At 39.1% G+C, this 288,358-nt stretch overlaps 2 protein-coding genes and 1 pseudogene across 3 annotated transcripts; all 3 read right to left on the bottom strand.

The window, feature by feature from the left end:
• Positions 1-65,023: 65,023 nt before the first annotated feature.
• On the bottom strand, positions 65,024-186,832 carry CCDC138 (coiled-coil domain containing 138). The gene is made up of 15 exons (XM_054592022.1): positions 186,606-186,832; positions 185,450-185,507; positions 183,514-183,634; positions 181,149-181,276; positions 179,852-180,039; positions 165,363-165,521; positions 154,724-154,843; positions 150,280-150,357; positions 150,060-150,167; positions 143,629-143,778; positions 129,336-129,452; positions 109,898-110,090; positions 84,054-84,230; positions 68,414-68,552; positions 65,024-65,379 (listed from the first exon to the last, which is right to left on the bottom strand). The coding sequence occupies exons 1-15, from the start codon at positions 186,693-186,695 to the stop codon at positions 65,214-65,216; spliced, it is 1,992 nt and encodes a 663-aa protein (XP_054447997.1). The 5' UTR covers positions 186,696-186,832; the 3' UTR covers positions 65,024-65,213.
• LOC129085746 (ubiquitin thioesterase OTUB1-like) lies at positions 144,813-146,277 on the bottom strand (annotated as a pseudogene).
• Positions 186,833-189,143: 2,311 nt separating the features above from the next.
• Positions 189,144-268,833, bottom strand: LOC129085608 (E3 SUMO-protein ligase RanBP2-like). 2 transcript variants are annotated; one of them, XM_054592020.1, is made up of 30 exons: positions 268,647-268,833; positions 244,632-244,699; positions 242,728-242,839; positions 242,093-242,245; positions 233,385-233,615; positions 232,914-233,059; positions 230,273-230,465; positions 226,818-226,905; positions 224,445-224,654; positions 223,267-223,448; positions 223,006-223,181; positions 222,708-222,831; positions 221,908-222,069; positions 221,507-221,644; positions 221,285-221,431; positions 220,258-220,437; positions 220,077-220,160; positions 217,629-217,764; positions 214,062-214,156; positions 208,389-213,174; positions 207,758-207,835; positions 204,068-204,238; positions 203,382-203,474; positions 202,493-202,671; positions 196,107-196,311; positions 194,478-194,579; positions 192,107-192,252; positions 191,157-191,430; positions 190,715-191,049; positions 189,144-190,333 (listed from the first exon to the last, which is right to left on the bottom strand). In XM_054592020.1, exons 1-30 carry the CDS (start codon positions 268,716-268,718, stop codon positions 190,028-190,030), a joined length of 9,372 nt encoding a protein of 3,123 aa, XP_054447995.1. In that variant the 5' UTR covers positions 268,719-268,833; the 3' UTR covers positions 189,144-190,027. The 2 variants fall into 2 exon arrangements, with proteins under 2 accessions (XP_054447995.1, XP_054447996.1); XM_054592021.1 differs by lacking the exon at positions 207,758-207,835.
• Between the last annotated feature and the right edge of the window lie 19,525 nt (positions 268,834-288,358).

Raw genomic sequence — 288,358 nt, 5'->3', positions numbered from 1 at the left:
TACGAATTCGCTACCAGTATTTCACACGTGCGCGCCTTCATACTCACACAGAATCTGCCCATCGGTTGAACAGGGCACTCCTCTAGGAATAGGACGCAGATATCAAGAGCCAACGTCCTCTATCGCGCTCTCGAACTGCGCACAATCCATACAACGGTGGCTCTCCGTGGATACCAATACAAACGGCTATCCAAAGAGTCAGTGTTCAAACTCGCTGAGAGACAGCGTAGGAGTTTCAAACAGAGAATGATATCAACAGTCGCCACCGGGGAGGATCTGTGGAGTTGATCACTTACTTCTCGGGAATGTGGGGAATAAGTGACGGAAAGCATTCCATGCAGGCGGTTCCCCCTATGCCTTGTGGTACTGCTGCGAAGCGTTGGGCCCATTAAACAGCCGGAGCACTGTGAAGTTTCTGAAGAGTCAGGGCAGTCCAGTTTTCAAATCCTGGAACCTAGTTCCTGCCTGCTGCTCGTGCAAGTTTCTTACACAGATGAAACCCTGACAGGGCTCTCTGAGGTTCACTGCCTTCTTCAGGAGAGAGAGTTTCCGGAATCTGTTTCCTACATGCACCTACTGCAGAGCCCATGAAATTTTCACCATCGCTGCCGAAAACCATGTATTCCGCCCAGTCCCGCTGGAGAATGACCAGGAGCCAGGGCCTTGTGAGGCCAAAGTGTAGGAACGTCAGGCTCAGCCTATGTCTCTTGTCACGCACTTTGAGAGAAACACGGAACATTTCAGGGGATGAACGCACCTCGTTTGGCAGCAAGAACGGAGCTGAGAAAATGTCTAGGAAATTTCACCTGTTCTCACAAGGCTTGTGAGAGAATTCTGCAACACTGTGATTTAGGGGGATGAACTTGAGAAAGGGTTTTCCTTGAAGAGACTTCACGTTATGATTCTGTGAACTGCAGACTGGAAGGAGTCCCGCATCGTACGAATTCACTACCAGCATTTCACACAGGCGCGCCTTGAGAACTCACACAGAATCTACCCATCGGATGAACAGGGCACTACTCTAGGAACACGACTCGGACATCAAAAGCCAATGTCCTCTATCGCGCTCTGGAGCTCCGCACAATCCATACAACGGCGGTTCGCCATGGAGACCTTACCAAGGGCTATCCAAAGAGGCAGTGTTCAAACTCGCTGATCGAGAGCGTAGGAGTTTCAAACAGAGAATGATATCAACTGTCCCCACCGGGAACCCATCTGTGGAGTTGATCACTGACTTCTCGCAAACGTTGGTAATAAGTCTGATGGAAAGCATTCCATGCAGACGGTTTCCCCTGTGTCTCGTGGTACTGCTGCGAGCCTTGGGCTCATCAAACAGCCGGCGCACTGTGAAGCTTCTGAGGGGTCAGGACAGTCCAGTTTTCAAATCCTGGATCCTCGTTCCTGCCTGCCGCTTGTGCGAGTTTGTTACTCGGAGGAAATCCCGACAGGGCTCTCGGAGGGTCACGGCCTTCTTCAGAGAGAGAATTGAAGGAGTCTGTTTCCTACACGCACCTACTGCAGAGCGCATGAAATTATCACCATCGCTGCTGAAAACCATCTATTCCGTCAGGTCCCGCTGGAGGATGACCCGGAGCCAGGGCCTTGTGAGACCAAAGTGAGGGAACGTCAGGCTCAGCCTATGTCTCTTGTCACGCACATTGAGAGAAACAGGGAAATTTTCAGGGGATGAACGCCCCTTGTTCGGCAACAAGAACGGAGCTGAGAAAATGTCTAGGAAATTTCACCTGTTCTCACAAGGCCTGTGAGAGAATTCTGCAACACAGTGATTTAGGGGGATGAACTTGAGAAAGGGTTTTCCTTGAAGAGACTTCACGTTATGATTCTGTGAACTGCAGACTGGAAGGAGTCCCGCATCGTACGAATTCGCTACCAGTATTTCACACGTGCGCGCCTTCATACTCACACAGAATCTGCCCATCGGTTGAACAGGGCACTCCTCTAGGAATAGGACGCAGATATCAAGAGCCAACGTCCTCTATCGCGCTCTCGAACTGCGCACAATCCATACAACGGTGGCTCTCTGTGGATACCAATACAAACGGCTATCCAAAGAGTCAGTGTTCAAACTCGCTGAGAGACAGCGTAGGAGTTTCAAACAGAGAATGATATCAACAGTCGCCACCGGGGAGGATCTGTGGAGTTGATCACTTACTTCTCGGGAATGTGGGGAATAAGTGACGGAAAGCATTCCCTGCAGGCCGTTCCCCCTATGCCTTGTGGTACTGCTGCGAAGCGTTGGGCCCATTAAACAGCCGGAGCACTGTGAAGTTTCTGAAGAGTCAGGGCAGTCCAGTTTTCAAATCCTGGAACCTAGTTCCTGCCTGCTGCTCGTGCAAGTTTCTTACACAGATGAAACCCTGACAGGGCTCTCTGAGGTTCACTGCCTTCTTCAGGAGAGAGAGTTTCCGGAATCTGTTTCCTACATGCACCTACTGCAGAGCCCATGAAATTTTCACCATCGCTGCCGAAAACCATGTATTCCGCCCAGTCCCGCTGGAGAATGACCAGGAGCCAGGGCCTTGTGAGGCCAAAGTGTAGGAACGTCAGGCTCAGCCTATGTCTCTTGTCACGCACTTTGAGAGAAACACGGAACATTTCAGGGGATGAACGCACCTCGTTTGGCAGCAAGAACGGAGCTGAGAAAATGTCTAGGAAATTTCACCTGTTCTCACAAGGCTTGTGAGAGAATTCTGCAACACTGTGATTTAGGGGGATGAACTTGAGAAAGGGTTTTCCTTGAAGAGACTTCACGTTATGATTCTGTGAACTGCAGACTGGAAGGAGTCCCGCATCGTACGAATTCACTACCAGCATTTCACACAGGCGCGCCTTGAGAACTCACACAGAATCTACCCATCGGATGAACAGGGCACTACTCTAGGAACACGACTCGGACATCAAAAGCCAATGTCCTCTATCGCGCTCTGGAGCTCCGCACAATCCATACAACGGCGGTTCGCCATGGAGACCTTACCAAGGGCTATCCAAAGAGGCAGTGTTCAAACTCGCTGATCGAGAGCGTAGGAGTTTCAAACAGAGAATGATATCAACTGTCCCCACCGGGAACCCATCTGTGGAGTTGATCACTGACTTCTCGCAAACGTTGGTAATAAGTCTGATGGAAAGCATTCCATGCAGACGGTTTCCCCTGTGTCTCGTGGTACTGCTGCGAGCCTTGGGCTCATCAAACAGCCGGCGCACTGTGAAGCTTCTGAGGGGTCAGGACAGTCCAGTTTTCAAATCCTGGATCCTCGTTCCTGCCTGCCGCTTGTGCGAGTTTGTTACTCGGAGGAAATCCCGACAGGGCTCTCGGAGGGTCACGGCCTTCTTCAGAGAGAGAATTGAAGGAGTCTGTTTCCTACACGCACCTACTGCAGAGCGCATGAAATTATCACCATCGCTGCTGAAAACCATCTATTCCGTCAGGTCCCGCTGGAGGATGACCCGGAGCCAGGGCCTTGTGAGACCAAAGTGAGGGAACGTCAGGCTCAGCCTATGTCTCTTGTCACGCACATTGAGAGAAACAGGGAAATTTTCAGGGGATGAACGCCCCTTGTTCGGCAACAAGAACGGAGCTGAGAAAATGTCTAGGAAATTTCACCTGTTCTCACAAGGCCTGTGAGAGAATTCTGCAACACAGTGATTTAGGGGGATGAACTTGAGAAAGGGTTTTCCTTGAAGAGACTTCACGTTATGATTCTGTGAACTGCAGACTGGAAGGAGTCCCGCATCGTACGAATTCGCTACCAGTATTTCACACGTGCGCGCCTTCATACTCACACAGAATCTGCCCATCGGTTGAACAGGGCACTCCTCTAGGAATAGGACGCAGATATCAAGAGCCAACGTCCTCTATCGCGCTCTCGAACTGCGCACAATCCATACAACGGTGGCTCTCTGTGGATACCAATACAAACGGCTATCCAAAGAGTCAGTGTTCAAACTCGCTGAGAGACAGCGTAGGAGTTTCAAACAGAGAATGATATCAACAGTCGCCACCGGGGAGGATCTGTGGAGTTGATCACTTACTTCTCGGGAATGTGGGGAATAAGTGACGGAAAGCATTCCCTGCAGGCGGTTCCCCCTATGCCTTGTGGTACTGCTGCGAAGCGTTGGGCCCATTAAACAGCCGGAGCACTGTGAAGTTTCTGAAGAGTCAGGGCAGTCCAGTTTTCAAATCCTGGAACCTAGTTCCTGCCTGCTGCTCGTGCAAGTTTCTTACACAGATGAAACCCTGACAGGGCTCTCTGAGGTTCACTGCCTTCTTCAGGAGAGAGAGTTTCCGGAATCTGTTTCCTACATGCACCTACTGCAGAGCCCATGAAATTTTCACCATCGCTGCCGAAAACCATGTATTCCGCCCAGTCCCGCTGGAGAATGACCAGGAGCCAGGGCCTTGTGAGGCCAAAGTGTAGGAACGTCAGGCTCAGCCTATGTCTCTTGTCACGCACTTTGAGAGAAACACGGAACATTTCAGGGGATGAACGCACCTCGTTTGGCAGCAAGAACGGAGCTGAGAAAATGTCTAGGAAATTTCACCTGTTCTCACAAGGCTTGTGAGAGAATTCTGCAACACTGTGATTCAGGGGGATGAACTTGAGAAAGGGTTTTCCTTGAAGAGACTTCACGTTATGATTCTGTGAACTGCAGACTGGAAGGAGTCCCGCATCGTACGAATTCACTACCAGCATTTCACACAGGCGCGCCTTGAGAACTCACACAGAATCTACCCATCGGATGAACAGGGCACTACTCTAGGAACACGACTCGGACATCAAAAGCCAATGTCCTCTATCGCGCTCTGGAGCTCCGCACAATCCATACAACGGCGGTTCGCCTTGGAGACCTTACCAAGGGCTATCCAAAGAGGCAGTGTTCAAACTCGCTGATCGAGAGCGTAGGAGTTTCAAACAGAGAATGATATCAACTGTCCCCACCGGGAACCCATCTGTGGAGTTGATCACTGACTTCTCGCAAACGTTGGTAATAAGTCTGATGGAAAGCATTCCATGCAGACGGTTTCCCCTGTGTCTCGTGGTACTGCTGCGAGCCTTGGGCTCATCAAACAGCCGGCGCACTGTGAAGCTTCTGAGGGGTCAGGACAGTCCAGTTTTCAAATCCTGGATCCTCGTTCCTGCCTGCCGCTTGTGCGAGTTTGTTACTCGGAGGAAATCCCGACAGGGCTCTCGGAGGGTCACGGCCTTCTTCAGAGAGAGAATTGAAGGAGTCTGTTTCCTACACGCACCTACTGCAGAGCGCATGAAATTATCACCATCGCTGCTGAAAACCATCTATTCCGTCAGGTCCCGCTGGAGGATGACCCGGAGCCAGGGCCTTGTGAGACCAAAGTGAGGGAACGTCAGGCTCAGCCTATGTCTCTTGTCACGCACATTGAGAGAAACAGGGAAATTTTCAGGGGATGAACGCCCCTTGTTCGGCAACAAGAACGGAGCTGAGAAAATGTCTAGGAAATTTCACCTGTTCTCACAAGGCCTGTGAGAGAATTCTGCAACACAGTGATTTAGGGGGATGAACTTGAGAAAGGGTTTTCCTTGAAGAGACTTCACGTTATGATTCTGTGAACTGCAGACTGGAAGGAGTCCCGCATCGTACGAATTCGCTACCAGTATTTCACACGTGCGCGCCTTCATACTCACACAGAATCTGCCCATCGGTTGAACAGGGCACTCCTCTAGGAATAGGACGCAGATATCAAGAGCCAACGTCCTCTATCGCGCTCTGGAACTGCGCACAATCCATACAACGGTGGCTCTCTGTGGATACCAATACAAACGGCTATCCAAAGAGTCAGTGTTCAAACTCGCTGAGAGACAGCGTAGGAGTTTCAAACAGAGAATGATATCAACAGTCGCCACCGGGGAGGATCTGTGGAGTTGATCACTTACTTCTCGGGAATGTGGGGAATAAGTGACGGAAAGCATTCCCTGCAGGCCGTTCCCCCTATGCCTTGTGGTACTGCTGCGAAGCGTTGGGCCCATTAAACAGCCGGAGCACTGTGAAGTTTCTGAAGAGTCAGGGCAGTCCAGTTTTCAAATCCTGGAACCTAGTTCCTGCCTGCTGCTCGTGCAAGTTTCTTACACAGATGAAACCCTGACAGGGCTCTCTGAGGTTCACTGCCTTCTTCAGGAGAGAGAGTTTCCGGAATCTGTTTCCTACATGCACCTACTGCAGAGCCCATGAAATTTTCACCATCGCTGCCGAAAACCATGTATTCCGCCCAGTCCCGCTGGAGAATGACCAGGAGCCAGGGCCTTGTGAGGCCAAAGTGTAGGAACGTCAGGCTCAGCCTATGTCTCTTGTCACGCACTTTGAGAGAAACACGGAACATTTCAGGGGATGAACGCACCTCGTTTGGCAGCAAGAACGGAGCTGAGAAAATGTCTAGGAAATTTCACCTGTTCTCACAAGGCTTGTGAGAGAATTCTGCAACACTGTGATTCAGGGGGATGAACTTGAGAAAGGGTTTTCCTTGAAGAGACTTCCCGTTATGATTCTGTGAACTGCAGACTGGAAGGAGTCCCGCATCGTACGAATTCACTACCAGCATTTCACACAGGCGCGCCTTGAGAACTCACACAGAATCTACCCATCGGATGAACAGGGCACTACTCTAGGAACACGACTCGGACATCAAAAGCCAATGTCCTCTATCGCGCTCTGGAGCTCCGCACAATCCATACAACGGCGGTTCGCCTTGGAGACCTTACCAAGGGCTATCCAAAGAGGCAGTGTTCAAACTCGCTGATCGAGAGCGTAGGAGTTTCAAACAGAGAATGATATCAACTGTCCCCACCGGGAACCCATCTGTGGAGTTGATCACTGACTTCTCGCAAACGTTGGTAATAAGTCTGATGGAAAGCATTCCATGCAGACGGTTTCCCCTGTGTCTCGTGGTACTGCTGCGAGCCTTGGGCTCATCAAACAGCCGGCGCACTGTGAAGCTTCTGAGGGGTCAGGACAGTCCAGTTTTCAAATCCTGGATCCTCGTTCCTGCCTGCCGCTTGTGCGAGTTTGTTACTCGGAGGAAATCCCGACAGGGCTCTCGGAGGGTCACGGCCTTCTTCAGAGAGAGAATTGAAGGAGTCTGTTTCCTACACGCACCTACTGCAGAGCGCATGAAATTATCACCATCGCTGCTGAAAACCATCTATTCCGTCAGGTCCCGCTGGAGGATGACCCGGAGCCAGGGCCTTGTGAGACCAAAGTGAGGGAACGTCAGGCTCAGCCTATGTCTCTTGTCACGCACATTGAGAGAAACAGGGAAATTTTCAGGGGATGAACGCCCCTTGTTCGGCAACAAGAACGGAGCTGAGAAAATGTCTAGGAAATTTCACCTGTTCTCACAAGGCCTGTGAGAGAATTCTGCAACACAGTGATTTAGGGGGATGAACTTGAGAAAGGGTTTTCCTTGAAGAGACTTCACGTTATGATTCTGTGAACTGCAGACTGGAAGGAGTCCCGCATCGTACGAATTCGCTACCAGTATTTCACACGTGCGCGCCTTCATACTCACACAGAATCTGCCCATCGGTTGAACAGGGCACTCCTCTAGGAATAGGACGCAGATATCAAGAGCCAACGTCCTCTATCGCGCTCTCGAACTGCGCACAATCCATACAACGGTGGCTCTCTGTGGATACCAATACAAACGGCTATCCAAAGAGTCAGTGTTCAAACTCGCTGAGAGACAGCGTAGGAGTTTCAAACAGAGAATGATATCAACAGTCGCCACCGGGGAGGATCTGTGGAGTTGATCACTTACTTCTCGGGAATGTGGGGAATAAGTGACGGAAAGCATTCCCTGCAGGCGGTTCCCCCCTATGCCTTGTGGTACTGCTGCGAAGCGTTGGGCCCATTAAACAGCCGGAGCACTGTGAAGTTTCTGAAGAGTCAGGGCAGTCCAGTTTTCAAATCCTGGAACCTAGTTCCTGCCTGCTGCTCGTGCAAGTTTCTTACACAGATGAAACCCTGACAGGGCTCTCTGAGGTTCACTGCCTTCTTCAGGAGAGAGAGTTTCCGGAATCTGTTTCCTACATGCACCTACTGCAGAGCCCATGAAATTTTCACCATCGCTGCCGAAAACCATGTATTCCGCCTAGTCCCGCTGGAGAATGACCAGGAGCCAGGGCCTTGTGAGGCCAAAGTGTAGGAACGTCAGGCTCAGCCTATGTCTCTTGTCACGCACTTTGAGAGAAACACGGAACATTTCAGGGGATGAACGCACCTCGTTTGGCAGCAAGAACGGAGCTGAGAAAATGTCTAGGAAATTTCACCTGTTCTCACAAGGCTTGTGAGAGAATTCTGCAACACTGTGATTTAGGGGGATGAACTTGAGAAAGGGTTTTCCTTGAAGAGACTTCACGTTATGATTCTGTGAACTGCAGACTGGAAGGAGTCCCGCATCGTACGAATTCACTACCAGCATTTCACACAGGCGCGCCTTGAGAACTCACACAGAATCTACCCATCGGATGAACAGGGCACTACTCTAGGAACACGACTCGGACATCAAAAGCCAATGTCCTCTATCGCGCTCTGGAGCTCCGCACAATCCATACAACGGCGGTTCGCCTTGGAGACCTTACCAAGGGCTATCCAAAGAGGCAGTGTTCAAACTCGCTGATCGAGAGCGTAGGAGTTTCAAACAGAGAATGATATCAACTGTCCCCACCGGGAACCCATCTGTGGAGTTGATCACTGACTTCTCGCAAACGTTGGTAATAAGTCTGATGGAAAGCATTCCATGCAGACGGTTTCCCCTGTGTCTCGTGGTACTGCTGCGAGCCTTGGGCTCATCAAACAGCCGGCGCACTGTGAAGCTTCTGAGGGGTCAGGACAGTCCAGTTTTCAAATCCTGGATCCTCGTTCCTGCCTGCCGCTTGTGCGAGTTTGTTACTCGGAGGAAATCCCGACAGGGCTCTCGGAGGGTCACGGCCTTCTTCAGAGAGAGAATTGAAGGAGTCTGTTTCCTACACGCACCTACTGCAGAGCGCATGAAATTATCACCATCGCTGCTGAAAACCATCTATTCCGTCAGGTCCCGCTGGAGGATGACCCGGAGCCAGGGCCTTGTGAGACCAAAGTGAGGGAACGTCAGGCTCAGCCTATGTCTCTTGTCACGCACATTGAGAGAAACAGGGAAATTTTCAGGGGATGAACGCCCCTTGTTCGGCAACAAGAACGGAGCTGAGAAAATGTCTAGGAAATTTCACCTGTTCTCACAAGGCCTGTGAGAGAATTCTGCAACACAGTGATTTAGGGGGATGAACTTGAGAAAGGGTTTTCCTTGAAGAGACTTCACGTTATGATTCTGTGAACTGCAGACTGGAAGGAGTCCCGCATCGTACGAATTCGCTACCAGTATTTCACACGTGCGCGCCTTCATACTCACACAGAATCTGCCCATCGGTTGAACAGGGCACTCCTCTAGGAATAGGACGCAGATATCAAGAGCCAACGTCCTCTATCGCGCTCTCGAACTGCGCACAATCCATACAACGGTGGCTCTCTGTGGATACCAATACAAACGGCTATCCAAAGAGTCAGTGTTCAAACTCGCTGAGAGACAGCGTAGGAGTTTCAAACAGAGAATGATATCAACAGTCGCCACCGGGGAGGATCTGTGGAGTTGATCACTTACTTCTCGGGAATGTGGGGAATAAGTGACGGAAAGCATTCCCTGCAGGCGGTTCCCCCTATGCCTTGTGGTACTGCTGCGAAGCGTTGGGCCCATTAAACAGCCGGAGCACTGTGAAGTTTCTGAAGAGTCAGGGCAGTCCAGTTTTCAAATCCTGGAACCTAGTTCCTGCCTGCTGCTCGTGCAAGTTTCTTACACAGATGAAACCCTGACAGGGCTCTCTGAGGTTCACTGCCTTCTTCAGGAGAGAGAGTTTCCGGAATCTGTTTCCTACATGCACCTACTGCAGAGCCCATGAAATTTTCACCATCGCTGCCGAAAACCATGTATTCCGCCCAGTCCCGCTGGAGAATGACCAGGAGCCAGGGCCTTGTGAGGCCAAAGTGTAGGAACGTCAGGCTCAGCCTATGTCTCTTGTCACGCACTTTGAGAGAAACACGGAACATTTCAGGGGATGAACGCACCTCGTTTGGCAGCAAGAACGGAGCTGAGAAAATGTCTAGGAAATTTCACCTGTTCTCACAAGGCTTGTGAGAGAATTCTGCAACACTGTGATTTAGGGGGATGAACTTGAGAAAGGGTTTTCCTTGAAGAGACTTCACGTTATGATTCTGTGAACTGCAGACTGGAAGGAGTCCCGCATCGTACGAATTCACTACCAGCATTTCACACAGGCGCGCCTTGAGAACTCACACAGAATCTACCCATCGGATGAACAGGGCACTACTCTAGGAACACGACTCGGACATCAAAAGCCAATGTCCTCTATCGCGCTCTGGAGCTCCGCACAATCCATACAACGGCGGTTCGCCATGGAGACCTTACCAAGGGCTATCCAAAGAGGCAGTGTTCAAACTCGCTGATCGAGAGCGTAGGAGTTTCAAACAGAGAATGATATCAACTGTCCCCACCGGGAACCCATCTGTGGAGTTGATCACTGACTTCTCGCAAACGTTGGTAATAAGTCTGATGGAAAGCATTCCATGCAGACGGTTTCCCCTGTGTCTCGTGGTACTGCTGCGAGCCTTGGGCTCATCAAACAGCCGGCGCACTGTGAAGCTTCTGAGGGGTCAGGACAGTCCAGTTTTCAAATCCTGGATCCTCGTTCCTGCCTGCCGCTTGTGCGAGTTTGTTACTCGGAGGAAATCCCGACAGGGCTCTCGGAGGGTCACGGCCTTCTTCAGAGAGAGAATTGAAGGAGTCTGTTTCCTACACGCACCTACTGCAGAGCGCATGAAATTATCACCATCGCTGCTGAAAACCATCTATTCCGTCAGGTCCCGCTGGAGGATGACCCGGAGCCAGGGCCTTGTGAGACCAAAGTGAGGGAACGTCAGGCTCAGCCTATGTCTCTTGTCACGCACATTGAGAGAAACAGGGAAATTTTCAGGGGATGAACGCCCCTTGTTCGGCAACAAGAACGGAGCTGAGAAAATGTCTAGGAAATTTCACCTGTTCTCACAAGGCCTGTGAGAGAATTCTGCAACACAGTGATTTAGGGGGATGAACTTGAGAAAGGGTTTTCCTTGAAGAGACTTCACGTTATGATTCTGTGAACTGCAGACTGGAAGGAGTCCCGCATCGTACGAATTCGCTACCAGTATTTCACACGTGCGCGCCTTCATACTCACACAGAATCTGCCCATCGGTTGAACAGGGCACTCCTCTAGGAATAGGACGCAGATATCAAGAGCCAACGTCCTCTATCGCGCTCTGGAACTGCGCACAATCCATACAACGGTGGCTCTCTGTGGATACCAATACAAACGGCTATCCAAAGAGTCAGTGTTCAAACTCGCTGAGAGACAGCGTAGGAGTTTCAAACAGAGAATGATATCAACAGTCGCCACCGGGGAGGATCTGTGGAGTTGATCACTTACTTCTCGGGAATGTGGGGAATAAGTGACGGAAAGCATTCCCTGCAGGCCGTTCCCCCTATGCCTTGTGGTACTGCTGCGAAGCGTTGGGCCCATTAAACAGCCGGAGCACTGTGAAGTTTCTGAAGAGTCAGGGCAGTCCAGTTTTCAAATCCTGGAACCTAGTTCCTGCCTGCTGCTCGTGCAAGTTTCTTACACAGATGAAACCCTGACAGGGCTCTCTGAGGTTCACTGCCTTCTTCAGGAGAGAGAGTTTCCGGAATCTGTTTCCTACATGCACCTACTGCAGAGCCCATGAAATTTTCACCATCGCTGCCGAAAACCATGTATTCCGCCCAGTCCCGCTGGAGAATGACCAGGAGCCAGGGCCTTGTGAGGCCAAAGTGTAGGAACGTCAGGCTCAGCCTATGTCTCTTGTCACGCACTTTGAGAGAAACACGGAACATTTCAGGGGATGAACGCACCTCGTTTGGCAGCAAGAACGGAGCTGAGAAAATGTCTAGGAAATTTCACCTGTTCTCACAAGGCTTGTGAGAGAATTCTGCAACACTGTGATTTAGGGGGATGAACTTGAGAAAGGGTTTTCCTTGAAGAGACTTCACGTTATGATTCTGTGAACTGCAGACTGGAAGGAGTCCCGCATCGTACGAATTCACTACCAGCATTTCACACAGGCGCGCCTTGAGAACTCACACAGAATCTACCCATCGGATGAACAGGGCACTACTCTAGGAACACGACTCGGACATCAAAAGCCAATGTCCTCTATCGCGCTCTGGAGCTCCGCACAATCCATACAACGGCGGTTCGCCATGGAGACCTTACCAAGGGCTATCCAAAGAGGCAGTGTTCAAACTCGCTGATCGAGAGCGTAGGAGTTTCAAACAGAGAATGATATCAACTGTCCCCACCGGGAACCCATCTGTGGAGTTGATCACTGACTTCTCGCAAACGTTGGTAATAAGTCTGATGGAAAGCATTCCATGCAGACGGTTTCCCCTGTGTCTCGTGGTACTGCTGCGAGCCTTGGGCTCATCAAACAGCCGGCGCACTGTGAAGCTTCTGAGGGGTCAGGACAGTCCAGTTTTCAAATCCTGGATCCTCGTTCCTGCCTGCCGCTTGTGCGAGTTTGTTACTCGGAGGAAATCCCGACAGGGCTCTCGGAGGGTCACGGCCTTCTTCAGAGAGAGAATTGAAGGAGTCTGTTTCCTACACGCACCTACTGCAGAGCGCATGAAATTATCACCATCGCTGCTGAAAACCATCTATTCCGTCAGGTCCCGCTGGAGGATGACCCGGAGCCAGGGCCTTGTGAGACCAAAGTGAGGGAACGTCAGGCTCAGCCTATGTCTCTTGTCACGCACATTGAGAGAAACAGGGAAATTTTCAGGGGATGAACGCCCCTTGTTCGGCAACAAGAACGGAGCTGAGAAAATGTCTAGGAAATTTCACCTGTTCTCACAAGGCCTGTGAGAGAATTCTGCAACACAGTGATTTAGGGGGATGAACTTGAGAAAGGGTTTTCCTTGAAGAGACTTCACGTTATGATTCTGTGAACTGCAGACTGGAAGGAGTCCCGCATCGTACGAATTCGCTACCAGTATTTCACACGTGCGCGCCTTCATACTCACACAGAATCTGCCCATCGGTTGAACAGGGCACTCCTCTAGGAATAGGACGCAGATATCAAGAGCCAACGTCCTCTATCGCGCTCTGGAACTGCGCACAATCCATACAACGGTGGCTCTCTGTGGATACCAATACAAACGGCTATCCAAAGAGTCAGTGTTCAAACTCGCTGAGAGACAGCGTAGGAGTTTCAAACAGAGAATGATATCAACAGTCGCCACCGGGGAGGATCTGTGGAGTTGATCACTTACTTCTCGGGAATGTGGGGAATAAGTGACGGAAAGCATTCCATGCAGGCCGTTCCCCCTATGCCTTGTGGTACTGCTGCGAAGCGTTGGGCCCATTAAACAGCCGGAGCACTGTGAAGTTTCTGAAGAGTCAGGGCAGTCCAGTTTTCAAATCCTGGAACCTAGTTCCTGCCTGCTGCTCGTGCAAGTTTCTTACACAGATGAAACCCTGACAGGGCTCTCTGAGGTTCACTGCCTTCTTCAGGAGAGAGAGTTTCCGGAATCTGTTTCCTACATGCACCTACTGCAGAGCCCATGAAATTTTCACCATCGCTGCCGAAAACCATGTATTCCGCCCAGTCCCGCTGGAGAATGACCAGGAGCCAGGGCCTTGTGAGGCCAAAGTGTAGGAACGTCAGGCTCAGCCTATGTCTCTTGTCACGCACTTTGAGAGAAACACGGAACATTTCAGGGGATGAACGCACCTCGTTTGGCAGCAAGAACGGAGCTGAGAAAATGTCTAGGAAATTTCACCTGTTCTCACAAGGCTTGTGAGAGAATTCTGCAACACTGTGATTTAGGGGGATGAACTTGAGAAAGGGTTTTCCTTGAAGAGACTTCACGTTATGATTCTGTGAACTGCAGACTGGAAGGAGTCCCGCATCGTACGAATTCACTACCAGCATTTCACACAGGCGCGCCTTGAGAACTCACACAGAATCTACCCATCGGATGAACAGGGCACTACTCTAGGAACACGACTCGGACATCAAAAGCCAATGTCCTCTATCGCGCTCTGGAGCTCCGCACAATCCATACAACGGCGGTTCGCCATGGAGACCTTACCAAGGGCTATCCAAAGAGGCAGTGTTCAAACTCGCTGATCGAGAGCGTAGGAGTTTCAAACAGAGAATGATATCAACTGTCCCCACCGGGAACCCATCTGTGGAGTTGATCACTGACTTCTCGCAAACGTTGGTAATAAGTCTGATGGAAAGCATTCCATGCAGACGGTTTCCCCTGTGTCTCGTGGTACTGCTGCGAGCCTTGGGCTCATCAAACAGCCGGCGCACTGTGAAGCTTCTGAGGGGTCAGGACAGTCCAGTTTTCAAATCCTGGATCCTCGTTCCTGCCTGCCGCTTGTGCGAGTTTGTTACTCAGAGGAAATCCCGACAGGGCTCTCGGAGGGTCACGGCCTTCTTCAGAGAGAGAATTGAAGGAGTCTGTTTCCTACACGCACCTACTGCAGAGCGCATGAAATTATCACCATCGCTGCTGAAAACCATCTATTCCGTCAGGTCCCGCTGGAGGATGACCCGGAGCCAGGGCCTTGTGAGACCAAAGTGAGGGAACGTCAGGCTCAGCCTATGTCTCTTGTCACGCACATTGAGAGAAACAGGGAAATTTTCAGGGGATGAACGCCCCTTGTTCGGCAACAAGAACGGAGCTGAGAAAATGTCTAGGAAATTTCACCTGTTCTCACAAGGCTTGTGAGAGAATTCTGCAACACAGTGATTTAGGGGGATGAACTTGAGAAAGGGTTTTCCTTGAAGAGACTTCACGTTATGATTCTGTGAACTGCAGACTGGAAGGAGTCCCGCATCGTACGAATTCGCTACCAGTATTTCACACGTGCGCGCCTTCATACTCACACAGAATCTGCCCATCGGTTGAACAGGGCACTCCTCTAGGAATAGGACGCAGATATCAAGAGCCAACGTCCTCTATCGCGCTCTGGAACTGCGCACAATCCATACAACGGTGGCTCTCTGTGGATACCAATACAAACGGCTATCCAAAGAGTCAGTGTTCAAACTCGCTGAGAGACAGCGTAGGAGTTTCAAACAGAGAATGATATCAACAGTCGCCACCGGGGAGGATCTGTGGAGTTGATCACTTACTTCTCGGGAATGTGGGGAATAAGTGACGGAAAGCATTCCATGCAGGCGGTTCCCCCTATGCCTTGTGGTACTGCTGCGAAGCGTTGGGCCCATTAAACAGCCGGAGCACTGTGAAGTTTCTGAAGAGTCAGGGCAGTCCAGTTTTCAAATCCTGGAACCTAGTTCCTGCCTGCTGCTCGTGCAAGTTTCTTACACAGATGAAACCCTGACAGGGCTCTCTGAGGTTCACTGCCTTCTTCAGGAGAGAGAGTTTCCGGAATCTGTTTCCTACATGCACCTACTGCAGAGCCCATGAAATTTTCACCATCGCTGCCGAAAACCATGTATTCCGCCCAGTCCCGCTGGAGAATGACCAGGAGCCAGGGCCTTGTGAGGCCAAAGTGTAGGAACGTCAGGCTCAGCCTATGTCTCTTGTCACGCACTTTGAGAGAAACACGGAACATTTCAGGGGATGAACGCACCTCGTTTGGCAGCAAGAACGGAGCTGAGAAAATGTCTAGGAAATTTCACCTGTTCTCACAAGGCTTGTGAGAGAATTCTGCAACACTGTGATTTAGGGGGATGAACTTGAGAAAGGGTTTTCCTTGAAGAGACTTCACGTTATGATTCTGTGAACTGCAGACTGGAAGGAGTCCCGCATCGTACGAATTCACTACCAGCATTTCACACAGGCGCGCCTTGAGAACTCACACAGAATCTACCCATCGGATGAACAGGGCACTACTCTAGGAACACGACTCGGACATCAAAAGCCAATGTCCTCTATCGCGCTCTGGAGCTCCGCACAATCCATACAACGGCGGTTCGCCATGGAGACCTTACCAAGGGCTATCCAAAGAGGCAGTGTTCAAACTCGCTGATCGAGAGCGTAGGAGTTTCAAACAGAGAATGATATCAACTGTCCCCACCGGGAACCCATCTGTGGAGTTGATCACTGACTTCTCGCAAACGTTGGTAATAAGTCTGATGGAAAGCATTCCATGCAGACGGTTTCCCCTGTGTCTCGTGGTACTGCTGCGAGCCTTGGGCTCATCAAACAGCCGGCGCACTGTGAAGCTTCTGAGGGGTCAGGACAGTCCAGTTTTCAAATCCTGGATCCTCGTTCCTGCCTGCCGCTTGTGCGAGTTTGTTACTCAGAGGAAATCCCGACAGGGCTCTCGGAGGGTCACGGCCTTCTTCAGAGAGAGAATTGAAGGAGTCTGTTTCCTACACGCACCTACTGCAGAGCGCATGAAATTATCACCATCGCTGCTGAAAACCATCTATTCCGTCAGGTCCCGCTGGAGGATGACCCGGAGCCAGGGCCTTGTGAGACCAAAGTGAGGGAACGTCAGGCTCAGCCTATGTCTCTTGTCACGCACATTGAGAGAAACAGGGAAATTTTCAGGGGATGAACGCCCCTTGTTCGGCAACAAGAACGGAGCTGAGAAAATGTCTAGGAAATTTCACCTGTTCTCACAAGGCTTGTGAGAGAATTCTGCAACACAGTGATTTAGGGGGATGAACTTGAGAAAGGGTTTTCCTTGAAGAGACTTCACGTTATGATTCTGTGAACTGAAGACTGGAAGGAGTCCCGCATCGTACGAATTCGCTACCAGTATTTCACACGTGCGCGCCTTCATACTCACACAGAATCTGCCCATCGGTTGAACAGGGCACTCCTCTAGGAATAGGACGCAGATATCAAGAGCCAACGTCCTCTATCGCGCTCTGGAACTGCGCACAATCCATACAACGGTGGCTCTCTGTGGATACCAATACAAACGGCTATCCAAAGAGTCAGTGTTCAAACTCGCTGAGAGACAGCGTAGGAGTTTCAAACAGAGAATGATATCAACAGTCGCCACCGGGGAGGATCTGTGGAGTTGATCACTTACTTCTCGGGAATGTGGGGAATAAGTGACGGAAAGCATTCCATGCAGGCGGTTCCCCCTATGCCTTGTGGTACTGCTGCGAAGCGTTGGGCCCATTAAACAGCCGGAGCACTGTGAAGTTTCTGAAGAGTCAGGGCAGTCCAGTTTTCAAATCCTGGAACCTAGTTCCTGCCTGCTGCTCGTGCAAGTTTCTTACACAGATGAAACCCTGACAGGGCTCTCTGAGGTTCACTGCCTTCTTCAGGAGAGAGAGTTTCCGGAATCTGTTTCCTACATGCACCTACTGCAGAGCCCATGAAATTTTCACCATCGCTGCCGAAAACCATGTATTCCGCCCAGTCCCGCTGGAGAATGACCAGGAGCCAGGGCCTTGTGAGGCCAAAGTGTAGGAACGTCAGGCTCAGCCTATGTCTCTTGTCACGCACTTTGAGAGAAACACGGAACATTTCAGGGGATGAACGCACCTCGTTTGGCAGCAAGAACGGAGCTGAGAAAATGTCTAGGAAATTTCACCTGTTCTCACAAGGCTTGTGAGAGAATTCTGCAACACTGTGATTTAGGGGGATGAACTTGAGAAAGGGTTTTCCTTGAAGAGACTTCCCGTTATGATTCTGTGAACTGCAGACTGGAAGGAGTCCCGCATCGTACGAATTCACTACCAGCATTTCACACAGGCGCGCCTTGAGAACTCACACAGAATCTACCCATCGGATGAACAGGGCACTACTCTAGGAACACGACTCGGACATCAAAAGCCAATGTCCTCTATCGCGCTCTGGAGCTCCGCACAATCCATACAACGGCGGTTCGCCATGGAGACCTTACAAAGGGCTATCCAAAGAGGCAGTGTTCAAACTCGCTGATCGAGAGCGTAGGAGTTTCAAACAGAGAATGATATCAACTGTCCCCACCGGGAACCCATCTGTGGAGTTGATCACTGACTTCTCGCAAACGTTGGTAATAAGTCTGATGGAAAGCATTCCATGCAGACGGTTTCCCCTGTGTCTCGTGGTACTGCTGCGAGCCTTGGGCTCATCAAACAGCCGGCGCACTGTGAAGCTTCTGAGGGGTCAGGACAGTCCAGTTTTCAAATCCTGGATCCTCGTTCCTGCCTGCCGCTTGTGCGAGTTTGTTACTCAGAGGAAATCCCGACAGGGCTCTCGGAGGGTCACGGCCTTCTTCAGAGAGAGAATTGAAGGAGTCTGTTTCCTACACGCACCTACTGCAGAGCGCATGAAATTATCACCATCGCTGCTGAAAACCATCTATTCCGTCAGGTCCCGCTGGAGGATGACCCGGAGCCAGGGCCTTGTGAGACCAAAGTGAGGGAACGTCAGGCTCAGCCTATGTCTCTTGTCACGCACATTGAGAGAAACAGGGAAATTTTCAGGGGATGAACGCCCCTTGTTCGGCAACAAGAACGGAGCTGAGAAAATGTCTAGGAAATTTCACCTGTTCTCACAAGGCTTGTGAGAGAATTCTGCAACACAGTGATTTAGGGGGATGAACTTGAGAAAGGGTTTTCCTTGAAGAGACTTCACGTTATGATTCTGTGAACTGCAGACTGGAAGGAGTCCCGCATCGTACGAATTCGCTACCAGTATTTCACACGTGCGCGCCTTCATACTCACACAGAATCTGCCCATCGGTTGAACAGGGCACTCCTCTAGGAATAGGACGCAGATATCAAGAGCCAACGTCCTCTATCGCGCTCTGGAACTGCGCACAATCCATACAACGGTGGCTCTCTGTGGATACCAATACAAACGGCTATCCAAAGAGTCAGTGTTCAAACTCGCTGAGAGACAGCGTAGGAGTTTCAAACAGAGAATGATATCAACAGTCGCCACCGGGGAGGATCTGTGGAGTTGATCACTTACTTCTCGGGAATGTGGGGAATAAGTGACGGAAAGCATTCCATGCAGGCGGTTCCCCCTATGCCTTGTGGTACTGCTGCGAAGCGTTGGGCCCATTAAACAGCCGGAGCACTGTGAAGTTTCTGAAGAGTCAGGGCAGTCCAGTTTTCAAATCCTGGAACCTAGTTCCTGCCTGCTGCTCGTGCAAGTTTCTTACACAGATGAAACCCTGACAGGGCTCTCTGAGGTTCACTGCCTTCTTCAGGAGAGAGAGTTTCCGGAATCTGTTTCCTACATGCACCTACTGCAGAGCCCATGAAATTTTCACCATCGCTGCCGAAAACCATGTATTCCGCCCAGTCCCGCTGGAGAATGACCAGGAGCCAGGGCCTTGTGAGGCCAAAGTGTAGGAACGTCAGGCTCAGCCTATGTCTCTTGTCACGCACTTTGAGAGAAACACGGAACATTTCAGGGGATGAACGCACCTCGTTTGGCAGCAAGAACGGAGCTGAGAAAATGTCTAGGAAATTTCACCTGTTCTCACAAGGCTTGTGAGAGAATTCTGCAACACTGTGATTTAGGGGGATGAACTTGAGAAAGGGTTTTCCTTGAAGAGACTTCACGTTATGATTCTGTGAACTGCAGACTGGAAGGAGTCCCGCATCGTACGAATTCACTACCAGCATTTCACACAGGCGCGCCTTGAGAACTCACACAGAATCTACCCATCGGATGAACAGGGCACTACTCTAGGAACACGACTCGGACATCAAAAGCCAATGTCCTCTATCGCGCTCTGGAGCTCCGCACAATCCATACAACGGCGGTTCGCCATGGAGACCTTACCAAGGGCTATCCAAAGAGGCAGTGTTCAAACTCGCTGATCGAGAGCGTAGGAGTTTCAAACAGAGAATGATATCAACTGTCCCCACCGGGAACCCATCTGTGGAGTTGATCACTGACTTCTCGCAAACGTTGGTAATAAGTCTGATGGAAAGCATTCCATGCAGACGGTTTCCCCTGTGTCTCGTGGTACTGCTGCGAGCCTTGGGCTCATCAAACAGCCGGCGCACTGTGAAGCTTCTGAGGGGTCAGGACAGTCCAGTTTTCAAATCCTGGATCCTCGTTCCTGCCTGCCGCTTGTGCGAGTTTGTTACTCAGAGGAAATCCCGACAGGGCTCTCGGAGGGTCACGGCCTTCTTCAGAGAGAGAATTGAAGGAGTCTGTTTCCTACACGCACCTACTGCAGAGCGCATGAAATTATCACCATCGCTGCTGAAAACCATCTATTCCGTCAGGTCCCGCTGGAGGATGACCCGGAGCCAGGGCCTTGTGAGACCAAAGTGAGGGAACGTCAGGCTCAGCCTATGTCTCTTGTCACGCACATTGAGAGAAACAGGGAAATTTTCAGGGGATGAACGCCCCTTGTTCGGCAACAAGAACGGAGCTGAGAAAATGTCTAGGAAATTTCACCTGTTCTCACAAGGCTTGTGAGAGAATTCTGCAACACAGTGATTTAGGGGGATGAACTTGAGAAAGGGTTTTCCTTGAAGAGACTTCACGTTATGATTCTGTGAACTGAAGACTGGAAGGAGTCCCGCATCGTACGAATTCGCTACCAGTATTTCACACGTGCGCGCCTTCATACTCACACAGAATCTGCCCATCGGTTGAACAGGGCACTCCTCTAGGAATAGGACGCAGATATCAAGAGCCAACGTCCTCTATCGCGCTCTGGAACTGCGCACAATCCATACAACGGTGGCTCTCTGTGGATACCAATACAAACGGCTATCCAAAGAGTCAGTGTTCAAACTCGCTGAGAGACAGCGTAGGAGTTTCAAACAGAGAATGATATCAACAGTCGCCACCGGGGAGGATCTGTGGAGTTGATCACTTACTTCTCGGGAATGTGGGGAATAAGTGACGGAAAGCATTCCATGCAGGCGGTTCCCCCTATGCCTTGTGGTACTGCTGCGAAGCGTTGGGCCCATTAAACAGCCGGAGCACTGTGAAGTTTCTGAAGAGTCAGGGCAGTCCAGTTTTCAAATCCTGGAACCTAGTTCCTGCCTGCTGCTCGTGCAAGTTTCTTACACAGATGAAACCCTGACAGGGCTCTCTGAGGTTCACTGCCTTCTTCAGGAGAGAGAGTTTCCGGAATCTGTTTCCTACATGCACCTACTGCAGAGCCCATGAAATTTTCACCATCGCTGCCGAAAACCATGTATTCCGCCCAGTCCCGCTGGAGAATGACCAGGAGCCAGGGCCTTGTGAGGCCAAAGTGTAGGAACGTCAGGCTCAGCCTATGTCTCTTGTCACGCACTTTGAGAGAAACACGGAACATTTCAGGGGATGAACGCACCTCGTTTGGCAGCAAGAACGGAGCTGAGAAAATGTCTAGGAAATTTCACCTGTTCTCACAAGGCTTGTGAGAGAATTCTGCAACACTGTGATTTAGGGGGATGAACTTGAGAAAGGGTTTTCCTTGAAGAGACTTCACGTTATGATTCTGTGAACTGCAGACTGGAAGGAGTCCCGCATCGTACGAATTCACTACCAGCATTTCACACAGGCGCGCCTTGAGAACTCACACAGAATCTACCCATCGGATGAACAGGGCACTACTCTAGGAACACGACTCGGACATCAAAAGCCAATGTCCTCTATCGCGCTCTGGAGCTCCGCACAATCCATACAACGGCGGTTCGCCATGGATACCTTACCAAGGGCTATCCAAAGAGGCAGTGTTCAAACTCGCTGATCGAGAGCGTAGGAGTTTCAAACAGAGAATGATATCAACTGTCCCCACCGGGAACCCATCTGTGGAGTTGATCACTGACTTCTCGCAAACGTTGGTAATAAGTCTGATGGAAAGCATTCCATGCAGACGGTTTCCCCTGTGTCTCGTGGTACTGCTGCGAGCCTTGGGCTCATCAAACAGCCGGCGCACTGTGAAGCTTCTGAGGGGTCAGGACAGTCCAGTTTTCAAATCCTGGATCCTCGTTCCTGCCTGCCGCTTGTGCGAGTTTGTTACTCAGAGGAAATCCCGACAGGGCTCTCGGAGGGTCACGGCCTTCTTCAGAGAGAGAATTGAAGGAGTCTGTTTCCTACACGCACCTACTGCAGAGCGCATGAAATTATCACCATCGCTGCTGAAAACCATCTATTCCGTCAGGTCCCGCTGGAGGATGACCCGGAGCCAGGGCCTTGTGAGACCAAAGTGAGGGAACGTCAGGCTCAGCCTATGTCTCTTGTCACGCACATTGAGAGAAACAGGGAAATTTTCAGGGGATGAACGCCCCTTGTTCGGCAACAAGAACGGAGCTGAGAAAATGTCTAGGAAATTTCACCTGTTCTCACAAGGCTTGTGAGAGAATTCTGCAACACAGTGATTTAGGGGGATGAACTTGAGAAAGGGTTTTCCTTGAAGAGACTTCACGTTATGATTCTGTGAACTGCAGACTGGAAGGAGTCCCGCATCGTACGAATTCGCTACCAGTATTTCACACGTGCGCGCCTTCATACTCACACAGAATCTGCCCATCGGTTGAACAGGGCACTCCTCTAGGAATAGGACGCAGATATCAAGAGCCAACGTCCTCTATCGCGCTCTGGAACTGCGCACAATCCATACAACGGTGGCTCTCTGTGGATACCAATACAAACGGCTATCCAAAGAGTCAGTGTTCAAACTCGCTGAGAGACAGCGTAGGAGTTTCAAACAGAGAATGATATCAACAGTCGCCACCGGGGAGGATCTGTGGAGTTGATCACTTACTTCTCGGGAATGTGGGGAATAAGTGACGGAAAGCATTCCATGCAGGCGGTTCCCCCTATGCCTTGTGGTACTGCTGCGAAGCGTTGGGCCCATTAAACAGCCGGAGCACTGTGAAGTTTCTGAAGAGTCAGGGCAGTCCAGTTTTCAAATCCTGGAACCTAGTTCCTGCCTGCTGCTCGTGCAAGTTTCTTACACAGATGAAACCCTGACAGGGCTCTCTGAGGTTCACTGCCTTCTTCAGGAGAGAGAGTTTCCGGAATCTGTTTCCTACATGCACCTACTGCAGAGCCCATGAAATTTTCACCATCGCTGCCGAAAACCATGTATTCCGCCCAGTCCCGCTGGAGAATGACCAGGAGCCAGGGCCTTGTGAGGCCAAAGTGTAGGAACGTCAGGCTCAGCCTATGTCTCTTGTCACGCACTTTGAGAGAAACACGGAACATTTCAGGGGATGAACGCACCTCGTTTGGCAGCAAGAACGGAGCTGAGAAAATGTCTAGGAAATTTCACCTGTTCTCACAAGGCTTGTGAGAGAATTCTGCAACACTGTGATTTAGGGGGATGAACTTGAGAAAGGGTTTTCCTTGAAGAGACTTCACGTTATGATTCTGTGAACTGCAGACTGGAAGGAGTCCCGCATCGTACGAATTCACTACCAGCATTTCACACAGGCGCGCCTTGAGAACTCACACAGAATCTACCCATCGGATGAACAGGGCACTACTCTAGGAACACGACTCGGACATCAAAAGCCAATGTCCTCTATCGCGCTCTGGAGCTCCGCACAATCCATACAACGGCGGTTCGCCATGGAGACCTTACCAAGGGCTATCCAAAGAGGCAGTGTTCAAACTCGCTGATCGAGAGCGTAGGAGTTTCAAACAGAGAATGATATCAACTGTCCCCACCGGGAACCCATCTGTGGAGTTGATCACTGACTTCTCGCAAACGTTGGTAATAAGTCTGATGGAAAGCATTCCATGCAGACGGTTTCCCCTGTGTCTCGTGGTACTGCTGCGAGCCTTGGGCTCATCAAACAGCCGGCGCACTGTGAAGCTTCTGAGGGGTCAGGACAGTCCAGTTTTCAAATCCTGGATCCTCGTTCCTGCCTGCCGCTTGTGCGAGTTTGTTACTCAGAGGAAATCCCGACAGGGCTCTCGGAGGGTCACGGCCTTCTTCAGAGAGAGAATTGAAGGAGTCTGTTTCCTACACGCACCTACTGCAGAGCGCATGAAATTATCACCATCGCTGCTGAAAACCATCTATTCCGTCAGGTCCCGCTGGAGGATGACCCGGAGCCAGGGCCTTGTGAGACCAAAGTGAGGGAACGTCAGGCTCAGCCTATGTCTCTTGTCACGCACATTGAGAGAAACAGGGAAATTTTCAGGGGATGAACGCCCCTTGTTCGGCAACAAGAACGGAGCTGAGAAAATGTCTAGGAAATTTCACCTGTTCTCACAAGGCTTGTGAGAGAATTCTGCAACACAGTGATTTAGGGGGATGAACTTGAGAAAGGGTTTTCCTTGAAGAGACTTCACGTTATGATTCTGTGAACTGCAGACTGGAAGGAGTCCCGCATCGTACGAATTCGCTACCAGTATTTCACACGTGCGCGCCTTCATACTCACACAGAATCTGCCCATCGGTTGAACAGGGCACTCCTCTAGGAATAGGACGCAGATATCAAGAGCCAACGTCCTCTATCGCGCTCTGGAACTGCGCACAATCCATACAACGGTGGCTCTCTGTGGATACCAATACAAACGGCTATCCAAAGAGTCAGTGTTCAAACTCGCTGAGAGACAGCGTAGGAGTTTCAAACAGAGAATGATATCAACAGTCGCCACCGGGGAGGATCTGTGGAGTTGATCACTTACTTCTCGGGAATGTGGGGAATAAGTGACGGAAAGCATTCCATGCAGGCGGTTCCCCCTATGCCTTGTGGTACTGCTGCGAAGCGTTGGGCCCATTAAACAGCCGGAGCACTGTGAAGTTTCTGAAGAGTCAGGGCAGTCCAGTTTTCAAATCCTGGAACCTAGTTCCTGCCTGCTGCTCGTGCAAGTTTCTTACACAGATGAAACCCTGACAGGGCTCTCTGAGGTTCACTGCCTTCTTCAGGAGAGAGAGTTTCCGGAATCTGTTTCCTACATGCACCTACTGCAGAGCCCATGAAATTTTCACCATCGCTGCCGAAAACCATGTATTCCGCCCAGTCCCGCTGGAGAATGACCAGGAGCCAGGGCCTTGTGAGGCCAAAGTGTAGGAACGTCAGGCTCAGCCTATGTCTCTTGTCACGCACTTTGAGAGAAACACGGAACATTTCAGGGGATGAACGCACCTCGTTTGGCAGCAAGAACGGAGCTGAGAAAATGTCTAGGAAATTTCACCTGTTCTCACAAGGCTTGTGAGAGAATTCTGCAACACTGTGATTTAGGGGGATGAACTTGAGAAAGGGTTTTCCTTGAAGAGACTTCACGTTATGATTCTGTGAACTGCAGACTGGAAGGAGTCCCGCATCGTACGAATTCACTACCAGCATTTCACACAGGCGCGCCTTGAGAACTCACACAGAATCTACCCATCGGATGAACAGGGCACTACTCTAGGAACACGACTCGGACATCAAAAGCCAATGTCCTCTATCGCGCTCTGGAGCTCCGCACAATCCATACAACGGCGGTTCGCCATGGAGACCTTACCAAGGGCTATCCAAAGAGGCAGTGTTCAAACTCGCTGATCGAGAGCGTAGGAGTTTCAAACAGAGAATGATATCAACTGTCCCCACCGGGAACCCATCTGTGGAGTTGATCACTGACTTCTCGCAAACGTTGGTAATAAGTCTGATGGAAAGCATTCCATGCAGACGGTTTCCCCTGTGTCTCGTGGTACTGCTGCGAGCCTTGGGCTCATCAAACAGCCGGCGCACTGTGAAGCTTCTGAGGGGTCAGGACAGTCCAGTTTTCAAATCCTGGATCCTCGTTCCTGCCTGCCGCTTGTGCGAGTTTGTTACTCAGAGGAAATCCCGACAGGGCTCTCGGAGGGTCACGGCCTTCTTCAGAGAGAGAATTGAAGGAGTCTGTTTCCTACACGCACCTACTGCAGAGCGCATGAAATTATCACCATCGCTGCTGAAAACCATCTATTCCGTCAGGTCCCGCTGGAGGATGACCCGGAGCCAGGGCCTTGTGAGACCAAAGTGAGGGAACGTCAGGCTCAGCCTATGTCTCTTGTCACGCACATTGAGAGAAACAGGGAAATTTTCAGGGGATGAACGCCCCTTGTTCGGCAACAAGAACGGAGCTGAGAAAATGTCTAGGAAATTTCACCTGTTCTCACAAGGCTTGTGAGAGAATTCTGCAACACAGTGATTTAGGGGGATGAACTTGAGAAAGGGTTTTCCTTGAAGAGACTTCACGTTATGATTCTGTGAACTGCAGACTGGAAGGAGTCCCGCATCGTACGAATTCGCTACCAGTATTTCACACGTGCGCGCCTTCATACTCACACAGAATCTGCCCATCGGTTGAACAGGGCACTCCTCTAGGAATAGGACGCAGATATCAAGAGCCAACGTCCTCTATCGCGCTCTGGAACTGCGCACAATCCATACAACGGTGGCTCTCTGTGGATACCAATACAAACGGCTATCCAAAGAGTCAGTGTTCAAACTCGCTGAGAGACAGCGTAGGAGTTTCAAACAGAGAATGATATCAACAGTCGCCACCGGGGAGGATCTGTGGAGTTGATCACTTACTTCTCGGGAATGTGGGGAATAAGTGACGGAAAGCATTCCATGCAGGCGGTTCCCCCCTATGCCTTGTGGTACTGCTGCGAAGCGTTGGGCCCATTAAACAGCCGGAGCACTGTGAAGTTTCTGAAGAGTCAGGGCAGTCCAGTTTTCAAATCCTGGAACCTAGTTCCTGCCTGCTGCTCGTGCAAGTTTCTTACACAGATGAAACCCTGACAGGGCTCTCTGAGGTTCACTGCCTTCTTCAGGAGAGAGAGTTTCCGGAATCTGTTTCCTACATGCACCTACTGCAGAGCCCATGAAATTTTCACCATCGCTGCCGAAAACCATGTATTCCGCCCAGTCCCGCTGGAGAATGACCAGGAGCCAGGGCCTTGTGAGGCCAAAGTGTAGGAACGTCAGGCTCAGCCTATGTCTCTTGTCACGCACTTTGAGAGAAACACGGAACATTTCAGGGGATGAACGCACCTCGTTTGGCAGCAAGAACGGAGCTGAGAAAATGTCTAGGAAATTTCACCTGTTCTCACAAGGCTTGTGAGAGAATTCTGCAACACTGTGATTTAGGGGGATGAACTTGAGAAAGGGTTTTCCTTGAAGAGACTTCACGTTATGATTCTGTGAACTGCAGACTGGAAGGAGTCCCGCATCGTACGAATTCACTACCAGCATTTCACACAGGCGCGCCTTGAGAACTCACACAGAATCTACCCATCGGATGAACAGGGCACTACTCTAGGAACACGACTCGGACATCAAAAGCCAATGTCCTCTATCGCGCTCTGGAGCTCCGCACAATCCATACAACGGCGGTTCGCCATGGAGACCTTACCAAGGGCTATCCAAAGAGGCAGTGTTCAAACTCGCTGATCGAGAGCGTAGGAGTTTCAAACAGAGAATGATATCAACTGTCCCCACCGGGAACCCATCTGTGGAGTTGATCACTGACTTCTCGCAAACGTTGGTAATAAGTCTGATGGAAAGCATTCCATGCAGACGGTTTCCCCTGTGTCTCGTGGTACTGCTGCGAGCCTTGGGCTCATCAAACAGCCGGCGCACTGTGAAGCTTCTGAGGGGTCAGGACAGTCCAGTTTTCAAATCCTGGATCCTCGTTCCTGCCTGCCGCTTGTGCGAGTTTGTTACTCAGAGGAAATCCCGACAGGGCTCTCGGAGGGTCACGGCCTTCTTCAGAGAGAGAATTGAAGGAGTCTGTTTCCTACACGCACCTACTGCAGAGCGCATGAAATTATCACCATCGCTGCTGAAAACCATCTATTCCGTCAGGTCCCGCTGGAGGATGACCCGGAGCCAGGGCCTTGTGAGACCAAAGTGAGGGAACGTCAGGCTCAGCCTATGTCTCTTGTCACGCACATTGAGAGAAACAGGGAAATTTTCAGGGGATGAACGCCCCTTGTTCGGCAACAAGAACGGAGCTGAGAAAATGTCTAGGAAATTTCACCTGTTCTCACAAGGCTTGTGAGAGAATTCTGCAACACAGTGATTTAGGGGGATGAACTTGAGAAAGGGTTTTCCTTGAAGAGACTTCACGTTATGATTCTGTGAACTGCAGACTGGAAGGAGTCCCGCATCGTACGAATTCGCTACCAGTATTTCACACGTGCGCGCCTTCATACTCACACAGAATCTGCCCATCGGTTGAACAGGGCACTCCTCTAGGAATAGGACGCAGATATCAAGAGCCAACGTCCTCTATCGCGCTCTCGAACTGCGCACAATCCATACAACGGTGGCTCTCCGTGGATACCAATACAAACGGCTATCCAAAGAGTCAGTGTTCAAACTCGCTGAGAGACAGCGTAGGAGTTTCAAACAGAGAATGATATCAACAGTCGCCACCGGGGAGGATCTGTGGAGTTGATCACTTACTTCTCGGGAATGTGGGGAATAAGTGACGGAAAGCATTCCATGCAGGCGGTTCCCCCCTATGCCTTGTGGTACTGCTGCGAAGCGTTGGGCCCATTAAACAGCCGGAGCACTGTGAAGTTTCTGAAGAGTCAGGGCAGTCCAGTTTTCAAATCCTGGAACCTAGTTCCTGCCTGCTGCTCGTGCAAGTTTCTTACACAGATGAAACCCTGACAGGGCTCTCTGAGGTTCACTGCCTTCTTCAGGAGAGAGAGTTTCCGGAATCTGTTTCCTACATGCACCTACTGCAGAGCCCATGAAATTTTCACCATCGCTGCCGAAAACCATGTATTCCGCCCAGTCCCGCTGGAGAATGACCAGGAGCCAGGGCCTTGTGAGGCCAAAGTGTAGGAACGTCAGGCTCAGCCTATGTCTCTTGTCACGCACTTTGGGAGGAACACGGAACATTTCAGGGGATGAACGCACCTCTTTTGGCAGCAAGAACGGAGCTGAGAAAATGTCTAGGAAATTTCACCTGTTCTCACAAGGCTTGTGCTAGAATTCTGCAACACTGTGATTTAGGGGGATGAACTTGAGAAAGGGTTTTCCTTGAAGAGACTTCACGTTATGATTCTGTGAACTGCAGACTGGAAGGAGTCCCGCATCGTACGAATTCACTACCAGCATTTCACACAGGCGCGCCTTGAGAACTCACACAGAATCTACCCATCGGATGAACAGGGCACTACTCTAGGAACACGACTCGGACATCAAAAGCCAATGTCCTCTATCGCGCTCTGGAGCTCCGCACAATCCATACAACGGCGGTTCGCCATGGATACCATTACAAAGGGCTATCCAAAGAGGCAGTGTTCAAACTCGCTGATCGAGAGCGTAGGAGTTTCAAACAGAGAATGATATCAACTGTCCCCACCGGGAACCCATCTGTGGAGTTGATCACTGACTTCTCGCAAACGTTGGTAATAAGTCTGATGGAAAGCATTCCATGCAGACGGTTTCCCCTGTGTCTCGTGGTACTGCTGCGAGCCTTGGGCTCATCAAACAGCCGGCGCACTGTGAAGCTTCTGAGGGGTCAGGACAGTCCAGTTTTCAAATCCTGGATCCTAGTTCCTGCCTGCCGCTTGTGCGAGTTTGTTACTCAGAGGAAATCCCGACAGGGCTCTCGGAGGGTCACGGCCTTCTTCAGAGAGAGAATTGAAGGAGTCTGTTTCCTACACGCACCTACTGCAGAGCGCATGAAATTATCACCATCGCTGCTGAAAACCATCTATTCCGTCAGGTCCCGCTGGAGGATGACCCGGAGCCAGGGCCTTGTGAGACCAAAGTGAGGGAACGTCAGGCTCAGCCTATGTCTCTTGTCACGCACTTTGAGAGAAACACGGAAATTTTCAGGGGATGAACGCCCCTTGTTCGGCAACAAGAACGGAGCTGAGAAAATGTCTAGGAAATTTCACCTGTTCTCACAAGGCTTGTGAGAGAATTCTGCAACACAGTGATTTAGGGGGATGAACTTGAGAAAGGGTTTTCCTTGAAGAGACTTCACGTTATGATTCTGTGAACTGCAGACTGGAAGGAGTCCCGCATCGTACGAATTCGCTACCAGTATTTCACACATGCGCGCCTTCATACTCACACAGAATCTGCCCATCGGTTGAACAGGGCACTACTCTAGGAACACGACTCGGACATCAAAAGCCAACGTCCTCTATCGCGCTCTCGAGCTGCGCACAATCCATACAACGGTGGCTCTCTGTGGATACCAATACAAAGGGCTATCCAAAGAGTCAGTGTTCAAACTCGCTGAGAGACAGCGTAGGAGTTTCAAACAGAGAATGATATCAACTGTCCCCACCGGGAACCCATCTGTGGAGTTGATCACTTACTTCTCGGGAATGTGGGGAATAAGTCTGACGGAAAGCATTCCATGCAGGCGGTTCCCCCTATGCCTTGTGGTACTGCTGCGAAGCGTTGGGCCCATCAAACAGCCGGCGCACTGTGAAGCTTCTGAGGGGTCAGGACAGTCCAGTTTTCAAATCCTGGATCCTAGTTCCTGCCTGCTGCTCGTGCAAGTTTCTTACACAGATGAAACCCTGACAGGGCTCTCTGAGGGTCACTGCCTTCTTCAGAGAGAGAATTGAAGGAGTCTGTTTCCTACATGCACCTACTGCAGAGCGCATGAAATTTTCACCATCGCTGCCGAAAACCATGTATTCCGCCAAGTCCCGCTGGAGGATGACCAGGAGCCAGGGCCTTGTGAGGCCAAAGTGTAGGAACGTCAGGCTCAGCCTATGTCTCTTGTCACGCACTTTGAGAGAAACAGGGAAATTTTCAGGGGATGAACGCCCCTCGTTCGGCAGCAAGAACGGAGCTGAGAAAATGTCTAGGAAATTTCACCTGTTCTCACAAGGCTTGTGAGAGAATTCTGCAACACTGTGATTTAGGGGGATGAACTTGAGAAAGGGTTTTCCTTGAAGAGACTTCACGTTATGATTCTGTGAACTGCAGACTGGAAGGAGTCCCGCATCGTACGAATTCGCTACCAGCATTTCACACGTGCGCGCCTTGAGAACTCACACAGAATCTACCCATCGGATGAACAGGGCACTACTCTAGGAACACGACTCGGACATCAAGAGCCAACGTCCTCTATCGCGCTCTGGAGCTCCGCACAATCCATACAACGGCGGTTCGCCATGGATACCATTACAAAGGGCTATCCAAAGAGTCAGTGTTCAAACTCGCTGATCGAGAAGCGTAGGAGTTTCAAACAGAGAATGATATCAACTGTCCCCACCGGGGAGGCATCTGTGGAGTTGATCACTGACTTCTCGCGAACGTTGGTAATAAGTCTGACGGAAAGCATTCCATGCAGGCGGTTCCCCCTGTGCCTCGTGGTACTGCTGCGAGCGTTGGGCCCATCAAACAGCCGGCGCACTGTGAAGCTTCTGAAGAGTCAGGGCAGTCCAGTTTTCAAATCCTGGATCCTCGTTCCTGCCTGCCGCTTGTGCGAGTTTCTTACACAGATGAAACCCTGACAGGGCTCTCTGAGGTTCACTGCCTTCTTCAGAGAGAGAGTTGACGGAGTCTGTTTCCTACACGCACCTACTGCAGAGCGCATGAAATTATCACCATCGCTGCTGAAAACCATGTATTCCGTCCAGTCCCGCTGGAGAATGACCCGGAGCCAGGGCCTTGTGAGGCCAAAGTGTGGGAACGTCAGGCTCAGCCTATGTCTCTTGTCACGCACCTTGAGAGAAACAGGGAAATTTTCAGGGGATGAACGCCCCTTGTTCGGCAACAAGAACGGAGCTGAGAAAATGTCTAGGAAATTTCACCTGTTCTCACAAGGCTTGTGAGAGAATTCTGCAACACTGTGATTTAGGGGGATGAACTTGAGAAAGGGTTTTCCTTGAAGAGACTTCACGTTATGATTCTGTGAACTGCAGACTGGAAGGAGTCCCGCATCGTACGAATTCGCTACCAGCATTTCACACATGCGCGCCTTCAGAACTCACACAGAATCTGCCCATCGGATGAACAGGGCACTACTCTAGGAATAGGACTCGGACATCAAAAGCCAATGTCCTCTATCGCGCTCTGGAGCTGCGCACAATCCATACAACGGTGGCTCTCTGTGGATACCAATACAAACGGCTATCCAAAGAGTCAGTGTTCAAACTCGCTGATCGAGAGCGTAGGAGTTTCAAACAGAGAATGATATCAACTGTCCCCACCGGGAACCCATCTGTGGAGTTGATCACTGACTTCTCGCAAACGTTGGTAATAAGTGACGGAAAGCATTCCATGCAGGCGGTTCCCCCTATGCCTTGTGGTACTGCTGCGAAGCGTTGGGCCCATTAAACAGCCGGAGCACTGTGAAGCTTCTGAAGAGTCAGGGCAGTCCAGTTTTCAAATCCTGGAACCTAGTTCCTGCCTGCCGCTTGTGCGAGTTTGTTACTCAGATGAAACCCTGACAGGGCTCTCGGAGGGTCACTGCCTTCTTCAGGAGAGAGAGTTTCTGGAGTCTGTTTCCTACATGCACCTACTGCAGAGCCCATGAAATTTTCACCATCGCTGCTGAAAACCATCTATTCCGTCAGGTCCCGCTGGAGGATGACCAGGAGCCAGGGCCTTGTGAGGCCAAAGTGTAGGAACGTCAGGCTCAGCCTATGTCTCTTGTCACGCACATTGAGAGAAACAGGGAAATTTTCAGGGGATGAACGCCCCTTGTTCGGCAGCAAGAACGGAGCTGAGAAAATGTCTAGGAAATTTCACCTGTTCTCACAAGGCTTGTGAGAGAATTCTGCAACACTGTGATTTAGGGGGATGAACTTGAGAAAGGGTTTTCCTTGAAGAGACTTCACGTTATGATTCTGTGAACTGCAGACTGGAAGGAGTCCCGCATCGTACGAATTCGCTACCAGCATTTCACACGGGCGCGCCTTCATAACTCACACAGAATCTGCCCATCGGATGAACACGGCACTACTCTAGGAATACGACTCGGATATCAAAAGCCAATGTCCTCTATCGCGCTCTGGAGCTCCGCACAATCCATACAACGGTGGTTCGCCATGGATACCATTACACAGGGCTATCCAAAGAGGCAGTGTTCAAACTCGCTGATGAGAAGCGTAGGAGTTTCAAACAGAGAATGATATCAACTGTCCCCACCGGGGAGGCATCTGTGGAGTTGATCACTGACTTCTCGGGAACGTTGGTAATAAGTCTGACGGAAAGCATTCCATGCAGGCGGTTCCCCCTGTGCCTCGTGGTACTGCTGCGAGCGTTGGGCCCATTAAACAGCCGGAGCACTGTGAAGCTTCTGAAGAGTCAGGGCAGTCCAGTTTTCAAATCCTGGATCCTCGTTCCTGCCTGCCGCTTGTGCGAGTTTGTTACTCAGATGAAATCCGACAGGGCTCTCTGAGGGTCACTGCCTTCTTCAGAGAGAGAGTTGAAGGAGTCTGTTTCCTACACGCACCTACTGCAGAGCGCATGAAATTATCACCATCGCTGCTGAAAACCATCTATTCCGTCAGGTCCCGCTGGAGGATGACCCGGAGCCAGGGCCTTGTGAGACCAAAGTGTAGGAACGTCAGGCTCAGCCTATGTCTCTTGTCACGCACATTGAGAGAAACAGGGAAATTTTCAGGGGATGAACGCCCCTTGTTCGGCAGCAAGAACGGAGCTGAGAAAATGTCTAGGAAATTTCACCTGTTCTCACAAGGCTTGTGAGAGAATTCTGCAACACTGTGATTTAGGGGGATGAACTTGAGAAAGGGTTTTCCTTGAAGAGACTTCACGTTATGATTCTGTGAACTGCAGACTGGAAGGAGTCCCGCATCGTACGAATTCGCTACCAGCATTTCACACAGGCGCGCCTTGAGAACTCACACAGAATCTACCCATCGGATGAACAGGGCACTACTCTAGGAACACGACTCGGACATCAAAAGCCAATGTCCTCTATCGCGCTCTGGAGCTGCGCACAATCCATACAACGGTGGCTCTCTGTGGATACCAATACAAACGGCTATCCAAAGAGTCAGTGTTCAAACTCGCTGAGAGACAGCGTAGGAGTTTCAAACAGAGAATGATATCAACAGTCGCCACCGGGAACCCATCTGTGGAGTTGATCACTGACTTCTCGCAAACGTTGGTAATAAGTTGACGGAAAGCATTCCATGCAGGCGGTTCCCCCTATGCCTCGTGGTACTGCTGCGAAGCCTTGGGCTCATCAAACAGCCGGCGCACTGTGAAGCTTCTGAGGAGTCAGGGCAGTCCAGTTTTCAAATCCTGGAACCTAGTTCCTGCCTGCCGCTTGTGCAAGTTTCTTACACAGATGAAACCCTGACAGGGCTCTCTGAGGGTCACGGCCTTCTTCAGGAGAGAGAGTTTAAGGAGTCTGTTTCCTACACGCACCTACTGCAGAGCGCATGAAATTTTCACCATCGCTGCCGAAAACCATGTATTCCGTCAGGTCCCGCTGGAGGATGACCAGGAGCCAGGGCCTTGTGAGGCCAAAGTGTGGGAACGTCAGGCTCAGCCTATGTCTCTTGTCACGCACTTTGAGAGAAACAGGGAACTTTTCAGGGGATGAACGCACCTTGTTCGGCAACAAGAACGGAGCTGAGAAAATGTCTAGGAAATTTCACCTGTTCTCACAAGGCTTGTGAGAGAATTCTGCAACACTGTGATTTAGGGGGATGAACTTGAGAAAGGGTTTTCCTTGAAGAGACTTCACGTTATGATTCTGTGAACTGCAGACTGGAAGGAGTCCCGCATCGTACGAATTCGCTACCAGCATTTCACACAGGCGCGCCTTGAGAACTCACACAGAATCTACCCATCGGATGAACAGGGCACTCCTCTAGGAATAGGACGCAGATATCAAGAGCCAACGTCCTCTATCGCGCTCTGGAACTGCGCACAATCCATACAACGGTGGCTCTCTGTGGATACCAATACAAAGGGCTATCCAAAGAGTCAGTGTTCAAACTCGCTGATGAGAAGCGTAGGAGTTTCAAACAGAGAATGATATCAACAGTCGCCACCGGGGAGGCATCTGTGGAGTTGATCACTGACTTCTCGGGAATGTTGGGAATAAGTCTGACGGAAAGCATTCCATGCAGGCGGTTCCCCCTGTGCCTCGTGGTACTGCTGCGAGCCTTGGGCTCATCAAACAGCCGGCGCACTGTGAAGCTTCTGAGGGGTCAGGACAGTCCAGTTTTCAAATCCTGGATCCTCGTTCCTGCCTGCCGCTCGTGCAAGTTTCTTACACAGATGAAACCCTGACAGGGCTCTCTGAGGTTCACTGCCTTCTTCAGGAGAGAGAGTTGCCGGAGTCTGTTTCCTACACGCACCTACTGCAGAGCCCATGAAATTTTCACCATCGCTGCTGAAAACCATGTATTCCGCCCGGTCCCGCTGGAGGATGACCCGGAGCCAGGGCCTTGTGAGACCAAAGTGTGGGAACGTCAGGCTCAGCCTATGTCTCTTGTCACGCACTTTGAGAGAAACAGGGAAATTTTCAGGGGATGAACGCCCCTCGTTCGGCAACAAGAACGGAGCTGAGAAAATGTCTAGGAAATTTCACCTGTTCTCACAAGGCTTGTGAGAGAATTCTGCAACACTGTGATTTAGGGGGATGAACTTGAGAAAGGGTTTTCCTTGAAGAGACTTCACGTTATGATTCTGTGAACTGCAGACTGGAAGGAGTCCCGCATCGTACGAATTCGCTACCAGTATTTCACACGTGCGCGCCTTGAGAACTCACACAGAATCTACCCATCGGTTGAACAGGGCACTACTCTAGGAACACGACTCGGACATCAAGAGCCAATGTCCTCTATCGCGCTCTGGAGCTCCGCACAATCCATACAACGGCGGCTCTCCGTGGATACCAATACAAACGGCTATCCAAAGAGTCAGTGTTCAAACTCGCTGAGAGACAGCGTAGGAGTTTCAAACAGAGAATGATATCAACTGTCCCCACCGGGAACCCATCTGTGGAGTTGATCACTGACTTCTCGCAAACGTTGGTAATAAGTCTGATGGAAAGCATTCCATGCAGGCGGTTTCCCCTGTGTCTCGTGGTACTGCTGCGAGCCTTGGGCTCATCAAACAGCCGGCGCACTGTGAAGCTTCTGAAGGGTCAGGGCAGTCCAGTTTTCAAATCCTGGAACCTAGTTCCTGCCTGCTGCTCGTGCAAGTTTCTTACACAGATGAAACCCTGACAGGGCTCTCGGAGGGTCACGGCCTTCTTCAGAGAGAGAATTGAAGGAGTCTGTTTCCTACACGCACCTACTGCAGAGCCCATGAAATTTTCACCATCGCTGCCGAAAACCATGTATTCCGTCAGGTCCCGCTGGAGGATGACCCGGAGCCAGGGCCTTGTGAGGCCAAAGTGTGGGAACGTCAGGCTCAGCCTATGTCTCTTGTCACGCACTTTGAGAGAAACATGGAAAGATTCAAGGGATGAACGCACCTCATCCGGCAACAAGAACGGAGCTGAGAAAATGTCTAAGAAATTTCACCTGTTCTCACAAGGCTTGTGAGAGAATTCTGCAACACTGTGATTTAGGGGGATGAACTTGAGAAAGGGTTTTCCTTGAAGAGACTTCACGTTATGATTCTGTGAACTGCAGACTGGAAGGAGTCCCGCATCGTACGAATTCGCTACCAGCATTTCACACGTGCGCGCCTTCATACTCACACAGAATCTACCCATCGGATGAACAGGGCACTACTCTAGGAACACGACTCGGACATCAAAAGCCAATGTCCTCTATCGCGCTCTGGAACTGCGCACAATCCATACAACGGTGGCTCGCTGTGGATACCAATACAAACGGCTATCCAAAGAGGCAGTGTTCAAACTCGCTGATCGAGACAGCGTAGGAGTTTCAAACAGAGAATGATATCAACAGTCCCCACCGGGGAGGCATCTGTGGAGTTGATCACTGACTTCTCGGGAATGTTGGTAATAAGTCGACGGAAAGCATTCCATGCAGGCGGTTCCCCCTGTGCCTTGTGGTACTGCTGCGAGCCTTGGGCCCATTAAACAGCCGGCGCACTGTGAAGCTTCTGAGGAGTCAGGGCAGTCCAGTTTTCAAATCCTGGATCCTCGTTCCTGCCTGCTGCTCGTGCGAGTTTCTTACACAGATGAAACCCTGACAGGGCTCTCTGAGGTTCACTGCCTTCTTCAGGAGAGAGAGTTGACGGAGTCTGTTTCCTACATGCACCTACTGCAGAGCCCATGAAATTTTCACCATCGCTGCCGAAAACCATGTATTCCGCCTAGTCCCGCTGGAGAATGACCAGGAGCCAGGGCCTTGTGAGGCCAAAGTGAGGGAACGTCAGGCTCAGCCTATGTCTCTTGTCACGCACATTGAGAGAAACAGGGAAATTTTCAGGGGATGAACGCACCTCGTTTGGCAGCAAGAACGGAGCTGAGAAAATGTCTAGGAAATTTCACCTGTTCTCACAAGGCTTGTGAGAGAATTCTGCAACACTGTGATTTAGGGGGATGAACTTGAGAAAGGGTTTTCCTTGAAGAGACTTCACGTTATGATTCTGTGAACTGCAGACTGGAAGGAGTCCCGCATCGTACGAATTCGCTACCAGCATTTCACACGTGCGCGCCTTCAGAACTCACACAGAATCTGCCCATCGGATGAACAGGGCACTACTCTAGGAACACGACTCGGACATCAAAAGCCAATGTCCTCTATCGCGCTCTGGAGCTCCGCACAATCCATACAACGGTGGCTCGCCGTGGATACCATTACAAACGGCTATCCAAAGAGGCAGTGTTCAAACTCGCTGAGAGACAGCGTAGGAGTTTCAAACAGAGAATGATATCAACTGTCGCCACCGGGAAGGCATCTGTGGAGTTGATCACTGACTTCTCGGGAACGTTGGTAATAAGTTGACGGAAAGCATTCCATGCAGGCGGTTTCCCCTATGCCTTGTGGTACTGCTGCGAAGCGTTGGGCCCATTAAACAGCCGGCGCACTGTGAAGCTTCTGAGGGGTCAGGACAGTCCAGTTTTCAAATCCTGGATCCTCGTTCCTGCCTGCCGCTTGTGCGAGTTTGTTACACAGAGGAAACCCTGACAGGGCTCTCTGAGGTTCACTGCCTTCTTCAGAGAGAGAGTTGACGGAGTCTGTTTCCTACACGCACCTACTGCAGAGCCCATGAAATTTTCACCATCGCTGCCGAAAACCATGTATTCCGCCTAGTCCCGCTGGAGAATGACCAGGAGCCAGGGCCTTGTGAGGCCAAAGTGTAGGAACGTCAGGCTCAGCCTATGTCTCTTGTCACGCACATTGAGAGAAACAGGGAAATTTTCAGGGGATGAACGCCCCTTGTTCGGCAACAAGAACGGAGCTGAGAAAATGTCTAGGAAATTTCACCTGTTCTCACAAGGCTTGTGAGAGAATTCTGCAACACTGTGATTTAGGGGGATGAACTTGAGAAAGGGTTTTCCTTGAAGAGACTTCACGTTATGATTCTGTGAACTGCAGACTGGAAGGAGTCCCGCATCGTACGAATTCACTACCAGCATTTCACACAGGCGCGCCTTGAGAACTCACACAGAATCTACCCATCGGATGAACAGGGCACTACTCTAGGAATAGGACGCAGATATCAAGAGCCAACGTCCTCTATCGCGCTCTGGAACTGCGCACAATCCATACAACGGTGGCTCGCCATGGATACCATTACAAAGGGCTATCCAAAGAGGCAGTGTTCAAACTCGCTGATGAGACAGCGTAGGAGTTTCAAACAGAGAATGATATCAACTGTCGCCACCGGGGAGGCATCTGTGGAGTTGATCACTGACTTCTCGCAAACGTTGGTAATAAGTCTGATGGAAAGCATTCCATGCAGGCGGTTCCCCCTATGCCTTGTGGTACTGCTGCGAAGCGTTGGGCCCATTAAACAGCCGGAGCACTGTGAAGTTTCTGAAGAGTCAGGGCAGTCCAGTTTTCAAATCCTGGAACCTAGTTCCTGCCTGCTGCTTGTGCGAGTTTGTTACTCAGAGGAAACCCCGACAGGGCTCTCGGAGGGTCACTGCCTTCTTCAGGAGAGAGAGTTTCCGGATTCTGTTTCTGACACGCACCTACTGCAGAGCACATGAAATTATCACCATCGCTGCCGAAAACCATGTATTCCGCCAGGTCCCGCTGGAGAATGACCCGGAGCCAGGGCCTTGTGAGACCAAAGTGTAGGAACGTCAGGCTCAGCCTATGTCTCTTGTCACGCACATTGAGAGAAACAGGGAAATTTTCAGGGGATGAACGCCCCTTGTTCGGCAACAAGAACGGAGCTGAGAAAATGTCTAGGAAATTTCACCTGTTCTCACAAGGCTTGTGAGAGAATTCTGCAACACTGTGATTTAGGGGGATGAACTTGAGAAAGGGTTTTCCTTGAAGAGACTTCACGTTATGATTCTGTGAACTGCAGACTGGAAGGAGTCCCGCATCGTACGAATTCGCTACCAGCATTTCACACAGGCGCGCCTTGAGAACTCACACAGAATCTACCCATCGGATGAACAGGGCACTACTCTAGGAACACGACTCGGACATCAAGAGCCAACGTCCTCTATCGCGCTCTGGAGCTCCGCACAATCCATACAACGGTGGTTCGCCATGGATACCAATACAAACGGCTATCCAAAGAGTCAGTGTTCAAACTCGCTGATCGAGAGCGTAGGAGTTTCAAACAGAGAATGATATCAACTGTCGCCACCGGGAAGGCATCTGTGGAGTTGATCACTGACTTCTCGGAAACGTTGGTAATAAGTTGATGGAAAGCATTCCATGCAGGCGGTTTCCCCCTGTGCCTCGTGGTACTGCTGCGAAGCCTTGGGCCCATTAAACAGCCGGCGCACTGTGAAGCTTCTGAGGGGTCAGGGCAGTCCAGTTTTCAAATCCTGGAACCTCGTTCCTGCCTGCCGCTCGTGCAAGTTTCTTACACAGATGAAACCCTGACAGGGCTCTCGGAGGGTCACGGCCTTCTTCAGAGAGAGAATTGAAGGAGTCTGTTTCCTACACGCACCTACTGCAGAGCCCATGAAATTTTCACCATCGCTGCTGAAAACCATGTATTCCGCCAGGTCCCGCTGGAGAATGACCAGGAGCCAGGGCCTTGTGAGGCCAAAGTGTAGGAAACGTCAGGCTCAGCCTATGTCTCTTGTCACGCACTTTGAGAGAAACAGGGAACTTTTCAGGGGATGAACGCACCTCGTTCGGCAGCAAGAACGGAGCTGAGAAAATGTCTAGGAAATTTCACCTGTTCTCACAAGGCTTGTGAGAGAATTCTGCAACACTGTGATTTAGGGGGATGAACTTGAGAAAGGGTTTTCCTTGAAGAGACTTCACGTTATGATTCTGTGAACTGCAGACTGGAAGGAGTCCCGCATCGTACGAATTCGCTACCAGCATTTCACACAGGCGCGCCTTGAGAACTCACACAGAATCTACCCATCGGATGAACAGGGCACTACTCTAGGAACAGGACTCAGACATCAAGAGCCAATGTCCTCTATCGCGCTCTGGAGCTGCGCACAATCCATACAACGGTGGCTCGCTGTGGATACCAATACAAAGGGCTATCCAAAGAGGCAGTGTTCAAACTCGCTGATCGAGACAGCGTAGGAGTTTCAAACAGAGAATGATATCAACAGTCGCCACCGGGGAGCCATCTGTGGAGTTGATCACTGACTTCTCGGGAACGTTGGTAATAAGTCTGATGGAAAGCATTCCATGCAGGCGGTTCCCCCTATGCCTTGTGGTACTGCTGCGAGCCTTGGGCTCATCAAACAGCCGGCGCACTGTGAAGCTTCTGAGGGGTCAGGACAGTCCAGTTTTCAAATCCTGGATCCTCGTTCCTGCCTGCTGCTTGTGCAAGTTTGTTACACAGATGAAACCCTGACAGGGCTCTCTGAGGGTCACTGCCTTCTTCAGAGAGAGAATTGACGGAATCTGTTTCCTACATGCACCTACTGCAGAGCGCATGAAATTTTCACCATCGCTGCTGAAAACCATCTATTCCGTCAGGTCCCGCTGGAGGATGACCCGGAGCCAGGGCCTTGTGAGACCAAAGTGTAGGAACGTCAGGCTCAGCCTATGTCTCTTGTCACGCACATTGAGAGAAACAGGGAAATTTTCAGGGGATGAACGCCCCTTGTTCGGCAACAAGAACGGAGCTGAGAAAATGTCTAGGAAATTTCACCTGTTCTCACAAGGCTTGTGAGAGAATTCTGCAACACTGTGATTTAGGGGGATGAACTTGAGAAAGGGTTTTCCTTGAAGAGACTTCACGTTATGATTCTGTGAACTGAAGACTGGAAGGAGTCCCGCATCGTACGAATTCACTACCAGCATTTCACACAGGCGCGCCTTGAGAACTCACACAGAATCTGCCCATCGGTTGAACAGGGCACTACTCTAGGAACACGATTCGGACATCAAAAGCCAATGTCCTCTATCGCGCTCTGGAGCTCCGCACAATCCATACAACGGTGGTTCGCCATGGTTACCATTACACAGGGCTATCCAAAGAGGCAGTGTTCAAACTCGATGATCGACAGCGTAGGAGTTTCAAACAGAGAATGATATCAACTGTCCCCACCGGGAACCCATCTGTGGAGGTGATCACTTACTTCTCGGAAACGTTGGTAATAAGTCTGATGGAAAGCATTCCATGCAGCCGGTTTCCCCTATGTCTCGTGGTACTGCTGCGAGCGTTGTGCTCATCAAACACCCGGCGCATGTTATGTTTCTGAAGGGTCAGGACAGTCCAGTTTTCGAATACTGGAACCTAGTTCTTGCCTGCTGCTGGTGCGAGTTTCTTACACAGATCAAACTCTGACAGGGCTCTCCAAGGTTCACTGCCTCTTCAGGAGAGAGAGTTTCCGGAATCTGTGTCCTACACGCACCTACTGCAGAGCACATGAATTTATCACCCACGCTCCCTAAAACCATCTATTCCGTCTAGTCCCAATGGAGCAGGACCAGGAACCAGGGCCTTGTTGGACCAAGGTGTAGGAACGTTAGCCTCAGCCTATATCTCTTGTCACGCACATTGAGGGAAACACGGAAAATTTCAGCGGATTAACGCACCTCGTCCGGCAACAAGAACGGAGCTGAGAACATGTCTAAGAAATGTCACCTGTTCACACAAGGATTGTGAGAGAATTCTGCAACTAATGAGTAAGTCGGAAGAACTCAAAAAGGGTTTTCCTTGAAGTGACTTCATGTTATGATTCGGTGAACTGAAGACTGGAGGGAGTCCCGTATCGTACGAATTCACTCCGAGGAGTTCACTCGTGCGCTCCTTGAGAACCCGCAAAGACTCTGCCCATCGGGTGAACAAGGCACTACTCCAGGAACCCGACGCGGACAACAAAAGCCAATGTCCTCTATCGCCCACTGGAGCTGCGAATAATCCATGAAACGGTAGTTCGCCGTGGATACCATTACAATGGGCTATCCAAAGACGCAGTGTTCAAACTCGCTGAGAGACTGCGTAGGAGTTTCAAACAAAGAATGATATCAACTGTCCCCACCGGGGAGCATCTGTGGAGTTGATCACTTACTTCTCGGAAATGTTGGTAATAAGTCTGATAGAAAGCATTCCATGCAGCCGGTTCCCCCTATGCCTCGTGGTAGTGCTGCGAGACGGGCCCATCAAACAGCCGGCGTTCTATTTATGTATCTGAAGGGTCAGGACAGTCCAGGTTTCAAATCCTGGAACCTAGTTCCTGCCTTCTGCTGGTGCGAGTTTCTTACACAGATGAAACCCTGACAGGGCTCTCCGAGGTTCACTGCATTCTAGAGGAGAGAGAGTTTAAGGAATCGGTTTCCTACACTCACTTACTGCAAAGCACATGGAATTATCACCATCGCTGCCGAAAACCATGTTTTCTGTCTAGTCCCGCTGGAGGATGACCAGGAGCCAGGGCCTTGTGTGACCAAAGTGTAGGAACCTCAGTCTCAGCCTATGTCTCTTGTCACGCACATCGAGAGAAACAGGGAAAATTTCAGGGGATGAACGCACCTCGTCCGGCAACAAGAACGGAGCTGAGAAAATGTCTAAGAAATTTCAATGGTTCACGCAAGGCTTGTGAGAGAATTCTGTAACTAGTGATTAAGGGGGAAGAACTCAAGAAAGGGTTTTCCTTGAAGAGACTTCATGTTATGATTCTGTGAACCGAAGACTGGAAGGAGTCCAGCATCGTACGAATTTCCTACCAGCAGTTCACTCGTGCGCGCCTTGAGAACCCGCACAGAATCTGCCCATCGGGTGAACAAGGCACTACTCTAGGAACACGACTCGGACATCAAAAGCCAATGTCCTTTATCGCGCTCTGGAGCTGTGCATAATCCATACTACTGTGGTTCGCCGTGGATACCATTACAAAGGGCTATCCAAAGAGGCAGTGTTCAAAGTCTCTGATCGACAGCGTAGGAGTTTCAAACAGAGAATGATATCAACTGTCTCCACCGGGAACCCATCTGTGGAGTTGATCACTTACTTCTCGGAAATGTTAGTAATAAGTCTGACGGAAAGCATTCCATGCAGCCGGTTTCCCCTATGCCTCGCGGTACAGCTGAGAAGCGTTGGGCTCTTCAAACAGCCGGTGCACTGTTATGTTTCTTAAGGGTCAGGACAGTCCAGTTTTCAAATTCTGGAACCTAGTTCCATCCTGCTGCTGGTGCGAGTTTCTTACACAGATGAAACCCTGACAGGGCTCTCCGAGAGTCACTGCCTTCTTCAGGAGAGAGAGTTTTCGGAATCTGTTTCCTACACGCACCTACTGCAGAGCAAAAGAAATTATCACCATCGTTGCCTAAAACCATCTATTCGGTCTAGTCCCGCTGGGGGATGACCAGGAGCCAGGACATTGTGGGACCAAAGTGTAGGAACATGAGACTCAGCCTATGTCTCTTGCCATGCACATGAGAGAAACACGTAAAGATTCAGGGGATAAACGCAGCTCGTCCGGCAACAAGAACGGAGCTGGGAAAATGTCTAAGAAATTTCAACTGTTCACTCAAGGCTTATGAGAGAATTCTGCAACAGAGTGATTTTGGGAGATGAACTTGAGAAAGGGTTTTCCCTGAAGAGACTTCACGTTATGATTCTGTGAAGACTGGAAGGAGTCCCGCATCGTACGAATTCAATACCAGCATTTCACACGTGCGCGCCTTGAGAACCCGCACAGAATCTGCCCATCGGGTGAACAAGGCGCTATTCTAGGAACACGACTGAGACCTCAAAGGCCAAAGCCCCCAGTCGCGCTCTGGAGCTACGCACAATCTGTATAACGGTGACTCGCCGTGGATACCAATACAAACGGCTATCTAAAGAGTCAGTGTTCAATTTCGCTGATAGACGGCGTAGGAGTTTCAAACAGAGAATGATATCAACTGTCCCCACCGGGAACCCATCTGTGGAGGTGATCACTTACTTCTCGGAAACGTTGGTAATAAGTCTGATGGAAAGCATTCCATGCAGCCGGTTCCCCCTATGTCTCGTGGTACCGCTGCGAGCTTTGGGCTCATCAAACAGCTGACGCACTGTGAAGTTTCTGAAGGGTCAGGACAGTTCACTTTTCAAATCCTGGATCCTAGTTCCTGCCTGCTGCTTTTGCGAGCTTGTCACTCAGAAGAAATCCCGACAGGGCTCTCGGATGGTCACGGCCTTCTTCAGGAGAGAGAATTTAAGGAATCTGTTTCCTACAAGCACCTACTGCAGAGCACATGAAATTATCACCATCGTTCCCGAAAACCATCAATTCAGTCTAGTCAAGCTGAGGATGTCCAGGAACCAGGGCCTTGTGAGACCAAATTGTAGGAACGTGAGGTTCAGCCTCTTTCTCTTGCCAATCACATTCAGAGAAAAACGGAGAGATTCAGGGGATGAACACACCTCGTCTGGTAACAAGAATGGAGCTGAGAAAACGCTAAGAAATTTCAACTGTTCACACAAGGCTTGTGTGAGAATTCTGCAACACACTGATTTAGGGGGATGAACTTAAGAAAGAGTTTTGCTTGAAGAGACTCCACGGTATGATTCTGAGACCTGAAGACTGGTAGGAGTTCCGCATCCTACGAATTCGCTACCAACAATTCTAACATGCGTTTCTTGAGAACTCACTTACGAACCGCGCTGCAGGTAGAAGACCGCTTGGTCCACTTTCCCTGTGGTTTGCCATGAGCCTGCAGAGCCGAAGCCCCATTGCCCAGTCTCCAAGGCTAGTGTCAGCGACAGGAGTTTTGCCCAGAGAGGGAACCCGTTCCCACCAAAGGCCCGGAGGCCGCTTTGTCTAACTACCGAAGATACCCACGGTGACATATATCGCGTATTGAGCGCCCCAGCTCCTTCAGGCTGTGTGCTGAAGGAAACCTGCGGAGACGAAAGCATCTCTGAGGCCATTGTCCTTGCAGCCCGCGGTTCACTGGGGTGTCTCCCAAGAACACGGGCTTGGAGGACTGAGAGCGCACAGTCTCTCAGTTCCACGGGTTGCCTGACACGGCTGGGGCAGGTGTCACGGAGCAGCCCGCCGTCGTCTGCCCCTTGGGGCACAAGGTCTGGACGACGGTGGAGACTCTCCACCCAGGTCGCCGCAGCTGCGGCCACTCGTTCCAAACACGACCCCACATGGGGCTGCGCCTGCGCCCCTCGTCCGGAAAAGGCTGAAGGCCGTTTTCCCTGGGAACCCTGTAGGAACCGAAGGATGCCTGAGGCCAAGAGCCTTGCAGTGCACGCGCGTTTCGCCGGGGGTTGCTCAGCGGGAAGGAACGTCGGCGGCGGAGAGCGGGCTGCCTCTCGCCTTGGCACCGGAACGGCCAGAAAGCTGGGGAACAGACGTCAGGCAGCCGCCTGTCCGCACGTGTTCCCCTTGAGAGAGGTTTGTCTCCGCGAAGGCAACTTGACGGGGAGCGTGTGTTTGGGTTCCTTCCTGGCAGAACGGGCTCGCAGAGTGTTCGCCGTGACTTTCTCACGCTTGCACCGGCAGACGCAAGTTTGCTCTAACGAACCCTGGTTGGGACGGGGCATTCCTCGGAGGACAAAGGGTTCCTGCTGCGCTCGCCGGTCTCCCGCTTGGTTTCGGGAAGGAGGTGGACTCGGGAGACGGATAGGGGACTCTTTCTGAACTCTGCACCGCCCTCTCCCCAGCCCCAAGGGGCCCAGTCTTGGCCCCCCCTGGCATGCAGGCCGTACGGCAGGTCCAACTTTCTCCTGCAACGAGGAGCATACGGAGAATGCGTGGAGGCGGTGTCTTGTGTTTGGAAGAGAGGCTCCCACACCTTCCTGAGCGGCCGTCCCTGCAGGGGACACTCCCGAAGCCGCTGCTGGGAGTACCCGCTTGGCACGAAAGCAAGTGTGTGCAGCACACCCTGGCAGAGCCGGTGTGTTTCCCTGCTGTTGCTCGAAGGGGAGAGGCCATGGGAGGCCCGAGAGTGCAGTGTGTTTCCACGTGGGCCACTGATCGTCCGGAACCTGGAGCGCACACGTCCTCTCTCGGCAGGGCCAGGCAGGCTCTGCTGGATGCAGGTCTTCCTCCTCGGAAGAAGTCTTCACCGCCCGCGTGTGGACGTTCCTCCCGTAGAGAAAGAGAGGCTCTCCCAGTGTGCTCTTTACGTTCATGTGGCTTAGAAACTCCTGGCATGTGTGGGCAGGAAAACCCGCTTGGTTCGAAGTTGTCTTAGCACAGGCTGCCCCTTCCCTGCTCGCAGGCTTTCATGGTGGTTCCTTGAGGCCAATGAACTTGCAGGACACAGGGTCATTTTTTCCCAAAAGTGCAGTCTGGTTTTTAGAAACCTGGAGTGTGGATGTGGTGGAGCCCGCTCTCCATGCCTGCGGTGCTTGCTCCTCTCGTTGGTTTCCAAAGAAAGCAAGCATCCCTTGGTGTGCAGCCAGTGTTTCTTCCAAGATCACCGCTCTGCTCCATCCCAGTGTCCTGACTCAGAGATTGGAACCTAGAAGCCCCGACCTCTCTCAAACCTGGAGTGTAGAAGTCATGGATGAGCCTGTCATGCATGCTGTTCCATATACATGTTTTCCTCATAGAATAAAAAGCATTCCATAATTGTGTGGAAGTCATTCATTCTGTTTCTAAAGAGTCTTCCGTAGTGTACTGATATTGTAGATTTTGACTTGAAGGCCTAATGTCTTTGCCTAAAATACCTTCTTGGCACGTAATGAAGCTTGTATGAAAGGTGCTTGCAGTGCTTGCGTGTTTCTCTGGTCTTACCTGAAGGAGATCAAATGTGTGGCTTAGAGTGCAGTGTTTCTCCTATTTGCACATTTTCAGGAACCTTATTGCACGTGTCCTCTATCCGCCTGTCCATGCAGGTTCAACATTATATAAGACTTTCTCTGGAAAAAATCTTTTCAGTAAGTGTGTGCAAGTTGTTTTTTTATTGATAAAGGGGCTCTCACAATGTACTCCTTAAGTTTATTTTGCTTAGAATCTCCTAGAAAGGGTTGGCTAAAAAACCCTGCTTGGATCGAAATAGTCTTTGCGCAAACTCCTCTTACAGTGCTCAGATGTTTCCCTGGTGTTTCCTTGAGGGAAAGGGCCTTTTAGGACTCAGAGTGCACTGTTTCCTATATGTGCACTTTAGTTTTCAAAAACGGGTAGTGCGGAAGTCATGGAGCATGCTGTCCATGCATGTTGAACACGCCATCAGCTGTTCCCATAGAACAAAATCTTTAATGAAAAGTGTGCGGATGTCATTTATTTATAGAAAAGCAGTCTCCCACCGTGTCCTGACCAAGTTAATTTGACCAAAAAGCTCCTAAAAAGTGTTTGGTAATAGAACCCGTTTGGAACAAAATAATAACAGTAGACACTGCTCATGCAAGTTTCACCGGGGAATCCTTGAAAGGAATAGACTTTCAAGACTGTGAGTGGACCATGTTTTGAATTCAAACTTTGATTGTCAGAATGCCATAGCTATAAGTCATTCAGTAGCCTGTCCATCCTGGTTCTACACCATGTCATTTATTGCCCTAAAAGGAAAATTTCACAGGAAATGTGTGGAAGGTGTTTATCCTATTGAAAAGCAGGCCCACAGAGTGTGCTGGGCATATGTATTTCGAATAGAAACTCTGTAACACTGCTTTCCGTGAATCCCGCTTGGTATGACATAATCTAAGTACAGACTGCTCTTGCAGTGCTCACATGTTGCGCTGTGGTTTTCTTGAAGGAAATGGCCTTTGAGGCCCAAGAGTTGACTCTCTTTTAATGTGGACATTGTCAGAAACCTGGAGTGATCAAGCCTGGTCATAAATGTTCTACATGACATGAGTTTTCCTCAAAAAGGAGATTGCTATTCTATTTAACTAAGAGCCCCAAAATGTACTGAGCAGGTGTACTTGGCCTCGAAACTCCTTAAAAGTGTTTCTTAAAGCAACCTGCTTGGTATGAAAAGTCGTCACTCAAAATGCTCTTGCAGTGCTCGCACATTTTCACTGGTGTTTCCTTGATGGAAATGGACTTTGAAAACTGGGAGGTGACTCTTTTTTAATTTTTCACTTTGTCAGAAACCTGTCAGGTAGCCCCGTCCATGTGTGTTGTATGTGGTACAAGTGTCTGTCCTAGAATGAAAACTTTATGTCAAGTGTGCGGAGGTTGTTGATACTCTTTTAAAGCAGGACAACACAGTGTGTTGCGTCTGTGTACTTGGCCCGGAAACTGCTTAAAGGCATTTTCCAAAAAAACCCTCTTGGTACTAAATGATGCTAGTGGACACCAATCTTGCAGTGCTCGCACATTTCAGTGGTGTTTTCTTGATGGAAATGAACATTGAGAACTGATAGTGGACTGCTTCTTAAATTTGCACCTTAATGGCCAGAAACCTGTAGAGGAGAATTCATGTAGCTGACAGTCCAATCATGTTCTCCTGGATATAACTTTCTCTCCGAGATTGAAACTTAACAGGAAACGTGTGTAATTTGTTTATTTATTGCAAAACAGACTCCCAATTTGTGCTAAGTTTATTTGGCCTGGACACTATTAAAATGTGTTTGCTAAAAAAGCCTGGTTGGTACAAAGTAGTCCTAGTACAAACCGCTCTTGCAGTGCTCCACAGGTTTCACTCATTTTCTTGAAGGAGATTGACATGGAAGACTGTGAGTGGACTCTTTTTGAAATCTGCACTTCCCTCTCACAAACCTGAAGTGTACAAGTCGTGGATGATCCTGTCATGCTTGCTCCCCAGGAGATAAGTTTTCTCCTTTAACAAAAACTATACAGAAAATGCATGGAAGTGGCTTATCCTAGTTAAAAATAGGCTTCAACAATGTACTGAGTTTGTGTTTTTGCACTACAGACTCCCTAAGTGTTTGCAAAAATACTCCTTTGGTAAGAAACAATGTTTGTATGAAAGGTGCTTGCAATGCTGGCATTTTTTCCCTGTTTCCTGAGGTAAATGGAATTTGAGGACTGAGAGTGAACTGTTTTTCCAATTTGCACATTAACTTTTAGAAACCTGTTGTGCACTGTCCTATTATCAGCCTGGGCAGCCACTTCTACATGATATAACTCTTTCTCCCGGAAATAAATCTTCATAGAAAATGTGTGGAAATTGTTTATTTATTGAAAAAGAAGCTCTCACAATGTACTCAGTAAGTTTATTTGGCTTAGAAACTCCTAAAAAGTGATGGCTAAGAAAAATCCCCTTGGTTCAATATAGTCTTAGGACAAACTGCTCTTACAGTGCTCGCATGATTTGCTTTATTAATTTTAGTCTTTGAATTTCACAAACCTGAATAGAAGACAGTCTCTATCTTGTCCATGCATCTTCTTCATGTTTTTCTCCTAGAAAGAAAACTTTAAATAAAGTGTGGGGAACTTGTTCATTCTAATTAAAACACGCCTTATGAGTGTGCTTAGTATTTGTTTTTGGCCTCAAAACTCCTTAAAAGTGTTTTCTCTAAAAACCTATGTGGTGTGAAATAATCGTAGTATAAACAGTCTTGCAGTTTTATCAAGTTATACTGGGGTTTCTTAAAGGAAATGCACTTTATAGACTGAGAATGGATTCTTTTTTAAATTTGGACTTTGATTGCCAGAAATTGTAGAGTTCAAGTTATATTGTAGTCTGTATATGCATCTCCTGCGTGATATAACTGTTTCTCCTAAAACGAAAATGTTTGGAAGTTCCTTAGTCTATTTGAACAGAGGCTCCCACAATATATTGAGTTAGGTGTATTTGGCTTCAAAACTCCTTTAAAGTGTTTGCTATTAAAACCCGCTTGGTACAAAATAATATTACAAGCTTTCCTTGCAGTGGTTGCATTGTTTCACTGGTGTTTTCTTGAAGGAAGTGGACTTTCAAGACTGAGTGGATTCTTTTTTAAATTTGCACTTTGATAGTCACAAATCTTAGCTGTACAGGTCATGTCGTAGTACCCTGTCCATGCATCTTCTACATAACATGTTTTTCTTGTAGAACAAAAACTTTACAGAAAATGCATGGAATTTGTTTATTATATTTAAAAACATGCCCAAATAGTGTGCTCAGTATGTGCATTTGGCCTCAAAACTCCTTAAAATTGTTTGCTATCAAAATCCGCTTGGCATGAAATAAGCATAGTACAAACTGTTCTTGCAGTTCTCTCATGTTTCACTGAGGTTTTATTGAAGGAAATGGACTTTATAGACTGAGAATGTATTCTTTTATTTAAAATTTGCACATTGATTGTCAGAAACCTGTAGTGTTTAAGTCATGTAGTAGCCTGCCCATGCATATGCTACATAATTTTTTCTCCTAGAATGAAAACCTTACAGGAAATGTGTGGAAGTTCCTTATTCTATTTCAAAATAGGTTCGCACAATGTACTGAGTATGTGCTTTTGAACTGGAAACTCCTTAAAATTCTTTGCTTTAAAAACCCCCTTGGTACGAAAATATCTTAGTAAAAACGGGTCTAGCAGTGCTCGCATGTTCCCCTGGTGTTTTCTTGAATGAAATGGACTTTGAGGACTGAGAGCGGACTCTTTTACATTTGCAGTTTGATTGTCAGAAACCTATAGTGCAGAAATCATGTTGCAGCCTGTCCTTGCATGTTCTACCTAAGTTTTTCTCAAAGAACAAAATTTTTACAGAAAAAGTGTGGAAGTTTTCTATTTATTGAAAAACAGGCTCCCACAATTGACTGCATAAATTTTTTTGATCTAGAAACTCCTTAAATTTCTGGTGAAAAAAACCGCTTGGTACTAAATAGTCTTTGTACAAACTGGCCTTCCAGTGTTTGCATGGTTCACTAGTGTTTTCTAGAAAGAAATGGACTTTGAGGACTCAGAATGGTCTCTTTTTGTAATATGCACTTTGATACTCAGAAATCTGTAGTGTGTAAGTTACGTTATAGCCTTTCCATGCATGTTCTACAGGAAAAAAAGTTTTCTCCTAGAAGGAAAACTTTACAAATAATGTGTAGAAGTTGCTTATTCTAAATGAAACCAGGCTCATATAGTGTGCTGAGTATATGTATTTGTCCTAGAAACTCCTTACAAGTGTTTTCTAGATAAACCCATTTGGTAAGATATATTCTTAAAGCAAACTGGTCTTTCAGTTCTTAAATGTTTCACTTGTGTTTTCTTGAAGGAAATGGGCTTTGTGTACTGAAGGTGGACTCTTTTTGTGTTATGTACTTTGACTCTCAGAACCCTGTAGTGTGGATGTCATGTATTTTGGCTTAGAAACTCCATAGAAGTGTTTGGTTAAAAAAAAACCATTTGGAATGAAATTAACTTAGTAAGGACTAGTCTTCCTATACTTCCGCATTTCACTGAGGTTTTCTTGAAGGAAACGCATGTTGTGGACTAAGTGGAATTTATTGTTTATATGCACTTTGACACTCAGAAACCTGTTGTGCAAAGTCATGTAATAGTCTGTCCATGTATGTTCTACTTAGAATAACTTTTTCTCCTTGAACTACTTTACAGAAAAGTTTGTGCAAGATGCTTATTCTATTTAAAAACAGGCATAATCATATCAAATGACTGTTTTCCATAAAGTGTTTTTAGTAGCTGAGAATGTATTAGTCCCTGAACTGCACTCTTTTTCTCAGACAGCACTAGTGTTCCTTACATGCTGTAATGAGTATGTGTATTTGGCCTTGAAACTTGTGAGAAGTGTTTGATTAAAAAAAAACCCTGCTAGGTACAAAATCTTAGTAAGAACTGGTCTTGCAGTGCTGGCACATTTCACTGAGGTTTTCTTGAATGGAATGCATGTTGAGGACGGTAAGTGGACTCTTTTGTTTATATGCCGTTTGATACTCAGAAACCTGTAAAGTCATGCAGTAGTCTGTTCATGTTGTTTTACCCAGGAAAATTTTTCTCCTTGAATGAATACTTTTCAGAAAACTGTAATTGCTTATTCTGTTTCAAAACAGGCATACCAGTATGAATTCAAGGACTGTTTTCGGTAGAGGAACATGTTTTTAGTAGCTGAGAATGTATTCCTTCCTGACCTGCACTGTTTATATCAGAGAGTGCAAGTATTCAACACATACTGAAATGACTATGTGCATTTGGCCCATAAATTTGTTTCAAGAGTTTGCCAATAAAACCCGCTTAGTATGAAATCATCTGAGTATAATCTGGTCTTGAGGAGTTCGATCACTTCACTACATTTCCTTGAAGGAACTTCATTTTGAAGACTATAAGTTCACTCTTCAGTTTGTATGGAATTTCATGTGCAGAATCCTGTAGTGTACAATTCATGTCCTAGACTGTACATGCATGTTCTAGGTGTAATGAGTTTCTCTGCTTCAAAGAATACTTTACAGAAAACTATTTGCAAGATGCTTCTTCCATTTCAAAACAGATATAATCGTATGAATCCACTGACTCTTTTGAACAAGGAAAAGTGGTTTTGGGAGCTCCCTAAGAATGTTTTCGTTCCTGACTTGCACATGTTATCTCTGACACCACTAGTATATATTGCATACTGAAATGAGTATGTCTATTAGACCTAAAATCTCCAAAGAAGTGTTACCCTAAAAAACATTCTTGGAACAAAATCATGTTAGCACAAACTTGCCTTGAAGTATTGGAATAGTTCACTACAGTTTTCTCAGAAGGAAATGCACCTTGAGAACTAAAAGTGGTCTATTATGGTGGTATTCAATTTGATATTCACTAACCTGTAGAGTACAAATCATGTTGTTACTGTACATTCATGTCCTCTTTATAGTATGTTTTTCTGCTTGAAAGAATATTTTAGAGAAGAGTTTGTGCAAGATGCTTATCCATTTCAAAACTGGCATAATCGTCTGAACCCAATGACTGTTTTCTTCATAGAAAAGGGTTTTCCATAGCCCTCTAAGAACTTATTCATTCCTGACCTGCACTCTTTATCTCAGATACCTCTAATGGATATGTGTATTTGGCCCAGAAACTTTGTGTAAGTGTTTGCCAAGAAAAACCCGCTTGGTATGAAATAACCTTAGGATAACTGGTCTTGAAGAATTGGAACACTTCACTGCAGTTTTCTTGAAGGAAATGTATGTGGAGGCTGTAAGTGGACTCTTGTTTATATTCACTTTGATATTCAGAAACCTGTAGACTACAAGTCGTGTAGTAGACTCTATATTCATATTCCAAGTGAAATACGTCTTTCTGCTTGAAGGGACACATTACAGAAAACTGTGTGCAAGATGCTTGTTCTATTTCAAAACAGACATAAGCATTTGAGTAGCTCTCTATGAATATGTTAATTCCTGACCTCCATGCTGTATATCAAACAGAACTGTTATTCATTATAACTGAAATGAGTATGTCTATTTGTCCCAGGATCTCTTTAGAAGTGTTTGACAAATATATGCCTGCTTGATATGAAATAACCATAGACAAACTGGTCTTAAAGTGTTTGAACTTCTCACTGCCATTTTCTCAAGGGAAATGCATGTTGAGGAATAGAAGTGCATGTTTTTCTTTATACTCTCTTTGATATTCACAAACCTGTAGTGTACAATTCCTGTAACAGACTGTATATGCATGTTCCAAGTGGAATACATTTTTCTGATTGAGGGTACACTTTACAGAAAACTGTGCAAGATGCTTTTTCAATTTCAACACACACCTAATCGTATGAATCCATGTAGAAAAGTGTTTTTAGTAGCTGAGAATGTATTAATTCCAGACCTGCACTCTATCTCAGATAGCACTAGTAATCTTCAAATACAAAATCAGGAATCTGTGGGAGCATTTGCCCAAGAAACCTGCTGGTTCTAAATACTTATTACAAACTGTTCCTTAGGTGTTTGAACACTTTGCTGATTTTCTCAAAGGCAATGCACACTGAGGGTTCTAGTGGACTCTTTTGCTTATTTTTACTTTGATATTCACAAACCTTTATTGTACAAATCCTGTAGTAGACTGTACATGAATATTTTAGGTGGAATATGTTTTTCAGCTTGAAGGGATACTCTACAAAAAACTCTGCAAGATGCTTATTCCAATTAAAAACAGACATAATTGTATGAATCCACTGACTGCTTCCCACAAGGCAAAGTATTTTTAGTAGGTCCCAATGAATGTACTTTCCTGACTTGTAATTGTTATCTCAGACACCACCAGTATAAATCACATACTAAATGAGTATGTATATTTGATCCAAATGCTCCATAGATGTTTACCAAAAACACCCAACTGCTACGAAATCCTCTTTGTACAAATTTGTGTTGAAGTGTTCGAACACTTCACTACGGATTTCTCAAAGGAAATGGATGTTGAGGACTGTAAGTGGACTCTTCTGTTTCTATTCACTTTGATATTCAGAAACCTGAAGTGTACAAGTCATGTAGCAGAGTGTATATTAATGTTTTACATGGAATACATTTTTCTGCTTGAAGGAACACTTTACATAAAACTGTGCAAGATGCTTATTCTATTTCAAAATAGACATAATCATATGCATCCACTTAGTTTTTTCTATATAATAATGTTTTAGTAGCTAAGAATGTATTCACTCTTGACCTCTGCTATTTATCTCAGCACTAGAATTCATCACATTCTGCAATGTGTATGCATATGTGGCCTAGAAACTCCATAGAAGTTTGCCAAAAAACAAAAACCAAAAAGCAGAAATAATATTAGTACAAACTTGTCTTGAAGTGTTCGAACACTTTACTAAAGTTTTCTAGAAGAAAATGCACGTTGAGTAGTCTAAGTGGGCAAATTTCTTTACATTCACTTTGATATTCAGAAACCTGTAGTGCACACATCATGTAGCACACTGTACATGCATGTTCTGTGATGAACACACTTTTCTGCTTGAAAAAATGCTTTACAGAAAACTGTGTGCAAATTGTTTATTTCAAAACAGACATAATCGTATGAATCCATTTACTTTTTTCTATATGTCGTAGCAGCTCTCTTAAGAATGTATTCATTCCAGAACTTTACTCTTTATCTCAGACAGCATTAGTATTCATCATATACTGAAATGAGTATGTATATTTGTCCTAGAATCTCCATAGAAATATTGGCCAAAGACACCCACTTGGTACAACATAATTTTAGTACAAACTGGTCTTGAAATCTTTGAACATCACAACAGTATTCTCTGAGGAAATGCATGGTGAGGACTGTAAGTGGACTCTTTTGTTTATATTCACTATGATATTAAAAAACCTGTAGTGTACAAGTCCTCTACTAGACTGTACATGCATGCTCTAGATGCAATACATTCCTCTGCTTGAAAGTATACAGAAAACTGTGTTCAAGATTCTTACTCTATTTCAAAACAGACATAATCGTATGACTCCATTAATTGTTTTATATCTAGAAAAATGTCTTCATTAGCTCTCCAACAATGTACTCATTCCTGCTGGCCTTCCCCCTTTATCTCAGACCACACTAGTATTCATCACATACTGAAATGAATATGTGTACTTGGCCTAGAATCTCTGTAGAAGAATTTGCCAAACAAACCTACTTGGTATGAAATGATCTTAGTATAAACTGGTTTTGAAGTGTCTGAATACTTTTCTTGAAGGAAATGCATGTTGAAGACTGTAAGTGGACTCTTTTGTTTATATTCATCTTGATATTTAGAAACCTGTAGAGTACAAGCCCTGTAGTAAACTATACATGCATGTTGTAGGTGGAATACATTTTTCTGCCTGAAAGAATATTTTAGTGAACTGTAAAGGCTTATTCTCCTTCAAAACAGATACTAATCATATGAATCCCAAGTGTTTTTCAACACAGAAAAATGCAGTAGTTTTCTAAGAATGCATTAATTCTTGGCCTGTACTCATCTCAGACTGTACTAGTATTCATCACATACTGAAATGTGTATGTATACTTGGCCTACACTTCGTAGAAGTGTTTGTCCAAATCCCCGCTTGGTATTAAATAATCTTGCTACAAGTGGGTCTTGAATTTTTCGCACACTTTAGTACAGGTTTCTCAGAAGGAAATGCAAGTTGAGGAGTATAAGTGAACTCTTATTGTTATATGGTCTTGGATATTCACAAAACTGTAGATTACAAGCCATATAGTAGACTGTACATGCGTAAGTAAAAATATGTTTTTCTGCGTGAAAGAGTATTTACAGAAAAGTGTGTGCAAGAGGCTTACTCTATTTCAAAACTGACAGAATTGTATGAATCCACTGACTGTTCTCTACACAGAAAAGCATTTTTGGTAGCTCTCTAACAATGTACTCATTCCTGACCTTCCCCCATTATCGCAGACAGCACTAGTATTCATCCGATGCTGAAATGAGTATTTATATTTGGCCTAGAAACTGTGCAGAAGTGTGCCAAAAACCCCACTTGTCAAACTTGCATGTACTGTCCAGTTTGAACTGGAGTTCAGTGGGCTAATCTTATGGCCAGAAACAAAGTAACACTTGGAATGATTACCATGTCCTCTAACATTTGTGTTAAATTCCACTTCATAGTTAATTTTGGTTGGAGACATGGAAAGAGTTGAAATTAATGCTGGGTTTCAAGTCAAAGTAAATTTCTGTTTAAGTTCATTGGCAACCTATATAAACTCTTGTTGTGCAATGTATGCAAGTGAATAATGAATAGTTTGTGGAAGAGCTACTAAGAAACTAACATTGCCTTTTTTTTTTAGGAAGATGGTGGCAAGGTAGGTGGGAGCTGAACCCACCTGCTTGTGCAACCATTTCAGAACCTAGCCGATCTTCTGAAGAACCAAGTGAACAGCCAAGGAATTCCAGCTTATTTGAAGTTTGGAAGCCAAAGATAGCAAAGGACATTTAAAAATGGAATTCCAGGGACCATGGCTGTCACAGGTGCTCTGGAGGAGAGCCTGGTCAGAGATTGTAATTTGTCAGCTTCCTCTGCTCCCAGCACTGGGAAGACATAACCTGTGTCGCTTGAAGTCACTTTGGGGAGAGGGGATAAAGACACAGTGGGAGACACACAGCAGGAAGCATTCCCTGGCTGGGGCTGTGATCGTTGGCTGGGACAATACCAGAATTGGGGAGCCAGGTGACACCAGGAGATGGGAGAAGAGATGGGCCATGACTGACCAGGACCCAGATAGACCCAGGACTGGTCAGACGGTTGGGCTGTGTGAAAAGCCCAGCACTTGTTAGGAAAAGCTGCCAGCAACCAAGGGGAAATCCCTCCAAAAAGGGCTTTCAACCACTGTGCAAGGACTTCTCTAGCACGCAACTGAGCCAGCAAAGGAGGAGGAGGAGGGGTGTGATTTGCTCCAAAAGAGGGTAACCCTTGGATTGCTCAAAGGGGAGCCACAGGGGCCAGAAAGGTAGTAGTCCACACACATACTTAATTTAATAAAGGAACTAAACTATCCTGAAGGGACTTGCAGTACCCAGACCAGAAAAGAGTGAAGGGGAGGGTGTGAGTTACTCACACTTGGTCTATCTCATGGACTAATCAAAGGATTGCACAATGAAGCAGATTAAAGGCTCCAGCCTGGCGCATATGTACAGTTTGGGCAGCATAGAGCTCTGATGGCTCTAGCTGGAGGCTGGGAACCTGTGAATACTGCAGCCCAGACCCAGCTCCCATCCTCACAGATTCACAGGAAAGGGAAAATATCAAAGCCCAGCCCCCTTTGCCTACAGCATCCAGGAAGAAAAGCACACCCCACTTTGTGAGTTTAAAGTTAGCAGGAGCCTTTTTTTTTTTTTTCCTTGCAAGTGTAAGACAATAAGAACTGGAGTAGTGAAAGGACCAAAGACAGATCCAGAAAGTGATCGGAAGGCTAACGCCAACAACTGAGAAAAAATTTTACTTTGTTAACCTTCAGAACTTGCATGTTTTTGTTATTTTTATTTTTATATATATATATATATATATATATATATATTTTATTTCTCTTCCTTCTGTTTAGTTTTGTTGTTTGTTTGATTTCATTGTTTGACTGGATTTCCCTTTCATATTGCATTTTAATTTTTCTTCTGTCACGGCACTCATATTCCAACACCACACTACTCTTGGCCTTTCACTTTTTATACTTTTTACTCAGATTATGTATTTCTTGTCATGTTATTGTTGTTCCTAGTCTGACACAGCACCCTTCCCTGGTATTGGTCCATTTCGCTATCTTCCTGAGCTATCTTACTGTTGTGGTTAACTTTCTCTCCCACACTATGTGAAGTTTCTATCCCTTACTCTCACTATAGCTCATCACCTAAATTTATATATATAGCACTCTGCTTTCTGGAGTCAGCTCACATTCTTTTTCCCCTCTAAGGGTCCTATCTCTTTTTCACGTTTTATACAAAGTAGCTAGTTGGGTGAATTATCATGGTTATTGCAGTATTTCTCCAAAGGATCTCCTATCTGTTTCCTACTTTTGGTACTTCAAATCATATAGGATACTCTCCAGCTGTCCTAATCCATTTTGCCTTCACCCTGCCCCGCTCCCTGATCACATAAAAGACAAGGTGAGAGTTGTGAATACCAGTAAATCCACTGGAGGAGAGAACTCACTAATAAAGGAGCCACCAATAGGAAAAACCCAAGTACAACTGAAGAAAGGGCAACTCTAGAGGACCCAAACAAGGGGAACAAAGAGACCACATAACTGAGTTCCACAGAACTCCCACCACAGATGTTGACCCTACAGGACAGCTGGCAAAGCAGACATCGGAAATCACAGAAACAAACAAAAAGAGTTACATAAAATGGGGAGACAAAGAAAGAACCTGCAACTGAAAGTAATGGAAGACTCCTCACTAAAAGAGCTAAATTAAATGCAGGCAAGCAAACTATCGGACATAGAATTCAAAAGAATGAAAATTGAAGGGAAAACAAGGAATTTTGCAGACAAAAGACAGCTAAAAGAATACACCTCCACCAAACCAGCATTGCAAGAGATGCTAAAGGGATTTCTTTAACATGATGAAGAAAAAGAATGAGATAGAGAGGAACACAGGCACAAAGGGGAAAAAAAAGCAAAGAGTAAGTACCTATCAATAATAACTTTAAATGTAAATGGATTAAATGCTCCAATCAAAAGATATAAGGTAGCTGAATGGATTAGAAAACATTCCCTGCACATATGCTACCTAAAAGAGACCTACCTCAAAACAAACAACCTACACTGGCTGAAAGTAAAGGGACGGAAAAAAAATATTCCAAGCGAATGGACAGGGGAAAATATTCCAAGCGAGGTAGCAATATTTATATCAGATAAAATAGATTTCAAAACAAAAGCCATAATAAGAGACACAGAAGGGCACTTCATAACACTCAAAAGAAGAATCCATGAAGAAGACATAAACATATATGCATCCAACATAGGAGCACCCAAATTTATAGGGAAAATCTTGGAGGTCTTTAAGAAAGATATAGACACCAACACACTGATAGTAGGGGATTTTAACACCTCACTGTCAACAATGGATAGATCTTCCAAATAAAATTTCAACACGTATACTGTGGAACTGGAACAACGTATTAGATCAAATGGAAGTAACTGAGTGTGTGTGTGTGTGTGTGTGTGTGTGTGTGTGTGTATTCATCACAAAGAAGCAAAACACACACTCTTTTCAAATGCACATGGAATATTTTCAAAGACAGACCACGACAGGACACAAAACAAGCCTCAACAAATTCAGGAAAATTGAAGGCATAACAAGCATTTTCTTGGACTACAAGGGCTTGAAACTAGAAACCAAACTCAAGGAAAAAACTCAAAATCCATTCGAACTCATGGAGATTCAACAGCATGCTATTAAACAATGAATGGGTCAATGATGAGATCAAAGAAGAAATCAAAAAGTTTCTGGAAACAAATGAAAATGAACACACAAAAGTCCAAAACCTATGGGACACAGCAAAGGCAGTACTGAGAAGGAAGTTCATAGCAATACAGGCTAACCTAAAAAAGATAGAAACATTTCAAATAAGTAATCTAACGCTACATCCTCAAGAACTGGAGAAACAACAACAAACAAAACCCAGAGTGAATAGAAGGAAGGGAAAAATCAAGATCAGAGCAGAACTGAATGACATAGAAACTGAAAGAACCATTCAAAGGATCAATAAATTCAGGAGCTGGTTCTTTGTAAATATAAACAAAAATGACAAGCCTTTAAGCAGACTCATCTAGAAAGAAAAGGGGGAGAATCCAAATAAATAATATCAGAAATGAAAGAGGAGAAATAACAACTGATACCACAGAAATACAAAGGATTGTAAGAAATTACTATGAACAACTGTATGCCACGATATTTAAAACCTGGGGGAAATGGATAAATTATTAGAAAAATATAATCTTCCAACACTGAATGAAGAAGTAGAAAACCCAAACAGACCAATAACAGCTGGTAAAATTGAAGCAGTAATTGAAAAACTCCCAGCACACAAAAGCCCTGGACTGGACGGTTTCACAGGAAAATTTTACAAAATTTTTTAGGAAGAGCTAACACCTGTCCTCCTCAGACTACTCCAAAAAAATCCAAGAACAGGCAAGACTCCCAAACTCTTTTGATGAGGCCAGCATCATCCTAATCCCAAAATTAGATAAAGATATGACAAAGAAAGAAAACTACAGGCCAATATCGCAGAGGAACACAGACACTAAAATCCTCAACAAAATATTGACAAACCACATCCAGCAATACATTAATAATATCATACACCATGATCAAGTAGGATTCATCCCAGGGATGCACGGATGGTTCAATATTCAAAGATCAATAAACGTAATACATCACATAAACAAAAGGAAAGACAAAAAACACAATCATAACAATAGATGCATAAAAAGCATTTGATAAGGTACAGCATCCATTTATAATAAAAACACTCAGCAGAGTGGGAGTAAAAGGGGCATTCCTCAACATAATAAAGGCCATATATGAAAAACCTACAACTAGCATAATATTCAGTGGGTAAAAACTAAAAGCTTTCCTACTAATTTCGGGAACAAGAAAAGGATGTCCGCTATCACCACTTCCATTCGATATAGTACTGGAAGTCCCAGCCACAGTGGTCAGACAAGAAAAAGAAATGAAAGGCATCCAAATTGGAAAGGAGGGAGTAAAACTTTCATTGTTTGCAGATGACATGATAGCATACATAGAAAACACTATTACTCCACAAAAACACTACTCAGCCTAATAAGTGAATCTGGCAACACAGCAGGATACTAAGTCAATATGCAGAAACCGAAGTCATTTTTGTACACCAACAATGAAATATCAGAATTGGAAATCAGGAAAATATATCCCATTTGCTACATCAACAATAAAAATAAAGTAACTTAACCAAGATGGTAAAAGACCTGGAATCTGAAAACTACGCAACACTGAAAAGAAATTAAGGAAGATACAAATAAATGGAAGCATATAGCATGTTCAAGGATTGGAAGAAGTAACATAATCAGAATGTCAATACCACCCAAAGCAATATATAGACTTAATGCAATCCTTACTAAAATACCAATGAAGTATTTCACAGATATAGAACAAATATTTCAAAAATTTATATGCAACCATAAACAACCCCAAAGAGCTGCAGCAATTTTGAAAAAGAACAAAGCAGGAGGGATCACAATACCTGACATCAAATTATATTACAAGGCTGGCTACTGTAATCAAAACAGTCTGATGCTGGCACAAGAACAGACACATAGATCAATGGAAAAGAATAGAGACCCTAGAAATAAGTCCAATTCTCTATGGTCAATTATCATTCAAGAAAAGGAGCAGAATCTTAAAAGGGAGTAAAGAGCCTCTTTAACAAATGGTGTTGGGAGATCTGTACAGCTACATGCAAAGAAAGAAGAAAGAAAGAAAGGAAAGAAAGGAAAGAAAAGGAAGGAAGGAAGGGAGGAAGGAAGGGAGGGAGGGAGGGAGGGAAAGGAAAGGAAAGGAAAGGGAAGGAAGGAAGGAAGGAAGGAAGGAAGGAAGGAAGGAAGGAAGGAAGGAAGGAAGGAAGGAAGGAAAGAAAGAAAAGAAAAGAAAAGAAAAGAAAAGAAAAGAAAAGAAAAGAAACTCAACCACCAATTTACACCATACACAAAAGTAAACTCAAGATGGATAAAAGTCTTAAATGTAAGTCGCGACACCATAAAAGTCCTAGAGGAAACCATAGGCAGGAAACTCTCAGATATCCCAAGCAGCAATATTTTCACCATTATGTCCCCTTGAGCAAGGTACATAAAGGAAATAATAAACAAATGGGACTTCACCAAAATAAGAAGCTTCTTCATGGTTAAAGAAAAAATCAGTAAAATGTAAAGGGAACCAACCATTGGGAAAATATGTTTGTCAATGGTACTTAGGGCAAGGGTTTGATCTCCAAAATATACAAAGAACTCACACAACTCCACTCCAGGAAGACAAACAATCCAATTAAAAAATGGGTAAAGGACCTGAACATACATTTCTCCAAGGAGGACATACACAGGGCCCAGAAACATATGAAAGGATACTCAGCATCACTAGGTATCAGAGAAGTGGAAATTAAAACCATAATGAGATACAACTTCACACAGGTCAGAATGGCCAGCATAAACAAATCAACAAACAACAAGTGCTGGTGATGTTGTGGAGAAAAGGAAACCCAGTGCACTGTTGGTGGGAATGCAGACTGGTACAGCTGCTGTGCAAAACAGTATGAAATTTCCTCATAAAACTAAAAATGGGACTGCCTTTTGACCCAGCAATTTGACTGCTCAGATTATACCCCAAAAATCCAGAAACACCAATTCAAAAGAACCTATGTACCTCAATGTTCATAGAAGCACAATTTACAACAGCCAAGTGTTGGAAGCAACCTTAGTGCCCATCAGTAAATGAGCTGAACAAAAAACTATGGTTAATTTACACAATGGAATACTATGCAGGAGAAAGAAAGAAGGAACTCCTATCCTTCACAACAGCACAGATGGATCTGGAGAGCATTGTGTTAAGGGAAATAAGCCAGTTGGTGAAAGATAAATACCATATGAACTCAGCTGTATGTGGAATGTAATCAACGGAACAAACAAGCAAGCAAAATATAACTAGAGACATTGAAATATAGAACAAACTGACAGTAACCAGAGGGGATGGGGGAGGGCTATAAGAGAGAAGGAAGGGGAGGGGTTGTCAATGAACATGTATAAAGGACACATGTACAAAGCCAAAGGGGGGGAGTAGGATCGAGGGTGAGAGGCGGGGATGTACGGAGAGCGGGGAAGTGATGGGGGGAAAATGGAGACAACTGTACCTAAATAACAATTTTAAACAATTTCCTTCATATCTAAATTGGTTAGAATAATCTAAGTAGTTACTTTCCTCAAGAATTGCAAGTAAATTGTAAAATTTCTGAACACTTGCATATCTGAAAATTTCTTTCCATTATCTTCACCTATGAAAGATACCTTCACTAGATATTGGGTCTCTTGGATTAAAATTTCCCTCTCCAAAACATGAGGGGATAGTTACTTATCAGCTTCTGGTATTGTATAGAGGCTAGCTTTAATTTTTCTTCTCTTGTAGGTAACTGGCTTTTGTTTTTGCCTTTATCCTTAAATGTTAATGTTTACCATTATATTATAATTGCAGCTAAATTACAGGATGTATCTAATTATAGACTGCATTTCTCACTGATTTTTCTGGAACATGATGATCTCTTTCAAACTGCACATGCAGATCTTTTCTTATCCCCCCAAAAATTTTTACTCAACTATATCTTTGAATAATGCTTCTGCTTTACTTGTTTTATTCTTCTTCAGAAACATCAAATATCCCATGCTGAAGTGTCAATCTCTATTCTACCACCTGGCATCCACTCTCTTACTGGTATCATCTCTAGGTATTCTGTGTTCTGAGAGAACGGGTCTTTTTTTCTCTTAACACTTATTCTACTTTCTGAAGTATCAACGATAGAATAGTTTTGTTTCTGGTTATTCCACTCATCTTTGGCCACAGTAGGAGGTATCTCTGGGTGTAGGTGTTGAAATTATGAAATTTTTACTTTTCAGTGTCAATTTGTTTTATTTGTGCATACATCTTTTCAATAAATTATTTTGGAAAAATAAAACTAGAAAAAAATCAAAATTCTTTTGCTGAAGTGTTCCATGAACAGCACAATAAAATATCAGTATTTGTGAATCTAGAATATACAGAAAAGTTACAACACATAGACAGCAGTTAAAAATTATGTACTTTTATTTTCAAAAGGAGAGATTTCTAATATATATTTTTAAAGATTTTATTTATTTATTTTTTAGAGAAGGGGAGGAAGGGGGAAAGAGGGAGAGAAACATCAATGTGACCAAGAAACATCATTCAGTTGCCTCTCACATGAGCTCTAAGGACCAGACCCACAACCTAGGCACATGCCCTGACCTGGAATTGAACCACCGACCTTTTGCTTTTGAGGACAATGCCTAACCAACTGAGCCACACCAGTCAGGGTGATTTCTAATCTATTAAGAAAACAGAATGACAATGTGATCTAACTCTGTTCCAACATAAACACCAGTTTTATTCTAAATAATCACATAATTTTAAGAACTTTTCTAAAGCAGTTTTACAAAAAATAACCCCAGTGTCATTAATTCTGGAAATTCTATTTTGCACTACCTTAGTTGAACTGTAATATTTCATAAATTTCAGATTTTATTTTTAAACTTAAAAATTTATTTTTTTTATTTTTCATGATAGATGATGCTACTTAAAACTTTGCTCAGTACACTTTTCGTTACTTTGATGATTTTTGCAATCTTACAAATAAGCAACACACATATAATATATATGAAACAGTAAAAAGTCTGTCTAATGGCTTCCATCGGAGGCCAGAGAATTGCATTTTGTTAAACCCAAATTAAACAGAGTTGAATTTAGGTTAATACAGAGAAAGGCATGCTCTGGATGTGTTGTCCTTTGTATTTCCTGAAGCATCAGTTGAATTGTAAAGAGTTCAAAGAACTTTTTATTACTCCTGTAAAAGAATGAGTACATTAATTTAATTACACACACTTAAGGAGTTCATCTGTAATGACATTGAGAAGTAATGTGTAAGTGTGAAAAAATGGAATGTTTTTAAAAGTAGTGAAGAAAATAGGTAATTAAAGAATTAGCATGGCAAGACAAACAAAACAGGTTTATGAGATATGCTAAAGTGAAAAAGTATTCAAAGAAAAAAGAAAATGTTTCATAATCCTGAAAACTGCACCCTATTCGCCCTACATTGATAATTGCCTTTTCCTAACAGCTAAAAAGAGTCAAATACTTGATTATCTTATTTTAAGTAAGCTGGGCTTTTTAAAGTAGTAGAATATTGATTTACCTTTTGTCTTTCCTCCAAAAGACCTTTTCAACCATCCTCTAATGACTAGTCAGTAACTTTATTATCAATTGGTTAAAATTATATCTGATTACATATTTCTTATTTTCTATCTATATCGAGAGAAATTATCAAATAACTGGATATAATCATCCATTTAATACAAAATAATTTCATCTTTGTTGTTTTAAATAATTACTTTAAGTAAGATTGTTTGAGCATCAACTATTCTCAACTCTCTCGTTCAAGCTTTTTCTGATTTTCTTTATCTAAGTGTGAAATAAACAGAAGCTATAAAACACATCACAGATAGTGAAACACTTTAGCCCAAGTATATACTTGCACTTTGTGGCTATTACTTAAAAAACAAACAAACAAACAAAATCCCCATGATTTAACAGCTAAGAAAGAATAAAACCTAAGTAATATAATTGTGCTTCCTGGCACCACAGTTAAACTATAGTAGGCCTTACTGAGAATTTACTAATTACAAATCAAGACAGGCATAGTACACTGTCTTCAAGAAAAGGAAGACAATGATTTGGTAAGTTTAATTGATACCAGATAAAAACCAATAATTTGGTGAATTGAGTATGAGGTTATAATTTGATAACTAATAATTTACTGAAGTGTGGCATGGTGTGCTAGGCACCAAATAACATATGGGCCCATTATCATATGTCACCAAATAATATTAAGATGCATTATATTTACTATTGCTGTACAAGGAGGCCTGATAAAATACCCAGGTTCACTACCATTGAAATCATGGCTGAAGGGAAAGGTAGGGTCAGAAGAACTGAACCAAAACCACAATTTTACTGTTATTTAAAAAAGTGTTCAGATTTGCCTCAAAAACATTAGACTATACAAAGAGTCTAACAAAACATAGCTTAAAATCTACATATTTTATTTATAATTAAAAAAAAATCATACCAATGTGTGCATAAGAGAAAAGAGGAAATATAAAAAGAAAGCTTACAATTCTTACAATAAAATACAAATTACTGGCACCAGCAAGCCCATAGTAATTTCCGAAAATGAACATTATCTTAAATCTCTACTACATTATTTTGTCTCTTCTGCCTGCTTCTTTCTATTCTCTAAACTAACCTAAGTACATCAATAAGACCCTGAAAAATATATTTTTATTGTCTGTTTTAATTTTTTCCTGTGGTAGTACAGACTACTGATATGCAATAATTTGTTCTGATACTATCACTTGGTTCCTAAAAATTGCTCTTTGTTTTTAAATACTCTGTGGCATTTAAAGTCCATTCAATAGAAACAACAAGATATTCTAAGATCAAAACTCAAAGTCTACTGTATCACTAAGTATGCGGTCTTAGAAAAACATTAACATTTATGAATCTTAATTTTCTACATGTTTATTGAAAAATATGATTTAATCAAAATTAGACTAGTATAGAATTCAGAAAGGTCTAAATGATCACAATAAGATATGTCAATAAAAAATGTTAGAAATTACTGTCGGTTTCTTTTTTTTTTTTCTTTCAATGTTGCCAGTTATATTTTCCTTGCTTGTTTGCTTTGCTGATTAGGTTTCACTTATAGGTGTACCGAGAGGGAAGGAGGGAGAGGGGTGTTGGGGAACACCCTGCCTGGTTTCAGGGACTGTAACCCCGCTGACAGGCAAGAGGGTCCCAAGGCTGGAAATAATCAAGGAGACCTTGGGAAAACAGGCCACTAAGGAGATGAAACCTGCGCCCCTGGCCCCCTCACAATCCCCCTGCTTGAACCTGTGATGGTCACTTGTTGATGACGGGTAAGTTCTCTCACGAGGAGATATGACTTAAGCCAGACATCGGCCAGTATGGGGAGCAGACAAGGACTTGGGGGACAAGGAGAAAGGGCAAAAAGGCCCACACCCCTTAGCTCGGCTTGGATATGGCCGGAGTCCCCATTCTATCTGAAAGAAGTCTCCTTATCTTTTGGTGGCTCTCCCCGACCCACCTGGCTCAGGCTTGAAACAATACTAAAGGCAAGTACAGCCCTAAACTGGATCAGGCGATTCCCAAGGACAGTCAGGCCTAGAAGTAAGTTGCTCTAAGAATGCTTTGTTCTTCTGTTTTTAACCGGCTCATACTGGGCAGATTTACATTATTCATAGACCCTGACCGAAGGTAGATCTCTGTGTTCTTCCAATTGTTATCCATGATCTCTATCTCTTTTCTGTAAACATGGGCTCTTGACATTGACTGATGAGCTTTGCTGGATACCCCGTGTATATGATTCTCAATAAAAGCCTTTGGACATGGGGGTTCGGGGCCTTCTCTCCCTTAGAGGGAAGAGCCATGTCCCCTCTCCTAACAAACAGAGAAGTGTTTGAGACAGCTCATGTTTATTCCCCCATCCGTGACAACCATGGGATGGGCTCTGCGGGATTCAGAGCCCTGCTCCCTTTTCAGCTGGCTCCTGACAGTAACCCTCAAGCCCTGTGCTCCCCCACAACGTGCCGCCCCCCCGCAACAGGGGAGTAACAGGGAAAGGAAGGGGAAGGGTCAAATCAAGAATATGTATAAACAACCCATGGACAAAGCCAAAGTGGGGAAGGAATGAGGGAGGGAGGGTGGGTGGGTAGGGCAGAGGAAAGTGGTGGTGAGAAAATGGAGACAAATGTATTTGAACAATAAAAAAAATTTAAATGTTAGAAATTAAAAATTCTTACCTGATTTTAGAAAGTTTCTGTAGAATAATACTGAGTTTTTCTAGTATTTGAAGATCAAGTTTAGGAGTTCGAAGCAGCACAGAGCAAGTACGAAAAAATAAAGTGTTGCTACAGGCTTCCAGGAAAGGCTGCAAGGATTCTGCAAAACAAAATACCAGTGCTTTACTGGTAGGGAATAGTTTAAAAAAACACACTAAAAAACAAAATATGAGAATTCTATAGGGTATTTATAAATACCGATTTGATTTTCATTCATTTCATACATAAACTTTCGGGCAAATATCATTTGGAGAATTGAAATATCTACCAGCTCTTGTTGAACAATGCAAGCCAAAGATAAGATTATTTTCCATATCAAACTCCTACTAAAACAGAACTTAGAAGAAATTCCATGCTTGACCAAAGAGGGAGGAAGTTATTTCTTGAGTCAGTTCATAGTAGTGGGCTGAATTTAAATAATTAGCAATGAAAAATTTTGTTGGGGGGTGGAAAAGATGGCAGCAATGCAGGTGGGAGCTGAGTCCACTTGCTTGTGCACCCAAAACAAAGTTAACAGCCAAAAGAATCTTAGCTGACACGAAGTTTAGAAGCCAAAGTGTGTGACGGCCACTTCAAAACAGGTGGTAAGGGGTTTTTTTAGGCTGATGGGGAATGCCGCTAGGCCTGGCACTGGAGACCCTGGGGCAGATGTGGGGGCACTGGAGGAGGGCTGAGTCAGTGATAGCAGGGCAGGGAAGTCCCAGACCCACACCAGGGGAGACCTGGGCAAATAAAGCCTCTGGGGGGAAAAAGGCAACAAGGGCTCCCACAGCTAGCGATGTACCCAGGCTAGGGCAACAGTCACCAGCCAGGACAATGCCAGAGAATTTGGGAGATCCTGGTCGCACCTAGAGTTGGGAGAGGAGGTGGGTCGCAACTGCCCATGACCCAGATAGACTCTGAACTTACCAGAGTTGGACTGTATGGAAAGCTGGCAGTGGCTCAGTGACAGCGGCACCCAGAGACTTTTTTCAAAAGGGAACTGAAGTGCACCATGTAGGGGCCTCACACACACAGAGGTGTAGACAGCAAAGAGGGAGGAGTGTGGGCACAATTCACTCCAACTCAGTGCACCTCACGGATCGATCAAAGGGGTGCAAAGCAAGGTGGCTTATCGGTGCCAGCATGGTGTAACTGTGCAGAGTGGAGAGTGCACAGGGCTTTGAGGGCATGTACTTGGAACTGGCACGTATGATTACTGTAGCCCAGAATGAGCCCCCATCCTTGTGGAACCACAAGAAAGGAAAAACAGAGCCCATTCACCAACAGCCTGCAGGAACCAGGAAGATCTGCAAAATCGGCTAGGTAGGCTTAACAATCAGCAGGAGGCTTTTTTCTTTCTTTTTTCTCAAGAGTAAGAGAGTAAGTCCTGGAGCTAAGAGAAAACCAGAGACATCCAGAAAGAAGTCAGGTGAAAACCAACAGCTGACACAAATTCATTTTGCTCCTCATCAGAACTTGCAGGGTTTTTTAAAAATTTGTTTCTTCTTTCTGTTTATTTAGTTTTTTGTTTTCCTGTTTTTATTGCTTGGTTTTTTTTCTTCTCCTCCCTTTCATGTTGCATTTTAATTTTTATTCTTTCACTTCACACATATTCCAAATAACTCACTACTGTTTTACTATTTTTTATTATGATTTTATACTTCTTATCATACTATTATTATTCCAAATCCCACACAGCACCCTTCTCTGGTCTTAACCTATTTTGCCATCTTCTTGAGCTTTATTAATGTTGTGGTAAACTTTATTTCACACTACATCATGTCCTACCTCTCATTTTATTTCTCCTCCATCTAACCTCACATAAACACTCTTCTTTCTTAAGTCAGCCCACATTCTTTATTACCTCTTGTAAGAGCCTTATTTCTTTTCCACCATTAGAAAACAGTGGCTAGTTGGGTGAAATAACATGGTTATTGTGGTACTTCTCCAAAGGAACTCCTATTTGCTTACTATTTGGTTGTATTTCAAATCCCACAGAATACTCTCCCCTACCTTACTCCATTTCACCTTCCCCCAGGCTTTGATCACTTAAGTGAGGAATTTTATTTCATTTTCCCCCCCAGTCTCAACCTGAGCTTTACTCTTTACTCTTTTTAGTTTGCATCCCCCAACCTCTTAAATTATTTTTCTTTACTGTTGACATCTCATATTCACTTTTCACTTTTCTACAATATTCTCATTCCCATTCCACTTTTATTAAACCTCATTCAGCTGTTGTTGCTATTGACCCTGCTGTAGTTTTTCTGTAATTTTGTCTCCGCTAGTTCAGGACCTTTTCATTTTTCCCTTAAAACTCATAGTATATTCTTTCTCTTTCTTATCCCATAGTTCGCATCGCCCTCTTGTGTTTTACTTACATTCTAAATTTAGTTCTCCCGAGTGGAGGAGTGAGTGTAAGTCACACTGACCTTCTAGGACAAAACTGGAATTACAACTAAATTGCAGAGAAATCACCTGGAACTAACAACTGAACAACAGCGAGAGAGGAGCCTTATAACCTCAGAGAGACAGAAGAATCAGCTTTAGCACAACCTAAATGGTAAGGAGTGCGGTAGAGACTCGAGAAGGCAGGTGGGGTGCCCACAGGTGGCAGTACGAGACAGATATTGAAAAGGCCAGTTGGCTCTCCCAGAGAACAGCAGGGTCTAAACCAAAAGTAGGATCTCTAGCCTACAGCACCAGAGCCCAAAAAGTACACAGAAAACAGCCAGCTGCGAAAAGAGGCTGGGTTGCTCTCTGTCACAGTCTGGCAGCTGGAGATGCAAAGAACAATTTAAAGGGCCAACGCATAAATTTTTATTTGCAGCCACTCACCCTGGTTTCTGGCACAAGTGGGGGCAGAGTGGGCTAGAGACACCTGAGGAGAGACTGGGGAGGAGGCTTTGGGGAGAGAACTGAGAGAGTAGCCAGCAGGATCTTGGTGCTCACTCATCCCCCATGCAGCAGCCACGTTGCTCAGGCAGAGACAACTCCTGCTGAGAGGGAGCAGCGTCAGAGGCCCCAATATCCTTGCCCCCAGGTGGGATTCCACCTCGCCCTATGCTGTGTAAGCCGCCTGCTGAGTGCAGAGTGGCAGCCACAGAGAGTAGATGCCTGGCTAAAGGGGGAGCAGAGAAGCCTGGAGATACTTGAGGAAAGACTAGGGACGGAGGCTTTGGGGAAGGAACGGAGAGAGTAGCCAGATGGATCCCAGTGCTGACTCCTCCCACATATGGCAGCAGCCTGAGAGACCCAGTAACTCTGCCCCCAGGAGGGACTCTGCCCCACAGTATGCTGTCTAAGCCAGCCTGCTGAATGTAGAGTAACTAGAGTAACAGCTGAAGAAGACAGCCACAGACAGTACATTCCTGGAAGTATCAAACAGACTGCCTAAAGTCAGACAGAGACAACATCTGACATCATCAGAGGCAGATCCTGAAAGTAAAAACAGCAGTCTCCTACCATAAAAGTTCACACCACAAAGTCAGGAAATCAAGACAGATCAACTTAAGCAGCAGAAGCAAAAAAAAAAGGAGTCTCGCAAATAATGGGAAGACAGAGAAATACACCCTACTTGAAGGTAAAGAAGGAATCCCCAGAAAGAGAACTAAATGAAATAGAGGCAAGTAACTATCAGATATTGAGCTCCAAACAACAGTTATAAGTAGGCTCAATGAGCTCAGAGAGAATTACAAAAAACTACAGGGAAACTATGAAGAAATTACTGCAAACTATATCAGCATGAAAAAGGACATAGAAACTACCAATAAAACACAAGAGGAAATGAATAATACCATTTCTGAACTGAAGAACACCGAAGGAATCCAAAGCAGGCAAGATGAAGCCGAGGATCTAATCAGCGAGCTGGAGGACAAGGTAGAAAAAAGCTCCCAGAAAGAGCAAGAAAATGAAAAAAGACTCAAAAAGCATGAGGAGGTGTTTAGGGAAATGCAGGACAACCTGAAACATATAATATCTGTATAATAGGGTTACCAGAAGAAGAAGAAATAAGGAAGGGATAGAGAACGTGATTGAAAAAGTAATGATGGAAAACTTCCCTAATTGGAGGAGAGAAAAAGTCACACAAATCCAGGAAGCACAGACGGTCCCATTTAAGATGATTCCAATGAGGCCCACTCCAAGACACATCATCATTAAAATGGCAAATATCAAAGACAAAGGGAGAATCCTAAAGGCATCAAGGGAGAAAGAGGTGTAGTAACATATAAGGGAGCCCCGATACGGCTAGCAGCTGACTTCTCAACAGAAACACTGCAAGCCAGAAGGGACTGGCAAGAAATATTTCAATTCATGAAAAGCAAAGGCCTGCAGTCAAGACTGCTCTACCCAGGAAGGCTCTCAATGAAAATGGAAGGTAAAATAAGGAGTTTCCCAGACAAAAGAAGGGTAAAAGAATACACCTCCACCAAACCAGCACTGCAAAATATGCTAAAGGGATTTCTTTAAGATAAAAAAGAAGAGTCTATGAATACCCAGTTCCTTTCACAGTCACTAATACTTGATATTACCAATATTTTTAATACGCATTAATCTGATTGTATAATGATGTTACTTTAATTGTTCATTATTTGTTGAAACTAAACCTGTTTTTGTATGTTTCTTGCCTATTTCTATTATTCTTAAAAAGCTTTAAATGACTCTTTGGTATTCTTTATCCATTTTTTGTTTACATGTTTGTAGAATTCCCCCCACCCAAAAATAAAACAAACCATTAATCCTTTTTAGATGTGTTGTAAATACTTTCCTATTCTATTACTTGTCCTTTAACTTTTTTTATATGTATATTACTGTACAATCTTAAATGTTTAATATAGGCATACTGTCAATATTTTACTTTATGGCTTCTGGGTTTGAATATTTTACTTCAGGGTAAGAAAAATGTTTGTTTGCGTTTTCTCCTAAAACTCCTCAGAGTCTACATATTGATTTTTAACTCACCTGAATATTTCTTGTATAGTGTGTGAAACAGGGCTCTATATTTGTTTTATTACAAGTAATAGTGGTCCGTGCATCTTGTCGAATAAGCCTTATTTAACCCATTGATTTGAAATATCAACTTAATCATATATTACATTGTTAGATATATAGGTTTGTCTCTAGAATGCTCATTATATTTCATTGATCTACCTGATTATTTCTGTGCTGGTGTCATGTTGGTTTAATTGCTGAGACTTTATAATGGATTTAAATTTTTTAGTATTTTATAATTAACTTTGACATTTAAGAGAAAAATAAAATCAATGTGCATTTAAGAAAGAAAGGAAGAAGGAAGGAAGGGAGGGAGGAAGGGAGGAAGGAAAGGAGATGGAAGTCCTACCTTTTGCGACAACACAGATTGAATTGGAGAATATTAAGCTAAGTGAAATAAGCCAGTTGATGAAAGACAAATACCATATGACCTCACTTATAAGTGAACTCTATTCAACAAAATAAACTAATGAACAACATAAACCACAGCAAGGAAACATGGATCAGACTGAAAATGGCCAGAGGGGACAGGGAAGGAGGACAACGGTGGAAAGAAGGGGAAGGGACTAGACCAAGAACATGTATGAATGACCCATGGACATGGACAAGAGAGTGGGAATTGACTGTGGTAGCGGGGTGTGGGGGCAGGATGGGGGAGTAAAGGGGGAAAAATTGAGACAATTGTAATAGAATAAACATTATTTATAAATTTAAAAAAAAACAAGGGTTCACAGAATGCTACTCAGCAATAAAAAAGGAACAGAGCACTGACAACATGAATGAACTGCCAGACCAACAAAAAAAAGAAAGAAAGGAGGAATTCCTACCTTTTGCAACATCATGAATGAACTGGAGAATATTATGCTAAGTAAAATAAGCCAGTCTGTGAAGGGCAAATACCATATGATCTCACCTGTAAGTGGAATCTATTCAACAAAATAACATACAAAATAAACCACAGCAAGGAAACATGGATCAGACTGAAAATGGCCAGAGGGGACAGGGAAGGAGGACAATGGTGGAAAGAAGGAGAAGGGACTAGACAAAGAATATGTATGAATGATCCATGGACATGGACATGGACAACAGAGTGGGAATCACTGTGGGAGAGCGGGGCGGGGTGGGATGGGGGGAGGAAGGCAATAGGGGAAAAACTGAGACAACTGTAATATAATAAACATGATTTAAAAATAAAATTTAAAAAAAAATTTGTTCTCTTCCTTTCCTTGCCTAAGTTCTATCCTAACTCTTATCAATTCTCTTCCTTCTTACCACTCAGTAACATTTCCCCTCTTCTAGTCAAGTTATACTCCCTTTGTCATGTCTTATAATAGATGCAATCCCTCATCTTCCTCATTATTGTTAGTTAAATTGTGGTTCAGATTGCTCATGTGGTAGTGGGGTTCTTTCTGCTGGTGTAGGTATAGTTGTTGGGTAATACTGCTTTGTGAACCAACACCTGTGCAACAGCATACAAGACAAAATGTGAGTTGTGACTACCAGTAAGCCCGCTGGAGGGGAGAACACACCAACAAAGAAGTCACCAACAGGTAAATCCCAAGTACAACAAGAGAGCCCACACAAATGAAAGAAAGGGTAACCCTAGAGCATCCAGGCAAGGAGATCAAAGAGACCGCATGACTGAGTCCCAGAGAACTCCTACCACAGAAATTCACTCTACAAAGACAGCTGGCAAAGAAAAGCATCAGGAATCGCAGAAACAAACAAAAAGAGTCACCTAAAATGGGGAGACAGAGAGAACCTGCAACTGAAAGCACTGGAAGACACCTCACTAAAAGAGGTAAACAAAACACAGGCAAGCAATCTACTGAATATAGAATCAAAAGAATGGTTATAAGGAAGCTCAAGGAATTCAGACAGCTACAAGGAACTGGTGAGAAATACCACAGTATGAGAAAGGAAATAGAAACTATAAGCCAGAACAAGGAAGAAATGAATAAAATTTCTGAAACAAAAAACACACTAGAAGGAATTACAAGTAGGCTGCATGAAGCAGAGGACCAAATTAGTGAGCTGGAAGACAAGGTGGGAAGAAACACCCAGGTAGAGCAGCTGCATGGAAAAAGACTAAAAAAATATGAAGATTGCTAAAGGGAACTGAGAGACAACATGAAACGCAACAACATTCGAATCATAGAGAAAAGGAGCAAGGGATAGAAACCCTGTTTCAAAAAATGACAGAAAACATCCCGAAGCTGGAGAGGCAAAAAACCACTCAACCTCAGAAAGCACAGAGGGTCCCAGTCAAGGTGAACTCAAAGGCCTACTCCAAGACACATCATAACTACAATGCCAAGTTTTAAAGACAAAGTGAGGATCTTAAAAGCAGCAAGGGAGAAACAAGAAGTAATATAAAAGGGAGCTCCAATAAGGCTAGCAGCTGATTTCTCAACAGAAACACTATAAGCCAGAAGGGAATGGCAAGAAATACTCCAAGTAATGAAAGGCAAGCCCTGCAACCAAGACTACTCTACTCAGCAATGCTCTTAATTAAAATGGAAGGCAAAATAAGGAGTTTCCCAGACAAAAGAAGGCTGAAAGAATATCCCTCCATCAAATCAGCACTGCAAAATATAGTAAAAGGACTGCTATAAGAAAAGGAAGAAGAAAAGTGAGATAGAGAGGAACACAGGTACAAAGGGGGAAAAATGAATAAGCACCTATCAATAAAAATTGTAAATGTTAATGGATTAAATGCTCCAATCAAAAGACAAAGGGTAACTGAATAGATAAGAAAACATGACCCACATAATGCTGCCTACCAGAGACCCCCACCTCAGAGAAAACAACCTACAGAGACTGAAAGTGAAGAGCTGGAAAAACATAGTCCAAGTAAATGGACAGGGGGAAAAAGCTGGCATAGCAATAATTATATCAGACAAAATAGACTTCAAAAAAAAGCTATAAAAAGAAACACTGAAGCACACTTCATGATACTCAAGAGAAGAATCCATCAAGAAAGCATAAACATTGTAAACTTATATGCAACCAACATATATGCACCCAAATATATAAGGAATATCTTGGAGGACTTCAAGAAATATTGAGGCAGCAACACACTTAACACCCCAGTGACAAAAACTGATAGATCTTACAAACAAAATACCAACAAAGATATTGTGGCACTGAACAATGCCCTAGATCAAATGAACTTAACTGACATATACAGAACATTTCATCCCAAAGAATCAAAACACACATTCTTTTCAAGTGAACACTGAACATTTTTAAAGAGACCACATGAAAGGCCACAAAACAAGCCTCAACAAATTCAAAAAAATTGAAATCACAACTGTTGGGGCCCACTTTGTGTGGTATCAGGAATTGTAGCTCCATGCAAGCCAGGCCTTGAAAGGGACCTGTTAGTCTTGACCAGAAAACTGGGAATGCTGGAGACAGGCATGGTCCAATGCTAATCCCGAGGGTTCCCATGGGAAATCTGGCCTAAGGAATGCATTATATCCACTGAAGCCCTGATAAGGAAAAACCAGATGTTTAAGTTCCAAACAGGAGTGAATTCCTAAATTCAGAAGGTTACCTTAATGACCATCTGACTTCAGCACGTCTAACAGACCCTGACTTGAGGCAAATCTCTCAGAAAACATGCCTCAGAAAACATCCTGAAGCTGGAGAGGCAAAAAACCACTCAACCTCAGAAAGCACAGAGGGTCCCAATCAACTGTTCCTTCAATTGTTATCTATGATCTCTGTTTTCTGTAAATATAGCCTTTAGGCATTGATTGATAAGTTCTGCATGCATGCTGTGTATCTTCTCAATAAGAGCCTCTTCAGAGAAAGGCTTGAGGCATTCTCCTCTAGAGAGAATCACTTTCCCCTTTCCTCAACAGCACTTAAGTCTCTGGAATGACTCGGGGTCCACTACACAAAAACAAGCATTTTCTTGGACGACAAGGAAAAAACTCAAAAACTCTCAAAATCATGGAGACTGAATAGCATGATATTAAACAATTAATTGGGTTAATAATGAAATCAAGGAAGAAATCAAAAAGGTTCTGGAAACAAATGAAAATGAACACACAACAGTCCAAAACCTATGGGACACAGTGAAGGTGGTTCTGAGAGGGAAGTTCATAGTGATAGAAACAGTTCAAATAAATGACCTAACACTACATCTTCAAGAACTGGAGAAACAACAACAAACAAAGCCCAGAGCGAGTAGAAGGAAGGAAATAATCAAGATCAGAGCAAATAAAATGACACAGAGACTAAAGAACAATTTGAAGGAATCCAGGAGCTGATTCTTTAAAAAGATAAACAAAAATGACAAGCCTTTAAGCAGACTCATCAAAAAAAAAAAAAAAAAAAAAAAAAAAAAAAGGAAAAGGAAAAGGAAAAGGACCCAAATAAATAAAATCAGAAATGAAAGAGCAGACATTACAACTGATACAACAGAAATACAAAGGATTGTAAAAAATTACTGTGAACAACTATATGCCAAGAAACTTGAAAATCTGGATAAATGGACAAGTTTCTAGAAAAATATAATCTTCCAAAACTGAATCAAGAAGAAGCAGAAAGCCTGAACAGGCTGGTAACACTAGGTGAAATCGAAGCAGTACTCAAAAAATACCTGGCACAAAAAAGCCCTGGCACGGATGGTTTCAAAGAAGAATTTTACAAAACATTTAAGGAAGAGCTAAGCCCTCTCCTTCTCAGGTTATTCCAAAAAATCCAGGAAGAGGGAGGACTCCAAAATTCTTTTTATGAAGCCAGTATCATCCTAATCCCAACACCAGATAAACAACGCAACAAAACAACCTAAACTACAGGCCAAATTCACTGATGAACATGGATGATAAAATCCTCAACAAAATATTGGCAAACCGCATCCAGCAACACATTACAAAGATCATACACCATGATCAAGTGGGATTCATCCCAGGGATGCAAGGATGGTTCAATATTCCCAAATCAATAAACGTCACACATCATACAAAAAGGACAAATATCACATGATCATATCAATAGATGCAGAAAAAGCATCTGATAAAATTCTGCAACGATTTTGAAAAAACACTCAGCAAAGTGGGAGTAGAGGGAGCATACTTCAACATAATAAAGGTCATATACAAGAAAGCTACAGCCAACATCATACTCACAGGCAAAAACTAAAAGCTTTCCCACTTAGATCAGGAAAAAGAACAGGATGTCCACTTTCACCACTTCTGTTCAACCTAGTATTGGAAGTCCTAGACACAGCGATAAGACAAGAAAAAAAAATAAAAGGCATCCAAATTGGAAAGGAATAAGCAAAAATGTCAGTGTTTGTAGACGACATGATAGTGTACATAGAAAACCCTATAGACTCCACCAAAAAACTCAACCTGGTAAGTGAATTTGGCAAAACAGCAGGATACAAAGTCAATATGCAGAAATTAAACGCATTTTTATACACCAACAATGAAATATCAGAACCAGAAATCAGGAAAAAAATCCCATTTGCTATATCAACAAGAAAAATAAAGTAACTAGGGATAAACTTAACCAAGAAGATATAAGACATGTACTCAGAAAACTACACAACACTAAAGAAAGAAATTAAGGAAGGTATAAATAAATGGAAGCATATCCTGTGTTCATGGGTTGGAAGAATTAAAATGTCCATATCACCCAAAGACATTTATAGATTGACACAATCCCTATTAAAATACCAATGACATCTTTCACAGATATAGAACAAACATTTCAAAAATTTATATGGAACCGGAATGGATGGGAAAAGAGGACAATGGCAAAAAGAAGGGGAAGGGACTAGACAAAGGACTGTATGAATGACCCATGGACATAGACAACAGTGTGGGAATGGACTGTGGGAGCAGGGGGTGGTAGGATGTGTGGAGGAGGGCAAAGGGGAAAAAACTGAGACAACTGTAATAGAATAACCATGATTAAAAAAACAAACAAAATTTATATGGAACCAAAAATGACCCTGAAGAGCCTCAGCAATTGTGAGAAAGAAGAACAAAGTAGGAGGGATCATAACACCTGATATCAAACTATATTACAAGGCCACTGTAATCAAAACAGTTTGACACTGGCATAAGAACAAACACATAGATCAATGGAACAGGAGAGCCCAAAAATAAACCCATGTCTCTATGGTCAATTAATATTTGACTATAGGGGCAGAAGCATAAAATAGAGTAAAAATAGCCTCTTCAACAGGTTGTGTTTGGAGATCTGGACAGCTACATGCAAAAAAAGAAAAAAAATGAAACTCGACCATCAACTAACAACATACTAAAAAATACGTTCAAGGTGGGTAGGAAACTCTCATATTCCATGCAGCAATATTTTCACCAATATATCCCACAGAGCAAGGGACACAAAGTAAAGAATAAACAATGGGATCTAACTGAAATAAGAAGCTTCTGCATGGCTGAAGAAAACATCGGTAAAATGTAACGGCGACCAACCATATGGGAAAATATATTTGCCAATGATACCTCAGACGAGGCTTTGATCTCCAAAATATATAAAGAACTCACATGAGTCCACTCCAGGAAGACAAACAACCTAATTAAAAAATGGGCAAGGGACCTAAACAGACCCTTCTCCAAAGAAAACATACACAGGGCCAAGAGACATATGAAAGGGTCTCAGCCTCACTAGCTATCAGAGAAATGCAAATTAAAACCACAATGATATACCACTTCACCAGTCAGAATAGCCATCATAAGCGAATCAACAAACAACAAGTACTGGCGATGTTGTGGAGAAAGGGAACCCTAGTCCACCGTGGGTGGGAATGCAGACTGGTGCATCTGCTGTGCAAAACAATACAGAATTTCCTCAAAACCTAAAAACTGAACTATCTTTTGACTCAGCAATTCCACTGCTCGGATTATACTCTAAGAATTCTGAAACACCAACTCAAAAGAACCTGTGTACCCCAAAGTTCATAGCAGCACAATTTACAATAGCCAAGTGCTGAAAGCAACCTTAGTGCCCACCAGTAAATGAGTGGATATAAAAAGAAAAACAAACTGTGGTACACTTACACAATAGAATACTATGCAACAGAAAGAAAAGAGCTGCTACTCTTCGTGACAGCATGGATATAACTGGAGAGCATTATGCTAAGTGAAATAAGCCAGTCGGTGAAAGACAAATACCATATGATATCAGCTATAAGTGGAACCTAATCAATAAAACAAAGAAGCCAGCAAAATAGAACCAGAGTCATTGAAAAAAAAAAGACAAAAATGATAGTAACCAGAGTGGAGGAGGGAGAGGGACAATGGGGCAATGCAGGGAAAGGGTTTTCAATGAACATGTATAAAGGACACATGGACAAAGCCAATGGGGTAGAATCAAGGGTGGGAGAAAATGGAGACAACTATAGTTGGAGAACAATTAAAAAGAAAAAAGTAACTGAGTCTCATCAGAAAAGGATTCTTTAAAGTAAAATTACACTGACATTTTCACATAGCTAAATCCAAATAAGAGAATAATAACTTTCCAAGTTCTGTCCACCCCTGACAGAAAAGAAAATCACTAAGTACTTTTCTGAAAGTTATACTACTAAGTTATAATATACACTGATGCCTCAAACAGATATAATCAGAAGTCCTCAATCTAAAAAGAAATATTGTGCTCATAATAAATATGTTGAGGTAAATCAATGTGCAAATCTTATACTTAAAGAAATGTATTTTAGCAGCTATCAAAAAATAATACCTATGCAGCTAGTGAAACTTCTCATATCTGAAAAGATGAATTTGGGGAAAGAGCAGAAGAGAAGAAGAAGAAAAATCACTTGTAGCAGCACTAAATATAACAAAAGTTAGCATAAAGCACACATACAGATGGAGTATCCCACTGCTTCTCAAACTACTGTGGTGGAAGACCAGTCTTTTAAAATTTCCAATCCAGTACAAAGAATCCAACACACTTTCACAAAATACTATTCAAGTAGTTCAACAAGGAGGCTGTTAGACTGGGGTAGTTCTAGTGCCTTCCACCACAAAAACTCAAAAAATACTAATCATAAGCAACTAGATTTTCTTGAACCTGAGAAAATGAAACTCAAGAACAACTATCATAACAGCCAAATTCCTAAGTAAGGTAAATATATAAGTTATAGCCAATTAATTTTTTGCTTAAACCCATGACTTTATAAAAACCTCTTCCCGAAGCCCCACCTGTAAAGCACCCCCAACCATTTTCAGTTTTGGTGCTGCCCTATTTAAATAATTTGCTCAAATAAACTTTTCAAAATATAATGTGTCTCAGTTAATGTTTTTACAATACCATTAAAAATATTAGCAAATGAAATAAAACAAACATACAAAATACAAGTCCACAGTTTTAAATTATTATTGGACGCAACAGAAATAAAATTACTGTTAAGTTACTATATAGGTTTCTAAACACTGTGTCTATGCTGACCTCCTAGTTAACCTGTACTAGGCACTCTGGGTAGGCCAGGGCTAGAGATCAGCCCACGGACACCTCTCTCCAGCTTCTTGCACTGAAGCTCTAGAGAGACTTCAAAGGAAGCCTCAAAACTCAGCAGAGCACTGCAAATACAATGCTTGAAACATGGCACCTCACATACAGCTGGCCACAAATGCACTTTTGATGGGTGAGATAAGCCATCTGCAAATCAATTCTATCAAGATTTGTTTTCCAATAACTTCTTCCTGTAAGTAAAAAACAAAAAAAACAAAAACAAAAAAAAAACTAGCATGTGGAAATTATAGAGTGAAATGAGTTTCCCATCTCAAATCTAGAAAAAACAAAACATAAAACCAATAGCAAGAGAAATATTTGTTGTATTCATCTATTATTCATTTATCTTTTTGACAAATTTTGTTGGCTCACTAACACCAGTTACTGGATTTATATTAAAAATGGAAAATATACCAAGAAAATAAATACAAATATCATGAAAGATCTCCCCATTATGGATCTTCCAATAGTTTTCCATCACTAAAAATAATATGGCTTTCTAGCAATCAACATTAAAATTAGCTTCAATTTACTCAATTTGAGAAAGAAATGATAACCTTGGATTTCAGCATAGCTTTAACAAGGGTAAACAAAGTAAATGAACTGAACATTTCTTGCTACCTAATCTAATACTATTTCTCCAAATGTAAACATTATGGTGACACAAAGTCATTTCACCAAAGCAGGTCCACTATTTCATAAAATTTTATGTAGTTGTCCTTTGGCTACAAAAAAACTTCATCTTTGTCAGACATATAAAGATTTGCTTTTAATAAACAGATATTTGAATCAGGTAGGATTTTTGTTTTCCTCATTAAACAAAAATTTTCTGTGAAACTAGTTGGCAATCTACCCACTTAAACAAGTAATCTTGGGTTTCTGTGTCTCAGTTTACTCATTTTTCACTTTTTGCTCTATATTTTAAATTGGTACATTGAGATTTAAAAACCCAAGATTACTTATCAAGGCAGCTGGTTCCCTAACTATAAATCCAGTATCTTATAGTTACAAATGGCTAAAAATACTAACAAAACAGGTCAGTGAAAGTATGACATTTTGGGGCTGGAGGGGGGTAGAAAACAAACCCGGAAAACCTAATCATGGTGCTATGTGGCAGAATGCACTTTACATTTCAAATCAGAGACCTAGTTTCAAGTGTAGTTCTACCTCTGTAGAGCTGCAGGATCCATGAACAAGTTACCTAATTTTTCTAGGCCTCAGTTTTTCTCTCTTGCCTCTTTCAAAGGGATGTTGTAGGAAAAATCAGGTTATCCATAAAAGTGTATTGAAAATGTGAAGCCATACACTGAACGCACCTAGTTAGAGGCGGCATAACCATGCTGTACACCTGGGCAAGCATCACCAAGTACAATAGATTGCTTACTACCACAATGAGCAATGGCTTTCCATTTTTAGTTTCTACTTTCTGGAAGGCAAAAACATTTTAATTTTACAAGTGCTACACAGGGAACAAGAATAGGAAACAGGATAGACTACAAATGAAAAAGAATTAATGAAGTAAAATGGCTGCCTGTTATAAGTCAAGGGGATACTTGAAATTGAAAGAGCAAAGCCAATGAAAATATTTATGTTCAGCATCTCTCTACACACCTGGGCTAAGTTAGGAACCATCAATAACAAAGGAAGTTGTATGTCAACATAAAAACCAAAAAGGAAAAAAACCCACAGACTAAAAAGTATTACAAATGTGAATATAAAAGAGTAGCCTTCAAAAAAACAGTAAGGGTGGAGAGGCAACAACAGAGAATATGGCTGTGTTATTAGTCTCACTTTTGGTGGCAAAACATTTGATGATCTCACTCCCTCTGGGCAAACAGGGAATGAAAGAACAGAACTGTCAGAATAACGAGACAAAAGAAAAGAAAGAAAGTAGCCTGAATATCAGAGTAGCGTAACTGAGATGACTACTGGAAATTGTGCTAAGTTAGTAAAAGTTTGGACAAAGGGTTGGGTTTTATAACTTACTGGTGTTACTAATGACTCTGTTGTAGTACTGTCAAAAGTATTTTTAAGAATATATATGGTGTCTGATGTGCAGAATTACACATTCAGAACAGATGAGAAAAATCATTCCACTATCGTATCTTTATGGATGTAAAACTTTAAAACTTACTAGATTCCACTGTCATCTGAAGCAAACTATCAATGACATTGGATAAGAGTCCTTTACTGGATATCCTTAGGTGATTTAATATTACTGGAACAGCTTGATACTCTAAAAATAAGATTTTTCCTTCATCTGTCTTCAAGTCCAAACAAAGAGAATCAAATGCCTGAGCCAGGTAGTCAGCTGAAAAACAATATATTAAATCAACCAGAAACAGAAGGTACAAAGGGAATATCATAACTTTAACATATTCAAAAGTGAAACAAATTTAAATGAACAGAGATTACAGGCTTAATTTAGGGCCTAACTAATTTAGTTAGAACTCAAATGGGAAAAGAGGAATTACACCATGATATGGTAAATTTTATTCAAATTTTTATATTTTAACATTGAAATAATAATATATTCCATTTCTATTTTATATTAAGAATGAAAACAATTGATGTTTAATAGTAAATACCAAATAATGTTTATTTTCCATATTTGATTATATCTACCACATCCTTCCAAAAATTTAAACAACATTAGTATTTCTTTTACTACAGCTTCTGAGAACATATTTTTGGTTGTTGCTGCTTTCTAGGTGTTTATCTATTTCAAAATGTAAGTTTATTAAAAATTGCTGAATAAGTCTTAAACTAGGATTTCTGTCTCCCAATAAAACATCAGCACTTAAAAACCAACTTCAGAAGATTGGATGTGCACTGGAGGGTTAACTTTTTGTAATACATTTGCCATTACAAATGGCAGCAAGATTTTACTAAGGCCAGTGCTATGATGGCACCAGCCAGATTAGACTCCCTGGAAATTTCTTTAAAATATTCAACAGATGATTGGGAAGCTTGTAAAGCCAGAATTAAGAAGCACTAATTTAACCAGAATCAATGCAAATGAGATATTAAGATACTTATCTCACTACACTTCAATACACCAAACAACCCAAGTCACTACTTTTACAATGATTTTACATTGTGTTTTTAACTGTACAAGAATATTTTAGTTTTCTGAAACTCTCATTTCAGCATACTATTCAAAGGAATAAAAAATTGTTCATGCTTTTCAATAGCGAGTTTATTTTTCTACTGAGATTTCTGTTTTAAAGAAGACTCAAACGTGCCCTTGAAAATATGACAGAATTTACTGTCTTCTGGCCTCGTGTTGCATTTCTTCTTTGCTGTTTTAGCTTACATAAACTAAAGTAATAATTAAGGACCCCAATTATTAAGAATGAGAATTTGACAGTAACCTGTGTGAAATTAAAGTATATATAAAAGGATTTTGAGAAATTAAAGTCTGTGCCTATGGATCACTGCATTTTTATTTTTGATAGAATTTAGTTCAAGGAACACTAACATTATTGTACTTAACTTTTGTAGCTTAATAAAATAAAACATTGCAAATAAATATATTTAGTTTAAGCAAAGTTGCTAGATTCCATTTAGACTTACCTTACTAAAAAACCTACCTTTTCTGGCAAGAACTCAGGAAGAGAAATATAGATGAATCCTGAATTCAATTCTTCATTGGAACAAAAGTTTTTATCACAGTGTGGCCTACTGTATTTGACACAAATTACTTCACTTCTTATTAATACATCATCTGAGATTAAATAAGCTGAATGCTATATGATATAGCAAGTTTGCAAACTTAAAAAAATTGTCCTTTATTAATTTGAGGATGTAGAAAAATGGTATTTATTTTTATTTTTTAATACCAACACAAGGATCCATTTATTGATGAGACAGAGTGGAGTGAGTGAGAGAGGGAGACACAGAGAGGGACATTGATCTATTGCCTCCCATACCCACTTCGACCACAGAGATTGAACCCACAACGTTTTGGAATAAGGGACAATGCTCCAACCAGCTGAGCCACCTGGCCGGGTGGGTATTTGATTATATTTAAAGTGGCTTTTTCAGGGAGAATAAAAAATTATATCCTTATTTTAACTTCCCAGTAGTGAAGATTTTCTAAACACCAGACCAATTTGAGTATTTTTTAAAGTTTTATTTACCTATTGTACCAAAACAGATTTCTCTTTATGAATATGGTGTATTACTGTGTCTTAAAAAATACCCTGACATTTAACTACAATTTTTTAATTCCTTATCAAAAGTCAATTGGCTGATCTTAATCAGTGTGAAATAGAGTTTTCCATTACTTAGTCTATATGGCACATTAAAATATTAGAAACACTGCAGCAACTTCCATCAAAAAGTAAACTATACTGTCCATCCTTTGAATTTGGGCTAACACTGAGACTTTAACTATCAGAATGCAGCAGAAATGACACTTGGGTGTCAGAAGCCTGGACCTAAATTTCAAGAGGCCAAGCTTCTTCCAGTCTCCAGGGGGGCAGTCTATTAATAGCATGTAAACAGCTCCAGAAAGCCTGCTTGAGAATGAGATGAAGCAGAGGCCCCAAATATGTGAGCAAGCCCAACCTAGAATAGGGAAGTCCAGCACAGCCTAGGTACCAGGCTTAGCTGAGCCCAAGTTACCAACCCTGAGAACTGTGAGCTACTAAATATTATGGCTGTTGTTTTAAGTAATTTAAGTGTTTGGTAGCTTATTATGCAGCCACAGAAATCTAATGCAATTTAGTAGGCCTCAATTCTGATCTCAACTAAAACTAGTCTTAGAAGTTAATAATAATGATGATGTTTATGATGGCAGTCTACATCTTAGGAGCTTACTATATGCCAAACTCTGCTAAACCTTCACATTCTCATTTATACTTTAAAAAAAATTGTGGAAAAACAAAAAGGGACCTGTCCAATGTCCCATACCTAGTGATGGGGCTGGCATTCAAATCTAAGCAGGCTGTCTCCAGAGTTGAAATTCTTAGCTACTTTGCACTGCCGTTTTACCAAGTCAAACTTTCCTGTTATTCAAAACAGGCAGAAATTCTTTACATGTCTCTAGGCTTGAAGTATGAGTACATAATTTTTAAGTATTATATGCATATTTATATGCATAAATTTAGGACCAACTATTGAGTACAGTAGGACAGTAGAACTAGCCCAGATGCACACATTTTAAAATTTTTTATTGTTACTCTATTACAGTTGTTCCTTACTTTCCTCCTTGGCACTCCTCCGCCCAGCCCACCACCTCTGCTCCCAGAATCAATCCCCACACTGATGTCCATGCCCATGGGTCATTTATACAAGTTTTTTTACTAGTCCCTTCTCCTTCTTTCTAACATTATCCCCCTTCTCTGTCCCACCTGGTCACTGTCAGCCTGTTTCATGTTTCCCTGCCTCTGGCTGTATTTTGTTGATTAGTTTATTTTTGTTCATTAGGTTCCTCTTATAGGTGAGATCACATGTTATGTTTTTCACTGACTGGCTTTATTTACTTATTGTCCAGTTCCATCCATGCTGTCAAGAAAGGTGGAAGTTCCTTCTTTCCTTCTGTTATGCAGTATTCCATTGTGTACATGCACCCATTTTTTTAATCTGCTCATTTACTGATGGGCACTTACGCTGTTTCTAGTACCTGGCTACTGTAAATAGAGTTGCTATGAACATAAAGGTGCCTAAGTTCTTCTGACTTGGTATTTTGGGATTCTTAGGGTATATTACAAATAGCAGAATCTCTAGGTCAAAAGGCAGTTCCATTTTTTTTTTTCCAGGAAATTCCATACTGTTTTTCACAGTGGCTTCACAAGTCTGCATTCCCACAAACAGTGCACAAGGGTTCCATTTTTCTCTACACCCTTAACCAGCACTTGTTGTTCGTTGATTAATGATGGCCATTCTGACCAATGTGAGATTATATCACATTGTACTTTTAATATGCATCTCTCTGATGGCTAACAATGTTTGTGTTCCTGGAGAGGAGTTGTGTGAGTTCTTTATATGTTTTGGAGATCAAAACCTTGTCTGATGTATCATTGGCAAATGTGTTCTCCCATACAATTGGTTCCCTTTTTATTGCGATAATGGTTCCTTTAGCTGTACAGAAGCTTTTTAATTTGACGTAATCCAATTTGTTCATTTTCCCTTATTTCTCCTGTCCTAGGAGATATATTGGCCAAAATATTGCTATGTAAAATATTTGAAATTTTACTGCTTATGGTTTCCTCTAGGACTTTTATTATGGTGTCACAACTTATATTTAAGTCTTTTACCCATTTTGAGTTTATTCTGGTGAATGGAATAAGCTGGTAGTCTAGTTTCCTTTTCTTGCATGTACCAGTCCAGTTCTCCCAATACCATTTATTAAAGAGGCTACAAATACTAATTGTCCATAGAAGACATGGATTTATTTTTTGTTGTATCTGTTCTGTTCCATTGATCTAAGTGTCTGGTGTTATGCCAGTACCAGACTGTTGTGATTACAGTGGCCTTGTAGGATAGTTTGTTATCAGGTATTGCAATCCCTCCTATTTTGTTCTTCCGTCTCAAGATTGCTGAGACTATTCAGGTTCCATATAAATTTTGGAAATATTTGTTCTAGATGGGTGAAATATGCCAGTGGCATTTTAATAGAAATTGTGTTGAATCTATAAATTGATTTGGGTAGTATGGACATTTTAATGAAGTTAATTCTTCCAATCCATGAACACGGTATATGCTTCCATTTATTTGTATTTTCCTCAATTTCTTTCTTTCAGTGTTCTATAGTTTTCCAAGTACTGGTCTTTTACCTTTGTTAAGTTTATTTCTAGGTACTTTATTTTTCTTGTTGCTATAGTAAAAGATATTTTTTTCTAGTTGCTCTTTCTGGTATTTCATTGTTGGTATACAAAAATGCCTTCAATTTCTGAATATTGACTTTGTATCCTGCTATTTTGCCAAATTCACTTATTAGGTCAAGTAGTTTTTTAAAGGATACTGTAGTGTTTTCTACGCAAACTATCATGTTGTCTGCAAACACTGACTGATTTACTTTCTCCTTTCTAATTTGAATGCCTTTTATTTCTTTTTCTTGTCTGACCACTATGGGTAGAACTTCCAGTGTTATGTTGAATGAAAGCAAACACCCTTGTCTTGTTCCTGATCTTCAAGGGAAAGCTTTTAGTTTTTACCCATTGAGTATGATGTTACCTGTAGGTTTCTGGTATGGCTTTGATTATATTGAGTCATGCGCCCTCTACTCCCATTTTGTTGAGTGTTTTTTATCATAAATATGTGCTTGATTTTATCAAATGCTTTTTCTGCATTATGAATATGGATCATGTGATTTTCGTTTTTCATTGTTTATGTGCTGCATTGTGTTTATTGATTTGCAAATATTGCAAATCCTTGCATCCCTGGTATAAATCCTTCTTCATCATGGTGGATTGACCTTTTTAATGTATTGCTGGATCTGAGTTGACGATATTTTGTTGAAGATTTTGGCATCTATATTCATCAGAGATACTGGCCTCTAATTTTTATTCTTTCTTGTGTCTTTACCTCTTTCTGGACTTATGATAATACTGACCTCGTAAAAAGAGCTTAGAACTCTTCCCTCTTTTTGAATTTTCTAGAATAGTTTGAGAATGACAGGGAGTTGTTTCTTCCTTGAGTGTTTGGTAAAATTCACCTATGAAAGTCATCGGTCCAGGGCTTTTGAGTGCCAAGAGGTTTTTTTTTTGTTTGTTTGTTTTTTTTTTACTACTGTTGAACTTGACTAGTCATTATTGATCTATTCAGGCATTCTGCTTCTTTTTGATTCAGTTTTGTAAGACTATGTTTCCAGAACTTTGTCATTTTTCCAAGATTGTCCAATTTCTTGGCATATAGTTGTTCATTGTGATTTCTTACAATCACTGGTATTTACGTAGTGTGGGTTGTAACTTCTCTTTTGTTTCTGAGTTTATTTGGGTCCTCTCTATCTTCCTCTTTGTAAGTCTGGTTAAAGGTTCGCCAATTATTTTTTTATCTTTTGATAGAACCAACTACTAGAATATTGATCCTTTGATTTTTTAGCCTCAATGCCATTTAATTCTGCTTGGATTGTGATTATTTCCTTCCTCTTACTCACTGTTGGCTTTGTTTGTTGTTGTTTTAGTTCTTCCAGATGTAGGATTAGTTGTTTATTTGAAATTTTTTTCTATTCTTTAGGTAGGCCTGGATTGCTATGAACTTTCCTCTCAGGACTACCTTTACTGTGTCCCATAGGTCTTGGGTTGTTGTGTGTTTTCATTTGTTTCCACATGCTTTTTCATTTCTTCCTTGATCTCATTGTTAACCCATTCATTATTTAATAACATAATATTCACTCTCCATGAATTTTAATGTTTTTGAGTTTTTCCCTTGTGGTTGGTTTCTAGTTTCAAGCCATTGTGAATCAAGATGGTGCTTGTTATGATTTCAACTTTTTTGAATTTGTTGAGGTTTGTATTGTGTTCTACCATGTGACCCATCTTTGAAAATCTTCCATGTACATTTGAAAAGAATGTATATTTTGGGGGTAAGGGTTCTGTATATATGAGCCAACTCCATTTGATGTAGAGTGTCGTTCAATGCCACAATGTCCTTGTTGATTCGTTGTTTTGGAAGATCTATCAATGGTTGACAGTGGGGTGTAAAATCTCTTACAATGGCTGTGTTTCTGTTCATACTTCAAAGTCCTCCAAGATTTTACTTATGTATTTAGCTGCCCCTATGTAGGGTGCATATATGTTTACAAGGGTTATATCCTCTTGCTGGATTACTCCCTTAAGTATTACATAGTGACCTTATTTCTTGCTATGGGCTTTGGTTTGAAGTCTATTTTATCTGATATAATTACTGCTACCCCAGCTTTTTTTTTCCATATCTGTTTGCTAGGAATATTTTTTTCCATACCTTCACTTTCAGCCTGTATTGATCTTTTGTTCTGTGGTTGGTCTTTTATAGACAGCATATATGTGGGTCATGTTTTCTTACCCATTCAGCTACCCTGTCTTTTGGTTGGATTATTTAATCCATTTACATTTAAGGTGATTATTGATAGGTACTTATTCACTGCCATTTTATTCCCTTTTATCTGTGTTCCTATCACTCTCTCTTTTTCTTCATCTTCTTAAAGCAGTCCCTTTAGCATCTCTTGCACTGCTGGTTTGGTTGAGATGTATAGTGAGGTTTTGTTTGTTTGTTTGTTTTTTTGTCTGAGCAGCTCTTAATTTCAACTGCCATTTTAACTAAGAATCTTGCTCAGTAGCAAGACTCAGTGTAGTCTTGGTTGCAGGACTTTGCTGTTCATTACTTGGAATATTTCTTGCCATTTCCTTGTGGCTTATAGTGTTTCTGTTGAGAAATCAGCTAGGAGCCTTATTTGAGTTCCCTTGCATGTTTCGAGCTGTTTTTCCCTTGCTGCCTTTAAAATTCTCCCTTTGTCTTAAAATTTTGCCAATTTAATTATGATTGTCTTCCAGTGGGCCTCTTTCAGTTCATTTTAATTGGAACCCGCTCTGCTTCCTGGACTTGTGTGACTTTTTCCCTCACCAAGTTAGAGAAGTTTTCTGTCATTATTTTTTCAAAGATATTTTCTATCTCTTGCTCCTCTTCTCCTTCTGGTATCCCTATGATATGAGTATTTTTACATTTCATGTTGTCTGCGGATCCCTTAAATTACCTTCATTCTTTTTGAGACCTTTTTTTGTTTTATTGCTGTTTTTCTTTATTTTTTTCAAAAACATTTGTCTTTGCCTTCCCCCCACCACTTTTCCTTGCCCCCTTCCTCCTTCCCTCCCTCAGCTCTTCCCCTTTGGTTTTGTCCATGAGTCCTTGCTATATGTTCCTTGACTTTCCCCTTCCCTTCCTTTTCCCTGCCCCCCTGCCTCCTTCCCTCTTGTCTCTGTTGGTTTCTTTTCCTTTCAGTGTTGCTGGTCTTATTTTCCTTGCATCTTTGTATTGTTGGTTAGGTTCCACTTATAGGTGAGATCATATGGTATTTGTCTTTCGCTCCCTGGCTCATTTCGCTTAGCATACTGCTCTCCAGTTCCATCCAGGCTGTCGCGAAGTTTAGTAATATTGCTGGTTTTTTTCCTTTGTGCTCCATATCACTGATTTGCTGCTCTGCTTCTCATGTAGCATGCCTTTAATTCCTTCTAATGTATTCTTCATTTCAGATATTGTGTTCCTCATTTCCTTCTGGCTCTTATTCATGGTTTCTATGTGTTTTTCATACTGACGTAGTTCCCAATAAGTTTCTTGTGACTTCCATAGGGAGTTCCTTCTAGTTCTCACTGAGCTCTTTGGGCATCGTTAGAACCATTATTTTGAACTCTGTGTCTGACAGGTTGCATCATTTTCACTTAGAACACTTCCTATGGAGTCCAACTTTCATTTTGGGATCATTTCTTTATCTCCTAATTTTAGGTGACTCTTCTTGTTTGTTTCTGTGTATTACATTGATTTGCTTTCAATCCCTGTCTTTATAGGCTGGCCATCTGTGTAGAATTGTGGGACTCTGTGGTGCACTTTCCTAGCTGGATGTGTTGGGACACTCCTTACGCTGTTTATGTGGGCTCTCTTGTTGTAACTGGGTTTTAGTTTTTGTTGCATCATTCTTTGGTGGTTTCTTCCCTCTGGCTGGATGACTGAGGGTCACACTCTCCACCACATCTTGTATTCTGTTGTACAGGTGCTGTAAACACCTGTTGTCCATGGCCTCAAAAATTCGTATCAGCTGAGATTCTGCTGATTGTTCATGTCACTTGCCGGAAAATCAGTCGCAAATCCTTTCACACTAACAAAATCCAGATCACGGGGAAGTATGTGCCAGTTTTGATGCCTTTAATCAGGTGGCAGTTTGGAAAGTCTAAAGATTCCTTTTTATTGGAAGCTTTAAGTCATTTCCTGAACACCAGTGCCATCCCCCCAGATGCACACATTTTCAATAGAGTATATTTTAATTTAAAAAGAAAGTTGTCCCAAAAACAATACTATGAAATAAAATTCTTGACTTTTGTCATCTTTACATAGATAAAACGTGTACATATTGAAGGTTTTATTAATCAAAATGTTTTCACATTGATTCCCACATCTACATACTTATAACTGTTAATGACATGTACCATTGTACTGTCCTCAGGATATTGTTAAGGGACTATTTATTTGGGGGTCAAGAAAGATGGATACCTTACATTTATCTGACCCTCAGTTTGATCTTCAGTAAAAATGACAATACCACCATCTACCATACAAGGTTACTGTGTGGCATATATTTGAAGTAACCAGAGACTGGTAAGATGGTGGAGTAAATGGGAGTCACACTAACTTCCTCCCAGGATCAATCTGGAATTACAACTGAATTGTAGAGAAATCACCTGGAAAAACCAACTGAACAAGAGCAAGCGAGACTCTTATAACCTTGGACAGACAAAAGAATCAGCTCCAGCACAACCTGTCTGGTAAGGAGTGTGGTGGAGACTTGAGAAGACTGGCTGGGCACCCCCAGGTGGCAGTGCCTGAGGGATAATTAAGCGGCCAGGTGGATCTCCCTGGGATTTCCAGCCTGGAGCACCAGAACCCAAAAAGTACATGGATAACAATCAGCGATGAAAAGAGGCAGGATTGCTCTCTGACAGAGAGAGATGGCTGGAACACAAAGGGCCATTTAAAGAACCAATGCACAAATTTCATTTGCAGCCACTTACCCTTGGCTCTGGCAAAGGCAGGGACAGGGTAGGCTAGAAATTCCTGAGAAGAGACTGGGGAAGAAAGCAGAGGGGAGAGAACTGCAAGAGTAGACACAGAGATACCGGTGCTGAGTCACGCCCCACCCCATACAGCAGCAGCAATCCTGCTCAGACAGACCACTCCCCTAAGTGGCAGCAGCCTGAGAGGAAACAATATTTGGAGACAGCTACAAACAGTAGTTCCCTGAAAGTCTCTTAAGGGTCTCGCTTGCTCTTGTTCAGGAGGGCCTCTGCCATTGACCTGTGGGTCTTAAGCCTGACTACTAATTGCAGAGTAACTAGATTAATGACTGAAGGAAACAATCACAGAAAATAGATCCCTGGAAAAGGTGGCGAGGAGAGTAGAGATGCTTAAGGAGAAACTGGGGACAGGCGTTTGGCAAAGAACTGAGAGAGTAGCCATCGGAATCCCAGTGCTGAGTCATCCTCCATAGGGCAGCAGCCATCCTGCTCAGGCAGACCACTCCCTTAAGTGACAGCAGCCTAAGGGGAAACGATAGCCCCAACCCCAGGAGGGGTTCCACCCGTCCTATGATGAGGTTAAGCCTCACTTCTGAGTGAATAGTGACTAGTTTAACAACTGAAGGAGAGAGCTACAAACAGTAGTTCCCTGAAAGTCTCTTAACAGACTGCCTAAGGTCAGATGGGATCAACATCTGACCTCACCTGAGGCAGATCCACAAAGAAAAAACAGCAGTAAATACTAGAGGCTACCGAGATGAAATCCACTGTGGTCTACTCCATGATTAGCAATATTTTCTTTCCTGCATAGCTTTTTAACATTCATTTCTTGTGCATATTAAGTCACTAGATTCTGTACTACAATTAGTTTCAATTCACATATTTAGCCCCTCGCTTCTCTTGCCCCACATTACATTCTTCATTCTTCTCATTATTTTCATTTTAAATTTTGTTTTGTCTCTTGTTACAACTTGGTCCCATTCTGCACTCATACTATTTCTCCCCCGTCCAGCCTCACAAACCAATTTTCTTTTCAATGGTCATCTCACATTCTTTTTACCTGCTCTTAAAATACCTGTGTTCACTCTCCACCTTTAGCAATCTTTGCTAGTTGGCTGTGGATAGAGTAGTTGGTGTTGCATTCTTCAATTTTATCTCTAGGTCTTCACTAATATTGTTTTTCAAATCTCAAGTACTACCAGTCCCCTCTCCTTTTTTTGTCTCAAATTTTTAATTTTGCCCTGTTGGAACCTGTTTTTCTCTTTCTTCTTTTTTACACTTTCATCCAGCCCTTTTGTTTTTCTTATTTTCCTTTTTTCTTTTTTCATTCTTTTCATCTCAAATTTTAATTTTTCCCTGTCTTAGCCAGGTTTTCATTCCACACTCTTGGGATTCCCAAGATCTTCCTCTAGCATTTCAAAATCACCTCCCATTACTCTAGGCATCTCTTAAGCTTTTCTTCTTTCTTTTTCCCTCTTATTCCCAAACCACCTATATTAATATTAACTTACTGGTGGTGCTGTGATGTAGCTCTCTCTTCAATTTGGTTCCTATATTTTTATTATTTATTTATTTTTTCCTTACTTTTTCTGACTCTCTCTTGCTTTAATTTCTGTTTCAACCTAATACTATACACTTCCCTTCTTACACTCCATTCCACCTTCTTCCTTCCTTTTTTTTATTTGATATGTACATTTACTTTCTCCCTTTGCATTGTTCCGACTCCCTACTCTTATTAGTGCTCCTCCCTCTACTTTCTGAAAATCTCTTTTCTTTCAGTGGGTCATTCATTCTGCTTTCTTATGATAGTGTTAATCTCCTTACACACTTCTTAATACGGGTTTATTTGTTGTTGAGTGGGTTTGGGGGGGAGGCTATTTTTGTGGGTGTGGGTTTGTTTGCTGGGCTTTGTGGTTTTCTTCAGGAAGCACCTCTAAAACAGCATAAAAGATGTGGTGGGCAGAATGACCCTCAGTCAACCAGCTGGAGGAACCACCAAATAATGACCAAAAAACAATCAAAACCGAATTATATCCAGAGAGCCAACATAAACAATATAAAGAACATCCCAAGAGCATCAAGTTTAGGAGACCAAGGAGACTGCAGCACTGAATCTCACAGGTCTACTACCATAGGAGTTCCCACCACAAACTCAGGGAGTAAAAAAAAGATCACTTGAAGAAGCAAAACCAAAGAAGAAGAGTCTCACAAATAATGAGAAGACAAAGAAACATCCTCCCTGATGAAAGGGAAAGGAGCAATCCCCAGAAAGAGAACTAAATGAAATAGAGGCAAGTAACTATCAGATATTGAGTTCCAAACAATGGTTATTGAGGAAGTTAATGAGCCCAGTAAGAATTACCAAAAACGAAAGAACTATGAGGAACTTACTGCAAACTATATCAGCATGAAAAAGGACATAGAAACTGTCAATAAGAACCAAGAGGAAATGAAGAATACAATTACTAAATTGAAGAACACCATTGAAGGAATCAAAAGCAGGCTACATGAAGCAAAAGATCAAATCAGCAAGCTGGAGGACAAGGTAGAAAAAAGAATTCCCAGAAAGAGCAAGAAAAGGAAAAAAGGCTCAAAAAGAACAAATAGGTGTTCTTTTTGACATGACAACATGAAACATAATAATATCCATGTAATAAGGATAACAGGAGGAGAAGAGGAGCAAGAGATAGAAAATTGTTCTTAAAAGCTAATGATGGAAAAATTCCCTACTATGAGGAGAAAAAAAGTCACACAAGTCCAGGGAGCACAGAGGGTACCAATCAAGAGGAACACAGAGTAGCACACTCTAAGATACATCATAATTGAAATGTGAAATTCAAAGACAAAGAAAGACTCTTAAAGGCAACAAGGGAGAAACATGAAATAATATACAAGGGAGCCACAATAAGGCTAGCAACTGACTTCTCAACACAAACACTACAAGCCAGAAGGGAACTGCAAGAAATATTCCAAGTAATGAAAAGCAATGGCCTGCAACCAAGACTACTCTACAAAGCAAGGCTCGCAATTAAATTGGAAGGCGGAAAAAGAGTTTCCCAGACAAAAGGAGGCTAAAAGAATACACATCCACCTAACCAGCATTGTAAGAGATGCTAAAGGGACTTCTTTAACATGATGAAGAAAAAGAATGAGATAGACAGGAACACAGACACAAAGAGGGGGAAATGGCAAAGAGTAAGTACCTATCAATAACCTTAAATGTTAATGGATTAGATGCCCCAATCAATAAACAAAGGGTAGCTGAATGGATAAGAAAACATGACCCACACAATGTGCTGCCCACAAGAGACCCATCTCAGAAATAAAGACCTACACAGAATTAAAATGAAGGGCCGTAAAAAAATATTCCAAGCAAAAAGACATGAAAGAAAAAGTCGGCGTAGCAATACGTATATAGTACAGGACAAAATAGACTTAAAGGCCATAAAAAAAGACATAGGACATTTCAAAATACTCAAGGGAAGAATCCACTAAAAAGACATAAATTTTGCAAACATATATGCACCCAACATAGGAGTACCAAATATATAGGAAAAATCTTGGAGGACTTGAACAAAGAGATAGACAGCAACACACTGTTAGTAGAGGATCTTAACACCCCACTATCAACAATGGATAGATCTTCCAAACAAAATATGAACAAGAATACTGTGGCACTGCACAATGCTCTAGATAAAATGGACTTAACTGATTTTATATATATATATATTTTTATATATATATATATATATACACATACATACACACATATATATATGTGTGTATAGATCCCTATACACACACTTTCATCCCAAAGAAACAAAATACACATTCTTTCAAAATACATGAGGAACATTTTCAAATATAGACCACAAGATAGGACATGAAACAAGTCTCTATAAATTCAAGAAAACTGAAAGTCTTATCTAGCTATCACAGACCAGAAGGGATTGAAAATAGAAACAAACCTCAAGGAAAAATCTCAAAAACATTCAAATTCATGGAAATGAATGGCATGCTATTAAGCAATGCGTTAATAATGAGAACAAGGAAGAAATCAAAATGTTTCTGGAAATAAGTGAGAATGAACACTCAACAACCCAAAACCTTTGGGACACAGTGAAGGCAGTCCAGACAGTGAGTTCACAGCAATACTGGCCAAACTAAAAGACAGAATATTTTCTCATCAAAAAAAGAAAGAAAGAAAAGAAAGAGGGGGAGGATCCAAATAAATAAAATCAGAAATGAAAGAGGTGAAATTACAACTAATACATAAGAAATACAAAGGATTGTAAGAAATTACTAGGAACAACTATATGCCAAGAAGTTTGAAAACTGGGTAAAATGAACAAATTTCTACAAAAATATAATCTTCCAACAATGAATAAAGAAGCAGCAGAAAGCCTGAACAGACTGGTAACAGCTGAGGAAATTGAAGCACTAATAAAAAAACTCCCACCACACAAAGGCTCTGAACCCAATGGTTTCACAGGGGACTTTTAGAAAACATTTAAGGAAGCGCTAATGCCTATCTTTCTCAGACTATGTCAAAAATCCAACAAGAGGTAAGACTAAAACTTTTTTTATGAAGCCAACATCACCCTAATCCCAAAACCAGATAAAGACACAGCAAAGAAACAAACAGACGAATACCGCTAATGAACACAGATGTTAAAATCCTAACAAAATATTGGTAAGCTGCATCCAGAAATACATTAAATAGATCATACACCACGATCAAGTGGGATTCATCCCAGGCAAGCAAGGATGGTACAATATTTGCAAATCCGTAAGTGTAATACATCACACAAACAAAGCAAAGACAAAATAACATGATCATATCAATAGATGTGGAAAAAGTATTTGACAAGGTACAGCACCAATTTATAATAAAATCTCTCAACAAAGTGGGGCTAGAAGGAGCATAAGTCAACATAATAAAGGTCATATATGAAAAACTTATAGCCAACATCATACTCAACAGGTCAAAACTAAAAGCTTTCCCACTAAGAGCAAGAACAAGACAAGAATGTCCGCTTTCACCACTTCTATTCAACATATATTGGAAGTCCTAGCCACAGAGATCAGACAAGAAGAAATAAAAGGCATCCAAATTGGAAAAAATGAAGCAAAACTGACACTTTCTGCAAGTGACATGATAGTGTACATAGAAAAATCTGTATACCTGACATAAAAAAACTACTTGACCCAGTAAGTGAATTTGGCAAAACAGCAAGGTACAAAATCAATATTCAGAAATCAAAGGCATTTTTGTACACCAACAATATAATAAATTAGGGAAAAAATCCTGTTTGCTACAGCAACAAGAAAAATAAAGGACCTAAGAATAAACCTAACTAAGGAGGTAAAAGACCTATACTAGGAAACTATACAACACTGAAAAAAAGAAATTAAGGAAGACACATATAAATGAAGCATTCATGGTGTTCACAGAATGGAAGAATTAACATCATCAAAATGTTCATACTAGGAGTTGCATGCAGGTCTAGGTGCTGAGTGCAGAGCAGCCTGCAGAGATAGTGGATCCCTGGCTAAAGGGGACACAGGGCTGCATAGAGACCCTTGAGGAGAGACTGGAGACCGAGGCGTTGGGGAGAGAACTGAAGGAGTAGCAAAGGGGTTCCCAGTACTGACTCCTTGCTCATTCTGCAGTATCCATCTTGCTCAGGAAGGCCACGCCCCAAAGAGGTAGCAAGTAAAGGAAATAACAGCCCTGTCCTCAAGACACTCTGCCCAGGAGTTGCACACAGGCCTCCATGCTGAGTGCAGAGCAGCCTGTAGAGATGGTAAACCCCTGGCTAAAAGGGACACAGAGCTGCCTAGAGATGCTTGAGGAAAGACTGGAGTCAGAGGTCTTGGGGAGAGAAATGAAAGAGTAGCCAGGGGGGATCCCAGTGCTGACTCCCTCCCCATTCCACAGTCTCCATCTTGCTCAGGCAGACCACTCCCCTGAGTGGCAGTAGCCTCTAAGGACACAACATTCCCGCCCTCAGAAGGCAATGCCCACCCTGTGGTGCGACAGCTGAGGGCAGAGTGACTAGATTAACAATTGCAGGAGATAGACACAGACAGTAGATTCCTGGAAGTCTCCTAAAGACTGCCGAAGGTCAGACAGGGTCAACAACTGACTTCATTAGAGGCAGACCCAGAAAGAAAAGAAAGAGAAAAAAAAAAGACCCACCTACTGCCATAAAAGTTCAATTCAAAAAGTCAGAAAATGAGACTGATCAATTTAATAAGCAGTGGCAAAAAGAAAAGTCTCATAAATAATGGGAAGGAAAAAAAAAAAAACACCACCAAATGAGGGGAAAAGAGGAATCCCCACAGAGAGAACTAAAAGAAACAGAGGTAAGTAAACTATCAGATATTGAATACAGAACAATGGTTCTAGGGAAGCTCAAAGAACTCAGCAAGGTCAAAGAGAACTATAAGAAACTACAGGGAAAATATCAGGAACTTAATGGAAACTCTATCAACATGAAAAAGGACAAAGAAACTATAAATAAGAGGCAAGAGGAAATGAAGAATACCATTTCTGAATTGAAGAACACAGAAGGAATCAAAAGCAGGCTAGATGAATCACAGGACTGAATCAGTGAGCTGTAGGACAAGGTAGAAAAAAGCTATGAGAAAGAGCAAGAAATGGAAAAGGGACTCAAAAACAATGAAGAGGTGTTTAGGGAAATGCAGGACAACCTGAAACATGATGATATCCACATAATAGGAAACTAGAAGAAGAGGAGGAGCAAGGGATAGATAACCAGTTTGAAAAAGTAATGATGGGAAACTTCCCCATTTGGAGGAGAAAGTCTCACAAGTCCAGGAAGCACAGAGGGTCCCATTCAAGAGGAACTCAGTGAGGCACAGTCCAAGACACATCATCCTTACAATGGCAAATATCAAAGACAAATAGAGAATCCTAAAGGCAACAAGGGAGAAACAGGTAGTAACATATAAGGGAGCCCCAATATGGCTAGCAGAGGACATATCAACAGAAACACTGCAAGGCAGAAGGGACTGGCAAGAAATATTCCAATTCATGAAAAGCAAAGGCCTGCAACCAAGACTGTTCTACCCAGCAAGGCTCTCAATTAAAATGGAAGGTGAAATAAGGAGTTTCCCAGACAAAAGAAGACTAAAAGAATACATCTCCACCAAACCAGTACTACAAGATATGCTAAAGGGACTGGTTTAAGAAGATGAAAAAGAGTGAGAAAGAGAAGAACACAGGTACTAAGGGAAAAAATTAGTAACTTCCTATCAATAATAACTCTAAATGTAAATGGACTAAACGTCCCAATCAAAAGACACAGGATAGCTGAATGGATAAGAAAACATGACCCACACATACGCATCCAGAAGAGACCCGCCTCAGAATAAACGACCTACACAGACTGAAAGTAAAGGGATGGGGAAAAATATTCCAAGCAAATGGAAAGGAAAAAAAAAAAACAAAACCAGGGGTAGCAATACTTATATAAGACAAAATACATTTCAAAACAAAGGTCATAAAAAGAGACCCAGAGGCACACTTTATAATATGCTAATATGCAAAGGAAGAATCCATTGAGAAGACAAACACCCAACATAGGAGCACCCAAATATGTAAGGAAAATCATAGAGGACTTCAAGAAAGATACAGACAGCAACACACTGATAGTAGGTGATTTTATCACCCTGCTATCAAAAATGGATAGATCTTCCAACAAAACATAAACAAAGATATTGTGGAACTCAATCATGCATTATATTAAATGGACTTAACTGACATACATAGAAATTTTCATCCCAAAGTGGCAAAACACACATTCCTTTCAAATGTGCATGGAAGTTTTTCAAAGATAGACCACATGATAGGACAAAACAAGCCTCAACAAATTCAGGAAAACTGAAATAATAACAAGCATTTTCTCAGACCATAAACGCTTGAAACTGGGAACCAAGCTCCAGGAAAAACCTCAAAAACTTTCAAATACATCGAAACTGAATAGCACACTATTAAACAATGAAAGGGTCAATAATGAGATAAGAGATCAAAAAGTTTCTGTAAACAAATGAAAATGAACATAACAACAGTCCAAAACCTATGGGACACAGCAAAGGCAGTCCTGAGAGGTAAGTTCATAGCAACATAGGCCTTTCTAAAAAAGATAGGAACATTTCAAACAAATAACCTAACCTGACAACTTCAGGAAGTGGAGAAACAACAACACATAAATCTCAGAGCAAGTAGGAAGAAGGAAATACTCAAGATCAGAACAGAACTGAATGACATACAGACTAAAAGAACAATTCAAAGGATCAACCAATCCAAGAGCTGGTTCTTTGAAAAGATAAACAAAATCAACAAGCCTTTAAGCAGACTCATCAAGAAAAAAAAGGGAGAGGATGCAAATAAATAATACCAGAAATGAAACAGGATAAGTAACAACTGATACCACAGAAATACAAAGGATTGTAAGAAATTACTATGAGCAATAATATGCCAAGAAATTTGAAACCTCGATGAAATGGAGAAATTTCTATTAAAGTATAATCTTCCAACACTGAATGAAAAAGCAGCAGAAAGCCTGAACAGACAGATAACAGCTGGGGAAATGGAAGCAGTAATCAAAAAACTCCTGGCACACAAAAGCCTTCGAATGGACAGTTTCACAGGAGAATTTTACAAAACATTTAAGGAAGAGCTAACCCCTGTCCTTCTCAGACTATTCCAAAAAATCCAAGATGAGGCAAGACTCCCAAACTCTTTTTATGGGACCAGCATCACCAATCCCAAAACGAAATAAAAACACTACAAAGAAAGAAAACTACAGGCCAATATTGCTGATGAACACAGACACAAAAATCCTCAACAAAATATTGGCAAACCTCATCCAGCAATACATTAAAAGGATCATCCATCATGATCAAGTGGGATTCATCCCAGAAATGCAAGGATGGTTCAATATACACAAATCAATAATTGTAATACCTCACATAAACAAAAGGAAAGACAAAAACCACATGATCATCTCATCAGATGTGGAAAAAGCATTTGATAAGTATGGGAAAATATATGCCAATGATACATAGGTAGAGGTTTGATTTCCAAAATACATAAAGAAGTCACAAAACTCCACTCCAAGAAGACAAACAATCCTACTAAAATATGGACAAAGGACATGGGCAGGCACTTCTCCAAGGAAGAGAAACAGAGGGCCCAGAGACATATGAAAGGATGTTCAGCATCACTAGCCATCAGAGAAATGCAAATTAAAATCACAATGAGATACTACTTCACACTGGTCAGAATGGCCATCATAAATAGATCAACAAACAACAGGTACTGGCAAGGCTGTGGAAAAAAAGGAACCCTGGTACACTGTTGGTGGGAATGCAGACTGGTGCAGGCACTGCGGAAAACAGTTTGGAATTTCCTCGAAAAGCTAAAAATGGAACTGCCTTTTGACCCAGCAATTCCACTGCTCAGACTATACCCTTAAGAATCCCCAAACGCCAATTCAAAAGAACCTTTGCACCCCAATGTTCATAGCAGCACAATTTACAGTAGCCAAGTGCTGGAAGCAACCTAAATGCCCAAGAGTAAATGAGTAGATCAAAAAAACTATGGTACATTTACACAATCGAACACTACGCAGCAGAAAGAAAGAAAGAGGTACTACCCTTCACGACAGCATGGATGGATCTGGAGAGCATAATGCTGAATAAAAGAATCAAGGCATTGAAAGACAAATACCCTATGATCTCACCTATAAGTGGAACCTAATCAACAAAACAAACAAGAAAAATATAACCAGCAAAACTGAAAGTAAAACAAACTCACAGTAACCAGAGGGGAGGTGGGAGAGGGGGTAATGAGGAAAAGAGGGGAAGGGTCAAGTCAAGCAACCTTGACCCTTGGACAAAGCCAAAGCAGGAAGGAACTGATGGTGAGAGGTGGGTATGTGTAGGGGGGCAGGGTAAAGTGGTGGCAGGAAAATGGAAACAACTGTATTTAAACAATTAAAAAATCAATTGAAAAAATAAAAATAAATAAAAATAAAATAACTTAGCCTTGGACAAGATTTGTAAGAAAAAATATGACAGTTACGAAGTGACTAGGAGAGGCAAGAGATACCACCATGTGAACTCTCTGGTTAGAATCTTGTCTATTACCAATTATTATGGAGAGCTTAAAATTTACTAGGTACTATATCAGTATGAATAAACTACAAACACATTATTGGTGAAACTAGTAAGTTCTAGGAAAGAAATAGTATGATAGAATTTGAATGTTTTTAAGATAAATCAAAGAAATGTTTTTTAGAGGTTCCTATCAATTTAAGGAACATTTGGGATCCAACCATGTTTTCGTATGTGATAACTTAGTCTTCTTGTAAGCCAAGCACTGTCACAATTCCAAGCATTTGTTCATATTTTAAAATTTCAGGAATGGCCTTTCTCTTTACTTTATACTCATGAACTCCTACATGCCCTACATGGTTCAGCACAAATGCTGACTTCTCTTACTAAATCCTTCCTGATCCCCTATCTCATTCCACTGGAAGTAGCTAAACTTCTAGTGTTGTTAATATAAGATGATGCAAAATGATCATCATCTTATGTTTAGTCTACTTACCTAGTAGATTCCATTGTCTTTGATGGCAGAAACTGTCTTACTTCTGTGTATATATATGAAAGTCCTTTATTTCTGCCATTTGACTTCAGCAATAATCTTTAATTTGTTTATCCATCTATTATTTACTTGTATCTTTGTGATGTTATATTTCACAAAGAGATTTTACAGATACCAGGTTTTACATTTTTTGTTTTGATTACATGAACAAGATTTATTTACCCACATGAAGATGGCTGCTTATTTCTGATAGTCATAGTATACTATAATCATATTCATGATTGTACTGAAAGTTAAGGTATTTTCTGAATTTCTTTTGGAGGTCATTTTCTTAAACACAAATTATGGCTTGTCCATTCAGGCTACTATAACAAAACACCAGAAACTGGATAGCTTAGAAACAACAGAAGTGTATTGTTCACAGTTTCGGAGCCTGGGAAGTGTAAAACAAAAGCACCATCAGGGTGGCATTTTGGTGAAAGTCCTCTTTCTGGTCCATAGGCTGTGACTTCTTGCTGTGTCCTCCCATGGTATGAGTGGGTAGGGTTCTCCGCGGAATCTTTTGCCTTTTTTTTTTTTTTTTTTTACCATTTTTTATTTTTCTAAAATCATGTTTATTCTATGATAGTTGTTTCAATTTTCCCCCCATTGTCCTCCTCCACCCATCCCCACGCCCTTTCCCAACCCCTCTCCCACAGCCAGTTCCCACATTGCTGTCCATGCCCATGGATCATGAATACATGTTCATTGTCTAGTCCCTTCCCCTTTGTTCCACCATTGTCCTCTGTCCCCATCCTCATGGTTACTTTCAGTCTGCTCCGTGTTTCCATGCCTGTGGTTTATGTTGTTTGTTAGTTTATTTTGTTGAATAGATTCCACTTACAGGTGAGAAAATATGGTATTTGTCATTCAATGACTGGCTTATTTCGCTTAGCTTAATATTCTCCAGTTCCATCCATGTTGTCGCAAAAGGTAGAAGTTCCTTCTTTCTTTTTTTTAAAAAATGCAGATTGATTTTATTTATTATTTTTTTAAATGTCAAGACCCACTATAAAATATTAAAATATTTAAATCCATTATAAAGTCTCAGCAAATAAAACACATGGCACAAGAACAGAATAAAGTAGATCAATAAAATGAGCATTCTAGAAACAAATGTATATATCTGTCTCACAATGTAATATATGATTAAATTGACATTCAAATCAATGGGGAAAATAAAACTTATTGAACAAATAAAGTGCATGGACCACTATTGCTTGAAATAAAACAACTATAGAGCCTGATTTCACACATTATAAAATAAATATTCAGGTGAGTTAAAAATCAGTATGGAAAATCTAAGGAGTTTTAGGAGAAAACACAAAATTATATTTTTTTTACCCTGAAGTAAAATATTCAAACCCAGAAGGAATAAAGTAAAATATTGATAATATGACTATATTAAACATTTCAGACTCTACAGTTATATACATATTTAAGAAGGTAAAGGACAAGTAATAGAATAGGAAAGTATTTGACACACAAAAAGAAGGGTTAATAGTTTATTTTAGGGAAAAAATTCTATAAACATTTAATCAAAAAATGGATAAGAAATACCAAAAAGTCATTTAAAGCTTTTTAAAAATTATTGAAATAGGCAAGATATACACAAAAAAAGGTTTAGTTTCAACAAATAATAAAGTAACAATTAAAATAATACATCACAATCAGATTAATACGTATTAAAAATATTGGTAATATCAAGAATTGGCTACTGTGAAAGGGACTGGGTATTCCTTGACTTTTTTCCATCTTCTTAAAGCAGTCCCTTTAGCATATCTTGTAGTGCTGGTTTGGTGGAGGTGTATTTTTTTAGCCTTCTTCTGTCTGGGAAACTCCTCATTTCACCTTCTATTTTAATTGAGAGCTTTGCTGCATAGAGCAGACCTGGTTGCAGGCTACTGCTTTCAATTACTTAGAATATTTCTTGCCATTCCCTTCTGGCTTGCAGTGTTTCTGTTGAGAAGTCAGCTACTAGCCATAGCAGGACTCCCTTGTATGTTACTGTTTCTCCCCCTTGCTGCCTTTAGGATTCTCTCTTTGTTTTTTGGTGTTTGTCATTTTAATGATGATGTGTCTTGGAGTGGGCCTCATTGGGTCCTCTTCAATGGGACCCTCTGTGCTTCCTGGACTTGTGTGACTTTTTCTCTCCTCAAGGAAGTCTTCCATCATTACTTTTTCAAACAGATTCTCTATCCCTTCCTTATCCTCTTCTTCTTCTGGTATCCCTATTATACAGATATTATACATTTCAGGTTGTCCTGCATTTCCCTAAACACCTCTTTATGCTTTTTAAGTCTTTTTTCATTTTCTTGTTCTTTCTGGGAGCTTTTTTCTACCTTGTCCTCCAGCTCGCTGATTCGATCCTCGGCTTCATCTAGCCAGCTTTTGATTCCTACTACAATTTCTTCAAATCAGAAATTGTATTCATTTCCTTTTGGCTCTTATTGATAGTTTCTATGTCCTTTTTCATGCTGATAAAGTTTGCAGTAAGTTCCTCATAGTTTCCCTGTGGTTTTTTGTAATTCACTCTGAGCACACTGAGCTTACTGAGCTTCCTAGGGATCATTGTTTTGAACTCAATATCCAGCAGCTTACTTGCCTCTATTTCATTTAGTACCTTCTGGGGATTCCTCCTTTCCCTTCAACTGGGAGGTATCTCTTTGTCTTCCCATTATTTGTGAGACTCTTCTTTCTTGCTTCTGCTTCTTAAATTGATCTGTCTTGACTTCCTGAGTTTGTGGTGTGAACTTTTATGGTAGGAGACTGCTGTTTTTTCTTTCTGGATCTGCCTCTGATGATGTCAGATGTTAACCTCATCTGATCTTAGGCAGGCTGTTCAAGATTTCCAGGAATCTACTGTCTGTGGCTATCTCCTTCAGTTGTAATCTAGTCATTCTGCACTCAGTAGTCAGGCTTAGACAGCACACCGCGGGGCAGGGTTACTGTGTCCTTTCACGCTGCTGCTGCTGCTCAGGAGATTGCTCTGCCTGAGCAAGATGCTGCTGCCATAGGGGGGAGGAGTCAGTACTGGGATCCCACCGGCTAGTCTCTCCATTCTCTTCCCAAAGCCTCCATCTCCAGTCTGTCCTCAAGTGTCTCTAGACCACTCTGTTCTCCCGTTAGCCAGGGACCTACTATCTGTGGCAACCAGTCTGTACTGAGCAGTCAGCCTTTAGCACCACCTGGCCAGGGCAGTCCCTCCTTGGGGGCATGGCTCTTGTGTCCTCTCACACTGGTGATGCTCAGGGGAGTGGTCTGCCTGAGCAAGATGGCTTCTGCTGTATGGGCAACAAGCCTGCATCAGGATCCAGCCAGCTACTCTCTGTTCTCTCCCTAAAGCCTCCTTCCCCAGTCTCTCCTCAGGCATCTCTAGCCCACTCTGCCCTCGCCTTTGCCAGAGCCCAGGGTAAGTGGCTGCAAATAAAAATGTTTGCATTTGCCCTTTAAACAACTCTTTGCATCTCTAGTCACCCATCTCCGTCAGAGAAGAACCCTGCCACTTTTCACAGCTGGCTGTTTTCTGTGTACTCTTTGGGCTCTGGTGCTGTAGGCTGGGGATCCCCACTTATCGATTAGACCCCACTCTTCTCACGGGGATCCAACTGGCCATTTCAATATCCTTCTGACGCTACTGCCCATGGGCACCCAGCCCTCCTTCTCAAGTCTCTACCACACTTACCATTTAGGTTGTGCTAAATCTGATTCCTCTGTCTGTCTGAGGTTATAAGGCTCCTCTCTCGCTTTTGTTCAGTTATTTGTTCCAGGTGATTTCTGCACAATTTAGTTGTAATTCCAGATTGGTCCTGGGAAGAGGTGAGTGTGACTTCCATTCTCTCCTCCCCCATCTTGATTTTTCTATCTCCATGGAATCTCTTGTATAAAGGCACTGATCCCATTTAATTAGGACTCCACCTTTATGACCTAAGCACCTCCCAAAGGCCTTTCCTCTTATTACCATCATGGGGGGGAGGGCGGATTTCACCATGACTTGTGTGAAGGGGCACAGATATTCAGAACATTGACTGTTATACTAAACTTCTTTGGCAGTTTCTTCAAATGTCCTCAATTTATATAGAGTATCCATGAATTAACAGTTTTCTCTGTTCCTTTCTAATATTCATCCTTTATTTTTTTTTATGGCTTATTACAGATGATTAGTACATCCAATACTATATTGCACAAAAGTGGTGACAGGGAGCACCTAATTCCCTCCTGTTTTGTTTCTCCATTTCATTAGTTTTATCAGTAACAAATGTTATATTTTATCAAATGATATTATAATGTATGTTGCTGTGTATAACTTTATTTGTAGCTAATATCTCTTCCTAATAAATGACTTTTTAAACAGTTACCATCCAATTCGTTATAACTTTGAAAACCATAACTATAAGGGAGAAAATAACTAAGAAGAAAGTATTAGAGTTTTGGGGGGATTTTTCCCCTTAAGTTCCATATAATTAGGAGTAACTAAATAGAACATACTTCAGATAAAATAGTCAAACTAAATTACTGCCACTCACTTAAAAAATTATTTATATAATTGAACAAACAGAAAAGGTAGATAGATGGTATATTTATTGTTTGACTACAATGGTTTGACTTAACAAAAATGCTCATATTTAATAATGCAAAATAACCACTTATTAGCTATATATCAAAACTAGTAAAAATGGCAACTTTCATCGAAACACTTTTTAATTCGTTGGTTTCCATTCACTATTATACATCAAGTATTATGCTAGGTGTGGGGGGATATAATGGTAAGAAGGTCTTTTTCCCCACTCAGGAAACTTAAAAACTGGTACAGGAATTGACAAACTTTTTTTGTAAAGGGCCACATAATAATATTATAAGCTTTGGGAGGCAATATACTCTCTGTTGCCAACCCCTCAGCTCTGTTGTAAGCAAAAAGAGTCACAGACAATAAGTAACAAATTAGCATGGATATGTTCAAATAAAACTTTATTTACAGCTAGTGGGTCAGATTTGACCAATGGGCTATAGCTTGCCAACATCCTGCAGGAGGGAGTGCTTATTGGAAAATAATTAACTAGCAATTTCAATACTATATGGTAAATACAGGGATAGTGGTAAGGCAAAGTTGTTATAAACATGATACAAGAGAACCAACTTAAGTTCTGGGAGGGGACAACAACCTAACTAATAACTCTACTGTCTCAAATTCAGGAAAAAAAAGTAGTTTTTATAATGTGCTACCATTATAAAATGGGTTTTTAAGACTTTATTTATTTTTAGAGAGAGGCGAAGGCAGGGAGAAAGAGAAGGAGATAAACATTGATGTACAATAGCTAGATCGCTCAGTTGCCTCTCCCACGCCCACAACTGGGGACCTGGTCTACAACAGAGGCATGTGCCCTGGCTGGGAATCAAACCACCAACCTTTCAGTTCACATGCTGGCACTCAATCAACTGAGCCACATTAAACAGGGCCCATTATGAAACAATTTAAAATCTCATTCTGGAAATGTAAAACATATTTGACTATGTAAAAATTGCTTAATTATATAGTATTCTCTTCTAGCTGTTTTATGAAAAATTATACCATAAGCACATTTGAAAGCTTACCTTGAGTGACTGTTTTGAGAACAATTAAAGTTGATAAAAATCTCAATGGCAAATTGGAACTCCTAAAGAAAGCAGCTGTCTTTGGTTTATTCTCCACAGAATGCTCTAATGAATTATCCTGAATTCCCTTAGTTACTACTCCTTTGAATATGTCTTCACCCAGTCTCCTCAATGTTGATGTCATAGTTGAATGCTGTTAAAAATATGTATTATCTTAATATACTTATTCATGTTCAGAAAATAGAATTTTAAATACAATCTAACATATGTACTAAAGGTAAGTCTATGTCTTCCTAATTAAAGAAATAAAACAGAGCTGAAAATATGGGAGCCTGGAAAGTAATGGTTTATAATCAACTTTAAAAAATTATTTATGACTGTTTTTCTAAAAGAAATGGGCAGTCTACTAGAATTAGAAAATTGAAAAAAGTAATTTTCTAAGAATAAAATTAGGAGAATTAGGACAAAATACAATTTCAAAACATTTAAGAACATAAGATCATGAGATATTTCTGGTATGGAAAAGTCAAAGGAACAGAGATAGACTCTACAGGTTCTTCATTGTTCTACATTGCTAATAAATGGTTTATCAGATATTTCTTATAGTGTTAGCTTATAAAGTGATCACCTATGGCTTCACTGCCTTAGAGCTCAGTACAGCTGTCAATGTCATAATTATTTTGATAATTTTCAACAATTTCAGAAGAATAAAATACTGGTAGTGAGAATCTAATATAATTCTCATGGCAAATCAACTAAAATAAGAAAATGGGCAAAAGAGAAATAATGGCATATAACTACCTCTAAAATAAAGGAAAATGATTTCAAACTCCTGCAGGAGGGAGTGCTTATGCCAGACTTACAAATAACTTATATTTTTCTTAATTATTACTTAGTACTCCAAACCCTGAGTTTTATAAGTTTCACCATCTTATGAAAATTTGTGACCAACTGGTTCCCAAATCAGTTTTGATCTTGCAAAGTGTTAGCTTTAGGGCAGTGAGGTAGGTGGGAGTTGAACCCATGTGCTCAAGCACCCAACTGGGACACCTAGCCGACCTTCTGAAGAGAGCAAACAGCCAAAAGAATGCCAGCTGATGAGAAGTTTGGAACCCAAAGGCTGCAGATGACTTTTAAAAAGGGACAGTAAGATTTTGAAGGCCAAGGGGAAGGTCCCCAGGCTGTGCAGCAGCAGCAGGAACATGGGAGGAGAGCTGGGGCAATGATTGCAACCTAGCAGCTCCCTTCCTTCCCAGAGTGGGGAAGTCACAGACTGGCGCCAGGAGGTACCTGGATGCTTAAAGTCCCTGGGGGGATAAAGAGGCAGTAAGAGATACACAGCTGGCGGCATACCCCAGCTGGGATGGCTGTCTACAATTGAGGCTGTGGTCACTGGCTGGAACAGTACTAGAGAAATTGGGGAGCTGAGTGACACCTGGAACTGGGAGAAGACATGAGCCGCGACTGGCCGTGACACAGAGGGACTCGGGACTGGTCAGAGTGTTAGCCTGTGTGGAAAGCCAGGTGCTTGTTAGGAAGGGCAGGCAGCACCAAAAAGGTCTTCTCTCAAAAGACGTTCTCAGCCGCTGTGCAATGAACTTGAGTGCACAGAAACCTCATGAGCAAAGGGTCCCAGTGCAGGCAGTGGCCAGGCCAGTGAAGAGGGAGGAGTGGGAGCAAGATTTGGCGCCTCACAGATTGGTCAAAGTGGGGCAGCAGGAGCTTGGAGAGATAGGAGCACCCAGAGACTCGTTTCAGTAGGGGAACTAAAGTGCCCTGTGAGGACTTTGTGGGCATGCTGCGCCCAGGCCAACAAAGGGGGTAGGGCACAATTTGCTCCCACTCAGTATACCTCAAGGATTGATCAAAGGGTTGCACAATGAGGTGGATTATCGGCTCTGGCCATGTGCACAGGCTGCAGAGTGGACAGAGGGGCTGCACAGCATTCTGAGGACACAGGCTGGAAACTGGGCACCTGTGATTACTGTAGCCCAGACTGACCCCGCCCCCACCCCCCATCCTCATTGAATCACTGGGAAGAAAAAGAACAGATTCCAGCCCCCCACTGTCTATTTGCAGGATTCAGAAAGACCAGCAAAACCAGCGTGGCAGGTTTAAAGTCAGCAGGAGAGTTGGTTTTTTTTTCTTTGAGGGAAAGACAGTAAGACTCTGAGCTGTGGGAAAATAAGAGACAATCCACAAAGAAGTCAGAAAGCGAACACCAACAGCTGAGACAAATTTGACTTTGCTATCCTTCAGAACTTACATGGTTTGGTTTGGTTTACTTGTGTTTTTGTATTTCTCTTCTTTCCATTTAATTAGTCTTTTTTTTAATTTTGTTTATTTGATTTCATTGTTTCATTTGTTTTCTTTCTTCTCCCTTTCACATTGCATTTTAATTTTTCTTTTGTCACTGCACTTATATTCTAATAACACACTATTCTTGGCCTTTTTATTCAGATTATATATTTCTTATCATACTATTGTTTTTCCAAATCCCACACAGCACCCTTCCCTGGTCTGAATCCATTTTTCCATCTTCCTGAGCTTTACTATTGTTGTGGGTAACTTTATTTTCTCACACACTATGCCACATTTCTATCCCTTACTCTATTTCTCCTAGATCTAATCTCGCTGAGCGCTCTCCTTTCCGAAGCAGCTCACATTCTTTTTCCCTTCTAATAAGTCTTATTTCTTTTTCACCTTTTATATAAAGTGACTTCTTGGGTGAATTATCACAGTTATTGCTGTACTTCTCCAAAAGATCTCCTCTCCGGTCACCACTTGCTAGCACTTTAAATTCCATAAAGTACTGGGATTTAAAGTACTCCCACTGCCTCATTCCATTCCCTTCAACCTAACCCTGACTAGTTGAGTAAGGAATTTTATTACATTTTTCCCCCTCTCTCTCAGCCTGGGTTTTCCTCCTTACTCTTACTAGTTTGCTTCCCCCTTCCTATCAAAATCATTTTTCTTAGGATACCTCATATTCACTTTTCTCATCTGTACAATACTCTTATTCCCATTCCACCTTTATTAAACTTCATTCAGTGTTGTTACTATCGGCCCCCTTGGGGGTTTTCTCCAAATTTGCCTCTGTTGGTCCACTACCTTTTCAATTTCACATCAAGCCTCATAGTATACTCTTCCCATTCATTATCCCATTGTTCACATTGCCCTTTCATGTTTTACTTAGGTTGTAAATTTTATTCTCTCCTATTATTTGCCTTGGTTCTATCCCTACTCTTATCAATACTCCTCCCTCTTACCACTCAATAACATTTTCCCTTCTTTTAGTCATACATTTGCTTTGTCAAATCATATAATATCTTCAATCCCTCTTCCTATTTATTAAATTTAGTAACACTGCAGTTGGGACTGCAAATGTGGTACAGGGGCTACTTTTTCTGGCATGTTTCGTGGACTGATAATACTGTTCTGTTAACCAAACCTTTACAACAGCATAAAAGACAAGGTGGAAGTTGTGACTACCAGTAAACCTGCTGGAGGGGAGATCCCAGAAACAAAGGAGCTACCAACAGGTAAAACCCAAGTACAAAAGAGAACCCACACAAATGGAAGAAAGGACAACCCTAGGGCATCCAGACAAGGACATCAAAGAGACTGTACCACTGAGTCGCACAGAACTCCTAACACAGGAGTCCACACCATGAAGCCACCTGGCAAAATAGAGTATCCTGAGATGCAGAAACAAAAGAGTCACCTAAAATGGGGAGGCAAAGAAATAAGTGCAGTCAAAATGAATGGAAGACTCCCCAGTAAAAGAACTAAGTGAAATGGAGGAAAGCAAACTATCGGACATAGAATTCAAAAGAATGGTTATAAGGATATTCAAGGAGCTCACTGACAGCTACAAGAAACTAAGTGGGATATACAACAGGATGAAAAAGGAAATAAAAATTATAAACAAGAACCAGGAAGGAAGGAAGAACGCAATATCTGAATAAAATATACACTAGAAGAAATTTCAAGCAGGATGAAAGAAGCAGAGAACCGAATTAGTGAGCTGGATGACAAGGTACAAAGAAATACACAGGTCAAGCACCTGCATGAAAAAAGACACAAAAAATAGGAAAATACTGTAAGGGAATTGCAAGACAACATGAAATGCAACAACATTGAAATCATAGGAGTACCAGAAGGAGAAGAAAAGGAGCAAGGGATAGAAACCATGTTTTAAAAAATAATGACAAATAACTTCCCAAAATGAGAGCAGAAAGGCCTTGAAACTTCAGGAAGCAGAGAGGGTCCCATCAAGGTGAACCCAAAGAGGACTACTCTAAGACACATCATAAGAAAAATGCCAAGCTTTAAGGACAAAGAGAGAACCTTAAAAGCAGCAAGGGAGAAACAGGAAATAACACAGGAGCTCCAATAAGGCTAGCAGCTGATTTCCCAACTGAAAGACTACAAGCCAGAAGGGAATGGCAAGAAATATTCCAAATAATGAAAGGCAAGGCATGCAACCAAGACTACTCTACCCGGCAAGGCTCTCAATTAAAATGGAAGGCAAAATAAGGAGTTCCCCAGACACAAGAAGGGTGAAAGAATACACCTCTGCCAAAGCAGCACTGTAAGATATGCTAAAGGGACTGATTTAAGGAGAGGAATAAAAAGAGTGCAAGAGAGAGTAACACAGGTACAGAAATGGAAAAATGAATAAGTACCTATCAAGAAAACCTTAAATGTTCATGGATTAGATGCCCCAATCAAAAGACAAAGGGGAGCTGCATGGATAAGAGAACATGACCCGCCCATATGCTACCTGCAAGAGACGCACCTCAGAAATAAAAAAGCCTTCACAGACTGACGTGAAGGGTTGGAAAAACATAATCCAAGCAAATGGATAGGGAAAAAAAAGCAGGGGTAGCAATACTTTTATCAGACAAAATAGACATCAAGACAAAAGCCATAAAAAGAGACAATTAAAGACACTTGATGATAATCAAGGGAAGAATCCATCAAGACATAAATATTATAAACATAAATGCAGCTGACATAAGTGCACCCAAATATATAAGAAAAATCTTGGAGGACTTCAAGAAAGATATAGACAGCAACACACATATACCAGGGGATTTTTACACCCCACAAACAAAAATGAATAAGTTTTCCAAACAAGGTATCAACAAGGATATTGCAGCACTGAACAATGACCTACATCATATGGACTTAACTGATATGTATAGAACCTTTCATCCCAAAGAAGCAAAATGCACATTCTTTTCAAATGCACATGCAACACTTTGAAACACAGGCTACAGGATAGAACACAAAGGAAGCCTCAAAAAATTCGAGAAAATTGCAATCATACCAAGCATTTTCTCAGACCACAATGGCTTGACACTAGAAACCAACTGCTAGGAAAAAACTCAAACACATCCAAATTCATGGAGAATGAATAACATGCTGTTTACACAATGAATGGGTTAATAATAAGATCAAGGCAGAAATCAAAATTTCTGGAAACAAGATAAAATGAACACAACAACCCAAAACATATGAGACAAAACAAAGGCAATACTGAGATGGAAGTTCATAGCAATACAGGCCTATGTAAAAAAGATAGAAACATTTCAAATAAACAACCTAACCATACAGCTACAGGAACTGGAGGAACAAAAACAAAGCCCAGAGGAAGTAGAAGGAAGGAAAAAAAAATCATGATCAGAGTAGAATTTAATAACATAGACACTAAAAGAACAATTTAAAGGATCAATAAATCCAGGAGCTGGTTCCTTGGCAAGTTTACAAAATCGACAAGCCTTTAACTAGATTAAACAAGAAAAAAGAGGCTCCAAATAAATATAAATAGATATGAAAGAGGAGACATTACAACTGATACCACAGAAATACAAAGGATTGTAAGAAATTACTATGAACAACTGTATGCCAAGAAATTTGAAAACCGCGGTGAAATGGACAAATTATGAGAAAAATATAACTTTCCAACACTGAATGAAGAAGCAGAAAGCCTGAACAGACCGATAACAGCTGATGAAACTGAAACAGTAATCAAAAAACTCCCGGCATACAAAAGCCCTGAACCAGATGGTTTCACAGAATTTTACCAAACATTCAGAGAAGAGCTAACCCCTGTCCTTCTCAGACTACTCCAAAAAATCCAACAAGAGGGAAGACTCCCAAACTCTCTTGATGAGGCCAGCATCATCCTACCCCAAAACCAGACAAAGAGACAACAAAGAAAGAAAACTAGAGACCAGTATCACTAATGAACAGAGATGCTAAAATCCTCAACAAAAAAATTGGCAAACCGCATCCAGCAATACATTAAAAATGATCCATCGTGATCAAGTGGGATTCATCCCAGGGATGCAAGGATGGTTCAATATTTCCAAATCAATAAACATAATACATCACATAAACAAAAGTAAAGACAAAAACCACCTGATCATATCAATAAATGCAGAAAAAGCATTTGATAAGGCACAGTACCCATTTATGATAAAAACACTCAGCAAAGTGGGAGTAAAAGGGGCATACCTGAACATAATAAAGACGATATATGAAAAACCTACAGCCAACATCATACTCAACAGGGAAAAACTAAAAGCTTTCCCACTAAGATCAGGAACAAGACAAGGATGTCCGCTTTCACCACTTCTATTCAACATAGTATTGGAAGTCCTAGACACAACAATCAGACAGTAAAAAGAAATAAAAGGCATCCAAATAGGAAAGGAGGAAGTAAAACTGTCATTGTTTGCAGATGTCATGATAGTTTACATGGGAAACCCTATAGAGTCCACCAAAAAGACACTTGACCTAATAAGTCAATTTGGCAAAACAGCAGGATAGAAAGTCAACATGCAGAAATCAAAGGCATTTCTGTACACCAACAGTAAAATATCAGAATCAGAAATCAGGAAAAAACATTCCATTTGTTATGGCAACAAGAAAAATAAAGGACCTAGGAATAAACTCAACCTTGGAGGTAAAAGACCTACACTCAGAAAAGTACACAACAATGAAGAAAGAAATTAAGGAGACACAAATAAATGGAAGCCTATACCATGTTCATGGATGGGAAGAATTAACATCATCAAAATGTCCATATTTCCCAAAGCAATTTATAGATTCTACACAATCCCTATTAAAATACCAATGATGTACTTCAAAGATATAGAACAAACACTTCAAAAATTTATATTGAACCATAAATGTCCCTAAATAGCTGCAGCAATTCTGAGAAAGAAGAACAAAGTAGGAGGGATCACAATACCTGACATCAATATGTATTACTAGGCCACTGTAATCAAAACAATCTCGTACTGGCATAAGAACAGACACAGATATCACTGGAACAGAATAGAGAGTCCATAAGTAAACCCAAGTCTCTATGGTCAATTAATATTTGACAAAGGGGGCAGAAGCACAGAATGGAGTAAAAATAGCCTCTTCAACAAATGGTGTTGGGAGAGCTGGGCAGCTACATGCAAAAACATGAAATTCAACCACCAACTTACACCATATACAAAAATAAACTTGAGAGGGATAAAAGTCTTAAATGTAAGTAGTGACGCCATAAAAGTCCTAGAGGAGAACATAGGCAGGAAACTCTCAGGTAAGGCACACAGCAATATTTTCACTGATAGGTCTCCTACAGCAAGGCACACACAAAAAGAATAAACAAATGGGACATCATCAAAATAAGAAGTCTGCACGCCTAGAGAAAACTTCAGCAAAATGAAAAGGGAACCAACCATATTGGAAAATATGTTTGCCAATGATAGCTCGGACAAGGGTTTCATCTCCAAATTACATAAAGAACTCACACGACTCCATTCCAGGAAGACAAAGAATCCAATTAAAAAATGGATAAAGAACCGGAACAGACACTTCTCCAAGGAGGGCATGCATACACAGGACCCAGAGATATATGAAAGGATGCTCAGCATCACCAAGCATCAGAGAAATGCAAATTAAAACCACAATGAGATACCACTTTACACCAGTCAGAATGGCCATCGTAAACAAATCAACAAACAACAAGTGCTGGCAAGGTTGTGGAGAAAAGGCAACCCTAGTACCCGGTTGGTGGGAATGCAGACTGGTCCAGCCACTGTGGAAAACAGTTTGGAATGTCCTCAAAAAGCTAAAAATGGAACTGCCTTTTGACCCAGCGATTCCACTGATGGGATTATACCCTAAGAATCCTAAAACACCAATTCAAAAGAACTTATGCACTCCAATGTTCATAGCAGCACAATTTTCAATAGCCAAGTGCTGGAAGCAACCTATGTGCCCATCAATAAACAAGTGGATCAAAAAACAGTGGTACATTTATGCAATGGAATACTACACAGCAGAAAGAAAGAAAGAGCTCCTAACCTTTGTGACAGCATAGGTGGAACTGGAGAGCATTATGCTAAGTGAAATAAGCCATGGGGTGAAAGCCAAACACCATATGATCCCACCTATAAGTGGAACCTTATCAACAAAACAGACAAGCAAGAAAAATATAACCAGTGACATTGAAAGCAAAAACAAACCAACAGTAACCAGAGGGAAGGCAAAAGGCGGGTAATGGGGAAAAGAAGGGGAAGGGTCAAGTCAAGGAACCTGCATAAAGGACCCACGGACAAAGTCAAAGTGTGGAGGGACTGAGTGTGGGAGGTGGGGGTGGTCAGGTCAGGTGAAAGTGGGCAGGAAAATGAAGACATACGTATTTGAACAATAAAAACTAAAAAATAATTGAAAAACAAAAAAAAAATTTGGGTGTTTCTCTAAAAATTAAACATGTAATTATCATACAACTCTTGTACTCAGGCATTTATCTCCCCAAAATACAATCTTATTTTTACACTAAAATCAGCATATGATTATTTAAAGCATTTGTAATAGCCAAAACCATTGTTTCCTTTAACTGATGAATAATTAAACAAATTGTGGTACATCTGTACCATGAAACAGTACTCATCAAGAAAAAAGAATGAAGTACTGATCCATGCTACAACCTAAATGAATGTCTGAGAATTATATTAAGTAGAAGAACAGCCAATCACAAAGGCTTACATACTGTATAATTCCATTAATATAACATTCTTGCAATGATCAAATTACAGAAATGAAGAAATGGGAGGAGTGGTTGCAGAGGTTGCATAGGGCAGGAGGAAAGTGGGTATGGCTTTATAAAAGCAAAGTGAGGATGTCTGTTTTCAAGGTCAGGGTGTAAACAACTTGGAAGCTGTCACTCCACTCTAAAAATAAGTAAAAAGCCTAACAAACAAACAAAAACTAACAACCTTTCTTAGATTCAACCAAGAAGCAGGATCACAGAGCAAACTACTGTTTCAAAATTTAGGACAGACATACACAGAGATATGGAGCAGAAACCCATAAGCTGAAGCCTCTGAGGGAACTGGTACCAGGGCAGAAGAATCTGAACTACAATTACAAATTGCTAGAGGCCAAATGCCAACAAGTCTGAGTTAAAAATCCTTGCCAGTCATAGAGAAGTTGCCAAATTTTGTTAGCTTTAGCTCCAGAAGCTCTAACAGTTTCTTACAGGGTAGACTTGAGAAAAATCCCGTCATGCTTCAGAAAGGAGGGAAAAAGTAACTACTTTTGAAATATGCCACAACAATTTGTTCTTCTTAACAAGATTTGTCCTCAAGACAAACTAGTTTACCAGAGCCTACTCTACTGGGGTTTTATCAGTCTAAAACAGAAGGGAAAGGGAAATACCAAACTCCAGCTTGCCAAAGGAAAGAAGGGAAATACCCAATTCCCACAAACTGTAGCAACCCTGGGGAGAAAGTTTTTCTCATGGGGAGAAAAACTGAGAAGTACTTGTCAAGTTCACAAGCCAGAAACACAAGCTAACTAAAAGGCCGAGACTTAAAATCATACAACGATAGAACATTTCCCCTTTCTCACATCCTACCACCAAATTATTAAACCATTACCCTTTACATTGTGTATTATGTCCAGGTAGAAAAAGATTACAGGGAATACTAAAAGGTAAAACAAAACAAGACAAGAACCCCACAGTGTGAAAAGACTGAGCAAGCATCTGAATCAGGCTGCAATGACAGGAATGTTGGAATAATCAGACTGAGAATTTAAAATAACTGTGACTAATATGCTAACAGCATTTAGCATATATAAAAAAAAGTAGACAACATGCAAGAGATGAAAATTCTAAAAAGGAATAAAAAAAAAACTCAGAGATCAAAAACAATGCAAATAAAGAATGCCTACAATTGGCTAATTAGTAGACTAGACAGGGCTGAGGAAATAATCTGAAGTAGAACATGTCTCAGTAGAAACTTCAAAAACTGAAAAGCAAAGAGAAGAAACTGGACTGAAATAAAATGAAACTAAAAATCCAAAAAGCATGGGACAAATACAAAAACTGTAACTAACATATGAATAATAGGAATACCAGAAGGACAAGAGAAAAAGGAATAGAAGACATATTTGAAGGAATGATGACAGAGAATTTCCCCCAAATTAATGTTACAAACAAAATGACAGAAGTGGGTTTAGGGAACACCAAGTAGGATTAAAAATTAAAAAAATCTACACCAAGACATATCATATTCAAACTACAGAAAATAAAAGATAAAGAAAAAATCCTGATAGAAGCCAGAGGGGAAAAAACACCTCAACTATAAAGGAGAAAGACAAGAATTGTATCCAACTTCTAAAAAAACATATAATATGAAGAGGAGAGAATGAATACTTAAAGCGTTGTGAGAAAAACCACAACAAACCTAGAATTTTATAAACTGTAAAATTACCCATGAAAAACAATGGAGAAATAAAGGTTTTCTTAGACCAACAAAAATTGAGGAAATTTGTTACCAGTACACCTGCCTTGAAAGAAATGTTAATAAAAATTCTTTAGAGAGAAGACAAATTACTATATAGCTTAGAGACTTGCATGTATATAAAGAAAAGGCAGGAGAAAAAATGAATACAGGTAAATTAAAAACTATTATTTTTTATTCTTAATTGGCCTAACAGATAACAATTTGTTAAAAATAACAGTAGTAACAATGTACTTAATTATGAATGTTACATACATATATACCCATGCTTATATACAAGTAAAATAAATGACAGCAATGACATAATAGACTAAGGCACAGGAGAAAGAAATTACGAATATTGAGTGCTATAAAGTACTCATACTATATTTAAAGCAATATATTGTAATTTTTAAAGTGGACTCAGGTTAGTTGTAAATTTATATTGAAAACTCTAGGGTAACCACCAAAAAAGTAAGAAAAGAAGTACAACTGATATGCTAAGAAGGGAAAGTAAAATCACATAAAATGTCCAACTAAAACTGTAAAAGGCAAGAAATGAGTAGAAGGGAAAAAGAGGAACAAAGAACAGTGTCAACTATGGTAGATAGCAATCCAATTATATCAACAATCACTTTAAATAACAATAATCAAAATATAACTATTAAAAGATAATGTAAGAGTGAATCAAAATACAAGCCCCAACACACTATCTACAAGAAACCAGCTTTAAATAGAAAGACACATATAGATTGAAAGTAAATGGATAGAAAGTTATGCCATGCTAACACTAATAATCAAAAAGTGAGTTGGAACACCTATATTAATGTTAGATGAAACAGACTCCAGAACAAGGAAAATAGGGACATTACATAATGACAAGAGGATCAAATTCCTCAGAAATGCATAACCCTGTAAATATTAATGTATATGATATAGGAACACCTAAATATATAAAGCAAATACTGATAAACATAAAGGGAAAGATCAATAGTAACACAGTCATAGTAGAGGACTTTAACACCCCACTGAAATCACTGAATAGATCTTCCAGACAGAAATCAACTAGGAAAGTGCAGCTCTAAATGACACCTTAGAAATAATAGATTTAATTAATATTTTCAAAGTATTTCACTTTGAAGCAGCAGAATATGCATTATTTTACATGACAGACCACATGTTAGGCCATAGAATAATCCCCAAAAATTGAAGAAAACTGAAATCATTTCAACCATCTTTTCTGACCACAATGGTATTTACCTAGAAATCAACTACAAGAAAAAGAAACTGGAAAGCACACAAACACAGAAGCTAAATAACATTACAAAACAATGAATAGGTTAACAATGAGATCAAGAAAGAAATCAAAAGATACCTTGAGACAAATGAAAATGCAAACACAAAAACCAAAAATCTATGGGATACAGCAAAAACTGTCCTAAGAAGTAATTCACAATAATGCAAGCCTACCTCAAGAAACAAGAGAAATCTCACCCTGGCAGGCAAGGCTCAATTGGTTGGGTGTTGTCCTGGAAAGAAAAAGGTCACTGGTTTGATTGACATTTAGGGCACACGCCTGGGTTGCAGGTTTGGTCCCATTGTGTTTTGTCCTGTGTTTGGTCCCCTGTCAGGGCACAAGGGAGGCAACCAATTGATGATTTTCTCTCTCACATCAATGTTTCTCTTCCTTTCTTTCTCCTTCCATTCCCCTCTCTCTAAAAAATTAATAAAGTTGGTTTTTAAAGAAAAAAACAGGAGAAATCTCAAATAAATGATCCAATCTTAACACCTAAAGGAACTAGAAATGGAACAGCAAACAAAGCCCAAAGTGAGTAGAAATGAAATGCTTAAGGACAGGAAGGAATAAACAAAATAGAAACTATAAAAGCAATACAAAAGATCAATGGAACCAAGAGTTGGTTCTTTGCAAAGATAAACAAGATCAAGAAAAAAAGAAAAAGAAGCCAAATAAATAAAATCAGAAATAAAAGATGAGAAGTAACAACTGACACTATAGAAATACAAAGGATTATAAGAAAATACTATGAACAATTATGTGCCAAAAAATTGGACATGAATGAAATGAATAAACTCCTCAACACATACAATCTTTCAAACTGAGTCAGAGAAAACAGAAAATCTAAGCAAACCAATTACAGCTAATGAAATCAAAGCAGTAATAAAAAAAAAAAAAAATCCCACAAAACAAAAGTCCTGGAACAGAATGGCTTCACAAGTAAATTCTACCAAACATTCAGGGAAATAACACCCATACTTCTCAAACTAATTCAAAGAATTCAGGAGGTAGGAAGACTCCCAAGCTCCTTCTATGAGGCCAGCATTACTCTAATTCCAAAAGCAGGCAAAGACGTTACAAAGAAAAAAATTATTGGACAATATCCCTGATGAACATAGATAAAAAAATCCCTCAACAAGATTATCTGCAAACTGAATGCAGCAATGCATTAAAAAGTTCATACATGATGGTCTGGGATGCAAGGATGGTTCAATATCCACAAATCATTTAACATGGTACACCACATTAACAAAATGAAGTATAAAAATCGTATGACCATATCAACAGACGCAGTAAATGCATCTGATAAAATTCAGTACCCATTAATGATAAAAACTCTCAGCAAAGTGAGAATAGATGGAACATACCTCAACATAATAAAAGCCATACAAGACAAACCCACGGCTAGCACCATACTCAAAGGGCAAAAACTAAAAGCATTTCCCTTAAGATCAAGAACAAGACAGGGATGTCCACTTTCATCACTCTTATTCAACACAATACTTTAAGTTATAGCCACGGCAATCAGACAGGAAGGGGAAACATAAGGTATTCAAACTGGAAAGGAAGTACTAAAACTGCCATGAATATTATATATAACCAAAAGATTCTACCAAACAACTACTAGAACCGATAAATGAATTCATTAAAGTAACAGGATGCAAAATATATATTCAGAAATCAGTTTATTTTTGTACATGAATAATAAACTATCAGAAGGAGTAATTAAGAAAACAATCCCATTTACAATTATATCCAAAAAAATTTAGAAATAAATTTTAACACAGAGGTAAAAGAGCTGTACTCAAAATTACATGACACTAAGAAAGAATTCAAAGAAGTTACTAATAAATGGAAGCATATACTGTGCTAATGGGCAGAGAGAATTAACATTGTTAAAATGTCCATACTACCCAAAGGAATATACAAGTTTCTTGCAATTCCTATAAAAGTATCAATGGTATTTTTCACAGAATTATAACAAATAATCCACATGTTTTTATGGAAACACAAAAGACCTGGAACAGTGACAATAATCATAAAAAAGAAGATCAAAATGGAAGATACAACACTACTTGATATCAAACAACACTAAAAAACTACAGTAATCAAAAAAGCATGGTCCTGGCATAAAAACAGATGCATGTCTACGAAACTGCATATAAAGCTGAGAAATAAACCTATGCCTATATGATCAATTAACCTATGACAAAGAAAGCAAGTACAATGAGGTAAAAATGGTCTATTTAACAAATAGAGTTGGGCAAATTAGACAGATACATCAGACTCCTTGCTTACACCATATACAAGAAAACTCAAAATAAAGATCATAAAACTCCTAGAATAAAACTTAGGTAGTGAAATCTCGTACATTTTTTCTGACATATCTGTTTGGGCAAGGGGAAAAGAAAAGAAAGTATAAACAAGTGGGAGTAAATCAAACTAAAAAGCTTTTGCACAGCAACGGAAACTATCAACACAACAAAGAGACAACCTACTGATTGGGAGATGATATTTTCCCAATGATACATTTAATAAGGAGTTAATATTCAAAATTTATAAAGAACTCACAAAGCTCAACACCAAAAAAGCAAACAACCCAATTAAAAATGGGCACACAATCTAAACAGACATTCTCCAAAGAGGACATACAGATGGCCAACAGACTGTGAAAAGATGCTCACAGTCACTAATCAAGAGAGAAATGAAAATTAAAAACTCAGTGAGGCTCTGGCTGCGTAGCTTATCTGGTTAGAGTGTCATCCTGATATGCCAAGCCTGCAGGTTTGATCTCCAGTCAGGGCACACACATGAAGCAAACAATGAATGCATAAATAAGTGGAACAACAAATCAATGTTTCTCTCTCTCTAAAATCAGTAAATTAAAATTAAATTTTAAAAATACCATTAGATATCACCTCACATCTATCAGAATAGTCATCATCAATAAACCCACAACTCAATTAAGAAATGGGCAAAGGACCTTACATTTGTCCAAAGATGACACAGAGATGGCCCACAGACATATGAAAAAAATGCTCAATATAACTAATCATCAGAGAAGCAAATTGAAATCACAATGAGGTATCACCTCACATCTGTCAGAATGGCTACCATCAACAAAAATCAACAAACAAGTACTGGTGAGGATGTGCAGAAAAAGAAATCCTAGTGCACTACTTATGGGAATGCAGACTGGTGCAGCCACTGTGAAAAACAATGTAGAATATGCTTTAAAAATTGAAAATGGAACTCCTTTTTGACCCAGTGATTCTACTTCTGGGAATATGTCCTAAGGATCCCAAACACCAATACAGAAGAATCTATGTAACCCCTATGTTCATGGCAGCACTATTTACAATAGCCCAGGCTTGGAAACAGCCTAAGAGCCCATCGACAGTGGATGAGTAGATAAAAACACTGGTACATTTATATAACAGAATACTACGCATCAGTAAAAAAGAATACTCTTAAATTTTGTGAGAGCATTGATGGACCTGGAGAATATTATGCTAAGTGAAATGAGCCAGTCAGTGAAAGACAAAAACCACATGATATCACTTATATGTGGAATTGTGTTCATTCGATTCCACACTGAACACAGTAAACTAACAAAATAGAAACAGAAGCATAGATACATGAGAGATGGACATCTGCCAGAGGGGAAAGGGGACCGGATGAAAGATGGTGAAGGGATTAACCAAAGAAAAACTATGATAACCCATGGACACGGAAAACAATATGGGGATTGACTTAGGGAGGGGAGAGAGTGCGGCTGGGTGGAGATAGGAAAAGGGAGAAAATATGGAAACAACTGAAATAGTATAAACTATATAAAAAAAGAACGTTTATCATCAATAAATCCACAAATGACAAGTGTTGGTGAGGATGTGGAGAAAAGGGACTCCTGTGCACTGTTGGTGCAATCACTATAAAAAACAGTTGGAAGGTCCCCATGAGATTAAAAATGGAACTGCTTTATGACCCAATGATTCGACTTCTGCTATATATCCAAAGAAACCCAAAACACTAATTCAAAAGAATATCTGCAACCTATGTTCATTACAATATTATTTACAATAGCCAAGATGTGGATGCAACCCAAGTGCCCATTAGTACACAAGCAGAAAATAAAGTTGTCAAACACATACAATGGATTACAACTCAGCTATAAAAGAATGAATGCAATAGCATGGATGCATCTAAAGAGTATTATGCTAAATGAAATAAGTCAGACAAAGACAGACAAATATCATATGATTTCACTTATATGTGGTATCTCAAGAACTAGAAGAACAAACAAAATAGAAACAGAGAACAGACTGATGAATGCCAGAGGGGAGGAATGTTGTAGATAGGGTGACCAAAGTTGATGAGATTAAGAAGTATTAATTGGGCCCTGGCTGATGTGGCTCAGTGGAGTGAGCACTGGCCTGCAAACCAGGGGGTCCCTGGTTCAGTTCCCAATCAGGGCACATGCCCAGGTTGCAGGCCAGATTCCCCAGTAGGGGGCGTGCGAGAGACAACCACACATTGATGTTTCCCCCTCTTTCTTGCTCCCTTCCCCTCTAAAAATAAATAAATAAATAAATAAACAAACAAATAATCTTAAAAAAAAATAAAAGAAGTACTAATTCGTAGTTACAAAATGGTACCAGGAGGTAAGGTAATGCATAGGGAATGTAGTCAAAAATATTGAAAATACTATCTATGATGGCAGCTGGGCACTTGAATTATCGGAACAAACACTTGTAACCTATATGAATAGTTATCTGCTGTGCGGTATACATGAATAAACAAGTGTTAATGCAAATTATAATTTTAAAAAATGTACACACAGAAGAAAATATATAAAAAGAATTCTAAAAACTCAACAAGAAGACAACCGAATTAAGAAATAGAAAAACAAGCTGGACAAGTGACCAAAGTAAATATACAGATAGCAAATAAGCATATGAACAGGTGTACAATATTATGTTATTAAAATATTGCATATTTAAATGACAATGAAATACCACTACATATCAATTAGAATGGCCAAAACCCAAAAATCTGACAATACCAAATATTTATGAGAATGTGAAGCAACAGAATCTCTGTCATTTCTGCTGGAAATGCAAAATGGTATAGCCAAACACTTTAGAAGGCAATTTGCAGTTTCTTAAAAAATTAAAAATACTCTTACCATGCTATTCAACAATTGCTCTCCTTGATATTTACCCACAGAAGTTGAATATATATCCCCACAAAAACCTGCACATGAATGTTTATAAGCATCTTTATTCATACTTGCCAAAACTTGGAAGTAATCAAGATGGCCTTCAGTGAATGGCTAAATAAACCGTGAATGAAATGAAATATTCAGATGTGAAAATAAATGAGCTATCAAACCATGAAAAGACATGAAGGAAACCTAAATGCATATTGTTAAGTAAAAGAAGCCAATCTGAAAAGGCTGTATCTGTATCATTCCAAATATACAACATTCTGTAAAAGGAAGTGCTGTGAAGACAGTCAAAGGATTAGTGGTGTTCAATCAAGAGTTAGAGGTGAGGGAGGCACAAAGAGGCAGAGCACAGAGGATTTTTAAAGCAAATTATTTTTAGTATCAAATCATTCTGTATAATTGAAAAGTGGTGGTTACATGCCATTATGTATTTGTCAAAAACTGTAGAGTATGAAACACCAAGAGTGAACCCTAATGTAAACTATGGACTTTGGGTGATAATGGTATCTCAAGGTAGGTTCATAGATTATAACAAATGTCCCACTTTGGTGCAGGATGTTTTTTGTGGTCAAAGCTATGTATGCATAGGGACAAGGCATATATGGGAAATATCTGAGCTCAATTCTGCTATGACCCTAAACCTGCTCTAACAAATGAAGTATATGTATATTTTTTAATGAGGAATATTTATGGAGATAGAACTGTTCTATTAACTTGATTGTATCAATGGCAATATGGTGGTTGTGATACTGTACTAGTTCTACCACGGGGAGAAACTGGGTAAAGGGTACAAGTGATCTATTATTTCTTATAACTACAAGTGGAATCTACAATTATCTCAGATGAAAAGCTAAATTATTTAAAAAGTACATGAAATTAGACAATTATAAAAATTAAAATATTAGAAACTCATCAATAAATGTTGAATAAATAAATGTTGGAAAAAAAGTAGCAAGAAGACTACTTTTCACTAGAAAAGCAGATATAAGCTCACAATACTCTAAGAGCACACAAAGTGGGATACTGAATATATAATATGTGAAGATAATAAAAATAAACTATAAACTATCTGAAGGAAAATGAAAAAATATTTATAAGGAAGACAAAGTTTCATTCAACTAACTCTAACCTTTTTGTTGCTGAAAGCAAGCATTCAGCTACCTGTTTTCATACACTATTGTTCAAATAGCAATCAAAAACACTGTAGAAAGAAGACAGTGGCATTGACAGATCTGATAATCTACATACCTTTGGTGAGACATACAGTTAAGACTAATAAATTAAAAATGACATTCTGTTGTGTGGGCTTGTGTGTGCACACACTGACATAAATATACATGTACTTACTCATGTGCAGCATGGAAACAAAATATTTAGTAATCACTGCAGAAAAAATGTCTTTCCTTAACCTCATTAATCACATTATCTAATCTTCACACTACTCAATACGAATGGTTCATGCTACTTAATCATTAGGACTACACTGAGTGGTTTAGCTGCGTGTTCCTTAAATTCCACAGGACCAAGATTAAACTACCTGAGCACAAGTTTGATCTCCTTTTTAAACCAAATGAAAGCTGTAATGGCACTTATCAATAGTAACCAGGGGTAAAAATTAACAACTCCCACAAATGATTATATATGCATGTCATAATTTGAACTAAATGATACTTAAATGAGTAGGTAACATATTATTCATTTTATAAAATGCTGGGACAATATTTTGTTTGATTAGATTAACCTAACATTCATCATCCCATTTAGCTAGTATATATTTACTGGCATAAGCACTAGAAATCATTAACTTTTGTTACCTTCGGTAAAATCTAAAAAATTATGAATTAAATAATTGGGGGGAAATGACAGTTAGCTTTAACAACTCCTTACTTATACAATTCTGAATTCAAAACACAGCATTACATATTGAATCACATCTATGGCACTGAGAAATAAGATATGTGAAAGGAGAAAGAAGAAACAGTAGTAAATGAAGCAAGGGAAGAAAGAAGTCCTGATATATAAACATAACACAGGCAAAAAAAAAAAATGTGAAAGAACAAGATCAAAAGAAATAATACCAAAGAATAGTAGTTGAAGAGACTCCTATTAATAAATTACCAGTGTTCCAGCTTCTAGTTGCCGTAGAGACCAATATATAAATTTTAAAAAAGGCTCATGAAGTTTGGAATTCACAAATGGCATCCACTGTAGCTGTTCTGTCATCACAGGCAAAAGCTAAAATGATGAAAAATATATTTTTCATACACAGTACTTACAGATATCTGGAAAGAACACAATTTTCCAAAAATTATTTTTCCAAAAGAAAAGAGTTCTCTAACAAAAAAATATCACTTTAAAACTATATATAATACAATATGGAAAAATGTTATTTAAAATTTTCAATATAGTCATGTGCCACATAGCAATGTTTCAGCCAACAACACACTCCATATACAATGATGGTCCCATGAGATTATTGACAGAGCTGAAAATCCCTGTCACCTAGTGATGTCATAGCCATTATAAGGTTGTAGCACAAAGACTGAAATAATCAGCAGCTGTGGTTAATACGGCAAACAACTTTAAGCTGGGTGTAGATGAGGATGACATTGAGGAGCTCCTACAGGTGGTTCTTAAGGAATTGACTGATGAGGAGTTGTAGGAACTGGAATAGGAAAGCACAACTGAAGAAGAGGCAAAAGAAAAGGAAATTGCAGGAGAAAAAAAAAGAATCCCTAAAAAAATTCAGTGAAGGGTTTAGCAGATGCTTTTCCAGGCCTCAACAAATTCCTTAAAAAGTATGAAAATATGGACCCCACCCAACACCAACAGATTTTCATGAATAGAAAGGAATGTTTATGGTATATTATCTGCTTACAAGCAAATCTATCCTGAAAAAAAGAGGCAAACCAAGCAAAATGCCAAGGATATATTTCTGAAAAGAGGGACACCTCCTCATGAAGCACCTCAGGCAGCTCCTTCAGAAAATGTTTCAGAAGAAAAATTGTTATCATGGGAGATGGCAGATTTATGCATTTTATTGCCCCTGAAGACCTGTCAGTGACACAAATGTGGAGGTAGAAGGCAGTGATATTGATGATCCTGAGCCTGTGTAGGCCTAGATTAACTGTGTGTTTCTTAGTTTTAAATGAAGTCATTTAAGAAGTAAATAATAATAATAGTAATAAAAAAATAAAAAATTCTAAAACACAGAAAACAGCTTGTAGAATAAGGATATAAAGAAAATACTTTGTGCAGCTGTGCAATGTGTTTGTGTCTACGCTAAATGTTAGTACAAAGAGTCAAAAAGTTTTAAAATTTTTTAAAGTTTATACAAAGTAAAAATGTTATAGTAAGCAAAAGTTAATTATTGAAGAAAAAATATTTAATAAATTTAGTGCACCCGAAGACTATAGTATTTATAAAGTCTACCGTAATGTACAGTATGTCCTAGGCCTTCACATCCACTCACCACTCACTCAGTGACTCACCCAGAGTAACTTCCAGTCCTGCAATCTCCTTTCATGTCAGTGTCCTCTGCAGGTATACCATTTTTAAATATTTTATATCACAGTTTTACTGTGCCTTTTCTATGTTTAGATACACAAATACCATTGTTACACCTGGCTACAGTATTCAATACAGTAATATGTTGTACAAATTTGTAGCCTAGAAGCAGAAGGCTATACCATATAGCCTAGGTGTGTAGTAGACTATACCATCTAGATTTGTGTAAGTACATCCTATGGTGTTCAACAATGAAATCACCTAACAATGTATTTCTGAGAACCTATATTTTGTTAAGCAACACATGACTGTATGTATTTCCTTTGACCCAGGATTATCAGCATGTCTAGGATTTTAAGATTAACCTATAAAAACATACTACCTGAACCTTAAATGGTTAAATACATTTATAGTACATATATAAACACTAAAAATGATAGTGGCACCTATAATATTTTGATAGCTTATTTTGGGGGGGATAAAAAGCAGGTTTCAAAAGAGCAAATACATTAAGTTCCCATTTACATAAAATACACCTATATCGATTTATATTGAAAAAGAAATATAAAAGGATTTTTAAAAAATATTAACAGATTATAGTAGTTGGGGTGATATTTACTTTCCTTTTTATCTATCAGTCTTGCATAAGTATCTTAATGTCAATTGGTAAAAATAGCAGAAAATTTTAGAAAGATACTTATGAACCTTAATTCAAAAGTCTGTCATTTTCAGAGAAAAACAAATGCCATATGATTTCACTGATATGTGGAATCCAAAAAACAAACCAACAAACAAAATAAAAACAAACAAAACAGAAACAAACTCATGGATACAGAGAATAAACTGATGGTTGCCAGATGGGAGAGGGTGGTGGGGCTGGCTGAAAGAGGTAAAGAGATTAAGAAGTACAAATTGGCAGTTACAAAAGAGTCACAGGTATATAGGTACAGCAAAGGGAGTACAGTCACTAATGTTGTAATAACTGTATGTGGTACCAGGTACTACAATATTGGGGAATCACTTCATAAATAGTATGTCTAACTATTATGCTATACACCTGAAACTAATATTGAATGTCAGCTACAATTAAAAAATGAAAATTTTTGCACTGGCTGGTGTAGCTCAGTGGGTTGAGTGACAGCCTGCAAACTGTAAGGTTGTTGGTTTGATTCCCAGTCAGGGCGCATGCCTGGATTGCGGGTGGGTCCCTGGTTGGCGGCGTGTGAGAGGCACCAAATCAGTGTATCTCTCGCACATGATGTTTCTCTTCCTTTCTCCCTCCCCTCCCCTCTCTTGAAAAATAAATAAGTAAAAATCTTTAAATAAACAAAATAAAAATGAAAAATGAAAAAATTTTGAAAAAGACAAAGTACATTATTTTGCTAAAGGACTTCAAGACCATAAAGATATAGAGGGGAGGGCAAAAGTAGGTCTATAACTGTTGATATGGAAAATAACAGAATAATTAATAAATAGTAATACAAGCATAAACTTTGTTTCACTTATTCACAACTGTAAACCTGCTTTTGCTCTACCCTATATTCTAAGCCTTTGATGGAATAATCCCAATTCTGGTATACCAGCCTAAGAAAATAACCTGAAATATACTCTTCCAAAAGCACAAGTATAAAGATATTTATTGCTACATTATTTACAAGAATAAAAACGTGCCACTTTTGGCGAAGATGGAGGCGTAGGTAAGTATGCTTTGCTTCCTTGCACAACTAAAAGGACAACCAATTTAAAAACAAAAAACAACCAGAGCTGCCAGAAAATTGAACTGTATGGAACTCTGACAACCAAGGAATTAAATAAGAAACACTCATCCAGACTGGTAGGAGGGGTGGAAATGGGCAGCAGTGGCGGAGAGGGGCAGCAGTGGCCCAGAGGACGTGCAGCAAGGCAGCAGCTGGCAGACCAGGCAGTCCCACATTTGCATGTGGATAAACCAGAAGAAACAACTAAGGAACAAGATAGACCACACAAACTGGAGGTCCATGCAAGAAAACAAAGCCTCAACAACTCCGACTGTAAAAACCTATGGGGGTTATGGTGGCAGGAAAAACTCCCAGTCTCAAAGCAGAGACCGGTGGAGGGAGCCACAGGGTCCTAGAATGTACACAAACCCACCCACCCAGGAATAAGAACCAGAAGGGCCCAATTTGCTTGTGGGTAGCAGGGGAAGTGACTCAAAGTGGGGCGAGAGGAGAGGAAGCACCACTGTTTCCTCTCTGACCCCTCCCTCACACATAGCACCACAATTCAGTGAAGTGTGTTGCTGGGCCCTGGCGAACACCTAAGCCTCCGTCCCTTACAACATAACAGGTGTGCGGAGAAAAAGAAAAATGACCCAAATGAAAGCACAGATCAAACTCCAGAAAAAGAAGTAAGCGAGAGGAGATAGCCAACCTATGAGATACAGAGTTCAAAACACAGGCAGTCAGGATACTTACAGAAATTACTGAGTACAGACACAAAATAAAGGAAGAAGTGAATGCTATACAAAGTGAAATAAAGGAAAACATACAGGGAACCAAGAATGAAGGGAAGGAAACCGGAACTCAAATCAACAATTTGGAAAAAAAGGAAGAAAAAACATCCAACTGGAACAGAATGAAGAAACAAGAATTCAAAAATATAAGAGGCTGAGGAACCTCTGGGATGACTTGAAACATTCCAACATCTGAATCAAAGGGTGCCAGAAGGAGAAGATGAAGAACAAGAAACCGAAAACTTATTTGAAAAAATAGTGAAAGAAAACTTCCCCAATCTGGCAAAGCAAAGAGACATTCAAGTCCAGGAAGCTCAGACAAGTCCCAAGGAAGTTGGACCCAAGGAAGCACACAACCAAGGCACATCAAAATTACATTACCCAAGATTAAAGATAACAGAGAATCTTAACAGCTGCAAGAGAAAAGCAGAGAGTTACCTACAAAGGAGTTCCCGTAAGACTTTCGGCTGATTTCTCAAAAGAAACCTTGCAGGCAAGAAGGGGCTAGAGAGAAGTCTTCGAAGTCATGAAAAGTAATGACTTACATCCCAGATTACTCTATCCAGCAAAGCTAATTTAGAATGGAAAGGTAGGTAAAGTGCTTCACAGATAAGGTAAAGCTAAAGGAGTTCATCATCATCAAGCCCTTATTATATGAAATGTTAAGGGACTTATCAAAGAAAAAGAAGATCAAAACTATGAACAGTAAAATGACAACAAACTCACAACTATCAACAACTGAATGTAAAAAACAAAAGCAAAAAGAAACCCTAAGTAAACAACTAGAACAGGAAAAGAATCACAGAAATGGAGGTCACATGGAGGGTTATCAGCGGGGAGCAGGAGGAGTGGGAAGGGGGGAAAAGGTATAGGGAATAAGAAGCATAACTGATAGGTACAAAATAGACAGTGGAGCTAAGAATAGTATAAGAAATGGAAAAGCCAAAGAACTTGTATGTATGACCCATGAACAAAAACTAAGTTGGGGGAATGCTGGAGGGAGTGGGGATGGTGCAGGGCAGAGGGGGATGAAGGGGAGGGAAAAAAATGGGACAACTGTATTAGCATAATCAATAAAATATACTTTAAAAATAAAATAAAATAAAAAGCCAAAAAAAAGAAGAAAATGTGCAAGTAATATAATTGCCTAGCAACAGAGATATTATTAAGTCAAGTGCATATCCACTCAGTAGACTAAAAATCATGAACAAAAATATTAATAATAAATTAAGTAAAAATAATAAAAACTAGAATACAAAATCATATATAATTCTACCACAGATATGACAAGTTAGTTATGAAAAAAACATATAAGTCTGGAAGGACACACTTGATCTTTCAGAGCAACATCTGGATACTATTAACCATTCCCTCCTTTTGCAATACTCTCCTTAGCTTCTGCGACACCAATTTCCACTAGTTTTCCTTCTACTTCTCTGGTCACCATCAGTCTTTATTGCTGGTACATCTTCACACACATGGTAATTAAATGTTGAAGTTCCCTAAATTCAGATTTAGCCAATTCAGACTACTGACTCCCATATCCATATATCTAGCTCACACTTCTCTGCTGAGCTCTGGGTCCCTTATAACAATGTCTTCTATATACTTTCATTTTGATACATGAAAATCAACGTGTCTGAAACGAACTTACTAGATGAGGAGGCTGAAAGCCAGATCTCCTCCAATATATTCTAAGTGAATGCTACCAACATTCATCCAATTGGAAAAGTCAGAAACCTGACAGCCATCCTGGATACCCCAACTTTTATAATGGGTCCATTATCAAGTCTCATCAATTTTACCTCCAAACTATTTTCTGCATAGTCTACTTCTAACCCCATAGCTATGATCCTAATGCAAATTACTACCTTATTTCACCTAAATGCAAATTTCACTATCTTATTTCACTGAAGAGTTTTCTAATTATTCTCCAACATTTACTTCTTTATCCCTTCAATCCTATCTCTACCTAACAGCCAACATGATCTATTTGTTCTTTAAAATAGCTCTTCATTAGTTTCCTATTAGCACTCTTCGGTATCATTTTCTACAATGAAATTTCAAAAAAAATTGAAAATTACAGGCATCTAAAATTGAGGAATGTCTAAATTGTACTTTTGTGGGTGAACAGAATTTTACAACCACCTACTATGTTAAGGTCGTAACGCCAGTAAAACTGTATATACATAATCTCCCACATTCTATATTTTAGTATAAGATTTAAAAATGGTAAAGAATGAAAGTGATTTAGCACACTGTGACTTTCTGGCTTTTAAAGCATTTTTTAATGAGTTGAAATTAAGGAAGAACTACACCTACTAGAAAAGAAGAGAAGAAAGTTCTATTAGTTTGAGGTTTCAGAATCCCCCCACACCAGGACCAGTATCTTGGTAAGGGCTAGACTGGGACCCCGAACAGAGTATGAGTATGTGCAGGTGGCATCCCTGAGGACTCAGAGCTTCAGTGGACTGTGAGCGCTCCAGCTGCATAACTCACTGAACTGTCTTGCCAGTTTCTACACTGGCTTGACTGGGCATAATTCAAAAAGGAAAAGCTCATATTCATTCCATTCTTCTGCAGCTCTGTGATAGCATTTAATAACACTCCAATGGGATGTCTTCCACATATAGTATTACGGTATTTCTTCAAGTAATTGCTAAAAGATACAGGGTCTAATTGTTCTATAATACTCATACCCATTTTATCTAGATATTCAATGGATCTATAAATCTCCCCCTGGGATTCATCATAGTAACTGTAATGGAACCTCTGACCCCAATGGCAGAAATCAGAAGAAACCACAGAGAGATTACTAGGATCCGCTAGATATTTACTGAAGAGTTTTCTAAATTCCTGTTCTTTTGACTCACTCAGAGCTCCAACCAGTACAGGAATAATGGTAAACTCATCCTTATGGCCTTGTCAATTGCAAAATAAACAGATCATACAGATCTCTAGTCCCTCTGCAATGCAGGGGCTTCTAGGGCAGAATCTGCATCTTTCCATGGCTTTAGCAGTGTAAGGCAAATGCACTTCAATACTGTGTTCATCTTCATCTCTCTGCAGAGACATGCGTTCAAACATTCCTGTCTTCCATAGTTGTCCGTAAGTCTTTTGGTCAATACGAAGATCATACAGAGGTGTCCTGTGTATATCCACACCGGAAAGTGCACAACTAAGATCACCTTTAAAGGGAAGAGATTTCAGAACTGCAGATGAAATTCAGTAAAATATGACGGGACAGTTGATATCAACTGGGAGAGCTGTGTGAGGTCCCAAGATGTCTACTTTGAAGGGGATTGAGGCATCATTGTCCTGTGTACAATGTTTCTTGTATCTTCTTCAATAAATGTCTCTATTTTACATATTATGTGGCAGGATATTTTCTGGACAGACCCGTATATGATCAAGTGATATTTGTCAAGAGTGCCAAGACCTCTAAATGTGGGAAAAGACACTCTCTTCAAAAAAAATGGTACTGGAAAAACTGGATATCCCCATGCAAAAAATTAGGTTAGATTCTTATGCCAGATACAAAAATTAACTCAAACCTAAAGACCTACATGTAATAGTCAAAACTAATGAACACTTGAAAAATTGTACAAGAGAAAAAGCTTCAGGATACTGCATTTGGCAATGGCTTCTTTGATATGAGAACAGAAGCATAGGTAACAAGAGAAAAATAGATAAACTAAATTTCATCAACATTAAAAACATTTGTGCATCTAAGGACACTGTTAATAGCATGAAATAGCAACTTACAGAATGGTAATAAATACTTAGAAAGGATTGATATCTAGAATATATAAAGCACTCCTAAATTCAGTAACAAAAAACTAGATTTAAAAACGAGCAAAGGACTAGAATATGCATTTCTCCAAAGATACCCAAATAGCCCATAAAAGGCGCTCAATGTCACTAACAACATGCAAATCAAAATCACAATATATCGACTAAAGAACCCACCCATATAGAAAATACAATAACAAGTACTGGAAAATATGTCATAAATCAGTGGGAATGTAAAATGGTGCAGAGATAGTGAAAAATGTGGCAGTTCCTCAAAAAATTAAACACAGAATTACCATAAATCCAGCCATTCCAATTCTGCATATACATGCAAAAGTACTGAAAGCAAAGACTTGAACAAACACCAATTTTCATAGGAGGAATATTCAACAGTACCTAAAAGATGGAACCAACACAAATGATAAACAAAATGTGGTATGTATATACACAGGAATATTATTCAATATTAAAAAGAATGAAATTGGGAGATGGCAACGAAGCAGGTGGGACTAAGCCCTCTTCCTCGTGCTCCAAACTGGGAAACTTAGCTGACCTTCTGAAAAACAAAGTGAACAGCCAACAGAATCTAACCTGATATGAAATTTGGAAGCTAACGTGTGCAGAAGATGATTCAAAACAGGCACACACAACCCAAGGCAGGAGTTGTAACTATCAGTCAGCCAGATGGAGGAGAGAACCCACCAACCAAGAAGCCACCAACAAGTAAAGCCCAATTACAACAAGAGAGCCCAAACAAATGGAAGAAAGGGAGATTTCTAGAGCAACCAGAAAAGGAGATCAAAGAGACTGCACCACTGAGGCTCTCAGAACTCCTAACATAGAACTCCACCTCAAGAAAACAGGCAGAGAAAGCAGAGCACCTGGAGACGCAAAAACAAACAAAAACAGACACCTAAAATGGCAAGACAAAGAAAGGCCCCACAACTGAAAGGAATGGAAGAATCCCCAGTAAAAGAACTAAGTGAAATTGAGGCAAGCAATCTATCAGACAGAGAATTCAAAAGAATGGTTATATGGATGCTCAAGGAACTCAGTGACAACTGCAAGGAACTGAGTGGGATATACAACAGCATGAAAAGGAAATGGAAACTATAAACAAGAACCAGGAAGAAATGAAGAATACAATACCTGAAATAAAAAATACACTGGAAGGAATTACAAACAGGCTGAATGAAGCAGAAGACTGAATCGGTGAGCTGGAAAACACAGTTGAAACACGCAGCTAGAATAACAGCATGAAAAAAAGTCTCAAAGGTATGAAGAAAGCCAAAAGGAACTTCAGAACAACATGAAACAAAACAACATTTGAATCACAGAAATACCAGAAGAAGAAAAGAAGCAAGGGAAAGAAAACCTGCTTGAAAAAGCAATGACAAAAAACTTCCATAACTTGGGAGAGGGGAAAGGCCATGCTAGTGCAGGAAGCACAGAGGTTTTCAATCAAGATGAACCCAAAGAGGACTATTCCAAGACATCGCATAACAACAATGCTAAATTTTGAAGACAAAGAGAAAATCATAAAAGCAACAACGAAGAAACAAACAGTAGCATACAAGGGAGCTCCAATAAAGCTAGCAGCTGATTTCTCAACAGAAACACTACAAGCCAGAAGGGAATGGTAAGAAACTTTTCCAAGTAATGAAAGGCTAAGGCCTGCAACCAAGACTTCTCTACCTTGCAAGGCTGTCATTTAAAATGGAAGGTGAAGTAAGGAGTTTTCCAGACAAAAGAAGGCTAAAAGAATACACCCCCACCAAACCAGCATTGCAAGACATGCTAAACGGACTGCTTTTAAGACGAAGGGATTGAGTGAGAGGATCACAGATACAAAAGGAAAAGTGGCAATGAATAAGTACCTATCAATAATAACCTTAATTAATGTATTAAACACTCCAATCAAAAGACATAGGGTAGCTGAATGATTAAGAAAACATGACCTGCATATATGCTGTCTACAAGAGACCCACATCAAAACAAAGAACCTGCACAAACTGAAAGTAAAAGGTTGAAAAAAAATATTCCAAGCAAATGGACAGGAAATAAAAGGTGGGGTATCTATATTTATATCAACAAAATAGAATTCAAAACAAAGGCCATAAAATGAGACTCAGAAGGACACTTCATAATACTCAAGGAATAAAAAAAAACATCAAGAACACATAAATATTATAAACATACATGCAGCCAACAAAGGAGCAACCCAAATACATAAGGAAAATCTTGGAGGACTTCAAGAAAGACATAGACAGCAACACACTTATACTAGGAAATTTTAACACCCCGCTATCGACAATGGACAGATTTTCAAAACAAAGAATCCGTAAGGACATTGCAGCACTAAAAAACATGCTAGATCAAATGGGCTTAACAGATATATACAGGACCTTTCACTCAAAAGAAGCAAAATATACATTCTTTACAAATGCACATGGAACATTTTCAAAGATAGACCACATGATAGAACACACAACAAGCCTCAACAATTTCAAGAAAATTGAAATCATATCAAGCATTTTCTCAGGACACAGTGGCTTTAAACTAGAAACCAACCTCAAGGAAAAAAACTCAAAAAACAGTCAAATACATGGAGATTGAGTAACATGTTATTAAACAACAAATTGGAAAACAATGAGATCAAGGAAGAAATCCAAAAGTTTCTGGAAACAAATGAAAATGAACATACAACAGTCCAAAACCTATGGGACACAGTGAAGGCAGTCCTGAGAGGGAAGTTTATAGCAATACAGGCCAACCTAAAGAAGATACAAACATTTCAAATAAACAACCTAGCCCTACATCTATAAAACTAGGGGAATAACATCAAACAAAGCTCAGAGAGAGTAGAAGGAAGGAAATAATCAAGATCAGAGCAGAATTAAGTGACATAGAGACAAAAGAACAATTTAAATGGTCAATAAATCCAAGAGCTGGTTGTTTGAAAAGATAAACAAAATCAACAAGCCTTTAACCAGACTCATCAAGAAAAGAGAGAAAGAGGACCCAAGTAGATAAAATCAGAAATGAAAGAGGCACAATTACAACCAATACCAGAGAAATATAAAGGATCGTAGCCAACCATAAGAAAAATATATTTGCAAATGATACCTTGGACAAGGGTTTGGTCTCCAAAATATATAACGAACTCACATGACTCCACACCAAGAAGACAAGCAATCCAATTTAAAGATGGGTGAAGGACATGGACAGGCATTTCTCTAGGGAGGACATACAGACATCAAAAAAAATGCTGCACATCACTAGCCATTAGATAGATGCAAATTAAAACCACAATGAGATATCACTTTACACTGGTCAGTATGGCCATCATTAATAAATCAACAAACAAGTGCTGGTGAGGCTGTGGAGAAAAGGGAACTCTAGTGCACTGTTGGTGGGAATGCAGATGGGTACAGCCACTGTGGAAAACAGTGTGCAATTCCCTCAAAAAGCTAAAGATGGATCTGCCTTTCGATTCAGCGATCCCACTGTTGGGACTATACCCTGAGAATCCTGAATCACCAATTCAGAAGAACCTATGCACCCCAATATTTATAGCAGCATTATTTACGATAGCCAAGTGCTGGAAACAGCCTAAGTGCCCATCGGTAAATGAGTGGATCGAACACAATGGCACATTTACACAATGGAATACTACGCAGCAGAAAGAAAGAAAGCTCCTACCCTTCACGACAGCATGGATGGAACTGGGGAGCATTATGTTACGTGAAATAAGCCAGGAGATGAAGGAGAAATGCCAAAAAGATCTCGCTTATAAGTGGAACCTAAGCAACATGACAAACAAGCAAGGAAAACATAACCAGAAACATTGAAAGAAAAAAGTAACCAACAGGAATGAGAGGGAAGGAGGGAGGGGGTAACGGGGAAAGGGAGGGGAAGGGGTCAAATCCAGGAACATGTATGAAGGACACATGGACAAAGCCAAAAGTGAGGAAGGACTGAGGGAGAGAGAGGTGGGGGTGGGTGGGGTAGGGGAAAGGTGGTGTTGTGTAAATGGAGACAAATGTGTTTGAGCAATAAAAATTAAAAATTCAAAGAAAAAAGACAGTAACGGAGTCATTAAAAAAAAAAAGTTCAGTCACTGCCTTGTACTTGGGGCAAGTTGAGAACTATTGTTAATTAGGGCCAAACTCTAAGACGTTGACAAGAGGCTGCCTTCTCCATACAATGACCAACTAAAAACCCCACAGAAACAGAGTGTTTTGGAGAAGGGACCATTTGTCTGGAGTCCTGGTCATATGTATCACATGCCACATGCAGTGGCCTGGTAGCATAGGGAGCATGATGTGGAGTGAGAGTACTAAGTGCACAGGGTAAAGTTCATTTAGAACTCCAGATAAGAAGAACTACTGCCTCTTTCCCAGTTATCCTTTTTGATTCCAAAGTTATTTATCACACATTTGGATCCTAGGAAATTATCAAATCAATGGCCATTCACTGCTTCATTCAGTACATGTATATCTTAGGTAACCATAACAAAATACTACAGACTGTGTAGCTTCATGGTTTTATTGCTCATGGTTTTGGAGGCTAGGATGACCAAGATCAGGAAGCCAGCATAGTCAGGTTCTGGTAAAAGCTCTCTTCCTGGCTTACAAAAGGCCATATTCTTGCTGTGTGAGAGCAAGCTCTGTGGTGTCTCTTCTTATAAAGACACAAATCCTATCCTAGGGGTGCTACTTGTAAAACCCTCCAAAGGCCCCATCTCCACATACCATCATATGGGGATTAGGGCTTAACATATGAGTTTGCGGGGTGACAGTCCAGTCCATAGCAGTATGTATTGATTACCTGATTTGTGGAGGTTCTGTCCCCACTTAAGCTTATCTTCCTACGAGCGGGCTTTAGGACTAAAATAACTTACTTGGGCAACCAGAAAAATACTACAAATGAAAAATTACTATTTACTTGGTTTCTTTTAGCAAATCACTATTTCCAAAAAACACAAAGCATTTTGTTTAGAAACTCAGAAAATTCAGAACTCTACGTCAAACTTATGTTTTGTTTCATTTTATGGGTACATTGGCTCTTTGATTTTACCTTTCATTTTCCTCCTTGTTTTCTAAACTTTTGGGAGTTGATAAACTATTGCATTTCATTTTAGATGGTTTACTTTGCAGAGATTTGACATATTTCACAAAGTTAGTTGGAAAGTTAGCATCACCTTGGGGGAATAAAAGAATGACCTGCAGCTAAATGTGGTTTCATTTCAAATTGGCCTCTAAGGGATCCTAATGTAAATTATGTTGAAGTTCTACTCCTAACAATAGAAGAGTATCAAAGTGTATGAACCAATGAAAGCTTTCTAGCAAGAACCCCTGCTGCATTTTCCTGTTTATCTTGAAAGAGCAAAAGTGAAACAATCTGCTATACATTGGCAAACTGAATGGTAAATATCAGATACAGTTACAATTAAAGCAATATAAATGATTTTTATTAAAGGTGCAAAGCAATAGTTAAAAACTAAGTATGTATTGAGTACTCACTATGTGCTGCTCAATAAACAAGACATGGAAGGGGGTGGAAGTGGGCAGGGGTAGAGGTGGGGATGAGAACTGGGGAATGATGACCTCTATTTGAGGACTCATGGTACTCCAAATATGACTCTCTTAACTGGTAAGTTGTGATAAGGTATATTGGAGGTGTAGAGCCTGCTTTGCATGAATAGTCTAATAAAGAAAAAGATAATATTGCTACATTTCATGAGGGCCAAAATCATGACTTGTCAACAAATGTGTAAAGTTTAAGGCACTGGAGTCGTTGGTGGGTTAAAGAGGTCTTTGCAACATGATTCATGGAAAAGACTGACAGCTGTAAGTGGAGAGGGAGGAGGAGGGGACTAACTGAAAGAAAGTTAAGTGATTAGTCAAAGAACATATATGAAGGACCCATGGACATGGACAACGGCAAGGGGACTTATGGAAGTAGGGGCTGGGCTGAGTAGAGGGGGATGAAAGGGGAAAAAGTGGGACAACTGTAATATAATAAACAATAGAAAATTAAAAAATAAAGAGGTTTTTGCATACGTAAAGAAAAAAACTTTAGATGTATACTCTTCAAATGTTTAATGTATTTGTTGTAGAATATACCTGTCAATCTCTAATGACCATTTATACTAACTAGAAATCATGAGTACCAATATTCAATATCTGTAATTTAACAAAACAATTATTTCTCTTTGTTACTGAAAGGACCCTTGAAAATAGACATTTTATCCCTTTATTAAAAAAAGGCAAAATAAACATTATTTTAGTGGGAATGACTCCTAAAATGGTGTGTATTAGAAATTGTTCACATCACTGATTATTTGCCTAACTCTAACATAAAATTAGCTTTCCATTTTGGGAGTAGGTTTTTAATTTCTGGTCTCTATTTTTAAAGAGAAATTCCTATCATGTTAAGAAATATATATGAATTAATTATAATTAAGTGTGAAATGTATCTTTTTAGAACTGACTATTGGTATGGTCAATTTTCTACCAAAAGTATTTTCAATATTTTTTCTCTTGTAAAATATACCAGAGGCTTTCCTTTATAATCTTCATGTCTACTGAGTCATATATTTCAAATGAGAAAACAAACCTTTACACACTTCTCCTGAATATCATTTCTCTGAGGAAGCCTTTCACCATCCATTCCATATTCTTCACTTTTCAATTTGCTAAGGTGATAATCTGAAATCCAGTCCATGAAGACAGTTAAAAGTTCATAAACTTGTGTGTTAAGTGGTACCTGTATGTAAAAAATTAAACATTTCAGTTATGAACTGCTTGTCATACTTCAAAGGCAACTTTAAATTTTGAGTGAGTATAAAATCATTTATCTAAAGCACTTCACTAAAATGTTTCAAAAAGCTCCAAATGAAAGAAATTCCAAATCAAACATCTCTAATTAATGTTAGAAACATGTTAAATGCTGAGAGGAGAAAATTAATCATAATAAGGAAATTGAAAGTACTGCACCACGTTACCAAAACACAAAACCTTCATAAAAATTCTTTATCAAAGTTTGGTAACAAAAAAAATTAAAATTGGTCTGAACTTGAGAGCATGAACCACCATAATTAAAAGATTTTAATAAATTAAAGGTTCAAAAGCTAAACAATTTCCATCATGAAAATTTATATTTCTTCCCCAAAATGTTTCTTTACATTAGAGCATTTTATAAACATGATATGAAACTATTTGGGGGGGCAGGGGGGGAATCCTGTTCCCTGAGAGTCTACCAAAATGGGAGAAAAAAAAATACTACTTAAATTTTATGTATTCAATTAGGCTAATTTTAGTATTACTTAAAATCACTTTTAATCAATTTAATTCAATATTCATCACACATCTACTTTAGGCAGAAAACTATGCTAGATTTAATTAGACTTTCATTAATTTAATTAATAGAAAGAACCAATAAAAATATTAGATAGCAATCCACCGAAACAGAATCAGATGATTGAAAACAAAGTTACATTATTGGAATAAACTTTTAATCTTCTCAATCTTCGTCAAATAAAATCTTCAGATAAAAATTAAAATCATCAAAACACATTAAAATCATCTTGAGTATCTGAGTATAAAAGCTCCATTTTTTTTAAATTAAAAATTTGTTTCATCACCAGCATCCATGGAAAGTTGTCAGGAAAAGGGGTTGGGCAGTGGGTGGAATCATAGTCACAAAATATGACCATTTACACCTACAATAAAACCTTTGTACATATCTCATGTCTGGCAGAGGAGAGACACACAGGGCAGTGGCAGCCAACTGGTCCAAGACTATTTGCACAAGAAATCATAGGGTCCAGACAAGAAGAATAGGAAGACCTTGAGCTTGGAGCCCTAGGAAAGATGTGCGGGTTTGTATTCCCACCCTCACTGTGGTCCCTGCATCCTACGGACAATGAGGGCCTGGGCCAACATGATGATGATATGGCTGTGATTAATCCATTTGCACATGGCCGCCACTTCCTGCTGACAGAACTCCTTGACAGTCTGCCCATCCTCAAAGAAGTGCTTGAGGAATGGGTCTCACAATGTTGGCTGTATGAAGTTAGCAGTCACAGGAACCACCAGGTAGTTCAAGGTCCTCTGGTCATTGAAAGAGGCCAGCAGGTTGACTATTGAGATCTGCTTCTTAACCTGCTAGATCAAGTCTACGAAAGTGTGGTAGAAATCCTCAACTGGGAACTCATGAAGCCTGAGACACCAGGTTCTCTTTGATGTTGGCAGACATGGCCTTGATTTGCTATAATTCTCCCCACTGACAAGTGGGAATCCAAAAGCTCAATAGAAGAAGCTCCCATCAGGCCTGGCCTTGAAGATGTAGGAGTACTTTTTGTGGAGGTCCTTGATCTCCTGTTGATGAAACTCATCCTCAACATACTCCTTGTTGAGGGCTGATAGCTCCAGCAGCTCTGAGACCAGAGGGTTCTATACAGCAATCTTTGGCTGAATTTGGTTCTGCAGAGCCATGATGGCTTCATTACAGGCTAGTTAACACTTCTAGTGTCACTGCCCAACAGCAGCTCCTGCTTCCATTTTTGCCCCATCCTTAAACTTCCAATTTACTTTACGAAAAGGACTGGAGAATTTATCAAAATTATTAAAGCCCACAATATGATATTACTACCCACCCACTGGAAAGGTCAAAATAAAAAAGACTAAAAACACCAAATGTTGGCAAGTTTGTGGAGCAACCAGAACAATCACAGGTGACTAGCTAGTAGAAGAATAAAATGATACAACCACTTTCGAAAACTGTTTGGCAGCTTCATTAGTTAAATATATAAATAATAAGTAAATAAAGTTAAATAAAGTTTAAAAAGTTATGACCTAAAATACCAGTCTTGGTAATATTTTGAAGAAAAATGCAAACACATGTCTACAAATATCGTTAGCATCTTTATTTGTAATAAACAAAAACTAGAAACAACTCAGGTGTCTATCAACAAGAGGGATAGACAAACTGTGAAATATTTATACTATAGAATATTACTAAATTCATACAGAAGAACAAACTACTGATGTATTCAACTATGATGAACATAATAAGCCCACATAAACAAGTAAATACAATACAATTCCATTGACTGAATTCTAAAATAGGCAAAATTAACTTATGGTAATAGAATTCAGGTCAACAATTACCCTTGCAAGGAATAACTGAAAAGGAATATGAGTAAACTTTCTAGGGTAATAGAAATGATTTATATCTAGTTGTAGGTTACATCAGTGTACGCATTTGTCAAAACTGATCAAAATGTACATTTAAGAATCTGGGGGAATCAAGATGGCGGAGCAGTGAGTGGAAGTCACACTGACCTCCTCCCGGGACCAACCTGGAATTACAACTAAATTGTGGAGAAATCATCTGGAACAAATAGAACAAGAGAGGAGCCTTATAACCTCGGAGACAGAAGATTCGGCTATATCGCCATTTGGCTGGTAAGGACTGCGGTACAGACTCGAGAAGGTGGGCGGGGCACCCAAGGGCAGCAACACCAGAAGGATATTGAAACAGCCAGTTGGATCCCCCTGAGAGGAGCAGGGTCTAAACCAAAAGCGGGGATCTCTAGCCTACAGCACCAGGCCCCAAAAAGTACCCAGAAAACAGCCAGCTGCGAAAAGCGGCAGGGTTGCTCTCTGCCATAGACAGGTGGCTGAAGACGCACAGAGCCTTTTAAAGGGCAAATGCGAACTTTTTATTTTCAGCCACTTACCCTGGGCTCTGGCAAAGGCGGGGGCAGAGTGGTCTAGATACACCTGAAGAGAGACTGAGGAAGGAGGATTTGGGGAAAGAACTAAGAGAATAGCCGGCCAGATCTCGATGCTGACTCATCCCCAGTGAGGCAGCAGCCATCTTGCTCAGGCAGAAACCAGACCCACTCAGTGGCACCAACATCAGAGGACCCAATAGCCCCGCCCGAGATGGGATGCCACCCGACCCTGTGCCATCTAAGCTGCCTGCTGAGTGCCGAGTGGCAGCCATAGATAGTAGATCCCTGGCTAAAGGGGGCACAGAGAGGTCTGGCAACACTTGAGGAGAGACTGGGGACAGAGGCTTTGGGGAGAGAACAGAGAGTAGCCAGCAGGATCCCAGTGCTGACTCATTCCCCATATATCTGCAATGAGAGAGAACCCAATAACCCTGCCCCTAGGAGGAAATCCGCCCTGCCCTGAGCTGTCTAAGGCACCCTGCTGAGTGCAGAGTGAACAGATTAATAGCTGAGGTAGACAGCCACAAACAGTGGATTACTGGAAGTCTTGAACAGACCACCTAAAGTCAGACAGGGACAACATCTAACATCATAAGGGACAGATCCAGAAAGTATAAACAGAGGCCTCCTACCATAGAAGTTCACACCACAAAGTCAGGAAATCAAGACAGATCAACTTTAGAAGCAGAAGCGAAAAAGAAGAGTCTCACAAATAATGGGAAGACAATGAAATACCCCCAACTCGAAGGGAAAGGAGGAATTCCCAGAAAGAGAACTAAATGAAATAGCGGCAAGTCAACTATCAGATATTGAGTTCCAAACAATGGATCTAAGGAAGCTCGATGAGCTCAGCAACCTCAGAAAGAATTACCAAAAACTACAAGGGAACTATGAAGAAATTACTGCAAACAATATCAGCAAGAAAAAAGGACATGGAAACTATCAATAAGAGGCAAGAAGAAATGAAGAATACCATTTCTGAATTGAAGAACACAGTAGAAGGAGTCAAAAGCACGCTAGATGAAGCTGAGGACCAAATCAGCGAGCTGGAGGACAAGGTAGAAAAAAGCTCCCAGAAAGAGCAAGAAAATGAAAAAAGACTCAAAAAGAATGAAGAGGCATTGAGGGAAATGCAGGACAACCTGAAACATAATAATATCTGTATAATAGGGATACCAGAAGAGGATGAGGAAGGGATAGAGAACCTGTTTGAAAAAGTAATGATGGAAAACTTCCCTAATTTGAGGAAAGTCACACCAGTGCAGGAAGCACAGAGGGTCCCATTCAAGAGGAACCCAATGAGGCCCACTCCAAGACACATCATCATTAAAATGGCAAATATCAAAGACAAACAGAGAATCCTAAAGCAAGTAAGAGAGAAAGAGGTAGTAACACATAAGGGAGCCCCGAAATGGGTAGCAGTTGACTTCTCAACAGAAACACTGCAAGCCAGAAGGGAATGGCAAGAAATATTCCCATTCATGGAAAGCAAAGGCCTGAAACCAAGACTGCTCTACCCAGCAAGGCTCTCAAATAAAATGGAAGGTAAAAGAAGGAGTTGCCCAGACAAAAGAAGACTAAAAGATACACCTCCACCTAACTAGCACTGCAAAATATGCTAAAGGGACTGCTTTAAGAAAATGAAGAAAAAGCATCTATGAATACCCAGTTCCTTGCAGAGTTGCCAATACTTGATATTACCAATATTTTTAATACTTATTAATCTGATTGTGACAATGATGTTATTTTAATTATTCCTTTACTATTTGTTGAAACTAAACCTGTTTTTGTATATTTCTTGCCTATTTCAGTAATTTTTAAAAAGCTTTAAATGACTTTTCGGTATTCTTTATCCATTTTCTTGATTAAATGTTTGTAGAATTTTTCCCTAAAAAAAAAAAATAAAAAAAATAAAAAAAAGGAACCATTAACCCTTTTTGAGGTGTGTTGCAAATACTTCCCTATTCTATTACTTGTCCTTTAACTTTTTTTATACATATATTAGTATGCAGTCTTAAATGTTTAATATAGTCATATTGTCAATATTTTACTTTATACCTTCTGGGTTTGAATATGATACTTCAGGGTAAGAAAAATATTAGTTTTTATTTTCTCCTAAAACTTCTTAGATTCTACATATTGATTTTTAACTCACCTGAATGTTTCTTGTATAATGTGTGAAACAGGGTTCTGTATCTGTTTTATTTCAAGTAATAGTGGTCCATGCATCTTATTTGTTGAATAAGCCTTATTTTACCCATTGATTTGAAATATCAATTTAATCATATATTTCATTGTTAGACAAATATATACATTAGTCTCTAGAATGCTCATTATATTTCACTGATCTACTTGATTGTTTCTGTGCTGGTGTCATGTTGGTTTAATTGCTGAGACTTTATAATGGCTTTAAGTTTTTTAATATTTTATAATTAACTTTGACATTAAAAAAAAGATAAAATCAATCTGCATTTAAGAAAGAAAGAAAAAGGAGAGAGATGGAAGTCCTACCTTTTGTGACAACATGGATGGAATTGGAGAATATTAAGCTAAGTGAAATAAGCTAGTTGATGAAAGACAAATACCATATGATCTCACCTGTAAGTGGACTCTATTCAACAAAATAAAATAACGAACAAAATAAACCACAGGCATGGAAACATGGAGCACACTGAAAGTGACCAGGGGGGATGGGGAAAGAGGACAATGGTGGAAAGAAAGGAAAAGGACTAGACAAAGAACATGAATGAATGACCCATGGACATGGGCAACAGAGCGAAAATTGACCATGGGGGTGGGGGGAGAGGTTGAATGGAGGGTAGTAAAGGCATAAAAATTGAGACAACTGTAATATAATAAACATGATTTTTAAATTTAAAAAAACTATTTAAAAAAAGAATCTGTGCATTATGTTACTGATGTAATTTATATCTCAAAATAAAAAACCTCTTAGGAAAAAACATTAATGCACGGAGCCCTTCTAAGGGATGGACTGCAGTTTTGACAGAAAAGTAACAATGAAGGTTTATGGAATCTCAAAATACAATGACTAATAAAGTTGTTATTATTAAGCTTAGCTTCTTGTGACTTGTCAGTGTTACTGTGCCAGAAACACTGCTAAAATGCTGTTTTGTTTTTGCAAATAAATGCATATTTGAAATATTACAGAGATATTACTCTGTAAAGGAATTATTACAGTAATGCCTTTCCTACCAAAAACAATGTTTGCTAAATAAAATGAAAAGATTAAAGAACAAAGAGAAAATTTCCTGACTTTCCACTGGAGAAAATTTCAATAATATCATACCTTACATGTTTTTGAGACTGGTACTTTTTCTTGTTTTAAACATTTTATTTCATGAGCAGCATGGTAATTTCCTTTCAGTCTCTGTATTGTCATAAACTCATACTTCCTCTGCAACAGCACATATCCATGGATTAAAGAACAATTACATTAAAAGTGAGAAGGTCCAAAGGCAAGCATTTTAAAATTCATTTGTGTCAAAAGAGAAGAACAAGCAACTTACCTGTAAATTATCTAAACGTGCTTGAACTCTTTTAGTCTGAATCTCCATCTTCCTGTTTTCTTCACCTACTTCATTTAACTAAGGTAGGAAAATGTTAGATATTTCAAAATAATCCTTAAACTGATTCATACTGAAGATTTCCCAAATAATCTATCTTATCTAGTCTGCATAACTAAGCAGTGTAACAAAACAGAGGTAACATTCATGGTTAAAGATCACAGCTAAAATCACTACTTGTCAACAAAACATTAATAGTACCTAGGTCTACCTCCTTCTATGAAAAATTTGCAAGTCTCCTAATTCTTAGAAGTATACATTTTAATGTGAAATATCTTTTAATTGAACTTTTTATTAAACTATAATGTTTATACAGAAAAGTGTGCAAAATTAACCATAAAATGTAATGAATCATTGGGATTGTATTAAATATAGATATTAATTTGGGAAAAACTGGTATCTTTACAATATTGAGTCTTTCCATTCATAAACATAACATAGCCTTCAATTTATTTAGGTCTTTTTTAGTTTCTTTTAATTATGTCTCGTACTTCAGTAAATATGTTTTACATGTCTTTAGATTTATTTCTGGATAGCTAATGTTTTTTGGTGCTATTATCTATGGCACCAAAATAATAGTAAATACTATTTAAATAAATAGTATTTACTTTTTGATTATTAAAATAGAAGAGAAATACACTTGATTTTTGTATCTTGAACTTATAGCCAAGGCTTCTTTTGAATTTGCTTACTTATAGTAACGTGTCTGTACACTTGTTTGAATATCTATGTATATAGGTGCATAATCATGTCATCTGTGCATAATTCTGATTTCTTCCTTTCCAATCCTTACCTTCTTTTTTCCCTTATTTCATTGACCAGGCTTTTAGTGTATGTTCAATAGAAATAATAACAGTAAACACATTTATTTTGTATGATCTCAGAGGAAAAAGATTTCAATAATTTGCAATTAAGTATTAATTCCTTGTTGGACATTTAGATACTCTATCAGAATTAAGAAGTTCTATTCTATTGCTAGTATTATGAGTTGATACTGAATTTTATATCAATAGAAATTATCAGTTTTCTTTTTTGAAGAGAAATAATAATTTTCAAATGATAAACCACCCTTGTATTCCTGAACTAAATCCACTTAGTTGTCCTATCCTTTTTAGGTATTGCTGAGTTCAAATTGCTGATATTTTAAAATTTTGCATCTATATTCATGAGGGTCTGGTTTGCATTTTTCTTTGCTTATAATGTTCTTGACAGGATTAGTTTCAAGGTTAGCTGGCCTCATACTACAAGAAGGGGGATTTTTCTATTTATGTTTTTAAATGTGGCTTTTAGGAAATTTAAGATTATATATGTGGCTTGTATTATATATCTTGCACAGTGCTGGCTTGGGAGATCTGAAATATATGTCAGTCATGATTTAAGCAGTTACATATTACCTTCTCTCTTAGTGTCACAAAATGTTACTTTAGGCTACTCAGAATTTGTATCCAAATTCATTTGTATCCTCTTTACACAGAAGATTATTATATATCATTAAAGTATCCCTCTGTTATTGTAAAAATAAATAAATAAATAAATAAATAAATAAATAAATAAATAAATTGTAATACATGACATTTCATCCTTAAAAGTTACTCATGAATCTTACTGTTCCTTCTTTGAAGGTAAGGTGTCTTTATTTTTCTCTAGCCACTTTTAAGGTTTTATATTTACCCAAAGTTTTTACCCATCTTAAAATAATGTGCCTATGTATGAACGTGTGGTTTTCTTCAAAATTTATCCTGTTTAGGATTAATATGATTTCTTAAGTCTTTGTTTGGGTTGGCATCTTTCACCAGTTTTGGAAATTCGTGACCATTATCTCCTCACATATTTTGCTTTGCTCCATTGCCTCTTTTTGGAACTCCCATGTTAAACTTTTTAACCAGGTCCCATGTCTCTTTTATGAATTTTCTGTTCTTTCTCCACTTGATGTTTTCATTTCAAGATTAAAAAAAAAAAAAAAAAAAAGACTTTCATAAAACTACCTTATAGTTCACTAACCCTGCCTTCTGCTGTGTCTCATCTGCTATTAAACTCCCTTATAGGAAATTTAAAATTCAGTTAATATATTTTTCAGTTTTAGAATAACTAAATTCTCTTTTATAGATTCTGATGCTCTAATAAGGTTCTCAACCTTCTTAAAGTCATTGCGTATTGGATCTAACATAGCATCTCCTGTAGGTACATTCTTATTGTCTGGAGTTTTTTTTCCCCCCTCTTCATATTCAGTCAAACGATCCTGTCTTTTAATGTGCTCATTAACTTTGTATAGAAGGAAGAATGACAGAAAATTGTAATTTTTATACATATGACATCTTCTCTCAGAAAGAGCTGACCCTTTCCTCTGCTACGTATTTAAAAAGGGGACTCATGACCTTATTCTCATCAGAAACTGAGATGAGTCAAGACGAGGTTTCAGTTTGAAGAGGGTACTATTTATCTCTAATATACCTACTCCTAGGGTACAACCCTGCTGCTTTCAACAGTGAGCCTGGGTTGTTCACTGGGACTCTCTCCCCTTATGAGTCCTGAACATTAATCCTTGGAAAGACTTAACAGGAAATTTCAAAATATTTTTATTTTTACTAAAGCAAGTATATTATTATCCAATGTTATCATAAAGTGTTATGTACCCTGGCTGATGTGGCTCAGTGGATTGATTCCCAGTTTGATTCCCAGTCAGGGCACATGCCTGGGTTGTGGGCCAAGTCCCCAATTGGGGGGGGCATGTGAGAGGCAACTGATACATGTATCTCTTGCACATCGATGTTTCTCTCCCTTTCTTTCTCCCTTTCTTCCCCTCTCTCAAAAAATAAATAAATAAAATCCTTTGAAAAATATTTAAAAAAATGTAAAGTGCTATGTAAGTGAGCCACAGAAATAATTTAATTTTATAATTAGAAATTTCAAAGCATTTATCATTCATCATGCCAGAAGCTGGCAAACTATGGCATGTGGGTCAAATTGGACAACTGCTTCGTTTTATAAATAGAGTCTTATTAGAACACAGGCATGCTCATCCACTCACTTATTGTCTATAGCTGCTTTTGGACTATGATGGCAGAGTTGAGGCATTATGACAGAGATCATACGGCCCACAGAGTTCAAAATATTTACTATCAGGTCTTTAACAAAAAATATTTGTAGACCCCGACATACACTAAACAAACCAACCATAAAAAAAGCATTCTGCCACTTGTACCAAAGAGTTTCTTCCAACCTCTTTCACTTTGGACATGCAGGCCATAAATCCAATTATCAGTGGGTTCAATCACTTAATAATGCATATAGCCACTCCAATCATGACACACTTATGCATGCAGATGTAAAACTATTAAGGATTATATCAATATAAACCTAGAGATGGAAATAGGCAACAATGTACCTATCTAGCAATTAAAGAAACCCTTTCTTTTTTGAGTGCCAGACTGAGGTTGTGATGGGATAAAGTAATCTCTCTAGTGGTAAAGCAAGCTTCCAGACAACAGTAAATCGAGGTCATATACCAATTGTGGGAGACCATAAATAAACTCAGGGAAGCCAAAGAATTAGATGAAATGAGAAATAGGGTAACCTACCTGCATCTAAAGGAGACAGGGAGTGACTATAGGAAATCAGTAACAAAAACAGAGAACACACAGCCAACTAAGGAATCCCAGGGGGCATATTATCTCTGAGAATATGACCTTATTTGCATTTTAGAATCCATAAAGTTTTCCAGCCCAGGGCTGAGTTTACCCCAATTTCTGCTCATCCACTTCTCCTTCCCACAAATACAAATAATCATTCCCCTGTCCCTCTTCAACATATACCTTCACTTTCACATTTTTCAGTCAATAACTGGCAAAGGGAAATTTAAAAAAAAGAAAGACACAAGTCACAAAAATATTTCTGATATGCAACTTTAGTGTAATCAAGTACTGCCCTAAATAACACCATTTATATAAATAAACAATTACAGTTCAATATGATACTGGTTAACATTCATGAGACAATGAGGAATGGGAAGACTTCCTTTTAGTACAGTGCCTAGCATGTAATAGATACTCACAAAACAAATGAATGTTAAATAAGCTGTAGTGTGTAACAGCAGGTAAAAGTTCCAGGTTATCAGGGTTTTATTCTTTTGTTTGTTTTTAAATCTAGTACCTGCTTTTACATTTTAAAAAATTTCATCTTACCAAACTCAGCTGGTTGCCAGAATAAATGATGAGAAATCAAAAACTTAAGAGTATTTTATATTTGGCAGTATTTTATAATACAGCTACCAAACAAATCACCAAAACTTTCTCTAGCCAGAAGGTGTTCTAAGAGCCACTGACTTATAATTTGTTAAATATAAACCATATAGTTCTAAGAATGTCTTATAATCTAATAAAGGTCTTACCTGTTTTTTTAAGTTATCGTTCAATTCTTTCAAAGTATCAAAAGAAGACCTTAGCCTCTTGCTTTCTTTGTTTTTTTCCTTAAGAGCTTCAGTTAAGTGTGCAACTTCTGCATCATGTTGCTAGAAAGAAAAAAAATCTTATCTAAAAATTAGGTAAGGATTGGTTGCCATGAATGGTACTGAACATTAATTAAAAATTACAACTCCCTGAACCAAAAGAAGTTTAATCAGCATATTTAAGCATACACAGCTAATACTGCAAATAACTTATAAAAACTGTATAATCAAAGTACAAACCAAGCATTAAAAGCACTTGTGAAATGCCTTATTAAAACATATTATACAAATTAGGCAGCAATAAAGCTTCTGCTCAGAAAAATCCAACACAGAAACTCAATGAAATAATTTCTATTGACATAATGGAATTATAAAACAAGGAAGACTTTTGGATCCTTTTCAAGAGAATAGTGAGTTATTTATAGCTTTATAGATTAAAATTAAGGTTTAAGTTGCCTTTAAGGAGTAGAAGAACTAGTCCACAAACAGAAGAATGTAATTTCTTATTCTCATAAAGCAGTTGAAATTGTTTTAAATCTCAAAAAATATTACATAATAAAATTATTCTGATCCCCAAACTATTTGACTCTCCTTAATCAGTTTTATAAATGATTCAAATCAATTTCTTCTTTTATTACTTTTAAATGAGATAGCATGTTTTTAACTTAAAGTATGAGTATTATTTCTTTCACCTTTTTCCTCTCAATTTATTCCCAATGTGTTAAAAAATGCAAATTTACATATGAAATCAGAAAGTGAGTATCTTCTAAGTAATCACATAGGTAGCATTAAATTACAGCACTTATCTTTACATTTAGTAAGAATGACAGAAAGGAAAGTCTAAAGAGAAAAATAAAATAAAACTAGGATGGAGAGCTCTGGGAATACAAGCATTCCTTCCTCTGAAACCATGTTTCTAGTAATCAGGAAAAATTAGGTTAATGTAATTTTATTATTACATTAAATGATTTCTTAAATAACTTAGCATATAGTCAACAAACTTATCCTATGGGATTTATTCCTGGAATGCAAGGATGATACACTATCCGCAAATCAATTAATGTGATACACCACATAAACAAAATGAAGGATAAAACTCATATGATCATATCAATAGGCACAGAAAATGCATTTGACAAAATCCAGCAAGCAAATATGATATAGACTCTCAGCAAAGTATAAACACAGGGAACATAACTCAACATAATAAAGGTCATTTGTGACAAACTCACAGCTAACATCAACTCAACAGGGTCAATTAAAAGTGTTTTTCCTAAAATTAGAAACAGGACAAAATTGTCCATTTCACTACTCTACTACAACATAGTAATGGATGTCCTAGCCATGTCTGATTGCCATATAAAAGGCATCCATATTGGAAAGAAGGAAGTAAAATTGTCATAATATGACATGATACTGCATATAGAGAACCCTAAAAATTCCACCAAAAAACTACTAGAACTGATAAATGGATTCAGTGACATAGCAGGATACATACATTCAGAAATCACTTACATTTTTATATATCAATAATAAACTCTCAGAGAAGGAAACTAAAAAAACCATCCCATTTACAATTCAATTTAAAAAAATCAAATACTTGCCCTCACCAGGTAGCTCAGTTGGTGGGGGCATCGTCCCATACACCAAAATGTGGTGGGTTTGATTCCAATCAGGGCACATACCTAGGTTGTAGGTTCAGTTCCTGGTCAGGGTATGTATGGGAGGCAACCGATCGAGGTTTCTGTCTCACATCAATGTCTCTCTCTCTCTCTCTCTCTCACTCACTCACTCACCCTCCCTCACTCTGTCCCCCACTGCCCCACCCTCCACCTCTCCATTCATCTCTTTATAAAATCAATAAACATATCCTCAAAAGAGAATGTAAAATAATAACCAAAAAAAACCATAAAATACTTGGAAATAAACTTCACCAAGCAGATAAAAGACAAGTACTCAGAAAGTTCTAAGACAATGAAGAAAGAAATTGAAGAAGACACAAATAAATGGAAGCATATACTGTATTCATGAATAGGAGGTGTTAACATTCTTAAAATGTCCATACTGCCCAAAGCAATCAATGCAATTCCTATCACAGTGTCAATGGCGTTTTTCACAGAATTAGGACAAATAATCCAAAAATTTGTATAGAACCACAAAAGATCCCAAATAGTCACATCAATGTTGAGAGAGAAACACAAAGTTGAAGGTATCACACAACCTGATATTAAACTACACTACAAGGCCACAGTAATAGGAACAGCACGATAATGACATAAAAAAATATATAGATCAATGGAACAGAATAAAGAGCCCAGAAATAACCTACACCTTTATGGTCTATTAATATATGACAAGGAAGGCAAAAACATACAATGCAGTAAAGACAGTCTCTGCAATAAATGGTGTTGGGAAACTTGGACAAATGCCAAAAAAAAAATAATAATAATAAAGCTAGACTACCTTCTTTTATACCCTGAACCAAAACAAACTTAAAATGAATTAAAAACATAAATATAAGGCTTGAAACCATAAAACTCGTAGGAAAAAACATAGGCAGGAAAACCTCTGACAGTTCTCATAAGAATATTTTTTCCGAAGAAAACAAGTGAAAAATAAACACATGGGTCTAAATCAAAATAGGTTTTCATACAACAAAGGAAACTATCAGAAAAGAAAAAACCTACTAAATGGAAAAAGATATTCACCTTACACATCTGATAAGAGGTTAATATCCAAAATTTATAAAGGACTTAAATAATTCAACAGTAAAAAAAAAATCCAATTAGGACCAATGAGTAGAGGACCAAAGACACTTCTCCAGGAAAAAATATATAGATGACCAATAAACATATTAAAGCACAATGATATTACTACCTCAAACCTATCAAAATGGCTACCATCAATAAATCAACAAAACAACTTATTTGGCGACAATGTGGAGAAATGTGAACCCTCATGCACTATTGGTGGGAATGCAAAACGGAGTGGCCATTATGGAAAACACTATAAAGGTTTCTCACACAATTAAATATGGAACTACCATCTGACCTAGAGATTCTACTTTGACTACATATCTGAAAAAATCATGTAATGATTCTATTAACATGATATTCTGGGAAAAGCTTAACTACAGGGACAGAAATAGATCAGTGGTTTTTAGGGGTTGAGAATGGGGGATAAAGATAACTACAAAAGAGCATAAGGAACTTTGGTTGCTAGAATTATTGTTTATGGTAGAGTTGCAAGGCTGTATACATTTTTCAAAAAAGAAAGAATTCTACTCTATGTAAGTTTGTGTCTTGATATGAAACAAAGGATACAATACCACCTATATAACATTTTTGACACAAATATTTTATCTGAATATAATCATTAGAAAACTATAAGGCAAATCCAGAATATTACATACTTTATATGACCACTGGCCTAGAGCCCTCAAAGAAAAGTCTCATATAGAGAGAGAGAAGATGGCGGAGGAGTGAATGGGAGTCACGCTGACCTCCTCCCAAAACCAAACTGGAATTGCAACTAAATAATGGAGTAATCACCTGGAAAGCAGTGGAGCGATAGTGGGAGAGGAGCCTTGGTGCCGCGGACAGTGGATTCTACTCTCACACATCCCAACGGGTGAGAAGTGCGGTGGAGGCTCGAGAGGGTGGGCTGGGTGCCCACGGGCACTGGCACCAGAGGGACATTGAAACGGCCAGTTAGCTCCCCCCGAGAAGGACGGGGTCTGAATCATAAACAGGAACCCCTAAACTACAGCAGCTAAAGCCAAGAAAATACAGAAAAACGCAACCCCAAAAAGCTTAGGGGCGCTCTCTGCCAGAGACAGGTGGCTGGGGATGCAAAGAGACATTTAAAGGGCCAACGCAAAAGTTGCAGTGGCAGCCACCCTCCTTGATCTCTGGGTAGAGGCGGCAGCAGGGTGGGCTGGTGCCTGGGAAAAGACTGGTGGGGAAAACTTTGTGAAGAGAACTGACACGGTGGCCGGTGGAGCCCCGGTGATGGTGCACCTCCCACTCTACGGCTGCCATCTCACTCAGGCAGAAGGGAATCAGTTGGCCTGCCTTTTGTGCGCTCTGCACACAGCTTGTACGCTTGTGAGGTGCGGGGCTGAGTGCAGACTGGCTGGGAGAGCCTTGAGGAGAGACTGGAGACGGAGGCGCTGGGGAAAGAACAGGAGGAGGAACCGGGGAGTCCCGACTCCCTCCCCGTTCTGTAGTCTCCATTGTGGGCTGGAAAGGCGCGCCCCCAAAGAGGCAGTAGAGGGGCGCGCAGGAAACAGACTGCCTGCGATTGATACACAGTCCGCAACAGGGGGTGGATCTTTGGCCGAAGGGGTCAGGGAACTGCCCAGAGACCCCTGAGGAGAGTCTGCAAACGGAGGCATTGGGGAAAGAACTGGAGGAGGAACCAGGGAGTCCCGACTCCCTCCCCTTTCCATAGTCTCCATTGTGGGCTGGAAAGGCGCGCCCCAAAAGAGGCAGTAGAGGGGCGCGCAGGAACCAGACTGCCTGCGATTGAAACGCAGTCTGCACAGGGGGTGGATCCTTGGCCGAAGGGGTCACAGAACTACTCAGAGACCCCTGAGGAGAGACTAGAAACGGAGGCGTTGGGGAAAGAACGGGAGGGGGGACCGGGGAGTCTCGACTTCTTCTCCTGGCCGTAGTCTCCATTGTGCGGGAAGAGGCCACACCCCCAAAGAGCCAAAAGCCGAAAAGCACACATAGACACCCCAAAAACACCCAGTGCAGGCGCGCACAGTTGCGCCGAGTGACCGGCGAGGGTTAGCGAGCGTGTGTGTGACCCACGCAGGCTGCTGAACGCTTGCACCTGCTAGCAAGGCCTCCCACAGATTGGCACCGATAGGGCCTGTGAGGGAGTGCACAGAGCAGCAAGGGCAGGCGTAAATTGAACGCCTGCCCGCAATTGCGGAGGGGCCCACAAAATTAGTAGAGCTGCCCAGAGTCCCTGGAGGAGAGACCAGAGACATGATTAACCAGAGAGTCCTGGAGCTGACTTCCTCTCATTTCCGTAGTCCCCATTTGGCGAGGGCAAGCAACGCACCCAAAGAGCCAAAAACGGGGAAAATACACAATAGAAGACCCTAAATTGACCAGTGCCGCGGAGCTCGCTGGCCAGGGGGGCCAGATGAGTACGCGAGGTCGCGAATAAGCCCCCTGGTCTGGGGCAAGCACATGCGAGCCCAGGCAGGCGGGGGATCCTGCCGCGCTGGGAGAGCGCTCAAGGAGCCTGCGTGAGAGTGCAGAGAGATCCCAAAAAATAGCTCAGCCCTCACCGAAGGAGTCACAGAGCTGCCCAAGCAGGAGTCAGACACAGACAGTAGAATCCTGGAAGGCTCAAACAAACAACCCAAGGTCATATAGGGTCGGCAGCAGACATCATCGGAGGCAGGCCCAGAAAGAAAAGTAAACAACAAAAATACTTAACAGACTCTCACAAAAATGGGAAGAAAAAGAAGTTCCCCCCAAATGACTGCAAAAGGGGACTCCCCACAGAGAGAGCTGAATGAAATAGAGGCAAGGGAACTATCAGATATTGAATTCAAAACAATGGTCCTAAGGAAGCTCAATGAGCTCAGCCAGCTCAAAGAGAACTATGAGAAACTGCAGAGAAACTATCAGGATCATACCGCAAACTATATCAGCCTGGAAAAGGACATAGAAACGATCAAGAAGACACAAGAGGATGTGAAAAATACCATTTCTGAATTGAAGAACACAGTAGAAGGTATCCAAAGCAGGCTGGATGAAGCTGAGGATCGAATCAGTGAGATGGAGGATAAGGTAGAAAGAAGCTCCCAGAAAAACGAGAAATGGAAAAACGACTCAAAAAGAATGAAGAGGCATTTAGGGATATGCAGGACAACCTGAAACGCAATAATATCCGTATAATAGGGATACCAGAAGGAAAAGAAGAGGAGCAAGGGATAGAGAACCTGTTTGAAAAAGTAATGATGGAAAATTTCCCTAATTTGAGGAGAGAAAGGCTCACATGGATCCAGGAGGCACAGAGGACCCCACTCAAGAGGGACTCAAAGAGGTCCACTCCAAGACACATCATCATTAAAATGGCAAATGTCAAAGACAAAGAGAGAATCCTCAAGGCAGCAAGGGAGAAGAAGAAAGTAATATACAAGGGGGCCCTGATATGCCTAGGAGCTGACTTCTCAACAGAAACACTACAAGCCACAAGGGAATGGCAACAAATGTTCCAAGCCATGAAAAGCAAGGGCCTACCACCAAGGCTGCTGTACCCAGCTAGGCTCTCCATTAAAATAGAAGAGGAAATACGGAGTTTCCCAGACAAGAGAAGACTAAAAGAATACATCTCTACCAAACCAGCACTCCAAGATATGCTAAGGGGACTGGTTTAAGCAGATGAAGGAAAAGAATGAGACAGAGGAACACAGGTACAAAGAGAAAAGATGAGTAAGTTTCTATCAGTAATATCTCTCAACGTGAATGGACTAAATGCCCCAATCAAAAGACACAGGGTAGCTGAATGGATAAGAAAACATGACCCACACATATGCTGCCTATAAGAGACCCACCTCAGAGCAAGAGACCTACACAGATTGAAAGTAAACGGATGGAAAAAAATATTCCAAGTAAATGGACATGAGAAAAAGGCCAGGGTTGCCATACTTGTATCAGACAAAGCAGATTTCAAAACAAAGGCCATAAAGAAAGACCCAGAGGGGCACTTCATAATACTGAAAGGAAGAATCTATCAAGAAGACATCAACATTGTAAACTTCTATGCTCCCAATATAGGAGCCCCCAAGTTTATAAGGAAATTGTTGGATGACTTCAAAAAAGATATAGACAGCAACACACCGATAGGAGGGGATGTCAACACCCCACTGTCAAAAATGGACAGATCTTCCAAACAAAACATTAATAAACATATTGTGGCGCTGAATGACACACTGAATCAAAGAGACGTAACTGACATATATAGAACCTTACATCCCAAAGAAGCAAAATACACATTCTTTTCAAATGCTCACGGCAGTTTTTCAAAGATACACCACATGATAGGACACAAAGCAAACCTCAGCAAATTCAGGAAAATTGAAATAATACCAAACTTTTTCTCGGAACACAAGGGCTTGAAACTGGAAATCAACCTCAAAGAGAAACTTCAAAAACTTGCAAACTCATAGAGACTGAACACTAGACTATGAAACAATGAATGGGTCAATAATGAGAAAAGAGAAGAAATCAGAAAATTTCTGGAAACAAATGAAAATGAACAAATAACAGTCCAAAACCTATGGGACACAGCAAAGGCAGTCCTCAGAGGGAAGTTCATAGCAATACAGGCTTACCTAAAAAAGATAGAAACATTTCAAATAAAAGACCTAACACTACAACTTCAAGAACTTGAAGAAACGAGAAACAACAGCAAATAAACCCCAGAGCAAGTAGAAGGAAAGAAATAGTCAAGATTAGAACAGAACTGAAGGACATAGAGACAAAAAGAACAATTCAGAGGATCAACCAATCCAGAAGCTGGTTCTTTGAAAAGATAAACAAAACTGACAAGCCTTTAAGCAGACTCATCAAGAAAAAAAGGGAGAGGACCCCAACTAATATAATCGGAAATGAAAGAGGACAAATAACAACTGATACCACAGAAATACAAAGGGTTGTCAGAAACTACTATGAACAATTATACGCCAAGAAATTTGAAACCCTTGATGAAATTGACAAATTTTTAGAAAAGTATAATCTTCCAACACTGAAGGAGGAAGAAACAGAAAGCTTGAACTGACCGATAACAGCTGGGGAAATTGAAGCAGTCATCAAGAAACTCCCAGCACACAAAAGCCCAGGGCCGGACGGTTTCACAGGAGAATTTTACAAAACATTTCAGGAAGAGCTAACCCCTGTCCTTCTCAGACTATTCCAAAAAATCCAAGAGGAGGGAAGACTCCCAGACTCTATGAGGCCAGCATCACCCTGATCCCAACACCAGACAAAGACCCTACAAAGAAAGAAAACTAGGCATCCAAATAGGAAATGAGGAAGTAAAACGATCATTGTTTGCAAATGACATGATAGTGTACATAGAGAACCCTGTAGACTCTACCAAAAAACTCCTCAACCTAATAAGTGAATTTGGCAAAACAGCAGGATACAAAGTCAACATTCAGAAATCAAAGGCATTTGTGTACACCAGCAATGCAATAGAAGAAGAAGAAATCAGAAAAAAAATACCATTCGATATAGCAAGAAGAAAAATGAAGTACCTAGGCATAAATTTAACCAAAGACGTAAAAGACATGTATGCAGAAAACTATACAACATTGAAAAAAGAAATTAAGGAAGACACAAATAAATGGAAGCATATACCGTGCTCATGGATTGGAAGAATTAATATCCTCAAAATGTCCATATTACCCAAAGCTATTTATAGATTCAATGCAATCCCTATTAAGATACCAATGACGTATTTCACAGAAATAGAACAGACATTTCAAAAATTTATATGGTACCATAAATGACCCCGAATAGCCGCAGCAATTTTGAGAAAGAAACACAAAGTAGGAGGGATCACAATACCGGACATCAAACTCTACTACAAAGCCACTGTACTCAAAACAATCTGGTACTGGCACAAGAACAGACCCATAGACCAGTGGAACAGAACAGAAAGCCCAGAAATAAGCCCAGGTCTCTATGGGCATCTAATATTTGACAAAGGGGGCAGAAGCATAAAATGGAGCCATAATAGCCTCTTCAGCAAATGGTGTTGGGAGAGCTGGACGGCTACATGCAAAAAATTGAAATACGATCATCAGTTGACACCATACTCAAAAATAAACTCAAGATGGATAAAAGACTTAAATAAAAGTCGCAACACCATCAAAGTCCTAGAGGAGAACATTGGCAGGAAACTCTCAGATATCCCACGCAGCAATTTTTTCACTGATATGTCTCCTAAAGCAAGGGACATAAAGGAAAGAATAAACAAGTGGGACCTCATCAAAATAAGAAGCTTCTGCACGGCTAAAGAAAACATCAGCAAAATGAAAAGGGAGCCAACCCTATGGGAAAATATATTTGCTAATGATACATCAGATAGAGGTTTGATCTCCAAGATACATAAAGAACTCACTCGACTCCACTCTAAGAAGACAAACGATCCAATCAAAAAATGGGCAAAGGACCTGGGCAGACGCTTTTCCAAGGAGGAGATACAGAGGGCCCAGAGGCATTTGAAAGGATGCTCAGCGTCACTAGCCATCAGAGAAATGCAGATCAAAACCACCATGAGGTACCACCTCACACCAGTCAGAATGGCCATCATAAACAGATCCACAAACAACAGGTGCTGGCGAGGCTGTGCAGAAAAGGGAACCCTAGTACACTGCTTGTGGGAATGCAGACTGGTGCAGCCGCTGTGGAAAGCAGTGTGGAATTTCCTCAAAAAGCTGAAAATGGAACTGCCTTTTGATCCAGTGATTCCGCTGCTGGGACTATACCCTAAGAACACCAAAACGCCAATACAAAAGAACCTATGCACCCCAATGTTCATAGCAGCACAATTGACAATAGCCAAGTGTTGGAAGCAACCTAAATGCCCATCAGTAGATGATTGGATCAAAAAATTATGGTACATATACACAATGGAATACTACACAGCAGAAAGAAAAAAAGAACTACTAAACTTCGCGATGGCATGGATGGAACTGGAGAGCATTATGCTAAGCGAAATAAGCCGGGGGCGAAAGACAAATACCATATGATCTCACCTATAAGCGGGACCTAACCAACAATACAAAAATGCAAGGTAAATAAGACCAGCAACGCTGAAAGGAAAAGAAATCAACAGAGACAAGAGGGAAGGAGGGGGCGGGGGGGGGAGGAGCAGGGAAAGGGAAGGGAAGGGGAAGTCAAGGAACATATAGCAAGGACTCATGGACAAAACCAAAGGGGAAGAGCTGAGGGAGGGAAGGAGGGAGGGCGCAAGGGAAAGTGGTGGGGGGGAGGCAGAGACAAATGTATTTGAAAAAATAAATTAAAATAAAATTTAAAAAAAAAAGAAAGAAAAGTCTCATATAAAAGAAAAATGGTATAGTTGACTATTCTAGATTTGAAGAAAAATCCAGATATAAAAATCAAACATAATGCATGAATTATGTCTAGTTCCTTGATCAGAAAATAAAACAGAACAAAAAAGCAATAATAAAAGACATTTCGGGAACCAATTGGGAAAGTGAGTGTGAACTGTATATTAAGTTAAATTATTTAATTAACTTTAATTTCCTAGTATGATAACAGTGTGGAGAATGTGCTTATTTTTTGGAGATACATACTCCTAAAAATAACCATTCAAAATACTAAGGCAGTATGTACGGTTTTGTGTCATGATTTTTGCAAGTTACTTTCAAATGGTCCAGAAAAAAGAAATGTGTGTGTGTGAGTAAGAAGCAGGGAGGGGCGTTAGGAGAAGAAATAAAGTATATGAGGTAAAATGTTAATAACTAGTGAATCTAAATTAGGAGGAAAAAGAGAAACTCTAAAATCAAATGCTATATACCTACCTCCTTTATAATCTGAAATCTTGTAAGAATCTCTTCTTCCACACCTTTCATTTTACTCAAGGCAGTTTCATGTCTGAACAGCAGTTGTTCTCTTTCAACTAAAAAACGCTCTCGCTTTTGAAGTTCTTCAGCAAATTCCTGTTGTGCTGAAGATTCACACTATAACAAAATGTCAGATTTAAGTGTTTTTTAAAAGTGCATTCACAAATTCTACAAATTATATTTTTATTTACTAAAATTATAACTTAATCAAATGGCATTTAGAATCAAATGGCATTTACCAAGTAAAATCTGCATTATAGTAATATACTAATAGTACAGCAGCAAGTAAACATGCACAGAAATTCTACCTTGCTGCAAAACGACAATACCATAGTGAGATTATACTACATCATAGTAACTCAAGAGAATTTGAGGTCCAAAATGGATGAGTACTATACGGAATTAATCCCCTATCCAGCGTGAATTCCATGCTCCACTCCAACTTAACAGTCCACTCCCTTACCTTGGGCTAAAAGACCCAAGCCCTGAACTAAACCACTAACCACCTTCGATGACCCAGTGCTACACTGTGTTATTAATGCAGTCCAGAAATCCCATGGTTTTCATGGTTGGCTCTCTCCTTCCTATTCTCCACAGTGTCTATTTCAACCCTTCTCCACTCTATACTTTAAACACACCCACTCCTATGCCATTTAGGGTGGAGAGCCTCATCTATATCTTCACAGGGAAGAGAAGATAGCAGAAGGAAACATCAAGCCCCTGCCCTCAGGACACACACATTTCTCTTTCCCTCATTATTATAAAATAGGCTCAGGATCTCAGTGCCTTCTGCCTTCTTGTAGAGTCCACTATGCTGTCTATCCCTCAAATACTTTCAACCTCTTCCATCTCATCTGAAATTAAATCTCTTGACCGCACCCCCCCTTAACTCATACTCTTTACAAAATTCTTTAAAACTTTGTCTACATTTGCTGAACCCTCTTCTTTACCTCTCAATCACCTCAGTCCATGTATCCCCACTGAAATGGCTTATTTATGAAAAATTCTGAATGCCACTGTCCAGTCCTAATTTTGAGTCTCTCAGCAATGTTTTATACTATTGTCCCTTTCTTTCAACTTAAAATATGGTCTTTGATCAGTTTCCATGACACCACATTCTCCTGGTTTTACACCTCCCTTTCTAGCCATGGCTTCTCAGTCTCCTTTTCATGCTCTCTTCATCCACTGTCCTTTTAATTACTAATGTTCCTCAGGATTTGGGTTTAAGCCACTTTATCATTTTTCACTCTCTTTCTGCTTGGTTGCATTCACACAGTGGCTAATTGCTCCTAACCTACAACTACTCAACTCTTTTTCCCAAGCCCAAACTCAAATCCAAACAGGCTATTTAACATCTCAACCTATATATTTCAGGCAGCACAAAATATACATGTGTAAAACTGAATTCAATTAGCCATTGGAAAAATGCAAATCAACACCACCATGATCATAAATAAAAAAGAACAAAATCCTGCCATCTGCAACGTGGATGGACCTAGAGGGTATCTCACCAAGTGAATTAAGTTAGATATATTTTTTTTTTAATGCCAAAAAGGATCCAAGATGGTGGAAGTATAGGTGGAAGCTACACTAACTTCCTCCCAGGACCAAACTGGAATTACAAGTAAATTATAGGAAAATCATCCTAAATAACCAACTGAAGACCAGCTGGAGAAAAGCCTTATAACCAAGGACTGACATAAGAAACCACATCATCACATTAAGACTGGCAAGAAGTGAGGAGGCATGAGAGGGCTAGCTGGGCTCCCACAGGTAGCAGATGAAGTTCTGGAGGGATATTTCAGCAGCTGTGAAATGAGGTTCCCCCTGAGAAGTATGAAGTCTAAACCACAAGGTGGTCTCTTCAGCACAGAGCACAAGAACTGGGGAAGGCACCCAGATAACATCCCACCATGAAAAGGAGTAGGATTTCTGTCCGCCAGGGAGAAATGATTAGAGATGCAGTCACCCTCGTAAAGGTCTAATGCACAAAATTTCACACTTATCCTGGGCTCCAGGAAAGGGAGGGCACAGTGGAGTGGAGCCATGTGAGGAGAGTCTGGTGTTGCTGGCTCTGGGGAGAAACCTGAATGGTCTGCTTCAATTATCCCTGCGCATCATACTGCAGAGGCCATCTTTCTCCTGCAGAGCACTCCCCTCCCTGTAGCATCAGCATGGGGGAAAGTAACAGCCCCACCCTGTGGAGCTTAAGTCCTGCTGAGGAGTACAGCAGTAGGATCTTTCAGTGACTAAGCCTAACAGGCAGCTTGCAGGTGGAGGCAGATCTCTGGTGTTTTCAACCTTTACCAGACCTTCCCCCAGGCCCGGTGTTGGTAAAAGCCAACCTTAATGAGCAGCTTGGTCCTTTCAGCACACACCTTGGCCCAGCATAGGGAGCCACAAAGTATGATTCACTGATAGCTCCAAACAATTTGCTCACAGCCAGTCACAGGCAGCGTCTGACATAGCCCTGCAGCAAAGTCTTTGCAGATCTACCTAATACATAGAAACAAATAGAAAGGGGTGGCGACCAAATTGGAGCAACAATGAAACAGGTCCCAAATGAAAGCACAAGAGAATTCTCCAGAAGAAGAACTAAATGAAATGAAGGCAAGCACTTTATCATACAGAGAGCTCAACAGCATGTAAAGAGACACAGAAATCATAAAAAAGAACCAGTCTGAATCAAAGAATGCAATATCTGAAATAAATAACATACTGGAAGGGAAAAACAGGTGAGATGAAGGAGAGGATCAAATCAGTGATCTGGAAAACAGGTAAAAAAAAAAAAAACAAACCGACACCCAATTACAGTAGCAAAAAGAAAAAAGAATTTAAAAGAATAAAGATAGATTAGGGGACCTTTGGAACAACATAAAGCGTAACATACCTATGATAGGGATACCCAAAGGGGAAGGAAAGAGCAAGGGACTGAGAACCTATTTGAAGAGATAATAACTGAAAACTTCCCTAACCTAGTGAAGGAAAAAAAAAACACACAAGTGCAGGAAGCACAGAGAGTCCCAAACAAGACAGACCCAAAGAAGACCACACAAAGACATATCAAAATTAAAATGGCAAGCTTAAAGACAAGAAGAGAATCTTAAAAGTCACAAGAGAAAAGCAGTTAGTTACCTATAAGGAAGCTTCTGCAAGACAGTCATCTGATTTCTTCCAGAAACATCTCAGTCCAGAAGGGACAGCCTGGAAATATTCAAAGTGATGAAAGCAAGAACCTACAACCAGGCTACTTAACACAGCAAGGCTAGCATTTAAAACTGAAAGAAAAATAAAGAGCTTCCCAAACAAGAAAAGGATAAAGGAGTTGTTAACACCAAACCAGTACTACAACAAATGTTAAAGGGCTAACTTGAAGGAGAAGGAAAAAAAGAATAATTGAGAAACACAGTTAAAAAAATAAAATGACAATAAATATGTATCTATCAATAATCACTTAAAATGTAAATGGCTTAAATGCTCCAATTAAAAGATATAGGAAAACTGAACATATAAAAAACAAGACTGATATATATGCTGCCTTCAAGAGACCCACCACAGAACAAAAGATACACAAAGACTCAAAGAAAAAGGATGTAGAAAGATATTTCTTGCAAATGGACAGGAAAATAATGCTGGGATAGCAATAATTATATATGACAAAATATAAGACTTTAAAACCAAGGCTAGAGAAAGATACTAAATAATGATAAAGGAAACAACACAACAAAAGAATATAAACCTAGTAAACATTTATGCACCCAACATAGGAGCACCTAAGTATATAAAGCAAATCTTGATGGACATAAAGAGAGAGATCAACAGAAAGAGAGTCACAGTCAGAGATTTTAACACCCCAGTAACTTCAATGGATAGATCTTCCAGACAGAAAATGAACAAAGAGAAAGCGACCTTAAATGACACATTGGATCAAATAGATTTAATTGATATCTACAGAACATTTCATCCCAAAGCAGCAGAATACACATTATTCTTAAGGGCACATGGAACATTTTCTAGGAAGACCACATATTAAGACACAAAAGAAGTCGCAATAAATTTAAGAAGATTAAAATCATATCAAGCATCTTCTCTAACCACAATGCTGTGAAACTAGAAAGCAATCACAAAAAGAACACTGAAAAACATGCAAACACAGGGCAGATAAATAACGTTATTAAATAATGAATGGGCCAACACTGAGATCAAGGAAGATATCAAAAGATACCTCAAAAAAAATGTAAATAACAAAATAACCCAAAATCTGTGGAACACAGAGAACACAATCCTAAGAGAGAAATTCATAGCGTTACAGGGCTATCTCAAAAAACACGAAAAAATTCAATAAATAATCTACACTTAAAGGAACTTGAAAAAGAAAAACAAACAAAGCCCAAAGTGAGTAGATGGAAACAAATAAAGAATCCAACATGGTGGAGGAGTCAATGAAAGTTACGCTAACTTCCTGACAGGACCAATCTGGAATTACAAATAAATTGTGGAGAAAGCAGAGTAAACAACTGAAGACAAGCAAGAGAAGCCTTATAACCACAGACAGACAGACAGATGAAACAGCTTCAGTACAATGTAACATGTAGAGAGTGCGCTGGAGACAAGAGAGGGCACACTGGGCACCCACAAGAAACAGCTGGAGTGCCAGAGGGATATTTAAACAGCTAGGGGACTACACTGAGAAGTGCGGAGTCTAAACTCCAAGCTGTGCTTCCCACCGTACAGCACCAGAGTATGAAAAGTACACAGATAACATCCTATGGTGAAAAGCATCACAGTTTCTCTCGGCCAGAAATGGATGGCTGGAGACACAAAGAGTCGTTTTAAGGGCCAATGCATAAATTTTCATATGCAGCCACTTACCCTGGGCTCTGCAAAGCAGGGGCTGAGTAGACTAGAGACACTCAAAGAGAGACTGGGGATGGAGGCTTTGGAGAGAGAACTGAGAGGGCAGCCACCAGGATCCCAGGGCTCGGTCATCTCCCATATTTCAGAGACCATCTTGCTCAGGCAGATCACTCCCCTTAGAGTGGCATCAGCGTGAAGGGAAGCAATAGCTCCGCCCCCAGGAGATACTCTGCCCCACCTGTGGTGCTTAAGCCTGACTGCTGAGCACAGAGTGACTAGATTAACAACTGCAGGAGTCAGCCACAGATGGTAGTTCCCTGGTAGTCCTGAACAGGCTGCATAAGGCCAGACAGCATCTCCATCTGACACCAACAGAGGATCCAGAAAGAAAAAACAGTGGTAAATACTAAATGTTACCAAGACAAAATCCACCGTGGTCTTCTCCATGATTTGTGATATTTTCTTTTCGGCATAGTTTTTTAACATTCATTTCTTGTCCTTCAAGTTTGTGCATATTAAGACACTAAATTTTATATTATAGTTTATTTCAATTCTCATACTTTGCTCCTCCCTTCTCTTACCCCATTTTACCTTCTTCTTTCCTCGTATTATTTTCATTTTAAATTCTGCTTTCCCTCTTGCTACAACTTGTTTCCATTCTCTACTCTTACTAGATTTCCCCCACCCAGCCTCTCAAAACCAATTTTTTGTCAATGGACATGTCACATTCTTTTTCCCTTTCTTAAAATACAAGCATTCTCTCTCCACCTTTAGCAACCTTTGCTTGTTGGTTGTGGGTAGGGTGGTTGTTGTTGCATTTTTTTTTTTATTTTATCTCTAGATATTCACTATTTTTGTATTTCAAATCTCAAATTTTACCATTCCCCTCTCCTACAACATACTGCCTGCACCAGCCTATTCTTTTTCTTTTTTTGTCTCAAATTTTAATTTTTCCGTATCTTAGCCTGGTTTTATTTTTCTTTCATCCTGCCTTTTCTTTTCTTTTTATCTCAAATCTTACTTTTCCCCTGTCTTCACCTGGTTTTCATTCCACATCTACCTCTCCATCTACCATCTCAAAATCACTTCCCCTTCCTCTAGACATCTCTTAAGCTTTTCTTTCTTTTTTCCCTATTATTCCCACCCCACCTATACTAATTTTCGCTCATTTGCTGTTGATACTGCTGTGGTGGATTTTTTGTTCCAATTTGTTTCCAATTTTTTTATTACTTATTTCTTTTCCCTTTTTCTTTCTCTCTCTTGCTTCATTGTTTAAAATTTGTTTAAACCTAATATTTACGCTTCTCTTACTCTATTCCGTATTCTCATTCCTTTTCATTTATGATGTATATTTTTACTTTCTCTATTTGCATTGCTCTGATTCCCTATTCTTATTAGCGCTCTTCCCTCCACCCTCTCAAAATCATTGTTCTTTCAGTAGGTCATCTCATATTCACTCTCCTTTCTTATAATAGTCTAAATCACTTTACACCATTATTGACACTAGTCCATTTACTGTTCATAGTGGGGGTGCGGGTGGGAGTTATTTTTGCAGGTGTTGGTTTATTTCCTACACTTTGTGGTTTTGTTCTGACAGCACCTGCACAAGAGCATACAAGACTCAGTGGGTGGAGGGGCCATCAGTCAGCCAACTGGAGGGAAGGATCCACCAAAAAACAAACCAACAAAAATCACAACCCAATTAAATCAAGAGAGCCAAATTGAGATCAAGAAGACTGCACCACTGAATCTAACAAGTCTACTACAATGGAAGTTCACGTAACAAAGTGAGGAAGTCAAAGCAGATCACTTTAAGAAGCAGAAGCAAACAAGAAGAGTCTCCCATAAAATGGGGAGACAAAGAAACAACCCCCAATAGAAAGGAAGGAGGAATTACCAGAAAGAGTGCTAAATGAAGTAGAGGCAAGTAAACTTATCAGACACTGAGTTCAAAACAATGGTTATAAGAAAGCTCAATGAGCTCAGTGCGAACTACAAAGAACAACAGGGAAGACACAAGGAACTTACTGTGAACTACATCTGACTGAAAAAAGACATCGTAAATATCAGTAAGAGCCAGGAGGAAATGAATGATACGATTTATGAAATAAAGAACACAACAGAAGGAATTAAAACAACAGCAGATGGAGCAAAGGATCGAATCAGCAAGCTGGAGGACAAGGTAGAAAAAAATTCACAGAAAGACCAAGAAAAGGGAAAAGGACTCAAAAAACAACAAAGAGGGGTTAGGGGAGCTACAGGATAACATGAAATGTAATGATATGTGTTTAATAGGGATACCAGAAGGCGAAGAGGAGGAGTAGGGATAAAAAACCTGACTGAAATAGTAATGATGGAAAACTTCCCTAGCTGGAGGAGAGGAAAAGTCACACAAGTTCAGGTAGTACAGAGGGTCCCAATCAGGATGAATCCAAGAGGCCCATTCTAAGACACATCAAAATTAAAATGGCAAATTCAAAGACAGAAAGAGAAGCTTACAGGCAGCAAAGGAGAAAGAGGTAGTAACATACTAGGGAGCCCAAATAAGGCTAGCAGCTGACTTCTCAACAGAAACACTACAAGCCAGAAGGGAATGGCAGGAAACTTTCCAAGTAATGAAAAGTAAAGGCTTGCAACCATGAGTGCTCTACCCAGCAAGGTTCTCATTTAAAATAGAAGGTGACATAAGGATTTTCCAAACATAAAAAGGCTGAAAGAATATACCTCCATCATATCAGCAATGCAAGACATGCTACAGGGACTTCTTTAAGAGGAGAAAGAAAAAGAGTGAGAAAAAGAGAAACACAGGTACAAAGGCGAAAAATTACAATGAATAAATACCTACAATAATAACTTTAAATGTAAATGGATTAAATGTGCCAATCAAAAGACACTGGGTAGCTGAATGGATAAGAAAAGAGACCTGCACATGTGCTACCTACATGAGACCCAACTTAGAATAAAAGACCTACACAGACTGAAAGTGAAGGGCTGGAAAAAAATATTACAAGCATATGGACAGGAAATAAAAGCCGGGGTAGCGATACTTAAATCAGACAAAATACACTTCAAAACAAAGGCCACAAAATGAGACACAGAAGGACACTTCAGATACTCAAGGGAAGAGTTCATCAAGAAGACATAAACATTGTAATTATATATGCACTCAACAGACAGCGCCCAGTTATATAAGGGAATTCTTGGAGAACTTCAAGAAAGATATAAACAGGAATACACTTATACTAAGGGATTTTAACACCTCACTGTCAGCAATGGATAGCACTTCCAAAAAAAGAATCAACAAGGATATTGTGGCACTGAACAATGCACTAGAACAAATGGATTTGATTAATACATACAGAACCTTTCCCCACAAAAAAGCAAAATATACATTCTTTTCAAATCCACATGGAACATTTCAAAGACAGACCCCATGATAGGACACAAAACAAGCCTTAACAAATTCAAGAAAACTGAAATCATATCAAGCATTTTCTCAGATCACAATGGCTTGAAACTAGAAACCAACCTTAAGGAAAAAATTCAAACACAGTCAAATACATGGAGACAGAATAACATGTTATTAAATAACAAACTGGTAAACAATGAGATCAAGGAAGAAATCAAAAAGTTTCTGGAAACAAATGAAAATGAACACACAACAGTCCAAAACCTATGGGACACAGCAAAGGCAGTCCTGAGAGGAAAGTTCATAGCAATATAAGCCTACCTAAATAAGACAGAAACATTTCAAATAAATGACCTAACCCTACATCTACAAAAAGCAGAGGAAAAACAACAAACATAGCACAGACCGAGTAGAAGGAAGGAACTAATCAAGATCAGAGCAGAATTAAATGATATAGGGATTAAATGAACACTCCAAAGGATCAATAAATCCAGGAGCTCGTTCTTTAAAAAGATAAAATCAACAACCTTTTATCCAGACTCATCAAGAAAAAAAGAGAGATGACCCAAATAAATAAAACCAGAAATGAAAAAGGAGAAATTACAACCGGTATCACAGAAATACGAAGGAGTGTAAGAAATTACTATGCCAAGAAATTTGAAAAAACCAGGGTGAAATGGACAAATTTCTAGAAACATATAATCTTCCAGAACTGAGTCAAGAAGAGGAAGACAGGCTGAATAGACTTAATATTAACTCGTGAAACTGAAGCAATAATGAAAAAACTCCCAGTACACAAAAGCCCTGTGCCGGCAGGACTCACAAGAGAATTTTACCACGCATTAATGCCTGATTCTTCTCAAACTATTCCAAAAAATCCAAGAAGAATGAAGACTCCCAAACTGTTTTGATGAGGTCAGCATTATCCTAATGCAAAAACCAAATAAACACACAACAAAGAGAAAACTACAGGCCAATATTGCTGATGAACATAGACGCTAAAATCCTCAACAAAATCGCAAACCAGATGCAGCAATACATTAATAATATCATACATCATGATCAAGTGGCATTCATCCCAGGGATGCAAGGATGGTTCAATATTTGCAAATCAATAAATGTAATACATCACATAAACAAAATGAAACACAAAAATCACATGGTATCAATAGATTCAGAAAAAGCATTTGATAAAGTACAGCACCATTTATGATAAAAACACTCAGCAAAGTGGGAATAGAGGGAGCATACCTCAAATTAATAAAGGCCATATATGAGAAACCTACAGGCAACACCATACTCAACAGGCAAAAACTAAAAGCTTTCCCACTAAGACCAGGAACAATACAAGGATGTCCTCTTTCACCACTTCTATTCAACATAGTATTGGAAGTTCTAGAGAGAGTGATCAGACAAGAAAAAAGAAATAGAGGGCATCCAAGTTGGAAAAGAGGAAGTAAATCTGTCATTTTGTAGATGTCATGATAGTGTACATGGAAACCCGATAGACTCCACCAAAAAACTACTCGACCTAATAAATCAATTTCGCAAAACAGTGGGATACAAAGTCAATACACAGAAATCAAAGCCATTTTTGTACACCAACAATGAAACATCAGGAACAGAAATCAGGAAAAATATCCCATTTGCTACAGCACCAAGAAAAATAAAATACTTAGGAATAAACTTAACCGAAGAAGTAAAAGGCCTGTACCGAGAAATTACAGAACACTGAAGAAAGAAATTAAGGAAGACACAAATAAATGGAAGCATATACCGTGTTTGTAGACTGGAAGAATTAACATCATCAAATTGTCCATACTACCCAAAGCAATCTACAGATTCTAAGCAATCCTTATCAAAATACTGTGACATATTTCACAGATATAGAATATATCAAAAACTTATATGAAACCATATATGACCCTGAATAGCCTCAGCAATTCTGAGAAAGAACAACAAAGAGGGAACACAATACCTGATATCAAACTATATTACAAGGCCCATGGTAATCAAAACAGTCTCATAATGGCATAAGAACAGACACATAGACCAATGGAACAGAGAGCCTAGAAATAAATTTATGTCAATATGGTCAGTTAATATTTAACAAAGAGGGCAGGAACATAAAATGGAGTAAAAAGAGCCTCCTCAGTGAATGGCGTTGGGAGAACTGGATGGTATATGCAAAACAATGGTACTCGAACACCAGCTTATACCATACACCAAAACAGACTCAAGATGGATATAAGACTTGAATATAAATTGTGACTCTATAAAAGTCCAAGAGGATAACATAGGCTAGAAAATTTCAGATATCCCATACAGCAATTTTTTCACCAATACATCCCCTACGGCAAGGAATATAAAGGAAAGAATAAACAAATAGGACTCCATCAAACTAAAAAATTTCTGCAGGGCTAAAGACAACATCAACAAAATGGAAAGGGAACCAACCACATGGGAAACCATATTTGCCAATACCTCAGACAAGGGTTTGATCTCCAAAATATATAAAAAAACTCACATGACTCCACACCAGGATGACAAGCATCCAATTCGAAAATGGGCAAAGGATCTGAACAAGCACTTCTCGAAAGAGGACATACAGAGGGCCCAAAGACACATGAAAAAATGCTCAACATCACTAGTCACTAGAGACATGCAAATTAAAACCTCAATGAGACACAATTACACACTGATCAGAATCTCCATCACTAATAAATCAACAAACAACAAGTGCCAGGGAGGTTGTAGAGGTAAGGAAACCCTAGTATACTGTTGGTGGGAATGCTGGCTGGTGCAGCCACTGTGGAAAACTGTATGGAATTTACTCAAAAAACTAAAGATGGAACTGCCTTTTGATCCAGAGATCCCACTGCTGGGACTATACCCCAGGAAACCTAGTTCTGAACCACTAGTTCTGAAGAACCTATGCACCACATTATTCACAGCAGTGTTATCTACAATAGCCAAGAGCTGGAAACAGATTAAGTGTCCATCAGTAAATGGATGGATCAAAAAACTGTGGTACATTTAAACAATGGTATACTATGCAGCAGAAAGAAAGAAGGAACTCCTATCCTTTGCAACAGCTTGGATGGAACTGGAGAGCATTATGCTAAGTGAAATAAACCAGGTGGTGAACAACAGATACCGTATGATCTCACCTATAAATGGAACCCAATCAAAAAAACAAACAAATGAGCAAAACAGAACCAGAGACATGGGAATAAAGAACAAACAGACACTGACCAAAGGGATAGGGAGAGGGTGATAACAGGGGAAATGAATGGGAAGAGGCAAGCAAAGGGAACATGAATAGAGGACTCACTGGCAAGGACTTTACTGTAGGAGTGGGGAGGGATGCAGGGGGGGTGAGCAATGGGGAAAAAGGTGGAAAAACTGTAAGTGAACAACAGCACCAAAAAAAAAAAAAAGGAAGAACCTAAAAATAAGAAATAAAATAAATTTTTATAAAATAGAACAATAAATATCTCCAATAGAAATATTAATATTAGCACTATAGAATATGAACAATGGGGTCATGGTTGATGCTATAGCACTTTTGTTTTTAAATGTCCTAAGTATTTTATAAATTAAACTTTTAAAAAGTAAAATAGTGTTACCTAGTAAAACGATAAATATGAAAATGCAATATTTATCATAAATTCCTTCTTTCCTGAAAAAAACAATAGTTATGAATTTTTTAAAAACTGATTAATCTCCTCCTCCAGTTTTGTTCCACTATCTCACCAAAAAAAAAAAAGGCACTTTGCTCTTGACTAAAATCCTACTGCACACTTCCCATATCAAAACAATATCCACTGATTTAATCTCTTAAATATATTTAGAATCCATCCACTTATCTTTATCCCTCAGGCCCTCATCCTAATACAGGATACCATCAGACTACTATCATGCCATCATACTCTACCCTCTAACTTCTGTGACAGTTTTAAATATCTGTATGTAAATTACTTCCTAATTTCAATACATCCAGTAACTATGTTCTGACTGCCAGAATGATATACTTAACTACTGACATTGTATCTCCATTTAACACTCAAACCGAATCCATTCCAAATAAAAGTCACAATCTTTCTCCCTAAATCCATTCTTTCTCCAATCTTTCTCCCTAAATCCATTCTTTCTCCAAGTTGTACAACCAGAAATGAGGGAATCATCTTAGACACCTTATTCTCCTTATACCACATCCAATTCACTGTACCGATTCCACTCAATTTTACCTTTAAAATAAATCTCTATTATATTTATTTCCACTTCTCTGCTGTCACCCCAGTCCAAGTTATCATTATCTCTCTCCTGCAGTAAAATATCCTTTCTGGTCTCCCAACTTCCATACCTGCTCTACTCCAGTCCATTTATTTGAGCACACACTAGTTTATGCAATTCCTCCACTTTAAAAATCCTCAAGTTTTTTTAAAAATCCTCAGTTACCTACCACATTTTCCTTGAATGAATATGTTATCGTGCCTCTGGAGCTTCTCATACTGGAATATCTCATTCTAGAATGTACCCCAATTCACTGGGCTAAACCCTACTCATCCTTCATGGTTTAACTTAAATGTTATTTTCTCAGATAAACCTTGCCTGACCTCACAATTTAATCCTATCAGGTGTCCATATTGTAAAATAATTCACTTAGAAAACTGTAATTACACAGGTACCCAGAATTTGCTTCTAATAAGCTATACATGGTAAGGACCATACATATTTCATTTACTTCTATATTTTCAGCACTGAGCATGCAACTACATATTAACAGGTGTTCAAATATTTGTTCAATAAATGAAATCACGTAGAATGATGAAATGTATATACTTAACGATAACCAATACAACAGACCACAAAGTAATTTTTAGAGTCAGATCAAATTAGATTTAGATTTATTTTTACTTCATTTTAAAAAAACTCTTTATAAAATGTTTATTGATTTTAGAGAAAGAGGACGGAGGAGGGAGGGAGAAGGTGGAGAGGGAGAGAGAGAGAGAGAGAAGGGGTGGGGGATATCGATTAGGTTGCCTTCCATATGCACCCCAATTGGGGATGGAACCCGCAACCTAGGTACATGCCCTGACCAGCTTTTCACTGTACGGGATGATGCTCCAACCAACTGAGCCACACTGACCATTCTTTTTTTAAATTAAATATACCTTTACTTTTTAAATTAAATATACCTTTATTGTGTTTATTGTTGATGGCAGATATATCATTACAACCCTGCTTACTTTTATTATCCCATAAAGTATTAGCAAAGGAATCTTCCAAATGCAATAAATTTTTGTTTTGTCACTCTTTTGTTTAACAACCTGGAATACCCAAACCTGACTTTTCACTATTTTCTTTCTCAGACAGGCTAATAAATTCACAATCTGACATTTCACTCCTTTCTAAAAACCCTTCACCTCCAGTCCCTTATACCTGAAATGCCCTTTCCCAATCCTCTCTATCTCTTTAAATTTTGTATCTCAGTCATATACCAAGCTAAGTATCTCCTTGAATTTTTCCCCAGTGATTTCAGGCTAAACTAATCTTTTTCTAAAATGCTATGGTAATTATTATCTGAATTATTTAGATAAAATAAGATACTCATTTTTAAAAAATGTTTATTTCATGTGTATAAAAATATATTTCTCAACTCGAATTTCAACAGAAATTGTGTATTACATATACTTTGATTCCTTCTGTACTCCTATCTAGTGGACACTTGATAAATTCATGAATTACCTCCTTTAGAAATAAAAAATCCCAAAGATAAAGTCCAATGTTCTGAACTGCATATTAATGTGAGTTGACAAGAGAACTGCTGACCTATACGTATTTAAAACAACAAATCAAGAACACCTACTTCAAAAAGCATTCTTTACCAGCAGATTTTATTTCTTAAGCAAGAATGTGATGGAATTAGAATAAAGAAAACATAAGATAGTCCGAAATCTAAAAAGTACTCCTACATATAAAAACACCAGTTTATATTTTTCTCAGCCATACATTTTCCCCTTCAATTGTTCTTATAGTGTTTGTTCCCTTCTGATATTGTCTTGACACACTAATAAAAAAAATTAAAATAAAATACCTTGTAATATTTAAGTTTTGTAAATGTTGGTGTTCAGAATATAAATACTTCTAAATTCTTAATCCAGTATTTAGTTCTTACCCGCAGTTTCTGATGTATTTGGAATAATTCATCATATATCTGATTGATCTGATGTGGAAATAAACTCGGCTTATTTGATGCTTTAGATGTTGGAGAGCTGACATGTTTCAAAGGAGAGTTATTTGCATCACTACAACATTCAGTCCAATTTCTTGAATTTGAGGCCAAATTAGATGGCCAGGCAACTGCTAAAAAAATAAAATTTTATTTATAAACTTTATTAATTTACAGTTTTAAGTATTTACAGGTAAGGTAATCTTCGGGAAGAACTATTTTAAATTTGAATTATACAATAGTGTTGTTAAAAAGTTTCAAGTACCAAATGCAGAAAGAAAGAATGATAAAGCAAAGGTAATAAAAAATACAACATTTAGAAAATTTGGATGAAGGCTACACAAAATTCTTTGTGCTCTTTTTGGTAAGTCTGAAATTACTTCAAAATACATTGTTAAAGCGTATGAAAACATTCATGTATTAACTGCCTAGGCCAAGAAATATAGTTACCTCAGAAACTACTGATCATATATTACTCCTTCTCCCCTAACTCAAATATAGTGTTAATCACTGCTTCACTTCTCTTTAATTTTTACTACCTATATAAATGGCCGTATTTTTTTTTACCTGTTTTTAACTTTATACAATGTCTATAATCATATAATCATGTAATTATGCAATTTCTATAACCTCCTTCTTTAAATATGTTCTTTTATTAATACCAAAATTATCTTCATTGCTTTACCCTATTTTATACTTTTATATGCCAGAAGAAATGCATAGAAATTATCAATGTGGCAAAAACAAGTGCTCTCAAAATACTGCAGCCAAAGAGGAAGAATCCGTTTCTGATCTCCTTTTTCCTTGAAATCCTATCAACTATCCAGCCAGACACAATAGAAATTACCTAGTAGTTCAGTACCCAAGGAAGACATGCCTTAAGAAATCTGGAATATTTTCTTCAAATACTGAAGGATTCATCATATACTACAAGACTTTACTCACTTCCTAACAAATACTGGCAAGAAAAGAACTAAGGTAATTACAGTAAGTATGTAATTGATTAGCTAATTTTTATTAGTTTTAAGAGTTTAGGAATGCTACTGGAAAATAATGAAGTTTCTTTTTCTCTTTTACTTTAGTTTAATAATAAGCGCAGTAATTGTCTCATACCTCATAAAAATTCAGAACACAGAAATATAGATGCCTGAGGGACAAGTTTTATTACTATGGGGTAAGCTTTACGTGCACTACTTCACATAGTTACTATTTAAATGACATCTAAAATGAGTATTTCTTTTACCTTTTTCTATTTCTTTAAAAGACTGTTTGGTTTTTCTGAAGCTACTAACTCTCTGATCATTTTCAAGTAACTCTTCTTCTGTTTCCCGTTGCTTCAAATTATGAAAGGAATCCAGTTCTTCATCTAGGCTTTAAAAAAATATATATCACAGCATTCTGGAAGTTTACTATAGCATTTTAAGAAGATAAAACTGCTTCTTAAATATTAACAGCATCACAATCAAGAAAAATGGTACAAGTGCAAAAAAGGAACAATATTTTTAAAAAAGTAATTCACTGATTCTAAAGCTCAACAAAATTATCTTCCTACATATATAAAGATGCTTAACTGAAAACTGCATTTACCTCTAGAATGCTCTACTACTGTCAACCTTTCTTTTAATTCATAATACTTCTGTGTGATAGATATAACAGGTATTGTTATCTATCATTTTAGCTAAAGTAAGTATTGTTTAACATGAAGAAACAGAACCCTAAAGCATTTAAATAATTAACAGGTGATATAACTAGTAAAAGGTGGAAGAGAATTTACACTCCCAAGAGTCTAATTCAATAAAAAAATGATCTCGAAGTTGAAATTTCTCAAACAGTACTGTTCAAAAAGAATATAGTGCAAGTTATATAAGGTAATTTAAAATTTTCTAGAAGCCACATCAAACACATTAAAACTATAATAAGATGTGAAATTTTAACAATGTTATTTTTAATCCAGTATATCTAAAAGATTACAATTTTAATATGTAATCAATATTTTAAAATTAAGGTATTTTAAATTCTTTAACCCATCTTCTTCAATCTGTATATATTTTAGACTTCCAACATATTGGGTTGGCCAAAAGGTCCATACGGTTTTTTCCATAAAGTAAAAGATGTATTTTTCATTTTTACCAATAACTTTATTGATTTGGACAATTTGAGTATGTTGGCTATCGCCTGCGTAGTAGAAATTTGATTGTTTTCAATTAATGTCTCAATTTGATCACTGTCAACTTCAATTGGTCTACATGACTGCAGAGCATTGTCCAGCAAGAAATCTCCAGCATGAAACGTTGCAAACCGCTTTTGACACATTTGATCAGTCACAGCACCTTCTCTATACACTCCAGAAATCTCTTTTTGCATCAGTTGAGAATTTACCTTTCTTGAAATAATGAAGCATAATATGCCGAAAATGTTGCTTATTTTCTTCCATCTTCAGTATTAAAATGTTTACACAAAAATTCACCAATTTCAGTAAATTTTATTTTAAATGCATGCTGATAGGACAGCTGTCACAACACAACCTAATAAAATAGTTCTGAATGAAGTACGATGATAGCCATCTTCTAGGGGGGAAAAAAAAAAAACAACCTTTTTCGCCAACCCAATACCTCAATTCAGACACTCAGTAGCCACATGTGGCTCCTGTGCTACACAGTATCATATTTCTAGACTACTTCATAACTAGGGATTGTGAAAAAAACCATCCAATGTTATAAAAACCTTCACAGTCCAAAAGCTTCAAATTATAATTTGAAATTATGCCGAGACAAAAAACCATCAGTTAAATATATGCAAATAATTTTCAATTACTCATAGTTATGTTAGGCAATTTTCACTTTCCCTACTCTATATTCAATTTACCTCATGTACAAATCTTGAATCCAGATCAACTAAGTTATTTTGTGAGTGCCAAATAGTTAAAATGATGACGATAATAGACTATTTAAATGCTTTTCCACATACTGAATAGTGTTCCGAATGTATTCTGAAAGTGACTTACACGGATTTAGAGAATCAAGCAATTATATAAAAAAATTCAAGCTCCCAAATATCATATAATGAAATATATCATTACATTAATCATTCATGATATTTTAGGCACAATTGTCTTTTTTTCCTCTCCATATTATCTCAACATTTTATTTTGTATATGTATATATCTTTATCGTATATATTTCAAAATGTTTACTCCTCCTTGATACCCATAGAACTACCTTCTGCCACACATTTTTGGCATTAATAAAATTAAATCTGAAATTTTATTTCACCTTAGCTTCCAGTTTTTTTACTTCTTTTTCCCAGGGTAAAATCGTGTACAAAACTGCTCACCCCTCATGCCCCAGGACTATATCATACAAATTTTGTCGTTGCCATCTCCCCAGATTGACTTCTTCAATCAATACCTCTCTCTCTTTCTCTCTTTCTTAACTTATCTAAAATCCATTGCCTACCACATTACTAGACAAAGGCTATTCAGCAGTCTCCAGACTCTTCATACTTCCTCTCAGGGAAAAGCAAACACATAAATAATCCATCTTTTGTCCTTTCTCAGTGTTTTTTAAATACTGAAGGAAAAGCAACAGTATGGATGCAGGGTACTTTACCAGTTCATGTTGAAATGCTTCGGTGAACTACAAAGAGGTATACTGGAATGCTTTCTTTTATCAGAATACCATCTTAATGAGGAAACAATTTTATCTCCAGATGAGTAGATATCCAAGTCATCTGTTAACAACAGAAAAAATAGCAGAGATAACTTAATAGATCAGGTACATTCTACGCTCCTAAAGATAAGATGGAAAAATTACTTAAAGGATTTCTTATCTCTATGTCTCCTTGATACAACCTTCTAAAAATAAGCATCAAATCTTATATTCTACTATAGCACTTTCCTGATTACAAAATGCTGTTTCATCCATCATCTTATTTTATCCTAGCAACCCCTCAAAGCAAGAAAGCTTTTAATTTTATTTTAATGGTTTGAAACCTAAGAACCAGAAAAGTTATCTAAATTTTTCCAAGGAACACAACCAGCAAGTAGAAGGAATAAAATTCAGAGTCCAGCCCTCTTGCTACTTCATGATACCTCATTAGTCCTCGAGCAGTCAACACTTTATTTTTCATTTCATATACTTTAAACACTAAGATTTAATAAACTATTAGCTTGTTAATCTAAATTCAGTGAAAAAAAGAGAAGAGAGCTTCTCTCATAAGTTATCTAGAAATAATTTTAAATGTACACACCCTTTTCTAACACTTTGTTTTTATCCCCTCAAATTTAATGACCTACACTTCTCATTCATATTTTGAAAGCTTGTGATAGGAGAACTCAAGAGTTAAAGATTTCAGATTCTGTCACAGTTGATAGGCTTAAGTGAATAATAGGCTTAAGTGAATAATGCAGGTGGAAAGCTGTTATTCCAGAAACTGGAATACCTGACCTTTGTGACTGCAGGTATTCTACAAGCAATTCAGCCTTTGTGCCCCAGGGGGTCTGCAAACAATAAAGATGGTATTGAAATCATTGTCTTCCAGGGGAGAGAATGTCTCTGACTCAGATAAAGAATTGTTGATCAGATGATAAAGAAATACTAAGAAAATCCTGATGGACTTTTCGTCATCATTATGGCTATTATTAGTTATAGACTCTTATCTGATTAATTTTTTCCCCAACCCGTTAACTATCCTTACCTTCTCCCTGTAAAAAGGTCAGCATAAGGTAAGATGTTAGACAGTTTTTGAGGGTACATACCCACCCTCTTCTCAGATCACTGGCATCTGAATAAAGCACCCATAAAGATTCAATCCTTATCTTTACTTATTGGTTCTGGTAGTGACTGGCAGCACAAATGCCAACTTTTCCAGTTTAGTTGTAAGTTTTAGGGCAATTTCAAAACTAATATTCAACCTTAAGTTATTTTGAAGATACCAGACTCAGTAATAACTGGAATTAGTTTTTTCATACTGGAAAAAATGTTTCAAAAGAATGTTACCAAATTTCAAAATAAAATAAGTTTGGAAAAAAATGAAATTCCTTAATCCACCATCTGATGAACTTTTAAAGATATTAACTACTGTTTCTGCTATAATTATCTCAAAGTCCAATGATTAAACTTACTAGTAAAAACACTGCCTAAGATATATCAACAAATCGAAACTCTAAAGGTTAGTCCCAAGGGGTGTGGCTCAGTTGATTGGGCATCATCCTGCAAATCGAAAGGTTGTCAGTTCAATTCCCAGTCAGGGCACACACCTTGGTTTTGGGTTCAGTCCCCACTTAGTGTGAATGTGAGAAGCAACCTATGGATGTTTCTCTCCCTCTCTTTCTCCCTCCTTTCCCCTCTCTAAAAAGAAATAAAAGCTTTTTAAAAAAATTTCTATATGATTTTTAAAGACATCTTACACATTCACCCCCAAAAAGAGCTTAGCTATCACAAGACATCTAACAATAGCTATTAAGTCTAAACTTTTTAAAAAAAATCCTTTCTTTCAAATTAAATTTGTTAAAACCCCAAATATAGAAAATCTTCATAGGCTTACCTGGGAAGGTTAGAGTTCTTCTCTTACATTTAGCCTGATCAAAATTTGAAAAAGCATACTAAAAAAAAATAATAGTAATAACATTTAATTTGTATACTGAGAATCAACTTGCTGTCACAAAATAGTTCCCTACAAATTATGTTCTAATTACAAAGGTTGGCCTTTAATTAGACCAGTGGAGAAATCTGGTAGGCACCACCTTAACCAAGTAATCAAAGTTAACATCACCAATAATGAAACAAAGCAACACGTGTGTCGTGATGAACACAGCAAGTCACATATGATTCATGAGGTAGTCCTGCCAAAAATGCATAACCAGTATCTAATCATGAGGTATCATTACACAAATCCAAAATGAGTGACATTCTAATAAATAATTGTTCTACATGCAGAATTCTTTCCAAATTAAAAGCAGTAATAAAAGAGAAAACCAAATGCAGTGCTTATTTTTAGATTATATCTACACCAGAAAAAAACTTTTTACAAAGGACATTACTGAGATTAGTAACATTTAGATATGAAATACATATTGTAGCAATGGTAAGTGTCCTGACTTTATTACTCTGGTTATATAAGACAATGTCTTTATTTCTAGGAAAACACACTTAAGTATTTATTAAGTAAAGAGTCACGATGCCTGCAGACTATCCTCAAATGGTTCTGGGAAAAAAATGTAAATATGGAAAGGATGTCAAAAATAGGGAGAGAGAATAGTAAAGCAAATGTGGCAAAATGTTTAACAATGGTGAATACAAGTGAAGGGTACAAGAGTATTATTCTGGAAATTTTTTTTAAAGTTTGGAATTATTTTACAATAAGCCTTTTAAAGGAATTAAATTGTTTTTTGAACTCCACTGAAGTCACTGTAAGTAAAAGTTCAGAAATACGTTCAACAATGACAAACCAGGATTGGTAGAACATAAACCTGCAAAAGCTTTGGTGAAGAACGTTTCTGATAGAAAACTTGTTTTCCCATCTATGTGACATTACCTGTCACACATCTGCGGTCTAGTAATACTCTTCCCCTCTAGCTAATTTTCATTGGACCTGTTTCACGCTCTAGGCTCAAGAGGAGCGCTGGGAGGGCTATTTCACGCTAGCAGGAACCCTCTCGCAGACCCGGAAACAAGGCCGAGGAGGAAGCCGGAGACCTCACCTCGGCCGAGCAGCAGCCTAGCCCATAGCGGCTTTTGAGACGCTCCACCGCGAAATCCTGCCCAGGCGGTTTGACCACTCTCGGTTCCATTGTGCTGGGCTGCCGTTGTCTCCCCGGGAACGACGTTCAAACCCCCAGCAGTACGTGCAGGCCCGGAGCTCGCGCAGCGGAAGTGCGTCAGGACACACGACACAGCCCGCCCCTCAGGCGCCGAGACGGGCGTTTAATGTGTTGTGTATTGTTATGCTAAAAACGTCTTAGCTTAACGTTCAATTACCAATTTATTTGTTATTTGAACTGATAAATGGTTTTTCATATTTCCAGTCTGTGTGTCTCGTTGTGTCCATTTAGGTTGCACTCAGCAGGCCTGGTGCTGTCCTTATCTGGAGCCTCAGATCCATAACCAGGGAGGAAGCCAGTCTTGTGGTATATCTACGCGCCTCTCACGTGTACATGGGAATGCATATAAAACCTGTCGACAGAGCGGGGCTCACCAGGATGACCCGAACCTGAATGGTAGGACCTTACCCTGACCTGGGGCATATATGACGTTGTGTTATTCTCACCAGAAAACATGACATGATCGATTCTAAAGGGGACAAGGGATGGAGAAACAATGATGTGTGAAACATGGGTGCGTTTCAGGGCACAACCGGTAACCTAGGCATGTGCCTTGACCAGAATCAAACTGCAATCTTTTGGTGTAGGGACGATGCTCCAACCAACAACTAACCTATCTGGCCAGGGCTTGAGATACGTATTTAGTGTGCTTTAGGACATAATCAGAATGGCCTTTTTGCTAACTAATATTAAAGAAGAGAAAAATCAAGAATATATCTTACTACAAAGCGCAGCGATTTCAAAAACTACCTCTTCACCTTCCTGCCAATGGCTGGTATTTCATACGTGGAGAAACAGTATTAACAAGCAGTATGAGAGTGTAAGCTTCTTGAGCATGTTTTTTTTATTCTCCTCAATCAACTCCCCAGTGCCTAGAACAGTGACTATCATTATTGACACAGTATATCAACTTAAATCAGAGACTGAGTTGAACATCTAAATACCCACTTAATTTCTCTCATTTATACAAATACACTAATATAATCCTTTACTTTTCTAAACAGTATTCACCAGCATGCCCGGACTAACAATTACTAGAGTCTCTGGTAATATTGAAATTTCTTCAAATGTCAAAATTATTTTGTAATATTTTAATTAGTTTTCTGAAAATTATTTAAACCAATAGTCTTTTGCCGTATTACTATAGTATACAGAGTTTTTATCTTCAAGCAGAATTTAATGAGCCAATTTAAAATCACAGCAGTTTTCTTAAAAAGACATGACATGTACGTTTATACATCAGCAATTAAATAACACAGAAATCACGAAGCCCTTTCCTGAATTATGACAGTCTTCCTTAAAAATGCCTCGAGGCACTTTTAAGCATCTTTAGAATACTAATACTGGAAAAGGCTGTTTACTTGTCATTTTTAATCGAACTTTTGGTCAAGGTATTAGTTTTTAAATCTTTTTAAATTGGAATGCTTTGGAATAGCACTGATGTCTTTAAAAAAAAAAAAATGTCCTTGACTGGTGTGGCTCAGTGCATTGAGTACCAACCTGTGAACCAAAGGGTCACTGGTTTGATTCCCAATCAGGGGACATGCCTGGGTTTCAGGCAAGGTCCCCTGTAGTGAGGTGCACAAGAGGCAACCACACACTGATGTTTCTCTCCCTCTCTTTCTCCCTGCTTTCCCCTCTTTCTAAAAATAAATAAACGAGGAGGGACAGAGGGAGGGAGGGAAGGAAAGGAAAAGGAAAAGCAAGCACTTTACTTGGATGTTATTCTAAAATCAGGACAAAGGCATTAGCTGTCCCAGCAGAAAAATTCAACACACTCTACAGCAACTTACACTACGTGACTGTCCAAAGGAGCCAATTCTTACTGTTAAATGTGTATGCGTGTAATCCACGGTTCTCTTTAAAATTCATGTAGTTCAACTGATACACTGGAGTAGGTTTATTTCAGTTACCTGGCTTTATGGCCAAGTGGATTTAGTGATGGTATCCCATCACTCATTATTCACACAAACTACAGATGGCACCCTTCTCCTCAACAGGTGGTTGAACAAGCACTTACTAAAGGATAGCCTATTTCCAAATCCCTAAACAATAGAATAAACCCCACTGTCTTTCACTAAATGAGGTGAGTTCACTGGGAAAAACACAGGAGAGTCAGGGCAGCCACTCTTAGTGACTAGAATGATTAAACTATATAAGATTCTGTGTTCTGACTACCTTCTTTGTACTTCTGTACTGAGTAGGTTGATGAGAACATCCCCCTTTTTAGCAGTCTAAATTTTGAGGCTAGCCATTTCCAAGTAAGTTTTCGGTGTGTATCAGACTTGAAATAAAAGTCACCACCTTGGTAGCTCTGGTAATTTATGTGGCAAGTTTAAGTTACAGACCTTTAATTGTCCTCCTCACTGTGGTTCTAAATGAACAATTAGATGCACAATAAATTTTTAAAATGGCATGGCTGTTAACAATTGTCACTTTATTTCTGCTACAAAATTCACCAGACAAAAGTACTGTAACAATCTAGTATAATGCAAATATTTAACCAAAGAACATGGTTTAGACCTTTTTAAAATATTCATACTTTATCACAGTAACTGTAAGGGAAAATGCAAGTTCTATTAAGAACCAAGCTGCAGTTTGAGGTAGTAGAAACAGATGGCAGAAAATTTCTTAAAAATCTAAGGAAATACTCAACTTGTTTAAAATGTAAAAATTAACTTAATACCTTTGAAAGGGCACAGGAAGCTACATATCATTTTAACAGAAGGTTCTCTACTTAGAAGTTAACTACATAGGAAGTGCAAGGATTATAGAAGAGCACTTTGGTTAAGTCTCTATGCTCTGGGCTCTACCCCATTCATAAGTGAGTATACATAAAATGACCATACCAATAGTTAAAATTACCAAGTATTTTTTTCAAAACTAAAATAAAAATTACCCAAGTTTTGGTCCTTTTATTCAAATGGTAAGTATATCCATGCATTAAGTCCAAGACCTTAAAAGGAATTAAAATTAAATTGTTTATATAATATTTTTTCAATGGTATGAGAAGGTCTATTGCTTATAACAAGGTTAACATTATTCCATTTTAATACAGATAGGTCAGGAGTACATAAACACAAGTACACCTGAAATAAACCAGTGTTTAAACTTTTATTTCACACCATGCAAGGTCAATTATAACACATTAAAAAGTGACAACAGCTATAAGCTGCAATTTTACATTTATACATTGGAAACCTCCATTTTCAAAAGCTGAACATAATTACCATATTATCGTAATAGCTAAGCTTCAACTCAACTGTTTATACAGGTAAAATTTACTAATAAAAACAATGATTTTATATCTGCCCACATTCTGTGATGATAATTCTTTGACTAGCAGACCCTTTAGGAGAACCAAATGATTCAATCTTTTTCACAGTATCCATGCCATCTTTAACAAACCCAAATACTACATGCTTAAAGTCCAAATGTTCTGCTTTTTTCAGTGTTATAAAGAATTGAGAATTATTGGTATCCCGGCCTCGATTAGCCATCGATAGTAAACCAGGACCAGTATGTTTAACATGAAAATTTTCATCTTCAAATTTATCTCCATAAATGGACCGTCCTCCTGTTCCATCATTTTTGGTGATATCTCCACCCTGAAAAAAATTTTTGATTAATAGGAATCCTGAATAAAATATTAAAGTACACACAACTGACTGACTACTACAGGATAAGTCCTAAACACTAGAATGAGAAATGTGGTTTGAAAACTAAGAAATACCCATCCTGAAAGAAGACAAAAATGACAGGAAGTCTTTTTCGCACACTCTAGTAACAGATTTAACATATTAGAAATTTCTACCACTTCAGGTTTAAAGTTTTTGTGGGTGTAGGATGTTGGGGTGGTAATACCAACTAAAGTGTAGAAAAGCTAAAGAAATCTTAAGTAAATTACAAGTGAGGCCAAACACTCAAATTTCCCAGTTAGTATGGTGCACTTTTATAGACTTCAGCTGTGATACACAATCAATACTTACTTGGCAAATGAAATCTGGAATTATTCTGTGAAAAATGGAGTTCTTGAAACCAAAACCCTTCTCTCCAGTGCATAGTGCTCTGAAGTTCTCAGCAGTTTGAGGAACAATGTTTGAAAATAATTCCATGGTTATACGTCCTAGAGGTTCATCCTCTGCACAAACATCAAAGAACACCACAGGATTTGTCTCCTTTGAAAATTCTGCTGTCAGTGATACCTGTCCCTTCTGCAGTTTCAATAAATTCTGTTGACATTCTTCAAATTTTTTCTTAAAACAATCAGCCATTTCTTTAGTTTTAAATCTTACTGCAAGCTGTTCCACTTTGGCTTCTCCATCTATTAAACAACAACACAATACAATGACCTGAGTATCAAAATAACTGTTGTATTTGTTATAGACTTTAGCAAAGTCAAAAAAAATGAAAAGTAGCATTTGAATGTACCAGCATAATCCGAGGCAGTCCAAACTAAAGCATTGTTCGAGACATTTAAGGGTTTTAATTCCATTGTCTTGGTTATTACATGGTTTGCACACACTTTAAAGACTTGGTCTCTTCTCATTAGGATCCGATAGTAATTCTTCAGTGTATGCCAAAGAATCTTAATATCTCCAACACCACGCTCCTTCCACTGACTGACATCTCGATCCCATCTATAAAGTTTGGCTCTCTCTTTAAATAAAATTTCTTCATCTTCTTCTCCAGATTTTACTTCTACCTATGATAGATGAAAAATAAACTGCTGCTTATAACATATATCCATAACAAATTCCAAAGATCCAAATTCTTCAAAATATTCTCTTTGTAAGGACATTAACAGAATTTGAACTATAGTATCAAAATAAATAGTAATATCCTAGGGCTAGAATACATCTGACTTAGATGAGGCAGGAAAGACCTGATTTGTCATTAATTATTTTTCTTTTATATAATATTCTTTTGGAAATTACATTCTTTTATAAGACAGAAGAGGTTTCAAAAAGTTGTTCAAGAGAAATAACTACTGCTTCAGGTTAAAAACTGACAAAAGTAACTTGTCTAAAACAACATTCTTGCCCAGAAAATGCAGTTTATTTTTATTGATAGGACTTTAGCAAGTATGAGATGGGGTATTTTTGCCCCCAGAATTATGTTATGAACACAAACATGATATTCTAACAGGAAAAATTTAGTTCTCCCCAATAATTCCATATATAATATGCCAAACAACATTATATATAAATTCTGACAAAGACAATTTTTACTTAAAGGCTGAACTTCTAAAAAATAAACGAAGAGCTTTCATTTGAAATTGTAAATACTTCCGAAGAAAATGCAAACAAAGCTAGCCCTACAAATCAAGTTTTAACTACAACATGAAGTTATTGGTAAGATTTGCATTCTTTAATATTTACCTCTGGTAATGACACTATTGGTTCAAAATGGATATCTTCATTATAAACTACTTCTTCATCACTACCATCATCTTCTTCGCCAACTTTACTGGTTGACTGTGTTCCAAACACAGTTGCCCCAGTATTTGCCCACTGGAAATTTTTATCTGATGAATAAATCAGAGTATTTAAACACTGGTATCTATTTTTATAAGCTTTTAATCCTCCAGTTAGATTACTCCATCAATGAATCAAATATAATCATGTGACATATATGTCTAGTTAAAAAGTTTAAAATTATACTATTTAAAGTTCAACTCATGATGTGAGTACACTGTACATTCAGTGCTGTTTATGCTTGGAGATACACAGATAAGATCATTTGACCCGTAGGTAAACTTCATGATACTAAACCACACAAGAACTTCAGTAATGAAGCACGTTCTTAAAAGTACATACCTTAAGAGTTCTCAAAACTTAGCTCCATTTTATCACATGATAAAAATAGCTTCTAACCTAAAAATGTCATCAGAATCCAAATCTGCTACTTCAAAATTAGTGAAAGCAGCCTAAAATTATGTTTATAACTTCTCTACCTCAACTTCCTCCTGAAGTAACTACAGTTGGAGCTTAGATTTCTTTGCCAGGCCTTGGGAGAAGCTCACTGACTCCAACTATCCTCAAGGGATAACAGACTGTGAGGGGTGAAAAGGATCCCTATGCAGAAGAACACAGACTACTACTCTCTCTCCCTCATACCTTGGAGAGGTGAAAACTAAAAAGTTCCTTCATCAAGATGTCAACTGAGATGACCCAGCCTGCTAATAACATTCCCCACTATCTCAGGAAAGAAACCACACTTAATTTTTCATCACTTGCTAATGAATTACTGACTTAGAAAACCCTACATCTGGTGCTATAAACACATAAAGCAGAAAAAAATGTAATAAATCATTTAAAAAGTTGGCACAGTGAAAAAAAGAACAAAATAAATAACTAAAAACAGTAACTCCTTCTAAGCCAGGTTTAATAAGGAGGAAAAAAAAAAACTAAAAGGAGAGACAAAAGTCCTTACAATACCGCCAACGAATGCAAGTATTTGTATGGGAACTTCCTGAGAATAGTAACAATGGATCTAGGCAATATTCGGGTTTAGGGCTCAAAAATAACTGATTTAGGACCTCCCTAGCAGAGAACTTTTAAATTATCCCAAATACCCTTGGAGGGTGTGGCAGAAAATTTCAAAATTCCTCTAATGCAATGGTTCTTAATTCTGGGTGTATATCAGAATCACACCAAGAACTTGTGTAAAATACCAAAGCCTGCGGTACCATTCCCAAGGAACCCAATAAAACTGTAGGTAGTTTGGGGAAATTTTTTTAAAGCTCCCAGGAAATTATAATAGGAAGGCAGGAGTTGAAAACCACTGATCCTCTTGGGACCTGGAGAAAGAATTCATAAAGTATAAAAATAAGCATGTCAATAATCAATATCAATTTCATGAGAACAGTCTAGGTAGTAGCACCTAGGAGGCTTCCACTAAAAGTTTTGTATAACGTGTTTTCTTAAGTGCCAAGAGGTGTGAAACAAGTGTAAACATGTGATATAGAAGAACACTATTTCTGAATTAGATTTAGTCATGTAAATATGTATCCTCAATGAAATTTATTCCACAAATTTATAAGATATGTGAAAAACATTTTAAGAAAGAAAATATGAGCCAAAAACTTGAAACAAGGGGTTATTTTCTACAAAAGAGAGCAAAATGGACAAAAAAAGAGAAAGAAAAACCACCAAAAAAGGGAGAGCTAACTAATTATATATTTAGCACAATAAATTAGCATGAATCTTTAATTAAAATCTAATTACGGATGTTGCAAAAATAGAAAGCTACAAAATCACCTCATTAAAAAAGATAGATTCTATGAGAAAGGGTTGAAGGAGGGAGGTGTGGGGCAGGGGACAGGGGAAAGTGGTGGCAGGAAGGTGGAGACAAATATATTTGAACAATAAAAAAATTTTTAAAAAGAAAAGAAAAAAAAAAAAGATTCTTAATCCTGTAATATTGACCAATCAGACCTGAAAGTACGACTAGGAGAACAATGTACCAAAATCAAGGTTATTCCACACAGGAAAGATAGTTCTGCATTTCCAAAGGGGAGGACTATCAACATCATGTACATACAATAAAAATTCTTATGATTATAGTAATAAATGTCAAAAATAACAGTAAAATATAGAAGCCCTTATTAAAAACACTAAATGAACTGGAGGGTAGGGACAGGGGAAGAAATGTCCAACTTAGTTACAACACTGTAGCAAAGGAATAGTTCTTTTCCATTATGCTTAAATCCTGTAACATAGTCATTAAAACTCTTTTGCCCGATCTTACCTTTGGAACCAAATGCAAAATCCCCAGAATTACTGGAAGCCAAATCTGCAAATGACAGCCCTGTGCTGCTTCCAAATCCAAATGAAATTGTTTTGTTTTCCACTGACAAAAATAAAAGATAATTTAATGTTTCATTTAATATACATTAAATATCAAACTTTTCTCAAGGACCCAGAGCCAATGCGGTAGAATCTTCTTTACTACTAAGGGGTTTGGGTGTGGAGAAATTATCTTTGGGTTATTTCTCTGAAGTTACAAAATTCAGACCATTCTGAGCTTCTTCAGAATCTCTACGTGTACAGGTAGTACTCTCAATGAACACTACACCAAAAGCATGCCAAATATAACTTTTAAAAAAAGTGCAACACAGATTTATACTATGCAAGATATTAAAGTATACAGTTTCTGCTTTATACTATCTTTTATAATCTAAAACATTAATTCAAAGTTTGCATTTTAAGGAAACATCTTCATAAAAAATCTGTGTTCTCTATTATAAATGATAAGCTCATAAAAGCTGAATTTTTAAAAAATACTTGGTCTTCAGGAGTTTTGAAGTCTTTTCTTAATTCTGCCAGAGTGCTGCTGCATGATCTGTTAAGTCTTCTGCCTTACTTTCCCCATCTGAAAATGGGACACTAGGTCTGAAGTACTTTCCTCTTCCAGCATTTTATGACTCTAAAGTACCTATACATGTAATATTTTTTACTTATTCAGGAACTACTTTTGAAAAAAATTAATTAACACAGACAATGTATACACATAAAGCAATACAATTTTAAGATTCCCTTCTCCTAAGCAATTGAAATGAAAAAAAGGTAAAGCATATTAAATACTGATTACTATAACCAAATACTTAATTTAATGAAGAGGGCAGAGAAAAAGAAAGACATTTAAAAATAGCTGACCTTTGAACAACTTGTGGGGTTAGGGACACCAACCCCCCCAACACAGTTGAAAATCCACATATAACATCTGACTCCCCCAAAACTTAACTATTAATAGCCCCTGTTGCCCAGAAGTTGATGAACATATATTTTTTATGTTACATGTAATAAATACTGTCTTCTTGCAATAAAGTAAGCTAATGAAAAGAAAATGTTAGGAAAATCATAAGAAAGAGAAAATACATTTCCAGCATTTATTGAAAAAAACCCACAGATAAGTAAACCCACAGATTTTGGTTATCTCCGGGGCAGGGGGTGGGGAGTTCTAGAACCATTCCCTCACAGATAGAGGGAGACGACTATCTATCTATCCATCCATCCATCCATCCATCCACACACACACACACACACACACACACACACACACACACACAAACGCGCACACACACACACGAAAAAACAGTATATATAGGGTTCAGTACAATCTGCAGTTTCAGGCATCCTCTGGAGATCTTAGAACATGCCCCTGTGAGTAAGGGGAACACTACAAATGAAATACTATCACAAAAGAAATTTCCATGTAAGCACAATTATATCTTTATCACCCTTTATATATTTCAAAATTTGTTTTAAGAACGGGACTTCCTAGGATCTACATTTAAAAGTCTATCTTTTCAAACATACAGGTGTACTTTATATAATGTATGCATAGAAGGTTTTTGAAAACATTATCTAATTTTACCTTGGCTTGTAGAATCTGCATCATTTTCCTTTCTAGTGGACAAATCTACAGGTTTGTCCACAGTTCCAGACAAAATAGATGGTGAACCAACAGATTTGGTAATAAAATCAGGTTCTTCAGATTTACATAAAAATGGTACAGTCACTTTAGTCCCACCTGTATACACACTGTCAGCTGTGCTGGTCATTGCCTCATTCTGGGATTTCTGCAAAGAAGGAGTAACAAGAAACTGTCATTAAATACTGACTGACAAAAACATCATACACCTTATTTTAAAATAAATCAAGGACTTGGGGAGTTCTAGACAAAATAGAGTAGCACATGTCACCTTCTCTCTCCTATTACACACTCCATTCTCTCTCTCCCAATACCTACAACCAAACTCAACTTAAACAGATAAAGCAACTAGAAGGAGCATGTGAAAGGTAGACAACAGCAGGAGGATTAAACCTTAAGGGATAATCTGGTGGTGAGAACATTGTAGGGGGATTTTGGCACCCCCCTAGAATCCCAGCAAGGTGCTAGAGTGGCCCAGAAAATTGAAGCTGTCTTGGCACAGATGAAAAGAGTCCCAAGAAAAGCCAACTCTCTGGCTAGCAGTGGGTGAGGGACGTTATAAAATTATGCATGTGTTGAATGACAGACTTTAAAGGAGGTATTATAACAAAGCTCCAAAAGGTAAGGACAAATAAAGCAAAAAAGATAGACGTTCTCAGAAAAGAAAGAGAAGGTATAAAAAAGAAATCAAATGGGAATTTTATAATGGAAAATACAGTAAAAGAAATTTTTAAATTTATACCAGAAAATATAGGAGTGGGCAAAAGCAGGTTTGGAGTTGTTGGTATGGAAAAAAACACAGATTATGATTATTGCAATAACTTTATTAACTCAAAAGAATATCACAATGGCACAGTCCACTTAGGTACAATCTCGTACGTGCTCAAATTTCCGGCCTTCGTTATTTACACATTCTTGTAGTCTTTGAAAAAAATCACTGAACAAACCTGAATTTCAGTGACCTGCTTGTGTTAGTCCCACTGCTTCATGAGGTGTTGAATGAACCTACTCTTGCCCACCCCTGTATATACCTCTTAAAGCTCACATGGAACATTTACCAAGAAAAATCAGAACCTGGGCCATAAAACACAGCTCAACAAAATCAAAAGAACAAAAATCATACAAAATAGACTCTCAGTTCACAATAGAATTAAACTAGAAATCAATGGAACTATAACTACAAAAGTACTAAAATATTTAGATTGAACAGCACACTTTTAAATAATACATGTGTCAAAACCAATTAAAAGTCTCAAAACCAAATAAAAATACTTTGAACTAAATAAAAATTACAACTTATCAAAGTTTGTGAAAAGCAGCAAGAGCAAGGAATGGAGAATCTGTAGTACTAAATGCATACATAGAAGATCTAAAATCAAATTTCCACCATTAGAAACTATAAAAGATCAAACCTAAAGCAGGAAGAAATAATGAAAGAGTAGAAATCAATAAAACAAATTAAAAGAGAAAAAAACCAAAAAATCAGAAGCTCATTTTTTGAAAAGGTAAATAAAATTCATAAACTCCTCTAACCAGGCTAAACGAACAAAAACGACAAGAAAGAAGACAAATTACTAAAATCGGAAGTGAAAAATGAGTCTTAATACTTCATGAATAGTGTTATGCCCACAAATTTGACAACACATAAAATGAACCAATTTCTTGAAAGGCACAATCTACCAAAACACTCAAGAAAAAATATATAACCTGAGTAGGCCTATACCTATATGTATCATCAATTAAATCCTTATCAGGCCCAGATGGTTTTAGTGGTAAATGCAATCAAACATTTAAGCAAAAAATAATACCAATTCCTACAATGTCTTCTAGAAAACAAAAGCAGAGGAAACACTTCCTAATAAAGTACATGAAGCAAAAATTGATAGGAAAAGGACAAATCCACAACTAATGTGTGCAACCCTCCTCCCAATAATCAATAGAACAAGCAGGTAAAAAGTTAGCAAGGATGCATTGGACTTAGACAACATAGTATCAACTAAGTTGATCTGATTATCACTTATTGAGCATCCTACCCACAAAGAGCAAGCTACACATTCTTCTCAAATGCACAATAAACATTCACCAAGAGAGCCCTCATTAAACTTTAAGAACTGAAATTATTCAAAGTATGGTCACAGACAATAATAGAATTAAATTGGAAATCGGTAACAGAATGATATCTGGAAAATCACCAAATAATTTGGAAGCAACGTATTGTTATCACAACCATGTGAATATACTTTCACAACCATGTGAATATACTGGAAACCATGTGAATATACTGGAAATCGCTGAATTGCACACTTTAAAATGGTATTTAAATTGTGTCACAATAAATACAGCGTAGATTACTTGAGGGAGGGTGTGTTTTATTTCAGCTCCCCTTAGGAGTACCTAAATTAAAAATTCCATGCAGACAAATCAAATTACTTCTGTTTTGTTCAGTACTGCATTTCCAATCCTCAGCACAATACTAGCTCATAGTAAATGTTTATACTGTACACAGGCATACAAAAAGAATGTCTCAAGAAAAAGTATGTTGAACTGAATGAAAGTGAAAATACAAAAAATTTAAACTTGTAGGATGAAGCTAAATGGTTCTTCAGAAAAAAAACTTGTATCATTAAATATTTATGTCTTAAATCAATAAACTTCCACCTTTAAAAGGAGGAAAGCAAAATAAACTGAAAATAACCTTCAATTATTAATGAACAAACTATGCTACATCCACACAATGGAATACTACTTAGTTAAAAAAAAAAAAATTGGACATTATGCTGAGTGAAAAAAAGCTGGTACCAAAGGTTACATGTGTCATTTCATTTAGTTGTTAGTATGGAAAAGTCAAAAAGACAGAAACAGAAAACAAATCAGCAGCTGCCACAGGTCGTGGGTTGGGGAGGATCTGCTCTTTAGCCTGGTCTATGGTAGGGATTACAAGAATTCAGGCATGTATAAGAACCCATAGAAAACACACAGATACACATATGGACATACCGCAAAAGTGAATTTTGCTTATGTAAATAAAAATATTAATGCAGAGATCATTATTTCTTAAGGTGCTGAAACACAAAGAAAAGATAATTCATTCTATGTGTCAAATGGTCTAGAGTATCACAAGTTTTATTCATTAAGAGCTAAAAAGTAGAAACAACCCAAAAAGCCATCAAAAGATAAATGGATAACTGGTATGTGATATTTTCCATACAATGCAATAAATCTCGTATGTGGCAATATAGATACCCCCAGAAAACAAATTAAGTGAAAGAAGCCATACACAAATGGCCACAAAGATTATGTCAATTTATATGAAATGTCCAGAATAGGCAAATCGACAGTGACAAACAGTTACAACTGTGGTTATCTACAGCTACAGGAGTTGAGTGGAAATGAGGAAGGGTGGCAACTACCAGTGGTTACAAGACTTCTTTCTGTGATAAAAATGTTCTAAAATTCAATGTGATGATGGTTGCACAACCATGTGAATATACTGGAAATCGCTGAATTGCACACTTTAAAATGGTATTTAAATTGTGTCACAATAAATACAGCACAGATTACTTGGGGGAGGGTGTGTTTTATTGCAGCTCATGGTAAATGTTTATAAATACTGTACACAGGCATTTTATGCACGAGATACATATCTGAAGACCTTGCATAATCCAGTATGAATTACACTAAGTGTAAATTATTTAAGGTATTCTAAAAGGGTAGAAATCTATATCCATTATAGCACATTTTAGCTTTAATAGTTTATAGTTCTGTTTCATCTGTGGGTGCTCCCCTGTGAAATTACAATTTACTGTGGTATGTTTTTCAACCTTAACAGATTTATCACATTTAACTTCTGAACCAAAGGTATTTTCGGACAGCCCCAGTACTGCTACTTAATGACCATTATGATAACGTTACAGAATGTTTTATAAGATTTTAGGTTATAAAAATGTTTTAAAATAATTTAATAATCACCTCAAATAAGGTATTTCAACACCTATAAACAGCATGGTTCACAAAATGCTGACAAAAGACAACAAGGACACCCTGGCTGAATGGCTCAGTTGGTTGGAGCATTGTCCCATACACCAAAAGATTACAGGTTCATATCCCAGTCAGGGCACATACCGGAAGCAACCAACTGATGTTTCTCTCTCCCCGCAATGATTCTCTCTCCCCCGTCCCCCTAAATTCAATAAACATATCCTTGGGTAAGAAAAAAAAATTAATACCAAGTCTTTGTGTACCAGCTAATATGGCAACACAAGATGGGAGAAGAGTAAGTGATATACAATTCAGTCTGCACACCCGCACTGAAACTTTTCAGTATTACTTTCAAGTTTTACAATAAATACATCTTAAATAAGTTTATTTTTTTAAGTTTTGCACATAAGAGTGATGCCACATGTAAATTGCATTGTTTTCAATATGCAAAATCCAAATTTATATTAATACTGTATTTGCTGAATGAGTAACTGCATTGATAAAGCCCCCAGCAGCCAGCAAAGACAGAAGATAATAAACAGAAATTACATGTTGTATAGTTCCAGAGAGACCAGGGAAACTTGATGATTTTAAAACTATTTAGATTTAGCACAGAGAGGCCAATGATGCAAAACTTCCATAGAACTTATACAAATAAATCTATTCAGTTATAAAAGAGAAAGTGATGTAACTACATTAGCTAATAATCATGAGCTGCATGTGCACTGATGAGTAAGTTTAAATATTCTGAATAGCTGGCACATCCTAGGTGGACTGCAGGAAAAAGCCAGCCAGCTAGAGTCCTTAATCACAGACTATGAAGGACAGTAAATTTCTTATAGACACAGACCATGTGTTAGACCACATCTTTCTCTGACCACATATCCTTTAATTAGACCACTGCATTCATAACTAACTCCTGGACTCTCTTTCATTTTAACCACCTTTCCAACAATAAAAGAGTATTACTAGATGGGTCAAGGAACCATTCTGAATATATGTCAATATTACACTGTAAAAAAACTACTAGACAGGGGCCTTGTCTTCCAGTTTCTGCACAACACAAATTAAAACACCAAGGTATTGATAGCTATTCAAATTATCACTACATCTGAGCTAAGAAAGTAATCAAATTATAAAATTATTGACAAAGCAAGGTACAAAATAAGCCAAGGGAACTAGGTTTCAAATGCTATTTGCTATCCACTCTGTCCACCCTAGAATAAACTAACTTGCATGAAAAATAAACCACTTAATACTGTTCTTGGTACTGTGGTAGGCATTCTTAGAAATATCTACAAAGTCCATGCCATATCTCCATCTCCCAAAACCCAACAGATATAAAGGTAAACCTTTATAGTCATTTATGTATGTAACAGGAATGTCCTCGGAAATGAGGGAGGGGCTGAGCTGTGCGCGCGCGCGAGAGAGAGAGAGAGAGAGAGAGAGAGAGAGAGAGAGAGAGAGAGAGAGAGAGAGAGAGAGAGAGAGAGAGAGAGAGAGAGAAATCTCGCACGTGCCCTGTCTGGGCAACCAGGGCACGCACGCTTGCAGAGCAAAGGTTTCCAGGGGAAGAATTTAAAAAGCAGTGTAGAAACGCTGTTCCTTTTCTGATCTATCCTCCTTCCCAGCTGCTAGAGACTGGAGTTCCTGGGTCCTGGACTTTGGGCAATGGTAAGAGGGGAAGGAAGGGGAGGCAGCTTGGGCCTCAGGTCTTATGGGCTTGTCAGCCAGTTTCCCCGCTTCCCCAGCCACTCCAGCCAGGGCAGGGCCTCAGAAACAATGTGTGGAGGTGGGGGGCTCATGGAAAGCTGTGGCAGCAACCGGAGCTGTGTTAGGTGTATCCTGCCTAGCCAGGCACAGAGACACTGTGGATAGCAGCCAGAAGGAAGAGGGCAGCAATCGCCAAGTAGGGTGTGTGGCCACAGACTCCGAAAGATGCCTAAAGGCAGACAGCAACTAGAAACCAGCTAAGCTACCGAGTGGTGGCAGAAGGTGGCCAGGTAATTTTCTCTGAGTGTCGTAGAGGAAACAGGCTTTGAGGCAGAAATTTGCCATTATTTCAAATTTTATGATGGTTAAATAAAAGAATCCAATCCTTTCCACAGAACTCTGTCTTTGGAGTTTTGTCTCATAGGTAGTGAGTGGTAGGATGCCCCGCCACCCCCGCACTGTCTGGGTTCAGTAACAAGTAGAACAAAATTCCTCCTTTTCTGGACATAGCTGACTGGTAGATGGATGCCTAATCCAGTTGCTAGGCACAACCCAATATTACCATCTGGTAAGAACATTCTATTTTACCATCAACAAAGTCGGCTGAACCAGAAGGAAAACAATGGAGGTGTTCTTACTTGAGCTTCCTGAACTTTTTGAAGCTCTGATTGAAAGTCCTCCCCATTTCCATTGTCCTCATCAGTATCGCTGCAGGCTCCACAAAAAAATGTAGGTGGAAGTTTTAATGTATCTGCTTTTGCCTTCTCTTCAACTGTTGGTTTCTTTTCCCAAATAATAATACATTCTTTTTCATTTTCTGAAAATCCAGTAATAACACAAACAAAAGAAAGTTAAGATAAAAATAGACAAAGTCCAACTATTATACAATGGCCTTCAATAAAAGCTACAGATTACAGACCCAGGTACAAGTGCTAACAGAAAACAAGAATTACCAGAACGGCATTTTTCACTTCACATTTTTTAAAAATATTTTAAATCCCCATGCGCACAGTGCATAAATAAATGTGGTAATTACAAAACTGGATTGGGAGGTTCCTTTTAACTAGAATTTTCTTTTTTAATATAGTAATTTTGCCTTGGCCAGTGTGGCTCGGTTAGAGTTGTCATCTCATAAACTGAAATGTCGCAGGTTCGATTACTGATCAGGACACATGCCTAGGTTGAGGGTTCGGTCCCCCATCAAGCACATGAGGAAGAACCAACTGATGTTTCTCTCCCTCTCTTCCCCTCTATTTTGGGAGTGAGGGGGTTGGGGCGGGGGGGAGTCCTGACAAATGTGGCTCTCTTGGTTGAGCACTGTCCCACACAGCAAAAGGTCACCAGTTTGATTCCTGGTCAGAGCATATGTCTGGGTTGCAGGCTGGTCCCTGGTTGGTGGATATGTGAGAGGCAACTAATAAATGTCTCTCTCACACATCTGTGTTTCTCTCCCCTTCTTTCTTCCTCCCTTTCTCTCTTTCTAAAAATAAATAAGATCTTTTAAAAAGTAATTTTAACTTAACATACCTGTTAGGTTTTTTTCTAATGGTTTATATTTTTCTGAGTCATCCAGATACAGTTTTCCATTAAGTTTCTTGACAGCTGTTTCAAAATCTTCATCTTAAAGAATAATTGATTTTTATTAAGTAAAAGAATTTCTAGTGTCAGTAGTTTTCCTAGCCAGAAATCTAGAAATTATCTCCAACTTTACACTTTTCCTTACTCCCCACATCCAAATAGCAACTAGTTTTGCCAGTTCTATATATCACAATGCCTCTGTTACTATTAGAACTTTCACTGAGGCTCTTCTCTTGTTTGAGCAGCTCTACTATCATTTTAGCTCATCTACTTATCTCCATGTCCCACAACCCAATCCTTTATATGACTATCCAATTGGTCTTACTGAAACTTTCCTGTAGCTCCTCTGCCAAACAACTCTGATATGGCACACTAAGTTTTCCTCAACAGAACCCCTATCCAACTCATTGTTCTCCCATCCCTCTAGGACTCCAAAAAAATTTTAACTGTTTTCAAATCTTTCAAAATATCTGCCCTGCCCACAGCAGCCATCTAAAAACTGCTTACTGAATAAGTAAATGCAGTTCTTTCAATCGTTACATCCATTGACTATTTACACATACAAAATTTAACCACACCTCCCAATTACTAACATTAGCATGAACAGAACGCTTTCAAAATAACAAAAGATTTACCATCCTCCTCTTCTTCACTAACATAATCTGGTCTATTCTTATAGCAAAAGAAAGTTGGAGGAAGTTTAAGTTTGCTTGCAAGAGCTTTATGCTCAGGAGTTGGGGTTAGCTCATATACAATGAGAACTTCGTCCTCTGAGGGAGAGTCTTCCGATTTTTTCTTCTCTTTTGCTATAATGCAAGTCAAAAAAATTGATAAAGACAAGAGGTTAAGTATCAATATCAATATTCTAACTGAAAATAAAAACCATGGACTTATCTTTAGATTAAAATAGCATACTGATAAACACACACTCTGATGTAGCTTCAATTCTATATAATAATAAATTAGAATAAGTAGTAGGCATTAATTTATAGAATTTAATGTTCTATCAGAAACCCTTAGTGAATAGAGAATCTACTTAAAGACAAAAAAAAAATCATGCTTTTACTTAATGATCATTGAAAAAAATTACTACTAATGGCTATACTTTAAAAAGGTATTTAAGAAGTGCTACCATTATCATATCTGGCATACTAAACAATACTTTGGGAAACTCGGCATGCATTTCCACCAACTAAAAAAAAAAAAAATTAAAGCAATCATAAGTAAAAAGTAGCGTAAATATGAAATTAATGCAAGGCCTACTTTGATTAGTTCTCACAAGGAAAGTTAACAATCGCCAAGGATAGCAGGTAATTTGGGTTACATCCAGTTTTGCATGTGTCAAAGCACATAATAGATAAAATGAAATAAAAACTGTTATTCTTTCTGCTGTGCAGTATTCCATTCTGTAAATGTACCATAGTATTCTGATCCATTCATTTTCTGATGGGCACTTTGGTTGCTTCCAGCACTTGGCTATTGCAAACTGTGCTGCTATGAACACTGGGGTGCACATGAACATTCTGAACTGGTGTTTCAGGATTCTTAGGTTATAATCCCAGCAGTGGAATCACCAGGTCAAAAGGCAGTTCCATTTTCAGTTTTTTGAAGAAACTCCATACTGTTCTTCTGCACAGTGGCTGCACCAGCCTGCATTCCCACCAACAGTGCATTAGGGTTCCCTTTTCTCCACAACCTCACCAGCACTTGTTGTTTGTTGATTTGTTTTTGCTGGCCATTCGGACCAGGGTGAAGTGGTATCTCACTGTGGTTTTAATTTGCATCTCTCTGATGGCTAGTGATGCTGAGCATCCTTTCCTATGTCTCTGGGCCCTCTGTATGTCCTCCTTGGAGTAGTGTGTGTTCAGGTCCTTCACCCATTTTTTAATTGGACTGTCTGTCTTCCTGGAGTGGAAGACAGAAAGAAAGAAGGAGCTCCTACCCTTCGCAACAGCATGGATGGAAATGGAGAGCACTATGTTAAGTGAAATAAGTCAGGAGGTGAAAGATAAATACCGTATGATCTCACCTATAAGTGGAACCTAATCAACAAAACAAACAAAAGCAAGCAAAATAGAACCATAGACACTGAAATAAAGAACAAACTGACAATAACTAGAGGGGAAGGGGAGAAGAATAACGGGGAAAAGAAGGGGAAGGGTCGTTAAGGAACACATATAAAGGACCCAAGGATAAAGCCAAAGAGGTAGGATTTAGGGTGGAAGGTGGGGATAAAATGGAGACAGCTGTACTTGAACAACAATAAAAAATAAATAAAAGAAAAAATAAAAAAATAAAAACTGTTATCCTGTACATCAGTAATACTATAAGAATTTAAGACAATTTCTATAGCTAAAAAACCAACAAGGACAACAACAACAACAAAAAGGGCAAAAAAATGGAGAGAAAAAAATTCTTCAAATAATCTGCTCTGGTCTATAAAAAAAGAATTTCTGGCTATCCAAACTGACAAATGATAAAGGAAGCAATTCATGAAGTATGTAATGTACCAACTGGCACTGTCCAATATGGCAGCCTAGCCACATGTGGCTATTAGGCACTTACAATGCAACCAGTCCAACTGAGATGTGCTGCAAGTATAAAAGTACACTCTGGATTTTGAAGACTTGGTACCAAAAAGAATATAAAATATCTCAGTTTTTAACACTGATTAGAAGTGTAAATGGCACTTAGGATATAATGAGTTAAACTGAATACCACATATTTCCATGCATAATGCACACCCATACTTTTCGCCCAAGCTTTCAGGGGAAAAAAAACTTTTGTTCTAATTTTTTAATTCAATTTTTTATTTATTTATAAACAAAACCGATAATCATATTCCAGGGTATTACTTTGCATACGGATATCGTTACCGCTTTCTAGAGTTACACTTTTAACACATAAGCATAAATAAAAGAATTTAAAACATTTATATAGATAGGAAATTAGTACTACCCATATATAACACACATCCTTATTTTTCCCTCAAAAATTTGGGCAAAAAAGCGCACGTTATACATGGCAAAAAAAAGGTAATTATTAAAATTAATTTTATCTTCCCTCTTTTCACCTGTTTCTTTTGATTTTTTTAAATATGGCTACTAGGAAGTTTAAAATTACACACACAGGTCAAATTTACTTCCATGGGATGGTGCTGATCTGGAGAATTAGCCCTTTTACATTAAACTTGCTTCCCACTCTCCTCCATTACAAAAACGTAAGTGTCAATTCCTAGCTGCAGACAGTACAAAAGCACTGTAAGGATAGATTCTTGTTTCAGTTCTGCTGTGAGCTGGTAAAGACAACTTGAGTGTTATCAGACAGCCTGCTGAGTCCTCATTTCCTCACATCTAAAGTCTTCATCTCTAAGATCCTTTGGGAAGCTGACATACTCAGACTGGAAACAGTGATGCTCTTTGTCTCAAAATAGTATACAGATAAATTTTCTCTTAGGCCAGGGATTCCTATCCTAAGGCCTACAGAGTCTGCGTGTAAATATATGCCCTTTACTAGCTGCGGGGGGGGCAGGGGGAAGCCCTCACTTTTCACATCATTTGTCAATGACTGCATCCTTTAAAATAAAGCTTAAGAGTTATTTGAGCTAGTAGTAAAAGTGGTATACTTTAAAACTGAAGGCCCCAGGAATCAAGGACTGTCACCTTATAAATGTACTTGTTTGGCAACCTATAACACAGTTGGGTTGCTCACAATATGTTTTTTAGACACTTAGGAGTGAGTTTTAATGTCCCTATCTGTGTCTTTGAGTCTTTAAGAGACCTCACTTTCTATTGTTCCACTCTCATTTACAAAAGATCTGTACTACATATATAACATAGCAGGAATATAATGGTGGATGTTAAAAATAGGGTCAACTTTCAAATACTATTATTTTTCTAAACATGACTAAAACAATAGTTCTAATGGGATACTCTTTTTGTTGCATACATGCTGTTGCCGTCACAGGTTTGGATAAATGGCTGAAATTAGTGACTAAAGATAAAGGTTAGATAGAATAAGATCTTTCTTCATTAAGCAGAATATGAAGTACAAAGCAGCAAAATGTAAAGATCACATAAACCTATTTCAAAATAATATTATGCAATAATGAAAAACACAATGACATTCAAGTACATTTAAAAAGAAACGACATTAAAAGGTATTACACCACCAGTCAAAAGTTATTTGCTTTTAAACTGGCATTTTTTAACAAGCACACTGTAGTGTTAAGTACCGAATTCCATACAGCCACAATTACTTTGCTAAAGACTACCAGCTGCTAACAAAACTGATGTCATCTCATACTGAGAATGCTCGCTCTATACCTTTTTTCTCAGGCTGTGAGGAAGGGGTGCTGGTCCAAAAAGCCATTGGATTAGATTTAAAAAGACTAAAATTAAATCCTAGAAAATAAAGAGTATTTAGTTTTTGAACATTTTGATTATCAAAGTGAGTATGACTTTATAAGAAGCCACAGTCCCTCAATTTATACCACTTTGGCCATTTTATGTTCATTTATCCAAGTTCATTCTTTGCTCATTTAAGAAATACTGGCAAGATTACCTTACATAAAATATGGACATCCCAGGGCCACTTTTTCATTTCTTTTGAGTGAGAAGAAAATAACAATAAAACAAAACAGACTCAAGTTAATATTCATGATTCAAGTGTATGGGTGACTAAACTTCAATACCGCATTGGGTTTGTGTGCTCTGCACCAAGCATGACATAAATATCTTCCAGTTATTAAAATCTCCTAAATAACTTACACAAATACTGTTTCTTTGAACACTTGCAGGCAAAATAATTTCAGGAGGAAAAAGACTGCACATATGTGTTATGACCCAACTTTTAGTAAAACATTAGTATCTTACAAAGTGCCTGCATCAAGATAAACAGTAAAAAGAAAAATATAAAATAAAAATTCTGCTTAATCTATTGAAACTAAGTGCTTACCCTTTTCTGGTGTTTTAAATGGGTAATTAGTTGAGAATTCTTCCTTTGGAAAAGCAGCAAAGAGATTTTTGACTTTGCCATCTGAAGACTGTTTAATATCAGAATTCTTTGACTCTTCGCAATTACTGGATTCCGTCTGTCTTTCAGAGCCTCTCTGGACCACTGATCTAGTTTCACTGTTATTTTTTAAAGATGCATTAAAACTAAATCCGAACAAAGACCCAGTAGCTGAACTGTTCCCAAATGTAAATGGTTTTGATTTTTCACTACCAAAAATGCTTTTAACAGACTCTGAACCAAATACAAACTTTGGAGGAGAAACTACTGCTTTTGTTGCTGTTTCAGATGTGACAGACATGTCTCCAACTTCTGAAGTTGCATCTGCTATATCGTCAACCTGCAGTAAATCTGTCCTCTCTTTTGTGGTTTCTTCTAACACAGCTACTGCAATCCTGCCACATGGTGACTCTCTGGGAGTGGTCGCAAGAGAAACGTGAGGTGTTATCAAAGAATCTTTTTCTTGGGCTATTTTTGCTTCATCAAATATTTTCTTAAACGAGTCTGCAACATCCTGTAGTTTAAAACGGACAGCTAAATGTTCTACTTTTCTTTCTCCATCTGCAAAATCACATGCAGTCCACACCCACACTCTTTCTGTCCCTTTCATATTTTGCAAAGCCATATCTGGAGTTATTCTGTGATTGGCACAAAGTTTTAACACCTGGTCCCTTCTCATCACTATGCGAACTTGCTTATTATCATAATTCTGTAAAATCTTTATATCACCAATACCTCTTTCTTTCCACTGACCAACATCTTTATCATACCTGTAGAGTTTTGCTCTGTGGCTAAAAACAACTTGTTCATTTTCCTCACCACTGGACACTTCAACTAGATCAGGCAATGGTACAACAGGTTCAAAGTACTGCCCATCTCTCTCTTCTTCTTGAGTAACATCAGGCTCTTCATCGTTGCCAAGTGTGGTCCCACTCTGATTCAACTTGGCAGGGGACTTAGATGGACTCAAAGCAGATTTAAAACTAAAGTTAAATCCTGTTGTTGACTCACCAAAGCGGAAGAGATTTTTTCTCACAGGGCTACTTGCCAGTGGAGAAGCTTGTACTGAGCTACTACTTACACTATCATCCAAAACATCTTCCCTTAAGTCATAGTTATCCCACTCCAATGTCGGCCCACTGTTTTCAGGATTTGGCTTAGTGGTTATGTCAGAAACACTGGTAGCATCTGCATCTGAATTCTTATTTTCTTCCTCAGTGACTTTTGTTTGATCATTTGTCAAAAACGTTTTGAAATCTTTTAGTCCACTCTTCATTTCTTCAGCTCTCTGTATTAATTTAGCAGCTCTGCCAGTGTCCACTAGTTTGTGTGGAGTTTGAAGTGGTATATCTAATAGGAGCCGCTGACATTCCTCAAATTTCTGTTTGAATTCTTCAGCAAGCTCTGGTGTTTTAAATTTTGCTGCCAGCTGCTCTAGTTTGGCATCGCCATCAGAAAAATCACTAGCTAACCACATCCATGCTCTATCAGATCCAGACAAAGGTTTCAGGTTCATTGTAGTTGTTATCCAATGATTAGCACACACTTTTAGCACTTGCTCTCTTCGCATCAGCATTCTTAGTTTGCCATTGACTTCATTTTTGAGAATTTTTAAGTTCCCCAAACCCCTTTCTTTCCACTGACTTATCTCTGCATCAAATCTAAATAATTTTACCCGTTGTGAATAAAGAACTTTTTCATCTTCTTCTCCTGTTACAAGTTCTACTTTTTCAGGCATCTGAACTACTGGTTCAAAATGGATGTCATCACTGTCCTCAGTCTTATAGACGTCATCATCTTTCTCAAGATCAGCAGAAGCGTCAGCTTTATCAGCCACTTTACCACTTTGCAATGAGAATAATTTTTCCCCAGCACCTGAAAACCCCTTGAAATTAGGGTCTTTTTTGCCAAATTGAAATCCTTCTCCTGAAGTTGATTTTGCAAGATCTGCAAAGGTAAAAGTACCTCCAGTTTGACCAAAAATCACACCACTACCATTCTTCTGACTGCTAACATCCTGAGCCTGAAAACCACTGTCATTTTCAAGGGGCCTTTCACTCTTCTTCTCTTGATTTCCTGGCTCCTGAATGCCAAATTTAAATCCATCAGAAAACATAGGAATAGAAAAATTAAATCCTTCCACTGTTGACTTAGAGTCTACATTAGAACTCTGAAATGTAAATGAAGGTGTATTTTCTTGATCCACATGCCCAAATTTAAATCCCTGTTCTGTGATGCCAAATTTAAAAGGTTTTTCTGAAGAGTTACTTTTAAATCCTGTTCCCACCTGACTTCCAGAAGAGTCATTTAACTTAGTTTTTGAGCCCAATGTGAAAGCTGAAGGAGTTTCTGCAATAGGCTTATGAGTTGGTTTAGAAGCATCACAAGCCACACATTTTAAGGAAGAACTCTCATTTTGCACAAAGCAAACACTACAATCCCACTGTCCTTCCTTCTTGGTGAACACTCCTTCAAATCCACTCTTTGTAGCCTTGCTTGTCTCTGAAGAGGCAGGTGCTGGAATAGCAGAAGTAGGCTGATTTTGTTTACTTGGGTTCTGACAAGCTACACATTTGGCAGTACTTGCTTCATTTCGCACAAAGCATACACTGCAGTCCCACTGTCCTTCATTCTTGGTGAACATTCCTTCAAATCCATTCTTTGTAGCATTGACTGTTTCTGAAGTAGTAAACTTAAAAGAGGCAGGTACTGGAACAATAGAAGTAGACGGACTCGGTTTACCAGGATTCTGACAAGCAGCACATTTTGTAGTATTTGCTTCATTTCGTACCAAACATACACTGCAATCCCACTGTCCATCCTTTTTAGCAAACATGTCTTCAAATCCACTCTTTGTTTTACTTATCTCTGAAGCACCAAACTTAAAAGCAGCAGGTGCTGGAACAGAAGTAGGTAAACTCTGTTTTCTCGAATTCTCACAAGCAAGACATTTTGTAGTGCTTTCTTCATTTCGTACAAAGCATACACTGCAATCCCATTGTCCTTCCTTTATAGAGAAAACTGATTTAAAGTCATTGTTAACAGACTTAGAAAGGTCTCCCTGGCCAAATTTAAAAGAAGGTTGCTGAACAAATGAAGATCCACTTTTATTAGCAGACTTTGCATTCTGGCAGGCATTGCATCTGGATACAGTAGGCTCATTTCTCACTAAGCAAATACTACAATCCCAGTGACCTTCTTCCTTTGGAATTGTCAGTGCAGACCTATCTGGAATATTTTCTGGGCCAGTTTTAACAGTGGAAACAGTTTCAACTAGCAGTGGGCCAAAGACCTCTTTATTGCTTGGGTTTAGATTCTGGCATGAAACACATTTCTTAGAAGTTGCAGCATTCTTTAATGAACAGCTGTTACAATGCCACCAAGAACCTTCTTTCTTTGCTACTTTAAATTCAAAATTCATGTTTCTGGCACCCGATTTGCAAATATCTTTGTCATAACTTGTGGGTTCTTTTACGTTTCTCATAGCCTTGTTTGTTGTTGTGGCTACTGTTGCATCTGAGGTTTTCAAAATATTTTGAGCCTCTTCAAACTTGCATTTAAAAAGTGCTGCTTCCTCAGGAGTTTTGAATCTAACAGCAAGTTGTTCTGGTTTGGGCAACTCATCTGCATAATCAACAGCATGCCATACAAAAGATCTGTCTGACCCAGCATTTGGTATCAGCTTCATATCTGGACTGATATAATGATTTGCACAGATTTTCAATACTTGCTCTCGTCTCATCAGGAGGCGAATTTTACCGGATGTTTTATGCCTTAGTATTTTTACATTGCCAACTCCACGTTCCTTCCATTCTTTGGATTCTGCATCAAAACGGAACAATTTTCCACGATTGCAAAAGAATTCTTCTTCATCTTCCTCACCAGTTTTTACTTCAATCTTATCAGGAAGAGGAACCACAGGCTCAAAGTGAGGGCCGTCATCATCATCCTCAGCATGGGCACTCCCTCCATCTGCTTCATGATTCTTGCTGGCCAGCTCTGGAGCAGATGCTCCAAATACCGATTTTCCTGGACCATGGAATGTAAACATATCATCACTTCGACGAAAACCAGGATTCTTTTGATTTGGGCCTATGCTTTCAGTAAATGAAATTCCAGGTACATTTTTGCTTCCGAAATTGAATGTATTTCGAGGTCCAATGGTTTGACTAGCTTTTGCTGCACTGTAACCATCTCCCTGTAAAGGTTTTTCTGAAGTCAAAAGACCTAAAAGGCTTTCGTTGTTATTGTAAACCGTAGAAGGGGGTTGTGTCACAACTTGTGGTGAGGAAAACGTGAAATCACCATCATTTGATTTGAAGTTGGAGTTAAATTTAAAAGGAGCTGGCTGTGTTGTATGCGCAGGTGCTGTCAAAGATGGCCTTATTCCTTCATCTGGCACAGGCTGAACTAAATTAGTTTTACCAAATTCTATAACCTTAGATTCTGCAGATCTTGAAGCATGAGCTGAAACTGGAGGTTTTGTGAAATAACCTGGTTCTGGCAAAGGTGGATTTGTGCTTGTCTGTTGAATATTGTAATTAAAGTAATCATCACCCCTGGGTGACAAAATTCCTGTGGCAGGAGATTCAAAACGCAATGGAGGACCATACATCTCTTGAGAGAACATACAAGCAGTTGTGCCTTGCACTGGTGGTGTGTGCATCTGTTGTGAATAGGCATAAATATGCTGTTGCGGTGGAAGCCTATTCATGCCATAAACTGGACCCTAAAAGAAAAAAAAGTTAAACTTTTCGGAGGTTGTCTACAGAAATACAGGTAACTAGATTCAAACCAAATTTCACAAACCACAAATAGAAATATGATAAAGTAAAGATATCATTAGGTAACACAGAGCATTATTAAGAAAAGGCAGCACTGCTTACAAAGATATGTAAAATTATATCCTTGTTCTCATATAATAAAAACTGCCTTAACTAACAACAGCATCTTAAAAATTTAGTATTTCCTATAATAAATATATAGGAAATGTATCTTCTTCATTCCTAAACATGTCAAATGATATCAACAATAATAACGATGACTAACATTTATTGAGTTTGTACTAATGTGCCAACTGAGCAATGTTCTAAGTACATATATTATCTCATTTTGATATCCTCAAAAATCCTCTAAATTAAGGCATTATTATCCTCATTTCACATATGAGGAAACCAATGTACAGAGAGGTTAAGATGCTTGCCCACGGGCACAATGATAAGAAAAGCCAGGGCCTAAACACACTAAGCCCTCTGTCTTTAAACTCTGCATTCAACTACTGTTGTAATATTGGGTCTTAGACATTTCATACCTGGAAATGCATACTACATGGTGGTTCAGCAAGGACATTGCAGTCCTATTTCTGCCAAAACAGAATGATGAAGGACCCACCACCACCACCATCACCCCATTTAAAAATATTCTAAATGTTCACACTTATTGTAACATGAAAATAAGATGACTAAGAAGCATGACTTCTGTGTCTGGAGATAAATGTAAAATATCAATATCTTGTGGGACATAGAAGTTCTAATGCTGAACTACTTGAATTTCTTTGAAGGAAGCCTAAGCAATTAAAAAAGATATTTATAAGTGCATTAATTATTCCTTTGTTACCTTTGTGGGAGTAACATTAGCTGCTGGTCTGAGAAGATACTGGGAGTTATATGCTGGTGACTGACTATAATATACTGAAGGGCCAGTAGTTGCAACTAAAAAAGAAAAAAGAAAGAAAGAAAGAAAGAAAGAAAGAAAGAAAAAACTGTTAAAAAAATCTATACTACAGTTAAGACTATCTAGGCAAGAACTATAAACACAAATAGAAATCAAAGAAAAATTCAAAACTACATAGTTTTTTTTTTTTAATTTCTATGTATCAAAACACACCATAAAGAAAATTATCGATGACAAATTAGGAAATACTGCTAAATATGACACACGAGGAGTAAGAGCACCATAGTCAACGAGAACAAGCACCTCACACGCATCAAGAAAACAAGGACGAAGTGGATGGTCCACTTTTCCAAGAACAAGTGATATGATGTGAGCTCACAACCATGTTCCAACATCAGAAATATTGGCAACAGACTAGTCATAGGAAGAGTTTAAGGAATCAAAATGCATCTGATGGCCTCGTGGCCATGTTTTTTGAAGTGAGCCTTGAAAATCTGCACAATGACAAGGTTGCATTTTATAAGCTCGAGCTTAGAATGCTCAGATCTAAAATCACCGGACAAACTCATCAAAAACGATCTCATAAGTAACACAAAATGTGTTCCTTGTTGAGGTGAGGGGCTGACACTCATGCTAATGTCCAAACTATTTCCTCCTTCTGTTTTGTGTGAATTTTACCAGGAAATTAACAACTAGAAGACACGCATGTTGATGGTAAAACTAGCAACAGTGATTTGCTTGATCTGTTTAATGAAAATTTTACCAGAAAACAATACAACTTACAGACTCTTTAGGTATTCACACAGAAGAAGAAAACAGAAATTGTGACCCAAGAGATGCTACACAATTGATCTGGGAAAGCACTGAAAAAGACCTACAAAAAGATAGCCAAGTCTAAAAAACTGCCAAAGAGGCCTGAGTCTAAATTTTGAAAACTAATGGAACTGCCTGGTGAAGATGGTTATTTTGCAATACTCTAGTGAGTAAAGAGGCACAGAACAAGCTGATGGATATATGCCCAGAATCAAAGTCTGAAATTGAACTAGTGACTTTATCATTGACTAGTGACTGTTACATAGATGGGGACAGGGGGTAATGGAAGAACTATTAAAGACCTCTTAAAAACCTACTACAAAACACACCAAATGAATAGGTAATTCAGGAAATAGAAGCTAAAATTGTTCAAGAAGTCTGGTATACAAAACTTAAAAACTGACACTATTTTTATTCTTAAAAATTAGGTTATTATAAGCTGATAAGTTAACATTAGACAACAGTACAAAGAGATGGGCACTATTAGATATCGGTGATGAGTATAAACTTGCGTAACTTTTCTATAAAGCAATTTCCCAACACAAAACAATTTTTAAAATACCCTACAATCCTGGGAATGTGTCTGAAGATTATTTATAACAGCAAAAACAGGAAATAACAAAAATAAGGGAATAAAATTTATACGACTTCCACATGATAAACTACTGTGAACTCAGTAATAGCATTTTCAAAAATATTTAATAACAAATGCTTAGAACTTAAAGTAATATTTAAAAAAAGAGGCTTACTCATCTACATACAAAGTAATATATGATAAAAATCTCATTAAAATTTCTTTATGGATACAAAAAGACCAGAAAGAAATGCTCCAAAGTGTTAAAAGGACTCTATTTGATACTGTTAGCCTTTCATTTTATTTTCTTTATACTGTTCAGTATGTCTTAGTATTTCCTGTAAGTTTATTAATCATTTTTTTAATCAACTTGTTTTCAAAAGACAGGACCATGTTGGTATATTGTTACATTCATTAAGAAAAAACAAAATCTGTGAAAACAGGAATGAAAATCAGGAGACTTGAGCCCTCCTCCTTGCAGGCCACAAAGCTAGCGGCTTTGTGACCTTGTCCATTAGCTATTTGAGGTCTCGTTTTCCCTACTGTAAAATGAGGATGTGCTGCTTCTACACATTTCATACAGTAACTGAAAGAATGAGATAAGCTGAATGTTAAACAACCAGAAGAAATTTAATGCTTATACACAGAAAAAATGGAAATTGACCCAAAAGGTGCCAAATAATCAATTCCACACAGCACTCAAGAAGCCCTAGGAAAAGCTGTATATAGTACACAAAGTTTTCAAGTAAGCAATGTTTGAACTCTTGACAGCTCATACATTTGTCTATGACTTACGACATTTAATAAGTTTGACTTTCTTGATACTATTATTTTGCCTATATTTAGAAGATACTGCCACAAAAGGATAGTGGGGCAGCCTTAAGTATAGCCCCCAAGGAATATCACACTAATGTACTAATTTAAACTAGACCAAGGCATTCTAAATCTTTCCTTGGTTAAAACTAATTAGAAAAAAAAATAGGCACTATTACCATTTCAGTAATCTGTCTCATGTAAAAGAAATCTATTTTTGTCATTATTTCTGGGTGCCTGAGTGCAAGGTATCATACTGACAAGTTACAGTTCTAGCAATAATTACCTTGAACAAGAATGGTTAAGTTACCTAACCTTTCTAAACCCATTTCCTCATGTATAAAATCAGAACTAGTAATAGGACCTACCACTCTGGGTTACTGTAATTAAATAACACCATATACACAAAAACACTTTTGCACACAGACAACCCACAGGAGGCACTATTACTGCCCTTTGGTTCATTGTTTACCATATACTGTAAACAAACACCTAAAACACACCCTTACACAAATCCTCACAGTTATCATTTGAGTAAAATACTATCTCCATGTTTCAAACAGACAAACTGGCTCAGAGAGGTCAGTAATACAACACAACTTCATAATCTAATATGCTCTACCTTCAAACTCTTTTCTTTTATGTATAACCATATATTTCAAAACAAACAAGATTTCCTATGGATGTCATACCTCTGAATATTTCATCAAAATAATTCCTGAGAAGTTGAAGTTTGTTACTAGGCATCTCTTAACGCATATCTGTATCAGTTAATATTTTTCAATTACAAGGAATAGTTCCACCTCAGTCTCAGCTCCTCTGACATGTGCATTAAAAGGTTATTCTTCAAGCCTCTGCATACACAGTATCAGAAAAAGCTTGTTCTGTTTCTGCTTGGGAGTTACAAAAAATCTCAGTAATATCAAATACAGCTTAAGTAGCATATAAGCAGACATCTATAGACAAGTGTACAAACAAATGTACAGCCCTGGCTGGTGTGGCTCAGTGGATTCAGTGCCAGCCTGTGAACCAAAAGGTCGCCAGTTCGATTCCCAGTTAGGACACATGCCTGGGTTGTGGGCCAGGTCCCCAGTAGGGGACACTCGAGAGGCAACTACATACATTGATGTTTCTTTCCCTTCCTTTCCTTTCTTTCTCCTTCCCTTCCCCTCTCTAAAAAATAAGTAAATAAAATCTTTTTTAAAAAATAAAACAAAACAAATGTACATACACAAGGTGATTTCACAAGTTATCTATTTGAAGGAGAGGGACGTACAGTGATTTACTAACGTATCTAGTGGCCAACTCACTTGTTAATGGAGCCCCATGAAAAGTCTGTGATCCCTGATACCCATCAGGCACTGAATCTGGTCCATAGCATTCTGTAGGCCACCGATGAGGAGACCCTGAGTTACTGCTATTTAGTTTCAATTCCTGCATTTCTTTCTGTTGGAAGAAGAAGAAAAAAAAAACTAAGGTATTATATAATGCTAAAAACAGTGATAGAGCAAACAAATTATTTTAAAATTTAAATACCTAATGATGCCTTTTAACACATTCTACATTCCAAAAAGATCTGAGTACCAGGTGCTAATTTAAGAACATGATCCTTAATTTGTTAACAACTCATTAGCTCCCATTCTCTCATTCCTTAGTACCATTACCTGGTTCATTTGCTCTATGTTAAGAATTAGAGTTAGTGCTAACCTAAACAACTAAGTAACCTCCTAAATGGTCTCATCTCCATTTCCATTCTAAACTTGCCTTAATTAATCTTTTTAAAGTTCAGCTCTAGCCAAGAAAGTTACCTACAGATTAAATTTCTTTCTCTGACATTCATGGTCCTCAGCAGTACCATCCCAAATATCCTTCCAGCATATCTCCTTTCCACACTGCTTTACTCTTCAGTCCACGTGGACTATTCAACATTCCAAATTATCTCCCAATACTAGTCTTCCACTTAGCCACATCTGATGTAACAAAACACTAGTTATCCCTCAAGGTGATGCTCAAATGCTCCACTAGAAAAAAAAAAAAAAAAAAAACAACTAATACTTGCTCTGAATATACAGGATAGGGCAAAAATATGTTTACAGTTGTGAGTATGCAAAACAGTTTATTCTTGTGTCACCATTAATTATTGTATTATTTTCCATACACAAAACTGTAAACGTGCTTTTGCCCACCCTGTATTATGTATATAATATATTCCCAAGCACTTTACCTAAGTTTTCAATCGTTACACAGATATTAGTAACTTACATATTAATATGAAAAAAAAAATGTAGAAAATGGCACAGACTTGAAACCAGATCTTACTCCAAAAACATTTTCAAAACACCATTCTGCTGCCTAGACACAGGGGCAGACATAAAGCCTTCATATCTATGTGGCTAGCTATCAGATCTCTGCCATTTCACAGACAATTAAATGACAATACTCTCCCCAACCCTACAGCCTATAAAATGCCCTTTACAAAACAGGCATTTATCAAGAAATTACTTCTTAAAAAAAAAAACTATCATGGGTGTCAGACAACAGGTCACTTCTGAAATCAGCATCAAGTATCTCTACATAGGCGCAGGTATCTAAGCAGTTATAACAGATATGTCCAGCATGTCTGCTACCCTCTTCTATGGGTATTTTCAAATACAACTTTCCCAAAAGCCATACCTACTGGGATCAAAAAATCTCTCGAATTTTCAAACTAAATAAAATTTTCCCACTCATCCATCTTTTATGTCTAGTCCATATGCTGTACATCCATAAAAAAAAACTGGTGGCATCAACAAGAAAAACTTACTGGTCATTACCAGTATCTGGACCATAGTTTTGAATGTGTAGTTAATGTTATAATCATAACTTTAAAATTTCAAACAACTAGAAAATGAAATGAGAAATAGTTTCAACAACTGCCTGGCCCAAGACAGTTAATTAGTGACAGAATTAGTACTGGAATCTAGCTTTACAGGCATACTGAATAGTGTTCCACAAAAAAAATGTTTGGTGGCTGAATCCCAAATGTCAAGACTGTATGTAATATCACATCAAGCCACAATTACACAAAATGGACAGAAAAATCTTTGTGCAAATTCAAAAGTTTGCTCACCTCCCAAAAGCATGTTTAATGCTCACACACTGCTAATAGCACTATGAAAACCAGACAATTATCACTTAACCTTGATGTAACTTTAGAAGTATGACTGCTTTAGTTCTTGCTCAATAAACATGAAACAACCTACCTGTACTTCCAATTCCAAAGAAGTTCATTATAGTTAAGGTTACTTTCATATAGTTAAAGTAAGATTATGGACATATAAATATTTCCTAACATAACTGAGTCAAATTCATATGAAAGTATTAAAAAGATAAAACATTTTCTGAAATTTAAATAATTTGTTGATTCCTAGCTAGAAATATGACACACACAACCACAGTCTGAGAAGTAAATTTACAGACCAAGGTACAATTAATATTTTCGCTAGTTCAATTCAATTACTTGCAAGCCTCCTCTACTCCAGACAATGCTATGTTTTGGATAAGTTGGTACCTTTGAAGGATTCATATTTAGTGGAAGATGCAGACATAAGTGATTTCAAAAATATAGTGTCGATATGGAGTATGTAAAACATAGTAGGATTCTATACAGTACCACGGCAAAGGGACATTTTGAATAGCCCTAGAAAGAAGTGAGGGAGTGGACAAGGAAGGAATCCTGGAAGAAGGGAGGCACAAGATAAAGAAATTAAGGGATTTACCTTAATGGCCTCTACTTGTTGGCAGATCATTTTCAGTAAAGAATTTTGATCTTCTGCCCATTGAGGTGGTGCTTTGGGAGAATACTAAAAAAAAAAAAAAAAATAACAACAAAGCAGTACTTAAGACATTCAGAATAGAAACATATTCCACAATGGAATAATTCACTCCTTTCCCACTAACCTTGTAACTTTTACTTGGCGACAGAGAATATTTGGTGGGAGATGGTGTAGAATGTTTCATTTCTGAATCTGCACTACGCAAGGATCCATTTTTATAAAGAGGACCTCCTTCACTATAGTCATCCAGTTCCTGCATGACTGAATTAAACATCTCTTTTACAGACTCCAGGGGCACAGGCAACTAAAAATAAGAGGCAGGAATCAAGGGCCTTAGTTTGCAAAAATACTGAAATAAAAATTCTTAGATAAATGTAAGATTTTATTCTATTTTATTAATGTACTTACCTTTTCTCACCTCTGTTATTACAAGCACTTTATACTTTAATAACAGACATGAAACTGCTATGTTAACCAAAAGTATTCTCACTCTAAAGTCTATACTGTTTCTGTTCTTTCTCTTAGCCGTAATAATGGCAGAAGAATGTTAATATGGGAAATTTTTCAATGTGAGCAAAATGTTTACTAACTGATTTTGAATATGGAGAGAAATATAGATGCTAGAATGCACCAGACAACATAAATCCTAATCTGAGAGCAGCAACACTAATTAATCAACAAAATATTTATAAAGTTGAATATAACTGAAATTATCATCATGACAGTCTCAAACTGCTAAGAGTTGGAAAAAAAATATAGCAGATGATGAGGATCAGAAGAAATGATCTGAAGTTGTCAGACATCTACTTTTGATTTCAGTAAAATGTTTAACTGTAAAATTAATTAAGAACTAGTCTTTGGAGCCAATAGGTTGCCACACCAAAAAAAAATAAATGTCCTGCCTTTGAAAACTTTTCTAGTTCCCCAACAAATATTTTTATAACAGTATAAACCTAGATTCCCAATTTAAAAAATAAATAAATAAAACCTAAGACACAGCAACACTAATTAAATACTGAAACACAGAGTCCTTCTTGCGCATTAATTATGAGGTATTACTGAGCATTTTTTGAAACTACCAAAATATAAAACCAAGGCAAAAACACCACTAACTGTCAATAATAAGAAAGAACAAAAAACCTGCAACTTACTTTTTTGACTACTGAAAGATTTGAATCACTTTCATCTAAAATCTTTATTAGGTAGTCCCTGGTCTTTCTCAGATAATTTTTGCATTCTTCCTGTTCTTCAGGAGAAAGGGCATCATTTTCAATATCTTCTGCTTTTCTGTGAAAAATCTACACAAAGAATGCTTTTATGAAACAATTAGGCTTTTAAAATAAAAAACTTTCAATTCAAGTGCATTTACTTACCAGTGCAAGATTCCAGTAAGAAACAACATTTTTAATAGATTCAAAAGCAGCCATAGCATCTTCTATATTTCCATTAACGGCATCCAATATAGCAAATGTTATGTGTGCTTCCTCTTCATATTCACCAATTTCAAAAGCCTAAACACATTTAAGTAATTTTTAATCAAATTGTTTCAACCCAGAATATCAAACCCAATCAACTTCCCAAAGATTTTATATGATCTAATAATGAGATTAACATCTCAGTATCTTTTGTGCCTTTAACAGCTGGTTCATTTAAACAAGACTACCAATAAATAGTCTGGCAATTATTTTAAGCAGTTTATGCCTCCATTTCTTTATTTATATACTGGAAATCCACATCCCCAGTTAATTAACCAAGGAACCAAACCCTCCATTACCTGGATGTCTGCACTATGAAAGTGTTTAAACAGAGGGTCAGTAGGTTCAGGAATACTGCTCTTCTTTTTGATCATCTTCAGTAACGGCAAAACCTTCTTCCAATAATGTACACTTCTGCCTATGTATTCCCGCTGATCATAAAAAGAATTAAGACCACTGCCCTAAAACAGAAAGAGAAGCATACAACCTCAGGAACAGAAATGATCATATCTAAAAATTCACTTTATAAATGGTCTGAACTGGTTCAACTACTAATCAAAGCGAGACAAAATCTCAAGTCATATGCCCAACTCTCCAAATACTGGAATAACTCATTACCAGTGATCATTCTAGACCCAAATTTTAAACACTTTTAAACAGCTGAAATCTGCCATTCTAATGTCATTGGTCAAAAGGCTGAACATCTACACTTCATCTTGCCACAGAACCTCAAATATTTAGAAAGATCTATATAATGCCCTTGCAACAAAGCCTTCTGCTACTGAACATTAAGAAACTTCCAGACTAAACAATAGCTGTAACTTAATTATTAAGTTATAAGAGTAACAGCGAATATTTATGTAGCATTTTCCATGCCAGGCACTGTTCTACCTACTCACATATTAACTATATTAACTATATGGCAGGATTAAAGAAATACATATCACTTGGCATAACATGAATAAGTTGCTACTGTTAGAGAACTAAGTGATTTTCGACAAGCTGCTACTGTTAGAGAACTAAATGATTTTCGACAAAACATTTATGGTTTTTCTATGAAACAGTGTTCTTAAAAATGTTTACACTTTAATAAACTCACCGTTTTCTGAAGGTATCTTGCCCAATGTACAAGCAGAGCAGGTTGAAGGCCATGTTTTTCCTGGCCTCTTAGAGTATTTATATCATGCTGAACTAGAAGTCGCAATTTTGCTGAGGTTCCAGGGCTAAAGAGAGTTTTATTTAATAAAACTGATTTATAAACATGCATTTCAACACTTACATGTTTGTTAACTATCACACAATAAAATATCTGGAAATAAGTTTTTCAATTAAATGGGTTTTTAAATTAAGAAATGTATACAGTAAGTTAAAAGAATATTTTTTGTATTGCTACTTACATTGCTTTCCTGTGAATCAGCTTACAAACTGCATCCCACCAAGATTTTTGTCTCTCTGTACAAAGCTGCTTACACACAGGAAGTGGCAAACATAGAGGCTGATAGAAGTTATGGTGAGAACTACATTTCTCCTTTAGTTGTAAGTGGCTGGTATATATTACTCCAAGTAGAAATACCTATTTTGTTTAAAGAAAAATCAATTTAAGTTAGAAAAAATTAAACAAAACTCAAAATATTTAATTTGTTAAAATCTTTGCTTACTTCAAGATCTAAAATACATATTGACTCAGGTGCGTTTGTTTCAAGTCTTGAGGTTTCCTGGGGCAAATGATGAAATAGCTGTTTTAGCCACTTTCGAATTGCAGGTGGTGTAGGCAACAAATTCCACTGTAAACCAAGCCAAGTAAGGTGCTGAAGGCTACCATTATGTGCTCGAATGGCACCTGAAATAAAGGCGAAAAGTACTGGCTTTGAAAACTTTGTGTCATTGGTTCTGCCAACAACTGATTCACATTAAATGTACCTTAATTTTCTTTATCAGAGCTGAGGAAAATTCTATGATAAGCAAAATTTCACGTTCTTATTAAAAAGTACAAGGTATTCAAAAAAAAAAAAAGTACAAGGTATTCAAACTTTATGTCTAGCAATTTTAAAAACAGTTGATTGGAGACAGTTCTTTCCAAGTCCACTGGAGGGGGGAAAGAAGAGAGCGACTCACTAGAACTCAATAAAACAATATCTGATGGGCTAAATAAAGAAGAGTCACCCACTACAAAATCTTGAAAGAATGCATTTGCCTTTCAGTAAAGAGTTAAACAGTAACTCTTTAAAACAATGGGATACCACTACATTAGGACAATAAAGAGAACTTTTCTTCTAATAGATATTCAGTACTGAAAAAGTTACAAAAGCTTCTGGAAGCATTAAAGAGGTACAGCCTTTCTGGCAACATAGCAGTTTGCAAGTTTCTTAAACATATTCATCAACTTTGTCTCAGTAATTGTTTTTAGGAATCTACTGAAAAATTTGATATGGAGACATTTTATATTCAAGTTTTCATCACAGTATTATTTTTAATAGTGAAAAACTGGAAACATCTTGGATGTCCAACAATAATAAACCGGCAAGCAAATTATGGCTAATTTATGAAACAGATTATACTGCTACTGAAAGTGATATTGACAAAGACAGACACGATGGGAGAGAATTCCTCAAAGACAAATCATATGTACAGTATAAACAACAATTAAGAAGAAAAACATCTGCTACTACTGCTCACCACCATCATCCATCCCCACAAAAAACCTAAAAGGAATACAAGAAGATCTTAAGTCATTACTTCTGGGTAGATTGTGGACAATTTATTTCACTTTCTGCTTTATTTTTGTCACATAAGAGGATTAAGATGCAAAATGTTTTCTTTAAAAGACACAACTTACCAACATCATATCTAGCCAAATCATCAGGTTCTGGTGCTTCTACATCAATGTTTCCAATATCATCACTACCAAGGAAAGAGCTATCCTTAGGTGACTGACTAGAAAACAGAGCATCATACAATGCAGATAGCCCACTTTTACTGGCAAAGGATTCTACAACCTCTTTTAAAAAATCTTGCTTGTCACGACTTAGGTTTAGTAGCATGTGCCCTGAAAAACAAATTATTTCCATCATTAAAAATATACAGATTGTTTGTACTCGTCTCTCTCAATAGTTTTATTCACATATCCTAAGGAGGAAATAAAATTATCTGAGACATAATCACCCAACCCAACCACCACATCTGAACAACCACCACATCTTAGGGTGCTTATGCAAAAACTAGATTATAGGTTTAACAGTATCTGTGTCTACATGCTAAAGTAAAAGGGAAAGAAAAAAAGGAGACAGGAATGTATATAAATAGCAAAACTATTTAATTTTTAAATTAAATTATTATTTTTAAACTATTTAATTTTTAAATTAAATAATTATAAAATTATTATTAATTTTAAATGGAAAAGAGTGGGATTAAAAGTGGCCACAGAAGAGCAGGGCCAAGCTCAAATTCCTTGATCTGATGCACTGATTTCTAATGCCGGCTGGTCAGAATTCTTCTTTAAAAATCCTTTAAAACATACTTATTTCCAGGCCCCACTCCCAGAGGTTATGATCCCATAGGTTTGGGGTGAATAATCTATTTCAAAAACACTCCTTGGATAAAGTTCTAGTACATGCTACAACATGGATGAACCTTGAAATACTATTCTAAGTGAAAAGAGTCAATCACAAAAGACCATATAGTGTATGATTCAATTTGTATGGAATATCCATATAGAATAGAAATGTCCATAGACAGATAATTAGTGGTTAGTTAGGACTAGGAGGTTTGAGGGAAACTGGGGCATGACTGCTAATGGGTAGAGATTTCACTATAAGCTAATAAAAATGCTCTTAAATTGACTGTGGTCAAAGTTGTATAACTGTGAACATGCGAAAAGCAATTAAAATGTAAACAGGTAAATTACACAGTATGTTCACTTTATCTCAATTAAACTGTTTTAAAACAAAACCAAAAAATTCTCCTTGGGGTAATTCTGCTGGTCAGTCAGGTCTGGTTACCACCAGACTATTATCTCTCCAAGAGTTTGCAGAGACAAGTTCAGAAATGCCCAGATCAAAGACATTAAAACACAGTTTAGTTTATAAACTGTGACACCCTGCAAAGTCACCTATGACAGCCCTGAAAGGTAAGAATGGAGACAAATGTTAAGAAAAAAGATGGAAAGTTACTTCCTTAAGAACTGAAAGTCTACCTTCCACAGAAAAATAAACTGTGAGATATTGTAGAAGAGCAATATAAGCTCAGACCAATAGCCTAACTACAGGCCGAAGCTTACAGGAATTTTGATTTAATACTACTTCTCCATCTTTACAAAGGTCATTCAATTTATGTCAAAACTGCTTCCTGGCCCTTGCCATCATGGCTCAGTTGGCTGGAACATCTTCTGTAAAATGAAACATCGTGGGTTTGATTCCTGGTCAGGGCTTGTGCCTAGGTTGCGCATTCAGTCCCTGTCCAACAATCGATGCTCCTCTCTCACATTGATGTTTCTCTTCCTCTCCCCCCCCCTTTTCCTCTCTCTCCCCCTCTTTGTCCTCTCTCTCTAAAATCAGTGAGCATGTCCTCAGGTGAAGATTAAAAACAAATCAAACAAACCAAAAAAATAAAACCCTGCTTCTTAGAGAAAGCATTCAGTTCACTGCTTGATTCAGTGGCTACATGAACAACTTGAAGTTTTTGCCTTAGCAAAGCCAGGTAACATAGAACAAACATTTAGAATCTATACCAAATAGTCAAACCTGGGAATAAATCTACAAATTCCAAGAGCCTTATAGAATTTCAGTATAATCTATTTTCCTTATTATGCTGTCAATTCCTTAAGAGAGATACCTGCATCTTCCTCATCTTTGTATCCTCCATAACAAGTGTCTTACAAGCAATTGGTGTTAAATGGTTTGTAATTCAGTAAATATTCTTAGTATAAAAACTGCTTTAAAATATTCAGATGGAGTCTCTAGCAGCTAGATAAAGGAGGGGTTAAGGAGATTCTCCACCTAGGAACACACAATATCAAATATTTTTCCTTTTTCAGAATATACCATTTCTTCTAATTCTTTACCTCTTGCCCTAATCAAATATGGCAAAGAGAAACATGTAATTTTGACAAATCTCTCCTGGAAAGACAGAAGATATTATCACAAGATAAACTGTAACAAATATATTTTCTTTTTTTCTTTTTAAAATAAAACCAGTCATGCATTACTATTACCTGACTGACTCAGACGATCATAGGCCATTGTTTCCAGCAGATTTTCTCCACTTTCTCCTTTTATTAATTTAATCTTTGGTCTTGGAATCTGTTAGTTATAATCAAAAATTTTAATTTAGTGATAACTTTTTTAATAGTAGGATGGCCCTTTGGTTACATCATGCTTTTTTGATAATGCATAAACAGTCAGCCAATGGTTAAACTGAGCTGAGAAACCAGCTGCAAGAAACTAGGTACCAAGGAATTTAAATACTCTATAAAAGATGCCTTCAAAGAACAATTCTTACAAATTACTTTCTACTAAAAAAAGCACATTCCAATGGCATTTGGGAAAATGAAGTATTTAGTTAGAGAACTTTTCTACCCTGTAGAAACAGAACCATATAGCAGCAGAGATGACAGCCCTACTTTACTCAGCACAGGAACCATACTTGGAAATGCCATACTGAAAAGCACATTTTCTAGGAGCATGGATAATCTGGGATTCCACTGGAATAAACTGGAACAATGAAGAGAATAAAAGGACTCCAAACCATGTCTATGAAAAAGTTAAAAGAATGATGAAAAAACACAATGCTCCCTTCTGATAGTAAGAAAACTACCTTGGGAGCGGGGGAATTGTGGAAAGAAGGGGAAGAGATTAGTCAAAGAACATGGATGAATGATACGTGGACATGGACAACGGTGTGGGAACTGACTGGGAGCGGGGCAGGGGCTGGGTGGATGAGAACAAAGAGGGGAAAATGTGATACCACTAAAAGAATCAACAAGAATTTTTTTAAAATTACCCCATAAAAGAAGGTCTAAATTTTTTTAGTAGCATCAAAAGAAAAAACACAAATGGGTAGCAGCTTGAAAAATATTTTTACTCCATGTAAGGAAGCACCAAAAACCAAATTACCCAAAAATGCATAGGGCTTTCTTGAAATACAGTGAATATCTGTTACTGAAAATGTCCAGTCATAGGCAATGACTGGAGATATCCTACAAATAACCACAGAAGTACAGCTGGGGTAACTGCTGTTAATTTCTAATGACTTTCTCAATTGGTAGTGGGAGTGTAATTTGGTACACACCTCTGAGATGTCAGAATTTTGGCAAGAGCTCTATAAATTGTAAGTGCATGGATACACTTTGATCCTGCAATTCTTCTTCCAGAGGTTTAGTCTACCCATAAATTTTCACCTGTTAAATGGCACAGGTTAGTCACTATAGAATTATTTGAAGTAGCAGAGCATAAAAGCAAAAGTAAATTAATGTCTTGGTTTAGGGCACTGGTTTAAACACTCCCCTGCCTCCCAAAAAAAAACTATGGTATATTCAAAAATGGAGTAATATGCAACCATCGAAACAAGTGAGGATGCGTTATTCATGCTTTCTATATTGACATGGAAGCAACACCAAGATATATTTCATAAAGCAAAATAAACAGAATGTACAGAATGTTTTCTATCTGCACTTTTTAAGGGGAGTGGGAGTATATGTGTTGTGTGTATGCTTGTCTATGTATTAAAAATTTCTTCAAAACTCACAACAAATTACTAACATTAGTTCCTGCAGGGAAAAGAAGTAAATGACTAAGGAATAGAGGTAGGAATTTTTACAGTACTCTTACCCACAAGTTTTCTAAACATGATGCCAAACTTTGTCATCTATAACTGTTAAAGAGCTCAAAACTCATAAACCTAGCCTCTTTTACAAAATTACTCAACGGCTATTATTTGTGACCAGTTATTAGTTATAAATCCACTCAGTCACATTATCTCAAGTCAGAATTTCTTCATCTTAATAAAAAGTTTCAAGAGAGATTTTATGTGATGCCTAACTGAAATGCAGATGTGCTTACTAAAACCATGGCTCTCCTTTGATCAAGAGTCTGAAAACCCTGCCATTAAAGAAGTCAGCCTGATATGATTCCATAAGGACCCCTATGCTAGTCCACACCTTTATTGGATACTTATCACTTGATACTTAAGCAAATGATAATGTAAAATCCAAGTACCCAAGAGGCTTCCATTACATTCAATGGAAACATGTGGAAGGTAAAAAGAGAGACTGAGGTAAATACCTAAGTGCTGAAATGGAACAATGGAAAAACACTGGGAAAAGTAAGGTTTACGACACTAGATAAACCACATCTCCACTGAGATTTTTAACAAAAAAAAAAAAAAAAAGTTTTTAAAAGTGGAAAAAGTATATTACATGCCGACACATGCAGGAAAAATTCTGAATACCCAACAAACTATTAACAGCGGTTGTCTTCTAGGAAAGGGGACTTGAGTGAATAGGTTAAGAGAGAAATTTAGTTTTTACCATTTAAATAGGTCAACATTTTAAAACAGGTGACTGTGTGCCTTAACTATACTATATATATGTTTAAAAAAAACTTGAACAGATCTGTTTCAATTAAAAATAAGAAAACTGTCAGCTACTTCAGAATCTATAAAAATATTAATCACAACAGCCTCTTAGTGCTTATATAAATTAGCAAATGAAGAAACTTCATTAACTTCATTAATTTTCCCTATAAATATATTCCTTATTAACTTCAATGCTGCTGTAGAACAAAGAATAGCATTTAACACTGTGAGATGAGTATCAACAGTATCTGTTCAAAGATCTGTATGATATGAACTACAAGCAGGGATCTCCTTTAATAGTATCTCTACAGTGAACCCTCTACTTTCTACCGGGCAAAAGATCACTCTCTAAAGCTAACAATTTTTATAAGCTGAGCTCAACGTATGTTTTTGGCATACTGCTGTTTTTCATTTCAGAATGCAAACTCACTAAGGAAAACACTAAAACTGAAAAGATGGATTGGGGAAGGGATAATAACCAGCATCTCATCACCTAAAAACAATGGTTAACATTTTGACGTATTTCCTTCGTGTCATACTCTATGTACAAGGCAAGGTTTTTACCCAAAGATGAATAAATATACTACTGTATTTTTATATATAATATACTCATTGTTATATACATATGTATATATAAATAACACATATGTATGCTTTTCAATTAACATGTTAAAATCCTTGAGGTAAACACATTCTTCTATCATAGTTTATATAATCATATCCCAAAATTTACTTAGGATTATTGTCTAAGTTTTGCATACCTTTTTTAATTCAAGTTCTATCCATATCTGAGATTATTTCCTTATTACTAATTCCCAGAAATGGCACAGTAAAAAGGTTAAACTCTTTAAACTGGTCTCCCAGTAAGTCACGCAGCAATGTAGACTGCCACCAACAATGCAACAATGCAGCTGTTTCATCAGCCTCACCAGTGTTTTAAATCTTGTTATTTTTCACCAATCAAATTAACTATTTCATTGCAACTTTATTTCTATAGGTACATTTGTAGTTTCATTCTATACCAGGAAGCACGTCCATGTGAGATACAACAGTCTCAGTGAATGTCATTTGTACCCAAAACTGGAAAAGGCTTACCTGAAATGCTACGAGATAGCACAATGCAGCCAACTCAGAGAGAGCTCGCCATTGCACATGATTATTCTGACCCATCTTCAAAAGCAGAGAACCGGCATGCATATAAAAGTGTCCTTTTATTTCTAAGAAAATAGCTGAGAGTTCATCATTTTCACCCACACAAGATTTCACAGACTGAAGAACACTATCAAAACTGTAATATTAAAATATTAAACAGGTATTAAATTTGTTGCACTGTAAGTAATCAAATAACTCAGAATAAGTGTACCTCAAGCTTCATCTTCCATATTCAAAGTCCTAAGTAATCTGTACTCTCTTCTATTTTATAAATTATGAATCACAAAAGAACCTATGCACCCCAATGTTCATAGCAGCACAATTTACAATAGCCAAGTCTTGGAAGCAACCTAAATGCCCATCAGTAGATGACTGGATCAAAAAACTATGGTACATTTACACAATGGAATACTACGCAGCAGAAAGAAAAAAAGAACTAAACTTCGCGACAGCATGGATGGAACTCGAGAGCATTATGCTAAGCGAAATAAGCCAGAGGGCGAAAGACAAATACCATATGATCTCACCTGTAAGTGGAACCTAACCAACAATACAAAGATGCAAGGAAAATAAGACCAGCAACACTGAAAGGAAAAGAAACCAACAGAGACAAGAGGGAAGGAGGGAGAGGTGGGCAGGGGAAAAGGAAGGGAAGGGGAAAGTCAAGGAACATATAGCAAGGACTCATGGACAAAACCAAAGTGGGGAAGGGCTGAGAGAGGGAGCGGGGTGAGGGGGCAAGGAAATGTGGTGGGGGGAAGGCAGAGACAAATGTATTTGAAAATTAATTAATTAATTAATTTTTTAAAAATAATAAAATACAAGGGAAAGAAGAGAAGTTCTAAGCAATTATCCTATATAGGAATAAAGCCCAACGATAGATTTATAATAGCAAAAAATGATAAATTTGAACAATATTAGGTTGTTATATAAAACATTTTTCACATATAAATGAAATACTGTAAAGGAAATAGAAATAAAGTTGTTAACAAATTATGAATCATCTAGTAAGTATTTTTATTCCACATATGCTCTATACTTCAAGCTTAATCTCTAAAATGATGTCTTATTACTAAAGTTAGTTCAAGCCCTCCAATGACAGAAAAGATAGAAATCAAATAAGATTACTGATTATGGTGTACGTTTCATAATACAACAGAATAAAACTGCAAAACTAAAGTATTTCCTAGTTTCTTCCCAATGATATGGTTCCATTCTTTAATTCAAAGTCAGAATTTCTCAAATTAGACACGCCTTACTCAAATTTTTAAGTAAATAATTAGTAAGATATTTCAGTTGTCAAAACCATAATTGCTCTTCTTACCATACAGATAACAGTTACATAAATTGTATTTCTCACTATTACTTGCAATCTATGTACTAATTAGTGTTTCTAAGTCCAAATGGCCCTCAGAATCTTCGTTTTGTAAGAAAAGCTAACACAATAAAAGTAACAAATATGATTTTAAAGTAGATTATAATAAGAAATCAAAGCAACAGATATTTCTTCCAGTAAGTCAGTTCTAGAGACCCCTGAGAGGTTCTCAAGACCCCTTCAGGGCATCAAAGAAGTTAAAATTATTTTTATAGTGCTACATTTTTACTCTTATTTTCTCACGTGAGCAAAAACTTCTGAGTATATAAGCCATAATAAAGAAAACTTCCTAAATGTTTACTGAAATAATCTAAAAATGCAAATTAGTGTTTCTGGACACTACTTTTAACAGTACCATCTTAGAATGCTAAGTACGTCAAGAAAACTACCTACTTCCTTACATCCCAGTGGAAAGAATTTCTTTCTACATGCCAGATGGGATACAAGAATTATTTTTCAAATGAACAGTCTAAACCAGGGACTGGCAAACTTTTCCTATAAAAGGCCACAAACTAATTTGGCTTTGCAGGCATACAATCTCTGTCACAACTGTTTCAACTCCATCATTGCAGTATAAGTAGCAAAAGATAATACGTAACAAAGAGGCATGGCTGTATTCCAATGAAACTTTAATTACAAAATCAGGCAGTGACCCATATTTGACCCACAGGTTCTATTCAAACTCTGCTCTATACAAACATTTTTATGCAAATCCAGATGATGTTTCAATTGTGCTCAAAATCAAAATTTAAGAAAACAGAAAAGTCATACATTATATTTTAGTTAGGTTTCTAAGCTAAAACACCGTTTCTGAAATACTAGTCATGTTAATTGCTTATACTGGAATATATGACAAAGGAAGTATATTCTATGATTTTCTCTCAAGATTACATCACTTTCGGAAATAAAATATTGAATAATAGACATTCACTTTCAGGCTCGATTCTTTACGAAGCATATCAAAACTAAATATTAACAATAATTTAATTGAGCCTGAAGAATTATAGCTTTTTAAGAATCAAAGTTGTACAAAACCAATTATAATATCCCCACACAAAACAATTCCTTCCGAGTGATTCATAAGATTAGCCGTTGTCCATGGGTGCCAATATAAAATGATGCAGTTAAGATGTTTAGACCAACGGGCCAAATTACTACACAAAGAAAATCTGTAATTTACAATGAAGTACTCTCCTGAAGTCCACATACCTTTCCAATAATTCTCTGCTTTCTTTCATGTCCCTAGTGGAGAGCGTAAGATGCATAAGGTTAGCATAGGCCAGAAGTAAGTCTTTACTGGTTGCTTGCCAGTTACTTTTATCAGACTCCAGGCACTGTAAAGATTCCAGATAATCCTATTTTGCAAAAAGAACAATACGTTAAAAAACTTATCAAGTGTTACAAAATGTATCAGTTTAAGCTTACAAACTTTTTTGCCCTTTCCTGTATTTGTAAAACCGTATTTTTCCATCAGCCAATAAAAACACCAAACATACATATGTCCAATTTATCCCTCCACGCTACAGTTATAAATTGTAATCAACCTAATAAAATATCATTTCAGAGTTGCTATACATAAATAGAAGAAATTTAAACCTTGGGGCACTGCCTAAATAAATAAAAAGAGATATATGGTAATTATCTATAGAGAAGTATAGAGACCCAATGGCTTCTACCTACCTTAAGGGTCTGTACAACACATGAATTCCATTCTAAACTTGAACGCAAAGCTATGTTTCTCTCTGCCTCATGGCAGTGGGCCACAGCGTCCTTCAATCTTTCATTTGACCGATACAGCTCTACTAATCGAATGTTCACATAGACATCATCAGGTCTTGCGTAAAGTTCTGACTGAATCAAGTCAAAAAGTTTATTCCATCCATCTTCACCTTTGCAGTCTAAAAGCTGTTCCTATTTTTTAAAAAAATCATTAATTTAGAAAAATACCTGTGCAATTTTAAACACATCATGGCTCCTACGAGCACCAAACCATTCCATTCTAGTAAATTACCACCAGAAATACTATCCTACGTACTGCATTAGCCCATTCAGAGCTGAAGCTAAACCTCAAATTTATGTGGAAACATCCAAGACTGTATACTAGCACAGGTTGCCCGTATCACCTCAGAGCCTGCAAGGACTACGACCCCACATTCTTGTATAACCAGGCACCACCAGAAGTTTGGACTTCTCATTAATACTCACGCCACAGGGTTCTTATCCTGAAACTGCTCTGGATCTCCCTAAATCTGACATACTCATTACCCACTACACTCTTATATTGGAGCTCCTACTGTGCCGCTATCTTCCCAGTCTTCACTCTCAGATCTTAACTGAATGGAGTATAACTTGAGATAGTCCCCATTACTTCTCTGCCATGGTTAAATTTTTCTCTGCTAATCTACATACCTCTCCATACATGTTTAAAACCCTGCTCTCCAAAGGACATGATATCCAGATATTCCATCCATTCCTCCTCATTAGCAACTGGAATAGAACATTCCTTCTTCATCCTTAGCTGTCACTGGTATTACCAATTGAAAGATGTACAATGCATGTAATTCCCTGGCTACTCAGTTCTTTAATTACCTCATCTGCATTCCATCTAAGATTGAAAAAGGTCTTCAAAATATGTTTGGTCATACCACTCAGACCACCAAATCCCTCTTACTCTTCCACTTCACTGGGGGCTCACATACCCTGAATGCCACATTATTTATTTGCATCTACCACATGAACAGCTCCACTCAATACACTGACATCACCAAGTTTTAATTTTCTTTTTTTTTAAGATTTATTTTTATAGAGAAGGGAAAAAGAGGGAGAAAGAGAGGAAGGGAAACCTTGATGTAAGAGAGAAACATCAATCGGTTGCCTTTCACAAACACCCCAAATTGGCACCACGCTTGCAACCTAGGCATGTGCCCTGACTGGGAATCGAACCAGTGATCTTTCGCTTCACAGAACAATGACCAACCAACTAAGTGACACAGGGCCCAAGTTTTAATTTTGCATAAAACACACACACACACACACACACACACACACACACACACACACGTGTTCCTTTTCTGTTAAGTTAAAATGCCATAATCCTTAATACACATAAATACTACTAGCTTATACATTCCCTCAGTTAATTCCATCTATCATTCCTTAGAAGAACCCTACCATATATTCTTTCTGTACCCATACAATAACAGCTGTACAATTAAGGATACAGCATTTGGAAACTTGGGAATTCACAAGCAAACTAAAAGATTCACTTTCATAATCTCAAACTTCTAAACTGGTAATGCCTAGAATAAAAATCCTACTTTACCTCTAATAAATTTACTTTCTCCATTCCCTGAAAATGTCAATTCAGACTACTCTTTCCTCAAATTTCCCACTGCCCTTCAACACTCACTTTCAACTTACGATCACATTTCATCTTTCACTGAGAAAACTGAAGCCATCATATGTAAATATCACTCTGCCATATCTACTAATACATATCTTCTCCTCGCTCCCTTCGCCTAGCCAAGACCAAGCTCTCCATTAGAGAGCGCTGTTTTCACTGCCCTCTCTCCTTTAGCAATTGTTCTACTTTTCCGGGATCATTTCCATAAACTTACACTTGGCCTTTCTATACTTGCAAAAAGCCCTGAACTTCGACTGTATGTTTAAAAGTAAAAGATGAGCATCATTATGACTGCTTTTCAAAATTTCTATTCTCATACTCAAGATCTCATACCAATAATATCGTTATTCATTAAATAAATGACAAAAAACTACTTCTCTTACACCTTAAATTTTAAAAAAAATAGAATTACTTTGCTAAATAGTTACATATAAGAAAGTTTTAGCTTTAAACAATGTCTTTGGAGTCATTAAAAGAAATAAGAATGCTTCAGAAGCATCTCTAACTTTTGTTACAATGCCAGAAAAATAACCCATTTTCATTATATTCGGTTGGACAAAAACTCCATATGGTTTTTTCCTGAAAAGACATTTTTCACTTTCGCCAATAATTTTATTGATTTGGGTGTTTTGAATATGTTAGCTATTTCCTAGGCAATAGGATGTTGATTTATCTCAATTAATGTCTCAATTTCATCACTATCAACTTCAACTGGTCTACCCAACCACGGAGCATCATCCAGCGAGAAATCTCTAGCACAAAACTTCACAAATGACTTTTGACACATTCAATCAGTCACAACACCTCCTCCCTACACTGCACAAATCCTTTTTTTTTTTTTGCATTTCAGTTGCATTTTTAAGTTTCTTGAAATAATAAAGCATAATATGCTAAAAGTGTTGCTTATTTTCTTCCAGCTTCAATATTAAAAAGGCTACACAAAAACTGACCAATTTTGATAATTTTTTTCAAATGCACAGTGACATGACAGCTGTCACAATAAAATCTGACAAAATTATTTTGAATGAAGCTAAAGACAACTAAGCACTATAAGAGTTACCTTACAGAGAAAACCAAAAGAACTTTTTGGCCAATTCTACGTATGTTTTTTAATGTAACTGTCACCAAATGGGCTGAATTGTCATGCCCAATAAAGGTAGTATGTTGAGGTATAACACAGAGATAATAACAAAGTAATCTACACTTAGGTCTAATATTTTAGATGATTATTTACAACCCAGCTGCTTCTCCCAAGAAAAAAAACTTAGTGTTACTAATATTTATGTATAATTTTAAAAGTAATTAGACTTTTAAATATGTGCACAATTGTTCATAACAGATTTATAACAGCCAAAAAGGGAACGGCCAAAATATCTCTCAAAAGTAAATAAAGTATAGAACACATCCCCTACCACAAAATACTACTCAGCAATAAAATAAACAAACTATTGGTACACAATACTTAGATGACTCTCAAGAGCATTATGCTGAAAAGCCAATCTCACATGAGGTTTAAGTAATAAAATAATAAATGTGGAGAACAACACTGGCCAGACAGCTTTAGTTGGTTGGAGCGTCATTCCATGCATCAAAAAGTTGTGGGTTCAGGAGAATCAAAATGGCAGAGGAGTGGAAGTCACACTGACCACCTCCCAGGACCAATCTGGAATTACAACTAAATTAAGAAGAAATCACCTGGAACAAACCGCTGAACAATAGTGACAGCGGAGCCTTATAACCTCGGATAGACTGAAGAATCAGCTGTAGCACAACCTAACTGGTAAGGAGTACAGCAGAGACACAAGAAGGCGGGCAGGGTGCCCACGGGCAGCAGCACCAGAAGGATACTGAAACGGCTAGTCGGATACCCATGAGATGAGTGGGGTCTAAACCATAAGCAGGGAACTCCAGCCTACAGCACCAGAAACCAAAATTACACAAATAAGAGCCAACTGTGAAAAGCAGCAGGCTTGCTCTGTGCCAGAAACAGGCGGCTGGAGAAGCAAAGAGCCGTTTAAAGGGCCAATGCATAAATTTTTATTTGCAGCCACTTACCCTGGTCTCTGGCAAAGGCAGGGTCAGAGGGGGCTAGAGACGCCTGAGCAGAGACTGGGGAAGGAGGATTTGGGGAGAGAACTGAGAGAGTAGCCAGTGAGATCCCAGTGCTGACTCATCCCCCATAGGGCAGTAGCAGCCATCATGCTAAGACAGACCACTACCCTGAGTGGCAATAGCATGAGAGGACACAATGGCTCTGTCCCCAGAAGGGACTCGGCCCTGGCCCAGTAGTGCTAAAGCCTGGCTGCTGATTACAGAGTGGCAGACACAAATAATAGATCCCTGGCCAAAGGGGGCCCAGAGTGGTCTAGAAACACTTGAGGAGAGACTGGAGACAGAGGCTATCGGGGGGAGAGGGAAACGGGGAGAATGGCTAGTGGGATCCTGGGGCTGACTGCTCCCCCAAAAAGCAGCAGCCATCTGGCGCAGGCAGATCACTCCCCTGAGCAGCAGCAGCAAGAGGGGACACAATAACCCCACCCTCAGGAGGGATTCTGCCCTGCCCTGTGGTACCTAAGCCTCACTGCTGTGTGCACAGTGACTAAATTAACAGCTGAAGGAGACAGCCACAGACATTAGATTCCTGGGAGACTCAAACAGACTGACTAAGGTCAGACAGGGACAACATCTGACATCATCAGAGGCAGATCCAGAAAGAAAAAACAGTGGCCTCTCACAATAGAAGTTCACACCACAAAGTCAGGAAATCAGGACAGATTTAATTAAGAAGCAGAAGCAGAACCATAAAAAAAGAGTCTCACAATTAATGGGAAGACAAAGAAACGCTCCCCAAAAGAGGGGAAACGAGAAATCCCCAGAAAGAGAACTAAATGAAATAGAGGCAAGTAAACTATCAGATACGGAGTGCAAAACAAGAGTTCTAAGGACGCTCAATGAGGTCAGTGAGCTCAGAGAGAACTACCAAAAACTACAGGAAAACTATGAGGAACTTACTGCAAACAGTATCAGCATGAAAAAGGACATAGAACTATCAATAAGAGGCAAGAGGAAATGAAGAATACAATTTCTGAATTGAAGAACACAGCAGAAGGAATCAAAAGCAGGCTAGATGAAGCACAGGAACAAATCAGCGAGCTGGAGGACAAGGTAGAAAAAAGCTCCCAGAAAGAGGAAGAAAATGAAAGACTCAAAAAGAATGAAAAGGCATTTAGGGAAGTACAGGACAACCTGTAACGTAGTAATATCTGTATAACAGGGATACCAGAAGAAGGAGAAGAACAAGGGATAGAGAATCTGTTTGAAAAAGTAATGATGGAAAACTTCCCCATTTGGAGGAGAGAGTCACACAAGTCCAGGAAGCACAGAGGGCTCCATTCAAGAGGAACTCAGTGAGGCACAGTCCAAGACACATCATCATTAAAATGGCAAACATCAAAGACAAACAGAGAATCCTAAAGGCAGCAAGAGAGAAACAGGTAGTAACATACAAAGGAGCCCCAATATGGCTAGCAACTGACTTCTCAACAGAAACATTGCAAGCCAGAAGGGAATGGCAAGAAATATTCCAAGCCGTGAAAAGCAAAGGCCTGCCACCAAGACTGCTCTACCCAGCAAGGCTCTCAATTAAAATGGAAGGCAAACTAAGGAGTTGCCCAGACAAAAGAAGGCTAAAAGAATACACCTCCACCAAACGAGCATCGTAAGATATGCTAAAGGGACTGCTTTCAAAAGAAAAAGAGCCTATGTATACCCAGTCCTCTGCACAGTCACCTGTACTTGATATTACCAATATTTTTAATACTTATTAATCTGATTGTGACAATGATGTGTTAATTGTTACTGTATTTGTTGTTGCTAAACCCGTTTTGGTATATTTCTTGACTATTTCTATTATTTTTTTAAAAACTTTAAATGATTTTTTGGTATTCTTAATTCATTTTGATTAAATGTTTGTAGAATTTTTTCCCTAAAAAAAGAAACAAAACTGTTAACACTTTTTTAGATGTGCTGCAAATACCTTCTTTTATTACTTGCCCTTTAACTTTTTATGTATGTATATTACTATATAGTCTTAAATGTTTAATATAATTATATTGTGAATATTTTGCTTTAAACCTTCTGGGTTTGAATATTTTACTTCAGGATAAGAAAAATATTATTTTGTAATTTCTCCTAAAACTCCTTAGGTTTTACATGTGATTTTTAACTCACCTGAATGTCTTTTGTATGTGTGAAATATGCCTCTATATTTGTTTTATTTCAAGTAATAGTGGTCCATGCACTCTCTTTGTTGAACAAGCCTTATTTTCCCCACTGATTTGGAATATCAATTTAATCATATATTACATTGTTAGACAGATATATACATTTGTTTCTAGAATGCTCATTTTATTTCATCGATCTACTTGATTACTTCTATGCTGGTGTCATGTTCTTTTAATTGCTGAGACTTTATAATGGATTTAAATTTTTTAATATTTTGTAATGAATTTTAACATTTATAAATAAATAAATAAATAATCTGCATTAAAAAAAAAAAAGAAAGAAGGAACTCCTACCTTTTGTGACAACATGGATGGAACTGGAGAATATTATACTAAGTGAAATAAGCCAATTGGTGAAAGACAAATACCATATGATCTCACCTGTACGTGGAATCTAGTCAACAAAATAAACTAACAAAATAAATCACAGTCATGGATACATGGTGCAGACTGAAAGTGTCCAGAGGGGATGGGGAAGGAGGACAATGGTGGAAAAAAGGAGAAGGGACTAAGCAAAAAACATGTATTGAATGACACATGGACATAGACAACAGAGTGGGAATTGACTGTGGGAGACGGGCAGGGTGGGATGGGTGGAGGAGGGCAAAGGGGGAAAAATTGAGACTATAGTAGAATATATATGATTTAAAAATAGAAAACTTTAAAAACAAGGTTGCAGGTTCAATTCCCAGTTAGGGTGTGTGCTGGAGGCAATCAACTATTGATGTTTCTCTCTCTCTCTCTCTCTCTCAAATCAATAAACACGTTCTCAAGCGAGAATTAAAAAAAAAAAAAGAAGAAGAAGAAGAAGAAAGAAAAAAGATGGAGAACAAATTAGGAGTTGCCAGAAACTAAGGCTGCTAGGATGGAGGGGGTAGGTACTACTATATAAGGTGGAAGCATTAAGTGAGATCTTTGTGATGATGGAATAGGTTTGTATCTTGACTGCAGCAGTCCTGGTTCTGATATTGTACGATAGATACGTAAGATGTAACCACTGGGGGAAGCTGGATGAAGTACACACAGGACCTCTTTGCAATTTCCTATGGAAAATATTGTAATTTTTTCAAAATAAAAAGTGTTTAAAATTCTATCAGAAACCTGTATAATGTGGGCAGAAGGTTGTTAAAAACAACATACATTTAAAATTCTATTTGCCCAGTGCATTAGGAAAGACTGTGTCCAAAAGAGTTACTTAGTAAACCAGTAACTTAACAAAACCATTTTACTCAATAAAGAATAACAATCAGAACTGGTAAGCAACAACTTCTATCACTGTAGTAATTACCTGTAACATCCTAGAGAAACTGTCTTTTAATTTTTGTTGAAAACCTATGTCATAATACAATCCTTTCCATTTTTAGATAATTCTTTAAAAACTTAATAACCCTAAACTATCACCGTATAGGTAATTTTCATCCAATGAAATAAAAATGTTGCATCAAACAGCTCAATTTAAATCTGAGCTCCAGCTCTGGCTGCTGTGGCTTGGTGGATTGAGTGCTGGCCTGAAAACCAAAAGGTTGCCAGTTCAATTTCCCAGTCAGGGCATATGCCTGAGTTTGCAGGCCAGGTCCCTGGTAGAGAGTGCTCAAGAGGCAACTACACACTGATGTTTCTCTCCCTCTCTTTCTCCCTCCCTCCCTTCCCCTCTAAAAAATAAATAAATAAATGTTTTAAATAAATAAATAAATCTTAGCTCCACCATCAAGCTACAAAGCTGTAAAATCACTAAAATAGTAATCAGTCCATAAGGGTAAATAAGATACCATTTATAAACCATAATAGTCTACAATAGCATATGCTCAGTAAAGTTTTAAAGAAAAAATTTTGTTTTGACATTTTTTTATTTTAAAAGTAATTTTAGAGAGAGGAAGGTGGGGTGGGGGGAGAGAAAGCATCAACTTGTTTCATTTATTTATACCTTTAGTGGTGATTCTTGTATGCGCCATGAGAACCTGCGCCCTTGGTGCATCCAGATGATACTATCCAACTAACTACTTGACCAGGGTTTCCCATTCTTTCATTCTTTTTTATAGATATTTTCTCTTTCTCTTCCTTTCTTCTTTCCTCTCGTCCTTTCTCCCTCCCTCCCTCCCTTCCTTTCTCTCTCTCTCTCTCTCTTTTCTCCCCCTCTCAAATCAGTAGATTTTAAAAACTAAATTAAATTTCAGAAAGAGCCCTGGTGGGGTGGCTCGGCTGGGAGGAGCATCATCCTGACATGCCAAGATTGCAGGTTTGATCTCAGATCAGGGCACATACATGAGAACAACCAATAAGTGCATAAATAAATGGAATAGTTGATGTTTTCTCTCTCAAATCAATACATAAAAAAATTAGATATTATTGACATACAACACTGTATTAAGGTGTACAACATAATAATTTGATAAATGTATATACTGCAAAATGATTTCTGCAGTAAGTTTAGTTAACATCACCTCACAGAGTTACAAATTAGTTTTTCTTAGAGAGAACTGTTAAGATCCACTCTCTTGTCAACATTCAAATACAGTGTTGTAATTATCTTGTAAGTAGAAGTTTGTACCTTTTGACCACTTTCACCCACTATCTACCAACCCCCCACCTGCACTGGTTTAACAAGTTCGCTACTGAAAAGTCATTTAAACTCCAAATATTCGACATGGCTGTGTCTTAAGTTTTCTGCAATTGCTTTTATTATGTTTTGTTCAGTTTTTTACCTTTAGTTTATAAATTGCAGGACTTCCTGGGAAAAGTTTAGCTGCTCTTTCAACCCAATATTTTGCTCTTCCATCAGTAATATCATTTTTACAAAGCAATTCTGCAATCTTCAACACAAGATCTTTTTGTGTTGGGTTTAATTCCACTGAACGCTGATATCAGAAAATAAATAATAAATTAACAGGATGCCTGAAATACACACACTCATATATAAACATGAAAAACTCGATCCCTAAATAACATGCTATTTCAAAGCTGTTAAAATTAAAGTGTCTTAAAATATTTTTAAAATTAATGGAATAAAAATTATGTTTTTATTACGTAAATAAATGCCAAGAAGAAAAAAGGCAAAGAAAAGCACACACATAAGAACAGCATTTCTAACCATGTTAGACTTAAAATTTGTAAGTTTTACTCTTCTTTTAAAAATACTAATAACCTCTGAATTACAAATTATTGTGTATTTTGGGCCAAGTAATTTAAAATCAGTTCCAAGCTGTGTCAATAATTCTGTGATACTGATGCTTGTCTTCATGATGTCCACAATATATATTTTAATTATTTATCAGATAAATTACTCCGGGCATTGTGTGTTTGGTTGTGCAGAGCCTAAATTTTAATCTTAACAGTTTACCTTGTAACATTCAACCGCTTTGTCTATGTTCTCCTCCACTTCATAAAGAAGACCGAGAAACTTGTGAGCTTTGGGATCTCTTTCTTGCACGTTAATATATGTAGATATGTATCTGTTTAAAAATAATAATATAAAAATAAATAATCTTTAAATAATCACATTAAGAGCTATATTTTAAATAAATGGAGTATATCTTAAACCAAAGGAACCACTCATTAATGAGGGGGACCCCCAAAAAAGAATTTATAAAAACTTGTGTATTTATTCGTACGTTTAAACTTCAGTCACTTTCAAAGCACTCGCCAGTTGATGCAATACATCTATTCAGCTGTTTTTTCCCACTGCTTATAACAGTTTCTGAACTCCTCAATTTTGATACCTTTTAATGCTTCTGCTGTTTTTGTTTCACCTCTTTCACATAGCAAAACGTTTCCATTTGAGGATTTTTTTCATCCAGGGAAACAAAACAAGGTGAATAGGGGGGTGGGGCATGGGAGTCATGCCGTTTTTTTGGCCAAAACAACAGCTGAACCCTCAGCGTGGGAAGGTGTGCTGGTAAATCATCTATCATGAAATGGGCAAACCACTGACTCTTCAAAAAAAATTCACTGAGGCCAAATGCAGTCTCTCACTACAGCGCCAACTGCTACACTGATACAGATAGGTTCCTGGAACACTCACTTAGTGAGACAAAGCCTGTGCTACAAGGGCCCGACCCTACAGAAGAAAATTCTGGTTTTGGGGGCAGTCCCCCCTCATAATTACTGACTACCACTATTTAAACTAAAATGTGAAGGTAACTGAAAGTACCCATAGAAACAAATGGATAACACACACACACACACACACACACACACACACACACACACACACAGTTGACAACAAACTATTACCACTAAACACTACATTTACCAAATGTCTTTCAAGTGCTACCCACCTATAAGAAATACATACATAAATCACTTTTTCTTCCTAATTATATTTTGGTAAAGCACTAAAGAGTTTACATAGAAATTAACAAGTAATGGCAGTAAATATTTTTAAGTCATCATAATACAAAATACTAGAGAGAAACAATTTCCCGAACAACAAAAGAGAATGTATTTACCTTTTACACAAGAAAATAGTATCTAACAGCTAAAATAAATACAGTACCAAATGCAGGCAATTTTCATTTGTTAAATCAAGTAGCAACTAAAAATAGGTAAGCACCTTCTAGTCTCAGTGAGTGATATTGTAAGAGAAATTAGGCCACAGACCAACAGTGAAGGAAGAAGTGTCACATTAGTAAGGGAGAGTTAACAGTCCCAAAGCCGTTATTAAATAAAGGTGCTCTCATTTTCTTTATCAGCATTTCCATTTTCCTATCAATGCCTTTAATAGCCTGCCTTCCTCCCCATTTCCTGCTTTAAGCACTCCAAATTAGGAAATCAGATCACCAACCCTCCTGGCCCAAGGGTGAGACAAAGCCTCACTGTCACAAACGGAGTCAATTAAAAATCATTTCTACTAGTTATTCTCCTGCCCAGAAATCAGTTTAATTTTGTATTCACTGCTATTTTCCAGTTGATTAATATATAATACCAGATATGCCAACAGTAAGAAATTAAGATATAAGCAGGGTTGTCTTCTATTTTAAACACAGAGCAATCTTTAGAAAAAGTGTTTTAAGCCAAACAATTTCTTGCCTTAGGCAAGAATGAGAAAATACTCATTCTTGGCTTAATCTCCACGGAATCTAGGCTAGTCCCTAATACCAGTCTTAGAGATGAATTCTTACCTCCAGGACATACTTAGAAATAACTATTAAAAAACCATTTTTTACCCATTTCAATGAGGTACATGAGATAAGGTAAAGGCACTGATTTTAGAAAATTAAAGCATGTTTACAGTTTGGTACTTACTTTTTAGCAAGATCGTATTCTTTAGCTTCATAGTACAGCTTCGCAAAATAGAATCCTTTCATTGACTTCTAAAAAACATTGAAAGTACTTTATTTTTCAAATTTTCAATTTTGAAAAAGTTTTGCAAGAACTAAAAATCTGTCCTAATAAACTTAATATATTTTATCTTTGCTCATTTAAAAGGTAAAAGAAATTGCCTCTAAAAATGCAAGTATGTTCTAAAAGCCATGATTCCACAGTTTTAAAATTTTCATCCTAAAACAAAACAAATTTAATTGTCACACCTTCAGATGATATCAGAAAGTAAGAATTTATGTCAACAAAACCTTTAGAAATCATGTGGTGCCACTCACTTTACACAAAAGTAAACAGCTACGTTTTGGGGAGGGGGCTAGATACCAGAAATCTCTCTTCTACCACCTGAAAGCCTTTACGGGGTAGAATAAGCAGGTACTTCACACCTATTAAGGCACTGATCCAGGCACTATTCTCCCTACAGGGAATTAAAAAGGCAGAGATAAAAAATTCTGGTAATCAGCCAAGTCCAAACCCTGGCTCTTTTATTTCCGTAAGCTCCAAAGTCCAGAATGCTGGGACACAATAAGGTAATGTTATATATACATGGGATAAGAGTACACAAAGCCATCAAACATGTTATTTTTGAAAACTATACAAAGACAGAAAAAAATCAAGATACTAAGTGAGCCCTGGCTGCTGTGACTAAGTGGGGTGGGCGTCATACTGCAAACCAAAGGGTCACTAAATAGATTCCTGATCAGGACATGTCTGGGTTGCAGGCCATCCCTGGTTGCGGGGGTGTGAGAGGCAATGATCAATGTTTCTCTCTCATATTGATGTTTCTGTCCCTCCCTTCCCCTCTCTCTAAAAATAAGTAAATAAAAATCTTTAAAAATCAACCAATAAATGCATACATAAGAGGAACAATAAATCAATGTTTCACTGCCCGCTCCCCAAAATCAATTTAAAATAAAGAGAGACAGAGAGGGGGGAAGGGCTATCTGTCAGGAAAGGTCTCATTAAGGGAATATTTGATCGGAAAATGGAATAAAATGGTGACCTAGGGTAGATAAGGCAGCAAATGGACTACAATAATTTAACTAATCCCCATGTTTACTGTGTTTCAATTTTTCCTTCTTATAAAACCTACACAAAATACTCTTAAGTCACATCCACCTTCTGGAAGTACTCGTTTCATGACTTCAAAGATACCCTGCTTTCTTTAATTTTACTTCTTCCTTTGGTGGCCATTCCTTCTCCAACTCCTTCACAGGCTCTTCTCTTATTTCCCCGAGAATTGGTCCTAAGTCCTCTTCTCTCTCAGAGTATGTCACCTGTAACATACACTGAATCTCACCTTTGACTACTGACTGTATGTTGGCTCTCAAATATTGTATCTTTGGCTCTCATCTCTCCTGATCACTAAACATATGTGCAAAATATCATCAATATGAGCTGTCAGTCCTATCTTCTATGTTATCTCGATCCATCCATTTTTCTACGTCTTTACTTCCACTAGCAAAGTCCAAGCCTGCTGTGATCTCTCCCCTGGGACTACTGAAAAGGCTAATCCCTTCCTGTTTCCCTCTGCATACTTTTCCTCCCACCTAATTCATTTGCCAACGGGGTATCATTTTAAAACATAACACAAACCACACCATGCCTTTGCTGAAATTTTTAAATACTTCCATAGCTTTTACTATACTTTGAAATGTGTTTCTCCACACGAAATGGCTTGGAGGAGTCTGACTTTAAGCAAAGGCAAACAGTGAGTACTGATGTAATACGATGTGATTTTTGCGCAGTGTCTTCAACATCGGCTTGAAGAAATTCAGTGAAAACACATAAATGGCAAACTTACTATGATCATCTAAAGTGAGACACGTATCAACAAACAAAGAAGATTCTCACTATTCTAGTGAAACCACACAGCTATGGGGACACTGACTTTGAGAAGCAGCTGACAAAGATGACCCCATTGAGCATGACCCTAGTTTGGCAAAGTGAAGTGGGAGGTGCCCAGTGCCACTCCCTCCCTCTCACCTCCTCTCTACACCTTGGGGAGGCTGGGCTGGGTCCATTACACCAGTCACAAGCATAACGCAGGTACCCTAAGTAAAGGAAGAAACTGCAGTGAAGCAGACAAAAAAAATTTCACTTTATCTTGATTTTTCAGTGGGAATACAGCCATCCCCGCAGTGGAGTCTCTCAATCCTTTTAAACTTTTTAGTTTTAAGTAGAAGTTATCAGAAAAGATACCACGGAAAAAGAATTTATCTATCATTGGATCATTCACACACTAATAGAGCTGAGTTTAGACCTTCGAGAGAGAGGCTGGATTTACTCTAACAATAATGAGTTGTTTTACCAATAATCCTGCTCAGTACAGGAAGAACTGCAGTTCAAAGAACTGGTGCATGAGCTCGCCTAAGAATTAACTGTGTCAAAATAACATCAGTGAGATTCTGACTAAACACTCTACAAGGCAACACAGCAGCATGGCTGCATTTCAGATGATTCTAGATAGCAGCTCCCCCACTACCTTCCCTGACTGAGGTATGCCTTCATTATTTATCACGAAGTCTTATTTATTTCCTTCACTGCATTTATACAAGTCATAATTATTTGTACTGTTTTTATGAGTGTTTTGCCTATCCCTCAAAACTGTAGGCTCTACTAGGGTAGAGCCCCCGTGGCTTGATAACTACCAGGGAACCAAGAACATTATCTGATAGTCGTGCATACTCAATATTTACTGAAACAGATAAATTTGTGTACCCACTGATTATGTCTTTATGATAAATTCCTAAAATTTAATTAGTTCAAACATATAAAAATATCAAGTTTTTGCTCTATTACCAATCCTCCATAAAGTTTCTATCAACTTACTTCCCTGGTCAGTATTTGAATGTCTAAGTCAAAGTATAAATTCTTCAAAATTGATTTTTTTCCATTTCTTCAGTCATTGCTAAGTTGATAAGCAGAAGAGGTATCACTGAGTCAACTCAGTATTTCTCTAATTAATAAGGCCATTTTCACAGTCACAATGAAATACTTAGAGTTTTAAGTTCTCTATTAATATAATTTAGTCATTCCCAATTTTAAGAGGACAGAGAAAAACAATGTCTAACTCATTTTTAAAGGTTCTTAACCACATTGATATATATTTGATGGTTTTTTTCGTTTTCTTAGGTTGACATTTGTCTCAGTTTTTAATGTGTCTGTTAATAAGACTTCAATTTTTACACAGTAATAATCTTTACTGCTTACTTTTTCAGATTACATAAAAATGGTCTTTATCATTTGAGCGACACGAAATATATTTTCTTTCAGTTTTGCCAAAATTACTGTTAAGTCTGAAACTTATTTTGGTAAATAATGTAGGCTAGAGCCCTATTTTTTAAATACATCATTAAGCAAGTGTTAATTCTTTAAGAAGCTCTTTTAAATAACGTATCTCTTCCCCAGTTATGTACAGTATTACCTAGCATGCTACCCAATTCTTATGTTATGGCATCTTAACTTAATAAAACCCCTTTCTCCTACAAAAATTCCTAATCCTCACCAAAGAGTATGCAAATAATGCCCTGACTGGTGTATGCCTCAATGAGTTAGGCGTGGTCCCACAAATGGGATGATCATGGTTTGATTCCTGGCCTGGGCACATGCCAGGGTTGCAGGACAGGTCCCTGGCTGGGGTCTTGGGAGGGGCAGCCAGCCACTCAATGTTACTCTCCCTTTCTCCTGCCCTTCCCCTCTCTCTAAAAATAAATAATTTTTTGTTTAAAAATAAGAATATAGGGGTTTTTTAAATCATAAGATACAGACTGAAGGTTAAAAAAATTTAACTTAAAAATATAGAATGACATAAAAGAAACAAGAAGACAGTTAATAATGTTTTTCTGCCTGTATATCACACTATTTCCTGTATTAGGGAGCCAATACTGCTTAATAATTCTAAAGGGGCCCAACTGATAAAGGAGGGAAGAAACAGAGCTATGATGGGATATGGATGTGGATAGTTACTCAGAATGAACAAGAACGTAGACATGTTTTCAGGCTAAAGAAAAACACCCAACCAGGGTGGTGCGGGGAGAGCCAGCAGAGAGAAAGTTGAAGATAAAGGAGAGAAAAGGGGGAAATAAGGGCTCATGAGACTAAAAGGAACAAGAACTAGAACAAGTGTCAGGAAGGTACCTTAAAGAAATATGTGATGACAGGGTCTGGTGGGTCACTGCCAAAGGCCAATAAAGAGGCAAGATAACTGTCACCACCCCCTACAAGAAGCAGCCAGAGAAATCCTATTTTTATTAGTTGTTATAACCCAGAAGTTAATAGAAAGGCACTAGGTAAACAGAATGACTATTTAAATCAACTGCATCTACTTGTATAGTTTTGAGTATGGAATAAGGTAAGTTATTTATATTGCCAAATCACAATTACAAAAAAATTTAAAACCTTTAGAAATGACTTGACATCTGGTTTCCAGTTCAGCATGGAAGGAGCTCAGGAGTAGCTACTCCATCCTAACAAATAAAAAGGTGAACTTAAAAAAAAAGAATCAACAACTCTTCTTAGATCCATAAAAGAAGTTAGGACATTAACTTCCCCCACAATTGGAGAGAGAGATTGGTAATTACAGAGAATCAAATCTTTCTACAGCAGAAATCTCCACAAGAACCCATGCCAGGGTAGGAAAACTTAAACTGTAATTGACAATTTTCAATTTGTAATTGACACTTCCTGTTCGGAAGTTCAGGGTGGACAAGACTGAGACGTAAACTCTACTACATTACCTAAGTCTTATTTACAACTGTTCTTTTTACTCAATGCATGATGTCTGATTACAAAGAAAAAAACAAGGGACAGAAAAGGGAAAAAACAACCAACAACAACAACAACAAAAAAACAAAAAAGTGTTAAGAGACAGAGCAAGCATTAGAACTAGACTATATGGCAGGATGTTGGAAGTATGAGGCCAGAAATTTAAAGCAATTTTGACTAATAACTAAAGACTCTAATGAATAAAGTAGAACAGATGAGCAATGTAAGAAAAGACATGGACATTCTAAGAAAGAACCAAAAAGAAAAGCAAGAGACTGGAAATATTTTTTTTAAAAATGAGGCATGTCTTTGATGGGCTTAGTAACAGACTGGACACAGGTTAGGAAACAATCTCTAAGCTTGAGGCTATCTTAATAGAAACCTACAGAGATGAAAGGCAAAGCAAAAAAAAAAAAAAAAGACAAGACAGAAAAACAGAACAGAATAGCCAAAATCAGTGGGACAATTACAAAAGGAGTAACTCTGTATAAGGAGACTTACTAGAAAAAGGAACAGGAGAAATATCTGAAATAATTACTAAGCATTTCCCTCAAAGTAATGTCAGACACAAAACCCCAGATTTAGGAAGCTCAGATCCAGGAAATTAAGAGAATATCAGGCAGAAAAAATGTAAAGAAAAAGGAAGGAAGGAAGGAAGGAAGAGAGGGAGGGGAAAAAAGAGAGAGAGGGAAAGAGACGGAGGGAGGGAGGGAAGAAAGGAAAGAAAAGAAAGAGGGAAAGGGAAGGGAAAAAGCACATAGGCATAATGTATCTTCTGCAAATGAAAGATAAAGAAAAAACCCTCACAGAAGCCAGGGGAGAAGTCACCCACATTAAAGCACAGATAAGAATTACATTCAAATTCTCTTCAAAAACCATGCAAGCAACAAAAGTAGAATGGCCCTGGCCAGGTAGTTCAGTTGGTTAAAATAGCATCCCAGCACACCAAGGTAATAGGTTGGATCTCAGTCAAGGCACATACAAGAATCAGCCAATGAATGCATGAATAAGTGAAATAACAAATCAATGTTTCCCTCTCTCAAATCAACAAATCTTTAAAAAAAAGAAAAAAGAAAAAAAAGGAGAGTGGAGTGAAATATTCCAAGTGTTGAGAGAGGAAAAAAACTACTCTAGAATTCTGTATCCTTTGGAATCATCCTTCATAAAATAAGAAATAAAGACTTTCTCAAATTGAAGAAATGTGTTAATTGAAGACCTCCCTTACAAAAAATGTTAATGAAAGTTATTTAAAGAGAAGAAAAATGATACAGGTCAGGAACTCAGATCTACGTTAACAAAGAAAATTAAAAAAGGAACAGGGGAAGATAAAATAAAAATATATTCTTAATCGACCTCACAGATACCATCATATGTATTCAATTATGTATGACATGTAAAATATATGTATGTGCTCCTGTATGTATACATATAAGTAAAATGAATCACAGCAGTGATATAAGGCTGAGAGGAGAGAATTAGGAGTCTTTTGTTATTATAAGGTACTCACAAACCCATGAAATAATACAGTGTTATTTGAAAGCAGACTTGGATTAGCTATAAACATACATTGCAAGCTCTAAGGCAACAACTAAACAAGTAAAAAAAAAATAAGTATAATTGATAAGCTAAGAAAACAAAAGTGGAATCATATAAAATATTCAATTAAGAAACCACAAAGGCCAAAAAAAAAAAAAAAAGACAAAAACAGAAACAGAAACAAAAAACAAGGACAACAAACAGGAAACATAACAAATGCAGTAGGTATTAATCCAATACCTTAAACATCAATACTCTAAATGCACCAATTAAAAGACAGGCACTGTCAGAGTGGATCAAAAATTATGATCCAACTACAGGTAAAAGCGAAAATCATCTTCAGATTTCTTTCTGTTAACAAAAACATACTATGCGGATCCTTCATTAAAAGCAAAGTGGCCTAACACAAACTGCTGAATAGTGAGAATATTCTTCATTTTCGCCATTTTGGCTTGTGAAAAGTTTCAAAAGAATTTTAAGCACAGCTGAGCCTTGAATGACATCAGGGTTAGGGAGGCTGACTCCCTCCCAGTCAAAAATCCACATTTAAGTTAAGTAGCCCAGCTCCCCTCTTCTGTAAATGTGGATTCCCAAATGTGGATCCGCAATTGCAAAACCCTGGGATACAAAGGGCTAACTGTCTTACTTACTGGAAAAAAAAAAAAATCTGTACGTAAGTACACCCACACAGTTCACAGGTCAACTGTTATATGCTGTCTGAAAGAAATCACAAGTTAAATATAAAAACACATACAAATTAAAAGTAAATGGTTGGAGAAAATGAAAATATATTCACACCACATTGTTCACTGCAGCATTACTTACAATGACCAAAGCATGAAAACAGTCTAAATGTCCATTCATGGATGAATGCATAAAGGTGGGCATTTATATGCAATGGAGGAAAAAATAAATTGCCCCAGTTGTTGTGGCTCAGTGGATTGAGCGCCAGCCTGCAAACCGAAGGGTTGCCAGTTTGATTCCCAGTCGGGACACACGCCTGGGTTGCAGGCCAGGTCCCCAGCAGGGGGCACAGGAGAGGCAAGCACACATTGATGCTTCTTTCCCTCTCTTTCTCCCTCCCTTCCCCTGTCTAAAAATAAAGAAATAAAATCTTTTAAAAAAATAATGATGTTGAAATCTTGCCATCTGAGACAATATGGATGAACCCTGAGGGCATTATGCTAAGTGAAATAAGTCAGATACCATACAACCTCACTTTTATGTAGAATCTTTAAAAATAGTAATTTTTTAAGTTCACAGATGACAGAACAGACTCATGACTGCCAGAGTTGGTGGGACAGGGGGTGAAATAGATGAAGATTCATTTAGTGGCAGGCTTTATAGTGACAAAGTGAGTGGATGTACTTAAAGTCAGAAGCTGACACTTATTTTAGTCCCTGTGTGATCCACCCATTACTTTATTTACCACTTCCACCTGTGCCTGTTTCCACACACTGTGCACTTGTCTCAGTCAGTTTTGGTAAGCCTACAAGCTAATCCTATCCAAAATGAGTGGAAAACAAATGTCACTGGAGAGCTTCTTTGAAAAGGGAGAGAGACCCAATGAGACAGAAGACTAAGACCGCCAACAAAAAGAACGCTACATTTAAAAGAAAATACCAAGAGTCCTACCTAAACTATGGGTTCACTGCAACAGTTGATACACATTCTCCAAACCCACTTTGTATAATAATATATGGTGACTGGCTATCCAACAAAGCCACAAAACCTTCAAAACTGCTTCGGCACATGGAGACCAAGCACCCTGCATTGAAAGAAAAGCCTTCGGAGTTTTTCAAAAGAAACAAATGTGAACACGAAGAACAGAAGCAATTACTGAAGGCCACCACTTCACCAAACGTGTCTGCACTAAGAGCATTCTTATTGGCTAACGGCATTGCTAGAGCTAAGAAGCCCTTTACTATTAATGAAGAGTTGATCCTGCCTGCTTCTAAAGACACTTGTCATGAACTTTTAAGGAGATGCTGTTCAAAAGGTGCCACAGGTTCCTTTTTCGGCTAGCACCGTAACCAGATGAACTGATGAAACAGCAGAGGCACAATTGCTAAGAGAGGATTAATGAGTCACCGTGATACAAAATCCAAGTTGAGGACTCGACCAATGTTGGCAACAAGACAACAATGCTTGTTTTTGTGTAATATATTTTTTAGGAAGATGTGCATGAGGATATACTTATGTGCGTTTTTGTTACCAACCAACACCACAACTGCAGAACTATTCAAGTCTTTGAATGATTACATACCAGGAGAACTGAACTGGTTGTTTTGTGTCGGTGCATGCACAGAGAGAGCAGCTGCCAAGACTGAACAGCTCTCTGGTTTCACTACTCAGATCAAAGAGGTAGCTTCTGAATGAGAGTCTATGCACTGTGTCATCCATGGAGAAATGCTGGCTAGGAGAAAAATGTCACCTGAACTTAACAACGTTTTGCAGGATGTGATTAAAATTATCAGCCACATTAAGATACATGCCCTTAATCATGTCTGTTTGCGCAGCTCTGGGAGGAGATGAACTCAGAGCATACACATCTTCTCTGAGAAGTGAAGACTTCATACACAGAAGGCTTTCTAAAGGTAGATCACTGGCCAGAGCTTCTCAGTCATAAGAGTCCAGAGATTTCTTTTAGAAAAATAGTCACCACGGGCAGCACATTTCAGTGATACAGAATGGGTCACAAAACTTGCTTACTCGTGTCAACTTGCTCAATGAATTCAATCTGCCATTTCGGGGAAGAACGGCAACTGTGTTCATGTCGGCAGGCAAAGTGGACTTATGGGGGCGACGAGTGAACAATGCTAATGTTTGAAACATCAAAAATCCCAAAGATTTTGAAAGAGACTGAGTCAGGGCCTTCTTTCTCCCAGCTGGTGCATGATCATCTATCTCAGCTTTCAAAAGAGTTAGAGCATTACTTCCCAACCGCAAAAGACCCCCAACCTGGAAAGGAATGGATCCATGACCCACTTGTGAATAAGCCAGATGAATCAACTTTGTGCTAGAAGAGGTTCAACTGCTTGAGATCGCAAATGACGGTGGCCTTAAAAGTATAAGACAACTTCAAATCTCCATACGTTCCTGGATTAAAGTCAAGGCAGAATATCCCAAGACTGCCACAAAAGCAATGCAAAGCCTGCTTCCATTTCCAACATCCTGTCTTTGTGAAGCAGGGTTTTCTGCAGTGACAGCAACCAAAACAAGGTTATAGAATAGACTGGATATAAGCAACACATTTCAGGTGTCACTGTCTCCCATCACTCTCAGATGGTACTGTCTACTTGCAGGAAAACAAGCTCAGGCCTCCTACTGATTCTGCATTATGATGAGCTGCATAATTATTAATAATAGAGATGGACTGCACAATAAATGTAATGCACTTGAACCATCTCAAAACCATCTTCTCCTACCCCCAGTCTGTGGAAAAACTCTCTTCCACAAAATGGATCCCTGGTGTCATAAAGGTTGGGGACTGCTATTGTATTATATATTTAGGCTTTTTATTTGTTTGTTTAAGTATATTTTATTGATTATGCTACTACAGTTGTCCCAATTTTTTTCCCCTTTGCCTCCCTCCACCTGGTACCCCCTTCCCTCCAGCAATCCCCCCTTAGTTCATGTCCATGGGTTGTGCATTTTAAGTTCTTTGGCTCCTCCATTTCCTATACTATTCTTAACATCCCCCCGTCTATTTTGTTCCTACCAAGTATGCTTCTTGATCCCTACACCATTTCCCCTTTTCTCCCCCTTCCTCTCCCCAGCTGTTAGCCCTCCAAATGATCCCCATACCTAGGAAAGTTGCTAAATGAGTAAATCATAAGAGTTCTCATCACAAGAAAACAAATTCTGTAACTATGTATGGTGACAGATGTTAACGATTTATTGTGACAACCATTTCACAAAATGTACAAATACTGAATCATGTTGTACACCTGAAATTAATACAATGTATGTCAATTATACCTCAAAAATAAATAAGCATGAATGGCTGGACAAAGATATGCCAATCTAATGCCAGTGAAAAAAAGCAAGAATTAATTTCAGATGGCGATGACTTCAGAGCAAAGAAAGTTACTGGATAAAGAGCACTACAGAGTGATATAGTAGTCAATTCTCCTAGGAAACATAAAAGTTCTTAATGTAGTATGCACCTAGAAACACATGATTAAAATAAAGGAAGACTATGAACAACTCAATGCCCACAAATCTGATAACCTAGATGAAATGAACCAATTCCTTAAAAGATACAATCTGTCAAAACTCACATTGGAAGAAAGAGATGACCTGACCAGGCCTATTTCTATTAAAGAATCTGAATCAATAACCTTCCAAAACAGAAAGCACCAGGCCCAGATTGGCTCCCTAGTGAATTCTAACACTTAAGAAAGAAATTATACAAATTCCCTGCAATCTTTCAGAGGTTAAAAACAAAGGGAACACCTCCTAATTCATTCGGAGGCCAAAATTACCTTAACACCAAAACCAGACAAAGACACTGTAAGAAAAGGTAACTACAGATCAATACTGCTCCCAAACATGGAGGCACTATAAGAAAAAGTAACTACAGATCAATATCACTCACAAACACAGAGGCAAAAACTCTAAACAAAATATTAGCAGACGAATCCTAGAACGTATAAAAAGAATTATATACCATGACCAAATGGGCTTTATCCAAGGTATGCAACGCTAGTTTCACAAAAATCAATTAACGTAATCTAGTACAAATAGGCTAAAAAAAGGGGGGAAAGTCATATGAACATATCGATATATGCAGAAAAGAATTTGACTAAATTCAACCACCATTCAGGGTAAAAACTCTAGTAAACTAGGAAAAGAGAGAAACATCCTCAACTTGATAAAGGATATCAACAAAAAAACCAACAGAACATCATATTTAATGGTAAGGAACTCAAAAGTTTTCTCGCAAAAATTAGGAACAAGGCAAGGATGTCCCCTCTCACCATTCTTTTACACCATCACACTGTAAATCCTAGCTAATACAGTAAGACAAGAAAAGGAAATAAAAGGTATTCAGATTAAGGCAAAAGACATAAAACTCTCTGTTTGCTGATAACATGACTGTCTTTGAAGAAAATCTTAAAGAACCAACGAAAACATTCCTGGAAATAAACAATTATAACAAGTTTGCAGGATACAAGTTAGTATTAAACAGTCAGTCACTTTCCTATATACCAGCAAGGAACAAATGGAATTTAAAATTAAAAATATAATACCATTTACATTGGTGCCAAAAAAAAAATATTTAAAAATCTAACAAAATGTGTACAAGATCTATATGAAGAAAACAAAACGCAGTGAATGAAATCAAAGGAAATAAATGGACAGATTGTTCATGTTCATGAATACGAAGATTGCATACCAACAATGTATCAGTTTTTCCCGACTTCATCTATGGATTCAATGCAATCCCAACCAAAATCCCCTCAAGTTATTTTGTGGATAGCAACAATCAGATTCTAAAGTTTATATAGAAAGGCAAAACAAACAAAAAACAGAAGAACCAACAAGACATTGAAGGAGAAGAAAGTTGGAAGGATGGACACTAATCAACTTCAATATAAAGCTAGCGTAATCAAGACAAATTTGGTATTAGCGAAACTATAAATAGGAAAATGGGACAGAAGCAAGTGCCCAGAGAAGAGAGCCAAGTGAACTTTAACAAAGGAGTGAAGATAATATGATGAAGAAAAGACAATTTTTAACAAAGAGGGTACAAACAATTAGACATCCACATGCAAAAAAAATGAATCTAGACACAGACCTCACACCCTTCACAAAATTTAACTCAAAATGAATCACAGACCTAAATATAAAATGCAAAACTATAAAACTTCTAGTAGGTAACGGGAAAAAAATCCAGATGACTGAGGGTTTGGGTATGACTTTTTAGATAAAACGCCAATGGCAAAATCTATGAAAAAACGGATAAGCACTAGTTCATTAAAATGAAAAATTTCTGTTCTGTAAAAGATACTCTCAAGAGAACGAAGACAAACTACATGCTAGGAGGAAATATTTACAAAAAACACATCTGAGAAAACACATCTGAGTATATCCAAAATACACAAATAATTCTTAAAAATCAACAACAACCCACTTTCAAAAGTCGGTCAAACATATAATCTTCCAAAACTAAATCAGGAAGAATTAGAGAATCTGAATAGACAGATTACGCCTAGTGAAATTGAAGCAGTAATCAAAAAGCCCCCAACAAACAAAAGCCTAGACTGGATGATTTCATGGGTGAATTTTACTAAACATTCTGAGAACACCTCTCCCTCTCAAACTATTTCAAAAAATTCAAGAGGAGAGAAGGTTCCAAGATCATTTTACAAGGCCAGCATTATTCTAATTCCAAAATCAGATAAAGACACTACAAAAAAGAAGTTATAGGCCAATATCCCTAATGAACATAGATGCTAAAATCCTCAACAAAACATTAACAAACAGAATACAGCATGCATCAAAAAGATCATACACCATGATCAACCGGGATTTATTCTAGGAATGCAAGGTTGGTACAACATTCACAAATCATTAAATATGATTCACTACACAAAATGAATAAAAACCACATGATCGTATCAATACAAGCTGAAAAAGCATTCGATACAATTCTACAGCCATTTACGATAAAAACTCTCAGCAAAGTGGGATTACAGAGAACATACCTAAACATAATAAAGGCCATATATAACAACCCCACTGTCAGCATCATACTCAACGGGCAAAAACTACAAGCGTTCCCCTTAAGATCAGGAACAAGACAGTGATATCTGCTTTTTCATCTCTTTATTCAACATAGTACTGCAAGTCCTAGCCAGGGCAATCAGACAAGAAGATATCCAAACTGGAAAGGAAAATGTAAAACTATATTTGCAGATGACATGATACTGCACATAGAGAATCCCGAAGATTCCACTAAGAAACTACTAGCACTGATCAATGAATTCAGCAAAGTAGCAGGATACAAAATTCATATCCAGGAATCAGTTGCATTTTTATATGCCAATAATTAAATAACAGAAAGGGAAATTAAGAACGATCTCATTCACAATTGCTTCACAATAAAATAAAATACCTAGGAATCAACCTAACCAAGGATGTAAAAGACGAATACTCAGAAAATTATGACACTGAAGAAAGAAACTGAAGAAGCTACAAATAAGTGGAAGCTCATACTGTGGTCATGGATAGGAAGAGTTAACAACATTAAAATATCAATACTTCCCAAAGCAGTCAATAGATTGAACACAATTCCCATCAGGATTCCAATTTAATATTTCACAGAACTAAAACAAATATTTCAAACATGTATATGGAACCACAAAGAGGCCCACATAGCAACAGTGATCCTGAGAAAAAAACAAAAGTTGGAGGAATCACACCACCTAATATTAAACTATACTCTAAAGCCATAGTAATCAAAACAGCATGATATTGTTATAAAAACAGACACACAGGTCAATGGAACAGAATAGAGAGCCCAGAAATAAAATAAACCAACACCCTTTTAGTCAGTTAATATTAGAGTAAGTAAGCACATACCCCCGTACAATGGACTAAAGATAGTTTATTCAATAAATGTTGTTGGAAAAATTGAACAGATAAGTACTGAAAAATAAAACTACACCACCTTCTTATACCACACACAAGAATAAACTCAAAATGGATTAAAGACTTAAATGTTAGACCCAAAATCATAAAAATCCTAGAAGGAAACATAGGCAGCAAAATACTGGACATTGCTTGTAGCAATGTTTTATCAAATATTACCTCCCCTAGAAAACAAAAGAAAAAATAGACAAATGGGGTTATTTCAAACTAAAAAGTTTTTGCACAGCAAAGGAAAAAGCGTCAACAAAATTAAAAGACAACCCACAGAATGGGAAAACATAATCGCCAATACATCTCATAAGGAGCTAGTATCTGAAATTTATAAAGAACTTACAAAACTCAACACCAAAAAAATAAATAACCCAATTAAAAATAGACAAAGGACCTGAATAGACCCTTCTCCAAAGTGGACATACAGATAGCCAATACATGTGTAAAAAGATGCTGGAAATCACTAATCATCAGAGAAATGCAAACTAAAACTACAATGAGAGATCATCTCAGACCTGACAGAATGGCTATCATCAATAAATCAACATACAGGTTCTGGAGAGGATGTGGAAAAAGAGGAACCCTTCTGCACTGTTGGTGGGAATGCAGATTAGTGCAGCAACTGTGGAAAGCAGTATGGAGATACCACAAAAAATTAAAAATAGAACTGCCTCATGACCCAGCGATTCCACTTCTGGGAATTTATCCAAAGAAACCTGAAATATTAATTCAAAAGAATAGAAGCATCCCTATGTTCAGTGCAGCATTATTTACAATAATAAGATATGGGGAAGTCCAAGCATCCTAAGATATAGAAGCAGCCCAAAGTGTCCATCGGTAGGTGAGTGGCTAAAACAATGAGACATACAATGGAAAATACACAGCCAAAAAAAGAAGAAAATTTTACCCTTTGAGACAGTATGTATGAACCTGGAGAACATTATGCTAAGTGAAATAAGCCAGTCAGAGAAAGACAAATACCATCTAATTTCACTCACATGAGGACTAATGAACTGGACTAACAACTAAAACAGAGACAGACTCATAGATAGAAAGCAGGACAACAGCTAAGGGAGTGGGGAATAGTAGAGGGTGGAGGGATTGAGCAAAAAGGAAAAAGGACTCATGGACATGGACAATAGTATGGTGATTGCAGGGAGTGAGGGAGGAGTAAGGGGACTAAATGATAAAAAAAAATACAACACCACTTTGCTCAGTTAAAAAGATTAAAATAAAAATTAGTCAAAAACTTGAACAGACACATCACCGAAGTAGATACAGAGACAGTAAATAAACATATAAAAAGACCCTCCACAGCAATTTAATTGCAAATTAAAACAAGGTACCATTATATTCCTATTAGAATAGCAAAAATCCACAACACTTACAATACCAAATGCTGGTGATGATGTGGTGCCACAGGAACTCTCATTCATTGCTGGTAGGAACGCAAAAAAATGGTGCAGCCACAATGGAAAAGTTTGACAGTTTCTTACAACACTAAACATATGACCTATCAACAGCACTCCTTGTTACTTACCAAGAGGGGTTCAGACTTCACACAAAACCCTGCAAATTGATGCTTGTAGCTAAAACTTTGAAGTAACCAAAATGCCCATCAGTAGGTAAGTGGATAAAGTGTAGTACATCCAGACAATGGAATACTGTTCAGCACTTCAAACAAATGAGCTACCAAGCTATGAAAAAACATGGAGGAAACTTAAATATGTATCACTAAATAAAAGAAGCCAATCTGGAAAGGCTACATGCAGTCTGATTCCAACTACATGTACTTCTGGAAAAGGCAAAACTATGAACAGAGTTAAAAGGATCAGAGGCTGTCAGGAGCTGAAGCAAAGGAGAAACGAATAAACAGCACGAAGGATTTTTAGGGCAGTGAAACTACTCCCCTTAGCACAATAATAACATACATGTCTTTACACAGTTGTCAAAACCCACGGACCCCACACCAGGCATGAACCTTAAGGTAAACTATGGTCTTTGGGTGATAAAGATGTATCAGTGTAGGTTTATCAATTCTAACAAGTGTATCACCCTGGGGTTGTACATAAAGGGGGAAGCCATGCATGTATGGAGACAGGGAATATGTGAGAAACCTCTGTACCTTTTATGCAATTTTGCAGTGAACTTAAAACTGCTCTTAAAACTTGTGTAATAAAAAATGTTAAACTCTAACTCTCAACAAATGCCCTTAAGCAAAATGAAACAGTACATTAAAAGTATTATACAACTGACACAAAAATGCAATGGTGAGTGAATATAGCAAAATAAATCAAGTAATATTACATTACACAACAGAACGGGGGGGAGGGTGCAAATGATGAGCTCAACTGCCACCAAAAGAAAAAAACATATGACAAAATTCAACATCCATTCCTGATTCACAAAAAATAAAATAAAAAAAACCCTGGAAAACTAAGAATACAAGGAGTCTTCCAAAAAACAAGGAATACTTTCAACATATTAAAGGTCATAAATAAAAAGCACATATCTAATATTATCCTCAGTGGTAAGTACTGAAGGCTTTCACCACTTCTATTCAACAATGTACTGGAGGCTCTACTCAGAGAAGTTAGACAAGAAAAAGAAATAAAAAGCAACAAAATTTGAAAGCAAAAAAGTAAAACTATCTCTAATCATAGATGGTAAGACCCCATATACAGAAAATCCCAGAAAATCCGTAAGAAAACTATTAAAGCTTTAAAGCTTTAAAGACTAACTCAGCAACATTGCAGAGTACAAAATCAAAACACAAAAGTCAGCTGCACATCAGCAATGAATAGAAAAAAGAATTTAAAAAAGCAATTTCAGCCCCGCCTGGTGTGGCTCAGTGGATTGGGTGCCAGCCTGCGAACAAAAGGGTCACCTATTTGATTCACCCAGTCAGTGCACATGCCTGGGTTACAGGCCAGGTCAACACTAGAGGGCCCATAAGAGGCAACTACACATTGATGTTTCCCTCTTTCTCCTTCCCTTCTCCTCTCTCTAAAAATAAATAAAATCTTTAAAAAATTATTCCATTACAATAGCATCTAAAAGAATAAAATACTTGTGAATAAATGTAATCAAGTTGAAATAACTGTACACTGAATATTACAAAGCATTACTGAAAGAAAGTAAAGCTCTAAATAAATGAAATGATATGTTCATGGATAACATAGCCTAATATTGCCAAGATGGCAATACTACCCAAAGCAATGCATTCCAATAGAAATTCCAACAGCCTTCTTTGCAGAAATAGAAAAGCCAATCTTCTTATTTACGTAGAACTGCAAGGGGCCCCAAATAGGCAAACACTCTTTAAAAAAATAAAGTTGGAGCACTCACCAATTCCCAATTTCAAAACTTACTACTAAGCTACAGCAATCAAAACAGTGTGGTAAGAACAGACATGTAGCTTTAGCCAGGTAGCTTCATTGATTAGAGCATCATCCCGCTATGCCAAGGTTATGTGTTTAATCCCCAGTCAGGGCACATACAAGAATCAAACAATGAATGCATAAGTGGAACAAGAAATCAATTATCTGTCTGTCTTTCTCTCTCTTCCTATGTAAAATCAATCAAAAATTTTTTTTCTGCAGAACAGACATGTCGATCAATGGAAGAGAACTGAGAATTCAGAAATAAACCCATCGATTTATGGTCAACTGATTCCTGACAAGGGTGCCAAATCCATTTAAAGGGAAAACAATACCCTCCTCAATAGATGGTGATGATACAACTGAATTTGCAAATACAAAAAAATGAAATCAGACACCTTCCTCACACCATATACAACAACTGAAAATGAATCAACAACTTAAATGTAAAAACTAAAAATCATAAAATTCTTGGAAGAAAACATAAGGGTAAGTCTTCATGACTTTGGATTTGGCAATGTATTCACACATGACAACAAAAGCACAAGAAACAGAAGAAAAAAAAAGATAAAAAATTCACCTAAATTAAAAACTACTGTGAATCAAGACATTATAAATAAAGTGAAAAGACAACCTACAAAATGAGAAAAATATCTGGAAATCTTTTTTTTTAAGATTTTATTTATTTTTTAGAGCGAGGGAAAGGGAGGAAAAGAAACAGCGATGTGTGAGAGAGACATCAATCAGTTACCTCTCACATGTGCCCCAATTGGGGACCTGGCCCACAACCCAGGGATGTACCCTTACCAGGAACAGAACCTGTGGCCTTTCAGTGTATGGGATGGCACCCAACCCACTAAAGCCACACCAGTCAGGGCAGGAAATCATATCTTAAAACATATAAAGAATTTCCACAACTCGCCCTGAGTGGCGCGGCTCTGTTAGTTGGGGATCATTCTCTAAAGCCAAAGGTTGCAGCACATGCCTGGGTTGTTGGTTCATCCCGGATTGGGGAGTGTGCAAGAGGCAGCCAACTATGTTTCTCTCTAGCACTGATGTTTCTTTCCATTTTCCCCTCCCTTCCTTTCTCTTTAAAAATAAATAAATAAAATCTTTAAAGAACAAAAAATTTCTACAACTCAACAACAAAAACAAAAATAAATTCCATTAAAAACTGAAGTAAAGAGCCTGACTAGACATTTCTCTAAGGAAGATATGGACATGGCCAATAAGCCAGGAAAAGATACTCAATATTATTAGCCACTAAGAAAATGTATTTTAAAACCACCATAAGAAAACACTTCACACCTATTAGATGTGCTAAAATAAATTTTTTTTAAAAAAAGAAAGAAAATGAGTCTTGGCAAGGACGTAGAAAAACCAGAACTCTCTTACATTGCTAAGAAGTAAAATGACGCAACCATCGTGGAAAAAGTTTAGTGATTGATTCCTCAAAAACTAAACACAGAATATAGCCCCATAATTGTACACCATGATATATACCCAAAAGAAATGAAAACAATGGCTCAGATAGATATTTGTGTACCCATGTTCACAGCAGCATTATTACCCCTAAGAGCCAAAAGGTGAAACAATCCAAATGTCCTTCAACTGATGAATGGATAAACTGTGGTATGCACTGAATTATTACTCAGTCATAACAAGGAATGAATTTCTGATACATGCTACAACATGGATGAATCTTTAAAACATACTAAGAACATAAATAAGCCAGAAACAAAAGAACAAATACTGTATGTTCCCACTTACGTGAAACATCTAAAATAGTCAAGTTCCTAGAGAAAGAAAGTAGATTAGGGGTAACTAGGAGCTAGGAGGAGGGAGGGGAACAAGGGAGTTACTGCTTAATTATTACAAAGTTTATGTTTGGGTGATAAAAGTTTTATAAAAAGACAGCTAACCCTGGGGGGTACGGGTGATGACCTCCCACGCAGGCATAAAATCCTGTATAACTTTGGACTCTCCCAAAACCTAACTATGTAGATAGTGGTACTGGTTGGACAACATTATGAATGTAATTAATACAACTGAACTGTATACTTAAAAAGTGGTTAAAATGAAAAACTTTGTTACACATATTTTATCATAATTTAAAACATCAATAAAGTAACATACTGAATCTCACTGAACTGCACACTTCACATGGGTGAACTGTATAGTAGGTGAATTATATCTCAATAGATCTATTAAAAATATACTCTAATTTTATGTCACAATAGTGACATATACTCAGAAAATTATTCCAAGTGATCTTATTATGACAGTGTTTATACTACATCATCCTGAACAGGGTATATTCTAAAACTAAATAACTACAAGCAATCTTAAACTTCATTCAGTATTCTTAACACTTGCGAAAACAGGTCAAGAATATCAGGAATGCTTTTTAAAAGCAAAAGCATATACCAGAATCGAGTACAGAGAGTTTCCCCTTCCCCCCACACCCCACACATCAACTCACAATTTTAAAAGATATGAGGAAGTTTATGCAAATAGTAACACATAACAGTCAAGATGGCACCAAAAGGAACAGAGCTTTCTTCCCTCTTTTTAAAAATGAATAGACTCCCACAAGGTACAATGTTAACACATAATAGGAAAAACAACTCCATTAACCTATTTTGCTTCCAACTATCTCATTAAAGAGGCCTATCTTAAGATAAACAACAGGTATTAAAGATTAGTACATACAAACATAAAATTTGGGGTAAACATAATTTTGTCTCCAATCTGCTCATTCCACAAAGTAACTGAAGCCCAGGGCTTTAAGTGCCTTGTGTAAAGATACACATAGCTAGGAAGAAGGAAAGGCAATACTGTAAAGTACTATTTGTAATGCAGTCAGTGTGCTTCTTTCCGGGACACCCTGTGGCACCGTAAGCAAACACTTGAAGTCACTTAAGCTGCTATCAAGAATGGATGTGAGATTATAAAAACATTGTAGAAACATTCAGACTTTGAAAGATGCCACAACTGACTCCCCCATCTCTCTCACATCCCCTGCAAGAAGCTCAAGTAAATGAGCTTGTTCTCAGAATGAACTTAGGAACTCCAAACTTGTGAAGATCCGACAGGGTGAGAGCAGGGTTTATAGTGGACTATAATCAAAGTCTAGATACTGAATGGTGACTTCCCCAATCTCCATACCCCAGAAAATGAGCTCAAAAAATAGAAGACAAAAATAAGAGAGAAAACTGTGGAGAATCAAACCAGAACCAACTTATGCTTTCACTTATTATATGGAATCTGAAGAACTTTAAACAAACAAACAAAAAAAAGTAGGAACAGACTCATAGATAAGAGACTGACAGTTGTCAGAGGGAGGAGGAGGTGGATCACTGCGTGGAAAAGGTGAAGAACTAAGAAGTACAAATTGGTAGTTACAGAATAGTCACAGAAATGTATAATCACAGATTATACATTTGTATAATACATTTGTAATAGTCATACAAATGTATAGTCACAGATAATAGCACAGGGAATATCATCAATAATATCAAAACAACTATATACAGGGACAGGTGGGTACTGAAGCATCAGAGGGACCACTCTGGATTTTCTAACCACTCTGCTGTACATCTCAAACTAACACAGAATAATACTGAATGTAAACTGTAATTGAAAAATTTTAAAGAATTTAAATTAAAAACACATCACAACGATGACAGAGAGAAGAGAGACAAACAGGGAGTGGTGGGTGGGGGCCTCAAGGATTATGTCCCAGAATTGAAGGAAATAAGTTTGCCAATTCAAAAGAATCTTTCAGAAAACCTGTAAGCTATCAAGAACAAGAATCACATCAGACCTCTAACAATAGTACAATGATCAAAAATTTAAGTGATGCTCTCAAAATTGAAGAAAACAATTATTTTGAACCTATAATTTGATAACCAAACTATCAATTAAGTTAAAGACATTTTTCAGGCATACTATTTTTAAAAATTCCAAACATTCCTTCTCAAAGCAAACTGGAGATTGTGCAACACATGAACAGAGGAAGTAAGAGGACAAGTTACAAGAAACCAAGAGTCTAAGACAGAAAAGTGAAAAAGATTTCTCAGAATGACAAACAAAACTCACAGAATCACAGATGTGTAGTAAAGAGAAACAGAAACTACTCCAGGTTGGAGCAGCAAAACAAGAGTGCTTAAAAAAAATTCTTCAAAAAAAAAAAAAATGTTTTTTAACTTGAAATTGATGATGTGAACTGTTTGATCACACTTGAGAGTTTAATTTGAGTTTGGGTTAAGAATTAGTAATACATCACAGAAAACTAAATAAACCAAAAAATAATTATTAACTCCAGAAAAAATAAAACTACACCATAAAGGTAACTCAAAAGCACTAAGTATTCATTTAACTAAAAATTACTATAACAGAACTGGAAGAACAAGGAAGGAAATAAAAACATCTGTGGACAGAGGTCTGGACAAACAGTTAGAAAGCATCTAAAATGGAGAGAAGGAGATCAAGAAATAAAAGTATACATGTACGTTATTCAGAAGAATGAAGTACAGATGGAAACAGCAGAACAAACAAGAGCTGTCAAAATGTCTCTGAAGAGTAGAAATCAGGGGTCTGGAATGGGACGCCAACTAAACACAAATATATGAAAACTAAATAAAAGCCATCTGGCAAAACAAAAATAAAAGAAATAACAAGTAAATTAGAAGACATTCAGCAGCACCCCTGGGCCTCTACCCACTAGAAGCCAGTATCAGGAGATAGCTGACATACTCAAAACATGCAAATCAATAAAATTATTGGTGAAAATGAAAATTTTTACAGAAAAAACTAAACAGACTTTTTGGCCAACCCAATACTAATCTCTTTCTACTCTTTACAGAGTCTGTCACAGCTGCCTCCACCACCCCTCTTTTTTTGTCATTTCACCTAGACGTGAGTTCACCAAATACATTCACAAATACCAAACTTACTTCCCAATCAATATTCCACTGAAACCCCCAGGTTCTAAAGTAATTTATCCTTGAAGAAAAACATCTGATTAAAATAATGCTCTTCAGATGTAAAAGATGGCCATAATAACCAATCCTTAAAATTTTGTCCCCAACCCTCTTTATTTCATGGAAAAGCCAGGTATTTCAAAGAACAATCTAATTAATGGCTAGACCAGTGGTTCTTAATTTTTGAAAGCCAGAATCCCCAATAACAACCCCATAGAAAGCTCTAAACTTTCATTTAAAAAAAAAAAAAAAAACAGTTGTATCAATTTCAGGGATTCAAAAAACCTAATTATGATTCTGTTTTTGATTCGGGCACCATATTTGTATTCTTAACCACGCCAGCAATTTGAAATTAGTCTGCATGTAGATACCTATCCCTCTTCTCTGGTGAGATAGGCTGTAACTTCTCCACTATTCCTTAAAAAAACTAAATCAAACCCCTACCAAAATCTTGTTGAGCCACCTATTGATCTTTGATAAGTATTTTTATTCTCTCCAGGTGTCAGTATCCACAGGGTTGTTGGGAGCACAAAATAAGAGAGCATATGCCTAGTATATGATAAAAGATACAATTACGTTGCTGATCGTCCTTGAGTTTTGGTGGCTTTTTTCACTTCATTTATCTTTCTTCTCATAGGCCCTTGCCCACAACAGATCAGAATGACTGTCTTTTTAACATCAACATCTATTTAGTGCTCACTATGTGCCAAGTGTTGCCCTAAATGTTTAACGTGGATTGTCCTTTATGCTCCTATGAATACCCAAACTCCATCTTATCGATGAAGTAAGTTTAACTTGCCTGAAGTCTCACAGCTTATAAACAGCACAGCTGATTCCACCACAGGCAAAACGACTCAAGACCCTGTGCAGCCACTCTAAATTCCTTTCTCCTCACACCCAATCACTAAAATCGCGTTCAATACAAAATGTCTAGCCCGTTATTTATCTTAAAAGAGGAAAAATGCCCTAAAGCATGCTGTTTAAAAAAGTTAAAATTTTTAAGACATAATATAATAACGTCCTGTAACAAATTTAGAATTCCCAGGATTCCGTTTTAATTTTAAAACAAAAAGTAAAAAGACAAGTTAAGTTTCCAAGACTGCAAGGAGTGGAAGCGGGGTAGAACCCGCCGCAAAACGCGGGGGGTGGTGAGAGGAGAAAACTCCCAGTGCCGTTGGCGCCGTCCACCTAAACACCTACGAAGGGCCCAGTCACAGCAGCAAAAGCCCACCCCGGAGCTGTGTCAATCCCCGCTGGGTTCCAGCAACCTCCAAGCCTAGAAGGCGCCACCTCCGCCGCGGAGGGTAACTGTCTGAGAGACGAAAAGAACACCGCCGGATATGGCAGGCGCCCAAGCCCGAGGAGGAGGAGGAACCCCCCCAGACAGAATAAGCCTGCGGGTGAAGACAGCCGAGAAAGGACTAAAGAGAAAGAGCTGGCACTAACGGCCGCCCGCTGAGGTCTCGTCCCTCCTCCCGTCCCCCTGGAGCTCCTGAACCTCACACCGCAGCGCAAGAGCTGACCGGCGCCCGCCGGGGGCCATGAGGCGGGCGCCACGCGGGGCCGGGCCGGGCCGGGCCGGGCCTAGGCGGAAGCCACCCGACTCTCCTGGACCCACTAACCTCTCGGGGCGATGGAGCAAAGCCCTGCACCGAGGCGATGTACCGCTCCACCTCGGCCTTGCTGCGCCTCATCGCGCCGCTGACCTGGCTCCCAGAGGGCGAGAGGTCAGCGCTAAGGCCCACAGTAGACACCGTCGCCAGGAGCCAAAGTGCTGAAAGCCTGTGACGCACCGTCGCCGGCAGAGAAGCGACCGCAGCGTGCGTGTTGCGTAAGCACTGTGCGCCACGCCTACGACTGGTGCGCGGAGCCTGCGCAGAGCTTACTGGCCGTAGGCCCTGGGTTCAGCGTTCGGTCCCGTGGCTCACAGGTCAGATTTTGCCTGTCAGAGCATGGGCAGGGGCCTAGGCCTACTTGAGAAAAAAGTGTTTGCCGTGGCCAAGGACTAGTAACTAGGTCAGCAATTTTCAACTGGTGTTTGCTGTAACGATTTTTAAAACGGGGAGAACCTGACTAGTCAGGGACACTGACCTCTTTTCCCTTAGATTGTTAAGTAGAAAAATTACAACAGCCAATACAATAGCTGTCTGGTGTGAGTGAATGAAAATTATACCTATTTCTTCATGTCAGCAAAAAATATATGTTTTGGTGTGCTGCAGAATTTTAATAATTAGTTTATGTGTGCCATGAAATGAAAAAGGTTGAATATCACTGAACTATATCACTGAAGTGATGTTTCACCTGATGGTTTCTCAAAAGTTCTGGTCGTTGTTTTTGGCACTCAGGCCATTTTGGTGTGCATGTTCCAACTGGAATGGTTTGTGGGCAATTGGTTAAATGTATCACGACACAGGTGAATATGAAGCATATATGTTAAAATTCATGCTTTCTAAAATAACAAAAAATTAAAAGTGCAAATTTAAGGTGGGTCACAAAAATACTGCTTTTGAACAATTATATGTACATATTTTGAATGCTCCCCCTCCCCAAATTTATGTTTCAGGAGCAAAACAGGAAACCTCAAAATGTCAACAGTAATCATCTCAAGATGTTGAGTCATCTGTATTTTCCAAATCTTCAGAAATGTTTACTTTTGGAATTTGAATTTTTAAAGTCTTAGTTTGAAAACAAGTTTTATAAGATGTTTCTAATGGTAAAGACATGTTTAGATTTTTAAAGATTGCATCTCTATATGCAGTACCCTCAATTATCTGAGAAAATAGCAAACAAATGAAATATGTTGAAATTTTTAACTGGAAGTTTAGGATGTTATTGTTATGGGTACTTGTTTTCGGTATTTTCCAAATTTTCTGCAATGAGCAAGTATCGCCTTTATAAAGAGGGGGAAAAAACAGCACTATGTTTTATTTCGAACATATTGGATACGAATAAGAGAAAAAATGATGAGTCTGAGATTATTAGTGTGACTGACATACATTAGCAGAAAGAACATGTAAAGACATTCTGATTTGGAGTGGAAATTCTATTTTAGGTAGCCGATTTATTTCATTTGAGTGTCATTTATATATCCAAGTGGCGCTGCCTCTTAACTAATGAAATGGTAGGTCCAAGATCTGTGATGGACTTAGAAATCAGAAACCTTAGGTGATAGTTGAAATCATGAGTTTGCCCTGAAAAGAGCATTAGCAATAATAGCTATAGCTAATAAGTAAGCCCTTCCTGTGTTCCAGGTCCTTTTCTTAGCACTTCATTGGTATTAACTCAGTTAATTTTCCCAAACACTTTGTGAGGATGCTATTATTTACTATTCGCCTCAGTTTTACAGATAAGGAATCAAAGGGAGTGAATGGTTAAGCAACTTTCCCAAGCACACTTGAGTAGTAAAATTAATCTGTTTAGTTGAATATACTAAAAAGAAGTGGGCCAAAGAGAGAATCTTCTTGAGGAACCTGAAAGACTTTTGTAAAGTACATTTATTATGCTTCACAACATCAGTTTTCACCCAATGTGAGGATGAGTCTGTTCTTCAGGGCTTTAAAAATAGACATTTTTTCTCCATGATGATTCCATTCTAGGCCTCAACTCTTCCCAACATAGACTAGTTCCATTCAAACCAGTTCTCACAAGTATTGTCCTTCCCCCAAATCATCCACCTAATTACTATAATGTCCAATACAAGGAATTCCTTAACAGTAAGATAAATTCTATTCTGAAGTCTCCATCACTTTTGCATATTCAATTAGAATAAGTTGACTATAGAAATACTTCTAGCTTGTTATATATTATTTTACTAGCAGCAGATTGGCCTGATTCATCTGAATGTTCAACTTCTGAACTAACTGAATAAACAGGCATCCAATATTGATGAAACTCGACTTATATTCATCTCCTCAAGAACATTTACACTTTGTTGCTGAATGTCATCCACTACAGACACATTATCTTTCATATGTCACATGAAAGATAATACTTTTTAATTTATTTTTTTATTGTTCTTCAAGTACAGTTGTCTCCATTTTCCCACCACCACTTTCCCCTGCCCAACCCACCCCCACCTCCCACCCTCAGTCCTTCTCCGCTTTGGCTTTGTCCATGGGTCTTTATACATGTTCCTTGATGATCCTTTTCTGGGTGTCTCCATCCGGCGGAGTCCTCCGGGCCATCACGGATGAGAATTACTCATTCCAAACACACTTAGTCTGCCAGGAGAAAGGGGTGGTGATTCCTTCTAGTGGAGAATGCCCCGAAACCTTCTCTTAAGTGGCTTTTGTTGAGAATGATATGCACAGAGGTATACAGCATACATGCATACTTCATCAATTAGTGTCAGAGGGCTACAGTTAATGGATAATATATTGTTTACAGATAACAATAGAGGGAATGGAGAGATCAACCTTCGGTTGGGATCTGATAGACAAACTGTCGCCAGAAGGCATGGCTCAGGGGTTCAGGAATTCACTCCCCTGCCTTCAGATTAGATACATGGTTTTTCATTATCAGAGCTGTGTAAAGCAGAGCAAGCTTCAGCAGATACAATGCATTCTTTAGGCTGGATTTCCCACAGGAACCCTCAGTGCTAGCATCGGGCCATGTCTGCCTCCCAGCATTCCCAGCATTCTAGTCAAGACTTAAAGGCCCTTTTCAAGGTCTGAATTGTGCAGGGCTACAATTCCTGATACCACACAAAGTGGTCCCCAACACCCTTCCCCTTCTTTTCCCCCATTATCCCCATCCCTCCTCCCCTCTGGTTATTGACAGTTTATTATTTCAATGTTGCTGATTATATTTTTCTTGTTTGTTTTGTTGATTAGGTTCCACTTACAGGCGAGATCATATGGTATTTGCCTTTCACCACCTTGTCGCACTGTGCAGCAGCTAGACAGGGTGTGCCTTCCCGGGAGAGCACCGCTGAGAGTGCGGCACTCCCTGAACCTGAGGGAAACCTACTGGGGCCAGCTGAGGTGGGAGCAGGGCTCTGAATCCTGCAGAGCCCATCCCGGAGTTGTCACAGATGAGGGGGATAAGCACAAAACATCACAAACACTTTTCTGTTTGCCGAGAGAGCCAACGAGGGCACTTACCTCTTACCGGAGAAGGCCCCATCGCCCTTTGTTCCAAGGCTTTTATTGAAAAACTTATCAGTGGGGCTAGGTAACAGGAATGCATACGTAAACTCATTACATTAGCACGTTAAGTTTCACAGAGAATAGATACTTTTAAGAAAACAAGTTAAGGAATTCACTCATTTACATGGGTCCGAGAGGAGACCAGTATAAACAAAAGAGAATAAAGATAAGGGCAAGCACCTTAATGATAAAGGGTAAGGGGAGTAAATAATGTGAATGTTCTTCACAGGATGAGCTGGCCAGAGATCCAAGGGAAGAACAAATCACACTTTAAAGAAATTACTTTTAGGCCTGATCTCCTTGGAAACCACCAGACCTGATTTAGAGATGACTCCTGCATTGTTTCAAGCCTGAGCCAGCTGTGGCAAGGGAACCACCAAGAGATAAGGAGACTGCTTCTTGGCTGCAATGAGGACTCTGGCCATGTCCAAGCCAAGTCAAGAGGTGTGGGGGCCTTTTTGCCCCTTCTCCGTGTCCCCCAATTTCTTATCTGCTGCTATATCAGTCAATGCCTGTCTTAAGTTTCCCCTCCCCAGGGGTCTTACCCGTCATTGGCAGGGACCTTCACAAGGCAAAGCCTTGGGGCCCTCCAGCCTGTTGGCAGGGTTAGAGCTCCTGAAACCAAGCAGGGCATTTCCCAGCACCCCCTGGCTTATTTTGTTTGGCATAATGTTCTCCAGTTCCATCTATGCTGTCACAAAGGGAGTAGCTCTTTCTTTCTTTTTACTGTGTACTACTCCATTGTGTAAATGTGCCATAGTTTTTGATCCACTCATTTCCTGATGGACACATACATTGCTTCCAGCACTTGGCTATTGTAAATTGTGCTGCTATGAACATCGGGGTGCATTCCTTCTTTTGAGTTGGTGTTTCTGGATTCTTACGGTATTATCCCAGCAGTAGAATTCCTGGGTCAAAAGGCAGTTTCATTTTTAGTTTTTTGAGGAAATTCCAAACTTTTTCACAATGGCTGCACAAGTGTACATTCCCACTAACAGTGTATTAGGGTTCCCTTATCTCCACAACCTCGACAGCACTTGTTTGTTGATTTGTTTATGATGGCCATTTTGACTGGTGTGAAGAGGTATCTCACTGTGATTTTAATTTGCATCTCTCTGATGGCCAGTGATGCTGAGCATCCTTCCATATGTCTCTGGGCCCTATGTATATCCTCCTTGGAGAAGTGTCTGTTCAGGAACTTTGCCCATTGTTTAATTGGATTGTTTGTCTTCCTGGAGTGGAGTCATGTGAGTACTTTATACATTTTGGAGATGAAACCCTTGTCCGCGGTATCATTGGCAAATATATTTTCCCATACAGTTGGTTTCCTTTTCATTTTGCTGATGTTTTCCTTAGCCATGCAGAAGCTTCTTATTTTGATAAAGTCCCATTTCTTTATTCTTTCCTTTATGTCCCTAGCTCTAGGGGACATATCGGTGAAAATATTGCCATGTGGAATATCTGAGATTTTCCTGCCTATATTCTCTTCTAGCACTTTTATCATGTCACAACTTATATTTAAGTCTTTTATCCACCTTGAGTTTATTTCTGTGTATGGTGTAAGTTCGTGGTCATTTTTCAATTTTTGCATGTAGCTGTCCAGGTCTTCCAACACCATTTATTGAAGAGACTATTTTATTCCAATGTGTACTTCTGCCCCCTTTGTTGAATATTAATTGACCAGAGACATGGGTTTATTTCTGGGCTCTCTATTCCTTTCCATTGATATATGTGTCTCCTTTTATGCCAGTACTAGACTTTTAATTACAGTTGCCTTTAGTTTGATGTCAGGTATTGTCATCTCTCCTGCTTTGTTCTTCTTTCTCAAAATTGCTACAGGTATTCAGGGACATTTATGATTCCTTATAAATTTTTGAAATGTTTTTTCTATAGCTGTGAATTATGTCATTTGTATTTTAATAAGGATTGTGTTGAATCTATAAATTGCTTTGGGTAGTATGGACAATTTGATGATGTTAATTCTTCCAATCCATGAACATGGTATATGCTTCCATTTATTTGTGTCTTCCCTTAATTTATTCCTTCTGTGTTGTGTAGTTTTCTGTGTACAGGTCTTTGACCTCCTTGGTTAGGTTTATTCCTAGGTACTTTATTTTTCTTGTTGCTATAGCAAATGGGATGTTTTCCCCTGATTTCTGATTCTGACATTTCATTGTTGGTGGAAAAAATGCCTTTGATTTCTGAATATTGACTTTGTATCCTGCTGTTCTGCCAAATTCATATATTAGATCGAGTACTTTTAAGGTGGAGTCAGTCTTTGGGGTTTTCTATGTACACTATCATGTCATCTACAAACAATGATTTACTTCCTTCTTTCCAATTTGAATGCCTTTTATTTCTTTTTCTTGTCTGATCACTATGGCTAGGACTTCCAGTACTATGTCGAATAGAAGTGGTGAAAACATACATCCCTGTCTTGTTCCAGATATTAGTGGGAAAACTTTTAGTTTTTGCCCATTGAGTATGATGTTGGCTGTAGGTTTTTCATATATGGACTTATTATGCTGAAGTATGCCCCTTTTACTCCCACTTTGTTGAGTGTTTTTAACATAAATGGGTGCTGTACCTTATCAAATACTTTTCCCACATCTATTGATATGATCATGTGATTTTTGTCCTTCCTTTAATTTATGTAATGTGTTACGTTTATTGATTTGCAAGTATTAAGCCTTCCTTGCATCACTGGGATGAATCTCACTTGATCATGGTGGATGATCTTTTTAATGCATTGCTGGATGTGGTTTGCCAAAATTTTGTTGAGGATTTTATCGTCTATATTCATCAGTGATATTGAACTTTAGTGTTTTTTCTTTGTGGTGTCGTTATCTGGTTTTGGGATTAGGATGATGCTGGCCTTATAAAAAAAAAAGTTTGGGAGTCCTCCCTCTTATTGAATTTTTTGGGATACTGTGAGAAGGACAGGGGTTAGATCTTTCTTGAATGTTTTGTAAAATTGTCATGTGACACTATCCAGTTGAGGGTTTTTGTGTGCCAGGAGAGTTTTGAATACTGCTTCAATTTCACCACCTATTGTTAGTCTCAGCCTTTCTGCTTCTTCTGGATTCAGTTTTGGAAGATTATATTTTTCTAGAAATTTGTGTACATCACCCAGGTTTTCAAATTTCTTGACGTATAATTGTTCATAGTAAATTCTTATAGTCCTTAGTATTTCTGTGGTATCAGTTGTTATTGCGCCTCTTTCATTTCTGATATTATTTATTTGGGTTTTCTCCCTTTTTTTCTTGATGAGTTTCTTTAAAGGCTTGTCAATTATGTTTATCTTTTCAAAGAGCTGGATCCTGGGTTTATTGATCTCTTGAAATGTTTTTTAGTCTCTATGTCATTCAATTCTGCTATGATTATTTCCTTCCTTTTACTCACTGTGGGCTTTTGTTGTTGTTGTCCCTCCAGTTTTTGTAGATGTAGGGTTAGGTTGTTTACTTGGAATGTTTTTATCTTTTTGAGTTAGGACTGTATTGCTATAATAAACTTCCTTCTCAGGACTGCCTTCACTGTGTCCCATAGGTTTTGGACTGTTGTATGTTCACTTTCCTTTGTTTCCAGAAACTTTCTGATTTCTTCTTTGATCTCATTATTGACCCATTCATTGTTTAATAGTGTGCTATTCAGTCTCTATGAGTTTGAATGTTTTCAAATATTTTCCTTGAGGTTCATTTCTAATTTCAGGCTCTTTTGGTCTGAGGAAATGTTATAATTTTAATTTTCTTGAATTTTTTGAGACTTGTTTTGTGTCCTATCCTGTGGTCTCTTTGCAAATACTCCATGTGCCTTTGAAAAGAATGTGTATTTTGCTTCTTTGGGATGAAAGGCTTGATATGTATCAGTTAAGTGCATTTGATCTAATGGATAATTCAGTTCCACAATTCCTTATTGATATTTTGTTTAGAAGATCTATCCATTGTTCACAATAGCTGTTAAATCCCATACTATGAGCGTGTTGCTGTCTCTGTCTTTCTTGAAGTCCTCTAAGATCTTTCTTATACATCTGGGTGCACCTCAGTTGGGTACATATATGTTTACAAGATTTATATCTTCTTGACGGATTATTCCCTTAAATATTATGTAGTGTCCTTCTTTGTCTCCTTTTATGGCCTTTGTTTTGAAATCTATTTTGTCTGATATAAGTATTGCTACCCCAGCTTCTTTTTATCCTGTCCATTTGCTTAAAATATTTTTTTCCATCCCTTTAATTTCAGTCTGTGTAGGTCTTTTGTTCTGATGTTGGTCTCTTCTGGGCAGCATATATATGGGTCATGTTTTCTTATCCATTCAGCTACCCTATGTCTTTTTTTTATTTGAGTATTTAATCCATTTACATTTAAAGTTATTATTGATAGGTACTTATTCATTTTTTCCCTTTTTACCTGTGTTCCCCTCTCTCTCACTCTTTTTTTTTTCATCTTCTTAAAGCAGTCCCTTTAGCATATTTTGCAATGCTCCTTTGGTGGAGGTATAGTCCTTTAGCCTTCTTTTGTCTGTGAAACTCCTTATTTCGCCTTCCATTTTAATTGAGAGCCTTCCTGGGTAGGGTAGTTTGATTGCAGGCCTTTGCTTCATTTCTTGGAATATTTCCTGCCATTTCCTTCTGGCTTGTAGTGTTTTTGCTGAGAAGTCAGCCACTAGCTGTACTGGGTCTGCCTTATATGTGACTTCCTGTTTCTCCCTTGCTGCCTTTAAGATTCTCTGTTTGTCTTTGATATTTGCCATTTTAATTATGAAGTATCTTGGAGTGGGCCTCATTGGGTTCCTCTTGAATAGGACCCTCTGTGTTTCATGGACTTGTGTGACTTTTTCTCTGTTCAAATTAGGGATGTTTTCCATCATTAAAAATGTTATGGAATCAAGAGCAGATTAGATGAAGCAGAGGATCAAATCAGCCATTTGGAGGGTAAGACAGTAAAAAAATACAAATCACAATCACAAAAAGACAAAAGAATTTTTAAAAATGAGGACAGTTTTAGGGACCTCTGTTACAATATCAAGCATACAAACATTCTCATCATATGGGTATCAGAGAAATAGAGAGAGTAAAAGTTTGAAAACCTAGTTGAAGATATAAAGCCTGAAAACTCCTCTAACCTGGCAAAGAAATTCAATATGTAAGTCCAGGAAACAGAGAGTCCCAAACAAGATGAAGCCAAAAGGTCAAACCAAGACACATCATAAATAAAATGCTAAACATTGAAGATGAGAGAATCTTAAAAGCAGCAAAAGAAAAGCAGTTAATTACATACAAAGAAGCTAGCATAAGATTGTCAGCTCATTTCTTAAAAGCACCATGAGGGCCAGAAGGGACTGGCACAAGTGATGAAAAGCAAGGAACTGCAACCAAGATTACTCTATGCAGCAAGGCTATCATTTAGAATAAAAGGACAGATAATGAACATTTCAGACAAGAAAAACTGAAGAATTACATCACCACCAAACTAGTCTTACTAGACATGTTAGAGGGACAAGCAAGAGAAGGAGACAGAAAAGAAGTAGGAGAAGGAGAAGAAAAAGAAGGAGGAGGAGAAGAAGAAATATGAATAATAAAATGTCAATAAGCACATACCTGTCAATAATTATTTTAAATGTAAATGGATTAAATGCTCCAATAAAAACATGTTGTATGGCTAAATGGATAAGAAAACAAGACCCACACATATGCTGCCTATAAGGGACCCACTTCAGATCGACAGACAAGACAGAGTGAAAGTAAAGGCATGAAAAAAATATTTCATGTAAAAGGAAATTTAAAAAAAAACCTGGAGTAACAATACTTATGTCAGACAAAATATATTTTAAAACAAATTTTATAGGCCCTCGGTTAGAGCATTGTCCCAAAATGCCAAAATGTCCCAAAATTCTGGTTTGATCTCTGGCCAGGGCACATACAAAGATCAACCAATGAATGCATAAATAAATGGAACATCACATCTCTCTCTCTTCTCTTACACTCTTTCTCCACCCTCCCTCTTTCCATCCCTCTTTCTCAAAAAAAAAAAAAAGCTGTAAAAATAGACAAAAAAGACATTACCTAATGATAAAGGAATTCAATAAAAGAATATACAATCCTTCTAAACATTTACCCCCAATATAGCAGCATCTAAATATATAATCCTAATATTCATAAAGGGAGAGATTGACAATAATACAGTCATAGTGAATGACTTTAACATTTAATTAACATCAATGGATAGGTCACTGAAACAGAATATCAAAAAGGAAACAGTGGCCTTAAATGACAAATTACACAGATTGATTTAATTGAAATTTTTAGATCATTTCACTGCAAAGCAGCAGAATATACATTTTTGTCAAGTGCACATGGAATATTTCCCATGATAGACTGCATGTTAAGACACAAAAAAGTCTCAGTGAATTTAAGAATATTGAAATTATATCGTGTCTTCTCCCATTCTAATGGTATGAAACTAGAACTCAATTATAAGAAGAAAGCTGAAAAACAAAAACAGGGAGGCTAAATAACATGCTACTAAACAAAGAATGAATTAACAATATCATCAAGGAAGAAAACAAAGGTTACCTTGAGATAAATGATAATGAAAACACAATGGCACAAAAATCTATGGGACCCAGCCAAAGCACTTCTTTTATTAATTATTTAAGTATATTTTATTGATTGTGCTATACAGTTGTCTCATTTTTTTCTTCCCATTTTCCCCCTTCAAAAAGTACCCCCATTCCCTCCAGCATGCCCCTCCCCTTAGCTCATGCCCATGGGCCATATTTATAAGTTCTTTGGCTTCTCCATTTCCTACACTATTCTTACCCCCCCCCCGTCTATTTTGTACTTGCCAATTATGCTTCTTATTCCCTGTATCTTTTTCCCCCATTCCCCCAGACCCCCTCCCCACTGATAACCCCCCATGTGATCTCCATTCCTGTAATTCTGCTCCTGCTGTAGTTGTTTGCTTAGGGTTTTTTTGCGGGGGGGAGGATTTGTTCACTTTTTGATAGTTGTGAGTTTGTTGTCATGTTACTTTTCATAGCTTTGATCTTCTTTTTCTTAGATAAGTCCCTTTAACATTTCATATAATAAGGGCTTGGTGATGAGGAACTCCTTTGGCTTTACCTTATCTTGGAAGCACTGTATCTGCCCCTCCATCCAATGAAAGCTTTGCTGGGTAGAGTAATCTGCATGTAGGTCCTTGCCTTTCATGACTTTGAGTACTTCTTTCCAGTCTCTTCTTGCCTGCAAGATTTCTTTTGAGAAATCAGCTGATAGTCTTATGGGAACTCCTTTGTAGGTAATTCTTTTTTTTTTCCTCTTGTTGCTTTTAAGATTCTCTCCTTATCTTTAATCTAGGGTAATTTAATTATGATGTGTCTTGGTGTGTTCCCCTTTGGGTTCAATTTGTCTGGTCTCCAAGCTTCCTGCACTTATATGTCTATTTCCATTGCCAGATTAGGGAAATTTTCTTTCATTATTTTTTCAAATAAGTTTTCCATTTCCTGTTCTTCTTCTTCTCCTTCTAGTACCCCTATGATTCAGATGTTGGAACGTATAAAGTTGTCCCACAGGTTCCTAAGCCTCTCATTTTTTTGAATCCTTGTTTCTTCATTCTGTTCCAGTTGAGTGTTTATTTCTTCCTTTTATTCCAAATCATTGATTTAAGTCCCAATTTCCTTCCCTTCACTGTTGGTTCCCTGTATATTTTGCTTATTTCGCTTTGTATAGCCTTCACTTCTTCCTTTATTTTGCAGCCATACTCAATCATTTCTCTGAGCATCGTGATTACTAGTGTTTTGCATTCTGCATCTGATAGGTTGGCTATCTTCTCGTCATGTAGATCTTCTTCTGGAGTTTTGGTCTGTTCCTTCATCAGGGCCATATTTCTTTGTCTTGCCACAACTGTTATGTTGTAAGGGGCGGAGCCTCAAGTATTTGTCAGGGCAGGGCAACCCACTCCACTGCATTGCGGCACTATATGTGGCAGAGGGATCAGAAAGGGAACAATGCTGCTTGCTCAGCTCTCATCCCACTTTTAGTCACTTTTCCCCACTTCCCACAAATGAATTGTGCCTTCTAGGTGTTTCCCTGGTGCTGATTCCCAGGGGAGTGGGCTTATGTATGTTCTAGGACTTCATGGGTACCTCCAATGGACTCACCTGTAAAAATGGCAATTTCTCCCACTGCTGCAACCCACACAGGTTTTTACTGCCAGAGGTTTTTCTGCTTTAGTTTCCCAGTGCTGGAACACTGGGTGGCACAGTCTGTCTCACTCCCCAGTTGTTCTTCTGGTTTATCTGCATGTAAATAAGGGATCTCTCAGTCTGCTAGCCACTGCCTTGCTGCATGTATTCCCCTCCCTGGCTGCCCATCCCCATCCCTTCTACCAGTCTGGATGAATGTTTCTTTAACTCCTTGGTTGTCAGCCTTTCATACAGTTTGATTTTCTGGAAGTTCTAGTTGATTTTTGTTTTTAAATTGGTTGTTATTCTTCTTCTGTTTGTGTGAGGAAGGGAACCTATCTACCTATGCCTCCATCTTGGCCAAAACCCCTTTGTTTCACAAAGCAGTTCTAAGAGGGATATTCATACCAATACAGGCCTATCTCAAGAAACAAGACAAATATCAAATACACTATCTAACTTTACATCCCCAAAATATTTTAAAAAGAACAGACATTGCCAAAAAATGAGTAGAAGGAAGGCAGTGATGAAGAGTGAAAATAACCAAAACAGAGTCTATAAAATTATGAAATATTTAAAAATAGAAAATTGGACAACGTGGAAGAAATGGATAAATTCCTAGAAAGAGAAAGTCTTCCAACTGAAACAATAAATGGGTAAGAAGCAGGCATGGCTTGCCTCTTCACATAACCACATAAAAATTACAGCTGAAATATAGAACAACCATCACTCAGAGCCCACAGAAATTGAGTTGAATGGAAGTCTGACAACTATGGAATTAAAGAAACCACATCCATCCAGACTGGTAGGAGGGAGATAGATGCGGAACAGGCTGGTCCCTCACCCACATGATAGGTAAAAATTAGGGAGGGCTATTTCAGGAGCGAGAAGTCCCAGACCCACACCAGACCCCCCAGCCTAGGGTTCCAGTGCCAGGAAGACAAGCCCCCACAATTTCTGGCTGCAAAAACCAGCAGGGATTGAGCTGGTGGAAGAAATTTCTGGAGCCCCAAGCAACTCCTCAAAGAACCCACATGGACTCACCTGTTCCAACTCACTCCCTCTGAGCTTCAGCGAAGGGGTAATGACTTGAAAGGCACCAGTGGCATACTGGGAGAAATTAAAGGGTCTGGCATCAAGGTAAGCAGAGGCCATTGCTCCTTTTCTAAACCCTCCACTCACAGAGCCACAGAGTCAGCACATTAGTGCCATATCTGAAACTCCATCAACCTGGCTAAAACTGTTTGAACTGCCTTGGAGATCCCCAGAGACTCTATTCCACCCAACTTACAGGCCCACCCAAGCTGCATTTCCATGTGAATTGCAGGGGGTTGCTTTGAGTGGTATTGGGAACTGTAGGCCTGCGCAAGCTGGGGCCTGGGAAAGGACCCATAAGTCTTGGCCAGAATGCTGGTAATGCTGGAGGTAGGCAAGACCCAATACAGACTCCAAGGGCCCCCCCAGTGGAAATCAGGTTTAAAGGTAAATTACACTCCTTGAAACATGCTTTGTTTCTTCCTCAAGCTCTGTTAATCAAATACCAAATAACAAGCTCAAAGCTGGAAAAGAAATTTATAAAACTCCTGGACCCTGACTCAGAGCCCACCTGGCACCATAATGTTTGCTCAACTCTGTCCTAAAGCAGTTTGTTATGTTCCTGCCATTGTCATCTTTAAACAATATATTTTCTCTGCAAGCTCAAGCTGCTGATGTACATAGATTACCTATACATTTATGCTGCCTACCCCCTGCCTGTAACCTGTTGAGCACACTCAGGGCATTCTCCACCAGAGAGAATCGCCTTCCCCTTTTCTTGACAGCACTTCGGAGTCTGGAACAACTCCTTATTTTATCCGCAGCAAATCGGAGGACTCTGCGGGACAGGGTCCACCACAGTGAATGGCTGGCCTTGGCTGCTGCTGCACAACATTCTAAATCTTAACAAATGAGCAGCAGCTGGCCTCAGGGGGCCCCCAAGCCTGGCACTAGCAGCAGCCATTCAAGATTCACAGCTTGGCTTCACCTGGGAATCTCCAAGCTCAGAAAAAGTAGCAGGAATCTCAGATTGCATTACAGTACAGGCGGGATGACCATGGGCAAAACACAAATGGGAGCTGATCATGGCCTGCACCATCCATTAAACCTCAACGCCAGCACACCCAGCAGACAGCTACAGACCACATCAGTGCACCACGACCCTGTTCCCGCACAACGGATCATCCATGGAAGGTGGAGGTTCATTGTCAGTGGTTTTAGTCAACCCTTGCAGCTAACTGGCCTAGTTAAGTGCCTCCCATTGATCTGCCAACAAGCAACCAAGCCTCAACTATAAGAGGAGGGTGTACTCAGCTCACACAAAGAGTGAACCTTGAGTACCCACCTAGGATAAGAGTGGAGTCTTTGCAACTGGACCCTACAGGACACCTACTACACTAGCCCCACTACCAAGACAGAGAGTCAAATCAGCTCTACCTAATAAATAGAATCAAACATGGAGGATGCCAAAATGAGGGGGCAAAGAAACATGGCCCAACTAAAGGAACAGATCAAAACTTCAGAAAAAGAGGTAAACAAAATGGAGATAAGCAATCTATCAAATACAGCATTCAAAACACTGGTTATAAGGATGCTCAAGGAACTTAACGAGGACCTCAGCAGTATAAAAAAAAAAGATCCAGTCAGAAATGGAGGATACACTAATTGAAATAAAGAACAATTAACAGAGAAAGAGCAGTAGAATGGACAAAGCTGAGAATCAAGTCAATGATTTGGAACATAAAGAAGAAAAAACAACCATGCAGAATAAGAAGAAAAAAGAATCCAGAAAAATGAGGATAGTATGAGCAGCCTCTGGGACAACTTCAAGCCTACCAACATTCACATCATAGGGGTGCCAGAAGAAGAGAAAGAGCAAGAAATTGGAAATCTATTTGAAAAAAATAATGAAAGAAAACTTCTCTAATTTGGTGAAGGAAATAGACATACAAATCCAGGAAACACAGAGAGTCCCAAACAAGATGGATGCAAAGAGGCCCACTCCAAGAGACTTCATACTTAAAATGCCAAAGGTTAAAGACAAAGAAAGAATCTTAACAACAGCAAGAGAAGTTAGTTGCCTACAGGGGAGTTCCTATAGGCTGATTTATCAAAAGAAACTTTTCAGGCTAGAAGGGATTGGCAAGTCATATTCAAAGTCATGAAAAGCAGAGACCTATAGCCAAGACCGCTCTACCCAGTGAAGCTATCACTTAGAATCAAAGGGCAGTTAAAGAGCTTCCTAGACAAGGAAAAACTAAAGGAGTTCATCATCACCAAACCATTATTTTATGAAATGTTAAAGGGACTTATTTAAGAAAAATGAGATCAAAACTATGAACAATAAAATGGCAATAAATACATATCTATCAACAACTGAATCTAAAAAACAAGCTAAGCAAACAAGAAGTACAGTGACAGAATCATGGATATGGAGAGCATTTTGATGGATACCAGATGGGTGGGAGTATGGGGTATGGGTGAGAAGGTGAGGGGATTAAGAAGTACAAACAGGTAGTTACAGAATAGCCATAGGGATATAAAGTATAGTGTAGAAGATGGAGTAACAAAAGAACTTATATGCATGACCCACGGACATGAACAATGGTGGTGGGATTGTCTGAAGCTGTGGGGATTGTGGGGTGGAGGAAGCAAAGTGAGAAAAGTCAGGACAATTGTAATAGCATAATCAATAAAATATAATTTAAAAATAAAGAAAGAAAGAAATATGCCAGTAAATGTTATAAAGTAATAATAAATAAATACATTTTTAAAGAAAAAATATAGAATAGAATAGACCAATTACTACTTAACAAAATTGAATCAGTAATCAAAAAAAAAAAAACCCCAACAAACAAAAGGCCTGAACTCAATGGCTCCTTGGGTGAATTTTGCCAAACATTCAAAGAATTAACAACTAACCTTAATCTATTCAAAAAATTCAAGAGGAGGGAATGCTCCTAGGATTATTTTCTGAGGATTATTTTCTGATTTATTACTCTGATTCCAAAATCAGACAAGTTATCACAAAAACTGAAAATTATAGGCCAATATCCCTGATGAACATAGTGCAAGTACCCTCAACAAAACATTCAAACCAAATTTGAGAATATATTAAATAGGATTTGTTACTAGGAGGATTAAGGTTGGTTCAGTATCTGCAATTTAATTATTGTGATACAACACATAAACAAATGAGGAGTGAAAATTATACGATCATCTCACTAGATGAAGAAAAAGCATTTCATAAAATTTTGCACCCATTTCTGATAAAAAAATTCTCAGCAACATAGTAACAGAGGGAACATATGTGAACATAATAAAGACCATATATGACAAACACACAGCTAACATTATATTCAATGTTGAGAAGCTAAAACCATTTTCCTTAAGACCAGGAACAAGACATGGATGTCCACTTTGACCACGTTTATTGACAAAGGATGGGAAGTTTTAGCCACAGCAATCAGACAAGAAAAAGAAATAAAAGGCATCCAATTTGAAAGGAAAAAGTGAGACTGACATTATTTTCAGATGACACGATACTGTATATAGACAACCCTAGATTCCACCAAAAAACTAACAGAACAGGTAAATGAATGCAGTAAAGTAGCAGGATATAAAGTTAATAATTAGAAATTTGTTGCATTTTTATACACTTATAATGAACTATCAGAAAGAGAAATTAAGCCCTGACTGGCATGGCTCAGTTGGTTCGGCATTGTCCCACAAAGCAAAATGTTGCTGGTTTGATTCCCCATCAGAGTACATGCCTGGGCTTTGGGCCATCCATCTGTGGCATGCAGGAGATGCAGAACTGATCAGTATTTCTCTCATGCATCAACATTTCTCTCCCTCTCTCCCTACCTTCCCCTCTTTCTAAAAATAAATAATGAAAATCCTTTATAAAAGAAAGAAATTATTAAAGCAATTTACAATTGCGTAGAAATACATAGGAATAAATTTAAAAGATATAAAAGACATGTACTCAGAAAGTTATAAGACATTGAAGAAAGAAACTGAAGAAGATTCAAATAAATATATTCTGATCATGGATAGCAAGAATTAACATGGTTACAATGTCCATAATAACTAAAGCAATCTATAGATTCAATGCAATCCCAATTAAAATACCAATGTTATTTTTTCACATAAATAGACCAAATAATCCTAAGATTTATATGGAACTAGGAAAGACCCCAAATAGCCTCAGTAATCTTGAGAAAGAAGAACAAAGTAAGAGGATTTATGCTACTTGATATCAAACTACAAGCCTATACTAATCAAACTGGCATAAAAACACACACATAGATCATTGGAACAGAATAGAGACCCCGGATAAAAACCCATCTGTATATGGCAAGTTAATGTATGACAAAATAGGTAAAAATATACAATGGGATAAAAACAGTCTATTCAAAAAATGATGATGGGAAAACTGGACAGATACAGGCAAAAAAAATGAAACTAGACCACTTTTTTCCACTATTTACATGAATGAAGTCAAAATGGATTACAACTTCAATGTAAAACCTTAAATCATAAAACTCTTAGAAGAAAACATAGACAGTAAATTCTCTGACACTGGCCTTTGTATATTATTTGGATATGGTTCCTTAGGCAAAGGAAGCAAAAGAAAAAAGTTTTTAATGGGACTACATAAAACTAGGAAGTTTTTGCACAGGAAAGAAAACCATGAACAATGCAAAAAGACAACCTACTGAATAGTAGTAGATATTCTCCAATGATACATCTGATAAGGAGTTAATATCCAAAATATATAAGGAATTCATGCGAGTTAACACCAAAAAGACCAACAATCCTATTAAAAATTGGGCAGAATACCTCAATAGATGTTTCTCCAAAGAGGACATACTGATTGCTGGTAGACACGTGACAAGATGCACATCATCACTAATCATCACAGAAATACAAATTAACACCACAATGAAATAGCACCCCAAACATGCCAGAACGGCTGTCATCAATAAATAAAACAATAAATGTTGACAGAGATGTGGAGAAAAGGGAACACTTGTGCACTGTTAGTTGGATTGCAAATTGGTACAGCCAATGTGGAAAACAGCATGGAGCCTCCTCAAAAAATTAAAAACAAAACTACTATATGACCCACCAATCCAACTTCTGAATATTTATTTGAAGAAATCTGGAACACTAATTCAAGAGAATATATGCACCTTTATGTTCACTGCAGTGTTATTTACAATAACCAAGCTATGGAAGCAACCTAAATGTCCATCGGTAGATGATGAATGAATGGATAGAGGTGTGGTGTACATATATATACACACACACACACATACATATATATATTAGTATATAATAGAATATTACTCAGCAATAAAAAAAGAATGAGGAGAGGGAAGATGGCAGCGAAGTAGGTGGGAGTTGAGCACACTCGCTCGTGCACCCAACTGGGACACTTAGCTGTCTTCTGAAAAACAAAGTGAACAGCCAATATAGTCTTAGCTGATATAAAATTTGAGAGCCAAAGTGTGCAGGGGATGCTTCAAAACTGGTGGTAAAGAGGTTTTATAGGTGGACAGGGAAAGTCCCTGGGCATGGCACCAGAAACTGTGGCCGCCTTGGGCACAACATCTGAGGAGAGCCCTGTCAGTGATAGCAGCCTAGGGGCTCCCTCCCTTCCTGTGCCAGGGAAATCACAGACCCGTGCCAGGAGAGACTTGAATGCCTAAAGTCCCTGGGGGAAAAAAAGGCAACGCACACAAACACAGCTGATGGCGCACCCAACCTGGAACATTGGTCGCCCACTGGGACACTGCCAGAGAATTGGTGGGATCTTGGTGGCACCTGGAGATGGGAGAAGAGGTGGGTCATGACTGGCAGTGACTGAGACAGACTTTGGACTTGCCAGAGAGTTGGAGTGTGTAGAAAGCCGGGCAGTGGCTTGGAGTGGCAGCAGCGCTCCCAGAAACTTTTTTCAAAAGAGGAATTGAAGGCCCCTGGTCAAGGATCTTGCATGCACAGCTGCCTGGCCAACAATGAGGGAAGATTGTTGGTGTGATTTGCTCCCACTGAGTGCACCTCACAAGTTGATCAAAGGGGTGCAAAACGACGTGGCTTGCTCAACTGAGCAGGGTGGAGAGTGCAGGCAGCACAGTGCTTTGAGGGTGTGGGCTGGAAACTGGGAACCTGTGATTATTTTAGCCCAGAGAGAGCCCCCTTCCTTGTTGAACCATCAGAAAGGGAAAACTGAGCCTAACCCCGCACCTTTTGCAGGAGCTGGGAAAATCTGCATAACCACCAGGCAGGCCTAACAACCAGCAAGGAGTTTTTTTTTTTCTTTTTCCCAAGAATAAGACAATAAGAGCTGGAGCTGTGAGAAAACCAGAGACAGATCCAAAAAGAAGTCAGAAGGCAAACACAAACAGCTGAGACAAATTTCACCTTGCTCTTCATCAGAACTTGCATTTTTTAAATTTATCTTTCTTATTTTCATTTTTTTAGTTTTGTTTCATTTTTGCTCCCTTTCATATGGCATTTTAATTTTTCTTCTCTCACTTCATTCATATTCCAAATAATTTACTACTCTTGGTCTTTTACTTTTTATTCTTTTTATTCAGATTATATATTTTTATTACTGTTATTCCAAATCCCACAGAGGACCCTTCCCTGGTCTTAATCCATTTCACCATCTTCCTGAGCTTTATTACTATTGTTGTAAACTTTATTTTCTCTCACACTACACCATGTTCCTAGCCCCTACTCTCACTATTTCTCCGCCACCTAACCTCGGATAAGTGCTCATCTTTTTTAAGTCAGCTTGCATTCATGTTCCTCTTTTACAAGAGTCTCATTTCTTTTCCACATTTTAAAAACAGTGGATAGGTAGGCAAAATGCCATGGTTATTGCTGTACTTCTGCAGTGGAACTCCTATTTGTTTAAACTTTAAATTCCATAGAACACTCGTGTCTTACTCCATTTCGCC

This window comes from Pteronotus mesoamericanus, unplaced genomic scaffold (assembly GCF_021234165.1).
Source record: "Pteronotus mesoamericanus isolate MK-2021 breed Mesoamerican mustached bat unplaced genomic scaffold, CSHL_Meso_final scaffold_31, whole genome shotgun sequence".
In the NCBI taxonomy this organism is placed as follows: Eukaryota; Metazoa; Chordata; class Mammalia; order Chiroptera; family Mormoopidae; genus Pteronotus; species Pteronotus mesoamericanus.
Note: the sequence above shows the minus strand (reverse complement) of the source record. Positions and strands in the feature narration are given on the sequence as shown.

Bases quoted from the DNA above. Each gene is read 5' to 3' on its own strand.
- CCDC138 (XM_054592022.1), bottom strand. From the start codon at position 186,695: ATGGAACCGAGAGTGGTCAAACCGCCTGGGCAGGATTTCGCGGTGGAG. The intron at 181,277-183,513 runs GTAAAGTACCCT...ATTTTTTTAAAG, and splicing joins AAGCATTTCAACATGAACTG to CCTAGATGAAGAACTGGATT. The intron at 143,779-150,059 runs GTATGATATTAT...TTTTACATACAG, and splicing joins CAGTCTCAAAAACATGTAAG to GTACCACTTAACACACAAGT.
- LOC129085608 (XM_054592020.1), bottom strand. From the start codon at position 268,718: ATGAGGCGCAGCAAGGCCGAGGTGGAGCGGTACATCGCCTCGGTGCAG. The intron at 220,161-220,257 runs GTTAGTGGGAAA...TTTTTTTTTTAG, and splicing joins CGCCAAGTAAAAGTTACAAG to TATTCTCCCAAAGCACCACC. The intron at 202,672-203,381 runs GTATGTTAAGTT...CTGGATTTTCAG, and splicing joins ATTAGAAAAAAACCTAACAG to AAAATGAAAAAGAATGTATT.